Source organism: Macaca fascicularis, chromosome 13 (assembly GCF_037993035.2).
Source record: "Macaca fascicularis isolate 582-1 chromosome 13, T2T-MFA8v1.1".
In the NCBI taxonomy this organism is placed as follows: domain Eukaryota; kingdom Metazoa; phylum Chordata; class Mammalia; order Primates; family Cercopithecidae; genus Macaca; species Macaca fascicularis.
This window is the reverse complement of record NC_088387.1, coordinates 77,966,651-78,187,147: the sequence shown is the minus strand read 5'-3', so window position 1 is coordinate 78,187,147 and position 220,497 is coordinate 77,966,651. Positions and strand designations below refer to the sequence as shown.

General features: G+C 40.8%; 1 protein-coding gene, 2 long non-coding RNA genes, 1 other non-coding gene and 1 pseudogene across 6 annotated transcripts; 2 read left to right on the top strand and 3 right to left on the bottom strand.

Annotated features, from left to right (window-relative positions):
- Positions 1–1,765: 1,765 nt before the first annotated feature.
- Positions 1,766–119,387, bottom strand: LRPPRC (leucine rich pentatricopeptide repeat containing). Its single transcript, XM_005575990.5, has 38 exons — positions 119,197–119,387; positions 105,476–105,672; positions 103,093–103,215; positions 100,437–100,558; positions 100,273–100,331; positions 99,417–99,503; positions 98,032–98,158; positions 97,238–97,382; positions 96,774–96,919; positions 96,417–96,522; positions 96,228–96,335; positions 85,263–85,381; positions 82,195–82,288; positions 79,072–79,138; positions 65,671–65,698; positions 64,701–64,758; positions 63,511–63,617; positions 63,221–63,298; positions 62,835–62,879; positions 62,365–62,478; positions 61,220–61,350; positions 60,438–60,523; positions 58,806–59,013; positions 49,998–50,122; positions 49,425–49,531; positions 40,934–41,002; positions 40,110–40,200; positions 32,723–32,865; positions 32,485–32,602; positions 27,206–27,332; positions 19,665–19,753; positions 15,305–15,509; positions 13,468–13,607; positions 13,225–13,340; positions 10,649–10,723; positions 8,570–8,654; positions 3,733–3,875; positions 1,766–2,674 (listed from the first exon to the last, which is right to left on the bottom strand). The coding sequence occupies exons 1-38, from the start codon at positions 119,343–119,345 to the stop codon at positions 2,618–2,620; spliced, it is 4,194 nt and encodes a 1,397-aa protein (XP_005576047.3). The 5' UTR covers positions 119,346–119,387; the 3' UTR covers positions 1,766–2,617.
- Positions 6,749–6,855, top strand: LOC123568456 (U6 spliceosomal RNA). The gene has a single exon (XR_006691836.2). It is a non-coding gene; the product is annotated as a U6 spliceosomal RNA (small nuclear RNA).
- Positions 73,158–75,120, top strand: LOC107127189 (small ribosomal subunit protein eS24 pseudogene; annotated as a pseudogene).
- A 24,931-nt stretch (positions 119,388–144,318) lies between the features above and the next one.
- On the bottom strand, positions 144,319–181,970 carry LOC107127137 (uncharacterized). 3 transcript variants are annotated; one of them, XR_010580471.2, is made up of 4 exons: positions 181,835–181,970; positions 163,061–163,164; positions 155,987–156,104; positions 144,319–144,725 (listed from the first exon to the last, which is right to left on the bottom strand). It is a non-coding gene; the product is annotated as an uncharacterized lncRNA (long non-coding RNA). The 3 variants fall into 3 exon arrangements; XR_012422424.1 differs by lacking the exon at positions 144,319–144,725 and adding an exon at positions 155,128–155,800; XR_010580472.2 differs by lacking the exons at positions 144,319–144,725; positions 181,835–181,970 and adding exons at positions 155,128–155,800; positions 171,685–171,821.
- Positions 181,971–197,121: 15,151 nt separating this feature from the next.
- LOC135966840 (uncharacterized) lies at positions 197,122–199,564 on the bottom strand. Its single transcript, XR_010580469.2, has 2 exons — positions 199,278–199,564; positions 197,122–198,948 (listed from the first exon to the last, which is right to left on the bottom strand). It is a non-coding gene; the product is annotated as an uncharacterized lncRNA (long non-coding RNA).
- Positions 199,565–220,497: the final 20,933 nt, after the last annotated feature.

The following is a 220,497-nucleotide window of genomic DNA, read 5'->3' as shown; positions in this document are numbered from 1 at the left end:
GGGTGAATTTCTTGAGCCCATAAGTTCACGACCAACCTGGGTAACTGGACAAAACCCCGTTTATTCAAATTAATACAAAAAATTAGCTGGCTGTGGTGGCATGTACCTGTAGCCCCAGTTACTTGGGAATCTGAGGTGGGAGGATCACCTGAGCCTGGGAGGTCAACACTGCAGTGAGCTGTGATCATGCCACTGCTCTCCAGGCTGGGCCACAGAGTGACAGTTTTTTTTTTTTTTTTAAAAAAAAAAAAAAAAAAAAAGGCAGCAGCAGCCCACATTTAGAGTATACTTTATTCAAAGCATTTCAGTTAAAATTATATTGCGTTCAAATACATGAACATATAATTATATATAAAATACTATAGTTTTCAATAGTTTATAATGACATCTTTTTAGAATTAGCTGCTTATAATTTGAGTGTAAATGTATTACAGAAAGCTGCTAAATTCTTTATATTTCTACTTATTTCAATTTAGCTATTAGATATTTAGAACACTCAAAAGCCCACCTACAATATACAGTTATTATACTTTAAATATTTATGTTCAATAGGGGAACCAATACAGTGCAAAAGATATCTGAATAGCTAGTCCTTTGTAACCCCCCCCGCTGCTGTTCAGAGTTCTAGATAAGGGGGTCTTACCTATTTCCTCTGTATTACACTCACATTTTACCAGAGTCAACGTACAAGGGCCAGTGTGGAGTCACTTCATGCACAGGAGATGGTACTTTCAGTTTCCCCAAAGATTGTGAAATCCAGATTACACCCCAAGGTTATGCCTCACCTTGGAGACCTATTTTAATGAATGTCAATTAGTGAATGTTAACTAACTTGTCGTTAGCATGACTGCAAAAAATAAGGCCTACTTCAGTGCAATCACTAAAGATGTACACAGGAGTGAGGCTCTTGGCCAGGTGTGTAATACCAGTACTTTGGGAGGCTGAAGCGAGGGCAGGGGGAGGATCACTTGAGGCCAGGAGTTCGAGACCAACCTGGCCAACATGGTGAAACTCCATCTTTACTATACAAAAATTAGCTGAGTATGGTGGCGCACGCCTGTAATCCCAGCTACTTGGGAGGCTGAGGCACGAGAATCACTTGAACTCGGGAGGCGGAGGTTGCAGTGAGCTGAGATTGCACCACTGCACTTTGGCTTGAACAACAGAGCAAGACTCTATCTCAAAAAAGAAAAAAAAAAAAAAAGACACTTGGCAAACCTGTAACATGTGCAGGTCCTGCACTTGGGCAGTGCTCAAGGCACTATGTCCACTGGGCCAAGACTCAACATTGGCCACGCCCCCGCTTCCTTAAATCTAAGGCCATAAAAAGAGGTGAAGTAAAAGCCTGGCTAATACCATGACGACATTTACTTTCTGGCTTCCTGCCATCAACCCTCCCTCTCACACCATCTGCAGGCAGGTAGCAGATGCAGGAGAGAGAGTCCCACAAGACAGAAGGTCAACAGCACAAGTTGCAAGCAGCCTGCCTATGTCCCCAAGGCAAGGTCTCCCCTGATGTGAACAGTGTGACCCAAGTTGGCATTGAAACTGAACAGCAGGGACTCACCAAATTCAAATGAACAAGGAATACCCCAAAATCGGAAGAGTTCTCAAAACATTTTCAACATTTTGGTAATTAATTACCTCATCTCCAGTTAGGTCGATATTCCATATTAAGACATGTTTTATAATGGCAAACTCTCTTGACTACCTATCTTAGAATTTTTTTTGAAGTCGCTATTTACAGTGTAGATATTAACAGGCATGAGAGTCAATATAGGGATAACTTTTATTTCAAAAAATTAAATACAAACCAATATTTTGCCCCTTCATAGATGAAGCCACATCTTTTCAGGATATTGAGTATAAAGTAACAAGCCTAGGGCACAGCTTGTGCTGACAAAGTCCTGAAACTAAAATGAGAGGAAACACATCACTCTACTTTGGGATAAGTCATGACAAAGACTCAATTTCAGAGACGTTCTATGAACAGAGGTGCTTGGAAGCCACGGTGGCAGAAGGGAAAGAGGGGGAAGTATGCCGAAGAGCCTCCAGGCATGACAGACGGCCCCCTGAACAAGCACAAGTGACAGGCCCTTTGGGTCTCTGCTTCTCACTGGAAAATGATGAAGGCTAGATCTGATGACTCCTAGTGCCAACATTTAATGAAATTTGAAAGTTATGCAGGACTTCACACATGTAAGGAATTGTTATATTGCAGAATATTATGCAATAGAAAGTTCACGATCACTATACTTAGCTCTAAAATTTTTCAGAGAAACAGCAGACTAATAAGCGAGTCTTAAATAAAGGAATAACATTTTAATGAAATAAATGAAACAGAGCAGGGAAACCAAAGAGCCCATTAGGGGAAGAATCTTGAAAAAGGATGGCTTCCCACAGCAGCAGCACTGAGGAAAATGCTATCAATTTATGCCAGAGGAAAAAAACTCCAAAAATGTCCAATAACCAAGCGCACAGTTATGGTCAATAAGATTTTGAACATGTGTCACACATAAAGAAAATTTTCATTTATTTTTCCCTTCAAATACACTTCAAAATAACATGTAGACACAGAATCACAAATATATACAAAACAAAGTATCGCCTGCTTATTTCAGGAAGAATTTTCCCTCAATTCTTTTAGCTGCTGTACATAAAATTCAAAGCTTTCCTGTTAAGGAGAAAAAAAGAGGGAAGTTAGAGATAAAGCTACCAGCAAGAGGTGATGGTACAAAACTTAAAAAATCATAAACACTACCAACTGGTAGCTAAGACGGCCAGGCCCATGGAAGATACTGCCCCTCAAGCTTCAGCACACCTTCTTGTTTCATTAAATCACAAGTTCAAGGGCCTTGGGTTCAGAGTCAAAGTTAGCAGCAGGAGTTTAGGGTACGTGTGTATCTGCAAGCATGTGTGTACGTGCACATATGGAGGTATTTACACCTGGGTATGGAAGGCTGAGGTGTTCGAAATAAACATGGTGTACTGACTTTCAGTTCAATGATGCAACAAAAAGGAATTGTGCATATGTGATTTCTCTTATTAAAGAAAACAGGCCGGGTGCGGTGGCTCACGCCTGTAATCCCAGCACTTTGGGAGGCCGAGGTGGGTGGATCACAAGGTCAGCAGTTCAAGACCAGCATGGTCAACATGGTGAAACCCCATCTCTACTAAAAATATAAAAATTTGCCAGGCATGGTGGCGGGCCCCTGTAATCCCAGCTACTCGGGAGGCTGAGGCAGGAGAATCGCTTGAACCCGGGAGGTGGAGCTTGCAGTGAGCCGAGACCACGCCATTGCACTCCAGCCTGGGCGACAGAGCGAGACTCCGTTTCCAAAAAAAAAAAAAAACTTTCCTACATGAAGAAATAAAAAACCAACTTATGTAAATGAACAAGTAATTACCAGTGACATAATATGCTTGGCTGTTGAACCTATTTCATCCTATTTCAAGTTGAAATGATAGAACTGCCCCAAGGACATTTGGTAAATCCATGCCTATAGCTGAAGGTCTGAGACCTTGTATTTTAAACTGTGGCCCCAGAGAGCTATGTTCTCCCACTGCTGCAGCCAAGGCACGCTGCTCAGTCCCTCAAGCCATCCCCTGAGGGCTCTTCACAGAGATCTAATCCTCATGTAATTAAGTCTTCAACTTATTTTCTTATACATTGTTATGAAGCGTACATAAATCTGTAGAGGTATTTTTTCCCTTTAATTAAGAAATACTCACAGGGGGTTCAGTGAAAGGGACAGACTCTCCAGCATTCTTCAGCAAAAATGCGTAACGCTTGAGAAACAGATCATCCAATTTTGTATTCTTTGCAGTCAAATGTTCATACAGTGCTTTAGCAGATGTGACATCTTTCTCTGAGACTGACAAAGAAAAAACTATTAATCAGAAATAAAGACAACCTATCTTACTCTTTTCACCAAAACACTTAGCCACTCAGGGATGGCTGGATCCCTTCGTCCCATGGCAAATGAACACTTAACTACCTTCAGTAAGAAGCCATGCTCAGAATCTACCATCTCCCTCACTTCTTCTCTACATCCCTCATTCAGCATCACTCAGTTTGAAGGAGAAGAAAATGACAAATATGGCTACATTTAAAGGCCTTTAGAATAATACTAATGGTACCATTCACGTAGGTATTATTTTGAAGACCTATGATAGTTCAAGTGACCACAAACTGAAGTCCTCAGTTATAAAATACACACACATACCATTCAATCCCCTTTGGCTTAAAACCACTTTGAAATCAAGATAATCCAGGAACTGTTGTGGAGAGGGACATGTCAATTATGGAGAAATGTACATCAAGATCATCAGCTCAACACCAAAAAAGTTTTTCATTTTTCTATTGTGAAATAAATATGGAGAATATAGTTAGCTACAGTGATACACACAAAAAAAACCTATAGGCCGGGCGTGGTGGCTCACGCCTGTAATCCCAGCACTTTGGGAGGCCAAGGTGGGCAGATCACGAGGTCAGGAGATCAAGACCATCCTGGCTAACACGGTGAAACCCCGTCTCTACTAAAAATACAAAAAATTAGCTGGGCATGGTGCCGGGCACCTGTAGTCCCAGTTACTCGGGAGGCTGAGGCAGGAGAATGGCGTGAACCTGGGAGGCGGAGCTTGCAGTGAGCCGAGATCGTGCCACTGCACTCCAGCCTGGGTGACAGAGCAAGACTCCGTCTCAAAAAAAAAAAAAAAAAAAACCTGTAAGAAGACATTAACAAGTTATACTACTTTCACTTAAGTGAATGATAAAATAACTTAGGAGCCAAATTTGGCTGGCTGTCTACTTGTGGCTGACTTGTGGAAATTTTTTAGTTTACCATTGAGATCGTAAGGTCTCTGCTAACAATTACTGCTGGTAATTCAACTCTTTAATTTTGCATTAGATTGTTAGCATCTAACCACCAAATAAACCCCTGCCCTACGCTGACTCTGATATTGTCAATCGCAACTCCAGCAGCATCAGGGGATCCCCCTAACGTGGATATAAGAAGTTGAGCAATCAGAGTCTCCCAGAGTGGAATGAGGGTGAATGACTCATCAGCTCTTAGAGGAGTTGGAACACATCTTTGCTGTTTCCATGAAGTCAACTTCTTGTGTAAATCCTTTATTCCCCTCCCTAAGGAGCTGAACCCTTTCCCTACTACTATCAAGGGCTCAAGCTCTATCTTCTAGGAAGCTGCTCTGAAAATTCCAGCATCTTGCCTTCTTACTTCCTGATTTTTCTACCTTCCTCCCAAGATGGATTACCTAATTTAGTAGTAACACATATAGTTTTAGGCATTTGACACGATTTTACATTACAGGCATACCTTGGCTTTAATGCACTTTACAGATGTTGCGTTATTTACAAATTGAAGGTTTGTGGTAACCCTGCCTTGAGCAAGTCTATCAATGCCATTTTCCCAACAGTATGTGCTTGCTTTGTGTCTCCGTGTCACACTCTGGTAATTCTTGGAATATTTCAAACTTATTATTGTTATGTCTGTTATGGTGATCTGTGACCAGTGATCTTTGATGTTGCTACTGTAATTGTTTGGGGGGTGCTATGAACCATGCACACGAAGATGGCAAACGTGAGAAATGTGTTCTGACTGCGATGTTGACTAGCAGTTCTGCCGTCTTCCTCTCCTCAGGCCTCCCTATTCTCTGAGACACAACAATATTGAAATTAGGCCAATTAAAAACTCTGTAATAGCCTCTAAGTGTTCAAGTGAAAGGAAGAGTCACACATCTCTCATTTTAAATCAAAAGTGAGAAACGATTAAGCTTAGCTTACTGAGGAAGGCATGTCAAAAGCCGAGATAGGCTGAAAGCGAGGCTTCTTGCGTGGAACAGCCAGTTGTGAATGCAAAGGAAAAGTCCTTGAAGGAAATTAAAAGTGCTACTCCACTGAACACACAAATGATAAGAAACTGACACAGCCTTACTGCTGAAATGGAGAAAGTTTTATTGGTCTGGATATAAGATCAAACCAGCCTCAACATTCCCTTAAAAGCCAAAGCCTAATCCAGTGCAAGGCCCTAACACTCTTCAATTCTAAGAAGGCTGAGAGAGGTGAAGAAGTTATAAAAGGAAAGTCTGAAGCTAGCAGAGGCTGGTTCTTGAGGTTTAAGGAGAGAAGCCATCTCTATGACATAAAAGTCCAAGGTGAAGCAGCAAATACTGATGCAGAAGCTACAGCAGGTTATCCAGAAAATCTAGCTAAGACCACTGATGAAGGCGGCTACACTGAACGACAGATACTCAATGTAGATAAAACAGTCTTATATTAGAAGATGTCATCTAAGACTTTCATAGCTAGAGAGGAAAAGCCAATGCTTGGCTTCAAAGGATAGGTTGACTCTATTTTCAATGGCTAATGCAGCTGGTGACTTTAAGTTGAAGCCAGTGCTCACTTAGCATTCCCAAATCCTAGGACCCTTAAGAATTATGCTAAATTTATTCTGTCTGTGTTCTATAAATGGAACAACAAAGCCTGGAGGACAGCACTGATGTTTATACATGGTTTACTGAGTATTTAAAGCCTGCTGTAGAGACCTACTGCTCAGGAAAAAAAAGATTCCTTTCAAAATATTACTGCTCAGTGATAATGCACCTGGTCACCCAAGAGCTCTGAAGGAGATATACAGGGAGATTAATGTTCTCAGGTGCCCTAATACAACATCCATTCTGCAGCCCATAGATCAAGGAGTAATCTAGACTTTCAAGTCTTATACATTTTGGGCTCACTTCGGCAACACATGCACTAAAATTGGAATGATACAGAGAAGATTAGCATGGCCCCCGCACAAAGATGGCATGCAAATGTGTAAAGTATTCCATGTTTTCAAAATAAAATTAAAACAAAAACAAACATGTTTCATGCGGCTATAGCTGACACAGACAGTGATTCTTCTGATGGGTCTGGGCAAAGTGAACTGAAAACCCTCTGGGACAGGTTCACCATTCTAGATGCCATTAAGAACATTTATTAACAGGAGTTTGGGAGAAGCTGACTCCAACCCTCGTGGATGAACCCCTTCGAGGGTCTCAAGATCTCTGTGGAGGAAATCACTGCAGATGTGGTGGAAATAGCAAGACCACTAGAAGGAGAAGTGGAGCCTGAAGATGTGACTGAACTGCTGCAATTTCATGATCAAACTTAACATGATGAGAAGCTGTTTCCTACAGATGAGCAAAGAAAGTGGTTTCTTGAGAAGGAATCTACTCTTGGTGAAGATGCCGTGAACACTGTTTAGATGACAACAAAGGATTTAGAATATGGCATACATTTAGTTAATAAAGCAATTGTATGGTTTGAGAAGATTGACTCCAATTTTGAAAAGATGTTCAACTGCAGATAAAATGCTAACAAACAACATCGCATAGTACAGAGAAATCTTTCATGAAAGGAAAAGTCAGTTGATGTGGGAAACTTTATTGTTGTCTTATTTTAAGACACCTCAACCTTCAGCCATCAGCATTGAGGCGAGACCTTCTACCAGCAAGATTACGACTCACTGAAGGCTCAGAGGATTGTTAACTATTTTTAGCAATAAAGTATTTTAAAATTAAGGTATGTATTTTTTAAAAACATAACGCTATTGCACACTTAATACACTACACTATCGTGTAAATGTAACTTTTATATGCACTGGGAAACCAAAAAATTCATGTAACTCACTTTGTTCATTATATATTTGCTTTAATGTGGTGGTCTGGAACCATATCTTCCAGGTATGCCTGTGGTTAGTTACTGGAAATTTGAGAAATTTTATGACTATATCTCTATTTTGAAATACAGAATGTTCTCCTCAGAAGTATAGAAAAAGAGAACTGACTTACTAATTCTGACTCCTGAGTCTGTTGTCCTCCCATAGATAAAATCAATGAAGCAATTATTTACCCCATGCCTCCAGTGAGCAAATCAGTGGGCAACAGATGGAGAGGCGATCATGATTGAGAAATGCTAACATTTATTTTGATGACTGAGGAAACTTTAGACTAGTTTCCTTTCATATGTGATTGTCTGGCAATCAGGGAACAAACTGGTTAAAAGACCAGAATTTGAACTGGGATGTAAAAACCTTGGGCTACTTTTTAATCAAGGGTCTATCATTTCAAAGGAGTAGCAGGCAAGCAGAGAGAGTACTGAAGGAGCAAGAAGGCCGGTTAAGTGAGTCTCAAATTTCTGCTTGTTTCAGGTGGCAGGCCCTTGGAGAGACTGAACTAGTTTCTGATATATAAGTCCAAGAGGATTTCTAGGTCTTTCCAGGAGACTGGGATTCTACTCAATATACCTGGACTGCTCGGAAGATGTTCAGTAATACTTTTTAATGTTAAAGTTATATGCATAATTTCATATTTTTCTTAATATATGGTTTAAAAACATATTCTAGCACTGAGTTATTTATATCATAATTACCTGATATTTAGGATTACTGCCTTTGAGCTGAAGACTGACTTAGTTGACTATACTACAAGTCATTTACATAACATAGTCACTTAAATAATAAAGCCATTTAAATAATCCAATAATATAGTCAAATTAAACTTATATTACCATAGCTTTTCATGAGGGAACTATATGCTTCTTCCTTTTCGTTTAATTCAGGAATCAATTCTAACAGAGATTTCAGAGTTGATGCCTAGGAAATTAAATAAAGGTAGTATTACCAAAACCTCAATTAACAGTGAAATAGAACACTGACAAATCAACCCTATATTAAAATTTTTCACAATAATTATAACAGAACTGCCTATTCAATTTAATGGACTATTGTCCCTTGTATATTAGCATTTGATATTGACTCAATAATCTACAGCTAAAACAAACCAGCATTTTTCACAGTTAATGCAATTCCACTTACATTTCTACAAATATTTTCCTAGAATATGAAAAACATTGTTTCTTTTGTCAAGTGGTGACCATACCATACCAAGAAGTTATAAGATTCCCAAGGGTAGAGAGATAACCCTATCTTTAGGTGCCACAACTGGTTGATGAAATTGTAAAGAATTCAGTTAAAACATTCTGAAGTTTTACCCACTTGACATACAAAAAAGAGCATTTCCAGGATCTCACTGAAATTTTTACTTACTTCTTCCAGGGAATAAGCAGACTCAGCTATGGTTTTATTTCCTGTAGCAAGTGAATACAGAACTGCTATGCCCTAATGAATATCTGCTGAGTATTTCCCACCCTACTCCAACATCGCCGGATAAATCCATGATGGACATATAAACATTTATGCCTTCTTCCCATCTCACCAAGAGGAGCAAAATCTGGCTTAACTATTTTACTGTCAAACAATGGAACACTGTTAACAGGCATCTTAAAAATCCTAACTCCTTTTTATAGCATGTTTATTCAGTCCACACCTGGACCTGCATCCTCCCAGGGCTTCTTCTATTTTAAACTCTCCTGGGTGGAATGTTCTAAGCAGATATGTTGCTGTGCATTTCCCGTCCCATCTCCTGGACAAGGGAACAGGGACTTGGCACAATCCCACATGTGGACTGACAAGTGCTTTTCAGATTCCTTGTACTTTTTAATCACAAATATAAAAACGTAGCCTCTGACAGGAAAGAAAGGGCAATTAAATACTTTCTAAAAGTTGTTTATAGTAAATAAATACATGAGTCACAGACGCAATGAAGCAAATTTTTAAAAAGTGTAGGTATATTTAGGGGAAGTGTGTAGAAATTAAGGAAAACGTAGATCTCCCAAAATGGACACAGCCTAAATGTTTCAAGTAAAACAAGCATCACAGTCGACATGTGGTTTGAAACTTCATAAAGAACCCAAATAAACTAAGAATGTAGTTTCTGGTGTACAAGAGGTAAAATGAGATCTAAGAGAAATTTAATTTTATACTTACTGTTAAACATCAATAGAATTTAATATACCTACTATGTACCCACAGAAACTTTTTTAAATAATAAATTTTTCAAAAGGACTTGGTTCTGTTACACACTCACCCACCCCTTCCTTATACAGTGTAAAAAAAAAGTAACTGTACAAATTAGAATATTTGTGGCTCCATATCAATTTGAAAGCCAAGTGGCTCATTTACCTGATGGTTTATACCTGATAAATGCTCAAAAGTAGCCACGTGCTGGGAGACACTCTGGAGTATACATTTCCCTTGGCAGTGCTTCTGCATTGTTAACTGTCCCAAGGTGACCTAAGCAATGTAATTTTAATCTTCCTTTTTTTTTTTTTTTTTTTTTTAAAGTAAAGACAAGGTTTCGCCATGCTGGCCAGGCTGGTCTCAAACTCCTGACCTCAAGTGATCCACCCACCTCGGCCTCCCAAAGTGCTGGGATTACAGGTGTGAGCCACCATGCCTGGCCTAATCTTGCATTTTTAAGGGCCTTTTCTTGGAGCTCTCAATGCATAACTATGTAAGTGGAAAATTCCTGCATGAACTTGTTTTACATTTCTAGTTACAGCTAAAAGATGACAAAACTGACTCTATCAACATCCTCTAAAAGTAAGTAAGTAAAGACAAGAAAAGTCTTGAATCTCTACAGTATTCTCAAATAAGGTCCTGAACCAATAGGCTTTTATGTTAAATTCAATACTTCTGAGCAAGGCACGTGCAGTATCGTTGATTTGTTAGCAAGTAAAGCAGAGTACCTTTCCTTGTTTCCCACCATTCCTAAGGAAGAACACCAACAAAATCGAGGTTTGTTCAGCAATTGCACCACATCTCTAAAAATTAAAACATTATTCAGTAAGTGAAGGTTTCTGATAAACAAGCGGATCAAACTGAATATTTCCAATTAAGAAAGTTCACAATAATACAGTAGTGTATTATTACCAATAGGAAGGCCTAATAGTCGACTATTATTTTTTAAGGCAAGAAAAAAGAAAACAAGTGTAAGCTATGCCAAGCTTTGCTAAATGCTGTCCTTGGCATTGCAAGTATAAAGTTTGTTTAAAAAGAAAAGGGAAAAATTAAACTAATGCTTCAACAACCACAGAATAAGGTTTAGGACTGCAAAGAAAGAGGAAAAAAAGAAACACTATTCCTCTCCAATTATACTGCCAAGCATTCACAAGTGAGCTAGGGATCATAAGGTTAATTATACATTTAATAAGGTGTCAGGGAGATAACTGCTCGTTTCTTTATAAAAATTAAAATGTACAAAGCAAGTTCTCTTTAAAGTATAATTACCTACACTTATGCATACAAAAGGACTGATTTCAATCTCTCTATTTTATAAAAGGCTTTCATTGCAACAGACAGCCAGCGCTTGAGAAAGAGACCAAAGTTAAACTCAAAAAAAAGTTTATATGACAGACCAGATAAATCAAGTGTCTATCCAATCTTAGATGCTATAGTAAAATCAAATATGGCAAGACAATATTTTAGTTTACACTCATCACAGATGTCATTCTTTTAAGTTTCTAAAAACACTGCTCTTTCAAAGCTTTAAAACACTGTCAATACTAAAACTAATGGTATAAAAAGAACTTTTTAGGGACACACAGAACATTTACATTATGCACTGATGTTTTTGACATCTGTGAATAAAGTATTCTTCGCTACAGCAAGAATAATCTCTTACTGTTTGACAAGCAGGTAAAGGATGGGTGAAGGGTTTATCATCTGAAACCCCTGTCTAGTGATGAGATGGTAAATGAAAAGACTCTGCTGTGGCATCAACACTCAGCTACCACCAAGAGCCCTTCGGTGAGGTCACTGCACATAACGCAGTTCTTTCTGAGGGAGTAGGTACCATCCCTGCTGCCTCCCACCTAGGCAGCTGTCAATCGTGCTCTTCAAGAAAAACCTTGATTATGGCAGAGAACAAGCTGGTAGATGAAGTACCAAGTGCCACTTTCTAAAGAACTATCAAAAGGATGTGTTAAAACTGATTGCATACCATCATGTGTAAAATTAGATATGTATATGCTTATTACACCCCTAGTAGGTACTTAGATATGTACGTATGAAGATAAAGCATGAGTATCTTTTTTTTTTAAACCACGGAAGATAGCAAAATAAAACAATTTTAAAAGTCCTGAAATCCCTATCATAAACTGCCTTTTCCTTAAAATTAAAAAAAAAAAAAAAAATCAAAGGGAAAAAAAAGTAAACAAGCCAAACAAAGCAAGAAAATTCCCAGTGAACTGGAATTTCTCTTCTCCAGCAACAAAAGTAAGAGTCTGAGAAGCAGTGCTAATTCATCCTTTATAAAACTGTTAACAGAGACCCAGTTTTTCAAGAATTCCTTTTAAAAATGGCTTGGATTCCACTGTCAAACTAGATGAACTTTAAGGATCAAAACTGGAGGTCAAGCACATGGGTACAGTTTTACCTTCCCTATCTACTACTTAACATCTTCTGCAGCTGGTAAAAATGTAAGGGAATATAATACTATTTACGATCAGAAATTGGTCCCAGGCCTCAATTTGACACAGGGAGTCTACACAAACACAGCCGCTGGCGGGATCACGGTGACTGTTTGACTGCCACCTGCTGGGAAGGGGCTCCCCGGCGGTGCCTGTTTGTGTACATTGCCAGTGGCAGCTCCGATCACCCACCGTTCTGTCGGCACTTGGCGTAGCTTTATATTTAGTGCTGTTAAAATGGCATGAATGCAGTTGTCTCCTTCGCTGAAGATTGCTAATTTAACTGAGAGTGCGGGCCACAGAGACCTGCATTTGTCATTTAATGTGTCTGTGACACACAAGTGAATAGAAAACATATTCAACTCTTAATAAACCTTGAATAAGGCACCGAGAATGTTTGAGTATTCAAGTGAGAAGCTGTACTTGAAAAGCAAACATTTCCTACTTTTTGTTTGCAAACTGTGTTGCCATGGTGATGCACAGTATCTAGAGCATTTGAGAAATTAAAGCAGAAAATCAAAGAAATTGTTGTTTTGCATTACCTATCTGCACAGAAACATTTGCCTTTAATTATTTCAGCAAAACTCATTGCCCCTACCTACTCCCCACCCCACTCCCTTCCAACCTTAATTCTAAGGACATTTCTGGTTTGATCTGGGATCTTTAAAAACAACTAACCTAAAACCTACCATCCAGTCCTTGTCCTGCAACCTTGATTCACACTGAATTTAAACAGGCTAGCTGCGCACCACACTGAATTTCCAGTATTCCACCACACACCTATGTCTAGGAATTTCTCAGTTTACTTCTTGCAAGCCTCGAGCCCCACTGCTCCATGAGTGGAGGGTCATTACCTGTAGGAGAGCTCTGGCATCGTCCACCTTGCCTGCGTCCACAAGTTGAAGGAAAAAATCAGTGACAGGTTTATAAATTGCAAACTGATTGGCCAATCTCTCTGCCATGATGCTTACTGGAAAAATGACAGGTAAGAAAAATCATTAGAACAGTGGTATAACTCACCTACCAAAGAAATTTGGTCTAGTCTCACTAGAGAGAAAATGTGCTTTTGTGTTCTTTAGCATAAACAACTAACTTACTCTTTTCAACTGCTGGTTCCAACTGCTCCTCTATTACTTTTCTGAATAAGTATGCCAAGCCGAAGTATTGGAGTTCAATGACTGGATTCTCTGAAGTAAGCATATTTTCAATGTTTTCTATTGCGACATCTATGTTATTGCTGTTAGAAAAAAGCAAAATAAATTATTTTAAAATTTGCTTTTATATTAATATTGCAGACAGTTTAGTATAAGAACTTACTTTTATATCCACTCATGCTAATACTTTAGGAAAAAAATGAAATACATTTACAAGTAATCAAATAAAAACACTGCAACTGAAACCCAATCACATTTAAGTAGCAAAAACAATCACTAGCTGGTTCATGCTACTGTGGTTGCTTATCTTATTTCACAGCAGTTGAAATAGTTGCTTGTTTTAACAATGCTCTACAGACAAGATCAAACAACTATATACAGGAGAATTAATGAAGATAACTTAAAAAATTCTGTATCTTAAATATTTTTGCCACTCTTTGGATATAAAATGAAAACTTCTATAAATGCTATAATTTTGGCTTTATGATCCACAACTGGTCACTACTGCATAAAAATCATATTTAACATCCCAGGGTTCTTAAAGATACTGATGATGTTTCAAAAGGCATATATGCATGTCTCTAACTTACAGTCGCCTCAATTTCTTTTTGTCAGGTATGATACATTTGGAAAATACTCAATTTATACTAAAAACCTCAGGAAAAAGTATCTTCACACTTTGAAAAAAATCAGTTACATGGTCTTATTTAGCAAGTTACGGTAAAAATTATCTCTGACTATCTTGTTGGTTAAGGTAATCTATAATGGATACCTTACTGTTATGGCATACTAAATCCAATCAGTCAATATTGTGTTGAAATTATATTAAACATAAGAATTCTCTAAAAATGAATACTCTGTTACAATATATTTTTCTTATAAGTTTTAAAGAATTACTTAATAGTGAATATGTTCTCCAAATCATATAAAACTGTGTTTATATGGTAAAACTTTAAAATTCACCCAGTTCTTAGATGAGTAATCTCCTCAATCTTCTGATTTAAAACAATCACATTTTCTTATTAAAGGAAAGTTATATTTGGGGAAATAGTTTGAAAAGGTCAAAACAAAACACAACTGTTTCTCTGCTCGAAGAAAGAACAAACAAAAAAAACCCCTACAAAAACAAACATTACATTTTAATATCATGTCCCATTAAATGTATGCAAGATTACTAAAGAACATTTTTTCTAAAAACATATTAAGAGTATCAAATTCCATAAAGTACTTTGCTAGGGGGCTTATTAAAAATCAAGTCCTTATTTACTTCTATAGGGGTAATTCTCAAAAGGAATTTAGAGACAGTGGTAAGAAAATCAGCTCTAAATACCTCCCTTTTTGTGGGGGGGGGGTGTGTTCACAGGGTGGGTAAGGAATATGAATACAGAAATGCACATTTTTAACAAGCTTGCAGGGCCCTCTGCTTCACAATATTCTACTAGTGTTCCTGTCAGATATTACTGACAAACAAATGAGGTCATTTTTCATTTCTGAACATGTGTTTCGACAAGAGGTCTGACATATATACACAGGAATGAGAAAGGTTATCAACCGTGGAGCAAGATTTATGAATTTGGTAAAATGCTGTTTATTCTAAGATTTAAGGTAAAGAAAAAACATATTTTTCAACATATAATTACTCCCTAATCAGCAACTAACATCAACATTTCCTCTGCAGTTGATATGGTTTCCACATGTCTAAAAGTTTTTAAAAGGTGGTATCTCAGGTAATGCCCATTCTAGTGGCCAATGAAGGAAAAGAAGGCTTGCAAGTACTCACTTCTTTATTTGTGCCAAAGCAGTGTTATTGATGAAAACCATTTTTGAAAGTCCAATGGATTCTTCGAGTCCATTTACCATCTTCTGAACTACTTCTATGTTTTCAACATCACCCTTCATGGCCAATGCCTGGATGAGGCGGGTCACTGCTATCCCCGAAGGGGTCTGCTGCTGATCCAATGCTGTTTTCAGCGTTGTTAGAGCCTCTAAAATACAAGAGCAGGAGACACGGCTTTTCTTATATGACCTGTGCTGACTTTAATGCATTTTGAAAACCAGCTTTTAAATATGAGCACCAAATGGCCATATACAAAAAGCTATGAATAATTTAGATTACAGAAAATATTAATACTTCATGAGATACCCCCAAAATTATGTACTTGACTACATAAGATATTTGAGGCCTGAGAAATTTCTTTCAGGCACAGAGAAAATACAAATGTTACCAACAATATGAGTTCCATTTAGGGATAACATTTAGTGACTAAAGTTGATAAGTTCAAATGAATATAAATAAGAGTTTCTAAAAATTAGAGTTTCCAAAAATGTGTGACTTCTATCCATGCTCATACTTGTCCAGATTTTATTAACTCAAAGATTAAATGATCATCGAAACTCAATATCCCAACAATTCTTTCTCAAAAACAGTATCTCCCTCTAGGATCAATGTTCCAAACTGAAACATTCAACTTTCACACCAACAAATTTATTTTATGATTAGATGCCCTGTGATTATTTTCTTGCACTAAATTAAAAAAAAAAAAAAAAAAAAAAAGCCTATTGATACCCATGAATACAGATAGTCCCTGACTTACGATGGGTTTATGGGGTAGTTAATGCATTGTCAACTTAAGATGAGTTTATCCGGACTTAGCCCCATCGGTAAGTTGAGCAGCATCTGTATAATCAATGGAGTTTTGTTTATATGTTTTTTTGAAGTATTATACTTTCAAGTACTTGATTGTAAATAACTATGGAATAGCCTTCTAGCTAACTGACTCATAAAACTGTAGCAAAATCATGATATGAAATAAAGTGGTAGACTGAGGAACAGCATAACAATTACCCCTACCATTATCAAAGAAAACTTATAGCTTTACAGCAACTAAAGCAATGTAACTTAGACAAAACTAAGACTCTCCAAATAAGAACAGCTTAGCTTTACAGAGAAATAGGGAAAGGGTATTAATTAAAGTCTACTAAAAATACAGTGGAAAGACATGATGAATTTAGTGTTCATTAATGAATAAACAATTTATAATTATTTGAGATATACAATCTAAACCACTCATTCTAAAATGGGAAAAAAGAAAAAGTTTAAAAAGCATAGTCAATAAAAATTTAAAAATACACATGCACATATAGGAAACAAAAAATGTTTTTATACTATTTTAAAAATATAGTTTATAATAGGCTTGATAAAATTTTGTTACTGGGTGGTCATACACAGATAATTATAATAATAGTCTTATTAACCAAGAATATTGTCAGCTAGGGAGGATCTTCCCACAGTACGTTAAAACAGTAATAACAAAAATAAGATTAATGATGGTGACGACAGTAACTCAAACTTACTGAGCATTTACTACATACCAGGCACAGCAGTTTAAACAGCTACTCTCACAACTACCCTTCCGAGACAAGTACCAATTTTACAGATGAGACACCTGGGCACAGAGATTAGTTTGCCCAAGGTAAGGTCATATTTTTAAACAAGACTCGAAGATTCCAACGATCCCAGGGCTTCCATCTACGAGTGCGTGTGTGCACGAGAGAGCAGAAGGGTGGGGAGAACAGACCATTTCATGTCTGTCCAAAGATAGCACAGGACCTTGTGACCTAAATCCTATTCTCATATAAGGCTTGCCTTCTGTACAGTTAATGACTTCAGGGACACCAAAAATGATACCCATCCACATCCCTCACCCCAGGTCCTTTCCCACTGTCACCTAATTCCAACATTTACACAATTACTCACTAGTGATACTGATTACACTGTACAAGTGCCACGTATCAGCTATTAATATTCACCAACAGTAAAATTTAATCGGCTTTATTTTTTCTTCCTATTTTAGATGGGGTTGAGAAAAAGAAACCTAAAACAGAGAAAGGCAGAAGAACAGAAGGGGACTTTTAAAAATTAAGAGCTCTCATCAGCCATGGAGCAAAATAAGTGCAAACACCACTCCTGTCCTCACTGATGATCATTTTACTCCAACAACAGGTTTGTGGTGATATGCTCAGGAAGGGGGGTGGGGTGGGGGTGGAAGAGGTAGTGCCGCAACAGTGGGTTCAAGGCTCCTGCTCTCAGGCAACCTCCAGTTGAGCTGAACAGCTCAGAAGAGTAGATGATAAATGATACCATGTCCTTTCCTGTAGCTTACACAGGGCACCTAACATAAAAATAAAGGGTACCAATCAAGCTGAAGAAATTTGGGTCAGATTCAGCTGAAAAATGAACCTCTGAAATCAGAAAAGTGTTTTGTTCTTATCTCCATGTCTACAGAAACAAAAGCTATTTAAGACAATGAGCTTATTTATATGGCGAGCAAGTTTAACTTTTCATTGTTTTAAAATTGTTTATCATTTTATTACATAAAATACTAACAGGACATAAAGTCATTTTTGGGGGGGCCAGGGGAAGGATTTCGCTCTTGCTCAGGCTGAGTGCAGTGGCACCATCATGGGTCATGGCAGCCTCAACCTCCTGGGCTTAAACGATTCTCCCACCTCTGCCTCCTAAGTAGCTGGAACTACAGGCGCATGCCACCATGCCTGGCTATTTAAAAATTTTTTGTAGAGACCAGGTCTCGCTACATTGCCCAGGCTGGTCTTGAACTCCTGGACTCAAGCAATCCTCCTGCCACGGCCTCCCAAAATGCTGGGATTACAGGTGTGAGCCACTGCGCCTAGCCACAAAAGTCTGGGCACAAAAAGTGTTTTCTATTCACTTACATATTCAGTACTAATCAATTAGGAAGACAGCTAAAGACCAGTACATTTAGGTATTATAAGCAACATTAAAGTTGCACAATTAAACAACAACTTCCTCTCAAGGATGTGAAATTATGTGATAAACATGCAGGACGGGCACGGTGGCTCATGTCTGTAATCCCAGCACTTTGGGAGGCCAAGGCGGGAGAATCATTTGAGGTCAGGAGTTCAAGACCAGCCTGGCCAACATGGTGAAACCCCGTCTCTAGTGAAAATACAAAAATTAGTTGGGCATGGTGGCAGGCGCCTGTAATCCCAGCTACTCAGGAGGCTGAGGTGGGAGAATCGCTTGAACCCAGGAGGCGGAGGTTGCAGTGAGCCATGCCACCACTGTACTCTAGCCTGGGCAACGGAATGAGACCCTATCTCAAAAAAACCCAAAAAACCAAAAAACCAAAAACCAAAACAAAACCCTAAAACAAAACAAAACCAAAACATGCAATGAGGAATAACACCATTATTACAGAGAGAGGAAGCAATGAGGTTACACTTCCAGAGCTTTTTCAACCTTCCTTAGAGATCTCCTAAGTGGGTTTTGTTGTATTGGCAAAACTGCAGTATCACTGTATTCACTCAAATTCAAATGTAAATCTTGAAGTGGAAAGTTACTTACCTAAATTTAAGAGATTCATCATAGTCCCCCTTGGGAGATCATTCGTAAGACCTCCATATCCAATTTCATCCGCTTGAAAACTCTTAAACAGCCTCTACCAAACCAATGGCCCCCACCCCAATCCTCCCCAAAGTCATGTCTACATCTTTCAGGTGTCATTCTCTTAACATTAATTTGAAAACCTAAACTTCAAACAAACACTGTATTTTATTGCTGTTTGTGTTATGAACTATTTAAAAAGTATTAGATTAAGTTTTAAAAATCAATATTATAATCATTTGGTGCACAATCCCACACATTTAACACTCAATTTAACTCATTTGCTATCTCACACACAACCAACACAATATGCAAGAAACAACTGCTGGGAATTGTTTCAGATGCTCTAAAGTATGTTAATTTCCAAAGCAAAATGACTTGTGCTGTGAATTTTAACGCACTTGAAAGCCTGTACTTTCTCTCGTTCTGGAACACAAATTTTGCATGTCTGAAGAGCTGTGATTCATCTTAAGAAAACCCATCTTGTGTTAAATGGAATGGAAACTGGACTAAGTGGTCAAATGACAAGTACATTCATATTCAAGCTGTATTATAAATGCATGTACAGTAATTTACGTCTCTCAGCTACCACAAAAGGCTCTTGATAAGCAGGTAATTTGCTAAATGGACTCCTTTATCCAAGTATTCGAAGGGCGTTACAAGAAAAATCTGCAGAGGCATTAATGTGACGTAAAGGTCAAGCATTGTGACATACCTTTCAAATAATCCCGCCTAACTTGCGTTATGATGAGGAGGCTGTTGGCAGCATCGTTCAGTGTGAAGCCCTTGATGTGGGTCTCCGCGCTAAAAGAAGCAGACATTTAGAAAGGAATTACTGACATGCTTCTGATATGATAATAAATGGTTGAGCACCAAGGTGAAATTATAAAAACTACTGTTCGTATGTTAAAAATATTGCTGCAAAATATCGACCTGGAGACAGCTTTTGTGTTATCCTGTCAATGGTTATAGAAGGATAATTTTTTTTTGCATTCTGACAGATGACAAAGTTGGAAATGAGCAACAAAAGAAACAAAGTACAAGATTTTTTTTAAACAATCGGTTCAGATTCTTGAATGCTGACATATTAGATGACTAAAATAACTGCGTGCCCCGCATTGTTCTGCCGTATCCTAAGCTGGATACTTTTTTTTTTTTCTACATTCACAGTAATTATAAAATGTAAAACTCTTCTTCCAGAAACAAAAATGAAGATTTATTTTCAGCACCGTACATTTTAAATATAAACTAAAGCAGATTACTAACACTGTATCATTTGGTCAATTAATTTTCAAATTTCTGCCATCTAGATTCATACAGTTTTTGAAGCCAAACATACTACAGGACTCAAACTATTGGTACTTTAAAATTAAAAATTTCACACAACCATCTTGCCCTAGCCTTAAGTTTGAAATGAAACACCAACTTTTAAAACTCAAGAGCAAAAAAATCACTTGACTTTTCAATAAAACCTACAGGATTAAAAAAAGCAAAATGAAACAACAAAAGCAAACAGGAAACCCCAAAACCTAGCTGAAGATTTCTGTTTGCTACACTGTTTGTGCATCTCCTGCGATGAAATTTCAGCATCCTTAATGCTCCCAGAGTTCATCTCTGAATTAGAAAATCTAACATGGACATATAAGCTGGGCAGATTGCAACGAAAGCGGGGTCACTGCTAAATTATTCTCATCAATCCCAAGAAAATCCTCCAGAGACACCATGACATGCCCATCCTCTCAGTCACTTTCAGCCTCTAAGGTCCACCCCCTACAGTCCCTGGACACGGGATTTTCTTATTCCTCTGACCAATCCTCTTAATCCCACCAAAGCACCCATTGCTCAGTTTGACTTTTCTCCTTTGTCCCATCTGTCAAAGCTCTTAAGTCAACAACTCATGCATGAGACTACGAATGGCACAAAGGATTTACTTTCTCAATCTTTAGCATGATTAAATAAAAATTAGACACTATTAAAAGCTCACTTCTAATATTATTACATGTATTATACCATATTAACTTAAAAATATTCACCTACAATCCATTAAAACCACAAGGTAACGAAACTTCTCTTTTAACTGACACTAAGTATGAACTACAAACCTTTCAAAAACCTCAAAGCCTATAACGTTCTTTTTCAATAATCTCTTCCTGTCTCAAGTTGCCTGCTCATTACAAATATGAAAGTGGAGATAAATATCAGGAAGAAGAAACCCCAGATCTATTCTATAATAATATATCCTACATATGTAGAAACTGATCAATTACAACCAAAACAGATTCCAAAGTGGCAAAAAGAGAAAAGTTTTAAAAAGTTGCGGGTAGAGATCTTTGCATTGGAATCATTTATACGATATAATAAAAGACATTAACTTTTGACTCCTAATTTTGATCTTTCAAAATTAAAACTCGAAAAAATCGAGTCCAGAGCTGTCAAATCAAACCTTCTGTGATGATGGGAATATTCTTCACTTGTGTTGTCCAACACGGTTAGCCACTAGCCATATGGCTACTCTGATGAAGAAACAGAAATCTTATTTATATTTTAACTAATTTAAATTTAAGCAGTCACATAGGACTAGTGGTTACTGAACTGGATAGCAGAGAATTCCAGACATTTTATTTTTAGAACTGTCAAAATGAAGGGAAAAAAATTATAGGGGAAAAAGAGTACCCCTCTTTCAATTTACAATCAACTGCAAAAATTAAACTATCTTAACCAAAGAAGACAGTATTATAGGGAAACTTTCACATTGGACATTTCAGAGAATTTATTGCTCTGAAACGACAGCATTTCAAATTTAAGACTTGTTGCCTTATGGTTTTAATGGATTTTAGGTAACATTTTAAAGTAAATATGGTATAATACATGTAATATAGGCATGAGAAGTGAGCTTTCGTGTAAGCAATGACTGTGCTTACATAACATGCACAAAGGACATTAGTTGGTGATTATATTATTTAGGATAACAAAAACTGGCCAATTCAATAAAAATCATCAGTGACAGACATAGCATTATTTCCGAACAGAATGATACAGGAAGCCAAGAGGAACGAGAGAAAATCAAGTTCTACTCTCAAAAGATAAAGTAGGGTTGTTGTTACATGATTCCTAAAGTCCCTAAGAATATGGTTTAATGTTAGCAGAGATTTAAAACAAGAGTTTATATCCCCTACTGCTCTTTGAATAAGTGGTTTCCCTCCCTTGAAAGCATTTACTACAGATAAATTATTTTGAACCATGAGGAAACTAAAAAATGAAAGAAAGTTGGTTTATTGAACATTTTTAAAAGGCAGCAGTTACTATTACTTTTGAGGTTTCATGGCTTATTGGGAAGGTTAAATGACTTTGTAAATAAAGTTGAAATCTTATTAGAGGTCAAGTATATCTGTAACATATTAGATGACAACAAAGGCAAAATAAAAATGACACTATGGCTTTTTTTTTTTTCCTCTGTCACTCAGGCTGGAGTGCAGTGGTACAATCTTGGCTAACTGCAACCTCCGCCTCCTGGGTTCAAGTCGTTTTCCTGCCTCAGCCTCCTGAGTAACTGGGATTACAGGCATGCGCCACCACGCCTGACTAATTGTTCCTATTTTTAGTAGAGACAGGGTTTCACCAAGTTGGCCAGGCTGGTCTCGAAATCCTGACGTCAACTGATCCACCTGCCTTGATCTCCCAAAGTGCTGGGATTATAGCCGTTAGCCACTGAGCCACCATGCTCCACCAAAACCATGGCTCTTAAGGTTGACCAAGTGACATTACATAGAAAACTGTAACAGATAGCTATGGATCCAGAGTAAGACTGCCCGAATAATACTAGAGCGGTACTGCCATTTGCTACAGTAGCTCATTTGGCCACCATATTATAATAAAGTTGCCTATAACAAAGCAACAATTGTTTTTCACTCTGATCACTGACACAGAATGGGAATGGGAAGGGAGGACCTAGTTGGCAATAAACAGGAACTGAATCCACAAATATCTCTTGAAATACCTCAAGTAACATAGTTGGATAATTAGTAACTTGAACTTTCACTTCTGAATTTTCAGTCCAGCATTATTTTTTAAAGTACTCAACAATTTAAGCCATGAAACAATTCTACATAGTCAGATATAACATTTTATTGGTTCAAGGGAGAGGACATGCATCCAAAGCCCAGACTGACTTCAGGCTTTGGATCTTGGGTTCTCTTGGGTGCATAAAGATGCATGGGGGAAGGCAACTCCCAAATAACCCTGGTAGATAACACAGCTAAAAGTCTTACTTGCATATCAAACTAAGAAGCAGAGCATGATGGCGGATGCCAAGGACTAGGAGGAGGGGAAATGAGATAATGGTTAAAGTAGTTTCAGTTATGGAAGATAAGTTAAGTTCTAGAGCTCTATACAGCTTAGTGCCAACAGCTAACAATACTGTATTTATACTGAAAATTGCTAAGAGGAAAGATCACAAGTGTGTTCTCTCACACATAAAACCCAATAAATAATAATATTGAGGGTGGGAAGAAACTCTGGAAGGGGAAGGATATGTTTGTGACCTTGAAGTGGGAAATGGTTCCAAGGGTGTACACTTATCCCCTAACTCACTGAGATAGATACATTAAATATATATCTTTTTACATGTCAATCATACCTCAAGAAGGCTTCATGAAGATCTAGAGAAGGGAAGAAGATAAACCTTGGCAATCATTAAAAAATCAGGAAACAACAGGTGCTGGAGAGGATGTGGAGAAATAGGAACACTTTTACACTGTTGGTGGGACTGTAAACTAGTTCAACCATTGTGGAAAACAGTGTGGCGATTCCTCAAGGATCTAGAACTAGAAATATCATTTGACCCAGCCATCCCATTACTGGGGATATACCCAAAGGATTATAAGTCATGCTGCTATAGAGACACATGCACATGTATGTTTATTGCGGCACTATTCACAATAGCAAAGACTTGGAATCAACCCAAATGTCCATCAGTGACAGACTGGATTAAGAAAATGTGGCACATATACACCATGGAATACTATGCAGCCATAAAAAAGGATGAGTTCATGTCATTTGTAGGGACATGGATGCAGCTGAAAACCATCATTCTCAGCAAACTATCGCAAGAACAGAATTTCACTCATAGGTGGGAATTGAACAATGAGATCACTTAAACACAGGAAGGGGAACATCACACACCGGGTCCTATTGTGGGGAGGGGGGAGGGATAGCATTAGGAGATATACCTAATGTAAATGACAAGTTAATGGGTGCAGCACGCCAACATGGCTCATGTATACATATGTAACAAACCTGCACGTTGTGCACATGTACCCTAGAACTTAAAGGAAAAAAAAAAAGATAAACCTATATTTCACAGGTTGTAAATTTAAGGCAAATAGAGGTCATGCTTACAACTATCTTCCAGGTCAGCGGTTTCAACCTTGGTAGATCAAGATCTATGGGAGGACTATAGTAAGAAATGATGTTTTACATGACAACCCAATCCACAGATACATACACACACACGCATAACTGAAAGCAACTTTTCATGAAATAGTATCTTTACTACAGAAGTACTCTGAAATAGTCTATACTATTTCATTAATACAATGTTGGTTCTGTCCCACTTAATAGATGTCATGACCCACTAATTGGCTGCAACTGCCGTTTTGAAACTACTCTAGACCAGTGGTCTTCAATGAGCGGCATGTACACTGTATGAACACTCTAGGGTGAGGCAAGAAAACCTTTACATCTCTTTTTTTTTTTTTTTTTTGAGACAGAGTCTCGCTCTGTCGCCTAGGCTGGGTTCACTGCAACCTCTGCCACCCAGGTTCAAACGATTATCCTGCCTCAGCTTCCCGAGTGGCTCGGATTACAGGCGCCCGCCACCACACCAGGCTAATTTTTTTTTTTTTTGAGACGGAGTCTCGCTGTGTCTCCCAGGCTGGAGTGCAGTGGCGCGATCTCGGCTCACTGCAAGCTCCGCCTCCCGGGTTCACGCCATTCTCCCGCCTCAGCCAAGTAGCTGAGACTAAGCTGAGACTACAGGCGCCCGCCACCACGCCTGGCTAGTTTTTTGTATTTTTAGTAGAGACGGGGTTTCACCATGTTAGCCAGGATAGTCTCGATCTCCTGACCTCGTGATCCACCCGCCTCGGCCTCCCAAAGTGCTGGGATTACAGGCTTGAGCCACCGCGCCCGGCAACTAATTTTTATATTCTTAGTAGAGACAGGGTTTTACCATGTTGGCCCGGGCTGGTCTCGAACTCCTGACCTCAAGTGATCCTTCAGCCTTAGCCTCCCAAAGTGCTGGGATTACAGGCATGAGCCAACATGCCTGGGCTTAAATCTCTTTTTAAAAATTTCATCTTATGAAGATTTTCTATTTTGAGTATGTTTTATAATATAGTTACATGTGATATATCAAGTACAATTTGTTATTAATCATATGCGATTTTCTATTTTGAGTATGTTTCATAATATAGTTACATGTGATATATCAAGTACAATTTGTTATTAATCATATGCGATCAAAATGTTTAAGACATGATTCTTCAATCACCTGGGGTATGGAGTAAAATGTACATTCTCAGACCCCACACCAAATTGGCTGAATCATAATCTTTGTGGTGAGCTGTGAGGAAATCTTTTTATGCTACCAGAATAAGGATCACTGTTCTAGAACAAACCCAATGAAAATGAGAAAGAAAAAAAAAAAAATTAAAACCTGTACTTTTAGGAAGTATTTCAGAGGTCTTCATGACCAAACCCAAAATCTAATTTTTTTTAAGTTTTCTGTCTTTGCTTCTATCTCATCACTTAATCAGACTTAATTCTCAACACAAAATGCTTCTCTTTTTTCTAGCTCTCCTTCATTATCATGGAGAGGGTTGGCATGGAGAGTTTCATAATTTTCTGAGGAAAGTAATTTTAGATGATCCACACCCTTGACCTATGACAGGATACTGCTCAATGTCAAATTTTCCAAGTCACTAATTAAGGGTATATCGAGTGTTCTAGAGATATAGATATAATTTGATTAGGAATTGAGAAAACACACAAATGACACACAGAGTACATTGAAAACCCGACAGTCCTAGTGCAACTGTCTTGTATCAAGACATACAAATGATGATTCAAGACCACACACACATACACACAGACAAGTACAGTCACATAGAACACGATTTTCAATACTAAAACACAGACAGTAACTACGGCCTATGATGCATAACTTTAGCAACACTAGGACACTGCCAGGTTTTCTTGTGATGTGAAAGGATGGCAGGTATCCATTTTCTCCTTAGGATTCTAATATTCTAAAAGTGTTGTGGACTTAAAAATTTTTTCAGATTATTCCTTTTCTTCTTCTTTTCTTTTTTGAGACAGGGTCTCCTTTTTGTCACCCAGGCTGGAGTGCAGTGGCGCAATCTCAGCTCACCGCAGCCTCCACCTCCTGGGTTCAAGTGATATTCCTGTCCCAGCCTCTTGAGTAGCTGGGATTACAGGCAAACGCCACCATGACCGGCTAATTTTTGTATTTTTAGTAGACACGGGGTTGCACCATGTTGGTCAGGCTGGTCTCAAACTCCTGACCTCAGGTGATCCACCCACCTCCGCCTCCCGAACTTGTGGGATCACGGGCATGAGCCACCTCGCCCAGTCAGATTATTTTTCTTTTTAATTAAAAAACACGAAAGGAGGGGGAAACACAAATAAAATGTGTTCAGTACCTATGTTTTTTCTACTTCACACTACCTTCTTCAACACCTAGAAGAAATCTTTAGTATTAAGTAATATTATCATACACTCATCATACAGAAGAAAAACTAATGATCAGAGATGGCAGGTAATTTTCCCAAGGTCACAGAACTTTCAAGTAAGATTCAAATCTTAGTCTAAGTTCAAAGTCTATGGTGTCTTTGTTTTCTCAGGCTACTCCCCCCACAAAAGGTACATGGATTTAGCTGCTGAACAAGAAACAGAATATAATAAAATTACTTTTCTGTGCATGGATATCTTAAATGAATCGTGATGGAACATTAAGCAAAATGTACTACATTGTGTATGGCCAGTAATGGTTTTTTTTTTTTTTTTTTTTAAGGTGAAAAAACCCTGATAAAATTAGTTAACCATTTCATATGATTTGTATGGGTAGCTGAGGCCAATCAAGCAATTGCACTACACAGCACATTATTATTATTATTGGCTAATGGTAGCCAATATTCTTTTTTAAACAAGAGGTTTAATAAATGGACTAATACTTACAATGCTTTCACTTCCACTGCTTGTGTAAAATACTCTTTTGACAGCAGTAATTTAATGAGATCACTGTAGGTTTCAGCATTAAATACAACGTTTTGCTGTTTTGCTTTCAGGAAAATACCATATGCCTCTATGAGAGAAAACAGACAAAAAATAAATGAGATGACATTATTCTGAAATGCCAAAAGGATGGAAAAAGTCCTGAAACAAAGACCTAAACCCAAATATTTCTGCTTTTTAATACCAACCCACTGTTGCCACTCTATAGAGAGACACACTGACGTAATTCTTCAAATATTTTAAAGACAAAGCTACGGTTTTGGAAATTACAACTTAATCCGAATGGATGGTGCCTGAAGGGGTTTCCTCTTAAAATGATTTCTCATACGAGCTTTCTTAAGTTGATAAATTATTTTCTTTCTAATAAAAATGAGAAATAGCTCTTCTGAATTTATGAAAAGATGATACTAGTTTCAAAATAAATCGCAAAATGTGTGTTAAAGTCCAAATAAACCAGAGGTATAATTTAGATTGAGGGGAGCAAAAGATTCATTTTAAAGCAATCTTTAATCTATAAGTGGGTGGTTACAATGGTTAACATTTCAACACAATAGCACTAAAGAGAATATAGCCTATAATTCTAAAATTAGGAGATCACATTATTTGGCTACGACAGGACTTATACAAAAACATACAATTTTCAAATATACAGATATCTAACAAGTAAACTAAGCAACATTTGTTTGACTGATTAACAGTTTTATTTCACTTGTTCACAATAACTGTCAGTGAATGAAAAGATGTTACCAAAAGAGAAGTAACTACACTTTTCAGTCACTTACTTTTCTGAAATAAAATTGCCTGGCTATAAACAGCCAACTGAAACTACAATCTACTCCCTTCTGTGTATAAACAAATCACAATAAAGATGGGGCATAACTGAACTATCACGTATGGCCTACGTGATAGTTCTACGAATATAGGGCTCAATGTAAGGAAATATAAAACTTCTAATTAAGACGGAATATGATATTATTTAATGTTCAGAAGAACATTTTAAGCTACTTTAGAAGTTTCTGAACATGCAAAAATTGCTATGCTTCTATGTATGAGTTAGGGGATGTGTGCATTAGCCCCTTAATTAAACTTAAGTGGCACTGTCAAAAGAAATATTTATCCCTTTAAGCTAAATTTGGAGAAAAAAATATGACAACATTTATATTTGCATCTTAACTAAGGAGAACAGTTTGGGCAAGTGAAAGTAACAATGGCACAAGTTTATCACATTTCAAGTAAGTCTTCCATAGAACAGTCCCTGTTAGTCATTAAATTTCCAAGTGCCTTACACTAGATTTCTATGGTTGTGAACAACTGTATATTCCAGGACACTGGCAAAAAACAGAAAATAAAAACACGCTAATATGCAAGAAGAAACTCCAGTATCATTTCCATCAGATACCTAGTCTATTTGGTGTATTTCACTTTTCTGAAATGGGAGAAAATGACATATCTTCATTCGAGTACCAGTATCAATGCATCACAAATTTAAGAAAGTTTTATTTACTTATTAAAGTCACAGAACAGCTCTGCTAAATAAAATATTTAAACCACGACACACAATAAGATGACTGCAATAAAATCTGCCATTCAATACCCAATGCTTTTTAGGGGGCTAAAAACTTAAGATGCAATATAATTATTGTCAACTTCCTAACAATCATACATAATATTTCACACTTATTTGGAAACTCTTGTTGTTTTCTAAAATTGTGGTCTTCACATTAACTTGGTGTGGCTGAGTATATTAGTCCCTATTAGTTTTTTTTTTTTATTAGCATTTTACTATACCAAACCCATTCACCATACATTTGTTTCTGATGTGACAATCATGAGACGCCTCTAAGTAGACTGAACTACCAGAAAAGTGTTAATGTAATCATTCAATTTTCAAAGCATTCACATTTCACGAAACATTCGAATCCTGAGATTATGGCCGGGCACAGTGGCTCACACCTGTAATCCCGGCACTTTGGGAGGCCAAGGTAGGAGGATCACTTGAGGTAAGGAGTTCGAGACCAGCCTGGACAACATGGTGAAACCCGGTATATACCAAAAATACAAAAATTCGCCGGGGGGCGCCTGCAATCCCAGCTACTTGGGAGGCTGAGGCTGAAGAATTGCTTGAACCCAGGAGACAGAGGTTGCAGTGAGCTGAGATTGCACTACTGCACTCTATCCTGGGTGACAGACCAATATTCTAACCCCCACCCCCCAAAAAAAAAGAATTAACAGGATGAAACCAATTAGATAAATGAAAATTCCAGAATAGAGGTAGCTCTACATTTATAATACGCACTGCATTGTATTTAACTACTTTGTATTTAACTACATTGTATTTAACTACTTAAATGTTTTCACTTAAACTGTACACTAACTATTCATTTTGGTCAAATCAAAGCTTCACCAGAGGACGGGCTTGGTGGTGGCTCACGCCTATAATCCCAGCACTCTGGGAGGCTACGCGGGCGGATCACTTGAGGTAAGGAGTTTGAGACTAGCCTGGCCAACATGGTGAATCCCCATCTCCACTAAAAATACAAAAGAAAAAAAAAAAGCCGGACATAGTGGCGGGCGCCTATAATCCCAGCTACTTGAGAGGCTGAGGCAGGAGAATCACTTGAGCCTGGAAGGCAGAGGTTGCACCACTGCGCTCCAGCCTGGGCAACAGAGTGAGACTCTGTTTCACAAAAAAAAAAAAAAAAAAAAAACACTTCACCAGAACATTTACATAGTATTGATCAAGCTTAATCTTATACTTCACTTTCAAAGATGCACAGCATGTACTGAAACATATATAGACTGAATAGACTGGTGCGCACCTGTAGTCCCAGCTACTTGGGAGGCTGAGACAGGAGAATCATTTGAACCCGGGAGGTGGAGGTTGCAGTGAGCCGAGAATGCACCACTGCTCTCCAGCCTGGGTGACAGAGCAAGACTCCGTCTCAAAAAGAAAAGAAAATGACTCAGAATGAATAAAAAGTTATACTATAGAGGTAACTGAGGAGGCATAAGAACTTAGCTTATTTTTACTTCATACATTTTACATCACTGCCACATATATATTTTTTTTTTTTTCTGATAGGGTCTCACTCAATCATCCAGGTGCGATCATGGCTCAATGCAGCTTCAACCTCCTGATCCTCTCACCTCAACCTCCTGAGTAGCCGGGACTATAGGCCTGTGCCACCAAGCCAGGCTAATCTGTGTATTTTCTGGAGAGATGGGATACCACCAAGTTGCATAGGCAGGTCTCAAACTCCTGGGCTCAAGTGATCTGCCCACGTTGGCCTCCCAAGCCTGTAAGCCTAGCCAAGCCTTCTAGTTAAGTTAGGAAATGAAGAAGTTCCATAAATGTCTACATTGGTTCCTTTCTAATAAACAAACCTCAAAACTATCAATACTAATATTTAAAAAAAGAATTCTGTTGTATTTATTTCCTTAATGGTAAACTATCATAAACCATCCTTGAAATCCACCCTAAAACTGAAGGAATCATTCTATGGAAAGCTAGAATGAAAAGAAATTAATAAAAGTAAAGAAAATAAGAGTAATATATGCTTCTGGAACAGTATAAGAAGTCTAAGTGAAAATATAAAATTCAACTTGCAAGCTCCTATCAGAGGGTTAAAGATGGTCAAACAAAATTTAAAGTAGGCATTAAGAGAGGTGAAGATATCTTCAGGAAAACTTAATACTAGAGAAAGGGAAGAAAATCAAGAAGCAGACCTCTAACCTCGAGATACTGCTGGATCACGTCAATACACACTAGTATAGTAATTAGTGCCTTAATCATTTTTTGCTTTCAAGTAAGTTATAATATTTGCCACAATGCTATTTTCAAAAAAATATTTTTAATAAAAGTGTATGCCAACAATGGCATTTATTATGAAAACTTTCAAATGTACAGAAAAGTATGAAGAATAGTACAGGTTGGGGGTGGTGGCTCATACCAGTAATCCCAGCACTTTGTGAGGCCAAGGTGAGAGGACCACTTGAGCTTAGGAGTTTAAGACCAGCCTGGGCAACATAGCAAGACCTCGTCACTACAAAAATTGGCTGAGTGTGGTGGTGTGTGCCTATGGTCCCAGCTACTTGGGAAGCTGAGGTAGGAGAACTGCTTGAGCCCAGGAGGTGGGAGCTGCAATGAACCATGATTGCAAACCACTGCACTCCAGCCTGGGTGACAGAGTGAGACCTGTCTCCAGAAAAAAAAAAAAAAAGAATAGTATAATGAATCTCACCTTCCATATATCTATCACTTATATCTAACAATTAACGTTTTATCATATTTGCTTTTTTTTTGTTTGTTTGTTTTCTTGAGACGGAGTCTCACTCTGTTGCTAGGCTGGAGTACAGTGGTGCGATCTTGGCTCACTGCAACCTCCGTCTCCCAGGTTCAGGTGATTCTCCTGCCTCAGCCTCCCAAGTAGCTGGGACTACAGGCATGCACCAACACGCCCGGCTAATTTTTGTATTTCTGGTAGAGATGGGGTTTCACCATGTTGGCCAGGATGGTCTCGATCTCTTGACCTTGTGATCTGCCCACCTCAGCCTCCCGAAGTGCTGGGATTACAGGTGTGAGCCACCATGGCCAGCCTGCTTTGTTTTTTATAGCTTAAGCATTTTAAAATAAATTATAGAAATCTTGACTTTTTTCATCCTTCAATAACTCATGTGGATCTCAAAATTTCAGAACATTTTCCTATAAGTAAATCATAATACCATTATCACATCTAATAAAAATAAGTAATTCCGGCTGGGTACAGTGGCTCACGCCTGTAATTCCAGAACTTTAGGAGGCCCAGGCAGGCGGATCACGAGGTCAGGAGATCGAGACCATCCTGGCTAACACGGTGAAGCCCCGTCTCTACTAAAAATACAAAAAATTAGCCGGGTGTGGTGGTGGACACCTGTAGTCCCAGCTACTCAGGAGGCGTGAATCCAGGAGGTGGAGCTTGCAGTGAGTTGAGATCATGTCACTGCATTCCAGCCTGGGCGACAGAGTGAGACTTGTCTCAAAAAAAATAATGAGTAATTCCTTAATATTATCTACCACTCCGTCAACAGTTACATCTTCCCACTTGCCCCAAAATGTTTTCGTTAAAGTATGGAAGGGGACAAGAAATATATAAAATTTAAGTCCTATCTCTAACCTACAGCACTTCCCACACTGCTATTAGAAGACCCCCCGCTCCCACACTGCCATTCCCATATGTGCTTGCCTTTGCTTTGCTTCAATTGGCAGGCATTCAATATATCTTTCTGGAAACCAGGTTCTGTGGTTGAGTCTGATGAAGAATCCAATGAAGAATTCAGGGAATGTTTTTCATCTTCATACCACTTTAAAACAAAATTATTCTGTTAAATAAAAACTGGTGATCTTTTCAGCATAAAAGTAGGCTAATCTATAACCTAATTATACTAACAAAATCTTGTTATGATTATGCCAAAAACAATTACCTCAGGTACCTCAAATGGAACTTCCTGGTTACCATCTCTAAGGATTTCCGCTAATAATCTTAATGTCTTCTCACGAGGAATAATATTTTCTTCCTGGATTTTATTCCAGACAGCATCAGCTCTTTGCCAGTCACCATTCATTTCTGTAGAATTTGATTAAGCAGAAATTAATCAATAAGTATACTAAAGAGAATTCACAAAAATATTTAGAACTTTTCTTATTTGATGTTGAAGAAAGCATTATTCCAAATGCTGCCCTTTAGGGAAAGGAACCAAATGTGACTGTGACCCGAAGTCAAGAAGGGAACTTTTCTCTGTACTTCTGAATTACAAACCAAAAATACCCTACCTATCAAAAAGCAGTAACAAGAAGCCCCCATCACACTTTATTAAACACTTTCAATCATGTTGATAAAAAGTTTGTCTTTTTAATGTTACTGAGAAAGTGCCTACTGCTGAAATCAAAATCAGAAACAGGTAACAATTCAACTATGACCTTTAGCCTTTGCAAAGATCATGGAGAGATATATATACACACACACTGCATATGGCACCATATATACATACATAACGTATGTATATATATGTGTACCATATGCAGTATACATATATACGCGCTCATATGCGGTGCATACGGTATACATACATCCATGATCTTTGCAAAGGCTACAGAACCGGGCTACACAGCAGAAGGCGTGCAGTGGGCGGGCGAGCAAACATTGCCCCGAGAGCTCTACCTCCTGTAAGATCAGCGGCAGCATTACATTCTCATAGGAGCACAAACCCTATTGTGAACTGCGCATGTGAGGGATCCAGGTTGTGCGTTCCTTATGAGAATCTAACTAATGCCTGATGATGTGAGGTGGAACAGTTTTATCCCCAAACCATCCCCGTCCCCCACCACAACCTGGTCTGTGGAAAAACTGTCTTCCATGAAACCAGTCCCTGGTACCAAAAAGGTTGGGGGCTGCTGCCGTATAGTACACAGCTGTAGTGTGTACTAAAATGACTGAAAGTGTGTAATTCTCTTTACAAGTGACAAACCTTTTCACTTAGTTGAAGAGAGAGAATAGTCTATGTTTCTTCTGTCGACACGAAGAGTTTCTATGACCATGTGAGATACGTGGAATCTCCTTAGATTTCTTATCTCAACTGATAATGCTATCAGACTATTACAAGGGGACAGGAAGTCGGCTGGGAAGGAAATAGGCAGATCCCTTCGTATTGAAAAGTCCATTTCCTTTCATGTGGTAATCTAGTCTTTACAAATAGCAAAAACTCTAGAATCAAAACTTTGTTTTTAGAAATTCTCATGGTTGGAAAAGGAAAGATCAAGTCATTTAATATAATAAATTAATTTCTGCTTGTGAAAAACTGGGGCAAGATATGAAAAATGTCACATGACACCAAGTGCAATACAATTATTAAATGCACAGAAAACTTGCTTTAGATGTCTTTTTTTTTTTTAATTTGCCAGTAGGTATAAGAAATATCTGGATTGTGTGGGGTCCAGCTCTAGGAAGGAAGGGTTTGTTTCAGAGCACAAATGTTCCAGGCAACATGAATACATTTGTTCCTCAGCATTTTAGAGGAAAAATACTAAAACACGTAGGATTTTCCTAGATTATTCTCCCGAAAACCAAAAAGTTAAGTTTTTTGATAACTAATGACTCCTAAAAGTAAAAAATTTAAAGAACAAAAAACAAAGCATACTCATTCTTCAAGGGAAATTAGCAATTAAAAAAAAAAAAAAAAACCCTTAAATAATGAGTAGAGAAATTCCCCTGGGTCACACAGACTGAAGCCTAAACTTTTTTTTTTTTTTTTTGAGATGGAGTCTTGTTCTGTTGCCCAGGCTGGAGTGCAGTGGCCTGATCTCAGCTCACTGCAACCTCCGCCTCCAGGGTTCAAGCGATTCTCCTGCCTCACCCTCCCAAGTAGCTGGGACTACAGGTGTGTGCCACCATGCCCCGCTAATTTTTGTATTTTTAGTAGAGACAGGGTTTCACCACGTTGGCCAGGATGGTCTTGAACTCCTGACCTCAAGCAATTCACCTGCCTTGGCCTCCCAAAGTGCTGGGATTATTGGTGTGAGCCACCGTGCCCAGCTGCAGCCTAAACTTTCACACAGACTACACTGCAAGGAGGCCCAGATGGCAGAAATTAACGTAAAGTGCAGAGTGATTTTATACATATACTGATAAAATTAACCCAAGTAATATAAAAGCCTTACATTTACAACCAATTTTCAAAACAAGACTCTCATTAGCTAATTATGCTTTTTCTTCATTAAAATGTTGTGTAATATAAAATTGAAGTATTTCAAGTATGTGAAAGTATAAAACTTATTTGATTTAAAAAAAAAAAAATTCCAAGTCTCTGAATCTTTATTCCGTAGAAGGAAAAAAAGTGGAGCACTTCTGTTGACTGCCAAAAGGTCCTTGTGGACTGTGGGAAGATAGGGAAGGCTTCCAACAGCTAGACACAGTACTGCTAAGGACCTTTAAAAGGGGACTTAATTTTTCTGAACAATAAAAAGGTGGGTGGATAATCTACAGCTCTGTGCCTTTAGGCTGTAAGAATTCTGGGAACATTATTTTCTTTGTTTAAAAATAGCACAAAACTATATAAAAAGCTTCTACTTTGGGAGGACAAGGATATTACAGAGATGCACCTGTTAAAATAGACTAGTGGGCAGGCACAGTGGCTCATGTCTGTAATGCCAGCACTTTGGGAAGCTGAGGTGGGCAGATTAGTTGAGGCCAGGAGTTCAAGACTAGCCTGGCCAAGGTGAAACCCCGTATCTACAAAAAATACAAAAATTAGCCACGTGTGGTGGTGCATGCCTATAATCCCAACTACTGGGGTGGCTGAGGCAGGAGAATCACTTGAACTTGGGAGGTGGAGGTTGCAGTGAGCCAAGATTGTGCCACTGTACTCCAGCCTGGGCGACAGGGTGAGACCCTGTCTCAAAAAACAAACAACAACAACAACAAAAGGACTAGCAACTTAAGAAAATATTTCAAAATACAGATGAGAATTAGTATAATATAGCATGAAACAACTCAGTAAATATTTTTCAGAGGGAAAAAATTTCCTGGAATTGTATCTGGATCACAAAATACAAAACAAAGATTTGAAGTAGTCAAGCAAATCAGTGTGTCAAAATCTGCAGCTGTGTGTAAACTCTCACAAATGTGCAGAAAGGCTATGCCTTTTTTTATAATATCCTTTGTGTGTTTAAAATCCTACTGAGACAATAATGTTATTCAAATAATCTAACAGCCACAAACTTGAGCTAAGACCAAGAAATGGACACTCTGCCTCTATAATCACATCACTTTCCTGGAACTCACAGTTCCCTCCTGAAAGAACAAGAGGACAGACTGTTCTAAATGACCTCTGAGAACCCTTACGTTATAAGACCAAAGATTTCTGACAATATTAGTGAATTTTACAAGAATAGACACAGTTGTGGGGCAACATTTTATGGCTATGGAACCAGGGTATACCAGGTGGCACTTTTCACACGTGTTCTCTATGGTATTAAACTAAGAGATCTCTACTTCAGGGTTTTAATCATAAGGCTGATGGTTTTTACACAATGATATGATGGTGCAATTTCCATATTCCCCATGTCAATTACCTGATTATGGGACCTAAGTATCATTCCCCTATAAAATAAGGATTACAGTCTAGGACAGGAATGATGTAACATAAGCCTGGATTGTCTTGTTATGCCTGAAAACAAGACACTAACAAAGACTAATGGGGTGTGTCAGGCAACATAGAATCCAACACAGGAGCCAATGTGAAGGGGTTCCCAATGGCCAAAGACGAGATAATGTGAACACTAAAACAAATAAGGACTAAAATAAAACACAAATACATTTGAAAAACCCATAAATTCATTAAAAAAAATTCATCAACTTCAGAGGTTTTAAGGATACCAGCAGTCAAGATTCGTTAAAAGGGAGAAAAAGCAAGTATTTTTCTTGTGAATTTATTTCATATTGTTAAGTAAAACAAAAGCCACAGAATACAGTGTAGAAATGTAGAACATGAAACATGTAGAGTATAAAACAATCAAAACAGGATATAAAAGAATCAAAATAATAGGTACATACATAAAAACTATATGGATATAAAGGTAGAGAGAGGGCAGTGTGTAGAGAAGACATAGAAAGGATGGCCAATTGACAAAGTTACATCTGAGATAAGAGGTTAGGGGGCGGCGGTGGACACAATGATGTTTTCAGAGTTACCTAGTATAGTATTATATTGTTTGAATCTTTAGCAATCAGAATATGTTCATTTCACTTGTGTAATAATGGAGGAGGAAAAGGCCACACAATACGAAAAGAAATGTAAATGGCTATACTTACTTGAAGAAATAATATATAAATCATTACTGAGATAGAATAAATGATGAGGTTATACAGACTTTTTAAATAGATTCAAAGAATTATATTGCAAACTTACAAATGTAAGGCAGCTTGACTCTTGGCTAGACTACTATACAAAGAAACTAATTTCTACTTTCTATCTGTAAAGAAGAAGTGTTCAGAACATAGGAAAATGTCATATAGAAATAATAGAAAATTCCTTAAGCAAGTGAGGAAGTCATTTCATTCATGTAATTAATGTTTGTTATAGTTTCTAGAAGCTAATTTTGCAAGACTTGTCACAATGAAAGCTCAAAATATATTGGAGAGGATAGAAATGAAGTTTGAATAATGACAAAATTTTGTAACAGATCATGTTATACTGAGTCCACAGAAAATGCAAGCACTTTTATGTTAATAAAAGCTTGTATTTAAATGTATGTAAGACTTATGCAACGCAGTTCCATGGGTGTTGGCTGAGCTACATATCTGTGTTTTGTGCCTGTTTCTGTAGTATAATTTACCACAAAATTAAGTGTGTACAGGTATGTGAAAAGTACTGTTTTAAAATAAACAAAGGAAAGTTGCTTTTCAACAAATATCTAAAAAAAACTACTAATTCAATCTCTTTCAAGGGCTAAAATTGCATCCTAAGAAAGAAATCCACAATGCAAAATATGGATTTTTAAAAAGTATGAGTCCACATTTACTACCAATTCATATCATATGTTCCATTTCAAAGCAACTGAGTCCATGTAACAATATTTAAATAGTGGCACAAGTCTGAAGGCAAAATGCAGAAGGGGATAGCTTGCTGCTTCTTCAGAAAGGAAAGGATTAGGGCTATTATAATCAGATTATCTATTTATAACATGGCAGAAGGTAGGTATACAAATGTGGTTAAAAAGTATGTATACTTCTCTATAGGATTCCACTGGCTTCCAGCCTCCTGAGAAGCTAACCACACTCTGCCAACCTTCTCAAACTACTGGCTCAAATGCAACGCAAGAACTGGAGACAGGTGTCCAACAGGACAGATAGAGGAAATTAAGGACAAGAAAATAGCATTAAACCTCAAAGACCATATATCCCTAATGGAAATTTTAAGATGAAGCTAAACGTTGTATATTTTTATTGTTTCTTTAAAAAAAAAAAAAAAAAAAAAGAAGCCGGGCACAGTGGCTCACGCCTGTAATCCCAGCCCTTTGGAAGGCTGAGGCAGGAAGATTGCTTGAGCTCAGGAGTTCAAGACCATCCTGGGCAACGCAGTGGGACCCCGTCTCCACAAAAAGTAAAAGAAAAAAAAAAAAATTTTAGCAGGGTGTGGTGGCACATGCCTGTAGTCCCAGCTACTTGAGAGGCTGAAGTGGGAGGATTTCTTGAGCCCACGAGGTTGAGGCTGCAGTGAGCTCTGATCACACCACTGTACTCTAGCTGGGGTGACCCTGTCTCAAAAACAAAAAACAAAACAAAACTAATAGTGAAAGTTCTTCTGAACAGGAAGAAGTTTGTGTGGCCCTAGACTACCACATACTTACACTTGTTCTTACCCGCTGCGGTGTTAAGACTTGGTGATGGGGCTGACCCTTTCAGCAGAGCACTACCTTTACATCTGCAGTGCCTACCACAATGTCTAGCACACAGTAAGGGCTTCATAGATTTTTCTTTTTTTTTTCTGAATCAAAGTTTATATAGTCTTCTATGAGGACTACTTGAAATAATAAGACACATTCAGACATACAGTCAGTGTTTCTTTTGAGCTTGGCACATTAGAATTTCATCATGAAACTGTTCTTTAAAAGGAAGAAAAAGTAGGTGCTCAAATACAGATTATAATTTGCAATTTGAGGACCAACTGCCTAAAATACAGGTTTTTAATTCTATACATTCAATACCAACCTCAGCATTGTGTGCAAAAACTTGATCATCGCTCAAGCCAAAGTCTTAAGAATTACACTGTGAAATGTGTATTTCAATACAACCAAAAATTGGAATATAAATTTTTTAGCAAATTTAATTTCATTTACATCATCAAGATGTAAAAGAAAGCTTTCAATGGTAATAAACACAAGTCTGAAAAGACAAATAAATCCCCTTATTTGTTTGGTGAAGGGAAATTTGCCAAGACAAAAGAAGAACAATAAATCTAGATAAATATCCATGAATCATATAGGGAAAGGTCACTGGCTGTTCTAAGTGTTATTCCTCTCCACTAAAAAATCCTAAAAGAAACTGTAAAGCTCCAAATGTGTACACTGGTATAAAAGTACTAGAGCATTGTTGGAAAAGAGAGATCAAAAGTTTCTGAAATGTCAAATACAAATACTAAGATTTTAGCCTCAGAAAAGAGTTAAGGATGTGAATGAACATTAAGGCACAAAAATGAATAACGCAGTGTTGTTTTAGAAATGGAAAATGGAAATCTATTCACAAACCCAGTAACAGGAGATGGGCTGAATAAATTTTAGTACATCTATGTAGTATTTTAGTTATTTGTAGGTGATTAAATATAGAAAAATGTTTGTAATATATAACTGAGTCAAAAATATATGACATTTTAAAAACTGTTTAACAATGAGTTTGTATATAGATATGCAAGATATGCATCTTCTTGCAAAAAGAAAAAAATATCTACATACATCAACGTTTTAGTGGTTACCTATTTATAAAAGTGACCAATAAATTTACCTGAAGGTTTAAATAAAAAGAACAGAAAGATCATTCTTAGCTCAAAAAGTCCTATTAAATTCTGTGGTTCTGATGAAGGTTTTCGTACTTTCTCATTATTGCAGTAAGAATGTCAGAAATTATGAAGATATACAGTGCCTAGTGCTACAATATAACATTCTGTGATAAAATTCAATCTAGCCTCTACTTGAGCCTCTGTTGAATGAAAACTGCCTTCTGACAATCCCTGGAGCTCCCTCAAAACCAAACACTCCTTTCCTGCCACTGCCTTCAACAGAATAAATGAAAACATGAAGAATAGTTAAATCACTTACTATACAGTTTTAGCAGATTGTAGTACATCTGGTCTCTATCACATTCAAATAGCTTCTGTGTCAGCTCCACTAATTTTTCCAGAGCTTCAACCTTAAAAGTAAGATTAAGAGACAGATCTACCTTGCTATATATTTTATAGTTAACAAACAGCAGTGGAATAATCTTTCAAATTAACTTTACCAAAGGGCAGTTTAACTTCATTTCAAAAGTTAATGGGCTGAGCACAACAATGTGAATGAACTTAATGCCACTGAACTGTATACTTATACAGGGTTAAATGATAAATCTTACATTATATTTATTTTACCACGATTTTAAAAAAATTTGGAGTCAAGAACACAACGTGAATAACTAATTCAAAGATATCTGGGTGGGAGAACTCAATGAGAATATCGTACACTAACAAAATACTTCTCCCTCCAAATTTTACACTCTTCTTGCCCTGGGGCTTTTATTTGGCATGATGCAAACAGGTACCTGCACCACAGGAGGGCAAGCAGAAATTCCAGAGCTCTGGGAAGCAACTCCTCCTGCCACTAAGGACTAATGAAGGCTTAGTGCATTAGTGCCAAAGACACAAGGTCGGCCTGCTCCAACCAACTAGTTAAAGATAAAATCTTCAGGGCCCAGGTTAACAATTTAGGGTTTCTACTGCACCTCAGGAATAATAAATAAGCCATTGCTTATCTGGCAAACAACCAAGATAAACACTGCTTCTACAATACCCCGTCTCTCGAAATCCCCAAACGTTCACGTGACACAGAGGACCCTTGCCTTTTACTCACAGTTTTAGGTGACTGAGACATCAGAATCAAATACAAACCTGATTATTTGCAATACATTTGTCACAAAACCACTGAAGCCTTGTAGATCGAGCTCTAATCCCTGGAGTCTGTAAAATAAAATAATCACATAGCACCCAAGGTAAGGCTTCGGCTGAATATTATTTTTTTCCTCAAAGACAGTTTCTTTTCTTATGAATTTGCTGCCAAACATATATACTAAACTTATACACTAAACTATATATACTAGTATACAATGTATATACTAAATTTATACTATAACTAATACAAAACTAAAATTAACCCCATAGTTATCATAGACCTTTAAGTAAGATTAGAACAGAGCATAAAACACAACCTATATTTAACCTGTGCCTAGAAGATGCCAATTATTTCCAAATGCTGCATTGCAGGTCAATGTTCATTCCATAAATCTTTAATTAATAAAATGGTTATACTTTCTTTAGTTCAAAAATAAGCGATAAACTAGAAAACGTCAAATAAAACATGGGTGTGTCAACATTCACATGCATGTGCTCTTTATTTTTTTATTTTTTGAGACAGAGTCCCACTCTATTGCCCAGGATGGAGTGCAGTGGCATGATCTCGGCTCACTGCAACCTCCGCCTCATGGGTTTAAGCAATTCTCCTGCCTCAGCCTCCCAAGTAGTTAGGATTACAGGTGTGTGCCACCACGCCTGGCTAATTTTTATATTTTTGGTAGAGACGGGGATGCACCATGTTCGCCAGGCTGGTCTCAAACTCCTGGCCTCAAGTGATCTGCCCATCTCAGCCTCCCAAAGTGCTGGGATTACAGGCATGGGTCACCACGCCTGACCACATGTGCTCTTTCTCATTTACACTCTCTCTCTTGAACACACACACACACACTTACTTTAAATACTCCAATAGACTCAGGAGACAAAAATTATCAATGTTACACAAAATAACAATTGTCACAATAATAAACCATTGGCTTTCGTTTTTAAAAGAAAATGCTTTGCAAAATTCACAGTGATAAAAGTACTCTAATGACTTTTGCCTAGCACCTAAAACTAAATGTTTAGACAGCAAAACAAGCTAAGTACTTTAAAATTGGTTTATAGTCTTAGTTTATTTAAACAATTGAGACATATGTTACATCCTCAATTCGAAATTACTATTGTTTGGTCAGTAAGTCTGGCCTCAAAGCACTTATTTTACAATTTTGGATACTGGAATAAAATACAAAGCATTTCAACATAATTCCAAGGATTTGTCACTCTATAGTATTTTCATCATCTGTAAGAGGGCTTCACCATTAAATACTACATTTCAATCACAGCATTATAAGAAAACTACATACTCATTAGCCCTGGCTGTTACAGTCTAGAGGAGGTACCTTTACTGCTTTCTCCACTCACTTCTGTTGATCAAACCAGGTATCCCTTGAATCTAATCTCTTATTTATAAGTCCTCATTATTTTTAATTAAAAAAAATAACATTGTACAATGTTAATTTACGTACTGAAGTGGAAACTAACATCTTGCAGCTTTGGTGGGATGACAGAAAAACTGGTAGACTAGAAGTTGGATAACTTGTTCTCATTTCTTGTATCCACTTTTTGGGATACAGGAAATCACTGATGAATAAATTAGTCATGGAAATATAGTCTCAAATACTATTAATGTCTATATTCAGGCACAATTTCTTCTCAAGGATTTTTCTTACGTTATTTATTTCGTTTCACATGCGTAATACTGAAAATGAAAGCAATGTCAATATATACTAAAAGCCCTTGAAAAATTAAGAAATAATCCTCTTCAGAACATGGCAATATGCAAGGACTACACTCACTTACAACTTTCAATATTATTGCTGATCCAAATGCCAACAATCTAAACAGCACAACTTTTATGACATACTCTTTCGGTTTGTGGCTGATTAATCTGCCTGTCTTTGGCAAGACAGCCGATTTATATGGCAGATCTTCCCATGTTTCATTTTGAAATTGAGAACTTCAAATATAAATCTCAATCATCAAAAGAACATCTAGGTCAGATTAACTAAATCTCTTAGGCTGCTGTAATAGTCAAGATTTCTGGCTTATCTCTTAACATCGGAACACTGCAAGTTGAAAGCAGAAATAGAAAATGTAATAAAAACATGGAGAAGAATAGAATTCTAATTGGGATGTTAAATATAACATCAAAAAAGTTAATGTTAATTAAACTCATCTTTAGTTCTTTCTGTGTTGCCATATACAATCTATCTAATGAATAGTGAGGATAAAATAATTATTTTTATAGAAACAATTGCATGTTTGTTTCCACCTGAGCTACCGTGCTTCAAACCACAACTTTCTACAGTTGCAATTCACTAAGTTTAATTGTACAGGGGGAAAAAGTAATCCAAAGCCAAAAATAATTGTCATTACTTTAATTTCATTGCAACACTCTGATATAAATTTACCATAAAAGCTTATCATAAACTTCTATGTATACTAGTAAAAACAGATATCCAATAATTATTACCTGTTAAGTAAAAAGAAATGAAAGTTTTTCTACTGCATTTCAAACTCTGTCTCAAGGAAGATTATCCTGAATTTAACTCAAATAGAAATTTTCACCTGTTCTGATTTTTCTTGCCACTACTGCTGGAGATGTCAAATGAAAGCAACAACAAAAACCGCCCGCTCTAGCCTCATGTCCCCTAGTTAACACAGTAGGAGGAAAAACCATGTCCACAAGGACTTTAAAGAAGGGACAAAGACAAGAACATGCTGGAGAAGGTGGCATGCACCTGTAGTCCCAGCTACTCGGGAGGCTGAAACTGGAGAACTGCTTGAGGCCAGAAGTTCAAGGCTGCAGTGTGTTATGACTGCACCTGTGAATAGCCAATGCACTCCAGTCTGGGTAACATAATGTGACCCCCGTCTCTTAAAAAAAAAGAAAACAACATCCCCACCCCAACCTAAGTACCGTTCAAGTACAACTGACCCGTGAACAATATAGGGGTTAGAGTTTGACCATCTGTGCAGTCAAAAAGCCACATATAACTTTTGACTTCCCAAAGACTGAACTACTAATAGTCTACAGGTGACTGAAGTCTTACCAATAACAAATAATTGATTAACGCATATTTTGTATGTTACATGTATTATATACTATATCCTTACAATAAAGTAAGCTACAGCAAGAAAATGTTAAGAAAATCGTAAGAGAAAATACATTTACAGTATTGTATTTTTTGATATTGTGAGTTTATGACATCTTTTTACAAGATGAATTTCTATCTGAAATGGCAGGCAACCAGAGCTGCAAACCTCAATCTACAGTACATATCAAGCAATTCAACCTTTTCTTGAAATGTCACAACTTTACTTCTTAGAAGCACTTCCAGCATCACTAGTGATACTGTGTATGGATGTCATGGTGTTATTCAAAATAATTACAGTAATACAATATGTACTACAGTGAATTTAATGTACTTATGACTAGTACTTTGTTACTTTTGTTTACATTTCTCTCAGCTGTGAATGGCAGCATGTATAGTCTATGTGTGTGTAAGTTTTGATAAATGTTAACTTTTAATAATAGATTTGTATATGTTTTGTGGTAGCAAATGATAAGATAGACTAGAATCTGCCTATATTTTAAGCATTCATGACATACCTTTTTCTTAATTTTTTCAGTATTTCTAGGCTATGCAGTTCATCTGCGAGTTTTTTCAAATCTCCAAAAACTTCTCCAATATAGTTACTGAAAAAAAGCCTACACGTAAGTGGACCTACATAATCCAAACCTACGTTGTTCAAGGATCAACTATATTTATCCCCATAGATAGCACAGAACAAGGGAGCAGGAAAGGTCTCATGGTACTGATTAAATCTTTTAGCATTTGTCCTTTTCTCTAAAATTTTCCAAGATAGACTTGAAGACCATGTATAATAAGGGGGAAAATATGAACTAAAAATTATCCACCTGACCAGGTGTTATAGGAGACACTAAACTAACTCACGAAAGAAGGGGGTATACATTTACATGAGAACTGACATATCTTGAAATTTTGGGGGACAAGACAAAAAAACAAAAACAAACAAATGAAAAAAAACCCCTAGCTCTAAAATCCATTGTCTGTGTATAGGATTCACCCTGGCTTATTAAGGAAGGCAAATGGGAGAAAAAGTCCTGAATTAGTAACAAAGACTGGGAGATCACTGGAATCCAAACTTTTGGTCTTAAAAGTCATCAAAAGAGTTTTTCCCCCCCACTGAGAAGAGATCAAAATTTACTCTGGCTGCAGTGTGATGGAAAAGCAAAACAGCAGATAAGGAGAGAGGGAAAAGTCAAGAAAGAGGAATTCTGGAGAAAGGGTAAGTTGTTTTTGACAGTTCAGATATTGAGGGGTCATGTGATCATGGAGGTAGGAAGGTACAGGGGAACCAACAGAAAACAGAAACTCAGGGCCTGGTTTCAAATTCCATAACTACTATACGTTGAGTATCCCTTATCCAAAATGCTTGTGACCAGAAGCGTTTCAGATTTCAGATTTTTCTGACTTTTGGATTATCTGTATTATTTACTAGTTGCACATTCCAAATTCGAAAATCCAAAATCTTGTAAGCATTATTTTTAACGGCCACATCATTCCATTTCATAAACAAACTGAAGTTCATTTGTACCCTTTCTCCTTTAAGAAAAACTTTCACTGTTACAGGTAATAATCATAATTTATATCTTTACCTACTTTGGTTTTCAGATCATTTAGGCTCATTTAGGATCATTTCTCAAAAGTGGGTCAAATGTCATTACCATTTTGAAAGCCCCTGATACATAAAGACAGCAATGTTGTTATGACTTTATGGATGGGATCTCCTTTATGGTTCCTATAGCAGAGCCAGAACTAAAACTCAGGGTTCCTGAGTGCTAGTCCAATACTCCTATTGCTAGAAATTATGGTAAAATAAGGTATTTCTCTGTAAACAAACAAACAGAAAAATGACTTCATTCTTTTAGTCTATGATCTTTTCAGGTACTTCATTTACTTCCCAGGAAGAAAGTGTTGCAGACCATATCAAGTTTCACTTTTCGGGTTACTCATTCTTTTTTTTCAAGACCAGGCAGAGATTATATATACAAGAAAAAAGTTAAATAACGTATGAAATGTAACCATATTAAAGGTTTTCTATCAAGAAATGTATTATTGAATTTAACCCTTACCCCTTTGAGCAGTTCTGCAATCACTTACTGAATGCCCGTCATGTGCCAGGCACTGCTAGGTTCTCAGAACCAGCACAAAGATGAGAAAAAAATTCTGCTTTAAACTTAGCATTTCTTACTCTAACCTCTTCCCTTGGGTTTGATTCCCAAGAGTTCTTGAGACAGCCTACAGAGGATGTATCTGCAGAAGAGATAAAAAGATTGACTTCTACACAGGAAAGAATGGCATAGAGAAGGAAGGGAATCAAACTAACATTTATTAAATGTCTGATAATGTACCAGACACTCCAGATGTCATTTTACTAGTATTATCTAATAAGAGTTCTAAGAGGCAGAAGGATAAAGGGAGGAACCTCTTTGCTGCCTCAGGGTCCTGGCCCAGGCAGTTCCTTCTGCTTGGAATGCTTTTGTCTCTACTGTAAGTGGAAATGCACAATTCATCTTTTAATTCTCACCCCAAACACTGCTACACTCAAAATTAGGGTAATGGTGGTGGATTTTTAAGACACTTTACTCAGTCATCTCAAATGCTATGTAAATGACGGATAGAGACCTGACTTAACAGAAAACAGGGTGAATTAACATAGGTACAAGATAAATGGAGCTCTTAGATCTGATACAGTATCTCCTATCATGAACCCTTAAAGTTGGCATTGGCAGATTTCTTCATCTGAAACCTCCAGAATGAAGCTCTTTAGCGAAGGTGATTGATAGCATTTGCATGGCTTCCGAGTTGGACCAGTTTCCCCTTCCCTCCTTCCTTTCCTTCTCAGTCTTTCTCCCTTCCCTTCATTCCAGTTGAAGAGATAGACCTTTAATAAGAGAATCTACAGAATGTAGTAATTGCTGTAAGATGAAGTGTTATAGAAAGGACTTTTTTCAGGTCTTTCTGAGGATGGCTTGTGCCCAGGAGGTCAAGGCTGCAGTAAGCTAAGCCACCGCTGTACTACACAGCCTGGGTAACAAAGCAAGACGCTGTCTCAAAAAAAAAAAAAAAAAAAAGACTGGAGACTGTCAAATATATTACACATAACACATGATACACGTATGCCAACTCACTTTAAAAACAGACAGACAAAGCCGGGCATGGTGGCTCAAGCCTGTAATCCCAGCACTTTGGGAGGCTGAGACGGGCGGATCACAAGGTCAGGAGATCGAGACCATCCTGGCTAACACGGTGAAACCCCGTCTCTACTAAAAAAATACAAAAAACTAGCCGGGCGAGGTGGCGGGCGCCTGTGGTCCCAGCTACTCCGGAGGCTGAGGCAGGAGAATGGCGTAAACCCGGGAGGCGGAGCTTGCAGTGAGCTGAGATCCGGCCACTGCACTCCAGCCTGGGCGACAGAGCCAGACTCAGTCTCAAAAAAAAAAAAAAACAGACAGACAAAAAAACAGGTCATATTTACTACACACTGAAGCTTGCCTATGACTGGTTTATCTAATTATTTCCACAATGCTCCAAATACAAAGCAAGTCTGGAAATTCAACCATAGTGAATCTACCCAATGATAAGACACTATTGCTTTTTTTGGGAATTATAAAAATGTTGCTCATGACTTGTAGTATTCTTTCTGTAAAGCTATTCTTTACCCTTTAAAAAATTTTGTACACACCTACTATAAAAATTCTGTCACCAGCAGACAGCCATTCCTAAATGTGGTTGTACTCTGGCAAAGCTCTAAGTAATTAAGAGGCAGTCTTCTCTTGCCTATTCATGTGACAAACATGTACCTTATGCTGAACATCGTATTTTGAATTACGTGAGGTAAAGAAGACAACACAATCCTTATAAGGGGCAAAGGGAATTATTATTATTGATCACTTACCATAATCCAGGAAACATGCAAGCTGCTTTACCTACATTATGTGATTGAATCTTAAAGACAGATACTATGTTCTCTTTTATACATGAGGAAGCTTAGAAAGGTTTAGTAACTTGTCCATTATCACATAAGCAGGTAGATGGCAAAACAAGAAATCACTCTTCTGCCTCTGGCTCTATCACATCTTACTACACAAAGACAGGCACATGCTTTCCTCCTGTAGAACCTCTCAAAGCTGAGCTTCATTTCTGCTCTGATCAGTGACCTGCTAATACTGACACTGTACATATAGGGCAGCAGAACTCAATAGCCAGACAGCTCTTTTCAGGTTTGGATTCACTGTACTTTCAGAAGTGAATGTGGAAGAAATTATACCATTTTCTAGAAAATGTAAATGAACCACTTAAACTACAGAAGCGCCTGTCCAACATAGCACGACAGCACGCCCCACTGTCCGCTGACAAGTGGGCAGACTGAGTCATAAAATGAAAAGAGAAGAAAGTTCTGAATTGATTTCACAGTCCTCCTTTTCTATACTACACCATTCTCTTCAAAAAACATCAGGAGGAAAAAAATATAGTTTTCTGGGTTATGTGCCTACATTTTCAGTTTCATGATAAGCAGTCATCAATATACAAAAATAAGGAGGTCAAACACCACTGTTGCATCCTGTCCCCTGTTTATTTTTGGAAAACAACACTGACTAAAAGCAAAGTATAATCTGAGAAAACCCATGATTATTGATGTATTTATAAGTTAACAGTTTTAATCACATGAAATAATTTTTCTTAAGGCAATGGGTCTATCTTCTGTGAAATGTTTTGTTTTCTTAGTGGACACAGAATTGTTTAATAGTGAAATTAATCACAATTTGGACAGACTTTTATAGTTAGCCCTTGACTTATCAATTCCACCAAGGAAAATTTAGTAAAGCCTAGATAAAATATACTAATCCTAAATAGGCCAGGTTTGTCACCTACCATTTCCCATAAGCTGCTTACCATAGTGGAAAAAAAAAAAAGAAGAAGAAGAAGAAAAAAATTTAAATTAAATGCCAAACAGTTGCAGACAGCACTTGTTTGGCTGATTAACTTGTAGACAAGCATTACAAATAAATCTGAGCATGGTCTGCAGCAAATTAAATTCCACTGCTTTTAAGAACAAAGAATTCTTTGGCAAAGAGGATTAGCAACTTTACACCCCGGAATGCCAGTTTAATTTAATTGTTCCACAATCCAAGATTTAATATGCAAATATCATTTTGATATATAATAGTGAATTTAACAAAGTGAGGAAACAAATTTAATATACAACCAGACTGCCTTTTCTGAACTGTAATTATATACAAAAAAGAAGCTGGCCGAGATCCCCCTCCCCTCACATTACTGGGATTGAATTCTATTAACATGAATCAGAACAAGTGTAATTAAAGGTTAAAATTTTTAAATGTATTCTAATTAAGAGTCTAAATAGCTCTACAATTAGAATACTGTAGTTAAAATCATACCTCAATGATCTTCTTGGCCTCTTTGTAATTTCCTGTTTGTAGGAAGGCAAAGAAGAGATCATAGAGCATCACCATTTCACCTTGTTCTTGGCTCACAAAGTCCATTGCTAGGGAGGAGAGAAAAAATATACATATTAGGAGAAAAAAAAAAAACACCAGAAAAAACAGTATCATACGAAGTTCCAGACAAATACAAGAAAAATTTGTTTTAAAAAACAAATATTAAGAATAACTTAAAGATTATAGCTATATTGACTAATTAAGTACCTAACAGAGTAGCTTCAAAGAGAACTAGTAAGGATAAGGGTAAAAAAATCTTCATAAAGGCAGATCACCAAGAAGTAGAACACAAAAATAATAGACATTTTTTCAAAATGAACAGTTACTAAAATCAAGAACATGTATAATATTGGAAATCTACCCGATATTTTTCTTTTAGATTTCACAAGTATAAAGAAAGTTTATCTGAATGTGCTGGCCTTCTGCTGAAGTTTCTCTTAACAATACACTAAGATTAAATAAGCAAGAAGGGAAAAAAATCCAACTACATTAAGATATTAGAAAGTGACTAACCTTTCTGAATTAGATCAGTCTCGCCTTTCTCTATCAGTTTACACAAGATATCATGCATCCTTGGTAGTATTTTATACTTTTCACAGCAGTCAATGGCGACATCAAGAGCGGTAGACGGGTCATCCCTTAGAAGCAAAAAAATTAACGAATAAAATAAATCTAATTCAGCTTAGTCTCTCAGTAATACTTTAGAGAGGTGTTTAATGACCAGTTAATATGTAAACAACTGAGCTTTACTTAAGGTAGAGAACCACAAAGCTAAAATGAGGGGAAAAAAAGAAACAATTTCTCTGTATAAGTAAATGTTCAGAATACGTACATCATCAGCAGTCCACTATTTACTCTGCTTCATCTTTTATTATTTCATGTGTTAAACGGTACTTTTTTTAAAAGTCCAAATAGATAAAGGCATTCTCTGATTTTATTATAAATTCTGACTTTATGTAGTGAGTGCTGTAAGAATGTATTATTTCTAGTCAGGCACGGTGGCTCTCGGCTGTAATCCCAGCAGTTTGGGAGGCTGAGGCTGGTGGATCACCTGAGGTGAGTCAGGCTGAGCCACCGCGCCCTGCGAAATCAGTTCCTTAAACAGTGTGGTACTATATTCTTGTGGGTCCTTAAAAAGTATTCTTCCCCCCTTTAAAAGGACAACGTCGGCCGGGCGCGGTGGCTCACGCCTGTAATCCCAGCACTTTGGGAGGCCGAGTTGGGTGGATCACGAGGTCAGGAGATCGAGACCATCCTGGCTAACACGGTGAAACCCCGTTTCTACTAAAAAATACAAAAAACTAGCCGGGCGCGGTGGTGGGTGCCTGTAGTCCCAGCTACTCGGGAGGCTGAGGCGGGAGAATGGCGTGAACCCGGGAGGCGGAGCCTGCAGTGAGCCGAGATCCGGCCACTGCACTCCAGCCTGGGCGACAGAGCGAGACTCCGTCTCAAAAACCAACCAAACAAACAAAAATGGACAATGTCAGTATGAGAAATATTTAAGATCTTGCAAGACCGGGTGTGGTGGCTCACGCCTGTAATCCCAGCACTTTGGGAGGCCGAGGAGGGCGGATCACCTAAGGTCGGGAGTGTGAGACCAGACTAACCAACATGAAGAAACCCCGTCTCTACTAAAAATACAAAATTAGCTGGGCGTGATGGCGCATGCCTGTAATCCCAGCTACTCCGGGGGCTGAGGCAGGAGAATCCCTTGAACCCGGGCGGTGGAAATTGCAGTTAGCTGAGATCGTGCCACTGCACTCCAGCGCAACAAGAGTGAAACTGTTTCCAAAAAAAAAAAAAAATCCTTTGGAAAAATTATAGAGATTATATGATCCAATTCTACTTGCCACCCACTTTTACTTTAAAAGAAATAAAGAAATTGGGGCATCTAGAGACTAGCTGATTTGATTAAGGCTAACAGGTAAACAGAGCAAGCAAGTCGTTGGACTTCCCATTGTCAGTTCAGTACATCTAATTACACATTATGCTTTATTAAAAGTACTGGTATCTGAATAATCTAATAAAGTGGTGCAATTTAGAATAAGAAATTAAAGATTTATGAAAAGAGAGTATGAAAGGTATTTTAAAAAGAGGCATGGTTAAAGACATGGCTCCAAGTACAACTAGTGACAATTAGTGAAAATCTTTGTAGAGAATATAAATTTCTCATACACAAAACAGTTCTCAAAATCAGAAAGTCCTTTTATACTTTCCGTTAAAGCCTTCACGTTTTTGTCCCTTATACAAATGTTACGCTGCCCTAAATTGAATTACTATTTTACCTAGATTTGATTTTAAGCCATACTAAAAAAGTAAAAGACAACGAAGAAATGTTAACTTTGTTGCAATAATACTGACACAGTGAAAAACGATGAAACTCTTACCTTATACCCTTACTAAGCCCTGTTTACAGTGCATCTTCTGGCACCCTACAGAGTCATTTGAATTTTTGTCATTTGGGGTGAAGACTAAATTACAGGTTAATTTCAAAACCGCAAGTAGATGTTGCAGGCTAGATTACTGTCATACAAGAGAAATGGTACAGTAGCTACCACATATGATATAAAGCTTTATATAATCAGTATTTTCCCTTACTTCAGACACAGGTTCAGTTATTGCCCTTCTATAATTCTGCTTAACGAAAAACTACTAAAACATTTTTTAAGGGCAAAGCTAACACATACAATTTTTTTTTAAGCGGCATGATTTGCTTTTCCAGATCAATTCCCAAACTAGAATAGTATTGTCTCAATTGTATTTCCCCCTACATTAGGTCAAAGCTATCAATAAATGAATGAATAATTGTTCTGTCAATCAAAGCGACATGTTAATAGTCTCTGGTCTCCAAATATATGCTTCTGAAGATTATACATGTTCAGAACAACAACAGAAAAGACAAGAATAGCAAAATGGAAATAAGTCATATACTTGTAATTTTAAGTACCAACATTACTGCTCTTAGGATGCCAACAAAATGAATTAGAAATTTATAATGAAATACCTCATACAAAGTGTACTGGAGATAAAAAGTTAATGACTAGTCAGTTCTTCAGTCCCTGTTATCTAATCCTGACTTGTGGTTGGATCATGTCATTTTAAAAGATAAAAATTTACATTCCCCACATAATTTATGTCACTATTAATCTTTCATATTAAAGCTTGAAAACTTAGGTGATGATGGAAATGAAAAATATGGTTAAAAGCACCTAAAATTTGCATTGCTATGAAGATAGCTGTGTAGTCATAGGACTTTGGGATTTCCATCCCAACTGATAAGAGTACTTATGCTACTCAGCTGTAGCAATGTGATACATTTCTAGAAGTGGTGATGAAAAGCAGGTTATCACAACAGCTGAACTCAAGGACATTTGGGTTCCCTCTTAGTTCTAATAGGTTCTATGACTCTGTGCTTATTAGGTTCATCTAAAGTGTTTTGCACAAGCAGAGAAAATCGTCAGGTGAAAATACCACTTTTATCAGGCAGGATGAAATCCGTAAGGGAAGCACAATATCAAAAGGAGAAAGGTAAAAACTGCTTTATAGCCAGAATGTGGGACAACACATTACCAATCAGTATACTTCTAGCTTCTGTGACCCAAAGTGATCTGTGAATTTCGTTGAGCGCTAGAAATGATTTAAAAATCCTATTAAGAAATAACAATAATCCTTTGAAGAAATTAATGTTGACACATTAATTTTACATTCGAAACTTTGAGCCCATGCTTGTATCAGCATGTATGCATAATTCCTAAAGCTTTACAAATATTTAAAGCCTCACTCCTAATAAAAATTGTCAATGCTTTCACAAATGACACTAAAAGAAAAATCAACTCTATAGCATACTATTATCCCTTAAAAAAAAAAAAATCAAGACAACTCCCCCAAAATTTCAGTAGATTACATAATTTTCATGCATAAAATTACATACACTAATAAAAAGCAATCATTTTAAAAAGCAGTATTTTGTTTGGTGCAAATTAAAAATATAAGCTTTACAAAAATTCTGTGAGTCTATGAAATAAAGGTAAAATTGAGGAAAAGATTCTGTAATTCTAAATTTTAAGAACATATATATGAGATAGGCTGGGTCCAGCAAGAAATTTGGAAACTTAAAATAGCGTTAAATTCATTAGCTTGAATGGACTCACTTGGCCTGTATCAAAATTCATTCTAGAATCTAGAATTCAGTTCTTAAGGGAACATGACTACACAGAACTACTATAAACTACAATTTCTTATTATTACATGGACAAACATCCAGAAAAATAAGCTTGAAGCTCAGATGGCAAATCTGATAGTACCACTTGTTTGAGTCCTCATTCTGAAACTGAAGTATGCTATAACGTCACTGACAGAAAAACAAACACCACGTAGCATGTAAGTTTGCTGGACAGACATTTCTATGGGACATCCACCAATCATAAAACTATCCACTTTGAGATACCAAGAAACACGTACTCCTAACTCATATACATTCCTCAATACATATACCTGTAAAATCATAAATGTGTTTCATACAATCTGGAATTGTTAACACAACCACGAGTGACAACTATCTATTCATCTATCGGTAGCTTTAAACTTAGTCTCGCAACTTATACTAAGTAACTTTCTAATTCCAGAGAGTATACTTAAACAACAGAAGAAAGATGACAAATACTGATTTCTTTTTTATTGGAATAAAGTACTTTAACCTTATACATTGTTAGTGAAGTGGCAATTTATGTAAAGGGTCTTCCTTACTGAAATGCTCTCAAATCTGAAATCACTACAGAAAAGAGGGGCTGTGGGGGGAGAAAAAAAGTTTAAAAAAGAAAAAACAAACAAAAACCAAACTGAACTCCTTAAAAACAAACTCTCTTACAAATCCTAAGCAGATGTTCAATATGGGAAGACACCAATTCAAGAGAAGCCATCATCTTCACAAAAATTATTCTGTTGAGAGAACCAGCACTTGAAAGAGCTAAATGTTTTTTTTTTCTGTTCATCATCTATAAATGAGGAATCTTCAAGGAGACTGGTGTTGCAATTACAACTAATCCTCCCCAAAAAATTAACTGTGTTGAAGGCTTTGTAATTTCCCTAGGTACAATTTAGCTGTCACTTACTTTAAAATTTACTCAAACATGCGTTCCGAACAGCACTAACTTCACATGTCAAGTGCTTTCCAGCCAATTGAGTCTAAACTGGAAGTCGGTGTTAAACAACTGAATGATTAGACAAGATAGCTCATTTCCCTGCTCTTTTGTTCAGAATAAAATGCCACATTTACATTATCAGGCTCAACAGGATTTTCTGACAGAGGGAGAAAAAACCCTACTGCACACTGTCCGTACTAAGCACATGAAGCCTGTCATTTACCAATCATCCTTCAAAAAGCAATAGCCATGAATGTAACTTAATTACGACCCAATGATCCTTGACGAAAAATCATCTTATCACTGTCCTGTTCCCCTAGGGCAAACGAACCACTTTTTGTCCTTTGGCACTGATGATGCTAAATTCTTAATTGCAATAATGGAGTAAAAGAGCCAAACCTCCTTAATTTCCTCTCAGCACATAAGGAGTTCTACTCTAGAAGGCAAGCATTCCTATAAATAATAAAAGTATCCAGTACAAATGAACATGCTAAAATTGAAGGGGAGCGTGTATAACAGAATCATCAACATTTAAAAAAGCCTATTTCCCATTTATGTATCATATTAAAGTGTTGCCAGTGAGTTCCAAAAACATTGTTACAAGTTCATCTTAGAGAAATTGTGACCTTTATGAAGAACTCAAGATTAATTTAGCAAGAGTTCTGGGAGGACAGCATAAATGAAGTTCATTATACACTTAAATGAAATGCATATGTACATATACAGATTATAACACAAACCAGCACAAAAAAATCCTTAATGGAAAGCAGAAATTAAAGCTGCTTTGATCATTTGCACTAACATAATCCAGTTAAACAGCTTCAGTTATTTTTTAATGCATGCAATGAAACCAAAATGGATCAGGTATAAAACAAGTGAATCTGAAACTGCATCATACAAATTTTTATGCTTTAAAATCTGATGGCCCAGACTTGATTAATTTCATTTCCTTGACCATAACATGAAGACTAATAAAAAACTCTTTTAACCTATTTTAAAGCATTTTCTTACTTCCTTAATGTGACGGATTGCTGTCATCTCCATGAATCAGGCATGATTTCAATAAAAGAAATACATTTTAAGACAAAATACTTACAAAAGAAAATGTTTGAAGTAATATTCATTTGGACTACATGTAAAATACGTGGCTTAGAGACTGTAATGTAATGTAATGTAAATGAAACACAAAAATTTTGTTCAACTGCAAATTTTTTTTCCATTCAATGCAAGTATTTTCATTTTGATAATACAAAAACAGGTTAGCTTACCAACTTCTTTATAATTTTCCAAATCTGTTATTGTTTTGGAATTCCCTTGGCAAATGAATAAAAACAAAATGTATTTTTTCCATACCCATAAAGCATTTTTAGATTGTCTAAGTAACACAAACTAACACAGTATTAATTTCTCCTGTGTATTGTCCAATGCTGGAAAAGTCAGTTCAGAATTAAGATCCACTGAATCTTAAAGAGATTATCTTTCTAAGGAACTCAGTCTCATGGATTTGCTCCAGAATTACAACACGAAAGTAATATTCTCTTTAGAGTCTTTTGCAGTGACACGCCAAAAAGATGCTTGCCTTTGAATGAAAGGGTGAAGATTTATGATGATGTTTAAAAATGTTTTTTATAATTTTATCACAAGTTTGAAAAAAAAAGCTCATTTGCCAGATGAGCTCATATCTGCTGAGGTCAATTACATGATATTAGTGAAGATTATGCACATTTTTTTTTTTTTTTTTTTTGAGACGGAGTCTCGCTCTGTCCCCCTGGCTGGAGTGCAGTGGCTCAATCTCGGCTCACTGCAAGCTCCGCCTCCCGGGTTCCTGCCATTCTCCTGCCTCAGCCTCCCAAGTAGCTGGGACTACAGGCGCCTGCCACGGCGCCCGGCTAATTTTTTGTATTTTTAGTAGAGACGGGGTTTCACCGTGGTCTCGATCTCCTGACCATGTGATCCGCCTGCCCCGGCCTCCCAAAGTGCTGGGATTACAGGCGTGAGCCACCGCGCCGGCCTGATTATGCACATTTAATCAAATCAAATACACGTGGACTTTTTAGCAGGCTAGTGTGGTTAATCCTAGCACTTGTCATGATTCTGAATTAATTAGCTATCTTCCATCAGTTGGAGAAAACACAATTGAGAAAAAGTTTCAAAGTCAGGGTTTTACTCTAGCATTTCCCCTGACTATGAATGTTTCTGCTGTTTTCTGCAATTTTATAAATATAAAATTTCCTTTATCTTTTTTTATTATTGTCCTGACTCTGCAAGAGTCAATAGCCCTTTTTATTAAGATAGATGAAACTGAAAGACCTCATCATGGAGACTGCATTGGCAAAGTAGTTTAAAAAAAAAAAACTAGGCGAATAAAAATAGAATAATTAAAATAAAACAAAAATAGAAGATATACGTATCTGAAAGTAGTAAAACACCAAAAACGGAAAGACACTAATTTAGATTTCTTTAGCTCAATTAGCAGGGAGAGCCAAATTTGACTGAGACACAGAAATATCTGACTTCAGGATATAATCAGAAGCACAGAGGATGCTCTAGGTTAACATCTGAATTCCACACCGTTTCCATTTTCCCATGGTAAGCTCTCCTTGGTTCATGAGCCCCATCTGCAGACCTCTTTTGGAAAGCTTTCACGTCTCCTCTGTCTTCAAAGTATTTTTATTTGTAAGATACTTTTCTACGATGGCCTCATTTTCATTGTTAATTATTTTATTTTTGCCCGGTAGTGTAGGAGGGTCTAATTCTTCTGGGCACTGGGCCCATTTCTTTCAAATCCTTCTGTAGAGTTGCACATGCAATTTGCAGAAATGGGTCTTTTAAGCAATCGAAAAAAAATTCTAATAGGAAGCATATTAATTATAGGATTTCTATATAAAGTTGGCTGTGAATATGATAACTCAGTAACACAGTCATTATTTGAATCACTATTTCTTTAACAGGATGTAATGCTGAGACTGTGGAGGTTAAGATTTGGCCAATCATCTAACATGATAATTGTTTTTGATTGGATGGCAAAGGAATGATTTCATGTGTGCATGCATGTATACACACATTTCTTAACAGAAACTTAGTTAAAGGAGATGGTTTTTATTATACATTTAAATTCAACACTAAATCATTTATTATATTCAATTAATTATACTCTCTAATAAAGAAAGAAAAACTACCAGAAATTTGGGGAAAACATGAGAACTGTTAAAATACATATTTGATTTTTCTCCTGGCATCGACAGGACAACGTCCACACTACGTAGACAGTGAGATATTTCTGTGTTTCAGTCAAATTTGGCTCTCCCCTGTTAACTGAACTCAAGAAATCTAAATTAGTATATTTTCGTTTTCGGAGTTTTACTACTTTCAGATACATATATCTTCTATTTTATTTTAATTATTATCTTCTATTTTTGTTTGCCTAGGGTTTTCTAATACTACTTTGCCAGTGCAGTCTCCATGTAATGCAGATTACAAACTATATTAAGCTATGAAAAAGCTGACAAAGATGATCTAGGAAATTTAAAAAAGCAAAACAGAAAACAAAAACAAATACAAAAGAAAAAGGTAAGTTATGCTTAGTCATCTTATTAAAATGTTTTATTCATTACAAAATAGACTGATTGTATGATTTACATTGCAAATAATGCCTTAAATTGAGCACCAACAAGAGCATTTCAAATGGAAAAATTACCAAACTCAGTAAACCTTGCCCTATCAGCAAAATTCATCTCCTACAACATTTATCAAAGCCAGAAATAACTGCAATGGTATATGTATTTAAAATACCCTGTGAAGAAAAGGAGCACTGAAGATGCTTCTACACTTATTACCTGAATAACTAACAGTCAAGACACATACTCAAAAGCCTCAGAAGATCCTTTTTTCTTATATTTATTAATAACACTTATCAGGCTGAAAACTGGGAAAAACTAGATTCAATTTCAAGTAATCATATGCTCCTACAAAAAAGCACCAGGGACCATCCCATTGATACATAAAGCCACAGGACCACAGTGATTTTAAATGTCACCGAGTTCATATTAGTCCTCTTACTCTGTAGCAAATGACCTCCAAGGAATCCCCATCATGAGAGTATTTACAAAGTATAATCCGAAAATTATTAGACTCATTCTTTTAATGCCAACATTTAAAATTCAAAATTAAATTAACTTACTTTTCCAGGTATACAGTGATCAATGGGAAACTTATGTTGGTGGATGGTTTTGCTAACCCTAGAGTCACGATGGCTTCATGCAACTGTTTTACTGTTTCAATTTCACCTCTTAAAGCTGCGCCATTTAGGATGTGGAAAAAGGACAAGACTGTTGAATCTTTGATAGGAACATCCTTCTTTTTCATCTCCTTCAGAATGTTAATAGCATCTACAATGAAGTAACACAAAAGACCCTTAGGTAATTTCATGTAGGGAAAACAAACTGCTATTAAAACAGCATTTCAAGCCCAGCAGGAATGTAAATTCTAGTGTATAATGCCGATTTCAAGTTAATTACTACTTGCATTTCTAAACGAGACTACAATTATAAATCCACAATAGCATGGTTTTATCATTTCCCTGCAACTTTGACTACAAATTATAGATAGGGACTGTGTCCCCACTCTGTACCACATAACCCTGTACGGTCTGCCCTATAGCTGTAAGATCCTCCTAAATGGATGCTTTTATCGTTCAGAGCTAACATCTGCTAAATCACACCATTGTTTCTTCAGCAGATGGCTTGTCAGGAGGCCAGATAATAAAGATGTGTTTACACTGTATATACAGCCAGACTAATGGTCTGATACCGATAGGGCCTGTTTGCTATGTCGATACTAATTAGCCAAGCAGAGCCAATGAAAGCTTTCCAAAAGACTGCATGTTAATACATTAGATTCATTAAGCTTCATTAGGAAGGCAGAAACAAACATTTTAGGATATGGAATAAGTGCATTTTTATAATGTTGTTCTTAATTATTACACAGACAAAATGTTTTGACCACTTTACAAAAAGTGATTAAAAAAAAATAGGCTAATCCTTATAGAGTTAGAAAGGTGTCCTAGGAAAAAATTCAATGTTCTAATAAACGATTTTCTCCATACATTTTTCCCTATAATAAAATTAAAACAACCTTTTCTGAAAATCTAAGGAAAAGAGGAAGGCTAAAAAGGAAGTTTCAAAATAAAGTCAAATCAGAAAGTGAAGAAACAAGCAAACAGTATGAATGTATTATCAAGTGTAATTAATTTTATTAGGCTTAACATTATCTCAACAATGAGAAAATCTGAGTATGCAAATCAGCTGTGTAATCAGCTAAGCTTTTTCCATGAACCATTAATAAAAAAACCTTAATTAAAATGAAAACTTTAAAGTATATATTTTGTTAATGTTATTAAAAAGTAAGGCAAAGGCTACTGCAAAATTCAGAAGCATATATTAGGTTACATTTATAGGTTTTATGTTCAGACTTCAGACCTTCTTAAGCAAAAACAAAGCCATTAGTGCAGGCATATAAGCAAATTGTGCCATAAGTCATGATCTTCAAACTCAATCCAAACAGCAATGCTAATAAAAACTAGCTGCAGAAATGCAAAAAGCACTGAGCTGTGCAAATGTAAATGACAAGCTTGCCAATCCATTAAAACTAATGGCCTACACTGTCCATGCAGCTCTGGTTGGATTCACATGCAAATTTGTATGCAAAGTGTTCAAGCACTTTGCAGGACATGATATCCATTAATATCAATTCACGTGTTATTCCAGTGGCAAGATACTCGCATCACATATTTCCTTTATGTGCTGAGGCTTACCTTGGAGCCTGCCATGCTTTGCCAATACTCTTACAAGGCCTACATACTTGCTGGTGTCAAGGACAGCAGATGAATCTAAGCGGTCGCTAAAAATTAAAGCCACATTTATGTTATTTTAAAAGTCAACTAACTGCTAAAAGAACAGCAACATCCATTTAATCACTTTACAAAAGCGCATCAGAAGACCTGAACTAATGTCGGCCTCTACGCTTCAGTTAGGATTTCTTTTTGAAGTCATATACAAGTTCACACGAAATTATATTCAAAGTGACTAGTGAAGTAAAAGTCCAACACTATATATATATTGCATCACTCCATCTGCAAAGGATGCTTATGCTTTAAGTGATTCTAACCTTCATCACGAATACTGAAATACCCAAAAAGACATTTTTACTTGAAAAATCTAACAGGATTGGAAACCGAAGATACCTGAGAAATGGAGAGAATTTTATTTACACTACAATATAGAAAGGGAAGTGTTATCAAGCCTCATAAAACAGTCACCATCACCACTGTTGTGATATGGAGATATATAATCAATGGAAAAAAACCGTTGGTTCTAAGGACTAGAATGTCTTATCATACTTAAACAAAGACACCTTGCGGAACATAAGCTACAATTAATTAAAGAGCCTTATAATATGAAATTTCAAAAACACTGACGACAAAAGAATTTTTAAAAATGACAGTATATAGTAGAGTAATATTCCATCTAGATAATCTATCAAGGTCTGTAGAGCAGAATAAATGTTGACAACTTGTTTTGGTGCCAGGATACTCACAATTCTTCTTTCAAGTTCAAGGCATCTTCTGCATTATCATGTCGACAGCATAAATTTATTAAAGCTGCATAACCACTGATAACCATGTCTGATTCATATTTTGCTTTCAATTCAAGGGCTTTTTGCATATTCTAAAATACAGCATAGAAGTGAAAAAGAAGAAATCAGTGTGAAGGTAAAAATGTCACATTTTTAGCTTTAATGTTCAGAGTTTAGAAAAAGTTAATAGTACTTTAAAAATAAATGGTTTCATGTTAACAACCTGACTCTGCCCCTTGGTATTTTTATTCACCTCTAAAAAGTGGGCAAGTCTTATACATGTAAGGGTTAAAAGATGTGTTATCTGTAATATAAAATGGCCACTGTTTATGCCAAATGTGATGTTTTAGGCTTTGTGTATGGTATTATTTTAAAAAGACTTCCAGATTAAGTAATTCCTAAATCAAACCCTAATCGCAGTCTAATTTCAGGATGCAGAATTATGTATCATTGAGAAGTTTCTCAGTTTAGTTTAGTATCCAAGTAATGTGAAGAAATATTTTACAATTTAACAGTAGCAGGTTATAATCATAAAGTTAGCCATGATATTTTTTCCTAAAACTACAAGCTTATGGCTCAATTATATTGAACTAGAAACTGACAAACAGTCTAGTGATATCCCACAAATTGCAGACATACACTAAAATGAACACCAAGTACAGCTGGACGCCCGCTGAAAAAAGGCAAGGGACCCTTTATCTCAGAAAGAGCTTTTTTCCAGCAGGAAAATGGAATTTCAATCCCTGCATTAACAACCTAGTAATATTTGACTTGCAAATGACTACCGCATGTATCAGTTGCTTGACAATCTAGATATAAGAGACCGGAGCCATGGCTTGAAAGGACATTTGGCATGTATGATAAACCTATCACGGCTGTTACTATCACTCACTTTGCAGATTATCGTAAACAAACTACAGCAACCGAAAACATGCCATTCAAGGTGTAGCTGAAATTAGTTAACCTTTCATTTAATTGCATTCTTTACAAGCCTGACATATAATGATCAATCGTAAAAATCATAAATATTATATTTGGTTTTTCTTATTGTTATCTATCAATAATTTTTTGCCTTAACAACATTTAAGTATTAAAACAAATGTTACCTCTTGGGAACAAAGCATTAATATGAGGTGCTTTAGGACATCTCTTACAGGTTTATCTTCAGCTTTTAATGTTTCAAGTCTAGACTCCAATTCAGATGACCTAAGTTGCACGGTCTACAGAAAAGAAAAAAGAAAAGAAAAATTTCCTGAAAAAGGAAATCTATCCCTTTTGTCACTCTTCCCTTTAAACTGACTTTCCTTTCTACTTTCCTAAATGTCATAAATGCTATCAGGGATATGAATTGGGAATCCATGGATGGACTCCAGAGGTTTACAAATCTCCTGAGATTATATGCAAATTTCTTAAATATGTTGATTTTTCTGAGATGGGAAACAGGTTTTACCAACTTCTCAGAGGTATACAAGATGATAAAAATGTTAGCAATCACTGGTTTTAAAAGTACACAATCCGGAATACTCATTAAATATGGTTACTATAGCATGTAGTACCTAGTCAAAATCCTACTTACTTTTTGAGAGTCTAAATTCTCACTGTCAACCAACATATAAGCATCCTAAAATTGAAATTCAAATTAGCACAGAATTAGAAAACACACGTAAAAACACATCAGCAAACATCAAAACTAAATTTTGTAAGTCTTACCTCATATTACTATTTTTCATCTTTCCAAAATTTTAGACATTCTTTTCATACTTTATTAATGTAATTAATGTTTTAAATATATTTATGAATATATAAATAGTATTTATGAACAATCAATGAAAAGCTTTGTTTTAATGGCTGTCATTGAAATAAATTTTTTTTCTGGCCAAAAGCATCATATTTAAATAAAATTTTAACATGCTGTTATATATAAATTAAGCATTTTATCCAGTTGATTGCTATTTCACACACCTTAATCAATTCAGGAACATGGTAGCTATCCAGTAGATTACGAATGCCTCTGCAGATATTTTCAGGAATTTTTACATTCTGTGAGAAGGGAAGGGAGGGGGGGAAAAACCTGAGTTTTAGACAACTAAACTGAAATTTGTCTAACAGAAATTATCTCAGACATAATTTAAGTCTCCAACTCTTGCATGTCATTGAGAAGTGGTCTGGTTGTACTTAAAAGCAGCAATTTCAAATCTAATAGATACATGTCAGGCAGGACAGGCATTATATAGCAAAAAATGAAATGGTACCATCTCCTTCAGCTGATGGAAGTATTGTCTCAAACGCTCCTCCTTGGCCTGTACCTCTGAGTCACTCATGCTGTCAATCAAGTTATAAAGAAAATAGCCAACAGCTTCTGTGGAAAAAAAACAAGAGAAAGCATTCCACTAAAATTACCGAGACTGTCATGTTATCAAGATTAATTTATAAGAAATCATTTTGGTGTGAGATGTCACCCTGATGAGAGGCTCTGAAATGGCAACAATGATCACTGAGGCATAGAGATTATGTGGTTTGGGAGCACATATCTAACTGGTGAGTGAAAGGAATATTAATTATTTTCAAACCGAGTGACAGCTTTTCAGTACTGAATCTTACTTCAATCTATTTTTTTTCCACCATTCTGTGACAGAAGTGGTTCTGCCCAAGGCCTTACCCCTTTCCTGTCCAAATCACAAGTAATAAGAATAAATAAATGTCTTGTACACATTTCTATACTATTTTGTTTGTGGACAATATTTAGGGAAGCACATAAAATTAGAAAGGATTATTAAATGTTGAGTATAGAAAGTTAAAGAATTTTAACAAGCAGATACAGTAATCCTGTGGAGAGCTGCCTATTAGCCAATGAAAAACCAAGATTAACAAAGATGTTTTGTAACAACAGTAATTTTCCTTTGCATTCAAGCATAAAATGTATAGGGCCATGTTATAATAATACCTAGGATAAAAATGTAAACTTTCAAGAAGGGTACCATCTTACAGAAAACTATATATTCTAAACTTCATTATGTGAAAAATGAAAATCATTAAATGTCAAAACAATGTATTTGGGACAATAAATTGTATTTACGTGGAAATCCACAAGAACCTTCCCTACATTTTATGTTTAAAATTAACTACACCTGCAAAATATTAAAAGCACATAAATGCTAAGAGTCACTGATTTTTAAGCCTATTTCCATAGGTGTTAGAAGAAACATTTCCCCAATATCTGAAAAGAAAAAGCCTCCCAACTCCATCTTTAGAAAAAATAATTGTAACAAAACCAAACACTTCAGATCTTAAAATGTTGTAATCAATATAAAGACTTATAACCAAATGTTTTCAAATTTCACTTTTAAAAATAAAGTGTTTACTGCTGTAATCCTCCTAACCCATCATTACACAGAAGAATGGATTTGTGGATAAGTTACAATCATCGAAATTGAAACGCTACCCGTTGGTCCTGGAGGCTCCTGGCAATAACGTCCATCCTTGTACAACAATTCTGTTATCTGGTAAGACAGAAAAATCGTGCATTGCAGCAAGAGAAGCAAACAAAAACAAATATAATCTGAAATTGAATTCTTGAAATAATAAAACCTCTCCCCAGTAAGGTATTATTCTATATCATAGTAATTCAAAACCACCCCCACCCGCCAAGGAGATTGTTTTGTTTTAAATAATAGGTTTGTCTTTTAAAAACAAAAACAAATCCATGTTGAAGGAAAACTGCAATGTTTTGTGAAATGCCACAAAGAAAGACTCTAAACTGATTTATAAATTGATATGTAAACATCACTTTGCATGAATTGTTATAAACAGAAAAGAGCTTATAGGAATTATTGACCAATATTATTCCTCATTATATTGTTTTTGCTCTTATTGACACTGCACTGGTTTCCTCATTTTGTATTACGTTTTACTGAAATACAAAGCAAAATATCCTGAACTGCTAAATGACTTACATTTTTTAGATATTTAATAACAATTTCCATTCCTCTTAATGAGACTAAAACAAAAGGGGTCTAAAGATTAAAGTGTCTATTCTCATGGATTCTTTTTTTTTAAAATTTCCAACTTTTATGTTAAGTTCAGGGGTACATGTGCAGGATGTGCAGGTTTGTTACATAGGTAAATGTGTGCCACGGTGGTTTGCTGCACAGATCATCCCATCACCCAGGTATTATGCCCAGCATTCATTAGCTGTTCTTCCTGATCCTCTCCCTCCTCCCATTGGATTCTTATCAGTTGAATTCACAAACACTAAAAGACACATATAACAATTATTTTTCAACATTAACTCTGTCAGCAAAATTTTAAAAGAAAACCAAATATAGGTTTCATGATAAAAATTATTACATAACCTATGGTATTGGCTTGTAACGTTAAAAACACCTTATGATTTCAATATGAGGGGGACTTACCTTGCTCCAAAGATTTATATTCATAGACCTGCAGAGGGCAGCAAAGGATTGAAAATAAGCCCAGGTTTAAAAAACATTAAGTTAAATGCATACTTGTAATATGTACAGATCAAAGTATTAAAATTAATAAGTAAATAAATGTTTGCTGTATCAGGATGAATTTTCAGGATAAGGTAATATAGAAAGACTGACACTCACCCATTTCAAATATTCAAAATAGGCCAGGCCTGGTGGCTCAGACCTGCAATCCCAGCACTTTGGGAGGCCAAGGCAGGCAGATCATCTGAGGTCAGGAGTTTGAGACCAGCCTGGCCAACATGGTGAAACCCCGTCTCTACTAAAAATACAATAATTAGCCGGGCGTGTTGGTGGATGCCTGTAATCTAGGCTACTCGGGAGGCTGAGGCAGGAGAAATGCCTGAACCTGGGAGGCGGAGGTTGCAGTGAGCCGAGATCCCGCCACTGCATTCCAGCCTGGGCGACAGAGTGAGTCTCAAAGTGACTGCCCACAGATTGCTTGTTACTTGTCATGAAAAAAATAGTAACTACATAATGGAGAAATCCCAACACCTGGACCGGGTGGTCAAAACTAATGTGCCTTTAAATATAATTCCGTGAGAAGACAGAGTAACACTCATGTGGTCTTCCAGCAGGGGATAACTTGAAGCTATAAAGAATAAAATACAGTAAAATAAGATAAAAATTAGCTATCTTTTTCGGTTAGGCTACAAAGAGCTTTAATTCCAAGGAATTTTAACCTGCCAGTAGCCTACCACATTTGAAAAACAGGACAAGGAAAGTAGGGAAAAATCAGAGTTTGCAAGAAAGTGAGGCTAATATGCCAAAGTGCATAACATAAAGTGGTAAAACTTGGAATGGTTCCTTTGCTGTATCCTGGACCCATTTGGGCATTTGATGAATTCTGCTTCTCAACTAGGATTAATTTTGTCAGGTATATTATGGTGGTTATATTGTTCTATTTAAAATAAGTTCTGAGATATATACTAAAGTATTTATGGGTAGATGACAAAGATCCATAGTTAGTTTTAATAGTCCAGGAAAGAAAGAGAGAGAAGGGGAATGGTAAAACAGGACTGCCAAAATCTTGGCTGTTAAAGCTGGGGGATGGGTACATGGGAGCTGTACTTTAAAAAAATAAACACGTATCATGTCCAGTCTAAATTTTGTACTTCTATTTTAACTCTCAGCATAATAAGCTGGGCTTCCTCTTTTTTTTTTCTTTTTTTTTTAGTTACTTTAACCATATATTTTTATCAAAGTATCAACTTACTGTCAAATAAAAAATAGTTAAGGCTGGGCGTGGTGACTCACACCTGTAATCCCAGCACTCTGAGAGGCTGAGGCGGGTGGATCACCTGAGGTCGAGAGTTCAAGACCAGCCTGACCAACATGGAGAAACCCCATCTCTACTAAAAATACAAAATTAACCAGGCATGGTTGTGCATGCCAGTAATCCCAGCTACTCAGGAGGCTGAGGCAGGCGAATTGCTTGAACCCGGGAGGCGGAAATTGCTGTGAGCAGAGATCGCGCCATTGCACTCCAGCCTGGGCAACAAGAGCGAAACTCCATCTCAAAAAAAAAAAATAGTTAGAATATTAAGTTCCCTCAAACTTGGCATGAAGTATCTAAGGAAGGCATGGAGATAAACTTTCAAAATTTCACATATACCTACAACAAATGAAAATGTCTAAAAGTACTGCCTTGAATGTGAAGCTTCATGGTGAATGGCACAGGTTTGAAACCAAAACAAAAACATACAGAATCCTTCAAAACTAGGTTATTGTAAGGAATAGTTACTAGTTACCAGTTACCAATCCAATGCAATCTGACTTCTGGCCCCAAATTCCACTGAAACTACTCATGCTAAAATTACCAATGATTTTAATTCAAAATTCAACTAACATCTTTTTGGTCCTCTTTGACTAAGTTTTGGAATTTGTGGTGTTGTTAGCCATTATCTGCTAGATGCTACTCAATCTCTTTCAGGAACTGTCCTTCCCTACGTGCCCCTTACAAGTGACCCAGACTTTGTACTAGGTCCTAAGTGCATTATATTTTTTATCTTAAAGACAATCCTGCATATAGGTATTTAAGTTCTTTGTTTCCCAGAAACAAAAATAACTTAAATTTGGTAAGGCGATGTAAAATACCTTCAACTGGAAATTCCACAGTTCCCTCAAAGGATCCCATAAAGTGTGAATGATCTCCTAATGTTTCCTGTCTCCCTATACAGCTTTACCTGTATTATCCCCTTTGAATATATGTCAATCTTAACTTCATCATGTAAACCTTTCAATGGCTCGAAGCCATATGACTCAAGGTCCAAATATCCTAATTTAGAATGAGACTACTCACAAAGACCCCTGGGCTACCATTTTGGCTTTATTTCTTCTAATTATTTCATAGTTTCTTAAGCTACTACCAATCTACTTACACTTCCCCAGAACCACTGCTCTTTCAGCCTCAATGTCTCTGCCTGAAAAACCCTTCCCTTCCCCTCTATAAATTCAACATGCATCTCAGCAATTTCTCTCCAGCTCCTGCCCTGATTCATCCCTTCCCCAACCCTGGCAGAAGACAGAGTACCTTCTATAAACATTCACAGTTATGAAGACTAGTTTACAGTTGCTTTCTTATTTTCATACTGTGAACAACGCTGGGGTAGGAAGTTTCCCATTCATATTTGAACGGTCCATTATGTAGCATTCGTAGCCCTTGGCACACACTAATAAGAACTAATATTTTCTGGGCACTCACAAATGCATTAAACAGTTTTCTAAGCACTTTGACTTATTTAATGGTCATAACATCTTCACTTTAAGCACAATTATCAGAACCATTATAAAGATGAAGAAACTGAGGAGCAAAGTAGTTTTAAAACTTATGCAGGCGTTTTCTGAGTAAGCTGTGGATGCGAGACTAACAATTTCCATCTAAATTTGCTCCTTTCCAATACCCCACTGCAATAAAAAGATTTTTTTCAATGACACATAAAATAACTGGGAAGTACATGTAACTAGAAATAAATATTACAGACAGAGAAGTGGTAACCAATTTAGTAGTAAAGAGAATGTCAAATCTCAAGACATCAGTGAAGAAATCTAGAACCAAACTTATACAATAGAATCTCCATTACCAAGGTAGAAGAAAGGAAACTACACTCAGAAGGTCCCTTAGATCCTCTCCCTCAGCTGGGAGGCTACAACCCTCCCTCCAACAGCAGCAGCAGACATCTGGAGGATTCTTCTCTGGAGGGTAAAACAGTCAATCCCTGGAGAACTGAGAATTAAGTAACTATACATTCTACACGATAAACACAGGAGTCTCTAGTACTCTCCCTCATGCGGTGTCCTGGAAGACGTTTCATTGGGGAATGCCCCATCCTATGAGGAAAGACACAAAGATACAATGACAATCTCAACAGCCACTCAGCTATCCCGAGAACAAGGCACCAAGTCAACACACCCTACTAACAAACTCAGAGCTTCGGATGGCTTTTTGCATTTCCTACTTTTAAGGATTCCCAGATATTTAGGGGCGAAAAAAGGAAAACAGTTTACACACACACAAACTTGAAGACAGTAGACAATAAGCACGAAGAAGGAAGCCTTGCAAAACACTATTACTGGCCGGGCACGGTGGCCCGTAATCCCTGGGTTTTACAGGATTTTACAGGATTACACGCCTGTAATCCCAGCACTTTGGGAGGCCGAGGCGGGCGGATCATGAGGTCAGGAGATCGAGACCACCCTGACTAACACGTGAAACCCCGTCTCTACTAAAAATACAAAAAATTAGCCGGGTGTGGTGGCGGGCGCCTGTAGTCCCAGCCACTCAGAAGGCTGAGGCAGGAGAATGGTGTGAACTCGGGAGGCGGAGCTTACAGTGAGCCGAGATCGCACCACTGCACTCCAGCCTGGGCAACAGAGCAACAGAGCGAGACTCTGTCTCAAAAAAAAACAAACAAACTATATTTCCTACGAGAGGCCAGGTGCGGGGTGGCTCACACCTATAATCCAAGCACTTTGCAAGGCTGAGACTCACAAGCTTGAGCTCACAAGTTCAAGACCAGCCTGGTTAACATGGAGCAACTCCATCTCTGCAAAAGATACAAAAATTAGCCAGGCGTGGTGGCACACACCTGTAGTCAAAGCTACTTGGGAGGCTGAGGCAGGAGAATTGCTTGAACTTGGGAGGCAGAGGTTGCAGTGAGCCAAGATCGCACCACTGCACTCTAGCCTGGGTGATAGAGCCAGACCTTGTCTCAAAAAAAAAAAAAAAAAAAAAAAAAAAGGCCTATGAGAGATAAAGACTTGATATCTATGAGACAGTAATATGTTATTTTACAAAAGAAACACTTTGAGAATGCAAAAGAGATTTTGGAAATAAAAAAGGGATAGCAGAAACAAAAAATTCAACAGAAGAGGCAGAAGATAAGGTTGAAGAAATATCACAGAAAGTGGAACCCAAGAACCAAGAAAAGCAAAGTAGGAGAAAAAAAGAAAGCACCAGTCTAAGAGTTTCAGAAAGAGAGAAAAAATTATTTCTAAAACTAAAATTTTCCAGAGCTGAGGGATATAAATGGCCAAATTAAAAGGAGCCACTGAGCATGCAGCACAATTGACAAAATATGAAAAAAAAAACCAAAACAAATAAACTCATACATAAGGTTGCTCTATAGTGAAACGTCATAATATTAGTGGTCAAGAGATTCTTCTCAAGTTCCAGAAGATTCTAGAAATTTCCAAAAATCATTCTAGAAATTCCAGAATACTAATGATAAAATGAAGATATACAAATTTCCAGAGATAAATAAGTTGCTTAATTGTCAAATGTCAAAACAATAGAGATAAAGGAAAGATTCTACAAACTTTCAGAGGGTGTTCTATAAAAAGAAGTTACACATAAAGGGTCAGGAATCAGAATGGCTTAAATCTTTCAACAGTAACACTGTAAAGAAAACATGGAGCAATACCTTCAAAATTATAAACAAAAATTATTTCCAACTCAGAATTCTATACGTAGGCAAACTATCAATCCTATCTGAGGCTAGAATACAGGTATTCAAGGTCTCAAAAAATTTACCTTCCATATGCTTTTCTCGAGAAGCTACTCGAGAAGGTTGTCCTCTATAAAAAGACTAAACTAAGAAAAATGAAGAGTATCAGATACAGAAAGCAAAAAGATTCAACTTGGAAGAAAAGAACAAAAGAGAATCTCCTGGATGAAAATGTAGTGAGAACCCAGTGAAGGAAAGCAACTAACCAGTCCAGAGTGTGGACCCTCACCACCAAGGTCTCTGTCACTATATCTCTTTTTTAACCTAAGGTAACAATGGATCTACATTATCTGTATTGTTTTGACCATGTAATGATACAATACTTCCTCGGCCTTTCGTGCCCTGCTGCTTGGACAGACTGAGAACATTCATTTCACCCACAAAAGTGTTCTACTCTGACACATTCCTGTAAGTTTGAGGAAGTGAGTTTAGGTGCAGAACACATTTACGTATCTGTAGATACTTCTGCCAGATGCCTGGTATTTAGCCATAGACTTCTCAAATGTGGTAAATTCATCCTCTTTCTCAGGACTCACTCACACATGACCTTCCCCACTGACTTCGCTAGAAGGGTCTTTTGTAAACTTTTAGGAAAACTGAAGCCAGACCCTAACCCAGAGACTATTCAGTCTCTATTTCCTGGCAGTGTTGCTTCTTCCTTATTACCAGATTTCTGTTTGTTAATCAGTCTTTCAAAACTAAATTATATATTGCTTGGGGGTTAGATAAAAGTGGCCTGATTACTTAGGGAAGCAAGGGAATGATATACACAAGCCTCAACAGCAGGCACCTCAACAGCAGAGGAAGGCATCATGGGATTGAGAATTAGCACACAAGAGGCTTTTAGGATCCCACTGACATTCTATGTCCTGGTCTCAGAGGTGGGTACCATGTATTTGATTTATCTTTTTTATATGGTACATTTAAGTTTTAGATATGCCTCTGAATGTATATACAGTTCATAATAAAAAAGAAAAAATTAAATTTCCAGGTTCTCCAAAGGAATAAAATAATGAAGTAATTTTGAACCCAGGCAGTTTGGCTATGAGCTTTGGCATTTGCTATTTGATAAACTAACAAATTTTAGGTAGAACTCATTTAAGTCAGGGTTCTACATTTTATTGATCTTTTACATACCATGTGATCGTGGCAAGTTAATTAACATTTCAATGTCTCCATTGTCTAATACAAACAATGGAATGACAAACTCTTGTCTTCTCTTCTGCCCACAACCAAATGAAGTTTGTGAGGAAGCGGCATTTAAGAAAAGACATTGTTTTCTCTACACCTAATTCCATTTACACTTTTCTTCCTGTTTGAAGAACAAGTTTGGAGAAAAGGTTAACCCTATATGTCTGTTGAGATCCAATTTCAGCTTTCAAGTGAGATTTTTCTAGCAGGATAACAGAATTTTAAAGAAAAATATTGCCAAATCATGAAGAACAGTAACATTCTACTGCTATTACAGACAGAGGAGTCTACAAACTCCGGACAACTCTAACAGTACTTTTGTAAATTTCATACAGCACTATGAATAGCCCCCAAATGGTTTCTAAATGAGAATACTATTTTCAAAACTTTTAAATTCTCCTTTAAAGACACAGATAGGAGGCCAGGCGCGGTGGCTCACACCTGTAATCCCAGCACTCTGGGAGGCCAAGGTGGGAGGATCACGAGGTCAGGAGATCAAGACCATCCTGGCTAACATGGTGAAACCCCGTCTCTACTAAAAAATACAAAAAACTAGCCGGGCGAGATGGCAGGCGCCTGTAGTCCCAGCTAATCGGGAGGCTGAGGCAGGAGAATGGCATAAACCCGGGAAGTGGAGCTTACAGTGAGCCAAGATCCGGCCACTGCACTCCAGCCTGGGCGACAGAGTGAGACTCCGTCTCAAAAAAAAAAAAAAAAAAAAAAAAAAAAAAAAAAAAAGACACAGATAGGGCCTACTAAAAAAAGACACTTTCAAAGTATTGACAAAGCAGTACAGCCATTTAGATACTCTTCTTTCTACTGTACATACTAAAAAAAACAGGGACACTGAAATGTTCATTAGCTTGCCATGATCCCATAGCATGTAAAATATAAATGAAATGTAGAACCTGGACTTAAATGAGTTATATCTAAAAGCCTGTGATCTTAACCAGCTTTAACTTTATTAAACACGGTCTCTCTTCCATTTGCCTAATGTATGTATGTACATTCCTCCCATCCATTCCCCCAACTTTCTTCTCTTTGTATAACATTTCTGTGTTATCTCTGAGAGCTCATACTACCATATATGCATTCAATTTCCATTTCCTACTAAACTGGTTTTTTTAAAAAACCCACAAAATATTTTATTTCATATAACATTTAAGGCAGAGCAAAATCAGATATATTCAACCTTCTTTCCTCCAGGCCACCATCATGAACGACACCATAACTATCCGCACTAGAAAGTTCATGACCAACCGACTACTTCAGAGGAAACAAATGGTCATTGATGTCCTTCACCCCGAGAAGGCAACACTGCCTAAGACAGAAATTTGGGAAAAACTAGCCAAAATGTACAAGACCACACCGGATGTCATCTTTGTTATTTGGATTCAGAACTCATTTTGGTGGTGGCAAGACAACTGGCTTTGGCATGATTTATGACTCCTTGGATTATGCAAATAAAAATGAACCCAAACATAAGACTTGCAAGACATGGTCTGTATGAGAAGCAAAAGACCTCAAGAAAGCAACGAAAGGAACCCAAGAACAGAATGAAGAAAGTCGGGGGACTGCAAAGGCCAATGTTGGTGCTGGTAATAAGCGAGCTGGAGATTAGATCACAGCCGAAAGAGTAAAGGTGCTGCAGTAAAAGGCTACCTGTGTCCATTTTGGATTTTTCACAAGCAGATTAATAAACTAAAAATTTTCAAAAAAGAAAAAAAAGAAAAAAAGAATATGGTGTTAGGCAAGAAAAATAATCACGCTGCATGCTGGCGGCAACCCAGGAAGTTCAGCTTACACATGTGAGGGCAGAAAGGGTTAAAATCAAAGAGCCAGGCTGGTCTTGAACTGCTGGGTTCAAGCTGATTCTCCAGCCTCAGCATCCCAAAGTGCTGGGATTATACAGGTATGAGCCGCACCCCCAGTCTCAAAATGTGAATTCTAACAATGAAATATATATCCAAATTTCCTTTAGGTTTAGCTAAAGTGACTATGGTATCTAATTATAATGTTCTTTAACTTTTTAGATTTTGGATTAACTCTGAATGATTATTTTTAGCAATTATTTTTGGCAAGAGATTCACTTTTGGTGAATCTCTTATAAGCTAATCATTGTAGGAGTTGTAGGTAGCTAACCTTGGCTCTACGGGCAATGTAAATCAATGCCAGTAAGTTTTCTCCTAGTCACTCAGCCAATTCTAAAGTTGCTAGAGTACAGTGGGACCCTCAGGAGCACAACAGGTGACTGTTTCAATAACTATACTGACAAAGGGATTTTTAAATATACTAGTTAATTTGACATCAAACAAAAAAATACACTGGCTACATTAATGCCAAGATAATGAATTGCAATTACATCAATTACATTTTGAATTTTTAGTAGTTTTCGGAGTAGAAGAAAAAGAAAGAAATCACCTGTAGTCACACAAGTGCTCTCAATTATGCACATATTCTTATGAAAAATGCCAAGTTACCACAACCTAAAAATTTTTCTTTATCTACAGTAAGAAAAATTAACCAATAGTATACAGTTTTAGGACCTACATGTTGAAATATGTTCCTGGAAGGAATCCGCTTAAACTTATTTTTACTATGTCAAGAATAAAGATGGATTTGTAACTGTGCAAACACGGGAGGCTCCTGGGTAATGTCCCCTTTGTTAAACATATTTTAACATTTTATCTAACTCTAAAGTGGAAAGTTAAAAAAATGATCAATCTGTGGCTATTTTTAAACCCAGGAATCAATTAAAAATTTTAGATGCTAACAAATAGGGAAAGCACCAAAAAGGATGTAAGTCAGGGGAGAAGCAAAGCACCTAGCCTGGTGTGGTTTAAAGATAAGGTAACCTTTCCAGTATTTTCAATGTATCTTTTCAAATAAAAATATAAATAATCTGAAAGCATAGATAAATTCAGTTATAGTATATATAATCCAATCACTAAAAACAAAACAAAGACACCAAGATTCTCAGAGCTTCTAGCTGGGCTTCTTCCACTACAATAGTATCAAAACTCTTCTCTTAAAGATACTCAATAATGGTCAGGCCAGTGGTTCATTCCTGTAATCTCAGTACTTTGGGAGGCCAACACTGAAGGTTCGCTTGAGCCCAGGAGTTTGACAGCACTCCGGGCAACACAGCGAGACCTCATCTCCATTAAAAAAAAACAAAACAAAACTCAATAACTTTTCCAAATACCAAACTGAACACCCTCTTTCTATAGGGCTATCTCTCCTCCATCTCTGCAGCTTGCAACACTGACTACAAACTCCTTTGACTCCTTCCAGTAACCATCCAAGATCTTATCCTTACATTTCTCTCTCATCTCTGCAATAAGGTTAAAAAAAAAATCATGTATTTCACGAGATAGTGTATAGATAAATATCCCTCAAATGCAACACCTTATAAATTGACAAGAAAAACTGTATGACCTAGTAGAAAACTGGCAAAGAATTTAAATAGGCATTTCATAGAAGAAATCCAAATGGCCAATAAGTATGTTCTAACCCTGCTTAATAGTTAGGAAGATGCAAATTGAAAATTATACGTTGAGATGTCATTTCTCATCCATCAGCTAGGCCAAAATTAAAAAGCATTATAATGTCTAATACCTGTATGTTTGCAGGAAGTGGGTACTCTTATATATTGCTGGTAGAAGTGTGAATTGCTAATCTAAGTATGAGCTAATACAACTTTTTCTGGAAAGTAGTATGGTAGTAGCTATTAAAATAAAGAATACATACACTCTTGAAAACAGATGTCTCTTTTTCACATTCTAGCCATTGAGGGGGAAAAAACTAATGTATAATAATACATATACACATGCATGCATGTGCACAAACACACATATATATGGACATAATATTTAATGTACCACTTTGTTTTGGTAGTGGCAAAAATTAGAAGCAATCTGAGTCCATTAATAAAGGAGTGATTGAAAATTTATGGTATAGCCATACCATGGAATCCTCTCCAGATATTAATAAACACTTAGATTTATATCAGTAGACCAAGAGGTGTTCATGAAGTATTGTTAAGTGCAAAATAAAGATAAGGAGTAGTATGTAAAGTATGATATACTACTTTTGTTTAAACAAAACAAAACTTCAAACACCTCTTACAAGTTTCTGCTTCTATACAGAGAAAAGCATGGAAGGATACATTCCAGGCTCTTATTTGGCTTCCACGATAAGGGTTTTTATAGGGAGAGGGAAAGTACTTCATGAACTCCATTAAATTATAGTCATAATTTTATAATATGCATCTTTTGCGGGGAAAATTGAGCCATAGCTTTCAACAAATTCTCAAAGGGATCAATGAATCAAAAAAGATTTGGGCGGCAGATGCAGTGGCTCACACTTGTAATCCCAGCACTTTGGAAGGCAGAGGTGGGATCACCACCTGAGGCCAGAAGTTCAAGACCAGCCTGGGCAACATGGTGAGACTCCATCTCCACAAAAAAATTTTAAAATTAGCTGGGCGTGGTAGTGCACACTTGTAGTCTCAGCTAAATGGGAGCCTGAAGCAGGAGGATTACTTGAGCTCAGGAGATGGAGGCTGCAATGAGCCATGTTTGTACCACTGCACTGCAGCCTGGGTGACAGAGCAAGATTCTGTCTCAAAAAAAAAAAAAAAAAAAAAAAGAAAAGAAAAGAAAACTATGAATCACTGTGCTATATTGCTTCTCTCAACAGAACAGCCTGGGCAACACAGTGAGATCCCATCACCACAAAAAAATTTTAAAACTCAGCCAGGCATGGTGGCATGCGCCCATACTCCCAGCTGCTTAGGAGGGTAAGATGTGAGGATCGCTTGAGCCCGGGAGGTAAATGCTGCAGTAGGTTGTGATTGCACCACTGCACTCCAACCTTGGGGACAGAGCGAGACCTTATCTCAAAAAAAGAAACTCATCCTTGTGTTAACTACCAATAACTAATTCAACAAGGATTACCCATGGCTGCTAAAACCAAGGACGGAAAAGTAATGGAAAAACAGGGTAGACACAGTCTCAAATTATCACCCCATAGTATTCTTAGTAATTACAAACTGGATGAGGTGCCTCTGCAAGAGAGATGTGGGAATCACCATCTTAACCAAGTGATCAAACTTAGGTGATGGCATCATTATTGCACACCTGCCTTTATATCTGTTGATGTGATACAATATAAGATGTGCTCATCACCTATGGAGTATTCTTGCTAAAAATGCTTAATCTGAGTCTCATCATGGGGAAAAACAAAAATCAGAAAAATACAAAATGTGGAAGAGACATTCCAGCCTAGGCTCTTCAAAAAAAAAAAAAAGCCAGAGTTACTAAAAAACAAACAGGCCGGGCGCGGTGGCTCAAGCCTGTAATCCCAGCACTTTGGGAGGCCGAGACGGGCGGATCACGAGGTCAGGAGATCGAGACCATCCTGGCTAACATGGTGAAACCCCGTCTCTACTAAAAAATACAAAAAACTAGCCAGGCGAGGTGGTGGGCGTCTGTGGTCCCAGCTACTCTGGAGGGTGAGGCAGGAGAATGGCGTAAACCCGGGAGGGGGAGCTTGCAGTGAGCTGAGATCCGGCCACTGCACTCCAGCCTGGGCGACAGAGCGAGACTCCGTCTCAAAAACAAACAAACAAACAAACAAACAAACAAACAAACAAAAAAAGGTAAGGAAATTGTTCTGAATTAAGATAATAAAGAGATGCAGCAATCAAATCCAATGCATCAATTTAATTGACTCCTCAGTCAAAAAGTGAAATATCTATAAAGGAAACTTGTTAAAGTGGGAAAATCTGAACATGGACTACATATATCAGATGGTGGTACGGTATTGTTAATTTTTTTTTTTTTTTTTTTTTGAGACAGAGTCTCGCTCTGTCGCCCAGGCTGGAGTGCAGTGGCGTGATCTCAGCTGACTGCAAGCTCTGCCTCCTGGGTTTACGCCAGTCTCCTGCCTCAGCCTCCCGAGTAGCTGGGACTACAGGCGCCCGCCACCTCGCCCAGCTAGTTTTTTGTATTTTTTAGTAGAGACGGGGTTTCACCGTGTTAGCCAGGATGGTCTCGATCTCCTGACCTCGTGATCCGCCCGTCTCAGCCTCCCAAAGTGCTGGGATTACAGGCTTGAGCCGCCGCGCCCGGCCAAGATGACTTTATTCTTAAGAGAAATAAAATATGCTGAAAGATCCAGTGTCATAATGTCTACAACTTCAAGTGGCTCAGCCAAAAAGAAAAAAACGTGTGTGTGTGTGTGTGTGTGTGTAGGTACTTTCTGTGTAGAGAAAGAGGGTATGAGAGAAAGTAAACATGGCAAAATATTAACAACTGGCAAATCTACACAAAGGGTAACACATGGAGGATGGGCACGGTGGCTCATGCCTATAATCCCAGCACTTTGGGAGGCCAAGGCAGGTGAATCGCCTGAGGTGAGGAGTTTGAGACCAGCCTGGCCAACATGGTGAAACCCCACCTCTACTAAAAATACAAATCTTAGCCGGGCATGGTGGTGGGCACCTGTAGTCCCAGCTACTCAGGAGGCTGAGGCAGGAGAATCACCTGAACCCAGGAGGCGGAGGTTGCAGTGAGCTGGGATCACACCACTGCATCATCACAGCCTGGGCGACAGAGGAAGACTCTGTCTCAAAAAAATAAATCAGATAAAAAAGGGTAGTATGGGAGTATTTCCTTTCACTATTCTTTCAGTTTTTATGTTTGTCTATTTTCAAAATAACAAAATTGGAAGGGCAAGGTCATTAACATTCTCTGAGCACACAGAAGGGGAGAATGATACTTTACTGAATAAAAGTCACCTTGTAATTAAATGCTCAAACAATAAGCTGAACATACATATGCAAATTTGTCTGTAACTCCAACTTGCCATTTTGAAACAGGACTTTCTTCCTGGAAACAGGATCTTTACCAAACCTGTGTGCATTTCTTGGAAAAGATGATACAAAGCTGCCTAAATTTAATTCAACAACTTAAAAGGAAAAATTAAATAGGCAAAGGTTATTTCAGGTAAACTGAATGTACACTGAAAGATAAGAATAGCTGTATTTTTCCACACGCAGTAAGTCAAAAAGACAGGAGAATTCAGTCCATATTCAGGCAAGGAACATTTAAGTTCATCATCTTACCTCCTAAAGCCTAGCAGTAGGCTACTTCTTATAGAATGCAGCGAGAGAGGCAATGTATTTGATTCCACTGCAAAAGAAAATGACCATCATTAAATCTCAGACCAAACAAATTAAAAAACCCTGCATTATCAAATTGAAAACCTTTTAGTTTTCATTTTGGAAATTGTATTTAAAAAATAAAAAATGTTTTCATACAAAATTAAACAATGCAGTAATATATATCTGCAATATAAGCTACCCTTTTAATGTATTTTTAAATTTCATGAATATATACAACTAATCAATTTATAAATATCCTTTCCTATAAATGGCAATTACTAATATACCAGCAGACTCAGAGTCAGCCTGGTACACATACTGAGGCTGTATGTTGTTGGACATGGTGGCACCATGAAGAGAGAGACTGTAATACCCTACAGGACTTTTGTTCTTTAAAGATAGTAGATGAGAGGAAAAATTCTTTTCTCAGAGAGGTGTTGGGTTCTGTTGAACCATTCATACTTTCTCATTTCATTTTTCACTATGATCAAGGACCTGCACTCACAGAAGAGTAACCACCTAAAGTAATAATAAAACAGGCCACATGTCTGTTATGTAATTGACTTATATTGATCTTTCACTTTTCTGAGTATTTGTTTGCTCTACTACTCATTTTGACATTTAACAGTCTACAACCTTGTATGTTTCAATGCCGACATTATAAGCCTGATTTGCCATTGTGTAAGAATCACACCTTACACTGACTCTTCACATAACCCTTGCCAAACTAGCAAGGGATGAGATCACAGTAGGCATTCCCTGAATTTATTTTTCCTTGCAATTGTATTAAAATGGAACCATGTTATATATAAGTAATTGAGTTAATCTTTTCACTATAACGGTAATGTGGCTATTGAATAGTACAAAAAGGATGGGATTAGAGAGGAATTCATAGTAGAAGCAAATTCTGAAGACAATAAATACAGTTTAAATGAAGGTTAAGATACCTGGTTTCATTAAAGAAAAATCCCATGGGAAAAGTCATGGTCCATTTTCAGTGTTCATCTCCCCAAAAGTAACAAATTAACCCACACACGTAAGGAGAATTGTTTTATATCAGCTGCTATACTCCTTGAACAAGGAGCCTAAGTTTCTCAGTGCTTTTACAGCATTTGAAAATCTAAGTCATTTTTAAAATGACCTGCACTGAGTCACTCAAGGAATTTTAAAGGGAACACAACCACATGCCTCTTGCAACTTTGAATTTTATATGATCAAATTAATCTTCCATGCCTACAAACACAAGTGGGAAAACGTTCTCTACTACTACAAAATGTAATCAAGATAATCCATTTACTCTTCTCTACTACCTGACATTTCCTGTGAGGTAGTAACCAGTAGAGCATTCCTAAGAGCTGCCTAAAGCACATACCAGCAATTATAGAACGAACAGCTCTTCAAAGACTTGGAAATCAAAGCTGGAGGGGAAGGCACTGACAGGAAAAGCTCAAATACTTGGCAAACTTCTTGGCATTTTTCTTTTTCAAATCTAATAAACAACCTCTTGAAAATTCATTTTTATACTATTCAAAATAGTATTCTACAGAATACTGTCAAGTTTTTATTCATTAAAAAGGTGACTAGAAACATCTCAGCTGGAAGGCTGCTGACAAAAAGCATCTAGTTTCCTTAGCAACAAACAAGCCTGAAAAATCAAGAGGTTGACAACGAAGTGGAATGGATGATATGATAAAAGGAAAAGGCAGCTCTCGTGGATCCACCTCGTGAGCCCAGATTCCTTTCTTGTCAGTATGGAAAATCTATGTGTTATACAGAGTGGAAGGCAAAATCAATACACTCAGATAGCAGCCAGCAATAATACTCAGTATTTGACTCAAATAACTACAACAGTCACCATTTTTCATACTGGACACTTTGTCTTTCCCTTACAATATTACAACAAATATTTTAAGTGACATTCACAAGTAATACATACCAATAACCCGGTTTGTATAAAGCTTCCACCTATACAATTTGAATATAACATTAATGAGAGCTTAACTGTTAACATTTTAGGGAACTAAAAGTTAATGTATGTCTATGTTTTGTTTGTAAATGACATATTTTTCAGAAGATCTGAAAAACTGTAAAGCAACACCATGGACATGTTAAAAAATAAGGTCTCTTAAGAATGTCTTATTTATTAATTAAAAATAAAATGCAGGTAAGGCACAGTGGCTCACACCTGTAATCCCAGCACTTTGGGAGGCTGAGGAAGGTGGATCACTTGTGATCAGGAGTTCGAGACCAGCCTACCCAACAAGGTGAAACCCTGTCTCTACTAAAAATACAAAAAATTAGCTGGGCATGGTGGCACGTGCCTATAATCCCAGCTACTTGGGAGGCTGAGGCAGGAGAATCGCTTGAACCCAGGAGGCGGAGGATGCAGTGAGCCGAGTTTGCGCCACTGCATTCCAGCCTAAGTGACAGAGTGAGACTGTGTCTCACAAATAAATAAAATAAAATAAAGTGCAGTATGGTGAAAAGAACAAAGTTAAAGTCTGAACATCTTACTTCTGGTTCAAATCACTAACCTTGGGCAAATCATTTAACTTCTCTACGCCTTTAGTCATCTATCAATGGAGATAATTTTATTAACATGTGATAAGCATTATAAAGCACCCTAGCATTTAAAAATGTTTAGTAAACATTTGCTGTGTTTTTGTTAATGAAGACTAGAAGTCTTTGTAATAGATGTTAGTTTAAAAAACACTTCAGAAACAATATCACATTTGATTTTCACAACTCCCCCAAGTTGGGTAGTACTACCCTAAAAAGTGAAGCAGAGAGGTTAGAAGACTTCTTCTAAATCACATAATCGGTGGCCAAATTATAAAGAATATCCACATCTTCAGGGTCTCCAGTCCAGCCTTCAGTCTAACACCATATTACATAAAATATTCAATGTCCTTACAACATTAAAATTACTTACAAATTATCCACAAGTTCAGCTCATAAACCGTTTTATCAGTCTGGCTTTAATAAAACATATAAAACCTTCCTTGCTTTCATTGCATGAATCACCCTGCATGCCCTCAATAGTAACTAAATCTATCAAGTTTACTGCTAATGTTGTATACTTACAAAATGATAATACAAAGTCTAAGTTCCCATTTATTGCTTCGCTTCTCAATTCAGCTTGAGAAAACGTATCACTATTAGACAGACATCCATTTTCCTGGAGATAAAGCATATATCAATGAGAATACATCTCAGCTAACAATATTTTGATATGCCAAAGTTCCTGTCTTCCTGATTCTTTGACTCACCACATTCTCTGATTTTCTAGAAAAATACATAAGCTCAGAAATTGAATTTTAGCAAAAATTTAAAGATGACATTCCAACATTCGAAATTAAATGCTCATCTTCAAATACAGATGATCTGATGCCTTTAGAGGGCCTTACTTCTGGGATAAGTTTACTACTGAGGATACTAGAACAATTCTCCCATTCAAGACAAAACAAAAATTCAATGGATTAACCTAAAATATTCTAGGGCATACAGTTTGGCCAGGATCAAATTTAATTTAATTTAACTCAGAGGCTCATCACTTGTCCCAACATCACTTGTTTAACAATTTAAATATATGAGTCAAAATTGAGCTCAAATACATTTATTGAATCATTTTATTATAGTGTATTAAAAAAACCACCTAATCAGCAATAAGCAATGATAAAAAATAAATTATGGCATACCCATACAATGAAACAGCAAACATAAAATACATTTTGTGGAATTAAATACTGTTATGAAAAGGTATCCAACGAAAAAGACTTCATCATGACACAAATATGAGAGAAATGTAATTTTCCTTCAGGTCTCTAGTAGGCCAGAAACAGAGACTTTTAGGGGGAGTTTGAAAGTAATGAAGCCAAAGAGAAGTTTTTTTTTAAAAGGAAAATAAGAATGTTCTTTCTTTTTATTAAACTGTAGCCTCTGTCAAGGTGGTAATAGGTGGGTAATAGGAACAGTATAATAAGAGTTGCCTGATAATATGAACAGTATACTTTTTTGCTAGAAGAGATTTCTCCAGCCTATTATACATCTGAAAGAATATACATGCTTAGCAATGACTATCTCAAGGAACTATGGACAGATTGTACAGCCCTACCACTTACTCGTATTCTCTAATTTATCAACAAACATTTATTATGTAATTTCTGAAAACTGATGAAAAAATGTACTTTTTAATGTACAGCTGAAGACAAAAGGCATTATCAGGCCGGGCGCAGTGGCTCACACCTGTAATGCCAGCACTTTGGGAGGCCTAGGCAGGCTGATCACCTAAGATTAGGAGTTTGAGACCAGCCTGGCCAACATGGTGAAATCGCATCTCTACTAAAAATACAAAAATTAGCCGGGTGTGGTGGTGGGGCTTGTAATCCCAGCTACTTGGGAGGCTGAGGCAGAAGAATCACTTGAACCCGGTAGGCAGAGGAGGTTGCAGTGAGCCCAGATTGCACCACTGCACTCTAGCCTGGGCGACAGAGCGAGACTCTGCCTCAAAAAAAAAAAAAAGAAAAAAGAAAAAAAGAAAAAAGAAAAAAGAAAAAAAAGCAGATCAATAATACTGTGGGTTCTATTAAGCACTTAACAGAGTAGTTGTTTTCAAGCCCAAAACACTCAATACTACTGAAATTCCAGCAATGAAGGTGAGACAGTTAAGATGAGAATGAAATGTAACCAAATTTGGGATAAGTTTCCAAATTAGATCTGCTGTTCCCTAAGTCACTAATGAGAAAGCCAAAGCAGTAACCAAGAAGACACTGGATCTGGGGGCTATATTTCTGCAAAGAGAACATCTGAAAAAGTAAGAATATGTGGGAAAGTTACTTTAAAAAATTTTTTAACAGTAAAGTATGTATAGTACAGGCTCAACATACCCCACTAAGAACTTAGGGAAAGAGGTGAAGACACTGAAGATATAAACCCTAACACTTCAGAAGACTGTAATTATATAATTATTTTAATGAAAGAAACACTCTAACATTATTAGAAAAATCAAGGTATTATATGAATGACTGTATAGGAAACCTCTTTTAAACAACATGTTCCTTATTAAGTATTAGGTGCTCTGCCATCTTGTTCCTAATTGCAAAGCACTTTTTGTTTTGTTTCTGTAACTCATATATTCAGCGCTAAGCATTCTGTTTTGAAAGTGGAAAATGCAGCCTTTGCTAATCCAATGCACTGTCCCAATCAACATCTTCATGTGCCTCTTTATCAACAGCTTGCCTACTCTGGTAGGGACCAGAAGTATTTGGTAGGAAAACAAAGGTTTGGAGTTTTAAAAAAAAAAAAGACAGAGAGAGAGAGAGAGACTAGTATATATACTATTAGTGCACACTTTATGAAAATTAATAGGGAAGTGAAAAATAATATTCAAAAAGTGAAAACTGAAGCAGGGTACAGTAACATGTGCCTATGATCCCAGCTACTCAGGAGGCTGAGACAGGATGATTGCTTAAGTCCAGAGTTCAAGACCAGCCTGGATAATGTACTGAAACCCCTGCTTCTTTAATAAAATAAAATAAAATAAAATCTAATTTATAAATGAAAATTTCAGGTGCATTTCAGGGCGGGATCAGGAGTTAATATTGTTTTAATTTTTCCCAATCTGGCATATTGTCTTTTTAATACACAAGAAAAAGGCTGCTTTGTCTTTTTGAGTTTTGACGCTATAAATGTTATACCAACTAATATTTTTTACAAAGCTTTAGAAAATTGTATGCAGGGCCGGGCGCGGTGGCTCACACCTATAATCCCAGCACTTGGAGAGGCCGAGGCAGGCAGATCACCGGAGGTCAGGAGTTCGAGTCCAGCCTGACCAACATGAGGAAACCCTGTCTCTATCAAAAATAGAAAATTAGCCAGGCATGGTGGCGCATCCTGTAATCCCAGGTACTCGGGAGGCTGAGGCAGAAGAATTGCTTGAACCCAGGAGGCAGAGGATGCAGTGAGCCCAGATTGTGCCATTGCATTCCCGCCTGGGCAACGAGAGGGAAACTCCGCCTCCAAAAAAAAAAATTGTACACAGATTTGACCATTTTAAGTCCTCAGTTCAATGACATTTTTGTGTGTGACTACTAAACATTAAGGAGGAAAGACACTCTCTTCAATTATTAAATTAAAACCACACTTGTACTCACCTGCAAAATGGCACGTGCTGACTTTATACTATTGAAGCATGGAATCACGTAACCTATGTATGTTTCCTGATCAGGAGGTACTCCCAATTCTTGCATTACTTTCAGGACTTCAATTATACCTAACACATAAAATGTAGAAGCACAGAGATGAAGAACTTAGAACAAAGTTAAAAAAGATCAGTAAGTTCAGTTCAATTACTTTCTGAATCATAATGTAAGAAAATTACTCAGCAATTCGTTTGTCTAAAAGGCAGAAAAGCAACAGAACTGTGAGATATAATGATAAAAAAATTAACTCCTTTCTTCATCCCCCTCTGTGAAACAGTGAATTTCAAGAAAGTATCCTTGAAATTATAAGCATAAAGAAACATAAAACAATTAACCAATGTGTCCAACGTTTCCGGCACCCCTAAAGTGATTATAATACAACATTGCTATTATAGAGCAATGATGGACTTGTACAAAAAAAACTTGGCCAGAATAAATGCTGCAAAGAGAAGTGAGTGGTTTCAAAACATGTCTTCAATTAAGTACTTACGTAAAAAGTTCCCTAATTGTTACTAACTTGATTTCATATTTTACAATGTAAGAATGAAAAATAGCAATTTATTCTAATGAATTATTGTCTAACTGTATTTAAAACTAACTTAAAAATCTAGTAAGTTGTTTCCCCCATTTCCCACTCACAAAAATCTCTTTTAATAACTTCTTACAAATTAAGTCATTTCATGTTTTCAGAGCTACAGCGAGTTTCAAATAGATCCAGTTAATTCTAGACAACTGTCAGATTACTCAAGTATCACCTAATTTGACAGAGGCTACAGTTTAATAAAAAGAAAGAACATTCTTATTTTTCCTTTTAAAAACTTACTTATCTTCGGCTTCATTACTTTCACATTATTAAAACTCCCCCTAAAAGTCCCTGTTTCTGGCCTACTAGAGACCTAAAGAAAAATTACATTTCTGGCCGGGCGCGGTGGCTCAAGCCTGTAATCCCAGCACTTTGGGAGGCCGAGATGGGAGGATCACGAGGTCAGGAGATCGAGACCATCCTGGCTAACACGATGAAACCCCGTCTCTACTAAAAAATACAAAAAAATAGCCGGGCGAGGTGGCAGGCGCCTATAGTCCCAGCTACTCGGGAGGCTGAGGCAGGAGAATGGCGTAAACCCAGGAGGTGGAGCTTGCAGTGAGCTGATATTCGGCCACTGCACTCCAGCCTGGGCAACAGAGCGAGACTCCGTCTCAAAAAAAAAAAAAAATTACATTTCTATCAAATTTGTTACACGATTAACTCTAGTACAAATAATTGACAGTAAATTCCCACTAAGTACAGAAAGACACAGGCAAGTCTAACTACATTATAAATACCTGCACATTTCTTTTAGATAAAATTTAGATAATGAAAAAAAAAAAAACTAGGTATAATTTTTTTTAAATTTAGGTTATGAATCAGAATATTTTAACTTTAAACAGTTCATCATATATAAAATTACCTAATACTGGCCTAAAAACAAACAAATAGACCAATGCAATAGAACAAAGAATCTAAAAATAAACCCACGCACATATAATCAACTAATTTTGACACAGGCACCAATAAATGGTGTTGGCGCTGCAGGCAGTGGTGCACACCTATAGTTTTGGCTATTCAGGAGGCTGTTGCAGGACTGCTTGAGCCCAGGAGTTCAAGTCCAGCCTGGGCAACATAGCAAGATCCTGTCTTTTTTTTGAGACAGAATATTGCTCGGTCACCCAAGCTGGAGTGCAGTGGTGTGATCTCAGCTCACTATAACCTCCGCCTCCTGGGTTCAAGCAGTTGTCCTGCCTCAGCCTCCAGAGTAGCTGGGATTACAGGCACACGTCACCACGCCCAGCTAGTTTTTGTATTTCTAGTAGAGATGGGGTTTCATCATCTTGGTCAGGCTGGTCTGGAACTCCTGACCTCATGATCCTAGAGATGGGGTTTCACCATGTTGGTCAGGCTGGTCTTGAACTCCTGAATTCGTGATCCGCCCGCCTCGGCCTCCCAAAGTGTTGGGATTACAGGCATGAGCCACTACACCCGGCCTGGACCCTTATCTTATACAATACACAAAAATCAACTCAAAATAGATTAAAGACTTAAACTTGAAACCACAAAACTCCTAGAAGAAAACACTGGTCTTGACAATGACTTTTTGGATTTGAGACCAAAGCGCAAGACAACAAAAACAAAAACAGTGAAGTGGAACCACATGTAACTAAAAAGCTTCTGCACGGTAAAGGAAACAATAAAATGAAAAGGCGACCTATGGAATGGGAGAAAATATTCGCAAACCATGTATCTGATAAGGGGCTAATATCTAAAATACATAATAAGGAACTCAAACAATTCAATAGCAAAAAAAGCAAAAAACAAAAAAAACCCAAATAATTCAATTAACAGATGGGCAAAGGATCTGAATACACATTTTTCCAAAGACATAAAAACGGCCAACAGTCTTATGAAAAGATGCTCAACATTACTAATCATCAGGGAAATGCAAATTTAAGCCACAGTGAAATATCACCTTATACCTGTCAGAATGGCTACTATCAAAGAGTCAAAAGCGATTACACAGTGGTGAGGATATACAGAAAGGGAACCCTGGTCTACTGCTGGTGGGAGAGTATGGAGAGTCCAGAAAAACTTAAAAGTAGAATTACCAACAATCCCACTTCTGAGCATATGTCCAAAGGAAAGAAAATCATTATCTCAAAGAAACATTTGTTCATTCCAGCATTATTCACAGTACCCAAGATGTAGAAACATGCTGTCAACAGATAAAGAAAATGTGGCATATATACACATACAGAATGGAAGATTATTCAGCCTTAAAAACAAAGAAAATCCTGTCATTTACAACATGAACGAACTTGAAATACATGCTAAGTGAAATAAGCCAGACACAGAAAGACAAATACTATGTGATCTCACTTATATATGGAATCTTTATTTATTTGTTTATTTTTGAGACAGAATCTCACACTGTCGCCCAGGCTGAAGAGCAGTGGCCCGATCTCGGCTCACTGCAAGCTCCACCTCCCGGGTTCACGCCATTCTCCTGCCTCAGTTTCCCGAGTAGCTGGGACTACAGGCGCCCGCCACCATGCCCAGCTCATTTTTTGTATTTTCAGTAGAGACAGGGTTTCACCATGTTAGCCAGGATGGTCTTGATCTCCTGACCTCGTGATCCTCCCGCCTTGGCTTCCCAAAGTGCTGGGATTACAGGCGTGAGCCACTGGGTACCGCTTTTTTTTTTTTTTTTTCCCCGAGATGGAGTCTCCCTCTGTCACCAGGCTGGAGTACAGTGGCGCGATCTCAGCTCACTGCAACCTCCGACTCCCGGGTTCTAGCAATTATCCAGCCTCAGCCTCCCAAGTAGCTGGGATTACAGGCGCCCACCACCACACCTGACTAATTTTTGTATTTTTAATAGAGATGGGATTTCACCATGTTGGCCAGGATGGTCTCGATCTCCTGACCTCAGGTGATCCACCTGCCTTGGCCTCCCAAAGTGCTGGGATTACAGGCATGAGCCACAGCGCCTGGCCTCTACGGAATCTATTTAAAAAAAAAAGTTGAACTGTTATGGGACTGGGGGGTGAGTGAAAAGGTATGGTGGTCAATAGGTATAAATTTTCAGTTATATGGTAAGTAAGTTCTGGACACAATGTACTGAATACTTGATTTTTGCTGAGAGAGTAGATCTCAAGTGTTCTTGCCACAATATTTTTTTTTTTGAGACAGAGTTTCACTCTTATTGCCCAAGCTGGAGTGCAACGGTACGATCTCAACTCACAGCAACCTCCACATCCCGGGTTCAAACAATTCTTCTGCCTCAGCCTCCTGAGTAGCTGGGACTACAGGCGCATGCCACCACGCCAAGTAATTTTTGTATTTTTACTAGAAACGAGGTTTCACTATGTTGGCCAGGCTGGTCTTAAACTCCTGACCTTGTGATCTGCCTGCCTCTGCCTCCAAAAGTGCTGGGATTACAGGCATGAGCCAATACACCCAGCCAATACAAAATTTTTAAAAAGATAACTAGCTCAACAAAAAAAAAAAAAAAAAGAGAGAGAGAGAAGGGCTGGGCGCAGTGGCTCACACCTGTAATCCCAGCACTTTGGGAGCCCAAGGCAGGTGGATCACCTGAGGTCAGGAGTTCGAGATCAGCCTGGCCAACATGGCGAAACCCCATCTCTACTAAAAATACAAAATTAGCTGGGTGTGGTGGCACACGCCTGTAATCCCAGCTACTAAAGAGGCTGAAGCAGGAGAACTGCTTGAACCCAGGGGGCGGAGGCTGCAGTGAGCCGAGATCACACCACTGCACTCCAGCCTGGGCAACAGAGCCTATGTAACCAGCTGAGGTGATGGATATGTTAGCTTGACTGTGGTAATGATTTCACAATGTGCACATGTATCAAAATGTAGCCAGGTGAGGTGGCTCATGCTTGTAATCTCAGCACTTTGGGAAGCCAAGGCGGGAGGACTGCTTGAGCCCAGGAATTTGAGACCAGCCTAGGCAGCACAGGGAGACCCCCGTTTCTACCAAAAAAAATTTTTTGAAGTAGCCAGGCCTGGTAATATGTGCCTGTGGTCCCACTGAGGCTGAGGTGGGAAAATCTCGAGCCTGGGAGGTCAAGGCTGACAGTGTGAGACACTGTCTCCAAAAAGTCATGTCATTTATCAGATAGACAGATGACTGATTGATAGATAGATGATTGTTGATAGAAAGATAGACAGATGTAGATTTAGCTACACAATTATTTATCATTCATACCTCAGTAAAGTTGGCTGGGAAGAATAAATAAATAACCTAATATCTTCAAATCTTAGAGATTTAAATGTATTTTTCAAGATGTAAAAATAATGTTTTTAATTAGCCAGGCGTGGTGGCAGGCACCTATAATCCCAGCTACTGGGGAGGCTGAGGCAGGAGTATTGCTTGAACCTGGGAGGCAAATGTTACAGTAAGCCAGTATCACGCCACCACACTCCAGCCTGGGCAACAGAGTAAGACTCAGTCTCAATAATAATAATAATAATAATAATAATAATAACAACAACAACAAACAATTTTTTTAAAATGACAACAACAATAATTTTTTTAAAATCCCTAAACAAAGCATGTGCTTACTGAAATATAAGAGAACATGCATACACAGTTGGTCCACACTGCACACAGAGGCCTAACAATACTTGTAAGTGAAATTTAAACTATTCCTCTAATAATTCACTGGGTATCATTACTAACAACCTTAGTAACTACCATAAAAGATGGCAAATTCCATTGTGCTCTTCTTTATATGAAAAGATTACTAAGCACCTGACATGAGGACATAGCTAAGTTGCTTTTGAATTCCTAGTAACAGATTTGTGTTAATCTAATGTCCTCAGTGTTCTTTCTGACCAGTAATAATTGTTTCCAGGACAATTATTATTTACTTAAACAGCTAAGTTGCTGGTGAGATACTCTGGTGAAGTGACAAAAAAAAGGGCTTTGGACTTTAAAGACCCAACTCTCCCCCTTGGTGCTGGTACTTAATGGCAATGTAAATCTAAGCAAGTCGCAGCACATGTCTGAGCCATAATTTCATAGCTTACACACTAGAAATGGAAATATGCCAGGAACTGTGCTTCTAGACACTTTTACACATATTGCTTTGCTAAATCTTTCTAACTACAATCCATGGACTATGCAAGGCAATATGTGTCAAGGCACTTAATGAATAATTTTCTGACCTATAAAAGTCTATGCCAGACCGGGCGCGGTGGCTCACGCCTGTAATCCCAGCACTTTGGGAGGCCCAGGCAGGCAGATCATAAGGTCAGGAGATCAAGACCATCCTGGCTAACAAGGTGAAACCCCGTCTCTACTAAAAACATAAAAAATTAGCCAGGTGTGGTGGCAGGCGCCTATAGTCCCAGCTACTCGGGAGGCTGAGACAGGAGAATGGCGTGAATCCGGGAGGCGGAGCTTGCAGTGAGCGGAGCTTGCGCCACTGCACTCCAGCCTGGGCGACAGAGCGAGACTCCGTCTCAAAAAAAAAAAAAAAAAAAAAAGAGTCTACGCCTATTGAATGGATGGAAGTTCTAAGAACTGAAATATTATTCATAGGCATGGAAGAAGTTCTTGTGATCTAAATTCTTAGGGCAAGATTGAGGACAACAGAACTATAACATTCTGGAAAAAAAGAATTTCAATATTACCACTTAGCTTAGATCAGTATGTCAAACTCCAAGGTTTCAAAATCAGGGTGTGCGTGTGCCTCTCTATATAAAGAAAGCTGAAATGCCTTTAGAAATCAACTCATCAACTGAAATAAGCTAGAACCAGAAAGACAATACTGTCTCACTTATATGTGGAACAAAAACAGTCGAAAACTCACAGAAACAGAAAGTAGGACAGCAGTTGCCAGGGACTAGGGTGAGAGAGATATTGGTCAAAGGGCACGAACTTTCTGCTAATGAGATGAGTAAGTTCGAGGATCTAATGTACAGCATGGTGGCTACTGTTATTAATACTGTATTGTTTACTTGAAATTGGTAAAAGAACAGATTTTAAGTGTCTTCACCACACTCATGCACACAACAGGCACACACATAAATGGTTAACTATGGGTGTTATATGTTTATGGTTGTTAATTAACTTGACTATGGTAATCAGGACAGGATGTACCTGTACATAAAATCATTACATTGTATACCCTGAATATATACAGTTTGTGTCAATTTTTTAAAGTGGGGGAAAGAAAGCCAATGAATCTTCTAACAAAAGTATAAGGTAATTTCTCCAAGATCACAAGCAGAACTTGAATAAGAAACCAAGTCTCTTAATTGCTGGCAGGTGCTTGTTATACTACAAAAAATGCTAAAGCCTACATGTTTTTCCTGGAATCAGAAGGAACTGGGATCAAGTCCTTGTTCTGCCACCAAAAAGAATGATTTTCAGAGGCTCCTTGCTGGCAATACAGGAATGATGTTAATAAAGCGGCCCACTTAACTCTCAGGGTGGTCACTAAAATTAAAGGAAAAAATATGTGCGGAATCCTAAAACTACTAAATAACTGTGTGTGAGGGGTGTTTTTGTTTTTGTTTTGTTGTTTTTTGAGACAGCGTCTCACTCTGTCACCCAGGCTAGACTGCAGTGGCAGCGATCAAGGCTCAATGAAGCCCCGACCTCCTAAGCTCCCAAGGCTGGTCTCAAAATCCTGGGCTCAAATGATCCCCCTACCTCAGCCTCCCAAAGTGCTGGGATTACAGGCGTAAGCCACCACACCCAGCCTAAATAAAGGTTAATAGTAGCAATAATGACTTAATTTTTTTTAGCTGTATCAAAATACTGTAATAATACATAATACTGAAAAGTTTCTCGGATGATAGATTTTCCAATGTTTGAAAACTGGCCACCAAATTGACTGCAGCTACAAGATTCTTATTCTTATACGAAACCCTTCACACCATCTTCTAAGCCTCAAACATGTTTCATTCTCTTAATTCTTCATTTTTCCAATAACATTTATCAGGAGGAGGAGCACATTTTGCTCATTTAGATTATCTATGTTGCTGGCACTTTTAACTTACATATCTTTCTAACTGAAACTAAAGCATGCTCGAGAAAACCAGGGATCACACCTTCTGCTCAGGTAAGTTCAATCACTCCCTCAGGCAGCCTGAGGGAGCAGACAAAGAAAGATATTCTGTTCAGTAACCATAGTCAGATCGGAGGAGAGAAGCACTTACCAATAAGAAGGAAAACAGTGACTGATCTATCTGAATAAATTCTAATAAAAAATACAATTCACATTTCTTTTCAAAATAAAAAGACTAAAATAATCTTATATTAACCTATAGATTCCAAACCTCTGTGAACTTAGAAAATCTAAACTAAGACTAAATAATCTAATAAAAATATTTAAATATAGTCAGAAGAAAGTTTATCAATCTAGAGGAAAGTCTCCATTTAAAAAGTTCTGTGAGAATTATAACAGCTCACAAACTATCAGGAATGATACATGATTTGACTGAGTAACTTTCACCGACTGTGACTGTTTCACTCTACAGGATTTTACACTATACCCAAGGCATTCACTTTATTAGGAGGCAATTGCTTCCTCTTTGAAAAGTAAGTTCCGCCAAGAGTGGTGGCTCACGCCTATAATCCCAGCATTTTGGGAGGCCAAGACGGGTGGATCACATGAGGTCAGGAGTTGGGGACCAGCCTGGCCAACATGGTGAAACCGCATCTCTACTAAAAACACAAAAAATTAGCTGGGTGCGGTGGCGCATGCCTGCAATCCCAGCTACTCCGGAGGCTGAGGCAGGAGAATCGCTTGAACCTGGGAGGCGGAGGCTGCAGTGAGCCAAGGTAGTGCCACTGTACTCCAGCCTGGGCAACAAGAGTGAAACTCTGTCTCAAAAATAAGTTCCTTCTATTCAGCCACTTCACTCAACTGGCATTTGGGCTTTCTGATCAGCCCTTCTTTATGTATTTTACTCCTTTCACATTCTTATTTTTATGTTTTCTAAATACACCCAGGGATATAGATCCAAATTCATTCTAGGTTATTTCCTGAAAGTCAGGCCAACTGGCTAGAGATGCATTATTCTAAGTGATAACTTTTCACTTGTGCCACAGAGATAAATGCTAGTAAGCCATGAGGAAGTAATTATAAATATCTTTCTTGGAGGTTGGTGATGGCTAAATCTACAGCCAGAAAAATTTCAACAGAAACTTGATTATACAGGGCACATGCCCTCAGGACCTCCCGAGGCTGTGTCACAGGAAAAAAAAAAAAAAGAAAGAAAGGAAGAAAGAAAAAAAATATATATATATGTTTTTTAAAAAAAAGAAACTTGATTATCCTATTGTTGAAAACTCTTGGTTCCACTTTATCTGATCCCCAAATATCTTTCTTTGATTTTCTGAAGAGTTTTATTTATTCCTTAGGAAACATGGCACAGCCTCCATCACTGCAGTCACTTTCTTCTTTGATTTCTACCATTTTATATATGATCTTCACTGGACAAAGAACAAGTTCATTGCACTAATAAGAATGTTACTTTCTTACCTTACACTAAAGAAACTATAAAGAATACATACAGCCATTTCCCTGTTACATAAAAGTAGACTGCAGAATATATACTTTACTATCTTTCAGGACCTTCTACAAAGGAGAATATATTGTTACATACTGTTTTTAAAAATTATAAAACTGACAACCTCTTGCACTCTCAGAACACATAGAATATAAAAGCATAAACTTTTATATTTTTTCAGACAAAACCTTTATCAATTAAAAAATTCACTATCTCTTTTAGCAACATTCTTTGTGTAAAAACTGGCAACTAATTTTTAAACAGTAGCTAAGAATTTTTAGAAAATAAACAGTATAAAACTTACAAAAATTGAATATGGAAGGGTTATAGTATAAAAAAGGATATTTTAAAAGAAGGACAGAAATCCTCTGTTCTAATCCCAGCCTAAAGACAGCTAGATGTGGAAGCTAAGGTCCGTCACTGAATGTCTATGTGGCCCTCAGTTCCTTCCTTCATGTAACGTGAGCTTTCAATATGGCACACCTTTAAAATCTAAATTCTGAGATTCTAAGAAAAGACAGATTTGAGATAAAGCCCATTTTCTACTATTTCAACTGCTACAACCATAGAAAGAAACTACCTAGCTCTTTTATGTTTACTAAGTAGTAAAAATGTAGTAACCAATTCAACTGTGACATGGTTGCAAAAGGAGATTAACCTGATGAACAAACATTTCAACTGGTACCAAAGGAATTTTCATACTTGTGTAAAGGTGGACAATACCAACATGCCCAAAGAGTTTGATGGAATGATGTAAACTTTCTGTGGTTCCAAAACACCGGGTGATAGGTTACCTTTTGGAGCTTTCAGACTGGAGGATATACAAAGAGTTAATCAAACTAGCATATTGTTTTCACAGAAATTTTTCTAAAAAGGATTTAGAGACTTTTATAGCCAGAAACAATTAGGGAATACTTGTTTCACTATTTCCTTTAAACCAGAAGACGGCTGTATATTTAAAATAAAATTGCAATATGAAAGTCTGCTAAAAGCACTTTTTTTGTTGTTTGTGCATTTTGTTTGTCACCCAATGTCACACTAACAATTCTGCATCTCATTCCAAAGCACATTATACTTAGAGATAAAATGAAAAAGACCATTTTTTGTTTCCCCAAGGGGAAAGTACTTCTGTTAAAAGCATCTTTTTATGAGACTATTCTTTCTGAATTACCAATAATGCAAACCAAAGAATTAGATACTGTACTCTGAAATTTAATATTTGTTCAATTCTTATTCATATCCTATAGTCATCCCATGTGTACAAGGGAAAAGTATGATAAATGCTTAAACGTACTTAAGAACCTGAAAGATTGAACATTTTTGTCCTTCAATCAGCAGGCTGTCAGGTCATGAGTACTCATTTTACAATAAAAGTTTTCCTGCCTTTCCTATTATTCTAACTAAGCTCAGTTAAAAAGAAATAGATTGGCCCACAAAGAAAATGGCCACACTTTTTGTTTTCATGAACCTGATTGTATATACAACTTTATCTTTATTAAAGGTAGACAATCTGATTTCAAACATTATATATAAAATCAAGAACTAAAGAGTTTTTTTAAGAACTTGAAAATAATGAACTGCTTAGAACTACATTCGTAAGTTTGAATATCAGGATCAGAGATGAAATAAGAAATGAAATTAACGAAATTCGGATGAAAGAAATCCATCATGTTTTGTTTTTTTAAATGCTTACACATAATACTTCATGGCGACTTAAAACAATTCCGTTTTCTCATAATACTCAGGAATAAGTATGCTTTTCCAAAGAATCCAATTAGATGTGCGTGCAAACTGTCATACTGGGAACCATTACAAACCAGTAAAAAGCACAATCTAACCTTGAACATTTTTTTCCTTCTGATGTCCAACTAGCAATGGCCAGAAATAGTGAGTTCTGATAGGAAAACCTTCCTCCTTCACAGCCTTCATTAGGGCTTTTGCCAAATCTGAAAGAGATATCATAAAATATCACAAAGCTACCTCAGCAAAACTTCCTTACGTTGGCTTTAACTTTAAGAATGTAGTACCAGTTTTTTTGGCAAGTAAGGCACAATGGAGGGTGAACTGCAGAGGAAAGGAGTGCATCTGGATTTCCTTTAACTTCTTACAGTAGTCTGTTAGCTTCTCCACAGGCTGTGGGAAAAAAGTCACCACATTAGCTGGATTGGCAAACATCTTACCATTTGAACTGCTGCAAATATTCTATCACTTCTTGAGATGAGCAGTTTAAATCCCGCACTTTTTCTACCCAAAAATCTTGCAACACAAGAACAAGGTTGTTATAATGTTCACAACTGGTCTAATCTCATAAATATTCCTATATTTTAAAGAATCTTATTTCACTGCCAATTATATTGTCTACAAAGTAAAAGTGGACAGAATACCGTATTCATAGTCACACAGTGTCGTAAAAAGAAACTGCCAAAGTCACTTATGCCATCTTCCTTTGATATAGGGCATGCTAGTAAAATTTGCAAAGCTACATCTTCCAATTTTTCAGTGACTAAAAGTAAAATGAGGTTCATTGCATCTGGGAAGAAAACAAAGACATCTTTTGTTAGTAAACTGAACAATGTTTTTACACTGCAACCAATGTTCCGATACTAAAGACAAAATAAGAATTGCAAACATCAAAAGCATATATCTGCCTAAATAACAATAAAACACTTGCAAATCAAATCATCCCCATGTATTCATTAACTCATGTTTTTGGGCTTATTTAACTGACTTTAAGAGTTCTATGTTCAACTCCCACAATGCCCATTGTTAGAAAATGTCCTTTCCATCATATAAGAACAGCAATTCAGATTTTTATAAAAATCATGTAAATAGATTTTTTAAAAACTACCTGGAATATATCTTCTTTCACATGTAACTTTTTCCAAAATTTCTGAGACATACTGAGGATACCCAGCTTTACTGAAGCTAAAAATAATTTGGAATAAATCACGGTCCATAAGGTGAAGCTCGGACTTCTCGACCTTCTCCAGAGTCTATAGAGAGTTCCAGAAATTAGAAGACCAAGTTAGAGTGTTTTTATTTAAGTATTAAAGTTAAATAAATTAAAATATACAGATTCAAAACAGTAGGGAAAAACACCACCTAAAGCTTTAGGACTTCTTTTAAAACATAAGAAATACTCGGCCAGGTGCGGTGGTTCACGCCTGTAATCCCAGCACTTTGGAAGGCCGAGGAGGGTGGATCACGAAGTCAGGAGATGGGGACCACGGTGAAACCCTGCCTCTACTAAAAATACAACAAATTGGCCAGGCCTGGTGGCGGGTGCCTGGAGTCCCAGCTACTCGGAGAGGCTGAGGCAGAAGAATGGCGTGAACCTGTGAGGCGGAGCTTGCAGTGAGCCGAGATTGCGCCACTGCACTCCAGCCTGGGTGACAGAGCAAGACTCCATCTCAAAAAAAAATAAAAATAAAAATACATAAAAAGAAAATACTCTACTTCAACAATAACTGTTATATTATCAGCACCAAGATACTGAACTATAATAATTCTCCATAAATACTACTCTCTGCAAGGAAACATCTTTGAAAACAGGTATAAACTACACTTTGCTGCCTCATATAAAACATAACACAAGTTTTTACAAATGATTTTAAAGTATGTTTATTTAGACATAAGTCATACCTGCTTAACATGGTCAATGTCGCCCTTCTCAGCATATGCATTCAATAATGCGAGGTATGTGTCTGGACCAGGCTCAATTCCAGCCTCTCTCATCACTGTGAGAATGTTTTCTGCATTCTGCATATCACTACAAGTTAATCCAAAAAACAGATTACTTGCCAAATGTAATATAGTTATTCAAACTAAAACATACGCTTATTAAAATCAAAAATGCTAAGTATCATTTGGAATTATGATGTCAGAAAACAAATGTATATTAAACTGGATATATGTTTCTCAAATAAAGATCATAAACATCTGATCCCTCATTAAGAAAAATAATAATTACGCAGACATTAAATAACATATACCCTCTTACATTATACAGGTTACGACTCAGACTTAACTTACAAGGTAAGAATAACGTTTAGTAAATTACTCTTCAAAAATAAAAATATTGTGGCTCAAGCCTGTAATCCCAGCACTTTGGGAGGCCGAGACGGGCGGATCACGAGGTCAGGAGATCGAGACCATCCTGGTTAACACGGTGAAACCCCATCTCTACTAAAAAATACAAAAAACTAGCTGGCCGAGGTGGCGGATGCCTGTAGTCCCAGCTACTCGGGAGGCGGAGGCAGGAGAATGGCGTGAACCCAGGAGGCGGAGCTTGCAGTGAGCTGAGATCCGGCCACTGCACTCCAGCCTGGGTGACAGCGCGAGACTCCGTCTCAAAAAAAAAAAAATAAAATAAAATAAAAAAAAATAAAAATAAATAAAAATAAAAATATTTTCCAGAGCAGTTACTTCAGATCAAGCCCAGTTTCTTTTTTCTTTTCTTTTCTTTTTTTTTGAGATGGAGTCTTGCTCTGTCTCCCAGGCTGGAGTGCAATGGCACGATCTCGGCCCACTGCAATCTCTGCCTCCTGGGTTCAAACAATTCTCCTGCCTCAGAATCCCGAGTAGCTGGGATTACAGGCACCTGCCATCATGCCCAGCTAATTTTTATATTTTTGTAGAGACCAGGTTTCACCATGTTGGCCAGGCTGGTCTTGAACTCCTGACATCAGGTGATCTGCCCACCTCAGCCTCCCCAAAGTGCTGGGATTACAGGTGTGAGCCACCGCGCCCGGCCTATAGCCCAATTTCTAAAAATTCAAATAAAAGATTTGTGGAATAAATGTAAAAGCACGTTATAAAAATATTAGTATGCTCTACCTCATATACTAGATTTTTTTTGAAGGGGTAGACAAACATATTTTAGGAGTAGACAAACATATTTTAGGAACTGTCTACAATAATTTTATCTAATTTAAACCCCACTTAACAAACAAAAAAGGAGTAAAATGACTACTTTAGCATCTCAGCCATCTATCACTTAAGAATCAAAACCTCAGGTTAAACATTACCCAGCTCTGGCATGCCCTGTCACAAGGGCACTGAATACTGCCTCTGTAACTGGGAGATCCTTAGTTTTCATAAATCCAAGAATCTTGCTGCAAAGGAAAAACAAAGACACTCATTGGAAGTATTTATCAAGAAAACTCTTTACAACATGTATAGAATTAGGTTAGGCCTTGAGTTACTTTTGTTTTTAAAATATAATAGTAACACACACTTGTTTTAGAAACCACCAAAAAAGAACTGATCCCTTTGATCCCCTTTCCACAAAATCCCACTCTTTAAAGTATCAATAGTCTTGAAGTACTCTTGATACAAATACTAGATTTTTAAAAATCTGATTTGTCTTACACTACTAATTACCCTTGTAAAAGCATAGTTTTGTAAGATTCATTTAGATAAAAATGAAATTATGTATTCCAATTTATCCCTTATTTTCCAAACCTTCCATTCATAAGTAGTAATAAATTTTACATAAGCAGAGAAATGGTGCAACTGATTTTCCATTAGTCAGTGGACTAAAGAGACTATTCCCAGTTTTATAAATGAATACAGCTTAAATAGCTAAGAACATTTCCCTTAGGAAATATTTAAAAAAAAAAAAAAACTTTATAGCTCAACAACTTTATACCTCTCTCTAGTAAATCAAATTTTTAATTAAAACAGCAACTTTTACTTATCTTTTCTCTCTTACGCGATAATTTTATATTTTATGTAAGTCAGATTACCAGATTTGCTAGATTAAAACAGTTCTGAAACAATTTCCTTCATTAGGAAGAAGCTTTAAAACAAAGAGTGAACAGACATCTAGAGTTACAAAATGTACAAATTTGTTCACTTAAATATGTTCATACAGATCCATACCTGGCACCTTCAATATCTCCCATATTACAGTAAGAAGCAATCAATCTCTGGTATGTCACCTGTCAATGAAAATGGGCCAGTTAATTTTACATATACTTTTTTTTCTGAGTAAAGAAAAAAAATGGTGGATGTGAAAATATATATTCACAATAGCAACTACTTACTCGATTTGGTTGAATGTTCGCTTCCTCCATTTTTGCCAGGAAATCAGTTGGTGAGAATTTATATTCATTTTGAAGATAGACTTTAAGTAAAGCATTATAGTGACTCACATCATACACAGCACCTACAAATGAAATTTAAAATCAATGTTTAGAAAAGCATTGAAAATCCTATGCTTTAAAGTGGAACTAAATTTAACAAACAAAAAGAGTAAAACTATCACCAGCATTTCACCCATCCATCTTTGCACTCAGACCTATCTACACAGATACTCTGTCACACAGAGCAAACTAAGCATGTAAGACAGTAATTACTGAATTATTGTATAGTCACAAGTAACTGCCTATTCAGATATTAAAAGGCCTCTTACTTAAGAAGTACAAAATTATCTTCCTGTTAGAAAACGCTGACAACACCCCTATATTTAAAAGTGACTATAAGATTTTTCTATATAAAGCAGTCCTCACATTACAGACACACTGTGATGAATGGATTGTAACTTCAGTTCTTTCACACAGTAGGACTGTGCTGGCAATTCTGCCACTCAAAGCCTTCATTTGAAGGATGCATTCCATTTTCAGCTAATGAACATGATCCATGGTCTGCTCTTGTTAATGATCGGTATTCCAATGCCCTTTGTTTTCTTTGTATCCCTACTATTTAGGGCCACATCAAATAAGGTTACCACACATCCTTACTCTACTCAGTCATGACATCACAGTCCTTATATCAATTTTGTGGTAACATGACTCACTATATTTTCATGAATTTCACATCTTTATTCTCCTGCCTGTGACCATACAGGCCTACGGTCAGTATTTAGGGGTCAGATTATGAGATTTTAGGCAGCAGAGACCTGTTCCATTAAATTAATACACATTTTTATCTTAACAGATACGTTTCTTTCATACTTACTATGTTTCAGGCACTATGCTAAGTGTTCTACATATAGTGGCTCACTTAAACTTCACAACAACTTTGAGACACTACTATCACCCCCATCTTACAGATAGCTTAGATCTGTCAACAGCTCATTCTGTAATTTTGGACAAGTTACTTAAACTAAAAGATCTCTTGTATCCTTATAAATCTGTAAACAAGAGTCAAACTTGTGAAGTACAAGGTTTCTGGCAATATTAATTCAACAAGTATGTATCAAATGCCATTATACACAAAGCATCATGCTACTGGCAAAGCAGGAAAATAAAGAAGCTATGGATTTAATCCTCATAAAGCATACACTTATATAGGAGAGACTATTTGTAAAGAATTTTAAAATAATAACACATTGTCAATCTTTCTATGGAGGTATCAATATTATTACTGCTGTGTAATGCTTTTTTCTATTTTAGAATGTAACCTTTTCTGCATACATTTCTCCCAGTTCAATGACTTACTGACATATAGAAATTTCTAATTTTTAGAGACTGAATACTTTAGCTTTACTTTTCTGCTCCTTTTATACTTATAAAATCCTTTTCCATTCTGAAATTCAACATTTATTTATATATTTTTTAACTTAAAAAAAATCAACTTATCAAAATGTATTCTACATGTATTCAAAACTGTGAAGGAAGAATCTGTCTTTATCCTATAGTTTTTTCACATAGGTCCTACACACTTTTTGAAGAACAGTTGTAAATATTTTATTTATTTGTGGCCATACTTTATTAGATTCTTGTATCCATTTTCTTTTATAACTAGAAGAGGTATGGATTCTTAAACATTTAGTAAGTCAGCTAATTACTGTGAGTTGATTTTCTGGGATTTTACAGATTAAACAATCACATCATCTAAAAATGATAATTTCTTGTACTGTTTCACATCTTATTTCATTGCATTATACATGATTGTTGTTGGTTTTAGATTTTTAACACATTAAAGAAGCATCCTTCTATATGTTAAGATTTTTTTAAATCAGGAATGAACATTAAATTTTATTAAACGATCTTTTTTCAAATTATTTTTTGAATATGTACTACATGACTTAAAATTGAAAAGGTATAAAAAGGTAGAGTAAAACCTGTATCCAGTGTTCATCATCCTTCCAGAAATATTTTAATACTGTATACACATGCACATGTATGAACATTTTTCTTCAAAATACTATCATTCGATACATTCTGGTCTACACCTTAATTTTTATTTATACTCTGGAGAACACCCCCATTGGTATATAAAGAGCTTCTTCATTTCTTAAAACAGTTACACATTAATCTATTTTATGGGTACTCCACAATTTATTTACCTAATCCCCTAGAGAGGAATATTTGAATCGGTTCCAATTTCTCACTACTACAAACAAGCTACAATGAAGAATATCCTTTTGCATCTATGAGTATATCTGTATCTAAATTCAAACAAATGGAACTGCTTGGTAAAATGGTATGTGCATTTATAACTTTGACAGACAAACCGGCTATTTTGTTCTTTTTATTTTTTAACTTACCATACTTGTAACACTTGTTATGAAAAATTATTTATTGTTAATGCCCCTAGATGTCACTATACCTCACCAAATAAATATTACCAAAAAATTATGAATCAAGTAGCCCTTCCATAAAGCTGAATTATACCATTTATGTAAACAAACATTTTTTTGCAAAAAGAAAAAATATCTACACCTTTTATACACATCATATATTTAAACAATCATACCTAATTTCTGAAGTTTGTCCCATATCCTATGAGCAAATTCTGTTCTCTCTTCAAGCTTTAGTTCAGGCAAGAGAGAACCACAGCTACGTAGTAGAAGCAAGGCGTGACTACTACCTGGGCCACCTGTGGAAAAAAGGTTAATGGATAACATTTAACATAGTAGCAATATCATATAGATAAATACCAAAATTTACACAGAAATCTATAAGCATTCAAAAATCTCCTGGCTCAAATTGAGAGTGTCCATAAATTAGAAAAATCCTATCCTAATGTACAATGTTACTAAGTTACAAGTCAAACTTTTAATATTAGTCTGCTTTCTTAAGAAATCTAAGTTATAAAATCTATATAATCTGCAAGACTGTATCAAACACAAAAATACAAAGAATCTAATTTATAGGCAGTGCTTGCTACAATTCAAAGGCTAAACTTCTCAGTATCTTATGAAAATAGTATAAAGGGCCAGGCGCAAATCCCAGCACTTTGGGAGGCTGAGGCGGGCAGATCACCTGAAGTCGGGAGTTTGAGACCAGCCTGATGAACATGGAGAAAACCTGTCTCTACTAGAAACATAAAATTAACTGGGCGAGATGGCACATGCCTGTAATCCTAGCTACTCGGGAGGCTGAGGCAGGAGAACTCTTGAACCCGTGAGGCGGAGGCTGCATTGAGCCACTGCACTCCAGCCTGGGCAATAAGAGCAAGACTCCATTTCAAAAAAGAAAAAAAGAAAGAAAGAAAATACTGTAAAGCAGTGTAATTATCATCCAGGAATAGAAAAGTTAGGTTCATAATCAGCTACAATATAAGCTTCCCTCTCCCTACATCTGTAAGCTTTATCTACATATCTCTGAAAGCTGACTTTAAAACAAAGCAAAAATAAACCACTTAGTGTGATTCCATTTATACAAAATATCTAGAGTAGTGCAAACCTACAGGGACAGAAAATAACTAGTGGTTGCCTAGGGCTGGAAGGGATGAGGAGTTGGGGAATTTCTTTTTGGGGTGATGAAAACGTTCCAAAATTTATTGTAGTGATGGATAAATAAATAAGTTAGAGAGAGAATGTGACACAGGTTCTTTAAAATGTACGTAACAATAGTAATAATTGATACTTCTTTGGTATCTCTCACCATCAGATTCTATATCTACGCTTCTAAGTGTGTCTGAAACCCATGAATAGGCTTTAAGAAGCTACTGAATCCTCTTAAACTGCATGCAAAATTATGCATATGTTTGTGTGAGGTTTTGGGGGGTCGGGGACAGGGAGTGAAGGACCTATAGCTTGCATCAGGCATTAGTGACCCAAACAGATTTTTAGTAGCTAATTGAAAATGCAAGGAAAATAATGGAAATCTGTCATATGTGATCATCTTACAGAAACCTGACACTCTACAATGGAAGGTAAGAAAAATTAGTATCTTCCAAGAAACTTACTACTAAACGTGACTCCATAAACTAGGAAAAGCAAAAAGGCAATTTTTATTTTCTGATTTGGAATAAATATCTAGACCAGGCATGGTGGCCCATGCCTGTAATCCCAGCACTTTGGGAGGCCAAGGCAGGTAGATCACGAGATCAGGAGTGCGAGACCAGCCTGGCCAACATGGTGAAACCCCGTCCCTATTAAAAAATACAAAAATTAGCTGGGCGTAGTGGCATGCGCTGGTAGTCCCAGCTACTTGGGAGGCTGAGGCAGGAGAGTTGCTTGAACTCGGGAGGCAGAAGTTGCAGTGAGCCGAGATTGTACCACTGTACTCCAGAATGGGCGACAGAGCGATACCCCATCTCAAAAAACAAACAAACAAACAAAAATTTTAAAATGTTTTAGTTACTCCAAACTTTGCCCAGATGAGCTGACAAGATAGAAATCACAATCATAACATAAATGACAATCAACAGAATATAACAAAGAAAATTAAAGTATCAAATAAGCTACTCTGTAATGAGCTTACCCTCAAACAAGTATTTATTTAGGTTGATGCAAAAGTAATTGCAGCCATTATGTTTAATGGCAAAAACTACAATTACTTTTGCACCAACCTAATATTTAAGAGTTTTTTTGTTTTAAAGACAGATGTCTCTCTCTGTCACCCAGGCTGGAGTGCAGTGGTGTGATCTTAGCTAACTACAACCTCTGCCTTCTGGGTTCAAGTGATTCTCCTGCCTCAGCCTCCCACATAGCTGGGACTACAGGCACGCGCCACCATACCTGGCTAATTTTTGTATCTTTAGTAGAGATGGGGTTTTGCCATGTTGACCAGGCGGGTGTCGAACTCTTGGCCTCAAGAGATCTACCTACCTCCCAAAGTGCTGGTATTACAGGCCTGAGCCACTGTGTCCACCCAAAGGTCAACTTTATGAACAGGAAATTTTGACATACCTGAGCGGCAGGTGTCATCAAAGACTTTTTGTAGAAGCATCTTTGGAATGCGGCCAGTTCTTCGAACAGAATTATCTAGTCTCATCAGAGCCCAATCAAAGTGATTGGCAATCCTTCTAGAAGAAAAAGTGGACTCCTCTTGAATATCCTTTTTTTCAGCAGCAATGACATACAGCCTGGCTGGGCTCAGTAGTCCTCTAAAAAATGAAACATAATTAATAATAGTTGCTATCTATTTAGGTCATTTTTTGAACAAAACTTACACAAATTTTTAAATTAGTTATTAAACACCTAAAATCACAGTACAATACCAAAAATAAAGGTATGAACTAATAGGAAAGAAAGTTTTAGCTTTTGCTTTAGATAAAATCATATACACACATACATAAATTATATGCACAGTAAATCTCCTGAATAATTGAGAGCATTTTGGTAATTTTGAACATGGAATCATTTCAAAATCAGATGGAAATATGGTGTGTTTTAAGTGTTTTTTAAATCTCTCTTAACCAAAACAAGGTAATGAAAGACGAAGCAGTTTATGCTGCAAAGCTCTTCTCACCTCTGTAAATAAGACGAAATCTAATATATATCCAAAATTTTTACAACTACCTTTAAGTTTTCTAGGTATAAGCTCACTATGAATTTAAAAGAAGACCAATGTCCAGGTTAAAACAAGGCAGTTTCTTTTTTTTTTTTGAGACGGAGTCTCGCTCTGTCTCCCAGGCTGGAGTTGCAGTGGCCGGATCTCAGCTCACTGCAAGCTCCGCCTCCCGGGTTCACGCCATTCTCCTGCCTCAGCCTCCCGAGTAGCTGGGACTACAGGCGCCACCACCTCGCCCGGCTAGTTTTTTGTATTTTTTAGTAGAGACGGGGTTTCACCATGTTCACCAGGATGGTCTCGATCTCCTGACCTCGTGATCCACCCGTCTCGGCCTCCCAAAGTGCTGGGATTACAGGCTTGAGCCACCGCGCCCGGCCTTTTTTTTTTTAAAGGATAATTTAGGCCCAAATAATTTCTAATCTGTCTAAATAAAGTTGAAACACTTTAGAGTGATAATACTCTTAATTCTTATTTGCTGTGCAACTGTCAAAATGTTAGCTGTATTCTTTCCTAATTACTTAAAACAACTGCCACCAAAAATAAATAAAGTGTTAAACATCGTTAATTTTAAGGAAGCCAGAAGGGAAAGAAAATGATTACAAATTAGGTACGGTCAGAATTGTACATTATGTGTTTATAAAGATCAAGCAATCTTCAAACCATTCACTATTTTAGTAATGGAGTCGAATATGCAAGTCAAATGCTCTCTAACATGAAATCTGAGGGATTCTATGCTGTACCGTTTTTTTTAAATAAACACAATTTTTTACAGAGACTGACTAGGAACAAAAAAAACCACAATTTTTTAGAGTATTTTTAGGTTTACAGAAAAATTGTGCATTAAGTAGAGTTCCCATATATTTTCTTCTCTAGGCTATTCTAGGTAAAAATATAAGCTGTACCTGATTTAAAAGTATCAGATAAAAAATAATTCTTACGTGTGAAGGAAAACTTATCAATCTGAGTTGAATTTAAAAATGCTTTCTCTGTATTTAAACATCACTTTTAACAAGTGATTTCTAATTCTCAGTGGTTTACATATTTGTTGCCAATATCTTAGTTACAGCAGCCACTAAATACATTACACACTAAGTATATAATAACTAAGTATAATATAATCACATTTTTCAGACATACACATTTTCATCACAACGGTGACTTTAAAAATAAAACTTACATTTCTGTCCTGTTATTAATCTGAAAAAAACCAGTCACAAATTGAATATCAAGTATGTGATGTTTTATTAAAGGAAGCTATACTAGAAGTTTCACCTCAAGGTTATATAAAACGAGGCTGTAATTGATACTAAACTAGAAATTCTACCACTGTGATCTGGGAGAAATCATGATCTCTAAACATTAGTGATTCCACCATCTAGGTGGAAAATAATGGAAAAAATCAGGATACTGACTAAATAAGACAATGTCTTATTTTTGTAAGACCAATGATCAGCACATTGTAGATAGCTAATAGACTCAAGTTTGTTAAACGAGCTGAATTTTAACCTACAAACCACAGAAGATATACTCTTAAACAAAATATGTATCCCTTACTTCCAAAAGGCATTTATCTGGTTGCTATATCAGTTGTTACTAAACTATCCCCTTCTTAATGTTCGACAAGCACAAAGTGACATTATTTTTCAATTACCCAGGACGTGACAGTTTGGAGGAGTATGCAATAATATTATTCAACAACAAAAGCTGATTAATAGAAATTTCAAAATTGTGACGTCTATTTGCCAAAGTTTTTTACACAACGCGAATCTGATAAACTGTTAAAGAGCAAAAATAAAACTTCCGCTACAGGATATTTTTTAAATTTAAGAGGAGACAAACTCAAATTTCAGGAAGAAAACAGATATTTATAAACCAGCACATTGTTCTGAACATTCTAGGCAAATTTTTCTGATACACATGTCTTTACTGCAGCCGAGACTCCTTCACAGAAGCGTGTTTGGCTTTTTAGTTAAGTAGAAACATGAATCTGTTATAAAATAAACTGGGGTAGAGGAAGGATTACATATTTAACCAAAGAAGTCTTGACTCTTCAGTTATATGGTCCAGAACTGATTTTTAAATGTACTCTAATACATCCTGGAAACAAGAGTTTCACAGCCTGGAGCAATGGGCATGTCGTGACAGACAAGAAAGAACAGAACAAGTCCAGGGGTGAAGGTGGGCCCTGCAAGAAGATCACACCCACCAGGCTTGCACGAGCTGGAGCACAACGCCTCCAAATGCTAAGCACCAAAATTGACATAACCACGTAAGGGGAAATCATTGGATCATCTCATCCAAGTATCATACTGGCTCCTTTCCACTTCTTAAATGTCTCAGGTTCCCTTCACAGACTCCAGCTCCTACCACTAATATTCAAATTACCCATAAATGTTTTCTTGTAAAATCTGCCATTTAAAGTTATTATCTCTCAGCTTTTTTTAAAAAAATTAAGGTGGGGTTTTTTTTTTTAGCTCTTTAATAGAAACTATCTTACAGTTGAGTGTCCACTTAAAAAAATATATATATATGTAAAAAAAATAAAACGGACCAGATTATCCTACTAAGCAGGCTTCCGTGGGACCCTCCCCCCTACTTTTAAGCCTGTACCATTTAAAAAAAAAAAAAAAAAAAAAAAAAAAAAAAAAAAAACCATTTTTTGATAAGCAGAGACTGACTAGAAAAAACCCAACTTTTTAGAGTGTTTTTAGGTTTAAAGAAAAATTGTACAGAAAGAAGAGTTCCCATATACTTTCTTCTCCCTCCTGTTTCCCCTAGTAACATTTTGCTTTAGTGTGGTATACTTGTTACAAATGATGAACCAATATTGATACATTATCCATCAACCAAGGTCCATAATTTACATTAGAGTTCACTGTGTGCATACATGTTTTGACAAACATATGACATGATACCTTCACAGTATCACATGAAATAATTTCACCGCCTTAAAAATGCCCCGTGCTCTCTATTCATTCCTTCCACCCTCTTTCCAAACCCCTGGCAACCACTGATTTTTACCTGTCTCCAGTTTTGCCTTTTCTAGAATGTCATATGGTTGTATCATACAGCATGCTGCCTTTTCAGATTGGCTTCTTTCACCTAGCAACAAACATTTACGGTTCCTCCATGTCTTTTCACAGCATGACGGCGCACTTCTTTTCATTGTTGAATAATGCTCTTTTGTACAGATATACATAATTTGTTTACCCATTTGCCTACTGAAGGACATCCTGGTCGCTTCCAATTTTTTGACAATTATGAATAAAGCTGCTATAAGCATTTATGTGAAGGTTTTGGTATGGACATAAATTTTGAACTCATTTGGGTAAATACCTCTACATTTAGCTTTGTAAGAAACTACCAAACTATCTTCCAAAATAGCTATACCATTTTGCTTTCCTACTAGCAATAAATGAGAGTTCCTGTTGTCCTACATCCTTGCCAGTATTTGGGGTTTTCGATGTTTTGCTGGATTGTTGCCATTCTGATAGTGGTATCTCATTGTCGTTTTAATTTATATTTCTCTGTGACATAAGCTGTTGAACATCTTTTCATATGCTTATTTGCCATCTATATGTCTTTTCTGGTGAAGTATTTTCTGCCAATTTTTACTTATTTTATTTTATTTTGAGATGGAGTCTTGCTCTGTCCCCCAGGCTGGAGTGCAGTGGTGCTATCTCAGGTCACTGCAACCTCTGCCTCAGGATTCGATCGATTCTCCTGCCTCAGCCTCCTGAGTAGCTGGGATTACAGGCACACACCACCATGCCCAGCTAATTTTTATATTTTTCATAGAGATGGGGTTTTATCATGTTGTCCAGGCTGGTCTCAAACTCCTGGCCTCAAGCAATCTGCCCACCTTGGCCTCCCAAAGTGCTGGGATTACAGGCATGAGCCACCATGCCCAGGCCATACACGTTCTTAAAACTCTTCTCTCCCCTTTTTTTCTTCTTCACTGATAATCAGTTTAGTGTCACTTTAGAGCTATGAAGAGTTTAAAGGGAGATACAGGTAGAAGATAGAAGAGGCATTATTAATAGCTAATGTTTATCACGTGCTTAATTTTTGCTGGGTATGAGAAAATTATAACTTACAAATGAAAAAAATGAAGCAACTTGCCCAAAGTCATCACAGTTAAAACTAATGATAGGGCCAGGGTTAGCACTCAGACGGTCTCATTCTGAAATGAACTCAATGTGGCAAAAGGGCATCAAAGAAACTAATCTGGCTGCAATGGGGTGTTCACACCAGAAAGTGGTAAAAAATTAAACCTAGACAGTGAGTGAGACTAGATAATGGAAAGTCTCCAGTGGCAGATAAATAAGGGATTTGGATTTTATGACATACTTGTAAAATACAAAACTAGCTTTCATAGAGTTGCTCTCTCAACTTACTTTGTTGCACTATAATGTGGAAATATGGGGAGCTCAAATTCATCACTTACGTTTTCACCAATCCCTAATTTAACTATTCCACTTGGGTTTTCTTTAGCCTGTTGATACACTGGATCACGTGGATTGATTTTCAAATGCTGAACCAGCCTCGCACACTTGGAATAAATCCCACTTGATCAAGGTACATAATTCTTTTTATATACTGCTGGAGCCTCCTGAGTGTAAATGTAGCCAAAATTCAAAAAGATAATGCCTCCTTTTAAAAATGGTTGATATTCCCTTCAAATTTCTCCACTGCAACGAACTATTCCACTAATAAATTGTTCCCTCAAACTCAAAATCTTAGACTAATTATTTTATTGGGCAAACTCAGCCTTTACATCCCATCTATTGAGTGCTTAGATGTCTGAGTCTCTTGTTGAACTCATGGATTTCTGCAACAAATCTTTAGTTTCTCAGGCTTCAGCCTCTCTTCATACAACTGCCAGATCAACCATACTCAAAACCATCTTTTTTCAAAAATCCTGTCATTGTTCTTATCACATCAATTCTGCTCTTCCATTTATTAATTCAAAAAATATTTATTGAGCGCTTTCTTTTTATTGAGCGCTTTCTATGTATAAGGCACTCGCTAGAATCTTATCTAGTAACAAATCTAATAAATTAGACTTTTAAAAAATACCAATTGTGGTAAATGCTATTAAGAAACAAGGGGCCAGGCGCAGTAGTTCAAGCCCGTAATCCCAGTACTTTGGGAGGCCGAGGCAGGCATATCACTTGAGGTCTTGAGACCAGACTGGCCAACATGGTGAAACCTCATCTCTACTAAAAATACAAAAATTAGTCTGGCATGGTGGCAGGCGCCTGTAATCCCAGCAACTTGGAAGGCTGAGGTGGGAGAAATGATTGTACCCAGGAGGCAGAGGTTGCAAGTGAGCCAAGATCGTGCCACTGCACTCCAGCCTGGGAGACAGAGAGAGACTGTCTCAAAAAAAAAAAAAAAAAAAAAAAAAAAAGCTGGGTGCAGAGGCTCACACCTGTAATCCCAGCACTCTGGGAAGCCAAAGCGGGCGGATCACCTGAGGTCAGGAGTTCGACCAGCCTAACCAACATGGAGAAACCCTGTCTCTACTAAAAATACAAACGTAGCCAGGCCTGGTGGCGCATGCCTATAATCCCAGCTACTCGGGAGGCTAAGGCAGGACAATCTCTTGAACCTGGGAGGCAGAGGTTGCAGTGAGCTGAGATCATGCCATTGCACTCCAGCTTGGGAAACAAGAGCAAAACCCCGTCTCAAAAAAAAAAAAAAAAACTCTACTGCTCAATAAATAATAGCTGTCTTATTATACAAGGTGCTCAATAAATGCCTCTGAGTTTTTTTTGTTTTTGTTTTTGTTTTTGAGACAGTCTCGCTCTGTTGCCTAAGCTGGAGTGAGTGGTGCAGTTATGATCTCAGCTCACTGCAAGCTCCACCTCCCGGGTTCACGCCATTCTCCTGCCTCGGCCTCCCAAGTAGCTGGAACTACAGGCGCCCGCCACCATGCCCAGCTAATTTTTTAATTTTTTTTAGTAGAAACAGCGTTTCACCGTATTAGCCAGGATGGTCTCAATCTCCTGACCTCGTGATCCGCTCACCTCGGCCTCCCAAAGTGCTGGGATTACAGGCGTGAGCCACCATGCCTGGTCAAATGCCTCTGAGTTTTTAAAATAGCTTTCCTTTTTTTTTTTTTTTTAATTTTTTTTTTTTTTTTTTTTTTTTTGAGACAGGTCTCATTCTGTTGTCCAGGCTGAAGTGCAGTGGTGTACTTATGGCTCACTGCAGCTTTGAACTCCTGGCCTCAAGCAATCCTCCCACCTCAGCCTCAGCTCCCAAATAGCTAGGACTACAAGTGCATGCCACCACAGCTGACTACTTTCTTTTTTTCTAAAGATAGGGGTCTCACTATGTTGCCCCGGCTGGTCTCAAACTCCTGGCTTCAAGTGATCCTCCTGCCTCAGACTCTCAAAATGCGGAAATTACTGGGCCTGGCCTAAAAAATCTTTTATAAAGCTAAGTCCCAAAGAACTTTCTCCGTCTAAGAATTCAATTCTCCAAAAAGTTTTGACAAATTTAGCTACCCCAGTTTTATGCTTCATGGCAAATCATAGAATTTTAGACTAAAAAAGCTACGGGCCACCCTTCTACACTTGATAACCACCTCCTGGCCTGAAATACCAATCCACTCCTTTCCACCTAGCCAGATTTCCCTTCCATCTTCCAGGATCCTCCAGTCAAATGGGATGCTTCCTTTGTCTCACCTATGGAGGAAGTGATGCAAAGTCAGTTAACCAGATTGGGACCAATGATGTGACATGGAGAAAGACACTCTTTTGAAGATCCCTTCCAGACACATTCTGAGATCTTCCATGTTTACTTACCTGTGAAAGTCTTTAAATCCCAAGTTTATAATATATCATGTATTGTCTTTTAAAAAATGTTTTTGTCCATAAGTAATCCCTTCACCACCTAAAACACAAAGGTCTGGACCTCATTCTGCACCCAATGAAAACTACCATGGCACTTAACTGTAAACAGGAAAATGACAAGATCAAAAATGTAACATATGTAAAAGACTTGTAACATTATGTTACAACATATGTAAAATGTTTCAGAAATGTGAATCATGGTATCTGGAGTTGAATCCCAACTTGAGGTCTTGAATAAATTATCTTTCTAACCGTTTCCTAATTTGCAATAACCACGAAAATTGAAATGTTTGTATGATGGTATGTTTACAAACACACTTTGAAAATAATAAACATCAGGCCAGGTGCGGTGGCTCACGCCTGCAATCCCAGCACTTTGGGAGGCCAAGGTGGGTGGATTACCTGAGGTCAGGATTTCGAGACCAGCCTGGCCAACATGGCAAAATCCCATCTCTACTAAAAAAAATTCAAAAATTAGCCGGACATGGTGGCACATGCCTGATGTCCCAGCTACTTGGGAGGTTGAGGTGGGAGAATCGCTTGAACCTGGGAGGCAGAGGTTGCAGTGGGCCGAGATGGCCCCATTACACTCCAGCCTGGGTTAGCAGAGCGAGACTCCGTCTTGGGGGAAAAAAAAAAAAAAGTAATAAACGTCTACTCTAAAGGTACCATTGTTTACCCTAATCCCCAAATCTACTTTTCTTAATTCTGCTAACACTCTCACCAATCTTCTGTTATCTTTCTCTCAAGAAAAGGATATTTTCTTCAGTTCTGCACTACCTCATTGAAGTCCTATTACTCCTAATTTGCAACACCAGTGTTGTTCTATCCCTATGTTCCATTTCTCCTATAATCTACATAAACTTTGTCAAAATCTGTACTTAAAATCCTCCAATGACTTCCAGTCATCAAATAACCTACCTTCTAAGCAATCTTGGTAGTCTGAAGAAATCAACTGGCCTTTGCGGTATCAACTTCCACCACACCCACACAGCTACACGGGATAAATGGTCTCCAAGTCTCTTCATGCTCTTCTCTAATTTTGGACCATTCTGAATATCCACTACCATGTGTCCTCTAAAACTCAATGTCCCCCTGCCATAAAACAAATGGGACTGCTCCTCTCTCTGAAATACCACAATATTATATTCTTATCTTATGGACAGCACGTCTAATAGTTGTACATGTGCCTGTCCAGCCCTGTGATTGATAAATCTATACTCACAGAGCAGAGGCTGAATCTTACAGATTTCACAACACCAAAAGACCCATCAGGTTCTTTTTTTTTTTTAAACTGAGATGGAGTCTCACTCTGTAGACCAGGCTGGAGTATAATGGCGCGATCTTGGCTCACCACAACCTCCGCCTCCTGGGTTCAAGCAATTCTCCTGCCTCAGCGTCCCAAGTAGCTGGGATTACAGGCATGGGCCACCACGCCTGGCTAACTTTTATTTAGATACATTTTTTTTTTTTTGAGACAAGGGTCTCACTCTGTCGCCTGCCCCGATCTCGGCTCCCTGCAAGCTCCGCCTCCCAGATTCATGCTATTCTCCCACCTCAGTCTCAGTAGCTGGGACTACAGGCGCCCGCCACCATGAAGCTCAGCTAATTTTGTTTTTATATTTTTAGTAAAAGACGGGGTTTCACCATGTCGGCCAGGCTGGTCTCAAACTCCTGACCTCAAGTGATCCACCCGCCTCCGCCTCCCAAAGTGCCGGGATTAAAGGCGTGAACGATAGCATGGACCCATCAGATTCTTAATATTTGCAGAAGATTTTTCTAAAATGAGAGTTTTCTAAAAGTTTTCTTCCAACTTTAGAAATAAAAATCATGCTATCCCATCAAAGAACAATATATGATTTTCACTTTTAGGCCAATCATTAGTCTAGATCTACTTCCAAACAGATTTAGCTCAAAGCTTATCTTTCCTCTGAAGTACATACGTATTATGCTAAAAACTGTCACGCAAATATATAAGCAGCTCTGATCCAGAAATGCAAGGAAAATGTATGTGAGAAAGCAAGAGTATTTATCTCCTCACAGAGAACAGAGTAAGAGCTGGTTTATAAGAAAGCATCTATTTGAAAAATAGATGTACTGAAATGGGAAAATGAAGAGTAAGACCACATATAGGGTATACTTCTTGGTGTTACAATTTTGAAAACGGATTACTAATGAATGTCTAAAAATTTCACTGCTAATACTCATTTGTCCTCAGATAGGACATTCCTGGAAATCAAGCTCAGGGTGAATTTGTGTAGACACACTGCACTGCATGGATCGGTTAAATATCCCTTCAATCTCCTCCAGTTTACCATCTTCCTTCTTCAATGTCTTAAGATTTTCATTGATTTACTCAACAAACATTTGACACCTACTACATGCCACAAAGTTAAAACACCAGAGAAAGCAAAAGGAGTAAGACACAGTATCTGCCTTCAAGGAACTTACAGCCAGCTCCAGAGTGTTGGTGAGTGCACATGTCATAGTGTTAATGGGTGCTTTCATGATACAGGGTCTAAGAGGAGCCACAAGAAAGGAGCAGTCAAATGGGAGAAGCAGTCAAGTTAAAGTTCAACAGAGATGGGGGACACCTGACTAAGGAGGAAGGGGAAACACATTCCAAGAGTCAACATCACACTCAAAGGCAAGGAAATATATAACATGGCCCATCAAAGCTTTGTAGATCCACAGACAAGCACTAGACCTACAAAATCAGAATCTGCATTTTAAGAGCCCCAGGCAATCATGCTTACTAGAGTTTGAGAAGCCCTGCTGTAGAGCACTTCAAAGTAGTAGTCTGGTATGGCTAGAACACAGGATGCCATGGTAAGGAACTCACAAGAGATGAAGCTCCAGAGGCAACTCCAGCTCATAAAGCACCTGTGCTAAAGAGTCTGGATCTCATTCTGGACCCAATGGGAGTCACCACAATGCTTAAGTGTAAGTAGGAAAATGACATGATCAAATTACCAGGGAGACTAGGGAATGATGATGGGGTTGGAGGAAAAGGGATGCATTCCAAATGAAGCAGATCTAACAGGGCTTAATCATTTGTGCAATCAATAAATGGGGGGTGAAGGGAGTAAGAGATGAATGAGAAAACAAACATGTAGATATCCAGGATCTTTCTGGAAGGCAGGTAGAAACAGCAACATTCATGAAAACAGGGAACGCAAGAGGAATAGATGTGAGAAGGAGGAGGAGTCCAATTTGAGCTGTGTTGGCTTTGAAGTACCTATAGTTCAAGCAGGTGGATGCGTCTAGTAGACGGTCCATATGTGGGAGAAACATCATCAGATAGGTAAGTAACGCCCTGAAAAATGAAAAAGGTCACAAAAGAGAATGAAAACACTGAGAAAACATAGAAGGACCACGGGTAAAACTACCAAGAACATCAGCATTTAATAGGTGAACAGAAGAAAGAGGAATGAAGCAAATGAGACAAATCCTAAAGAGAAGAGAATCTAGAAAAACGGTGTCATCAATACTGAGAAAAGGGTCTCATGAAGGGGAAAATGGAAGAGTAATATGCGAGGTTAAGGCCTCAAAAGTGGATTTGGTAATTAAAAGAGGTCCTCTGAAAAAGTTAAATAAACATACATCTTACACATACACAAGTCAGTAAAAGGATAACTATCAACTAATTGCTCTCTGGTTGACAAAAATTAAGGGTGATTTTTAGTTTACTGTTCCCACCACCCAGGTTTTGCAACTATTCCTCGAGGTACTTTGAGGAATAATTTTTGCAAATGTTCCTCAAGGCACTTTTGAAATAATTTTTCAAAAATACAATTAAAAAATCAATAAACAAGATAATAACAGTCTGACAGTGGTGTGACTGCAGTGAGTAGGAAAGGGAATGAAAAGTGAGGAAATCAGAGACAGAGAATTATGGATAGGGAAGAGACTGAGAAGCTTCTAGAGTAAATAGAGTTCCAGGAAAGGTTCTGTGTTTCAGGTGGGCAAGATCTGGGCATGGTTACAGGCTGTGGGGTAGGAGACTATATATAGTCCCCAGAGTTCAGGAAAAAGAGGGAACAATTACCTTTATTGCCCGTTATCACCTGAACACATAGTGGTGAACAAGACAAAGTCCTGCTCTCATGCAGCTTACCTTCTACTAAGGAAAAAAAAAAAAAAACACAGAGAAATAAGTAATGATATCAGACAAGTGAGGTGTGCCACGAATAAATCTAAAATAGGACTGGCATGTTTTGGATTGAGTGTTGGGGTAAGGCTTCGACATTTGAGATCTGAATGACAAGAAAGCAACTTTACAAAGATAAGTGGGAAAGGCCTTTACAGATAATGAAACTGAGGAACTGAGAGGTTAGTAAGATGTCTGAGATTATGCAGTAAGTAAACAGAACCCAGGTCTGATGAACACCTAGACCACCCTTTCTACTAAACTGTGTTCTCTTTATTCAGTTCTCCTCAAATGCAACAGTGAAGATAAAAGAAAATGTGGACCTTCCCCTGACCTTACAGAAATGCTGAGGACTACAATAATAAGAGTAATGGGCACAACTTTCTCAAAAGAAACTCTGAAAGCCAAGAGATGCATGTAGTTCTGCGCTCAGAGGCATGATTTCAGAAAGTTAACTGTTCAAGTCTAATATGAAAACACAGGCAGGCTCCAATTACAAGTAGGTTACATTCCAAAGACTATAAGTTGTTAAGAAATCATAAATTATTTTCTCCACGTAATTTTACGGCGAGGTTAGGTGTTCAGGCTGGTCCACGAAGGTCCGCATAACAACCTAAGTAGTAGTTATGACTACTGTAGTAACCGACAAAGCACTTACTATGCATCAGGCCCTATACTAAGTGCTAAATACAGATAATTCTGAAATATTCCTAACACCATTACTACTCCCATCTTATAGCTAAGGTAACTGAGGCCTGGAGATGTTAAGTAACTTGTCTAATGGCATAATGCAGATAAATTGAGGATAAAATGCAGATAAAACTGGAGTAGGCTGCAGTCTGGGCCCAGCCTACTGCAGATCCCTGGCTCTCAGTCCTTATGCAAGCTCTCAAAGTACCTTAATTTATAAGCATCAGTCTCTCAAAATCATTTTTTCTCCAAAGCTAAAAGCTCAGCAACCTATCTCCCCTTCTCTGGTGGTCAGAATACTATTAATAACCAAATGAACACTTCCATCAACTTTTTTTATCCCCTCCACTACAAAAGTCTATACCAAACCTATCTCTGATAAATCTCAAACCATGAGAGCATTTAGTCGCACATCTGACACCCACTGAGAGTTTAACTTGCCTTTGCATCCCCAGATTCCAACAGAGCGCCTTGCATGTGCTCATTCATTCAAAGACACTTATAGGCCGGGAGCGGTGGCTCACACCTGTAATCCCAGCACTTTGGGAGGCCGAGGCAGGAGGATCGCTTAAGGTCTGGAGTTCGGGACTAGCATGGCCAACATGGTGAAACCCAGTCTTTACTAAAAGTACAAAAGTTAGCCTAGCATGGTGGCGCACACCTGTAATCCCAGCTACTCGCGAGGCTGAGGCAGGAGAATCGCCTGAACCTTGGAAGCGGAGGTTGCAGCGAGCCAAGATCGCGCCATTGCACTCCCACCTGGGCTACTGATCTCGAAATAAATAAATAAATAACAAAGACATTTACAAATCCTGCCATGACAGTTACCAACTCGTACAACACCTTCCTAAATGCTGAAGGAAAACCCCATTCAAGAGAACGCAGGCAAAAGCCCAGACTAATCATAATCCAGCATCCAGCTTTAGGCCATCCGTGGCTCACCCAAACTCCCAACCCATTCCCCGCCGCCCCCTCCCACGCAAAAAGCTAAATTTCTCAGTATCTAAATGCTAGGTGGTTACTGATTACCAACAGTGACCCCACGTGGGACACCACCCAAGCTAGCCGAGTGTAAGGAGGAGACCACCACCCGACTCTGCAAAGCAGTTTTCAAAGCCCCCCCTCGTCTTCGTTGACCGTGGGTACCCCGAGGACCGTAAGACCCAGGCTGAAGTGGCGAGGGCAGGATTCAAGCCGGAAGCAAGCCATGCCCGCATCCGTGACCTTCTGAAGGCGCTTAACCCTGTCACCCGAAAATCCCTGGTAGGGAGCGTGGTGCGGGGCACGGGGAGGCTCGGTCCTGGGGCGGCGAGGAGGGTGGCGAGCACAGGCGGGACCCGGTCCCTGACGGCGCCCACGACCCCGGGGGGCCCTCGCGCCGCAGCCTAACTGGAAGAAGGGCCTGGGCACTCACCCAGCCACGGGCCCGGCGCGAGCGGCAGGCAGATAGGAGGCGGCATGCGGCCGGCCCGGGCCGCCAGTGAGGAGGCGCAGGGAGAGCGGGAGGCGCGGGGCCTCCCCGGCACGCAGCAGCCAACACGAGAATCTCAGCAGGGCTGCCATGGCTCGAACGTCCCCGCAGCGGGAAGCACGTTCCGCCAAAAGGACAGGAGGAGCACGTGACCTCAGGGTCGCCCGGCGCGGCAGAGACCAACTGCAGGGCGCGCCAAATGTGGGGGAAGCCAGGGATCGTTTTAGGTTGGAAGATGGAAATCCGCACTTCTCTGAGAAGAGGGGAGTCAATGTGATACTCATATAAACGATGTTGCTTGTTTCGTTATCGAAGCATTTCTTTTCCGTCTTCCGTCTCCGATCTGGGCATCGTGTTCATTCGCTGCACCCCCGCATTCCTCTGTTCGTAGAGTCGCAAGGGGTCAACTCCTCCCAAGTTGGCGCAGAGGCTTGCGGGAGGCCAACTAGTAAAAACACCGAGCACTCTCGAGAACAGCCGACTATGAAGATCCCAGGATGAGACGGTTTCCCCACCCCCGAGTGCAGACGTTGCAACCAACTTTCAGCAGCTGACGCGATCTCCAATAGGAACGGCCCTTCACTCTCAGAAACGCGGGCCAGAGAAACCGTGGAGGACTTTTCACCTTGCCGTTTGCCTCCCAGGTTCAACATGATAGGATTTGGATTATTAGGGCCTGGGAACAGCGTAAAGGAACGCGCGGGTCACCACCTTAAGCGCGTATGCGGGGCCTCGCTTTAGGAAATAAATGAATTCTACCAAAAGTCCTATAGTTTTAAAGCTGGAATTGAACTGTCTTCCCAAACCCTCCACGCCTACTGCGCCTCTCCCTTCAGTAAATGCACATATACATGTGAGAAGTAGAAGAACAATGCAATTAAGCCTCCAGCCAAATCTGGGGAGAAAACAGGCAAGTTAAACCCATCGCTGGGCCGGGCACAGTGGCTCACGCCTGTAATCCCATCACTTTGGAAGGCCGAGGCGGGTGGATCACCTGAGGTCAAGAGTTCGAGACCAGCCTGGCCAACATGGTGAAACCCCTTCTCTACTAAAAATACAAAAAAAAAAAGTAGCTGTAATCTCAGCTACTCGGGAGGCTGAGGCAGGAGAATTGCTTGAATCCGGGAGGTGGAGGTTGCAGTGAGCCAAGATGGCGCGATTTTCCAGCCTGGGTGACACAGCGGGACTCTGTCCAAAACAAAAAAATCCACGTCGCTGCTGCCTTCACAGGGCTTACAGACTCAATTGGTTCCCTGTGTACACGTGGGAAACTGAGAACAGCCTCCCACTCCCTCTCCACCTGCTTGTCCCCTACCTATCACCAGGCGAATGCGCGGGTATTTCCTCTGGAAGCCCTCCCACGGTCATTTCCCATGTGACTGTTTATCCCACTGGACCATGAACTCCTTATCAGTAGGGACTGTGATCTCTTACTGTAGGCCACACACCTACCCAGTGCCAGATACACAATAGGTCACATTAAATATGTGTTAAATAAATGTCTATTTTGAGATGACCTAGCTCACCCCTCCTTTGAGAGATGAGGGAACAAAGACATCCCCTCCAAGTCCCCAAAAGAAATAAGGTGAAATGATTGACTCTGGGTTATATTACTGAGCATTGGGAGTATAAGTTATTCACCTATTCAACACGTATTTATTGAACACATATCCAGTGCCATACACTATTTGAAATTTTGGGGATACAGCAGAGAACAAAACAATCCTGAATTCTAATAAAGCTCTTTAAAGTTTAATTTGGGAAGACAGAAAAGAACTGTGATGCAAAATACGCCAGGGTAAAGAGATTGAGGGTGTCATGGGGAGAGTTGCTTTTTTTTTTTTTTTTTTTTTTTTGAGACAGTGTTTTGCTCTGTCACCCAGGCTGGAGTGCAGTGGTGCGATCTTGGCTCACTGCAGCCTCGACCTCTTGGCTCAAGCAATCCTCCCACCTCAGCCTCCTGAGTAGCCAGGATTACAGGCCCAAACCCTGGATAATTTTTGTATTTTTAGTAGAGATGGGTTTTTACCATGATGCCCAGGCTAGACTTGAACTCATGGCCTCAAGCAATCTGCCCGCCTGGTCTCCCAAAGTGCTGGGATTACAGGCATGAGCTACCATGCCTGGAGAGTTGGTATTTTAAATAGGAAAAAAGTTGAACAGAAATCTGAAGGAAGGAAACGAGGAAGCCAGGAGAATTTTCTGGAAGGAGAAAAAAAAAAAAGAAAAAAAGAGTGGTCCAGGCTTAAATAAGGCAAACTTCAAAACCTGGAGGCAATAATAGGTGTACCCTATTCAGAGAACTCTAAGGAGGACCGTGTGGATGAAAGAGCAGGGGGTAGGCGTAGAGGAAGGAGCAGAGGGTGGAGAGGGGCCTGGAGGTGGGAGAGGTAGTTGGAGGCCATATCAAGCAGGTGTGGTAGGTGGCCGTGAAGACTGACTTTTACTTAGACTGAAGACTGACTTTTACTTAGAATGAGATGAGAAACCATTGGATAGTTTGGTGTGTTGCTTTTAAAGAGATGGAGTCTTGCTCTGTTGCCCAAGCTAGTGTGCAGTGTCTATTCACAGGAGCGATTATGACACATTACAGCCTTGAACTCCTGGGCTCAAGCAATCCTCCTACCCTGGCCTCCCAAGTATATGGGACTACAGGTGCATGCCACCACACCCATTTTTTGTTTTTTGTTTTTTTTTTTTAAGTGCAGTGGCACAATCTAGGCTCACTGCAATCTCTGCCTCCCTGGGTCCAAGTGATTCTGGTGCCTTCGCCTCCCAAGTAGCTGGGATTAGAGGCATGCACCACTGCACTCAGCTAATTATGTAGTTTTAGTAGAGATGGGGTTTCACCATGTTAGCCAAGCTGGTCTGTAACTCCTGACCTCAAGTGATTCACCCACCTCGGCCTCCCAAAGTGCTGGGATTATAGGCGTGAGCCACCACACCCAGCCACCCATTTGCATTTTGAAAGGGTCACTCTAACTGCTGTTTGGAAAGGAGGTTTTAGGGGAATGGGGATAAATAAAAATAGACCAAAGAGAAGGCTAATCCAGACTAGAGATGGTGGTGGCTTGCATTAGAGGGTAGGGTAGCAGGTGAAATGATGAGAAAGGGTCAGGTTCTTACTCTATTTAAATAGTAGAACCAAGGGGATTCTATTTAAATAGAGTACTGATGGATTGGCTGTGGATTGTAAGTCAAGAACGGCTCCAAAGGTTTTGGCCTAAACAACTAGAAAGATGGATATGACTCTAATTTAAAAGGGGGAAAACAGAGAGAAGCAGATTTAAAAAGTGAAATCAAAAACGATTTCCTGGAATATTAGCTTGTGCCTGCTAGACATCCAAGTGTCAAATTTGAATAGGGGTTGGCTACATGTCATACAAGTCAGTTCAGGGGAAGAGTCAGAGCTAGAGATACATTTGGGAATCTGCAGCTTCTTCCTAATATTTGAAGCCACAGAAATGGATGAAAGCATCTAGGAAGAAAATGCAGATAGACAAGAGAGGGAGTCCAAGGACTGAGGCTTGTGTCATTTCAATCTTTAGAGGATGTATAGATGAAAATCTAGCAAAGTAAACTGAGAAAGAGGAGCCAGAGAGGCAGGAGAACTCAGTCCAGTGAGGTCACTAATAACCTGAAAGAGAGAAGTCCTTCAGGGAAGGAATTATCAATCACCTACAATGCTACTGTTAGTTCCAATACAATGAGCATGCAACATTGACCATAGAATTTATTTCTTCTTTGTTTGTTTGTTGAGACTGAGTCTTGCTGTGTCGACCAGGCTAGAGTTGCAGTGGCGTGATCTCGGCTTGCTGCAACTTATGCCTCCTAGGTTCAAGCGATTCTCCTGCCTCAGCCTCCCAAGTAGCCAGAACTACAAACACGCATCACTATGCCCGGCTAATTTTTGTATTTTCAGCAGAGACAGGGTTTCACCATGTTGGCCAGGCTGGTCTGGAATCCTGACCTCAGGCGATCTGCCCACCTTGGCCTCCCAAAGTGCTGGGATTACAGGCATGAGCCACCATGCCCTGCCATAGGATTTGGCATCTCAGCAGTCCCTAGTGATGCCAAGAAGAGCCATTTTGGCAATGTGTTGAGTCAAAAAATTGAAGTGAGTTTAAGAAGAAGGGGAAGTGGAAACAAAGTACAGACAAACCTTTTGTAGAGTTTTGGGGTGGTATCTAGAAGGGGGTGTAAAGTCAAGGAAGATTCTGTCTGCTTTTTTTTTTTTAGGTGGAGTTTCACTCTTGTTTGCCCAGGCTGGAGTGCAATGGCGTGATCACGGCTCACCGCAACCTCCGCCTCCCAGGTTCAAGCGATTCTCCTGCCTCAGCCTCCCTAGTAGCTGGGATTATAGGCATGTGCCACCACGCCCAGCCAATTTTGTATTTTTAGTGGAGACGGGGTTTCTCCATGTTGGTCAGGCTGGTCTGGAACTCCCAACCTCAGGTGATCCGCCCGCCTCCGCCTCCGCCTCCCAAAGTGCTGGGATTACAGTCGTGAGCCACCATGCCCGGCTGCTTTTTTTTTTTTTAATGGAAGAAATAACAGCATGTTTGATACTAATGGGAATAATCCACATGTGCCTATTTAAATTAATCAAAATTAAATAAAAATTTAAAAATTCAGTTCCTCAGTCAGATTAGCTACATCTCAAGAACTGAAGAGCCACAAGTAGCTAGTAGCTGCCATATTGGATGGCACACATAGAGCACATTCCCATCATCGTAGAAAGTTCTACTGCACAGAGCATTAGAAAGTGAAGAATTCATAATGCCTGAGAGAGGGAAAGAGAGAGAGAGAATAAATTGAGTAGGCAACAGAGGATGGAATTCAGTTCAAAAGTGATGGGTTTGCTACAGTTAAGAATGCAGACAGTCCAGTCATTGTCACAGAAGGGAAGACAAGGTACATGGGTACAGACATGTTACCAAGGCTTGTAAAGGCAGTGAATGAATGAATGTTCTTTTCTAATTGCTTCTAGCCCTGAAATCATTAATCCCCAACCAACATTCCCTGTGTTGCTATATCAAGCTTCCTCTTGAAGTATGGAGCAACTACTAATGAAATTTTTCTAGTCATTCATTTATTCACTATTTAATGAGCACCTACAACCTGCCAGGCAGTGGCTTAAATGCTACAAAAAAATAGGGTGGGCAAAAAGCAGGAATGGTCCTTACAGTTATGGAGCTTATATGCCAGAGGGCAAGGCAGATATTAGTCAAATAATTACCCTAAATGAATTTTACATAGATAGAGGTTTTGAAGGAAAGGCATGTTTCCATTAGAGTATGCCTCACCTAGGGAGTCAGAAAGGCTTCTTAGGAAAGGGATCTTTAGGATGAGGTCTGAAGGATGAAGAGTTGTTAATGCATGCAAGGTGTATGCACACATGTGTATGTGTTTGTGTGTGTGTATATAAGAGAGAAAGTGTAGTTTGCTTGTCTTTTAGTTAATACTTCCCAGGCTCTTCTCAGATTTCTTTAGACATACTCCAGAAGCAGGCTCCCTCAGCTTCTTCTGAACTATAAAATGGATTCAGATGTTGTTTAGAAACCAGAGATCCCTGTCCCAGTGAATGAAATAGCCCCTGAAAAGAATCTTACTATGAAGAACAGCTTAGAAACTAGACTTTGCAAAAATACTTAAATGCTTGGTTTTCTTATGTGTAAAACTGTTGATATTTACACCTTCCTTCCAGGATTTTTTGGGAACGTCAGATAAAATAAATGAGATATTTACCTTACCAGACACATTGGAAGCTCTAAAAAATAAAGTAGCTATTTTTGTTGTTTTGTTGTTGCTCCTTTTCATATTCAAGTCTAACCTGATAAATTTGGGTTCTTCTCCAGTTTCTCCTTAGGGACTGATTTTCATGAAATAGTAATTAGTCCTACTGCATCACCGCATGTGATGCCCTTGGATATTTACTAATCTGTTTTCTTCTATTTTATTTGTTTGTTTGTTTGTTTGTTTTTTGGGTGTTTTTGTTTTTGTTTTTGTTTTTGTTTTTTGAGACGGAGTCTCGCTCTGTCGCCCAGGCTGGAGTGCAGTGGCGCAATCTCGGCTCACTGCAACCTCCACACAAATGTGATTCTCCTGCCTCAGCCTCCCAAGTAGTTGGGATTACAGGCACCCACCACCATGCCTGGCTAATTTTGTATTTTTAATAGAGATGGGATTTCACCATCTTGTCCATGTCAGTCTCGAACTCCTGACTTCAGGTCATCCACCTGTCTTGGCCTCCCAAAGTGCTGGAATTATAGGCATGAGCCACTGATGCCTGGTCTACTTTATTTTTTGAATGTTGATTTATCTTAATTTAAGCCAGCTATTAGAAGACATTTTTTGAGACACTCGAAATTTGATTATGGATTGTATATTGTACAATACTAAGAATTATTGCTAATTTTCTTTTCTTTCTTTCTTTTTTTTTTTTAGACAGAGTCTCACTCTGTCACCCAGGCTGGAGTGTCGTGTCGTGGTACAATCTCAGCTAACTGCAACCTCTGCCTCCTGAGTTCAAGCAGCAATTCTCCTGCCTCAGCCTCCTGAGTAGCTGGGATTACAGGCGTGTGCCACCTTGCCCAGCTAATTTTTGTATTTTTAGTAGAGACAATGTTTCACCGTGTTGGTCAGGCTGGTCTCAAACTCCTGACCTTGTGATCGGCCTGCCTTGGCCTCCCAAAGTGCTGGGATTACAGGCGTGAGCCACCGCACCCAGCCTATTCTATTTTGTGTGTGTTTAAATATGTTCACGAAGAAAAATAATTTAAATACTGGTTATATTTTGATTTCACTTCTCACTAATACAGCATGACTTGGAGTTTGAAAAACATCGCATTCAAATAGCCAATACAAATGCAAAGTAGACAAAAGCACCAGCTAAACAAATGTACCAGACTGTACCCTGAGAACTGGAGACCTGTTCATGGGAACATGATTAATTGACTTCTCCAACAAATAGTAGCTCAAACATCAAAACTTGCAGTTGTTACTAAACCATTTTACATAAAATATTAAATCTCCAAGGTTGTAGCTCTTACAATCTAAGAAAAAGATTTGCATTTAAGACCAAAGTTTAAAAAGAAAGAAACATTTAACTTTGAAATTCTGAGCCCAAAGTATAGTACTCAGCACCCTAAATCGGAAGCTTACAAGGCAGGTGGCATTACCCTTGTTTCTCTTAGATCAATTTCTTTCTTGCCTCCTAATAATTTTTTATGACTCACAAAGAATCAGAAAATAAAACTGATTCTTCATAACTGTTTGTCAGCCTTTTTGGAATCTATTCCGATTTTGACACAAGTACATTCAGAATAGTGTGAGCAAAGAACCAAGCGATTGCCTTAAGTTTAAAAGCCTGTTTTGCTCAAAAGACTTAACGTATTTTAAGCAGCAGATTTAATGTTTAGCTGTGATTATGTTTTCTCTTAAGGCAACTTGTCTGATGAATCGAGGGCTTCTCCCATCTGTGACTACATTTTTCATATCCAAATGTATTCATGTATGTAATTCCCAATTATTCAAAAATTATCCTGCTCAGACCTTTGCACACAGCTTCAAGATTCTCACTACAAGTGGAGGTCCAATTTGCCATTGTTACACCCCTCAGCAACACTTCTGTCAAACAGTGATTCTTTCAGAAGCTTACAAACCAGCAAGACAGATGCAGGGTCATTTACTGTAAGAAAGTAACTAACGCTGGCAACAAGGAGTTGTTGCTGATATTTTCCCAGTGTTACCATGTGTGAAGGCTGAAAAGTTTATGTGTTTCCCACAGGGCAGATAGTGTCTGGATAAATCAATATAGAATAGTAGTCAAACATAATTGGCATTTCAATGTACTATACAACTGAGTCCCTTTAAGACATAAAATGGATATAATTCTTACATTACTGAAAATAAACTTTAGGACATGTTTGTTGAACAATCATTGTTAATACCTAAAATGTAACATGGATCTCTTAAATTTCCTCGTTAATGGATGGTTTCTGTATGTCTTGTTTTGTTTTTAAGGAACTAGAAAATGTATTTAATTTTCTTTGAGCGGTGAATAAGGTGGAATTTCTGTTTTAGCTTGTGTCTCTCTGAGGTCTGAAAAATGATTTACACTGAACACTTTTATGCAACTTGCCTTCCGATCATTTCAGTTTAATTGGGAGAGGGAGGACTAATAGAGTTTACTTGGGCTAGTACATTATGGATTTTCCGGCTGGGTGCAGTGACTCATGACTGTAATCCCAGCACTTTGGGAGGCCGAGGCAGGCGGATCACCTGAGGACAGGAGTTCAAGACCAGCCTGGCCAACGTGGCGAAATCCCCTCTCTACTAAAAATACAAAAATTAGCCGGGCTTGGTGGTGGGCACCTGTAGTCCCAGCTACTTGGGAGGCTGAGGCACGAGAATTACTTGAACCTGGGAGGCAGAGCTTGCAGTGAGCCAAGATCAAGATCATGCCATTGCACTCCAGCCTGGGCAACAAGAGCAAAACTCTGTCTCCAAAAAAAAAAAAAGAAGTATGGATTTTCCATTTCATTAAGTTGCAAGACACTGATGTGGCTCTTGTTCTTGGCTTCCCATCTTGCTTTTCTTTCTCTTTCTAATAGATCCTACCTCTGAGCCCAGAGATGGACACATGACCAGGCCTGACTAGTATATCACCCTGGTCATAGTGATGGTTCTGTAACAATCCTATAGATAAGACCCAATCTACCCCGAATGACGTTTTTCCCTTGAACTAAAGGAGCTAGTAGGGAGCGTGTTTTGGTTTTTTAGGTCATGGAGCTTGAAGGAAGTGAAGACCTGCCTGCAGACAGCCTCTTCGCCATGTGAAGACAGCCCATTTTCTGTTTTTTGTTTTGTTTTTTTTGAGACAGGGTCTCACTGTGTTGCCCAGGCTGAGCGCAGTGGCACCATCATGGCTCACCGCAGCCTCAACCTCCCGGGTTCAAGTGATCCTCCTACCTCAGCCACCAAAGTAATTTTTTTTTTTTTTTTTTTTTTAGATGGAGTTTCACTCTTGTCGCCCAGGCTGGAGTGCAATGGTGCGATCTCGGCTCATTGCAACCTCTGCCTCAGCCTCCGGAGTAGCTGGAATTACAGGCATGCAACACCATGCTTGGCTAATATTTGTATTTTTAGTAGAGATGGGGTTTCACCATGTTGGCCAGGCTGGTCTCAAACTCCTGACCTCTGGTGATCCACCCACCTTGGCCTCCCAAAGTGCAGGGATTACAGGCATGAGCCACTGCACCCGGCCTATTTTTTTTTTTTTTTTTTTTTTTTTTGAGACGGAGTCTTGCTCTGTCACCCAGGCTGGAGTGCAGTGGCCGGATCTCAGCTCACTGCAAGCTCCGCCTCCCGGGTTTACGCCATTCTCCTGCCTCAGCCTCCCGAGTAGCTGGGACTACAGGGGCCCGCCACCGCGCCCGGCTAGTTTTTTGTATTTTTAGTAGAGACGGGGTTTCACGGTGTTAGCCAGGATGGTCTCGATCTCCTGACCTCGTGATCCGCCCGCCTTGGCCTCCCAAAGTGCTGGGATTACAGGCTTGAGCCACCGCGCCCGGCCACACCCGGCCTATTTTTTATATTTTTTTGTAGAAACGGAGTCTTGCCACGCTGCCCAGGCTGGTCTTGAACTCCTGGGATCAAGTGATATGCCCATGTTGGCTTCCCAAAGTGCTGGGATTACAGGTGTGAGCCTTCACACCCAGCCAAGAACCCATTTCCAATGGAAGATAAAAAGGTCAACATACAGAAGGATACAGATAAGAGAGGGAGAGAGAAAAAAAGAGAGAACATTCTGATGACCTACTTTGTTCCCCTAGATATAGCAGGACCTGAATTCCATTCTTGGATTCCCCAGTAAAATGAGTTAATAATTTTCTGTTAATTCATTCACCTAACTTGAGTAGGCTTTCTGCTATTTGCACCTGAAAGAGCCCTGACTAATTAAAAATTGGTAGGAAGAAATACAGTGGTACAATGTGCTTACTAACGCTAGAGTTTCAGGAAATTTTTTAGAGAAAAATATCAGGATAGTAGTGTGTGTTTGTTTGTTTGTTTGTTTTTGGCCTTCATTAGCATTCTGGAGGATGGGAACAAACTTCACTCCACGCTAAATCAGGAGAATGGCAACAGCTTTGTTGAGCAGTCCTCTCTCCAGTTGCCTCAATCTCAGACCACTGACAGATAAGCTAGGCCTTGGAGAATTACCAAGGCTGAATTCTGTGCTTGAGCTTGCATTTAGTGTGAACAAAGTCAAGGAAGTGGGCATCACAAGAGGAGATTACTGGGTTCCAAGAGGGGTCAGAAAAACAGGGGGAAGCCTTAAAATTCAGGTTGCTCCCAAACCCTCATTTTCTGTACCCATTACCTGATAAAAGCAACAATTTCTCCATTCGTAAAGCATCATCCTCTAAGGTTCATCTCTGAATCAAGTGACGGGTCCATTATTATATTACCAGTTTATAGTTTGGGTTCACAGGGAAACAGAGTCTAAGACTCAAATTTGGGCCCAGGAGGTCTATTGGAGAGTGCTGTAGGGAATCATATTTGAGGGATGAGGGAAACCAGATTGGGCAGAGAGAGAGATCAAATTATGATGCAGTTGCAACTGAGGCCTCCCTCAGATCCTACAGAGAACTTTGGATCTCAGAAGACCCTTCAAAGTTATTCTGCCTTCAGCCGAGGTCGGCAGATTACTTGAGGCAGATCACAGGAGTTCGAGACCAGCCTGGCCAACATGGTGAGACCCCTTGTCTACTAAAAATACAAAAATTAGCCAGGTGTGGTGATACATGCTTGTAATTCCAGCCACTTGGGAGGCTGAAGTGAGAGGATTACTTGAACCCGGGAGGCGGAGGTTGCAGTTGGGCCGAGATTACGACGCTGAACACTGGCCTGGGCAATGAAGCAAGACTCTATCTCAGAAAATAAATAAATAAATAAATAAATAAATAAATAAATAAATAAATAATGTCTCAATTACATTCTACACTACACACTACCACTGTCTCCCCAGATATAATTAGTTGCTCTAGACGCCTTAGTTTCTTCAACTTCCACAGATCCCGTAACATATATAACATATATATGATACGAACTCCCCAGGAGATTCTGTTGCCCACTGAATTACAAATTGATTGAGCATATTATGCAAATTAACTCATGAGAGTTTTATAACCCGAATTCTATTACCAACCACTTTTTACACATGAGGAAACTGAAGTACAGAAAGGATAGGTTGCTCAAGATCACACAGCTTAAGTGGCTGAGCCAGGTTTGAAACCTCGGCAGGCTGGTTCCAAAGCCAATGGGTTTAATCGCTACCAAGTACCGTTTGGAAATAATGGCCTTAATGCAAAGGCACAGCACTAATGGTGACAACTGCAGGTAGGCCAGTAGAAGACACATTTGGGTTCATTTGGGGTCGTTCGTGTAATATTTTATTAGTCCCCCTTTTATTCAGTTAGTCCCGCCTTCTCAACTATATCAGAGCTTCCTGAGAACACAGGTCCAGTTTTACTTCTCCCCTTGCTTATAACACCCTGTGCAGTACACTGTTAGGTGTTGGCCAGATTTGGAAGTGCTCAGTTGGCTTCAGAAATCTGTAAGTTGACTGGGCGTGGTGGCTCACACCTGTAATCCCAACACTTTGGGAGGCCAAGGCAGGTGGATCACCTGAGGTCATGACCTCAGGTGGAGGGAGTTTGAGACCAGCCTGACCAACATGGAGAAACCCCGTCTCCACTAAAAATACAAAATCAGCCAGGCATGGTGGTGGTCGCCTGTAATCCCAGCTACTTGGGAGGCTGAGGCAGGAGAATAGTTTGAACCCAGGAGGTAGAGGTTGTGGTGAGCTGAGATAGCGCCATTGCACTCCAGCCTGGGCAATAAGAGCAAAACTCTGTCTCAAAAAAAAAAAAAAAAAAAAAAAAAAAAAAAAAAAAAAAAAAGAAAAGAAAAGAAAAAAAAAGGAAAGAAAGAAATCTGTAAATTTTAGATTCATTGGGGCCTAAAATAATGAGATTTATATTACATGTGATCAGTTCCTACCTTTTTGCAATTTTAGATGTTTAGCTAGATACTTTCTTCCTTTAGTCACATCAGATATCCTTTTGTTGATCTGCATTAACCAAAATTCACATTAATTTTACCAATCAAATTGGTGCAAGAACGTTCCCTTCCTGCAGCTGAAAGCAGTTCTTGAAAGATTTTTCTTTTGAGAAAGCTTCCAACAAGCTCTTTGCTCTTTGACTTTTGTTTGCTTCCTAGAAATGCACATGCTGGGACAAAATTACTTTATCCAAATGCCAGTGATTGAAAAGACATTCTAATTATCTGTTGATGGTAAATCGTAAAAGTTGTTTGGAAACCCATTTGTTGAGCTTGTGAATGTTCAGAGAAAAGAATGTTCTACCTAGTACCTCTAAAATAAGTCTGGTATTTGTAACTGCTGTAGGCTTGATTGCATTGAATTATAAATTGAATCATTTCTAACTTCACCTCTGGGAGGTTTCCAGTGATTGTTTTATTCAGCTTTACCGACTATGCTGCCCATCACAACTCGCAATGATTCCCCTAGCAGTACGAAGGGGCTGCCCAGCCCTGCTGCAGAAATTCATGACAGCTGCATTTGCCCGCAGAATTTGGAAGGATCTAAGGTCTTTGGAGACTCGGAATGTGTTTTTTCCTTGTCTTAACTGGCAGTGTGAGCCTCTGGCATTTCAAAGTGCAAGTCATTAGTATCCACCAGGGTGATGTTAATCTGTCTGTGTTTCAGTCTCAGGACATTTTCCAGTTGCTTCTGCCACAACAATCTCTGCCATCTCAGTGCTTTTGATGCCCCTTGTGAATTCTGGAAGTTCCGCAGCACTGGCAGAACTTCACAAAAACTAGTTACTGACCGATATTTCTCTTCCATCTTTCCTTAAAGAAGCCTTGATGCTTACTTAAAAGGTGGGGCTTTTGTTGGACGTTTAAAAATATGAGCTGAGAGAAACCTGTTGTTGTTTTCAGACAGTCTCATTCTGTCACCCAGGCTAGAGTGATGTGATCTTGGCTCAATGCAACCTCTGCCTCCCGGGTTCAAGTGATTCTCATGCCTCAGCCTCCCAAGTAGCTGGGATTACAGGTACGCACCACCACGCCTGACTAACTTTTGTATTCTTATTAATAGTAGAGATAGTTTCACCATGTTGGCCAGGCTGGTCTCAAGCTCCTTACCTCAAGTTAGCTGCCCACCTCGGCCTCCCAAAATGCTAGGATTACAGGCATGAGCCACAGCGCCTAGCCTGTTGTTGTTTTTAAATTCTCAGGGGAAAGGAGACTTTTTTGTTTTGTATTTAGGGCTTGAGTCATGTAGTCTGGGGAAGTTAAGCTGATGTTGATCACATTCAGGAAAAATATAATACTAGAGGAGAAATATGTGGGATTGCCAGAAGTCAAACAAAAACAAGGTGCTTGAATAGTTGGAAGGGACTCAGGAAAGCCAGAGGGTCCAGGTGACACTGAAAATGGGTGTGAGGGGCAGGAATTGCCAGGACATCCTTTCTTCCTCCATCTTCCTGGCACGACTGAGCTAAACCTCCTGCTGTCTGAGCTGTGGTTTGGTGGGGGACCGAAAGCGGAGAGAGTGCTCTTCTCCTGTCAGATCTTTCCAGACTCCCCAGTGTGTTAATATGACATGAAGCCAAACCAAGCCGAAGAGCTAGCTGGCAATTGTGAAGAGCCTTGGCCTTTTATTTAATCATCAGAAAAACCAAGGCTTGTAAGTGCTGGTAAAGTGCCAGATTAATTATTCAGAAATGAGTGCCTGAGATTGGACCAAGTATTGTCTCATTAGCATGCAGTGTCCATGCTGGAGTCTGGTTAGAAAAGCCACAGAGACTATAGGAGGGGTCGATGGGAAGGGAACCAGAAGAAAAATAAAACTTTCTCTTTATTGTACTGTGAAATCTCACACTATTAGAATAGTCCCCTGCCCCCAAATATAGGGTACTCTCCAGTAATATGCCTTGGCCCAGACCCTGTTCTGGAAGATGCAAGACAATTATCCTACCAGCCCCTTGCATCTGTGCCCATAAACTTGGCCTTCTTTCCTCTTATAATGCATTGTGTTTAAGGCCAGCGCCCCTCTCATTTACATTCAGATCTCACCTCCTCCTCTTGCCTACTGAAGGACATATTTTGCTTCTGAAATTCTCTTTCTCCTGCACAATTCATTCCTCCTCTTTGTTAAATGATCTCCATCAGCATGCATTCTCATTTTCTATCTTTAAAAAACCTCTTTAGCTAGGTGCAGTTGCACACCTGTAGTCCTAACTACTCAGGAGACAGGTCAAGGCAGAAGGATCACTTGAGCCCATGAGTTCAAGGTTATAGTGTGCTATGGTCACACACCGCACTTTAGCCTGGACAACTCAGCAAGATCCCACCCCTAAAAAAATAAAATTTTAAAACTCTTTAGACTCTACTTCTTCCTCTAGAAACTCTCTTTTTCCCTCTTTACAATGAAAGTTCTGAAAAGAGTTTTCTATACTGGTTTATCCTCTGCTTCCACTCAGTCTTTTTTTAGGGGGTGGGTGGTGGGAGACAGAGTCCCTCTGTGTCGCCCAGGCTGGAGTGCAATGGCACGATCTCAGCTCACTGCAACCTCTGCCTCCTGGGTTCAAGCGATTCTCCTGCCTCAGCCTCCCGAGTAGCTGGGATTACAGGCACCTGCCATCATGCCTGGCTAATTTTTTGTATTTAGTGGAGACAGGGTTTCACCATGTTGGCCAGGCTGGTCTCAAACTCCTGACCTCAAGTGATCCACCCGCCTTGGCCTCCCAAAGTGTTGGGATTACAGGCGTGAGCCACTGCACCCGGCCACATACATGGCTCTTTCCTTCTCCCACTTGCCCCAAGCAAAAACCTAAAAATCATCTCTTTCTTCCCTCTCTCACACCCAGTGCATCCTATTCTTCAGTCTGTCAACTCTGCCATAAAGACACCATTCCATTCCAAAACACTTCTCACCATCTGATCATCATCTCCCACCACTGTCAGCTCTTACCTGGACTCCTGGAATAGCCCCTAACTGCTCACCTACAGTCCGTTTTCCATATGGCAACCAAAGACTTGTGTTTTGTTTATTTTGAGATGGAGTTTTGCTCTTGTTGCCCAGGCTAGAGTGCAATGGTATCATCTTGGCTCACTGCAACCTTGTCCTCCCGGATTCAAGCAATTCTCCTGCCTCAGCCTCCAGAGCAGCTGGGATTACAGGGACTCGCCACCATGCACAGCTAATTTTTTTTGTATTTTTAGTAGAGATGGAGTTTAACCATATTGGCCAGGCTGGTCTCAAACTCCTGATCTCAGGTGATCCACTCCCCTCGGCCTCCCAAAGTGCTGGGATTACAGGCATGAGCCACTGTTCCTGGCCCAAAGTAATATTTTAATTACATAAATTTAATTATTTTACTCCTCTGGTCAAAACTCTTTATGGCTTTTCCATCACACTTGGAACAAAAAGTCCTCACCTAGGTTGCATGAGATGCCACGTGATGTGCTTCCTGTTCATTTCTCCATTCTCATCAACTTGCTAGCTGTTGCCACTTCTTCTTACTCACTGTAGCCTTCCTGTGGTGTCTCCAACACTTAAAGTTTGTCTATCAGATGACATAGTATCAGTTTTCATTTATAATAACAGCATACTATTTGTTGAGCTTCAACTACATGCAAGCCACTATACTAGGCATTTTACATACATAATTTTTAATCCTAACCATGAGTTTTCAGTGTAGACATTACTATCTCCTCTTTGCAAATGAGGAAACTGAGGCTCAGAGAAGTTAGGTAATTTGTCCAAAGTAGCAGAGCTAGACAGACAGTGGTAGAGCTGGAATTCACATCTATGTGTTTGTGATTTTATTTTATTTTATTTTATTGAGACAGGGTCTCACTCTGTCACCCAGGCTGGAGTGCAATGGCATGATCTCAGCTCACTGCAACCTCTGCCTCTTAGGCTTAAGTGATCCTCCCACCTCAGCCTCCCTAGTAGCTGGGACTACATGCGTGCACCACTGTACGCAGCTAATTTTTCAGTCTTTTTTTGTAGAGACGGGAATCTCGCCGTGTTGCTCAGCCTGGTTTTGAACTCCTGGACTCAAGCAATCCACCCACCGCAGCCTCCCAAAGTGCTGGAATTGCAGGCATGAGCCACTGCGCCCAGGCTTGTGTTCACGATTTTAAAGTCTAAACTCTTTCCATTGCATTATACTACCCGTTCGTGACCAGGATACTGACTTAATCCTCTCAGGAAAATTTCACTTTTTTTTTTTTTTTTTGAGACGGAGTCTCGCTCTGTCGCCCAGGCTGGAGTGCAGTGGCCGGATCTCGGCTCACTGCAAGCTCCGCCTCCCGGGTTCACGCCATTCTCCTGCCTCAGCCTCCCGAGTAGCTGGGACTACAGGCGCCCACAACCGCGCCCGGCTAATTTTTTGTATTTTTAGTAGAGACGTGGTTTCACCGTGGTCTCGATCTCCTGACCTTGTGATCCGCCCGCCTCGGCCTCCCAAAGTGCTGGGATTACAGGCGTGAGCCACCGCGCCCGGCAATTTCACTTTTTTCTTTCAGGATTGGGGGCTGGGCTTATGTCCTGGTGCTCACCATAAAGCTGACCTACAAGCTCTTGAAAGAGGTTGCTGAGGTAATTGATCCTGTTTGTAAACTCCTTGGATCCCCAGGAGAGAATGTGGAGGGAAGTACAGCATCTTCCCACCTGAGTGATGGGGCCTGCAGGACTTGGGAAAACAAGCTCCTGGGGAACAGCTGCATTGAAGGCTCTCTTTTGTCTCTAAATGCTAATAGTTCTGGATTCAAAATCTTTTTTCTTTTTGACTGGACCCAGATATAATAAAACAAAAACCTTACAGCATATAATTTGGCATTTTACTGGTATGGTAGGCTCATATAAATTTTGTTCTCCCTGACAAGGCTCAGCTAATTCTATCAAAATAAATCTCTGAAGGAAAAAAGCTTTCTTTTAAAGTCAATGAGAAGCTTTTTAAAGAACAAAAATAACACTTAAAAACTGATATTCTATGTATCTTCTTTTTCTTCTCTTTTTCAGAAGAAATTCTGCCCTTTTTGATAATAGAAAATAAAAAATGTCCGGGAGAAAAATGTCAAAATTTGGCATGCTATGAAGAGTGGAAATTTCTTCCAACATTACATTTTGAATTTTAAAGCATTTTGAGCACAGATTATGTAGGGGTCAGGTTTCCACAAGCACATGTATCCTTTGTCAGTGACCATGCCCATGAATGGCCTCACAGTATTTTTCACTCACCAGACCTTGACTAAGAACAAAACCATTATGAGAGCCAAGTATTTCAGCATCTTCTCCAACTGGTCTATCTTATGTTTGCTCTCTCAGGCTTCATGGACACTTCTCTGTCCTAAATGTGTTTGATCAGAGATGTTTTTCCTACAGGTGAATCGCACAGCAAAGTTGAGCAGACAAGCTGAATTTTGTATTTCAGTAAAGCCACATTGACTGTGTATGTGTTCAACATTGTGCTAGGTGGTATAGAGGCTACAATGCAGAAGAGGAAGATAGCAAAAACACATTTATTAAGAGTCTGTTGTGTGCTAAATAATTATATATATATATAATTTCATAACATATTGGGCAAACATTATTCTTCATGGTTACAGAAGAAAGGAAGCTGTGACAAATTAACTCACTCAAAGGTAAGCTAGAGTAAGGGGAAATGGAGAAGCTAGGACTGAAATCTAGAATAGCCTGATACAAAAACACCCCACGCTTTCCATTATACTACATTAGTACAAAATTTAAGTTGAGATTCCCTTCCAAATGTGCTATAGTCCAATAAAATTTTGCCAAATGTGCCAAATGCCATTGATAAAGTCTGAAGAAAATTGGAAAAGAGGAAGACACAACATGTCTGGATTTCCAAGGAAGGTTTCATGGAGGAGGCAGGGTAGGGGCTGGGCCTCAAAATCTGGCAGGGCTTGTATGAAGAGGGAGGAAAGTCATAGAAGGGGAGGGGAATTACAGGCTGGGAATCAGAAGGAGCCAAGAAGTAGAGGGGAATTACAGTGGCATGGGAAGAGTGAAGAGGTCATTGCTGTCACTGCTGCTGAGGGTGTGTGCTGAAAGCAGTTGCAGATAAGGATATGCAGGTATTAGGATCAGATTGCAGAGCACTTTCAAAGCCAGGCAGTTTTAAGTAGGGATATGGTGGAAGGTAGTGCAATCAACTGAATGACTGTGTAACTTGCCAATTCGTATGTTGAAATTTAATTCCCAATGTGATAGTACTTAGAGGTGGGGCCTTTGTGAGGTGACTAGGTCATGAGGGTGGAGCCCAAAAGAATGAGATCTATACTCTTTTTTTTTTTTTTTTTTGAGATGGAGTCTCGCTCTGTCGCCCAGGCTGGAGTACAGTGGCCGGATCTCGGCTCACTGCAAGTTCCGCCTCTTGGGTTTACGCCATTCTCCTGCCTCAGCCTCCTGAGTAGCTGGCACTACAGGTGGCCACCACCTCACCTGGCTAGTTTTTTTGTATTTTTTTAGTAGAGATGGGGTTTCACCTTGTTAGCCAGGATGGTCTCGATCTCCTGACCTCGTGATCCGCCCGTCTCGGCCTCCCAAAGTGCTGGGATTACAGGCTTGAGCCACTGCACCCGGCCGAGATCTATACTCTTATGAGAAGAGGCCAGAGGGCTGGGCGTGGTGGTTTAATGACTGTAATCCCTGCACTTTGGAAGGCTGAGGCAGGCGGATCACCTGAGTTCAGAAGTTCAAGACAAGCCTGGTCAACATGGCGAGACCTCATCCCTACTAAAAATACAAAAAATTAGCCAGGTGTTGTGGCATGTGCCTATTTTCCCAGCTACTCCAGAGGCTGAGGTGGGAGGATCTCTTGAGCCCAGGAGGCAGAGGTTGCAGTGAGCTGAGATCATGCCACTGCACTCCAGTCTGGATGACAGGGGAGCTCTATCAAAAAAAAAAAAAAAAAAAAAAAAAAAAAAAAAAAAAAAGAGAGAGAGAGAGAGAGTCCAGAGAGCTAGCTTGCCCCTCTCCACCATGTGAGGGTATTGTGGGAAGTTGGCAGTACACAACCCAGAAGAAGGTCCTCACTAGAAGCCAACCATGCTGTCAACCTTACCTTAGAACTGTGAAAAATACATTCATGTTGTTTATAAGCTACCCAGTCTATAGTACTTTGCTATAGCTTCCCAAACTGGCTAGGGTGTATAGAACATATGCCTTTCAGAGGGGAAAGTTTTATAATTAACTGGACATGATAGAATTCTCAGTGTATGTGAATCTTTTACATACATTAGAATACATATATCATAATTTTGTTTTGTTCTGCAATATAGTAAAGTTATTTTTCAGATAGAATATAAAATATACACAACTATGACCATTTTTACATAAGTGCTCAACAGAACCTTCAACCCATTATCACCAGGGTCCCAGAGTTAAGAGAAACAACTGTGTCTACTTAGCTGATGGTGATGTGTCAGCACCTTGGACAGCGATGCAGTAGCGATAAGCTGCATCTGCAGGCAGAGGAATTTAGACTTCTGTAAGGTAGTAGGTCTTTCACATAAAAGCAGTGGAATGGAATCTTTCAGTGAATTTCAAAGACTAATCTTTTTCCCAGGCTTCCCTTTCTTTGGATTCCCACCAAGGAAAGGAGAACTCCACGTGTGCTGACTGAGGATTTGGTGTACAGATGCATACATGTGAACATGCTAGTGTGTGTACACGTGCAACTGAAAGCTTTCAGCAAATTGAAACAAATTCATTTTGCAAAGACTAAGGACCCTGGAGGAAGGAAATAGATTTTAAATTGGCACTTTTGCCCCCCCCCCCCCAAACACAGCCTTCCCTGAATACCAATGCATGGAAACAAATTGGCCGTGATGTTGAGCATCCTGAGATCAGACAATTCTCCCTGGTTTGAGGCCCCCAGCTTGCCTTTAGCTGAGGCCCAAGATGGAAAAGGACAAAAACAAAACAAAACAAAACTGCAGAGGTTAGGTGGCCTATTTTTTGTTTGTTTGTTTGATTTTTTTAGAGATGGAGTCTCACTTTGTCACCCAGGCTAGAGTGCAGTGATGAAATCTTGGTTCACTACAACCTTCGCCCCCTGGGTTCAAATGTTTCTCCTGCCTCAGCCTCCTGAGTAGCTGGGATTACAGGCGCCCCCCCACCACGCCTGAATAATTTTCGTATTTTTAGTAGAGATGGAGTTTCACCATATTGGCCAGGCTGGTCTCGAACTCCTGACCTTGTGATCCACCTGCCTTGACCTCCCAAAGTATTGGGATTACAGGCATGAGCCACCAGGCCCAACCTTTTTTCTTTTTTGTTTTGGTTTCTTAAGTCTCATTTGCAAACTTCTCGACCAGGCCTAGCTTGAGGTTGAGCCTAAAGAACATCTCAGGGCTGGAGCTGGAGTAGAATAGTATTCTTCCTTGAATTGTGTAAAATAAAAGGATTTGAGGCCAGGTGCAGTGGCTCACTCCTGTAATTCCAGCACTTTAGCAGGCTGAGGCAGGCAGATTACTTGAGCTCAGGAGGTCGAGACCAGCCTGGGCAACATGACAAAACCCTGTCTCTACAAAAAATACAAAAATTAGATGAACATGTTGGTGCACGCCTGTAGACCCAGCTAGTTGAGGGGCTGAGGCGAGAGGATAGCCTGAGCCCAGGAGGTGGAAGTTGCAGTGAGCCAAGATTGTGCCACTGCACTATAGCCTGGGTGACAAAGTGAGATCCTATATCAGAAAAAAATAAAAATGATTTGAAAGAGGAGTGTAAAGTGATTTACAAGCTACAAAAAGGCATCTGCAGCACATCTCCTTAAAACTTAGGGCGGGGTGGACAATTCTGTCACTGAGGGCATTACCAGTTCTGCTGTTGTTGAAGATATTAACACAACTATGATAGGACCACTTTCTGATAATAAACCCTCAGTGGATAATGCAGTCTTACTGTTTTAAGTCTTTAGCATGGCATTCACGGGCTATTGTTCCAGTCTTTGTCTCCAGGCTAGCCTCATACCCATCAGAAGGTTCTACTACTTTCCGCTAGAGCTTTGCCCCAATCAGACCTTATGGGCCTCCATGCCATAGTTCTTTCTTTTTTCTCTTTTTCTTTCTTTCTTTCTTTTTATTTATTTTTATTTTTTTATTTTTTTAGATAGAGTTTTGCTCTTGTTGCCCAGGCTGGAGTGCAATGGTGAGATCTTGGCTCACTGCAACCTGCGTCTCTTGGTTTCAAGCAATTCTCCTGCCTTAGCCTCTTGAGTATCTGGGATTACAGGTGCCCACCACCTTGCCCAACTAATTTTTTGTGTTTTTAGTAGAGATGGGGGTTTCACCATGTTGGCCAGGCTGGTCTTGAACTCCTGACCTCAGGTGATCCACCCACCTCAGCCTCCCAAAGTGCTGGGATTACAGGCATGAACCACCTTGCCTGGCCATAGTTCTTTCTCTTTGGCCCCTTTGACTGGCATGGTCTAAATACACCACACCTTTGTCTCTTCATAAGGGTTTTACTCATCTTTTAAGCCTTTTGTTTTCATATACTTTTACTAATCCTTCCACTAAATCAGGAGTTTTAAGGCACCAGTAATACATAGCTTTGCATATTGGTACTTTGTGCATTTGAGTTACACTAGCACTAGATTGTTAACTCTTCAAGAGCAGTAATTGTGAGTTATGTTGTATGTCTGTTGGGAAAGTTCTTTCCCAAGCTCCATGTTCATACCAGTTGTCCAGTTAGACCTTCAACATAGACTGTGAAAGCTGAGAACTTCTTAGAAGTGAAGGAAAAAGACAGGACCTGAGTGGATTGCCACCAATCACCCCCGTCTTTCCGCCTCTCTTGAATTCCTTTGTAGCAAAAAGAATGCAGCGTTGGCTTCCTCATTTAATCATTACTGTGGTTTTTGAGGCTCTTAAAATTAACTTTACCCTAATGCTTTTCTAAAATGCCACTTGACAACAGTGTACAGGTATTTTACATAACTACCGTATACTGGAGGTATCTTCAATAGAATGTAGTGATCAAAATCCAGATCATAATTATATCCCGTCAGTGTTTCCATTCTAAGCTCCTCTCCGGAAGGGTTTGTTACTCATTTTTAAATTTGTATCAGGCTCTAGCCTGACATGCAAGTTCTCAGTTCTGCTATAATGTAGGAATCCTTTTCTGCCTCAAAATGTATATTTTAATCACTACTGCAATTCCACATGGAATGCTGTGTTTTTTTGCCAGGGAAGCCAACCCAATCACCCACACCTTCTGGGGGCAACTTTGGTGGTCAAGGCTGTGGGACGGCTCAGGATCCCCTGTGAGGCATCCTGTGGGTTGGATGTCATCCTTGAACCCAAGTGACTCAAGGCCTCTCAGCAACGTGAGCCACATGTGTTTCTCACCCTGAGTCCTCATGGGTTTGTTTTTTGTTTTGTTTTGTTTTTGTTCATTTTTGGGTTTGTTTTGTATTCTTTTTCAAAACAGGGTCTCACTCTGTCACCCAGGCCAGAGTGCAGTGGAACTATCACAGCTCATTGCAGCCTTGACCTCCTGGACTCAAGCCTCCTCCCACCTCAGCCTCTTGAGTGTCTGGGACTACAGGCGCACACCACCATGCCTGGTTAATTTTTTAATTTTTTTTTTTTTTTTTTTTTGTAGAGATGGGGGTCTCACAATGTTATCCGGGCTGGTCTCAAACTCCTGGGCTTAAGCAATCCTACCACCTCAGTCTCTCAAGTAGCTGGAACTACAGGTGCATGCCGCTATGCTTGGCTAGTTTTTTCTTTTTCTGTTTTTTTTTTTTTTTTTTTTTTTTTTTTTTTAGACACAGGGGTCTCACTATGTTGCCCAGGCTGATCTCGAACTCCTGGGCCCAAGCAATCCTCCCACCTCGGCCTTCCAAAGTGCCAGGATTACAGGTGTAAGCCACCACGCCCAGCTGAATTCGCATGTTAAAGTGCTAAAGACAAGAGACCGCCAGACATTTCCTGGACAGGAGGCCTGAGCTCTTCTCTTTTGATACCCGCTGACCTGGGTTAGCAGTGGACCCTCAGGAAAACTGGATGCTCTCTGATCCTTACTCCAGGAGTCAGTCTTTTCTTTCCTCTAGGCCTTTTTTTCGATGGTGGGGGGCCTTTGAAGATCGAAGTTTATTATCCCTTCACTCCTCCTAATTCTGAGAACTTTGTCCCCAGCAGGGTCAGGGAGTAAAGAGGGAAGTGCTTGCTCCTCATAGGCCTAGTTTAGGGTCAAGGACATTTCCTGTACCTCATCTTCTCTTTTTCCCCAATCCCTATTCCCTTCTGGTATTCAATTTGTTTTTAGGTATCTCTAGGGGATTTTCACCTTCTTTATCTTTACGTTGACTTTCCTGGGATACCTCTGTGGTATCAGAGGGTAGAGAGAGGCAGGGATTGAAAGAATAGATGGGCCAGTTGCGGTGGCTCGGACCTGTAATCCCAGCACTGTGGGAGGTTGCGGCAACAGATTGCTTGAGCTCAGCAGCTCAAGGCCAGCCTGGGCAACATGGCGAAACCTTCTCTCTACAAAAAATACAAAAATTAGTCAGGGGTGGTGGCACGCACCTGTAGACTCAGCTACTAGGGAGGCTGAGGTGGAAGGATTGCTTGAGCCTAGGAGGTGGAGGCTGCAGTGAGCCATGAGCACCTCTCAGCACTACAGCCTGGGTGACAGAAGAAAAAAGGAAAGAAAGAAGAAAGAAAGGAAGGAAGAAAGGAAGGAAGAAAGAAAGAAACAAAGAAAGAAAGAAAGAAAAAGGAAGAGAAGGGAAGGGAAGGGAAGGAAGGAAGGAAAGAAGGAAGGAAGGAAGGAAAGAGAGAGAGATAAAGAAAGAAAAATAAAGAAGGAAAGAAAGAAAAGAAAGAAAGAGAAAGAGAGAGAGAGAAAGAAACAAAGAAAGAGGAAGGAAGGAAGGAAAAGATAAAGAGAGAAAGAGAGAAAGACGAAGGAAGAAAGGAAGGAAGGAAAGGGAAAGAATAGAGGGAAGGTAACATTGGCTCTATTGGCCGGGCGTGTTGGCTCCTGTCTGTAATCCCAGCACTTTGGAAGGCCGAGGCAGGCAGATCACTTGAGGTCAAGAGTTTAAGATCGGGTTGGCCAACATGGTGAAACCCCGTCTCTACTAAAAATACACAAACTAGCTGGGTGTGGTGGCAGGTGCCTGTAATCCCAACTACCCAGGAGGCTGAGGCAGGAAAATCGCTTGAATCGGGAGGCAGTGGCTGCAGTGAACTGAGATTGTACCACTATACTCCAGCCTGGGTGACAGAGGGAAACTCTGTCTCAAAAAAAAAAAAAAAAAAAAAGTTGGCTCTATTGATTCTTACAACACAAGCCTGCTGTGGGAATTTCTATATTTAGAGGCTTCTTGCTTTGGGAATTTTATTCAAAGACTAACTGTATAGCTAAGGCCAATTACTTACTTGCTTTGTTTCCTCAGATGTCATGGGAGGGGATTCATTATTCGGTGCACTCAACAAACATTTATTGAGTAAGCAAGATACAGACCCTTTCCTTATGCTGCTCACAAGCTAGCCATGGTAATAAACAATTGATCAAACATTGACAATACGAAAAAGGAAGGATAGGCCCAAAGGGAAATGTAACAGGGGCTCTGACTAGAAAAGGTTTAAAGGTGTTTTCCCAGAAGAAATATCATTTTAGCTAAGGCCTGAGGATGAGTGGAGATTACTTGGCAAGAAATGGGGGGAAAAAATTGAGGCTGAGGTCCTCAGGCTGAGAAAGTCTGTTCTGTGGGGTGTACTTAGTGAGTTGGGTATTCAGAGCAGTTTCTTTTTTAAATGCCCCCTTCTCTATTCAACAAAATTATTTGGCAACAATCATAAGATAAAAGAAAGAAAATAATGGCTAGAAAATATGAAAATAGTGAAAAATTTCTTTTATATAATATCATATATATATAATGATGCCTGTAAATTTTATTTATTTATTTATTTATAGAGACAGGGTTTTGTTTTTTGTTTTTTGTTTTTTTTTTGTCGCCCAGGCTGGAGTGCAGTGGCCGGATCTCAGCTCACTGCAAGCTTCGCCTCCCGGGTTCACGCCATTCTCCTGCCTCAGCCTCCCGAGTAGCTGGGACCACAGGCGTCCGCCACATCGCCCGGCTAGTTTTTTTATTTTTTAGTAGAGACGTGGTTTCACCATGTTAGCCAGGATGGTCTCGATCTCCTGACCTCGTGATCCACCCGTCTCGGCCTCCCAAAGTGCTGGGATTACAGGCTTGAGCCACCGCACCCGGCCGAGACAGGGTTTTGCCATGTTGCCCAGGCTGGTCTCAAACTCCTGGACTCAAGCGATCCACCTGCTTTGGCCTCCCAAAGTGCTGGTATTATAAGCGTGAGCCACCGCACCTGGCCTGTAAAATTTAAATAAATAAAATAAAATAGATACTATGACACAAAAAGGAAAAGAGTAATAAAACGATGTTTAAAATTTGTAATATATTTTTTGAAGGGGAAAAACTTGTACCTACATATCGTTCTGTAGCTGAATAATAATATTATAATTTCTGTTTTTGAGATTTAACTTCTGCAGATTTATCAATAACTGTATCAAAACTGGTTTTATTTGCATATTCCCATCCAACAATCAGTATAGCTAGATTTTTCAACCCATCTTCACTCATAGTTGATCAAAGAACGTTTTTATTGATTTTAATTTTGAAAAGTTTCTTTCGCATGAAGCAACAAAAATGCAAATAGGGTAGAGATTCATTAAAATTCCACTTCATGCTGGGTGCGGTGGCTCATGCCTGTAATCCCAGCACTTTGGGAGGCCGAGGCGGGCGGATCACGAGGTCAGGAGATCGAGATCACAGTGAAACCCCGTCTCTACTAAAAATACAAAAAATTAGCCGGGCGCGGTGGTGGGCGCCTGTAGTCCCAGCTACTCGGGAGGCTGAGCCAGGAGAATGGCGTGAACCCGGGAGGTGGAGCTTGCAGTGAGCCGAGATCACGCCACTGCACTCCAGCCTGGGCGACAGAACTAGACTCCATCTCAAAAAATAATAATAATAATAAAATAAAATAAAATAAAATTCCACTTCATGATAAATTCCACAAGGTGCAATACTTTTCATGTCTTTTCCCCTCTGACTCTAGACACTTCTGAACATTTCCATTTGGAGCTTTTGTGTTCAAAATTGTGTTTCTTAGACTTGACAATCACTGTGCTGTTATTGTTATTTCAAGTCTACTGGCGAGAGAGGTTGGTACTTCGTACATGTGGACAATTTCTCCTTCCACTAGAATATGTAGTAAGATACAAATTTCCAGAAATATGTTGTATGCCAGGAGCTGAAGACTTGAGAGCAAGAATGATTCCAAATGGTTATAAACTTACTCTTGAGACAAATACATATAGCTGAGCTCATATACATGTGACTTGACTGTGTACTTGAGTGTTCCAAAGTACCTTTTTTGTTTTTTTGGTTTTTGTTTTGTTTTGTTTTGTTTTGATAAGGACTCTCGCTCTGTCACCCAGGCTGGAGTGCAGTGGCCCGATCTCGGCTTACTGCAAGCTCTGCCTCCCAGGTTCACGCCATTCTCTTGCCTCAGCCTCCTGAGTAGCTGGGACTACAGGCGCGTGCCACCATGCCAGGCTAATTTTTTTGTATTTTTAGTAGAGACGGGGTTTCACAGCGTTAGCCAGGATGGTCTCGATCTCCTGACCTCGTGATCCTCCCGCCTCGGCCTCCCAAAGTGCTGGGATTACAGGCATGAGCCACCGTGCCCCGCCTCCAAAGTATCTTTTACAAAGACTGCAATGATTATTAAGAGGTAAGTAATAAAATTGGGCTAATTTGAAAGTTTTGTATATATATACTATATATATATATAATTAAAATTAACAGTAATTGCAGCAATTGCTTAGTACTTAAGGCTTATAAAAGATCTGTTGTTTGTGTTTTATCAATTCCCTTCAGCCAGAAATGACAAAGGACACAAATTAGCTGGGCATGATGGTGCATGCCTAAAGTTCCAGCTACGTGAGAGGCTGAGACTACAGGCACGCATCATCAGCTAATCTGTAATTGAACAAGTTGGGTTTATTATTTGTTGCATAGAGGGAGGACACATACCATGAGGACCCATGAGATGTCTCAGAAATAGGATATTAGAAAAAACCTATTTGGTTTGGATCTGGGCTTCGGTTGGGTAATTTGCAGGAGGGTCTAAGGAAGCAGGGGTTTACTCTGGATTGGGTGCCATTAGAAAGTGGATGCAATCCTATGATTTGACATTTTAATAAGTCTTATAGTGGGAGAGACTAGAGACCAAAGCTGTAATTGATAAAGAAGCTGAAGAGTGGGATATATGGTGCTCTGTGTGGCACAGTGACGATGTCTGAGGTGGATGTTCTGTGAAACAGTGCATCCCATTTCTGCCCTCACCCAGGCAGACTGCTCTCACCATTCCACTCTTGATTCACCACTGCTGGTCTGTTTGAAAAATGGATTAAGAAAATGTGGCACATATACACCATGGAATTCTATGCAGCCACAAAAAAGGATGAGTTCATGTCCTTTGTAGGGACATGGATGCAGCTGGAAACTATCATTCTCAGCAAACTATCGCAAGAACAGAAAACCAAACACCACATGTTCTCACTCATAGGTGGGAATTGAACAATGAGAACACTTGGACACAGGAAGGGGAACATCACACATCGGGGCCTGTTGTGGGGTGGGGGGAGGGGGGAGGGATAGCATTAGGAGATATACCTAATGTAAATGAAGAGTTAATGGGTGCAGCACACCAACATGGCACACGTATACATATGTAACAAACCTGCACGTTGTGCACATGTACCCTAGAACTCAAAGTATAATAAAAAATAAAAAAAATTTTAAAAAAAGAAAAATGAATAGTTTCTTTTGTCAGATCAAGAGGTCAAGGAGATGGGGAAGTAGATGACAGAAATTGGTCATGAAGGGCCTAGTCTGTCAAATTAAGTCAATTAAACTACATCTAAAAATAATATGGAACCATCAGAAGGTTTGTGAAGATTATTAGATTAATATTTTAGAAAAATCCCTCTCTAAGGAAAATGGACTGGGGAGGAGGTTAAGACTAGAGGAATCTTTTCTGCAATAATCCAGGCAGCCAGGTGTGGTGGCTCATGCCTGTAATCCCAGCACTTTGGGAGGCTGAGGTGGGCAGATCACCTGAGGTCAGGAGTTCGAGACCAGCCTGGCCAACATGGTGAAACCCCGTCTCTACTAAAAATACAAAAAAATGAGGTGGGCATCGTGGCACCTGTAATCCCCGCTACTCGGGAGGCTGAGACAGGAGAATTGCTTGAACACGGGAGATGGAGGTTACAGTGAGCCAAGATCACGCCACTGCACTCCAGCCTGGGCGACAGAGCGAGACTTCATCTCAAATCATCATCATCACCATCATCATCATCATCATCATCATCCAGGCAAGAGATAATGATGAGTTGAACTAAGATGCTGCAGAAATGAGGACAGATTTGAGAGCTGGATGACGGGTAGAATGAAAAAGCCTTAGTGGCTGGCAGTATATAGATTCGGGGGACCCAAGGATGACTCCAACCTGAGCAACAGGTGATTGGTGAGTCTGTTTTCCAAGCCCTGGAACACTGAAAGAAGACACGGTTTGGGCTGAGGTGGGAGAAATGATGAGTTCAATCTTGGACATAAGTTTAAAGTTCCCATGAAGCGTTTAAGTAGAAGTAGGCAGTGGGTAACAGAGCCAGGATATCAGAAGCCATTTCCCAACTGGAGAAACATTAATTAATATGACAACTATTTTTTTTTGCATTTACTATACTATATACCACCCACAGTCTTGATAATGACACAGCAGTAAACAAAACAAAATTCCTATCTTTATTGACAAATAAGCAAATAGGATGTCAGATGGTGATGGAAAAAGAAAGCAGAGAGAAGGGATAGGGAGAATTAGTAGGATATAGGTCTGAGATATAAGTTTAGAATTAGTTCAAGAATTAGTGAGAAATACAAATTCCGATGACCCTCAAGAAATGTCAGGATCCAGTCTCCAGTGGCATGGTCCTTTCTATTTTGATCCATAACCGGGTCCACTCCGGTGTTTGCCAAACTTCCCAGATCATAAGAATCACCCAGGAGGCAGAGGTTGCAGTGAGCCGAGATTGCCTCACTGTACTCCAGCCTGGGCAACAGAGCAAGACTCTGTCTCAAAAAACAAACAAACAACAATAACAAAAAAACCTAAAGTGGCTTGGAAATTGCCACATAGTGATTGGGAAGATCCCAGGAAATATTAATTTTTAGGAATATGACATATTCTCTTCGTTTCTTTGTCACAACCCCAAGTAATTTGGCAAAAAATTCTTCCTCCAGGCTAGATCCTATGGTTTGCAAGAGATCATATGCTAACTGCCCTCACAGAACTTACAGTGTAGTTGGGAGAAATGACTTCTGCACATGAAACCAAGAGCAGAGCCTAGATTTAAAATGAAAGTAATCACACTTGGACATTGCTGAGTTGTCTCAGTTCCCAGGGGGATTACAATGAAGTGCACCTGCTCCAGAACTAAATGTATAGGACTGAATCGATGAGACCAGCCATCTAGAGACAGACCTTTTAGTCTGAAGAGGGGTGGCCAAACACCCTCAGATACCCTCAGCCTGAAACAGAATCTGCAGAAAAACATTGGGATAGATAGAGCCAATCAAAAAACAACAACAAAAAAGAAAAGCAGTGATTCTCCTGGAATCTGGAAAATGGGATGAGGAGAATGGAGGATATAAAAGATAAATAAATTCTTACCAAGTGCCTACCAAAAGGCCAGGTTTGGGACTACTAGGCAACTGATGTCTGAACCCACGACAAACTGGTGAGGCTGATTGTGCCTTTCTGCTTTACAGATGACGAAGCCACCACAGAAAAATTAAGTAGCTAACCTAAAATAAAGAACTTGCTTAAAGTCTATTTGACTTCAAATGCCAAGGACAAGTAGGTAAGACTAACTCAAAAACAAATTTTTAAAGCTATAAGTCTTTTGTCTGTGATAGTTTCTCTCTTTCTCTCCTCCCACCCTCAGACTCTTTTACATATTTTTATTTATTTATTTATTTATTTTTGAGATGGAGTCTCACTCTTTCGCCCAGGCTGGAGTGCAGTGGTGATCTCAGCTCACTGCAACTTCTGCCGCCCGGGTTCAAGCAATTCTCCTGCCTCAGGCTCCCAAGTAACTGGGATTACAGGCGCCCACCACCATGCCCAGCTAATTTTTGTATTTTTAGTAGAGACGGGGCTTCACCGTGTTAGCCAGGATGGTCTCCATCTCCTGACCTTGTGCTCTGCCTGCCTCGGCCTCCCAAAGTGCTAGGATTACAGGTATGAGCCACTGCACCTGGCATATTTATTTTATTTTATTTTATTTTATTTTATTTTATTTTATTTTATTTGAGATGGAGTATTGCTCTGTCATCCAGGCTGGAGTGCATTGGCGTGTTCTTGGTTGACTGCAACCTCCACCTCCCAGCTTCAAAGGATTCTCACGCCCCAGACTCCTGAGTAGTTGGGACTACAGGCATACACCACTACGCCTGGCTAATTTTTATATTTTTAGTAGAGATGGGGTTTCATCATGTTGGCCAGACTGGTCTCAAACTCCTGACCTCAAGCGATCAGCCTGCCTTGGCCACCCAAAGTGTTGGGATTATAGGCGTGAGTCACTGTGCCCAGTCTCTTTTAAATATTCTTGATAATCTTATGGCATCTGTTGACAGGCATGCACTTGCTGTGGGAGCAATTCGGAGCTAGGACATGCAGCAGACAGGTTTTCCGCCATCTGAGTTGACAGCCTGGTGGACCCACTTTTCCCATTTGTTTCTGTGGGACCAGTAGCCGTCAGAGACCTCCACCTCAAAAGCGTGACTTCTCATAGGATGAGGCTGCCAGGAGTCAGATTTTGAGATGAAGTTTCACAGTGATTGATTAAGGAGTGCTCTCATGATCAGTATTTACAGAAAGAAGGAGAAGAAACTGGGATTGGGTAGAAGTCATCGAGTTGTAATGCCATCCCAACAAAGGCCTCAGTTGATGTCATGGGGAGCTCTTTAAACACTAGGATGACCTTTCAGAGTTGTCCCAGCTTGGGCTGATCTTAATACCCCACACTGATAAAAAAAAAAAAATCCTGGCAGGAAGTGTGACCTTAGGAGAGGCAATTTTGTTCACTCAAGCACAATCTTCCTAGGGGACTAACAGCTGAGGGCCAAGTTCCAGTAGCACTCCCAGTTGTTGGGGGAAAAAGACCTTAATTCCTGGAGGGGAATCTGGACCATGCATTACAGCATTCACTACAACTTGCGAAAATTGTAGAGGATCGGCCAGAGTTAAGACTTTAGCCCAAATGACTGTTGCCCCTTTCCATCCATTTCCCATCATTTATCAGTTCATATTTGCCCATCTCATTTTATTTCAGAATCAAAGCTGATTTTCATTCCTATGCTAAGAGGAGAGGTGTTGTCCAGAAGAATAAACCATCTCACTGAAGAGAAGGGTAAAAATAAGCAGAAACTATACAAGACTGACCTCATTGTTACGGTTGATTGGTTTACAGTGGCAAGACATCAGAACCACATGATGGGTCCACTTAATGGCTGAGTTATTGAGAATGGCTGGTAAGAGGGTGCCACATTAGTTCTGGGTCAGATTGAAAGGTCATGTCTAGTTCCTTTTCCAGCCACTGTACGACTCTTTTCAAAATATTGAGAAATCATTGGGGGGAAAAGCAGAGAACACACCCTCACACCGTGACCATTCTCCCAGCTGATTGTCAGGGTCCCACTTTTCTAACGACAGGGTCTCCAGTGTAAGCCCAGAGATGAGAGAGAGGAAGAAAATATCTTTTTACAATGATGGTAATAATTCCCCATCTCTGCTCACCCTGGAGGCTTATTTTGAAAATCACAGTGATTTAACTTGTTAGCAGTTTAATTCACTTTTAAAAGATTAACCAGACTAATTATTCATCAGATTTCACCATCTTTGTCAGCCTCAATAAGGATCTTTTGTTACAATGATTAATGTGTTTTAATTGTATCTTCTCTCAGAGCAATAATTCGATCGCACAGTATTTGCCGAATCTATGGAAATCTTGGAAATGCTTTGACAGCTGAGCTATTCTTGGGAAATGAAAGTAAAGGAATATATGTAACTAACAAAAAGTGTTTTATAGCATATCATTAATATAGATTTTCTTCCTCTCTGACAGAGACCTTGCTCTACCAGCTTCAGTCCCTGAAGCTGCCTGCTGTTCCGTCAATTTGCTATTCAGGGACATCAGGAGGTATAGATCAATTAATACAGGTGACTAAACTGTCTCCAGTTGGTGTCTTCAAATATATGCTAGTCATAGTAATACTCAGAGCAAATATATCTAGGTCACAGGGAAAGTCAATCAACTAGCCAGTGTCCATAAATAATCATCCAACCAGGAGACTGGATCCTGTGTTGACCATTTTATTTTCTACCTAATGCTTCATTCTCATTCATTTAACTGGTGGCTACTGCCCAAGTTAAGGGTTTTTAGAACAGCAAAAAGGTTGGAGAACCTGATAGAGAGATGAATTATATGTGGCCAATACTAATTTCAAACTTAAAATGTGTTTTAATATTACTATAATTTTTATTTTTTATTTTTTATTTTTATTGAGATGGAGTCTCCCTCTGTCACCCAGGCTGGAGTGCAGAGGCCCGATCTCAGCTCACTGTAAGCTCCACCTCCCAGGTTCACGCCATTCTCCTGCCTCAGCCTCCCGGGTAGCTGGGACTACAGGCGCCCACCACAACGCCCGGCTAATTTTTTTTTTTTTTTTTTTTTTTTGAGGCGGAGTCTCGCTCTGTCGCCCAGGCTGGAGTGCAGTGGCCGGATCTCAGCTCACTGCAAGCTCCGCCTCCTGGGTTCCCGCCATTCTCCTGCCTCAGCCTCCCGCGTAGCTGGGACTACAGGCGCCGCCACCACGCCCGGCTAATTTTTTTTGTATTTTTAGTAGAGACGGGGTTTCACTATGTTAGCCAGGATGGTCTCGATCTCCTGACCTCGTGATCCGCCCGTCTCGGCCTCCCAAAGTGCTGGGATTACAGGCTTGAGCCACCGCGCCCGGCCCCCGGCTAATTTTTTGTATTATTAGGAGAGATGGGGTTTCACCGTGTTAGCCAGGATGGTCTCGATCTCCTGACCTCATGATCCACCCGCCTTGGCCTCCCAAAGTGCTGGGATTACAGGAGTGAGCCACCGTGTCCGGCCAATATTATTATTTTTTAAAGCACAGTGGTTCTAAGAGGCTTGGAATCAGATCTGAATTTTATTCTCATCACTACCACTTATTAATTATGAGAGCTTGCTGGAAATTAGCAGGACCTATCCTTCCTGAGCCTTGGTTTCCTTATCTCTAAAATAGGTATAATAATGCCCACCTCATAGTGAGAATTAAAATGAGGTGTTACATGTAAGACCTAGTATACTTCCTAGACTACAGTAAGCATTCAATAAATTGTTTTTGAAAAAGTGATAGGCCTTCATAGTGCAAGACAATCTTATGTACAAGAGCATTTCAGATAACAGTTACCCTGAGACCAGTAGGAAAGGTGTGCTGTTATTGTTTTTGTTTGTTGTTTTCAGGAAAACTGGGCACAAAGAGATGTGGTAATCTTTGTAAACTGGTCATGTATGTTCATCAATAAATTACCTGATCAAGCACAAAGCATGCTCTACAACCCACAGATGCTGACTTCCGTTCTCGCTTTTTCAGCTGCAACCTTGGAGGCGGACCAAGGGCTCTGAATGAGCAGAGTGGTTGAGAACAGAAGTAATTCATTATTCGTTGACAGACTTTAGCCCTGCTGTTGTGATTACATGAGTCTAGTAATGATCGACAAAATCAGGCATAACCTCACTTAACTCATATGGCAAGCCAACGAGGTAAGTATCACTCTTCCCCAAATCCTTTGACAGCTGAGGATTCCGAGGCTTAGAGATATTTAGTAACGTGCTTTGACAGATTCAAACCCAGATCTGTCTGACTCCAGGGTCTGTTTTAACCATACACTATTTTGCCTCCTGCCAGTCCCACTTAACAAAATGCAGTTTTAAACAGGGTCTAACTGAGACCTATGAGGTCTATAGAGTAACCAATGACCATTTTTTCAATTATTGTGCTAGTGTTTCAAATACTATGACTCAAAATTTTCTTTTCTTTTCTTTTCTTTTTTTTTTTGAAACAGAGTCTTGCTCTGTTGCCTAGCCTGAAGTGTAGTGGCACAACCACAACTCGCTGTAGCCTCATTCTCCCAGGCTCAAAAGATCCCCCCACCCCAGTCTCCCAAGTAGCTGGGATTACAGGCGTGCACCACCATGCCTGGCTAATTTTCAAATTTTTTGTAAAGATGAGGTCTCCCTGTGTTGCCCAGGCTGGTCTTGAACTCCTGAACTCAAGCAATCCTCCTGCCTCGGCCTCCCAAAGTACTGGGATTACAGGCGTGAGCCACCACACCCAGCCTAACGTTTTCTTTAATTTCAGGGCCGGAGGTTGGGAAACCCATTGTTCCCTCACTTGGGCATCAGCACTGTCTGTGAAAAAGGATTACATGGTCAAACATCAGAAGGTCAATTCTTCCTTAGATATTTGTAATACACATTTGCATAGTAAAGGCTCTGAGAAATAATGTGATTAAAACAAATTGTGTCGGCTGGGTGCGGTGGCTCATGCCTGTAATCCCAGCACTTCGAGAGGCCGAGGCGGGTGGGTCACAAGGTAAAGAGATAGAGACCATCCTGGCCGACATGGTGAAACTCTGTCTCTACTAAAACACAAAAGTTAGCCAGACATGGTGGCGGGCGCCTGTAGTCCCAGCTGCTTGGGAGGCTGAGGCAGGAGAATCGCTTGAACCTGGGAGGCGGAAGTTGCGGTAAGCCAAGATCGTGCCACTGCACTCCAGCCTGGCAACAGAGCGAGACTCCATCTCAAAAAAAAAAAAAAGGTGTTAAACCTGATTCCTCAACTTATTTGACCACAAAACCCTTATTTTTAGTTATAATAATTAAGAACTTATGGGAACTCATTAGATTCATTTAAATAAAAATCATGGCGAAATTTATTTAGCACTAAGTATACCCCAGACTGCTCTCAGAACTTCATACGTATTAACTCATGTTATAATACTCTTAATGAGGCAGGTATTTTAAAAATAATCTCATGAGGTAGGTATTTTTATTAAGCAGCCTTCCCAAGATCACCAACTAGTAAGTGGCAGAGCCAGGACCTGAACCGAGGTTGCCTCTCTCTAAAGCCTATGCTTCCTCAGCTTCCATGGAAGAGCTGAGAAATAGTCAGTTATACGCAAAGGTATGCTGTGTTTTTTCCTACTTTAAATCTGGGATAAATACGCTACACCAAATTACCATCTGATCACATGGACCCAACTAAAGGTGAAAAAAAACAGGCAAGACCACTTCTCTGAATCGGATACTCAAAACCATCCAATTTGTCCGTTTGATCTTAATAACGACATTCTCCCCCTATAGTGTTGTGTAATTCTTAAATACTTTCCATTTGTTCCGGCTATAGATGTCTGCTTATATTTTTGTAGATGTATTTTGAAGCAGAGGTAACACCCTCTTATCACCGTATCTTTTCCTGGGTAATAATCACTTCACTTTTCCTCCAGGCCAAATGGACCAAGATCAGACAGATAAAAATTCTTAGTTAGAAACAATCAGGCGATCACCCATCAGAATTAGGAAAGATATAATTTTCTACAGGAAGGCAAAAGGCACTAGAATCGTCCTTTCTTTTCTCTTCACTCCTTTTCCTTTTCTTCCTTTTCTTTTACTTTATCGGTTTCAGGTGGAATAATACCGTGAGGGATGACAGAGTTTGGGACTCACTCATTTAACAGAAGGTACCCCAGCCTAGAAGGAGGACCAGGAGGAAAGACAGAGCTCCAAAAGGGACAGAACACCCCAAGAAAGCTTTCAAGTACTATTGTTGCCTTTTTCTTTGGATCCTTTCTCCCCATAGAGTGGCTTTTTTTTTTAAGTGTACTTTTCCAAGTTGTTACATTAACAAATTTGCACTGGTTTCTTTATCCTTGTCATCTAAAAGACCACCTTGTCGGCGGACGGTGAACTTTTTCTTCATGCCAGGCCTGCTGTACTGTCTAATGTCACAAGTGTCTGCTCACATTAGCTCCTGGAGACTGGAGAATATTCCGTATGGGGCCTTTCCAGCAAGTTGATTTGACAGAATGAGTCCCCGTGCTAGCTCATGGCACTTATCAGTTAGTCAGCCTTCCGCAGGGACGGGAATTTAGAGTGCACCATATTCCGTTTCCAAATCAACTGCTGTCCCCTCAGGAAGCTGGGTGTTGCATTATTAAAAGAGATGCCTTCAACCGCAGGACCATACTTAAACATTCATCCACATTAAAAAAAAAAAAAAAAAAAAAGTGGAGAGTTGGGGAGAGACAACACAACAATTCCCCAAACGCTTCGCCGTGTTAACTCTTTCCCTCCAGGGTTATGCCTCCCTCAATGAACAGTCCTGGAACTTTTACTAGTGAGCATGAACATTTGTAATATTGTGAATGTTACCTTTATTCAGAAGGAGTGCTTTTGCATTACTTTGGATGGCTACGAAACATTCCCCGAAATTCTGAGATCTTGGAGGTGAGGTCCCCATCATCTTTGACTTCTCCTTTTTGCTGAGCTCCTGTTGCAAAGTTAAATACAAAAATGCAGCTGCAAGAAACAGCAGTGACTTTGATTTACTTGTTACCTACTTCTCCTGGTTCAGATAAAATGAGGGAATTAGTTCTTCATTGAAAATCAACAGATCTAAAACTCAAACTTTAATAATTAAAACTTCAGGTCTTTCTAATATTTAAAAACTAAAATATGTGCCCATTTGACCTTTATCTTTCCAAACGAGAAATTGATGAGATTGCTGGAGAAAAAGAGAGATCCTTTTTAAAGCTGTATGTTGATATAAATATGAAAATGGATTAAACTCTGCTTCCAATTTCCAAACATGTGTACTTCAATGAATATTAAATGGCAGGCCCCTATCACCATCATGACTTATTTACTCACTGGAGTTTTTATCAAAAAGGGACCGGAGTTGCCTGTGGAGCGTGAAAGTCTCCTGTAATTGAGTTTAGAGTGGTAAATCCACTAAACAGGCCATGGCCCCAGAGACACCCCCGAAACCCACCTGTCAGCTGGTGTTAGATCACAGCTCAAACAAGGCATGGCTGCCTGCTCCTGCTAAATACTGCTGTGGCCCAAAACAAAAAAAAGAGACATCATTCCCCAGGGGATGAAGGAGGGCTGGGGGCAAGCCATGGGGGTTGGGAGGGCAGGCGAAAAACTCTCATCTAACAGCTGCCCAATGTCAGCTGGAATCATGATCTGAAACTCAGCTTGGGAGGGGGACAGGCTAGGGCCTCGTTTGGTGAGGTGTCATTTCTTTATTTCAACATCCGTTATGTGGGGGCGTAATGGAGTGGACAAGAAGCTTTTTTTTTTTTTTTTAAATCATGATTGAGCCACAGAAATCAAAGCCCAGAATTTCAATAGGGATAAAGATAGAGCAGGCTTAAGACTCGTGCAGAAAGGTTCACATCGGGAAAGGTAGAGAAGCCCCGAATGAAGACATGCTGGGTCAGCAATGTTCAGCTCAAGAGTATGAACATTTTAAGCTAAAGAACCATCATTCGCCCAATAAACATTTATTAATTGTTTACTAGTGCAGATTACTGTATCAGTTGCTGAGTGTATCAAGATAAATAAGACATAGTCCTTGCCCTGAAAGAACTTAAAATGTAGTTGGGGAAAACATACAGGTTAGTCAGCTGAACAATAAAGCGTCAACGACTGTGGGAACAAAACTATGTGCTCAGGTTGGTAAGTTAGGAAGGCTTCTTGGAGGAGATGGCATCTTTTATTTTATTTTATTTTTATTTTTTTTAAGATGGAGTCTCACTCTGTCTCCCAGGCTAGAGTATAATGGCACAATCTTGGCTCACTGCAACCTCCGCCTCCTGGGTTCAGGCGATTCTCCTGCCTTAGCCTCCTGCGTAGCTGAGATTACAGACCCATACCACCATGCCCAGCTAATTTTCGTATTTTTAGTAGAGATGTGGTTTCACCATGTAGGCCAGGCTGGTCTCGAACTCCTGACCTCAAGTGATCCACCCCCTTAGCCTCCCAAAGTGCTGGGATTACAGGCATGAGCCACCACACCTGGCTGAGGAGGTGACATCTAAGCTGGGTTTTTCAGAATGGGTGGGATTTTGCCAAGCAAAGGAGAAGGGTAGGGTGGCTGTGGGGATGGCGACAGGAATGAGAAGCCCTTACTGTATAGAAAAGACATAATACGAAAAGGGATAGAAGCCAGGTATGATAGCTCACAGCTGTAATCCCAGCTACTCAGGAGGCTGAGGCAGGAGGATCATTTGAGCCCAGGAGTTCAAGACCAATCTAGGGAACACAGTGAGACCTTGTTTCTAAAAATAAATAAAATAAAATAAAATAAAATAAAATAAAAAGGATGGAGTATGGTGCCCTTACAGGACTCTCAGAGGCTTGACATGGCAGGGGCATAGGCGATGGGTATGCAATACAGCCTCAGGGAGATGGGGCTAGAATGGGAGACAGAGAGATGTCAAATGATCAAAGGCTTTAGCAACCTGGCTAATACATTTGAGGTTTATTCTGAAAGCCACACGGAGCAATGGAAGGAGGTAAAGCAGAGGAGTGACGTGATCAGATTTGCCTGTTAGGAAGGCCCATTTACCTGCTTTGTGAAGCGTGCTGTTAAAGAGGCAAGGCTGGAAACAGGAAGGCCAGGCAGGAGGCAACTCCAGGAATCTGAGAGAGAGGATGATGGCCAGAAGCAGTGATGGAGGGGAGGGGACAAATTGAGAAACATTACAGAAAAGAGTCAGTAGAACTTGGAAGGCAATTGAAAAGGGGAAAAAAAGGAGGAATCCAGATGGCTCCAAGGTCCCTGGCTTGCCTTAGGATTGCTAGATTTAGCACATGAAAGTATATGCAATATTCGGGACATAACGATACTAAGACATTATTCCTTGTTTATCTGAAATTCAAATTTAACTAGGAATCCTTTATTTACTCTGGCAACCCTACTTTGGTGACTGGTAAATGGTGGGTCATTTGTCAAACTGGGGATGGCAAGAGGCAGAGTTGTGGGAGAGGGGGCCGAGAAGATCATTTTACTTTTATTTATATTGAGTTTGTGGTATCTGAGGGATCTAGTAGACATCCCATTATCCCTCAATACCTTCCTGCCCTTTTTCTATAATGATGGTTTTAACTGCACATGGCCACTCAGCTAAAGACTACTTCCCAGCCTCCCTTACAGAAAGTGTGGCAGTGTGACCAAACTCTGGCCAATGGGATGCAAGAAAAAGCAATGTATGCTTTGCCCTTAGAAGAATTAGGCACAAGCTCCTTTGACCTTTTTCTCCTTTCCACTGGTTGAAAGACAAATCAGAACTAATGCAGCCACCTTGGGCCTAGGGATGAGAAGCACACGTTGAGGATAGCAGTGTCATCTAACTTGCCCTGGGCCACCTACCTCTGAATTTTAGAAATAAACTTAGCCTGTACCCTAACTACAACAAAACATCCGAGAAGAAATGTCCAGTAGGCAGTTGGATATACCAGTCTGCAGCTTAGGAGAAGGCATGAGCTAGAGACAAGGAATTGGGAGTGATTTAGTACGTAGGCACTGAGTGAGGCTTTAGTTTCGATGGGCACTCCTAGGAGGAATGTGTGGTGTGAGATGAATGAAGGACAAGAAAGCCAAATACTATCATCTTTTTTTTTTCTTTTGATTTTTTTTTTTTTTTTTGAGATAACCTTAAACTTTATCCTCAAGTAAATACGGATGTTCCAGGAATACTAGAATGATTTTTGAGAGTTTTGTTTTCATTTCTAAAGCCCTTTCCTCTATATAGCCATGCATTAATATTCAGTGCTACTGAATTCATTTGTTTGTTTGCTTGTTTTTGAGACAGTCTCCCTCTGTCACCCAGGCTGGAGTGCAGTGGTGCGATATATATATATATACACTTGAGACTAGTCACCTGCCTTTAGATGGTTATAAGCCACAGGGGAAACTCTTTGAGTTCCCACCAAAAACCATTTGGCGTAGAACGACTTTCAGCTGTTTCTAAAAATAAACTCCACCCTGAAATCAGGGTGGTTTGCTCTCACCTCACGATGGTGGGGAGGAGGTGGGCAGCAGTTAAATATGTTGTAGGCTGAGCGTGGCCAACACGACCGTGCAAGGAAAGCTCCTTTGTCCCTGCGTGGCCCAGGCTGGGACGCTAGATGGCAGGCTCACCTTCTAGATGGAAGCTTCTGGCTCCTTCTAGAGGGAAGCAGCCAGCCCTGGCAGCCCTGCGTCTGCTGGCAGTAGCCACACACTCCTGAGAAGTTCCCAGGGGCCTCCAGTGGGCTCCCCAGGGAGGGTGTGACCGGTTCTCAGTAGGAGGCCCCAGAGGTGTCTGATGTGAGAACGGGGAACACCTGCCTGTCTCCTGCAGCTGCGGTGGGATCAGGGTCAGGGCCCACTTGATCCCAAACCTCATGGCTTGTGTCTATGGTGACTCCACTGGGCTGCCAGCCACACCCTCCTCCCACCTGCCTGTCCCCGTATGGGGCTGAGAAATGTCTCCAGCTTTCTTGGGCTGGCCCAAAGTTCAAGGTCTTTCAGGATGTCCGAAACTTGAGGTTACGCTTTATGCAGCCTGTTATCAAATAGATGGTGTCCAGCGGGTTGTGGTGGCTCATGCCTGTAATTCCAGCACTTTGGGAGGCCAAGGCGGGCAGATCACCTGAAGTCAGGAGTTCTAGACCAGCCTGGCCAACATGGTGAAACACTGTCTCTAGTAAAAATACAAAAAAATATATATATATAGCAGGGTGTGGTGGTGTACACCTGTAGTCCCAGCTACTCAGGAGGCTGAGGCAGGAGAATCACTTGAACCTGGGAGGCAGAGGTTGCAGTGAGCTGAGATCATGCCACTGCACTCCAGCCTGGGTAACAGAGTGAGACTCTTTAAAAAAAAAAAAAAAAAAAAAAAAAAAAAAAAAAAAAAGAAAGTCCTACTCTGGGTGTGGGCATTGCTGAGTGCCAGGAAAGAAATATGCAAGCCTGGGCTGACCACTGGGCTTGGGGTCTGTGGTTTCATTAACGTTCAAGCCTCAGAGCATTCTTCACCCTTCTTATTTTGGCTGCCCCTGCCTACCTTCCTCCCACCCTACCCAGGGTTTACCAGTAAGTACAAGTTCTCTTAAAGGGCAAGAACCTTCAAGGACTTGCTTCCGGATTCCTGTGCCTGCCGCATGGTGAGGCTCAATGAATGTCTGCTAAATGAATGATTGATTGAATAAATTAATGTGGGATCCAGAAATCATCTGGCTTAGCCTCCTAATTTTAGAAAGGGTACCAACTGAATGGAAATGTATTGTGTTTTCTAGGATGCCTGCTTTCATCTTTACCCTCCTTCCCCTCTCCCAGTTGAGATTCCACTCCCAGGATCTCCATTTGGGAGTGCCTGAACCTTTCTTACATGTAGCTGAAATCCCACACACTGCAATTTGAGATGGATCTTTTTGGCTCTGACTTCAGTGTAAGTCAATGATGGAATCAGGGAATAATATTGTTATGAGCTGAACTGTGTCCCCTACAAATTTTTTACTGGGAAATTTGAGGTACTCCCAGTATCTCAGAATGTGATTGTATTTGGAGACAGGGCCTTTAGTTAAGTAAGGCCATTAGAATGTGTCCTAATCCAGTCTGACTGATGTCCTTATAAGAGGAAATTGGGACACTAAAAGATACCACAGAATCACACACACAGAGGAAAGACCAAGTGAGGACACAGCAATCGGGTCGGCACTTGCAAGCCATGAGTGGAGGTCTCGGAAGAAACCAAACCTACTGACACCTCAACGTTGGACTTCCAGCCTCCAGAACTGTGAACAAATAAGTATCTGTTGCTTAAGCACTCCCCTCCCCAAAGACTGTGGTGTGTTGTTAGGGCAGTCCTAGCAAACTAATACAAATATGACATGCTACATGATTATACATGATACCCGATTATAATAGAAGGATACATGATTATAATATAATAAAAATGCTATGATACAGAATACTTTGCCCTTTCGTCAGCATGTCCAGCATCTATAGAGCTATTTTCCAGCTGATGTGATGGTGACTGAGATTTCCACCCCCACCTCTGGCTTCTGGCTCTTGCCAGACAGGCAGAGAGGAGGGAGAAAGACATCTTAAGAAAGGAGAGATGTTCACAGCTTTAGTCGGCGTGGGCTGACTGCCTGACTAGGTTGTTTTTTTTTTTTTTAGAAAACCAGGCTCAAATGTGATGAAGAATAGGTTGGTATGGCTCCCAGGAGAGGGGGTTACCAAGTAGGACAAAAGTCAAGCTCCCCAAAGAGGTCAGCACAGCCTCAGTGGCCCAAAGGTTGACACATCAAGATAAATTAGGTTAGTCAGAGAGAGAAAGGAGCAAAAGAGGCTGCTTGTTGGAGATTAAACTAGAGAAGATTGTGTAAAGGCTACACAACCTGGGGACTGAGGAGACGGGATGAAAGAGGGAGGGCACAGGGTTGGCTGAGGAAGTGACAAAGAGAAGCTGAAACTTTGAAGCAAAATCAGCCCAGTGAACACAGAGCGCCTTGGGGTCAGAGATGAGCCAGGGGAAAGCTGTGAACAACAAGGCAATGTCTTTCTCCTACCTGGGTCACATTTAAGTGGTAGGATTTGGTCTTTTGAGAACTGACTAAAAGTAATTGACTCTCTTTAAGGTGGAAATTTTTTTTTTTTTTCCAGACAGGGTCTTGCTTTGTTGCCCAGGTTGGAGTGTAATGGCGCAATCTCAGCTCACTGCAACCTCTGCCTCCCAGGTTCAAGTGATTCTCCTGCCTCAGCCTCCCTAGTATCTGGGATTACAGGTGCCCGCTACCACGCCCAGCTAATTTTTGTATTTTTAAATTTTTTTTGGTAGAGACAGAGTTTCACCATGTTGCTCAGGCTGGTCTTTAACTCCTGACCTCAGTTGATCTACCCAGCTCGGCCTCCCAAAGTGCTGGGATTACAGGCGTGAGCCACCGTACCTGGCCTAAGGTGGAAATTCTGGAGCACACTGAGAGGGAAGGGGGAGGATGGATGGAGAAAGCTAAAACTGAGACTCTGCTCTCCTGGACATGTAGCCACAAAGACATTTCTGGGGCACAGTCAGACCCTCCCTTTCCCTATGCTTCCAGAGACCATCTCTCTCCTCCCGTAAATGTCATAGTAAGATATCATGGGGAAAAAGAGAGAACTTCCCCAACACGAGCACATGTAGAGGTGAGACCATCATCCACAGACTGTCCCCCACCTGGCACAGACCTGCAAGAAGGAAATCAGGGACAGGGGATACAATTTAGATGTCCCCTTTGTCCATCCTCTCTCCTCTGTCCCCAATTTCCAACATAGCCTGGCTCAGATGAGGAAACAAAGAATGGACCTTGGCTCTGCCTCTCAGTGCCCTTGGTCTCTTGGTCCTGGATTTAGAGAAGTGACGACACTTCCACGCCCCATGCCCTTTCCCTCCTTCTCACCATATTACTCACTCAGGGTAAGGGATGAAGGAAAACCTGGTCTTGCAGCTCCAACCATGTGTGCATGGGTAGCAGAGTTGGGAGGTTCCACTTTAGTTTTAGTAACACTTGGGTCCCTAAGGAAAAAGAACAAATCACGAAAGGCTTAGAGATCATCAAAATAACACCCACATTTTCTTGATAAAGTTGTCCATTTTCACGCTGCTGATAAAGACATACCCAACAGTGGGTAATTTAAAGAGAAAAAGATGTTTACTGGACTCACAGTTCCATGTGGCTGGGAGGCCTCACAATCACGGTGGAAGATGAAAGGCACATATTACATGGTGGCAGACAAGAGAGAATGAGAGCCAAGCAAAAGGGGAAAATTCCTTATAAAATCATCTGATCTTGTGAGACTTATTTATTACCATGAGCACAGTATGGGGGAAACTGGCCCCATGATTCAATTATCTCCCACTGTGTCCCTCCCACAAGGTGTGGGAATTATGGGAGCTACAATTCAAGATGAGACTTGAGTGGGGACATAGCCAAACCATATCAGTTGTTGAGACCCACAATGGGGAAAGGACCTACCGAAGGTCACACAGGACCGATCATATTGTCCAATAGGTTTTCCTGAATATGTCAAATAAATGTAGGTCATTTAAAAACATGTCTGATAGAGGTCAGGCACTGTGGCTCACACTTGTAATCCCAGCACTTTGGGAGGCCAAGGTGGGAGGATCACTTGAGCCTAGGAGTTTGAGACCAGCCTGGCAACATGGCAAAACCTCATCTCTAAAAAAACAAAAAAAAAATACAAAAAATTAGCCAGGTGTGGTGGTGATTGCCTGTAGTTCCAGCAACTTGGAAGGCTGAGGTGGGAGAATCAACTGAGCCAGAGAGGGCAAGGCTGCAGTGAGCCATGATCGTGCCACTGCACTCCAGCCTGGGCGACAGAGTGAGAGCCTGTCTCAAAACAAACAACAATGACGACAAAAACCCAACACCATGTCCCATAGAGTAAAAGCTTAAATCCAGTCTATTTTCAAAAGGCCAGTCCTTGAAGCACATTATAATCCCCATAACTACTTTATGCCAACTAAAATTATAACATGCCCATGAAAATAGATGGAGTCTGCTCCCATGTAACTGCATCTGGGTGAATGTTCTCTTCTGGGCCTTGGGTTTTATAAGGGATATCAATGTGGGAGATGAGGGATGGGCTGACTATGGTGGTGAGGAGTTCAGAAACTAGGTCATACGAGAACACAGAGGAGAAACTAGGGAAATCCAGCCAGTAGAAGAAAATACGAAGAGAACCATGACAATGAGCTGTAGCAGGTGAAGGCTGAATGTAGGAGAGCCATGGCAAAACTAGAAGTCAGATTTGGATCAAGAGTAAAGAACTTTCCAGGTTAGAGTGAGATAGAATGGGATTTTCTTTCTTCCTCATTCCTCTCTGGAAAGGAAAGAGTCTTTGGTAAGATGTAACTGATATTCACAAGAGAAAGGCTGTGACTTTGTAGATGATTCCCTCTGAGGGACACAGAGGCACCTCAGAGACCTCAAGGAACTGCGGTCTTTCCATGGTAGAGCCAGCATTGTGTGCAGAGGGCAGAGAAGGAGATGGCAGAGGAGAAGAGGAGTGGAGAAAGAGGCGCTCCAGAATGTGTGAGTGCTGTGGTACTGCTGAAGCAGTGGGAGCTGGTGGTGCAGTTCAGCCTTAGCTGGAGGTGTGCAGTATGTGAGTGCTCTGAGTACAATGACGTTCCAGTGATCTCTGTTCAGGGACATGGGAGCCATTTTGCTGGGCACATAGATCTCAAGGTTGGATTGTGGTTTCCTTTGTGCATCACGGTTGCAAATGCAGCAGTCAATATTACCCACAGAATATTTTTGAATGGGTTGATGGGGGTTGCACATTGAGTGCCCTCAGCCCTTTTCAGTAGAGTAGAGTGGAGAGGGACTCAGTGGCAGTAAAGGCAAGGCCACCGTTGGGGAAAAAACACCAAGTATTTGCACTGTCATTTTATGTACGCTCTCTTTTGCCTTGAAGCCTGGCTGCAGCATAAAGTTGTGTAGGTTGTGCACTGCATCACTCCAGGAGGCATTATTTACAACCTGTGCAACTCTAACTGGCAGGGACTATGCAAAAGTCAAGAGCCAGTCCCAAATTGCCATTCAAAAAGACACATTGCCTTGAGGGGGACAATTAACCTTTTCACAGACATTGGGATGACATTAACAAGATTCCACCCACACCTCTGATGAAAGAGGGGTAGCCCTTCCAGTTATTTTCCCACTGGAGACAACCTTCAGGAAAATCACAATGTCAGTTGTTCTCAAGTTCTAATTATTTTATTTTATTTTTTATTTTTTGAGATGGAGCCTCACTCTGTCGCCCAGGCTGGAGTGCAGTAGCACAATCTCAGCTTACCTCTGCCTCCCAGGCTTAAGCAATTCTCATGCTTCAGCCTCCTGAGTAGCTGAGGCTACAGGCATGCACCACCACGCCTGGCTAATTTTTGTATTTTTAGTAGAGACACGGTTTCGCCACGCTGGCCAAGCTGGTCTTGAACTCCTGACCTCAAGTGATCCACCCTCCTCAGCCTCCCAAAGTGTTGGGATTACAGGCGTGAGCCACCGCCCCCAGCCTCAAGTTCTAACTCTTGATATTTTTATTTCATTTTTTATTTTCAACACTCAGAAGCGACTTAACCAGTATGATATGCAGATGGAAAATGTTGCAGATTCGGATCCCAAAGTATAAGTTATAGGCCTAATTTTAGCCTAATGTGATTTGAAATGGGAAACCATAGTTGCAAATAACCCTTAATGTGATTAAACCCCAATGGGGGTTGGAAATGACAGAGACATGACAGATCCCTCACAATAGCTCACCCCACACAATAGGCTAATGAAATTATGTGCCCGACACACAGTGTATTTTCTGAAAACTGAAAATGCATCTCTGCAGTTCATATGCTGGGTATTTTTTTTTCCTATGGAGAACATTAGATGTCTAAAAATTACTTGTTATATCTTTTTAACTTGCTAGGAAGAACTGATTTGCCAGTTCTGTTTGCTAGAGAATATAGTTCTCCTGAAAAAACGTCTCCCTTCCTTCACAGGTTAATAAGATAAATCTGGAAGGAAGAATGATAAATTGGCCAGGATGTTGGGGAAGGAGAAAGTTCAATGTGGACAAAGCCACAAGACTGGGATTAAAAGAAGGCATAAGCTGGCCTGGTTTTCAGAGAAACTAGGGGTGGAGATTCCTTCAACCACTGAAAGCTCAAGAGTAGACTTAATTTTGGTACAACCCTGACATATTGTGAACAAATGTGTTTTGAAGACAGTTTTTATACCCCATTTTTAAAAAATCCTTTTTTAATCCTACTACTTTCTCTCATTGATCTGTTTCTCTGTATTGCAAAGTTTCTCAAAAGTTCACTATTCCTACTGAAACTACTTCAATGCAAGCTTTTGCCTCTACAAGTTCACAAAAACCATGCTGCCTAAGGTCACCAATGGTCACCATGTAATGGAATGTGATAGTTCTTAGTCCCTCTCTTCCTTTTCCCATCTTTTTTTTTTTTTTTTTGAGGAGTCTCACTCTGTCGCCCAGGCTGGAGTGCAGTGGTACCATCTCGGCTCACTATAACCTCCGCCTCCCGGGTTCAAGTGATTCTCCTGCCTCAGCCTTCTGTGTAGCTGGGATTATAGGCGTGTGCCATCACACCCAGCTAATTTTTGTATTTTTAGTAGAGATGTGGTTTCATCCTGTTGGCCAGGCCTGCCTCAGCCTCCTAAAGTGCTCAGAGACCAGCACAGTGCCTAGTGGGGTGGACATCTGATCTTCATGTTGGGAAATGCCTAGCAAGATAGATTTGGGTCAGATGGTGGAGGCCCTTGAATGACCGTCTCAGGAGTCTGGCCTTGATCCTGCATTTTCCAGTAGGCTTGAGCTTAAGGGGAGTGGGAGCAACTATGAAATTCACTTAGCATAGTTATCTCAGCTGCCTGCCAAATAGTCTATTTAGTCCAATTCACAGGCAGAGCTTTGTTGAGCGTTGAGAAGTCACTTGCTCCATGTGAATCCAATCACCACGGCAGGCACACCTCAAAGAGGGAACACACAGCCGCCTCTGAAAAGCCTGCCCCATACTCTGGCAACTCAATTCATGAATATGCTTTTCCAATGTCTGACGCTGCTGCTTAGCAAAGATATTATGGGACAAATCCTTGATTTGACCTTTTGTATCTCTATCCATCCCACTGTGCTAAAAGCAATTATGTGCATCTTGTGTGTGGCTGTTGGAATGGGGAGTCACTTAGCGACGGGTCCTTTTCACACTCCAACTGTCCTCTCGCTCATTCCTTTCCCTCTCTCAAGCTGGCCCGCACAGCAGGCCTCCTCGGCTGCTTGGCAGAGTCTAAAATGGCATCAGAGGGAGGCGAGCAGGGATGTAAACAGGTGGAAACAGTTCCTGTCATGGTGATTAGCATTCTTCTTGGCCAGGCACAGCTATGGATGAAAGAATGGGGCCACAAGGGGGACAGGGAGGAGAAAGCTGGCTGGGGAGTGGGAGACAGAGGAGGGATGAACTCTTTGTCAAAGGCACAGGCAACTTCCTGCAAAAACTTCCTAGGAAACAAAGCAATCCCAGTGTCAGGGTGTGTGGCAGTGGCCTCCGCTGGGGACAGATCACTTGTCACTGTCTTCTTTGCCTGCACTAAGTAGACTCACGTATGCTTATGTCTGTGTGATTAAATACGAGGATTGACGTCTGTGTATGTTAGAATGTACAGGTATGTCTGTGCATATCTTATGTTAATAACAATGTTTGAATGTCTGTATACTGCCTGTGTGTTATATATTTATATACTGTGTCTATATACTTATATGCATATGATGCCTATGTCTATATACTTATATGTATGGGTGCCTCAGAGAGCTCCTGTTGGTGTGTGTCTACATATGTGTTGGGGTGTGTATATGGAGCATGCACGCATGACTGTGCACATGTCATTTCCAGATGTGTGAATTCCTTTGTGTATGCGTGTGCATGGGTGTGCATGCTGGAATGAAGTACGAGAAAAGGTCTGAGTGGGAAAGCTCCCCTATCCTCTTGCTGGAGCGGTTCAGCATGACTACAGAGGCCACTCCAATCCTGTCCAGAGAGAGGAGCCCTGATCCTGCTAAACAGGCTGAGGGTCTGGTTCTTCAGGAACTGCTCTACTTTACTCAGTTTCCCACTTCCCTCAAATCCAGGTCTAAATGTAGTGGGAAGATCCCAAAGCTAAGGAAGATATCCAGCAAGACAACAGAGGGAAAGAGTTAAAATGTTGGAGGCAAGACTCTGGAGGAATTGGGAGATCAAGGATTTTTTCTGAGCTTTTGAATATAAATAATTTACTATGGGAAAGTGAGCTGGACTCTTGGGCAAGGGGTAAATGCAGGCAATGAAATAATAGTGAGTAAAGTGATCTGCTCTCAACCGAGGCTCACTCCTGATTGAGTTGAGACTTGGCTGCAGAAGGAGAGTAAATGAAACCGGTGCTTGGTGGGGAGTTATCTGAGCTGACCTAGACCATCGCTGCTGTTTGAAAGAGCTGAGGACACAGCAGTTGGTCCCAGGTAAAGTCACCTGATGGAGTCACCATTGACTCTGGAAACTAGGGCGGAAAGGAGAAAATTAGCAATGTCTACACTCAGAACTATTCCTTGTTACCCAAAAAACTTCCTTGGCCAAGAACTCTGGGAGGCTGAAGCGGGTAGATAACTTGAGCCTAGGAGTTCAAGACCAGCATGGGCAACATGACAAAACTCCATCTCTATAAAAATACAAAAATTAGCCGGGCATAGTGGTGCATGCCTGTGGACCCAGTTATTGGGGAGGCTGAGTGGGAGGATGAATTGAGCCCATAAGGTCAAGGCTGCAGTGAGCTGTGATCACATCACTGCACTCCAGCCTGACAGAGCAAGCCCTTGTCTCAAAACAAAAACAAAAACAACAAAAAACCTCCGAAGCACAGCAGATTTTACTGCAATTGGCAGCTTTCTACCACTCCAACTTCCAGCCACATGTGACCTGGCATGATCTTACCACCTATTACAGATCACCTTTGGGCTGCTCAGGTTATTCTCAAGGTAAGAAGGAGGTGATGAGTCTCCAGGGTCAGGCCATTCACTTTCAAAATCATCCTAGAGGCTCATTCAGACAGGCCTTTTATGATCACTCATTGATTGCCCATTGTATACACATTAAGAATGTAGATAAAAAATAAAAATTATCCATGAGTGCCTGCAGTCCCAGCACTCTGGGAAGCTTAGGCGGGCGAATCCCATGAGGTTAAGAGTTCAAGACTAGCCCGGCCAACATGGTTAAACTCCGTCTCTACCAAAAGTACAAAAATTAGCTGGGCATGGTGGCAGGTGCCTGTAATCCCAGCTACTCGGAAGGCTGAGGTGGAGGTTGCAATGAGCTGGGCTCACACCACTGCACTCTGCCTGGGCAACAGAGCAAGACTCTGTCTCAAAAAAAAAAAAAAAAAATTATCCATGAGGATACAACCTGGAAATAACCAACATTTAACATTCTGACAGATAGTTTCCCAGGCTTTTTCCCACCTTTCTTTGTTTTCTGTGTATATAGCTATTCACATGTATATATACATCTATAAGCTATAACTTATTTTCTTCACTTATTAATATGTCAAATATCTTTTCATGTCAGTACAAATATACATTATATTTAATTTATTTTATTTTATTATTTTAAGACAGGGTCTCACTCTGTTGCTGAACCTGGAGTGCAGTGGCCCAAACACGGCTCGCTGAAGCCTTGACTTCCAAGGCTCAAGTGATGCTCCCAGCTCAGCCTCCTGAGTAGCTTGAGCTACAGACATGCACCACCATGCCCAGTTATTTTTTTAATTTTTAGTTTTTGTAGAAACAGGCTGATCCTGAACTCCTGGGCCCAAGTGATCTTCCTACCTTGGCCTCTCAAAGTGCTGGGATTACAGGGGTGAACCATACACTGTCAGTTTATTTTATTTGTTTGTTTGTTTGTTTGTTTGTTTATTTTTGAGATGGAGTCTCCTTCTGTTGCCCAGCCTAGAGTGCAGTGGTGCAATCTTGGCTCACTGCAACCTCCACCTTCCGGCTTCAAATGATTCTCCTGCCTCGGCCTCCCAAGTAGCTGGGATTATAGGTGCCTGCCACCACGCTCTGCTAATTTTTGTATTTTTAGTAGAGATGGGGTTTCACTACATTGCCCAGGCTGGTCTGAAACTTCTGACCTCAAGTGATCCACCTGCCTTAGCCTCCCAAAGCGCTGGGATTACAGGTGTGAGCCATTGTGCCCAGCCTTATATACTGTCATTTTAAATGGCTGCTAAATGTCTCATTGCATGGGCACATTATAATTTATTTAACAGATCTTCATTTGTTAGATATTTACGGTTTTTTTCTTTTTATTTGTCTGGATTTTTAAATTTGTGAATCATGATAATGAATAATTAAAAAAGAATAGTTCTTTTATAGTCCCCTAGGTGATACTGGTGGCAAAGGTGACATTAGAAGCAGAATGTTTGGGGTTTTATCACCCTCTCCTCACCTTGAGAATAATCTAAGGAGGTCTGAAGGTGACCTGGGATGATGATAAGATCATGCAGCTCCCATACTACTAGCTTGAAGCTGCAGTTGCAGGAAGCCGCCAGCCGCCATGCAATCTGCAGTGTTTGGAGGGTTTCAGAGTGATGGATCTTATCTGATTGCAGGCACTGCTACCTTTCTCTAGGAAGCAGCCTTCTTGTTCTGGTGCCAGACACAATGGCAGCATCATTGAGAACCCTATGGAAAACAACCACTCTCTGCCTTCAGCCCTTGCAGACAGCAGAGAAGGCCAGGGCACAGAGCAGAGACTTCAGCAGACTTGCTCAATCTCAGCGAAGTTTCATATAGAGGGTGTTTTTCCTGTTCTGAATCAGTCTGGTTGCTATTTCTACCTGGATCTCCTGAAATTTCTTTTGCCTGCTTTGGCCTTCAAGTATTTTCTGGACAGAAGGAGGAAGCAGAGATTAAGAGATACCACAGCTCTCACTCTTCCAGACCCAGGCAAATGCCTCATGTCTCCATAAATCCTCCCAAGCAGGGGGCAGGACTTCTCCATCTCGGCTCCCACATCACAGCCTGTACTGCTCTTATCACAGGACTGTCTGCACCTGAGGCTGAGAGCCTCTCAAGGCCAGGGACTAGATTCTACTTACCTCCTTGCACACAACACCTGGCCTAGTTTCATACACATGGCACAATGCTTAACAAGTGCTGAGAGCAGATCACTCATGCACCAGGCATAGTGTGCAGTAAGTGGTGCCAAGAAGTACAAAGACAAATCAAGACCCAGCAGTGTGTGGTCCAGCTCAGGAGTTCAGACATCTCCACTGTAAATGCACATGGCACCACATGGCAGTGTTGAGGCTCAACAAATGGATGGCTGAGACAAGCAGGGCTTTGGGTGCTGTCTTCCAGAAAGTTTCCTGGAGGAGACAAGACTTGAGGAGGTGTATTAGTCCGTTCTCATGCTGCTATGAAGAAATACCCAAGATTGGGTAATTTATAGAGGAAAGAAGTTTAATTGACTCACAGTTCTGCATGGCTGGCCTCAAGAAACTTACAATCATGGTGGAAGGCACCTCTTCACAGGGCTGCAGGAGAGAGAATAAGTGCAAGTAGGGGAAATGCCAGATGCTTATAAAACCATCAGATCTCATGAGAACTCATTCACTATCACAAGAACAGCATGGGAGTAACCACCCCCATGATTCAATTACCTCCCACCGGGTCCCTCCCATGACACACGGGGATTATGGGAACTACAATTCAAGGTGAGATTTGAGTGGGGACACAGCCAAACCATATCATTCTGCCCTGGCCCCTCCAAAATCTCCTGTCATCATATTTCAAAACACAATCATGCCTTCCCAACAGTCCCACAGAGTCTTAACTCCTTCTAGGCAGGGCACAGTGGCTCACACCTGTAATCTCAGAACTTTGGGAGGCTGAGGTGGGCAGATCACCTGAGGTCAGGAGTTTGAGACCAGCCTGACCAACATGGTGAAACCCCATCTCTACTAAAAATACAAAAATTATACAGGTATGGTGGCAGGTGCCTGAAATCTCAGCTACTTGGGAGGCTAGGCAGGGGAATTGCTTGAACCTGGGAGGTGGAGGTTGCAGTGAGCTGAAATTGCACCACTGCACTCCAGCCTGGGTGACAGAGTGAGACTGTCTCAAAAAAAAAAAAAAAAAAAAAAAAAAAAGTCTTAGTTCATTCCAGCATCAACCCAAAAGTCCAAGTCCAAAGTCTCATCTGAGACAGGGCAAGTCCCTTCTGCCTATGAGCCTGTAAAATCAAAAGCAAATTAGTTACTTCCTGGATACAATGGGGGTACAGGCATTGGATAAATGCACCCATCCAAATGGGAGAAATTGGCCAAAACAAAGGGGATACTGGCCCCATGCAAGTCCGAAATCCAATAGGGCAGGCATTAAACCTTAAAGTTGCAAAATAATCTCCTTTGACTCCATGTCTTACATCCAGGCCATGCTGATGCAGGAGGTGGGCTCCCATGGCCTTGGGCAGTTCCACCCCTGTGGCTTTGCAGTGTACATCCCCCCTCCTGGCTACTTTCACAGGCTGGTGTTGAGTGTCTGTGACTTTTCCAGGTGCGTGGTGCAAGCTGTTGGTAGAGCTAACATTCTGGGGTCTGGAGGATGGTGGTCCTTTTCTCACAGCTCCACTAGGCAGTGCCCCAGTGGGGACTTTGTGTGGGGGCTCCAACTCTACATTTCCCTTCCTCACTGCCCTAGCAGAGGTTCTCCATGAGGGCTCTGCCCCTGCAGCAAACTTCTGCCTGGACATCCAGGCATTTTCATACATCCTCTGAAATCTAGGCGAAGGTTCCCAAACCTCAATTCTTGACTTCTGTGCACCAACAGCCTCGACACCACATGGAAGTGGCCAAGGCTTGAGGCTTCCACTCTGAAGCCATGGCCTGAGCTGTACCTTGGCCCCTTTTAGCTACAGCTGGAGTGGCTGAGATGCAGGGCATCAAGTCCCTAGGCTAACACACAGCAGGGGGTCCCTGGGCCTGGCCTAAGAAACCATTTTTTTCCTCCTAGGTCTCTGGGCCTGTGATGGGAGAGGCTGCTGTGAAGGTCTCTAGCAGGCTCTGGAGACATTTTCTCCATTGTCTTGGTGATTAACATTTGGCACCTTGTTACTTATGCAAATTTATGCAGCTGGCTTGAATTTCTCCCCAGAAAATGGGGTTTTTGTTTCTATTGTATTGGCAGCCTGCAAATTTTCCAAACTTTTATGCTTTGCCTCCTCTTGAGTACTTTGCCGCTTAGGAATTTCTTCCACCAGATACCCTAACTCATCTCTCTCAAGTTCAAAGTTCCACAGATCTCTAAGGCCGAGGCAAAATTCCACCAGTCTCATTGCATAGCAAAAGTTACCTTTACTCCAGTTCCAGTTCCCAAAAAGTTCCTCATCTCCATCTGAGACTACCTCAGCTTGGACTTCATCGTCCTTATCACTATTAGCATTTTGGTCAAAGCCATTCATCAGGTCTTTAGGAAGTTCCAAACTTTCCTACATCTTCCTGTCTTCTGAGCCCTCCAAGTCTCTAAGAGTAAAAGGAGTAGAGAAAGGGGAGGTGACACCAAGGTATATTGACCTGCAGGTGATAAGAAGTCAATATTGATTTCTAGTGGAAAGTTTTACTGTGAATCAAAATCCAAAGTAGAAAAGAGTTGTTTGATGTTTTCTATCACAATGCAGCTCACTGACAGGTAGGCTTGGCTATAATTTCACTTTGCCTCCTGGGGCAAAGTTTATAACAAGCACATTTGAAAGCAGAAACATGTTCTTTTCCCTAGGTGGATTCTTCTTCTTCTTTGTCCTCTTCTTCCTCTTCTTCTTCTTCCTCTTCTTCCTCTCCTTCTCCTTCTTCTCCTCCTTCTCTTTCTCTTCTCCTTCTCCTCCTCCTCCTCCTCCCTCCCCCATCCCCCTCCCTCTCTCCCTCCCCCTCCCCCTTCCTCTTTCTTCTTCTTCTTCTTCCTCCTCCTCTTCTTCTTCTTCTTCTTCTTCTTCTTCTTCTTCTTCTTCTTCTTCTTCTTCTTCTTCTTCTTCTTCTTCTTCTTCTTCTTCTCCTTCTCCTCTTCTTCTTCTTCTTCTTCTTCTTCTTCTTCTTCTTCTTCTTCTTCTTCACTTAAAAGTAAACTTTAATGTCAAAAATGCAAACTTGGGGAGGACAGAAAGATCACACACAGAGCTGCCACTTCACACTTGGAGGGTTGCACAGCAGCTGGGCAGAGGCGCTCCTCACTTCCTAGACAGGGTGGCCGTTGGGCAGACGCGCTCCTCACTTCCCAGAGGGTGGGTGGGGCGGCCGGGCGAGGCACTCCTCACTTCCCAGACGGTGCGGGGGCCAGGTAGAGGCGCTCCTCACCTCAGAAATAAGCCTTAAAACCAGTCTTTCTCTGTTCTTTCCCCCAACCTCCCTGTCACTCCGGTCCTGTTTCCCGAAGAAGCACTAGAAGGGTTGGACCCTCTCTGGAATTCGCTTATCTGACTTCTAAGAAAGCTTAAATGCAATTGTCTTTTTTTTTTTGAGACGTAGTCTCGCTCTGTCTCCCAGGCTGGAGTGCAGTGGCACCATCTCGGCTCACTGCAAGCTCCACCTCCCAGGTTCACGCCATTCTCCTGCCTCAGCCTCCCGAGTAGCTGGGACTACAGGCGCCCGCCACCACGCCCGGCTAATTTTTTTTGTATTTTTTAGTAAAGACTGGGTTTCACTGTGTTAGCCAGGATGGTCTGGATCTCCTGACCTCGTGATCTACCTGCCTCGGCCTCCGAAAGTGCTGGGATTACAGGCGTGAGCCACCGCGCCCCGCCTGCAATTGTCTTAAGACTCCCTCCCTAGCCAGCTCATCAACTAACTAGGAATGGTCAACCATGAGAGAAGAGACTCAAGTCATCACCATGCCAAGGCTGAGTTTTCCTCTTCTTCTGAGGGTAGCTCCAAGAGATTACCGGGGGCGGGGGCCTTTAGTTGTATAAGACAACCTTTGTTCCTGTGGAGCAACCTCTGTTCCTTACCTTTCTGTACTGGTGGCCTCCCAACGCCATTCGTTCTGGCTAATGGTTTACTACCCCTTCAAAGAATTGTCTACAATTCCCATCTCCCCCCTCCCTTATGAAAAAAGGGGAGCTTCTGAACCGCACTGTTTTTTGAGTGATCATTCTGTAATTTCCTCCCATTCATGTTAATGTTTTTATGCCTTTTCTGCAATGAATCTGCCTTTAGTCAGTTGGTTTTCAGTGAATTTTGAAACACTTCCCTGAGGGAGACATGAGGGCTTTAGGTGGCAACCTAGGGTGGTTACAGGGAGCTGTTCTTGGCAACTATAACTGTAAGGGAGTAAGGACTAAGCAGAGAGAGAAACTGAGCTCTGGCACTGTTAATAAAGGCCTCCATTGATCCTGTGGGGAGTTCTGAAGCTGGGATAGTCTTTTAGAACTGTTCTAAAATGGCCAGGTGCGGCAGCTCATGCCTGTAATCCCAGCACTTTGAAAAGCCAAGGTGGGTGGATCGCTTGAGGTCAAGAGTTCAAGACCAGCCCTAACCAACAGGGCAAAACCCCATTTCCACTAAAAAATACAAAAAATTAGCCCAGCATGGTGACATGTGCCTGTAATCCCAGCTACTTGGGAGGCTGAGGCAGGAGAATCGTTTGAACCCAGGAGGCAGAGGTTGCAGTGAAACAAGATTGCAGCACTGTACTCCAGCCTGGATGACAGAGTGAAACTCCATTTCTAATTAATTAATTAATTAATTAATTAATAGTTCAGAATTGAGGCAAGGGAGCTGAATCCTTGTATCCCTATCTGACCACTCATTCGATGCATTCCCCATCCCCCGCCCAGGAGGGGTATACCTAAGAAAGAACTCAGCTGTACGCCGTCTGCACCCAACATTCCTGGCAGATCTAGGTGGTGCACTGCAGTCTCTTCTATGAGAGTCATCATGGAGAGAGAGGTACAGAGTCACCTGTAGAGAAGTCCAAGCTGGTGACTGGTTGGGAGTTGCAGCCTGACTTCAGAAGATCTGCAGAACCAGCATGGGCAGAGGTGGAGCCAAATCACTATGGAGGAGGGGGCAGCGCTCCGGGGGTAATAGGCTGTCCATTTCCCAAGCGAAGGGAACACACTGTGCTTCATGCCACCCATGATGCCTCAGCAGCAGAGGCAGAGAACCAAAGACAATGCCCAGAGATAAGTAGGAGAAGGGGAGAAGGCAGCTCAGCTGGAGGGCACATGTGCAGCAGCAGCCCCGCCCACAAGGCCATGAGGCTCTGTAGGGCCTTACTGTTCCCAGCTACTATCTCGGGAGGGAGGAAGGGAAGCCTTCTCTAGAGAGATTTTAGGGGGTGATTGGAAGACTGAGCAATTTACGTTTGAAAGACTGTAATTTCTCAGCAAAAACTGAGTTAACAACTCTCAATCCCGCCATTTTTTTAAAGCTAGATGCAATGGAATTAGCTTATTTATTTATTTATTTTTGGAGATGGAGTCTCACTCTATCAGCAAGGCTGGAGTGCAGTGGTGCGATCTCAGCTCAGTGCAACCTCCACCTCCCGGGTTCAAGTGATTCTTCTGCCTCAGCCTCCCAAGTAGCTGGGATTACAGGTGTGTGCCACCACACCTGGCTGATTTTTGTATTTTTAGTAGAGATGGGGTTCACCGTGTTGGCCAGACTGGTCTTGAACTCCTGACCTCAGGTGATCCTCAGCCTCCCAAAGTCCTGGGATTACAGGTGTGAGCCACCGCATTCGGCCAGAATTAGCCTCAACTGGGAAGTTTAAGTCATCATCTCACCCTAACCATTAGAGAAATGGGGGGTCTTTTTGAGTTTTCGCTCTTGTTGCCCAGGTTGGAGTATGATGGTACGATCTTGGTTCAATGCAACCTCTGCCCCCTGGGTTCAAGCGATTCTCCTGCCTCAGCCTCCTGAGTAGATCAGATTACAGGCATGCACCACCATGCCCAGCTAATTTTTTTGTATTTTTAGTAGAGACGGGGTTTCTCCATGTTGGTCAGGCTGGTCTCAAACTCCTGACCTCAAGTGATCTGCCCAGCTTGGCCTCCTAAAGTGCTGGGATTACAGGCGTGAGCCACTGCACCTGGCCTGAGGAATGGAGTCTTGAGAGAAAGATAAAGTAACTTACAAGGAATAAAGAAGCAGGCCTGGTGCAGTGTCCCCCACCTTTTTAATCCCAGCATTTTGGGAGACTGAGCTGGGAGCATCCCTTGAAGCCAGGAGTTTCAGACTAGCCTAGGCAATGCAGAGAGACTTTGTTTCTAAAAGAAACTAAAGAATTAGCCAGATGTGGTGGTGTGTGCCTGTAATCCCAGCTACTAGGGAGGCTGAGGGGAGAGGATTCCTTGAGCTCAGGAGTTCAAGGCTGCAGTGAGCTATGGTTGTACCACTGCACTCCAGCCTGGGCAACAGAGCAAGACCCTGTTTGAAAAAAAAAAAAAAACAGGCCAGGCACAGTGGCTCATGCCTGTAATCCCAGCGCTTTGGGAGGCGAAGGCAGGTGGATCATGAGGTCAGGAGATTGAGACCACAGTGAAACCCCGTCTCTACTAAAAAAAAAATACAAAAAATTAGCTGGGTGTGGTGGCGAGCGCCTGTAGTCCCAGCTGCTTAGGAGGCTGAGGCAGGAGAATGGCGTGAACCTGGAGGTGGAGCTTGCAGTGAGCCAAGATCGCGCCACTGCACTCCAGCCTGGGCAACAGAGCAAGACTCCGTTTCTATAAAAAAAAAAAAAAGGTGAAGAAGCTAATTTTTACCCCCAGCTGAATTCTAATATGTAAATTTCATCCCTCCCAGTTCCCACTTTCCCTCAAGCCTTATCCTAAACAATTACTTCCAAAGTTATCTTTAGGAAACACAGGTTTGATCATGACGCTTCCCTGTTTAAACCATTGATGGCACTCCAATTGCATGTAGAAAACTACACTTGATTTTAGCCAAAAGGCTAAGTAGCAAATTGCCTATAGAATAAAGTTTAAACTGCTAAGCATACCCTGTCTCTTCCCACCTACCATTTCCAGAGATATCAGCCCTTTGGATCTGCTGTTCAGTTGGTCTGGAATGCCTTTCTCCCCCTTCTCCTGCTTCAAGACCCAGCACAGTTTGTTTGTTTTGGGGGACATTTGTTTGTTTGTTTTTTGAGACAAGGTCTGGCTCTGTTGCCCAGGTTGGAGTACAGTGGTGCTATCACAGCTCACTACAGCCTTGATCTCCCAGGCTCAGTTGATCCTCTCACCTCAGTCTCCCGAGTAGCTGGGACTACAGGTGTGTGCCACCATGCTGGACTAATCTTTATATTTTTTGTAGAGATGGGGTTTCACCATGTTGCCCAGGCTGGTCTCAAACTCCTGGGCTCAAACTATCTGCTCACCTCAGCTTCCCAAAGTGCTGGGATTATAGGCATGAGCCATGGTGCCCAGACGGTTTTTTTGGAGACAAAGTCTTTCTCCGTCACCCAGGCTGAATCACAGCTCACTGCACCCTCGAACTCCTGGGTTTGAGTGATCCTTCCTCCTCAGCATCCTAAATAGCTAAGACTACAGGCATGAGCCACCACGCCTGGCTAACTTTTCTTTTTTCTTCTCTTTTTTTTTTTTGAGACAAGGTCTAACTCTGTTGCTCAGGCTGGAGTGTAGTGGCATGATCTCAGCTCACTGCAACCTCTGTCTCCCGGGTTCAAGAAATTCTCCTGCATCAGCCTCCCAAGTATCTGAGATTACAGGTGTGTGCCACCACACCTGGCTAATTTTTTTATTTTTAGTAGAGGCAGGGTTTTGCCATGTTGGCCAGGCTGGTCTTAAACTCCTGACCTCAGGTGATCCGCCCACCTTGGCCTCCCAAAGTGCTGGGATTACAGGCGTGATCTACCGTGCCTGGCCTTGGCTAATTTTTCTTTAAATTTTTTGTAGAGATGAAGTGTTGCTATGTTGCCCAGGTTGGTCTCAAACTCCTGGACTCAAGCAACTCTCCAGCGCTGGCCTCCCAAAACACTAGGATTACAGGCATCCTACGCCAACCACACCTGGCCCTAGCACGGTTTTTTTTTTTTTTTTTTACCTCCCTCTTTTTTTTTATTTCCCTAAACTGCCTATAGGATTCACTGCTCCCTCTACCATGATTCTATACTACTTTGTAAAGATCTGTTACAAATCCTAACACACTAAGATCATTTGCTGTGAAGATGCCTGCATCTGTACTTACCCTTAGATTATGAATCCTACCCATCCTTCAAATCCTCACCTTCTTTTTCTAGTTTTGTTGTCTCCTGAATGACTCTGCTGTTCTTCTCATGTTCCTTGTCCTTACCTTGGCAAACTTAGGCAGGGGAGCAACAGAGTCACTGTAACTGCTATGGGATAAGAGAGTTAATTCCATAGAGTAAAGAATTCGAATTTCCAAAAGAGCTGGGGAAGTGAAGATCCAGAAGAGGAAGTTAGAGAATCAGAGAAAGAGTCACCCACCTGTCCATCCAAAGAGCCAACTATATCTAGTCACCGAGGTAGAGGCATCCATGGGAAGCTGTTGCCTCTAGGTAGCTACCCTCTTTGTCAATTCACAACCAAGAATTTGGTGTTGGGGAGGGGCCACTGTTGGTCATTGGGGCCAGGCTGATCACAGAGAGAGGGAGAGTGAGAACAAGCTGGAAACTGCTGGGTACCTTGTGTCTGTTGGTCATCTCATCTTACTATCAAATGACTCTCAGAGAAATGACTACTCTTCCAAATCTCATGCAAGTTATTTCACCCAACTTTAACCCAGAACCATACAGAGAAGGAGACCCTGGGAACACCAGTTTAACCAAGTTGACACAGCACAAACCACCACGATACTGCATTATAGCCATCATTTACTTCCGTCTGTCTGCCGCTCAACAAACCTTAGAACTCCCCAGTGTGAGAAAGAATTCACTTACTTTTTTTTTTTTTTGAGACTGAATCTTGCTGTATTGCCCAGGCTGGAGTACAGTAGCACAGTCTCGGCTCACTGCAACCTCCACCTCCCGGGTTCAAGTGATTCTTGTGCCTTGGCCTCCTGAGTAGCTGGGATTACAGGAGCGCTCCACCATGCCTGGCTAATTTTTGTATTTTTTTGTAGAGACGGGGTTTCACCATGTTGGCCAGGCTGGTCTCGAACTCCTGACCTCAGGTGATCCGCCTGCCTTGGCCTCCCAAAGTTTGGGGATTACAGGCATGAGCCACCACACCCAGCCTGTCTTCCTTTTTTAAAAACTTTTTTTTTGGTGTAGTCAAAACCTAGGACATTATCGGCATCGTTGTAGACTAGATATCAATGGCTATTTTTGGAATTAAATTCAAAATGAAATGCACTGAATTGAATAGGCAGCGACTGAGTCTTATCCTTGTGTCTACAGCTTGGAGTACAGTACCTGAGGGCTCAAGCTTCTCAATGGCAAGTGTCAAGTGGATATTTGTTAACACATGGAATTGCCCAGAGAGGTTGTTTCTGAAGGAAGATGGAACACACTTTAAGTGGAGATGAATCTGAGGACAAGTTCCAGCTGTTTCTATTGTTCATTGTTTGATTTTTTGATACTAACCAATTCTATTAAAAGAAAACATAGGGGATATGCTTCAGAACATAGACTTTTTTCATTCAAGATTAACAGAAGACATGGGCAGAGGGGTATGTGTGTGGGGGTGGAGGAATTGTGCCCTTTTCCATGGAAATGAGAGAATGTGGAGAATGGTGCCTTGTGCAGAACAGAGTTCAGGGAAGAGAGAGGTAATGGAAACACCTGGTGACGTCAAACCTTCATCTCAAGATTTTCTTATTGTCTAAGCTCATGTTTAACTTCCTTTTGGTAATTTGCCTGGGAATCTGCCTCCACGGCAGTAGTTTGTCCACTTAAGTATATCTATATAAAATCAGCAGTGCCTTGTTGTTCTAACAATCTGTTTTACTCTGCCAAATGAAAAGCCAGATTTTCACAGATTCCTTCTTGTTGGGAGGATGTGTGCTGCTGTCTATCTGTAGAGATGGAGAACTGTGATTGGTGTTTTTTGTCTGTTTGTTTGTTTGTTTGTCCCTACAGTTAAATCATGCTCCTGGCTTAGGAAGGGCAGGAAGCCACAGCGTCTTGCAGCTGCTCCTAAAGACTTCTTGTCCGGGTGTGGTGGCTTACACCTATAATCCCAGCACTTTGGGAGGCAGAGGCAGGCAAAGGCTTGAGCCCAGGAGTTCGAGAACAGCCTGGGCAACATAGTGAGACCCCCATCTCTATTAACAATAATAATAATAGGCCGGGCGCGGTGGCTCACGCCTGTAATCCCAGCACTTTGGGAGGCTGAGGCGGGCAGATCACAAGGTCAGGAGTTTGAGACCATCCTGCCTAACACGGTGAAACCCTGTCTCTACTAAAAATACAAAAAAATTAGCAGGGCATGGTGGTGGGCGCCTGTAGTCCCAGCTACTTAGGAGGCTGAGGCAGGAAAATGGCGTGAACCCGGGAGGCAGAGCTTACAGTGAGCCAAGATCGCACCACTGCACTCCAGCCTGGGCGATACAGTGAGATTCCATCTCAAAACAAATGAACAACAAAAAATAAAACAGTAATAATAATAAACCAAAAAACTTCTCATTCTGGGTCTACCCTATACTTCCCCTGACCTGCTGTGGAGCTTTCTTCATCTAGGGAAGCAAGATGTCAAAGGCAGAGGAGAGGTCGACTCTTCCTGAAATCAGACTTTGTCCTCATACAGCAACTCTCGCCAGGCCTAGAAGAGAAAAACCTCTCAAATTTTATCTGCAAAAAAGGGAGAGAAAGAGTAAGAGAAAGTTTACTTACACTGGAAAAATGCATGGTTAGCAATGACCAACAAAAGCTCTTCCTGGATTAGGAGTGCAGACCTAGATACTTTGGCCTGACCATTGATTGAAATCTCTTTAGTCTGATCTCTTAGTGTATACACACACACACACACACACACACACACACACACACACACTCTCATACTAGATACATAAGAGTATATTGGCCAGTTGCAGTGGCTCATGCCTATAATTCGAGCACTTTGGCTGAGGCAGGTGGATGACCTGAGGTCAGAAGTTCAAGACCAGCCTAGCCAACGTGGCAAAACGCTGTCTCTACTAAAAACACAAAACTTAACTGGTCAAATAATAACAGGCATTGGTGAGGAAGTGAAAATATTGAAACCTTCATATACTGCTGATAGAAATAAATGGTGCCATCACTTTGGAAAACCGTCTAACAGCTCATCAAAAATTTAAACATAGAATTTGCATTTGGTCCGGCAATTCCACTCCTAGTTATATACCCAAGAGCAATGAAAACAGGGCCGGGTGTGGTAACTCACACCTGTAATCCCAGCACTTTGGGAGGCTGAGGCAGGTGGATCACTTGAGGCCAGGTGTTTGAGACCAGACTGACCAACATGGCAAAAACCTGTCTCTACTAAAAATACAAAACTTAGCCTGGCATGGTGGCGCATGCCTATAGTTCCAGTTACTCAGGAGGCTGAGGCAGGAGAATCACTTGAACCTGGGAGGCGAAGGTTTCACTGAGCCGAGATCGCACCACTGCATTCCAATCTGGGTGACAGAGTGAGACTTTGTCTCAAAAAAAGAGAGTATGTTGCCCGTGTTATAAGAACCAGCTGTACTTCTTAAAATAGGCTTCAATTTGCATTTCCTGATGATTAGTAATAGTGAGCATTTTTTCATATGTTTGTTGCCCATTTACATGTTTTTTAAGAAATGTCCATTTCAGTTTCTTTGCCTATTTTTAAATCAGATTATTTGGGGTTTTTTACTGTTGAGTTGTTTGAGTTCTTTGTGTATTCTAGATACTAGCCACTTGTCAGATGAATCATTTTGCCCTACTCTACAGGTTGTCTCTGTACTTTGTTGATTGCTTCCTTTACTATGCAGAAGCTTTGCCATTTAATATAGTCCCATTTGGCTGCTTTTGTTTTTGTTGCTTGTGCTTTTGAAGTCTTAGCTCAAAGCTTTGCCTAGACCAATCTCCTGAAGCGTATCCCCTATGTTTTCTTCTAATAGAATGGCTATTACCAAACAAACAGCAACAAATACTGGCAAGGATATGGAGAAAAGGGAACTCTTATATACTCTTGGTGGGAATGTAAATTAGTACATCCATATGGAAAAGAATATGGTGGTTTCTTAAAAATAAAAAAACAACGACTAAAAATAGAGCTACCATATGATCCGTCAATCCTACTACTGGGTATTTATACAAAGGAAAGAAAACCAGTATATCAAAGGGATACCTGAAACCTCATGTTTATTGCAGAACATTCACAATAGCTATGATAGGTTGGGACAGTGGCTTATGCCTGTAATCCCAACACTTTGGGAGGCCAAAGTGGGTGGCTCACTTGAGGTCAGCCTGGTCAACATGGTAAAACCCTGTCTCTGCTAAAAATACAAAAATTAGCCTGGTGTGGTGGTGCATGCCTATAATCCCAGCTACTGGGAAGGCTGAGGTACGAGAACTGGAACCTGGGAGGTGAGGTTGCAGTGAGCCGAGATCACGCCATTGTACTCCAGCCTGGAGTCAGACTCAAAAAAAAAAAAAAAAAAAAAAAACTCACAATAGCTATGATATGCAATCAAATGACCATCAACAGATGAACGGATAAAGAAAATGTGGTATATATACACAGTGGAATACTATTCAGCCTTAAAAAAAGAATGAAATCCTGGCATTCACAGCAACATGGATGAGCCTGGGGGACATTATGTTAAATGAAACAAGGCAGACACAGAAAGATGAATACTGCATGTTCCCACTCACATGTGGAAGCTAAAAAAACTTTTTTGAGTTCATGAAAGTAGAGAGGAGATTGTGGTATTAGAAGTTAGGAAGGGTAGAGAGAAAGGAAGGATGCAGAGAGGTTGGTTAAAAGATACAAAATTACAGCTAGTTAGGAGGAATGAGTTCTAGCATTCTTCAGCACTGTAGAGTGAATATAATTTATTGTGTATCTTCAAAAAGCTAGAAGAGAGGATTCTGAATGTTCACAACACAAAAGATGATAAATATTTGAGATGATGGGCATGCCAATTACCCTGATTTGATCATTATACATTGTATACATGTATCAAAATATCACTCTGTATCCCACTAATATATACAATTATTGCATGCCAACTAAAAATAAAGGGAGCGGGGAAGAGCTTTCATTTATAAGGCACTTTTTGCAAACATCATCTTGCTTCATCCTCACATGAGATAACCGAGGGTCAGAAAATAGCTTGTCCAATGTCACACAGATGTCAAGTGCTAGAGTCTTTTTACTCCAAAACCCATGCTATTTCAGCACCTCAAAGGTGCCTCACATACACACAGGGAGCCAAAGCCACTGGAGGGTTTGTAAGAGGAAAAAAATATTAAAATTATATTTACATGGTTGGGCGCAGTGGCTCACGCCTGTAATCCCAGCACTTTAAGAGACGGAGGCAGGTAGATCACCTGAGGTCAGGAGTCTGAGACCAGCCTGGCCAACATGGCAGAACCTCATCTCTACTAAAAATACAAAAATTAGCTGGGCATGGTGGCGTGTGCCTGTAATCCCAGCTACTCGGGAGTCTGAGGTAGGAGAATCACTTGAACCTGGGAGACAGAGTTTTCAGTGAGCCGAGATCACACTGCTGCACTCCAGCCTGGGCAACAGAGCAAGACCCCATCTCAAAACAACAAAAACAAAAACAAACAAGCAAAAAACTATATTTATAGCTGGGCATGATGATTCTGTGGGGCCTGAGACAGGACCATTTGAGCTCAGAAGTTTGAGGCTGTAGTGCCCTATGATTGTGCCTATGAATAGCCACTACGCTCTAGTCTGGGCAACACAGCAAGACCCCAACTCTAAAGAAGTTTTTTTTAAACTTAAAAAACAATATGCTAGGCCAGGTGTAGTGGCTCATGTCTGTAATCCCAATACTGGGAGGTCAAGGGGGGTGGACCACCTGAGGTCAGAGTTTGAGACCAGCCTGGTCTACATGGTGAAACCCCATCTCTACTAAAAATACAAAAAGCCAGATGTGGTGGCACATGCCTGTAATTCTAGCTACACTGGAGGCTGAGGCAGGAGAATCGCTTGAACTTGGGAGGCAGAAGTTGTAATGAGCCTAGATTTCGCCACTGCACTCCAGCCTTTGCAACAGGTTGAGACTCTATCTCAAAACGCACGCGCGCACACACACACACACCCCCCTACTCACACAAAACTATATTTATAGCTGGCCATGATGATTATGTGGGGCCTGAGAAAACAAAAAACCCACTATGCTAATAGTGTGACCTTCATCTGTACGAAAACATATTTATGTGTGTACATGCACAGAAAACAGGAGGGCACAATACATTGAAATAAATGGGTATATTGGTGACTTTTGTTCTCTTTGACTCTCAGTATAACCTAGAGCAGCAATGTCCAATGGAGCTGTCTGCCATGATGGAAATCTCTGTGTTGTCCAATATGACTAGCCACTAGTGACATGGGTTTACTGGGCCCTTGATGATGTGCTATATCTGTGAAGTACACACTGGGTTTTCAAGACTTGGTCTGAAAAGCAAAATGTGAAATATCTAATCAGTTTTTTTTTTTTTTTTTTTTTTTTGAGACGGAGTCTCACTCTGTCGCCCAGGCTGGAGTGCAGTGGCCAGATCTCAGCTCACTGCAAGCTCCGCCTCCCGGGTTCACGCCATTCTCCAGCCTCAGCCTCCCGAGTAGCTGGGACTACAGGCGCCCGCCACCTCGCCCGGCTAGTTTTTTGTATTTTTTAGTAGAGACAGGGTTTCACCAGGTTAGCCAGGATGGTCTCGATCTCCTGACCTCGTGATCTGCCCGTCTCGGCCTCCCAAAGTGCTGGGATTACAGGCTTGAGCCACCGCGCCTGGCCTAGTTATTTTTTATATTGGTTAAATGTTGAAATAATAGTATTTTGGATGCATTGGGCTAAATGAACCAGTATCAAAATTAATCCTATTTATTTCTTTTTCCGCTTTTAATGTGGCTATTAGAAAATTTTACATTAGGGCCGGGCGTGGTGGCTCACGCCTGTAATGCCAGCACTTAAGGAGGCCAAGGCGGGCAGATTATGAGGTCAGGAGATCGAGACCATCCTGGCGAACAGGGTGAAACCCCATTTCTACTGAAAATACAAAAAATTAGCCGGGCATGGTGGCGGGCGCCTGTAGTCCCAGCTACTCGGGAGGCTGAGGCAGGAAAATGGCGTCAACCTGGGAGGCGGAGCTTGCAGTGAGCCAAGACTGCGCCACTGCACTCCAGCCTGGCAGACAGACTCCGTCTCAAAAAAAAAAAAAGAAAAGAAAAAGAAAATTTAAAATTATATATGTGGCATACACAGTATATTTCTATTGAACAGCACTGGTCTAGAGAGTTGTTTTTTGTTTTGTTTTGTTTTGTTTTGTTTGAGACAAGGTCTCACTTTGTCGCCCAGACTAGAGAGCAATGGCACGATCTCAGCTCACCTCAACCTCCGCCTCCCAGGTTCAAGCAATTCTGCCTCAGCCTCCTGAGTAGCTGGGATTACAGGCGCATGCCACCATGCCCGGCTAACTTTTGTATTTTTAGTAGAGATAGGGTTTCGCCCTGTTGGCCAGGCAGGTCTTGAACTCCTGACCTCAAATGATCCACCCGCCTCCGCCTTCTAAAGCACTGGGATTACAGGCATGAGCCACTGCGCCGGGCCTAGAGTGCTTTTTGTTGTTTTTTCTTTTAGTCAACTGATCATATCTCGTGGTCTAGAGTTTAAGTGCATGAAATTTGAAATCAGACAAACTGGAGTTTAATTCCCAGTCTTCACTTTTCTAACTAGGTGACCTTGAGCTGGTTACTTAATCCGCAACCCTTGTTTTTTTTTTTTTTAGTTGTCAAACAGGGGTAATGACTGAATCTAACTCAGATAGTTCTGTGAGGATTAAATGAGTCGCTCATGTAAAGGCCCTACTACAGGGAATAGCTGCCATATGTTAACTGTTCGATAAAAATTAATAGTTATTCTGGTTTCTGAATTTTCTATAGGGAATATGAATTTTTTATGTAATAAAGAGTAAAAAGAAAATCGAAACAATTAAATTTAATATTAAAGCATTTATTTTAAACCACAATCAGAAGATAAATATGTTGTTCTAAAGCTGTGTAATAATGTTTGCTTTGTCATGTATTGGGGGGGGTGTGTGTGTGTGTACAACCCTTGGACGGGAGTGGAGTTGGGGACCGTGACAAGTGACCATTTATTAGGTAATCCCATTCTTCCCTCTGACCCTGGCCCTCTCTATTCCATCAAGGGGAGGGGGTAATTGCATCATGGCTCTCCCTGGCACTCACAACACACCATGTGTTCGCCTATATTTAGCCAACATGAAGTCACTGAAACTCTATGCCCACTGGAGGCAATTTGTGCTTTGTTGTTTGTGGCTCACATGGCTTCTGTCCTGACTGGTCTGCATAGTTTATGTCCTTAGATGAATTTAAAGGACTGAAAACCTTTTGTTGGTGGAAAAACTGTGTTTGGGGAGTAGAAACTGAAATACCAAATCAATGAGATCCTTGAAAGGGCCCCTGAGATGAATACCTGATGTTTCTTGCAAGCCAGGGAGACCTCAATTATCCTCTCCTTTGACAGAAGGAGAAGGACCAGGGTGAGCAGGCTGGGGAGGGAGGAATTGTCTGTATTCCACTCAAATGGTAAAAGCAGCAGGTCCATTCAGTGGCTTCCCATAACAGTGCCAACTCTACTCTCCTTCCAGCAATTAGAAATGACACACGGAGGCCGGGCACAGTGGCTCATGCCTGTAATCCCAGCCCTTTGGGAGGCTGAGGCAGGTGGATCACTTGAGGCCAGGAGTTTGAGACCAGCTTGGCCAACCTGGCGAAACCCTGTCTCTACTAAAGCACAAAAATTAGCTGGGTGTGGTGGCGCATGCCTGTAATTCCAGCTACTCAGGAGGCTGAGGCACGAGAATCACTTGAACCTGGAAGGCAGAGGCTGCAGTGAGCTGCAATTGCACCACTGCACTCCAGCCTGGGTGACAGAGCGAGACCCTGTTTCAGAGAAAAAAAAAAAAAAGGGCTGGACGCAGTGGCTCATGCCTATAATCCTAGCACTTTGGGAGGTCGAGACAGGTGGATCACTTGACGTCAGGAGTTTGAGACCAGCCTGGCCAATAGGATGAAACCTTCTCTCTACTAAAAATATAAAAATTAGTTGGGCATAATGGTGCACACCTGTAATCCCAGCTACTCAGGAGGCTAAGGCAGGAGAATTGCTTGAATTGCTTGAACCTGCGAGGTGGAGGTTGCAGTCTGGGCAACAGATTAAGACTCCGTCTAAAAAAAAAAAGAAAAGAAATGACACACAGAATGCAGACACATAGCAGCTCAACAAGGCTAATGTTACAAGAGGACAAGAGATGGAGGGGCTGCCCATAAGGTGTGGTTTCAGAGTTTCAACCTGTTGGCTGTTACTTGAATTTTACTCTCAGTGTCTCCTTCCTCTAGTTTGAGGCTCTGAACTTGTGTGTGTGTGTGTGTGTGTGTGTGTGTGTGTGTGTGTGTGTGTAGGCAGGTAGACATTGGAAACCTCAGCTTAGTATCTCAATTCTCAATTTTTTTGTCTCTCACTTTGGATGAAAATTGTAGAAGAGACTTACTCCTATCAGAGAATACAGTTTTGTTTAACAAACAAAATAGCTCCAAGGGAGTGGGCAAAGAAATAAGGCAAACACTATTATATATATTTTTGAGACAGGGTATCGCTCTGTCACGCAGGCTGGAGTGCAGTGGTTCCATCATAGCTCACTGCAGCCTCGACCTCCTGGGCTCAGGCAATCCTACCGCCTCAGCCTCCCAAAGTGTTGAGACTGCAGATGTGAGCCAGTGTGCCCAGCCAATAAGTTTTAAATAGTCATTTAGTCATTCATTCAACAAATATTTATTGAGTACTCAGTGTTAATAATACTAGTTACATTTCACTTGTGTCATTGCTTTGTCTGTTTTTATTAATCACAATTCTATTTATTTATATATTTTTATTGCAAATTAACAATTTATAATTGTATATCTCTATGGGGTTCAAAGTGATATTATGATTTATGAATACAATGTGGAATATGTAAACCAAGCTAATTACCATATCCATCACCTCAAATATTTATCATTTTTTATAGTTAGAACCTTTGAAATGTACTGTCTTAATTTTGAATTAATTATACTCTATAGTTTTACTAAAAAACATGTTTCCAGTCTCATTCTTCCTCACTTCCACTATAGATTTGGTAAGCTTATTAAAAATGTATTTTTGGGTAACATTAAAAAGAAAACAAAAACAACAATATAAGCTCAACTCACTCACAAGGCAATTTGAAGAAGGCCCCGGCTTTAATGCTGTCTCATTATATCCCCATAGGCTGTAACAAAGAGGTTACAGACAATTACCAGCACACCTGTTTTCTCTTACAAAGGAAACAAACAAATAAGAGTCAGGTGAATTCATTTCAGGAGAAACAGTGAGTTAACTCAGATTTATTAAAAAGTACATTATTTCAAACTTCAGCACTTTATTATTAGTAACAAGTTAATTTCCACATACTTCACACTCTAATGAGAATGGCTGTGTTGGACAGCAACCAGTCATCAACACCTCAGTGTGAATGAGGATCTGAAAGTAGATTGTAACAGGTGGAGTGAGGCACAGAAAACAGTGGGTCCTCGGAGTAAGGAGTGGGCAACCTGGGGACAAAATGTCTCTACCTTCCTAATTTTGCACAGGGACCTTGTCTCAGGAGTAACTTCCCTATGTCCTCGTCCTACTGGCCTCAAAATCACAGAAACTGAGTTCTTTAAAATTGTGGTTTATATTTTCCTGCCACTAATTGCTATGATTATCGCTACTAATTACTGTGATAGAAAAGGAAAGTCTGCTTTTTCTGAAGCTTTTATACATTGACAGTCATTATAGTCCCCACTTATGGTAAATTTTTGAATGCTTAAAATGGTTATAGTGGGGCTGGGGGTAAATACTGTTACTATGTTTTTAAGATATAAATACATAAAAATAATAATTCCATTAGTACAACAGTTTAAAATGTGCCACAGTATAATTGTCAATAGCTTTTACTGCTATAACTGCCTAACAGGGTACTTTTTCAAGAATGTTTTGTAAAGATTATGTATTTCAAATCTGTGTAAAAAAACCAGATTATTCATTAAATGGGGTACCCATCTGAAAAAGAAAATGAAGGTGAATCTCTATCTTGATCCTCATAAAATACATTTCAAACAATATATGATTTAAAAATAAAATAATGAATTATAGAAGGTAAACTGAGTACATATTTTTATAGTTTTAGAGTAAGGACGTTCTTTTAAGCCGAAATCCTCAAGGAAGACTGTCAATTGGGGCTTTTCTTTCTTTAAGTGGAAATGTCTTCACAACAAAATACGTAAACAAGGTTGCATCAATGCTGAAGAAAATATTGCAATATTTGTGACAGAGGGATATGATACAATATACATAAAATATTTACGTATAATGACCACAATAACTTTTACATATAAGAACAAACAATCCTGGCTGGGCGCAGTGGCACACGCCTGTAATCCCAGCACTTTGGGAGGCCGAGGTGGGCAGATCACTTGAGGTCAGGAGTTCAAGACCAGCCTGGTCAACATAGTGAAACCCTGTCTGTACCAAAAATACAAAAAATTAGCCAGATGCAGGGCCGGGCGTGGTGGCTCACGCCTGTAATCCCAGCACTTTGAGAAGCCAATGCGGGTGCATCACAAGGTCAGGAGATCAAGACCATTCTGGCTAACACAGTGAAACCCCGTCTCTACTAAAAATACAAAAAATCAGCCGAGTATGGTGGCAGGCGCCTGTAGTCCCAGCTACTCGGGAGGCTGAGGCAGGAGAATGGCATGAACCTGGGAGGCGGAGCTTGCAGTGAGCAGAGATGGTGCCACTGTAGCCTGGGTGACAGAGTGAGACTCTGTCTCAAAAAAAAAAAAAAAAAAAAAAAAAAAGCCAGATATGGTGGCAGGTGCCTGTAGTCCCAGCTACTCGGGAGACTGAGGCAAGAGAATTGCTTGAACCTGGGAGATGGAGATAGCAGTAGGCCAAGATCCAGCCACTGCACCCCAGCCCAGGCGATAGAGCAAGACTTCGTCTCAAAAAATTAAAATAAAGAACAAACAATGCTAAAAATAGGTGGGGACAGGTGTAAAAAGAAAAAGAAAATCCTAAAAATAAATGGGCAAGGGGCTTGAATAAGGAGTTTGCGGAAGTACAATGGGCCACAAACTATTCAGCACAGTAAGATGTGAGAGCCAGAAACACTTGTGATGAGCAGCCTAACCCACTGCTTTACCCAGGAGGAAACTGAGGCTCAGAGATGTTTGGTGATGTGCCTCATGTCACCTCACCAGTTGGTGCAGAACTAATTCAACTTCACATTGAAACAGTCTACAGGATCTTTACACATCAAATGTGAGGAAAAGCAGATCTAGTTGCAACCCCCACATTCAGACTTCCCTGTGTCGCCCTTGGAAAGCATCAGGGACAACACCAGGAAAGAAAATGGAGATTCCCAAGGCCCTGTTTGCACTCTTGGTTGCAGAACACGTGAGATGTGAGCTCATTTGGCCTGGGCCGTTGGTGTAGCAGCTTCAGAGGCTGGGATGTGGGACGCTGAGTTAAAAAGACATTCCAGGTCAGCCACCATTTGTTTGAATAACAGCTTCTAGCCCAGCTCTGCTAAAGGTCACTACCTGCAGGGCAAGGCTTTGCTGACAATGAATGCAAAGACCTGGTTGGGAGTCCAGGGTTGAACACTGATACAATCTGAATGGAAGTCAAGAGGAAGGCAAAGAAAGCAAAGGATGTGTCATCCTAGTGGCTGTCACTATCACCCACGTCAGGGGTTCCCCAAGTCTGACCTGCACACAACTGAGGGCATGGGAAATAATTATTTTAGGTAGCACCTAGATACTTTTTTTAATGGCCTTGTATTTACTTCAATGTGTATGAAACCATAACTGGAACATCAAAATAATTATTTCATATATATGGGTTTTTGTGTTTTGTTTTCTTCCTTCCTGCCTTCCTTCCTTCCTTTCTCTCTTTCTTTTTTTTTTTTTTTTTTTTAATAGAGGATGAGCCTGCAGTAAGTATTTAGGTTAAAAAGTGACTTTATTTAGGCCAGGCATGGTGGCTCGCACCTCTAATCCCAGCACTTTGGGAGACTGAGGTGGGCAGATCACTTGAGGTCAGGAGCTCAAGACCAGCCTAGCCAACATCATGAAACCCTGTCTCTACTAAAAATACAAAAATTAGCCAGGTGTGGTGGCACATACCTGTAATCCCAGCTGCTCTAGATGCTGAGGCAGGAGAATCACTTGAACCTGGGAGGCGGAGGTTGCAGTGAGCCGAGATCACGCCACTGCACTCCAGCCTGGGTGACAAATAGAGACTTTGTCGCCAAAAAAAAAAAAAAAGTGACTTCATTTAAAGAACAATACCAGGCCAGGCAAGGTGGCTCATGCCTGTAACCTCAGCACCTTGGGAGGCCAAAGCGGGAGGATCATTTAAGCCCAGGAGTTTGAGACCAGCTTGGGCAACATAGGGAGACCCCAGCTCTACAAAATAAAAAAAAAAAAAAGTGAGCTGGGTGTGGTGCCATGCACCTCTAGTCCCAACTACTCTGCAGGCTGAGGTGGGAGGATCATTTGAGCCCAGGCTGTAGTGAGTTCAGATCATATCACTGCACTCCAGCCTGGGCAACAGTGCAAGACCCTACCTCAAACAAACAAACGACAAAATAAAGAACAATACTAAGTAATTAATGGTGCAGGTGTTATTTGAATATGGCCACAATTGTGAATGAGGTATGCAAATGACTGAAGTTTGGGAAACACCGATATAGTCCATTTTTTGTAATTTCTTTTTTTTTTTTTTACCAGCCCTGGAAAGAAATACAGTTTTTGTTGTTGTCGTGGGTTTTTTTTTGTTTTGTTTTATTTTTTTGAGACAGAGTCTCACTCTGTGGCCCAGGCTGGAGTGCAGTGGTGCGATCTCAGCTCACAGCAACCTCTGCCTCCTGGATTCAAGTGATTCTTCTGCCTCAGCCTCCCGAGTAGCTGGGACTACAGGCACACACCACCACGCCCAGCTAATTTTTGTATTTTTATTAGAGACAGAGTTTCACCATATTGGTCAGGCTGGTGTAGAATTCCTGACCTCGTGATCTGCCTGCCTTGGTGACCCAAAGTGTTGGGATTACAGGCGTGAGCCATTGCACCTGGCCAAGAAATACATTTTATAATGCCTGCCAACCCATACGTACATACATGTATGCAGGGGTAACAAAGCTTTTGTGAAACAACATTATTCCTATTTGTGTGATGCACCCTGGACCCTAGATGCGTTTGACTTTCTCTTTCCCTTTCTTTCCCCTTCTCCTCACATTTAATTGTTTCTAAGTCCTTTCTGTCAGTTCTGCCGCTGCTGTTTTTTTTTTTTTTTTCCCTGAAAAAGAGACTCTGTCGCCCAGGCTGCAGTGCAGTGGCGCGATCTCAGCTCACTGCAACCTCTGCCTCCAGGGTTCAAGAGATTCTCCTGCCTCAACCTCCCAAGTAGCTGGGATTACAGGCACACGCCACCCCGCTTGGCTTTTTTTCTTTTCAGAGACAGATTCTCATTCTGTCGTCCAGGCTGAAATGCAGTGGCGCAATTATGGCTCACTACAGCCTCGACCTCCTGTGCTCAAGCACCTCTGCCTCCTAAAGCACTTAAAATTATAGGCATATGCCACTATGCCCAAGCCAGCTCTCCTTCTAAAAGGTCTTTATTCACTCTCTTTCTCATCTCCAGTGCTTCAGTGCTGGTCTATGCCCCATCACCTTTCACCTGGACTATATCCTAACTCATCCTGTCACTTCCAATCCAATTTTTCCCCTTCAATAAACCCTCCACACTATTGCCAAAAAGATCTTTCAAAAACTGTGATTTGGTGGGCATGGTGGCTCACCCCTGTAATCCGAGCACTTTGGGAGGCCGAGGCAGGCAGATGGCTTGAATCCAAGAGTTCAAGACCAGCCTAGGCAACATGGTGAAACCCCATCTCTACAAAAAATAAAAACATTAGCCGGGCATGGTGGCACATATTTGTAATCCCAGCTACCCGGGAGGCTGAGGTGGGAGGATCGCTTGAGCCCAGGAGTATGAGGCTACTGAGATCATGCGACTGCACTATAGCCTGGGCAACAGAGCGAGACCCTGTCTCAATAACAAAAACACAAACTCTGATTTGATCCTGTCATGCCCCAAGGCACAGGACAAAGTCCACGCTACTTGGTAAGACTTTAAAGGAATTTGGTTGTTGGTGCCTGCTGACCTTCCCAGACTCAAATGCTGGCACATCAGGACTAGAAACCTTTCCAGATTCTTGAATCTAGTGCTTTTCTCAACACGTCATACTGCCTCCTCAAAGACGCTCTCCCTGTTCTCATTCCACATATGATACCTGCAGAGGTGACTCCTGCCTCTCTGGCACAGGGCATTTTGAGTAAACCCCGTTCTGAAATAAACAGAATGTCACAAAGTAGGTTGGACATGGAGGCTATTATGTCTTTGGACACATAATATAATCAGTGGAGGCCACAGAATGAACTAGTGATCAAAGTGAATCAAAAGGAAATTAAAAGTGGACTGGGCGCGGTGGCTCACGTCTGTAATCCCAGCACTTTGGGAGGCTGAGGCGGGTGGATCACCTGAGGTCAGAAGTTTGAGACCAGCCTGGACAACATGGTGAAACCCCGTCTCTACTAAAAATACAAAAACTAGCCAGGTGTGGTGGCGGGCGCCTGTAATCCCAGCTACTCAGGAGGCTAAGGCAGGAGAATCGCTGGAACCTAGGAGGTAGAGGTTGCAGTGAGCCGAGATCCTGCCACGGACACTCCAGCCTGGGTGACAGAGCCAGAGTCCATCTCAAAAAGAAAAGAAAAAAAAAAAAAGGAAATTAGAAGAGTTTATTAGGCAACACTGCACTCATGCTGGAGCCAGCCAATACTGCACAATGATCCGTGCCAGCCCCACTGTGCAATTCTCCCACAAGAAGCCAATGTCTCCAGGGAGGAGACAATGACCCACCGCTTAAATTTCAGTCTGGATTAGTTCACAACTGAGCTGTCACTTCCAGCAGTCTTCTCTGGGGTTTGATGTGCCCCCTTGCCAAGGACAGCAATGTGAGTCCTGAGATTTTTGGCCCACTGCTGTCCCAGAGGCCTTGGGCATTTCTGGTACAACGGGTAAGAGTGTCAGAAACCTGTGAGATTGAAAGACCTTCAACTGCTTTTATTAAATGTTTGCTTATTCATTTATCTAAATATTTATCCAGCATATACTACATGCCAGGAACTAGACCACATGCGAAGAGATAATGGTGAGCAAGACAGGTGGGGTCTGGCTTTCGTACTCTTGATGCTTCTAGTTAGCTTAGGGTTTAAACAAGTGATTGTCATAAATCATGATTCCAGCTTTGATAAGGGACCTGTAGGATGGTATGGAAACACAGTGCAAGAACAGCCAAAGCCAGGGGGCTGAGTCAGTAACACTGAGGCCAGGAATTTGAGACTGCAATGTGCTGTGATCACCCATATGAATAGCCACTACACTTTAACCTGGGCACCACAGAGAGACTCTTTAAAAAAAAGTTAGGGATGGGTGCGGTGGCTCACTCTTGTAATTCTAGCATTTTGGGAGGCCGAGACAGGCAGAACGCTTGAGGTCAGGAGTTCGAGACCAGCCTGGCCAACATACAGGCTGGTCTCTACTAAAAATACATGTGCCTGTAATCCCAGCTACTTGGGAGGGTGAGGCAGGAGAATCACTTGAACCCAGGAGGCAGAGATTGCAGTGAGCCAAGATCGCACCACTGCACTCCAGCCTGGGCGACAGAGCTATACTCTGTCTCAAAAGTGGAAAAAGAAGTAGGAAAAAATATAACAAAAGAATAGTTAACCCAGTGTGGAAGGAGTAAGAGGTGGCTTCCAGGAAGAAATGATTCTTAACCTGAGACCTGAAGGATGGTGTGTAGGAACTCATCAGAAAAGGATAGCGGCAGCTATCCTAGCACCAGTAGAGGTGCTAGCATGTGCAATGTGCAGAAATTGGCCTCCAGAGAAACAATTTCAGACTGCATATCTGATGATATCAACCTACAACCTCATAGTGCACACTTTTTGCTGCCTCTCCAAAAGACCATTTCCCTCTCCCTCCCTCCTTGCTAGCAGAAACCTCCTTCCATAAAACAGGCTCCCTTGTTCCTCCAACTAGGCCTTAGGCACATAACCTAATTTCGGCCAGTGAGGCTGACATAAACTCTTTGCTTGGCCAAACTCTAGTCAGGCTTCTGAACTTTCTCCTAGGCCTATCTGTGTACTTCCTTGTAAAATCCAGTTTTAGCAAAAACCCCGCTAAGCCAATTTGGCAAGAATATCCCCCTCTCGATGTCTGATACACCTTTAATATCTGACTGAGTTCCTCATTCTCCATCATCTTCCAGATGATAATTGATAACCGTCAGCTGCCTTCAACAAGAATCCTGTCAGGTCAGTTTAGTCAGAATTTCCCTTAACCCACCTGGATGCCTTTCTCCCTCTGTCCTTCCCTCCCTCCCTCCCTTCCTTCCTCTCTCTTTTCTTTTCCTTTCTTTTCTTTTTCTTTCTTTCTTTCTTTCTTTCTTTCTTTCTTTCTTTCTTTCTTTCTTTCTTTCTTTCTTTCTTTCCTTCTTTCTTTCCTTCTTTCTTTCTTTCTTTCTTTCTCTTTCTTTCTTTCTTTTTTTCTCTTTCTTTCTCTTTCTTTCGTCTTTCTTTCTTTCCTTCTTTCTCTTTCTTTTCTTTCCTTCTTTCTTTCTTTTCTTTCTTTCCTTCTTTCTCTCTCTCTTTTCTCTTCCTTCCTTCCTTCCTCCCTTCCTCCCTTCCTCCCTTTCTTCCTTCCTTCCTTGCCTTCCTTTCCTTTTTCAGGGTCTCACTGTTGCCCAGGCAGGAGTGCAGTGACGTGATCATAGTTTACTGTAACCTTGAACTTCTCGGCTCAAGCGATCATCTCACCTCAGCCTCCTGAGCAGCTGGGGCTACAGGCATGCACCACCATACCCAGCTACTTTTTTTAGTTTATGTATAGATGAAGTCTTGCTACCTTGCCCAGGCCAGTCTTGAACTCCTGGCCTCAAGCCTCCCATCTCAGGCTCTCAAAGTGCTGGGATTACAGGTAATAGCCACTGTGCCCAACTTATGTTTTCTCTTAGTAATTTTCCATCCTCTGCACCCGCACTACGACCCCACTTGCTGTTGCTGTCAGAGTTGAGCTCAATCTCACTTGCACTGGAAAATCCCATTTCAGTAGTCCCTACACGTATGGCAATGGTCCTGAGTAAAGTCTTCCTTACTGTGCTTTAACAAGTATCATTAAATAATTTTTTTCATTAACAGGGCCTGAGGGCAAGCCTGTTTGGGGATTTCTGGGAAAGGCTTTCCTCCTTTGTAAAAAGTTGCAAGGGAAAAAAATTTAACTTTCTTTGGCTAGATGGAGTCACGTCTATATGTGATACCGGGACTGAAGCAGTTACTTTGTGGCCATAAGGTAACAAACCTACGCACAAGTCCAACAGGATAAGGATAGTGAAGATAAAAGGATCCTTCATTACAATATTGACCACCCCAAACTACTCTGGAAGCACTTGTCTTTTGTTTTTTGTTATATGACATAATAAATATCCTTATGTTTAAGTCACTTCTAGTTGGGTCTTCTGTTATATGTAGCTAAAAAACCTTCTCACCAATACAGTCCTTAAATAGTTGGCTGGGCGCAGTAGCTCAGGCCTGTAATCTCAGCACTTTAGGAGGCCGAGGCGGGTGGATCACCTGAGGTCAGGAGTTCAAGACCAGCCTGGCCAATATAGTGAAACCCCATCTCTACTAAAAACACAAAAATTAGGCCAGGCGTGGTGGCTCACGCCTGCCATCCCAGCACTTTGGGAGGCCGAGGTGGGCAGATCACTTGAGGTCAAGAGTTTGAGACCAGCCTGGCCAAGATGACAAACCCCGTCTCTACCAAAAATACAAAAATTAGCCGGGCATGCTGGCGGACGCTTGTAATCCCCGATACTCCGGAGGCTGAGGCAGGAGAATCACTTGAACCCCAGTGACAGAGGTTGCAGTGAGCGAGATCCTGCCACTGCACTCCAGCCTGGGCAACAGAGTGAAACTGTCTCAAAAAAAAAAAAAAAAAAAAAAGAGTGTGTATTTATTTATTTTAGTAGACACGGGGTCTCAATACGTGGCCCAGGCTAGTCTTGAACTCCTGGGCTCAAGCAATCCTCCCACCTTTGGCTGACCAAGCCCATTATTTTTAGAATGAAGAAGGAATTCTCCTGTGACTCACAAGGCCCTACTTGACCCCTGGGAAGTGTGCTCTTCCGCTTTCCCCGCGCTCCAGCACCACTCGCCTTCTTTCACCGCCCTCTCCCCTGCAAGAAGAAGGCTTTCATACCTGCCGCTCTCTCTGCCAGGAGAACCCTTCCTCCTCCATTCTTCTACCTGGTTCTCAGCACTTTGAGGTGGTTTGTAACGCAGCAAAAAGGATCCAAAAGTAAAGTGAGTTTGTGTTTGTTTTCATCCAGTTAAAAACCAACTCATTTTCCTTTTGTGGATCATCTGCAGGGGAAAAGCAATAATGCGCAGTTGACCTTCCCCGACCCCGGGCCCAGCGCATTTCTGGGGCATCTCCCAGCATGCTGCTTGTGTCCTGCAGAAAGCTCCGCAGCCGCCTCCTCGCGCTAGCCTGACGGGAAAGTAAATTAGGGCCATTCCACCCCTGCACTCCCTCTTCCGCCCCAGTCCCAGCGAAGCCCGAAGCAAAACCCCAAATCCGGTAGCCCTCTGCGATTAGCCTAGCTATTCCACTGCTTCTCCCTCCAGGACTGGAAATCTGGGAACTGCTTTCATTAAGGGTGCCCAGCCTTGGGAATTGTGTACCCACTCACTTTTAGCCAGAAGTTTTTCTGGCGAGAGTTCACGGTGTCTGACTCCTTTTATAAAAAAGAATGCTCCCAGGATTCAGAAGCCAGCCGGGACAGCGCAGTAACGCCCAATGGCCCAGATTACTTAGCCCTCGTTTTCCTCTAGCTGAGATCACCGAGGAGCTTCTTGCCCCTCAGTGGGTTTCCTCCCTTCTCCGCGCCTTCCCAGCGCCCACCAGTTCCCCTCCGCCCCCGATTTCCTTCCAGCGGTCCCAGGTCCGCTTTCCTGGGCCCGGAGCCGCCGCGCCATTGAGGACACTCTCCTCGAGGTGGCAGTAGAGAGCCGTTCCCGGCCCAGTCCGCTGACGTCACCTTGTTTACCCGGCTCCGGGTCATTTTTAGATCTAAGATCACAGGATGTTAATGAGGCCAATGATTTCCCATTCGTTTTGGCAAAAGGTCTTCCTAGTGGGCGTTCAGACAAGTATGATGTCCTTCTTGATACATTTTGCTGCGGGGAGTATTTATTTGCAAACACTTGCAGTTTCTTTAGGAGATGAGAGTGCTTCCAGTGGCTCCATGCTTTTTAGCGTCACTTGAGTTTTGGAGCCTGAATGAGGGTGGCATTAGCTGGGGAGAGAAGGAAGGGTAGATATTACAATGGTATTTGGGGAGGCATCCTTAGAGCCAGCAGAGAGCCTCCAGAGGGAATCTGCCTTTTTACTTCCCCTTCCACTTATAAAGTAACCACTGTAGTCAGCAGGAAAGCCTTTGGACTTTGGAACTTGGAGGGAAAATGAAAGCAGCTGATTTGGCCTAATTGTGTCCTGATTCATGGTGGGAAGACACCTTGTAGTTTAGGGGCTAGGAGGCCCCTGCTTTGGATGCTCTCACCCAGGAATTAGATCTGAATGCCTCAGAGCCATAAATCACACGTTTCGCACGCTGGAACTTTTCATCCCAACAGCAGCAAGCACACACTATTTCTTACGGGTCACTCCCAGCTACCCAGCTGCGGATGAGGAAAGGTGAGGCACACAGCGACTAAATGGCCGAGCTCAGTCTCTCATTTCCAGGCCCTGCCTAGTTTTAGCAAAACTAAAAACGTCAAAAGCACCGGCACGCCTGCTCTTCCAACGCCAGTTTTGGTGGGTGGGGAATGGAAGGAGCTGGGAGTTTGTCTCTGACTGTTCCAGAGGCAAAATAAGCAAATACAAGCAAAAAGGATCAACTATGAGATCCTTTACAAGAGAGTAGAAACATCTTATGCTAAGGAGAAGAAAGAGAAAAGCTATAATGTTAAAAACAAATGAGCCTTAAAAGTTTTTAAAGTGCCTGCTCCTTCCTCTCTACCTCCCATCCCCCATCCCATCTTTTTTTTTTTTTTTTTTTTTTTTGAGATTTTTGAGATGGAGTCTAGCTCTGTCGCCCAGGCTGGAGTGCCGTGGCGTGATCTGGGCTCACTGCAAGCTCCGCCTCCCGGGTTCACGCCATTCTCCCGCCTCAGCCTCCCAAGTAGCTGGGACTACAGGTGCCCGCCATCATGCCCGGCTAATTTTTTGTATTTTTTAGTAGAGACGGGGTTTCACTGTATTAGCCAAGATGCCATCCCACCTTTTTACGTGCTGCTGCAGCTGCCATGTGAAAACCAACTCCCAGAGAGGGCAAAAGTGCCCTTCCTAGTTTGCAGTCCGCTGGAGTGATCAGGCGAGGCTGAAGAGATAGATGGTTTTCATGCAGGCAAGAAGAGAAGGAAAATTCGATTCAGTTCAATTCAACAACCATTTCTGGAGCTCCTATTCTGTGTCAACTACTCACACAGGCAATATAGCTTATGAAAACATGGAAAGATACCATTCCTGCCACTGTGGAACTTTGAGTCTTGATGAGTGTATAAGCATGGGGAACTTTTCGTTCCCTTGGTAAAGCACAGGATGAAAGAAAGATGGAGAGAGACATTACATTGCAATAGAAAGGGAGAATGCCAAGTGAATGGCTTCGAAAAGCATTTCTCCACTCTGCTGTGGCATCTGCTTAAAAGTAGTGTTGAGGACAGAACCTGGAAACAGTGGGAGAGCTGCTTGGCAGAGAACAGGAGTTTGACATTACAGGAACTCGGACCTTTAAGGAGGGCTGAGAGAGGCTGAAAAAGAAGAGAGGAAGCCACTTGCTCGGAGATCAAACTGGACATTGAAGGGCAGGGATTTTGGCAAAAGTCAAGAAGCATCACAGAACCATGCAAGAAAAGTACAGGGGTGTGGAGCATCCCCTATAGCTGTCCCAGGCGTACGTTCAGGAAAAGCATTTAGACCTAGCCGGAGTTTCTTGCATCTGGGAATAGGAAGAAATATGTGACTAGGAAGAAGTAAGTGCCTCCAGGTCCGCTCGTCACCAATAATATCATCTTTTCAAAGGCCTTTTGTCGAGAACCTGGTGATAATTCAGGTCCATCCTAACCACAGGGAACAGCAAACAGGGAGAAAGCAGACAATAAAAGTTTTTATTTTTCATGGTTATATGAAATTTTGAAAATATTTCTAAAGCTCTTAAATTGTTAAATATAAAACAAATACAGACAACAGCATAAAACAAATATACAGCTTCCAAATGCATAAAGCAAATACTCTAGTAACCTTGTCACCACCCATGAAAAGAGATAGGACCATGTCAACCACCCCAGCAAGAACTTTGTAAACCACCGTAACTGCTGTAGGCTCCAAGACTGGGCGGATTACTTCCAGGATGTTACGAAGCCTCCAAGGAAGGAAAGGGCCTTTCAACCATCAATCAAGCAACATGATCAAGTGCATAAAATAGTGTCATATACGAAGTGTAGGACCCTATCCCGACACATTTACCTGAGAGAGGTGAGGAAGGAAGAGGATGAAAGAAGACAGGAAGGAAAGGAAGGAGAGAAGGAAGATGAGAAAGGATTCAGTATTCATCGAGTGCCTACTATATGCTAACTGCTTCACCTACGTTATCTCTCTTTTAATTTTTAAGTTTTAATTTTTTTTTTTTTTTTTTTTTGAGACAGAGTCTTGCTCTGTATTTCAGGCTGGAGTGCAATGGCATGGTCTTGGCTCACTGCAACCTCCACCTTCTGGGTTCAAGTGATTCTCCTGCCTCTGCCTCCCCAGTAGCTGGGATTACAGGAGTCTGCCAGCACAGCCGGCTTTTTTGGATTCTGGGTAGAGACGGGGTGTCACCGTGTTGGCCAAGTTGGTCTCGAACCCCTGACCTCTGGTGATCTACCTGCTTCAGCTTCCCAAAGTGCTGGGATTACAGGCATGAGCCACTGCACTCGGCCTCTATGTTATCTCTAAATGAGATAAACGAAACATTAATCCTCACTACAGTCCTGAGGTTGGTGTTGTTAGGCCCACTTTACAGATGAGGACACTGATGCACAGAGAGGTTAAGTAACTTGTCCAGAGTCACATGGCAAGAACGGGTCAGAGTCACTCCAGAGCTCCAGTCTTCCTCCCCACTCTAAATAGTGTTATGTATTAGCACTATTAGTGTTAGTTACATTAGTTAGTGTTAGTTAGGTTAGTATGCTGGATACTTCGGTTTGCCTTTCTAAATCCACTCTTGATTCTTTTCCGCTCTGCCCTATGCCACTCACTGTATCAAGGGGCTTAGTTACTCTTTGGCTTCTAGTTGGGTTTAGCCAGTGGGTATCCTAGGCAGGAGATCAGAGGGAGGAAAAGGTGTGGGAGCTCTGGAGGATCACCTCTGGGCTGGCTGCATCCTTTGATGCATCGTCACAGCTCTTGCCAGGTGCCCCTAAACATGCAGGGCGTACTCTACAGGTTCTGGTGACTGCACCACCCTTGACCCCTTGAGGCCTGGGGTGGCCAAGAAGCTGTTACTTATTCCACTACCCCTGTGGTTTCCCTACATCCTGCCCGCACCTTTGTAAATAGCCCCTTTATTCAACTCTCCTCAAATTACCCAATTTGAGTGTGCCATCTGTTTCCTGCCCAGGTCTGGCCTGATATAAATAGAAAGTCAGTAAAGCAGCAGCCCAGAGGCCTCCCCGCTAAGTGGGCAGCATTCCTCCTGGGTACAGGACCAGTCACAGGTGAGTCAAGACACCCTCTCAAGTGAAGGCTTCAGGATGTGCTCTGTCTCTCTATTTCTCTCTCTCTCTCTGTCTGTGTGTGTGTGTGTGTGTGTGTGTGTGTGTGTGTGTGTGTGTGTGTGTGTGTGTGAACACATCTTCTTTGGCTTCCATGTAGGCCTAGATATGCTCCCACTGTTCCAGGTTTCTCAATGTTATGCCAAGGAGCTCTTGGGGTGTCTGTTGTGCAGAGATTCATTCATTGATCAGGTCTTCACAGTGTTTCAGGAAACGTGAAGAAACTTCCATCTTTGGGTGACCATTAGATGCATGAGACTGATAAGAATTGGAGAAGGAAGAGGTGGTAAGCCCAGGATAAACACTGGAGATGGTGCCGGAATGGTCTCTAATCTGTCTCAACCAGCAGCTCTGGGAGTTTATGGCAGTTGTCTCTGGGTTTTTATGGTCAACTGCCATGGTTGTTTTACAAGAGAAGAAAATGGAAGCTGGAGGGTATGGGATTTATTCATTTCCTTAGTCAAGGCCAACAAGGAGAGGCAGTGCTTGCTAGAGGCAGTGCTTGCTAGAGGCAGTGCTTGCTAGAGGCAGTGCTTGCTAGGAACTGAAGAAACCCCTGCACTTTCCTACCCGTGTCCTGCAGGGTCTCCAGAAAATAATAACATTCAGTCTATACCACCTTCCAAGTTTTTATGAGAATCAGTCCTGTCTTGAGCAAGCCAGGATTAGAATAGGACCAGAGCTCAGTCCCAAAAGCTTAGTACCACCATTCTCTGTCTTTACTGGGCAGCACGTCTGTGTGTTTTGGGGGAAAGTATCTGGGGAGATGATGGGGAAGGGAGAGGCAAACACAGGAAACAGCTCTTTTTCAGCTTGTCTGCAGAGACTGTATTATGAATATGAGGGACAGGATTTCCCTCAGTGAGAAATGCTTGAGAGAAGCCAGTGTCGGAGTTTAGCCTTTACCAATTCCAAATGCCATGGCAGGGTTTGCAGGACCAATCCAGAGCCCCCGTATCAAAACGTCCAAGGGTGTTTCCTATTCCTCCTTCTTGCTTAGAAGCAGCATCCAGGACCTCTGATAATGGCTGCTTTGGATGAGGACAATGGCTTCATTACCCATCCAGGCAGTTTCAGGAGATGGGATTTCTCCTTTTTGCTCCTTCTATGCCATACCATCAAACCAACTAGTCTTTTTTTTTTTTTTTTTTTTGAGATGGAGTCTCACTCTGTCGCCCAGGCTGGAGTGATCTCGGCTCACTGCAACCTCTGCCTCCTGAGTTCACGCCATTCTCCTGCCTCAGCCTTCCGAGTAGCTGGGACTACAGGCACACGCCACCATGCCCGGCTAATTTTTTTTATTTTTAGTAGAGACGGGGTTTCACCATATTAGCCAGGATGGTCTCGATCTCCTGACCTTGTGATCCGCCCACCTTGGCCTCCCAAAGTGCTGGGATTACAGGCATAAGTCGCCATGCCCAGCTCCAACTAGTCTTCCTCAGTATGCTTGTCCTCATTTCTTCCATTGTGTGGAAGCTAAGAATAGGCAGAATGTAGAGAAAAACATGGAGGCAGACTAGATCTGGGTTTGAATCTGTGTTGCAGTACATAATAGCTGGGTAACATATAAATTTGCCTATGCTTTTAGAGTCTCAGTTTCCTCATCTGTAAATAGCAAATAATAAAAATCACCTCAGGGAGTTATTGTGAGGATTAAAGTCAATGTTTATATGGTCCTGGTGCATGATTGGTGCTCAGTAAACAGTATCTGTTACAATAAGGTTCCCACTAAGCTGGCCTTTCACCTAAATCCCTCCTATACAAAAAGATCTGGTTAACTAATTTTGTCAATTAGGATGCTTTCAGCTATAAGAAACAAAAAATCCAACTGAGAATAGCTTAACAATAAGGAACACAGTATTTATTTAGTAAGAAATCCAGAGGTAGCTTCAGCGTTGGCTGATCCATAGCTTAACAATATCATGGATCCCACATGTTCTTTTGTCTCTCTGCTCTACATCCTCAACATGTCTACATTGTCCCCAGGTAGTCTTCTTGTGGTTTCAAGATAATGGGCACAGTTCTAGGAGTCACATGGAAACACACACTGAAAAGCAGAAGACGGCTGTCTCCCTTTCTTTCTTTCTTTTCCTTCCTTCCTTCCTTCCTTCCTTCCTTCCTTCCTTCCTTCCTTCCTTCCTTCCTTCCTTCCTTCCTTCCTTCCTTCCTTCCTTCCTTCCTTCTTTTTTGACAGAATTTTGCTCTTGTTGCCCAGGCTAGAGTGCAATGGTGTGATCTCAGCTCACCGAAACCTTCAACCTTCAACCTCCTTGGTTCAAGTAATTCTCCTGCCTCAGCCTCCTGAGTAGCTGGGATTACAGGCTTGCACCACCACACTCGGCTAATTTTGTCTTTTTTTTTTTTTTTTTTTTTTCTGAGACGGAGTCTCGCTCTGTTGCCCAGGCTGGACTGCAGTGGCTGGATCTCAGCTCACTGCAAGCTCCACCTCCCAGGTGTACGCCATTCTCCTGCCTCAGCCTCCTGAGTAGCTGGGACTATAGGCGCCCGCCACCTTGCCCGGCTAGTTTTTTGTATTTTTTAGTAGAGACGGGGTTTCACTGTGTTAGCTAGGATGGTCTCAATCTGCTGACCTCGTGAACTGCCCGTCTCGGCCTCCCAAAGTGCTAGGATTACAGGCTTGAGCCACCGCGCCTGGCCTAATTTTGTAATTTTAGTAGAGACAGGGTTTCTCCATGTTGGTCGGGCTGGTCTCGAACTCCTGACCTCAGGTGATCCACCCACCTCAGCCTCCCAAAGTGCCGGGATTACAGGCATGAGCCACCGCACCACTGCAACCCGCCCAGGGCTGTCTCTTTCTATGTCTACCTTTTTAAGCAAGGAAATCCTTCTGGGAATCTCCCCAGCAAACTTTCCATCTTATCTCATTAGCCAGAATTACCTCATTTAGTTATGTTTGATAAAGAAGAATATGATTACTGCAATTGATTGTTTCTATCAGGTTTTATTGCTGAAACAGGGAGCATGATTATTAGATACAAAATGCTAGGGTTTGAGTGTGTCCTCCAGAATTCAAGTGCTGGAAATTTGGTCCGTGATGGGGAAGTATTGGAATGTGGGGCCTTAAGAGATGATTAGGTTGTAAAGAGGGATTAATGCCATTCTCACAGGACTGAGTTAATTCTTGAAGGAGCGAGTGAGTTCTGATTATCACAGGACTGGGTTTGTTACTATGAAAGTGTGTTGTTATAAAGTGAGGCTGCCCCTTGTATGTTGCCAATTTCTTCTGTGCCCACTTCTGCTGCTTCTCTGTCATGTTATGATGCAGCACAAGGCCCTTACCAGAAACTGATCACACGTGGTCACCCTGTCTTGGACTTTCCAGCCTCCACAAACATGAGCCAAAGCACACCTCTTTATTTATAAATTATACAGTCTGTGGTATTCCACTATAGCAACAGAAAATGGACTAAGACATCATTTAACCAATGATCTGCTCCATCATTTGTCTACAACATCACCACCCCCAAATTTATTGAGCACCTATTATGTTCTCAGGCTTTGGAGGTACAGATATAATAGTTTAATGTCAACCACTGCAAATTTAGAATCTAAATACTGGATTTTGACTCACAGAGAGGAGGCTCCCAGAAATTTCCTATGAAGCAAGGAGCTAAAGGGCAAGGCTGAGGTGCCTGGGCCAAGTTCATAAGTATTTATGGCCAGGCAGCTGCAGTTTTGGAAGCATGGCTTGCTAAGGAGGTGAGGAGCTCCCAGTGTTTCAAGCTGGCACTCAGCTCCCAGTTATGATTCCAGAATTATTAGCTTTGATTCTGTGAGAAAGGAACACATCAAAGCCAGAATCCTATGAATTAAAACGTTGACTAATAGAGCTAATTATAGTTCAGTCATCTGAATTTTCACACAATGAGCTGAGTTCTCATGAAAGCCTTCTCTTGGGCAGGAGGCTTTGATGATGAAGTAGCTATTTATGTCCCAGACCTAGTCCTCCTCACTCTGGCCAGGGGATCTTCACTGAAGTGTCTTTGGTCAACTCAATCCCTTTATGAGTTCGGCCCTAGGGTTTCTTTTTTTTTTTTTTTTTGGGGGGGGGCACAGTGTCACTCTGTCACCCAGGCTGGAGTGCAGTGGCCGGATCTCAGCTCACTGCAAGTTCCGCCTCCCAGGTTCATACCATTCTCCTGCCTCCGCCTCCTGAGTAGCTGGGACTACAGGCGTCCGCCACCACGCCCAGCTAGTTTTTTGTATTTTTTTAGTAGAGACAGGGTTTTACCGTGTTAGCCAGGATGGTCTTGATCTCCTGACCTCGTGATCTGCCCGTCTTGGCCTCCCAAAGTGCTGGGATTACAGGCTTGAGCCACCGCACCCAGCCTAGGGTTTCTTAAAAGCTAAAGCAAGCACAGTTGAGGTGGAGTTTACGAAGATGTTGGGACCAAGACTCCCCTCCCTGGAGAAACATCCAACCAGCATGTCAGGATGTCATGATAGGATTCTTTTCATTTTCAATTTTATTCCAGATTTTAAAATACTTAGGTAATTTACATTGCCTAATTGTACTTTAGGGAGAACCTTCTCACTTAACATGTCTCAGTTATCAGATGCAGAGTGGTATAATAAATTTTAATCATTGTTTAGATGTTCTTTGCTGCAGAGTTAATAATATAGACTAAGCCTAAATCTTTGATGAACTAGAATAGGAGAATTCCAGATATAAGGTAGCTCTTCCAAGAGAGAATTCACTAATTTTAAGCATCAGTTGGGTCTAGAAAAAATGATGTGTTAAGGAGTGGTTCTCAACTGGGGAAAATTTTTGTACCCCTCCTCCCTTTACCCCTTGTCAGGGACATTTGTCAATGTCTGAAGACAGTTTGGGTTGTCACAACTGGGGAGGTGGGGGAATACTATTGGCATCTAAAGGACAGGGATGGTGCTAAACATCCCCCCAGTGCATAGTTTAGGCCTTCACAATAAAGAACTGTCTGACCCAAAATGTTGATAGTGCCAAGGTTGAAAAACCCTGTGTTACAGGGTGAGAGTTTTCTACTCAGCTTTAGTCATACATTAAGGTGACAGCATCTTTGCTTAAATGGTGTTACATGCCACCAACAGATATATTTGGGTAGACTTCTTTACATTTAGCATTTCTAAAAGAGAGCTAAGAATAAAGAAGTGGGTTGAATACATGACTATCACAGTCTTGAGTCTTATGGGAGATGATTAATTCTTCCTACTCAATATGCTTGCTCTTCAGGTAGCCTGTACTCGATGAATGACAATGATGTCTGTTTATGGATGCACAGGCCCACTGATTAGGCATTCTTCCTGTCTGGACAATTTTAAAAGTAGATATAGAGAACATGATCCACCCAGTATATTTCTGTCCCCAAAATACCTCTTTATTAAGGAAGTTTTTATTAATCTCTATTATAAATATAATATATAAGCAACAAGAAGGTTTAAAATCACGCAAGGCCTAGGTACAAATAAATACCCTTGCAATTAAACTCAGCTGTTATCAAACTGTGCCTACATCAACCAAGAAATTTTTAGACCTTAAAATTTCTATTCCTATATTCCTATATTATCCATTGTATTTAGAACTTGAAGTTATTTTGCTTTTCTACACATTCTTAACTGTAAAGACTATCTGTTTTACTTAAAAATTGTTTTAATAAATACGTAAATTTAATTTTAAAAGTTCAATAGTATTAAAAGACTAGTGAAATTCAGCTGTTTCCTTTTTTATTATTTCTCCCTCTCCCCAGTCTTGTTTCTTCAGGCATTTACACATTGCCATATGTTAAATAATATGCATGTACTATTCTCTTTTGATTAGATAATTTACATGTATGGTTTTCCTATTATGGTAAATGAGAATTTAGCACTCTTTTCAGCCATCTCTTCTGTTTTCTCTCCCTAATTCTCCCTACATAATTATAATTTTTGGTTAATTCACTGTGTGTTTACATTATCATACACACGTAAAAAAAGTGGAGCATTGTAGTGTATTATGATTAAATTTCTTTGTTGCATTTTGTTTTTCCTGAAGTTAATAATTGCCTTGTGTTTTCATTGGTGACTACTTTAAATTTCTTCCTTTGCAGTCACTTTGATCAAAAGTATTGTACTGGTGGGTGCAGTGACTCATGCCTGTAATCCCAGCACTTTGGGAGGCTGAGGCAGGAGGATCACTTAAGGTCAGGAGTTCAAGACCAGCCTGGGCAACATAGGGAGACCCTGTCTCTTCAAATAATTTTAAAAATTAGCTGGACATAGTAGCACATTCCTGTGGTTCCAGGTACTTAGGAGGCTGAGTAAGGAGGATTGTCTCAGCCTGGGAGGTTGAGGCTGCAGTGAGCTGCGATCTTGCCATTGCACTGTAGCCTGGGTGACAGAGTAAAATGTGGTCTCAAAAAAAAAAAAAAAAAATTGTACTTGTCACCTAATTTCTCTTTACCTAGCTGACATTTAGTTAACATTTTAAGGTTTTGGCCCCTGAATGTCATCTCCCTCATGAATCACTAAAAATAGACTAACCTAGAGGCACAGCCCATTTGCCATATTAGCTTTATTTTCCTGAAATGGGTCATTCTTCAATCAGAGGTTTTCATTGCCATTTAAAAACCTACCTCTGCCGGGCATGGTGGCTCATGCCTATAATCCCTGCACTTTGGGAGGCTGAGGCAGATGGATTGCTTGAGGCCAGGAGTTCGAGACCAACCTGGGCAACATGGCAAAACCCCATCTCTACAAAAAATACAAAAATTAGCCGGGTGTGGTGGTGCATGCCTGTAGTCCCAGCTACTCAGGAGGCTGAGATGGGAGGATCACTTGAGTCCAGGAAGTTGAGGCTGTGGTGAGCCATGACTGAGACACTGCATTCCAGCGTGGATGACAACAGGAGACCCTGTCTCGAAAAAAAAAAAAAAAAATAGCATTAAAGAAGTAGCAACCCTCTTCTGGCTTCTGTTTTCATTGAGAATGGTCTATCACATCCTCAGGATTTATTGCCCTATTCCTATAGTCTGCTCTATTATGATCTATGCTGTTGCCAATATCTGAACCCCAAGCTGGTATTCCTGGCCCCAAGTGTGAGAGGATCTGTCACAGAAGATGAGAACTCCAATACTGGGGAGATGGAACCTCACTAAAAATAGGCATGGTTCAATTCATCCGGAGAAAAGGCCTCATTCAGCAGAATATCTCCATCAGAGGAGCTCCTCTCCTGAAGTATGCTGGCCTCTCATGGTACGGATGGCAGCTTCCTGACTTAGCTGATTTAGCTCTGATCTGCCCACTCTTGGAGAATGCCTGATCATGGCAGCTTCCTGGTGATAACTGGCCTTAGTCTGCCAAGTCTGTGTCTATTCCTGTACCCGTTCTTTTGGAATTTCTTCCCATCCAAAATCAAGTAGTTGAGGGAGGAAGTCAACCAGTCTACCTTATAAAATTTTATAGCATCCAGGTCTTCCCCCAAACTCAGTCACCGTTGCTTCTAACAGAACGACAGGCTCATACACACTCTGACGCTCAGTAACACTATCTTTTCCTCAGCGACGACCCTGGCTTTCTACTTCTGTGTCTCTGCTCACTTCTCAACACAGAACAAAGGGATTTTTGTGGGGGCAGATACACCCCACATTCCTAGTTTACAGAATTTATTTTTGGCCAGAGCTGCATTTAGAAATATATGAGCAACTCTACTAGTAATAAGGAGAGGAAGAAGAGAAGGCGTATGTGTGGATTTATCTTCCTAAGGCTGTGTGGCTCAGGTTAATATTTAAAACGGTCTCGCGTTCTCTGAGCACACACTGACTGTCTGATGGGGGAGGTGATGAGGAGAGGGACAGGTGGCCTGGGGAAAGCTGACCTAGGATTAAAAATTAATTGCGCTTTATTTTCAAATTAGATCATTGTAGGCAGATGGCTATGAATTTTAATGTGATTTCATGTTTAACTTTTTTTTGAGGAGATTTAAACTCTATTATTCACTAGCTAGGCAATTTATGAACTCACATTTCAGCTTTAATTCTACCTCATCACAAGCAGAATTATAGGGCTGGAAAAACTCCACCAATCATCCTCTGTTTGAAAGAACCACACCCAAAGCCAACCAAGGCAACAGGGATCCCTAACACATCTTCTAAGCCTTCTAATTTAAGGTATTCCACAGCCAGTCTCCCTTAGGAGCAAATTCTGGTGTTCTACTTTTCCATTCTGTCAGCCTCTGCTATGTTCCTTCTTCCCCTGCTCCAAGCAGCTGGGTAGACAGAGAAGGCTTCCACCCACCCCAAGGCTTCATCAGTTTCAGCCTCAGCCTTAACATCTGCATGGGGCCTGCCATCCTGTTCTGTGGGCTGTGAAGTCAGGCATGCTGAATCAGGCCACGACTCTGCGACAAACGGGAATGAGAGTAAACAGGGAGAATCCTGCCCACTTAGGGTATAGGACTTGGGCTGGAAGGAACGAACCCAATCCCACAGACTGGCCTCCAATAGAACTTGGTGTATTCAAGATGTGGTACCCAAAGGGCAAAGAAAGCTTGGACAAACAGTGATATTAGAGGGTCCTGTTTGGATGGTGGTGTATAGCAGGGAGAGATTCCAGGCAGCCGCAATAAGGCAGGAATTAGATGCAGCAGAGTTGTGGTTGTGGAAGAGCTGAACACTCGTGGAGTATACCGGCAAGTGGATGAGGGCACAGAGAGAAATATGTTTTTTGTTTTTAGTTTTTGAGACAGAGTCTCGTTCTGTTGCCCAGGCTAGAGTGCAGTAGTGCGATCTAGGCTCACTGCAACCTCTGCCTCCCAGGTTCAAGCTATTCTCCTGCCTCAACCTCCCGAGTAGCTGGGATTACAGGTGCTGGTCACCACACCCACCTAATTTTTGTATTTTTAGTAGAGACGGGGTTTCACCATGTTCACCAGGTGGCTCTCGAACTCCTGACTTCAAGTGATCCGCCTGCCTTGGCCTCCCAAAGTGCTAGGATTACAGGTGTGAGCCACCATACCTGGCTGAAATATGTTTTCTTTAAGGAAAAGAAACTGGCAAGAACAAGGCAGGGTATCAGGGCCCTGAATAAGTAAGCAGGGGATCAAAATAGCCTGCAAGCTCTGGAGGGAAAGTGGGGCCCCTTGGGGCAGTCATTACAGATGCAGTGCTCCTCATCCTGCCTACTCTGTCTGAGTGCCTCACTATATCATTGAAGTTGCTGACCTCCAGGATAACTGCCTTTTTTACATCTCCAGTCTAGGCCTCTTCCTGGACTTCAGACCTTCATATCTAGCTGCCCACTGGGCCTTTCACTTACATGTCCAAAGAAACTCACTCGTTTTTTTCCAACCTGCTCCTCTTCCTATACTCCTATTTTTTTTTTTTTTTTTTTGAGATGGAGTCTTTGCTCTGTCACCCAGGCTGGAGTGCAGTGGTGCGATCTTGGCTCACTGCAAGCTCCGCCTCCTGGGTTCACGCCATTCTCCTGCCTCAGCCTCCGGAGTAGCTGGGACTACAGGTGCCCGCTACCACGCCCGGCTAATTTTTTGTATTTTTTAGTAGAGACGGGGTTTCACCGTGTTAGCCAGGATGGTCTCGATCTCCTGACCTTGTGATCCGCCCGTCTCGGCCTCCCAAAGTGCTGGGATTACAGGAATGAGCCACCGCGCCCGGCCCTCTTCCTATACCCTTTATCTTTTTTTTTTTTTTTTGAGATGGAGTTTCGCTCTGTCACCCAAGCTGGAGTGCAGTCCCACGATCTTGGCTCACTGAAACCTCTGCCTCCCAGGTTCAAGCAATTCTCCTGCCTCAGCCTCCTGAGTAGCTGGGATTACTGGCGTGCACCACCACGCCTGGCTAATTTTGTATTTTTAGTAGAGATGGGGTTTCACTATGTTGGTCAGGCTGGTCTCAAACTCCTGACCTCAGATGATCTGCCTGCCTCGGCCTCACAAAGTGCTGGGATTACAGGCGTGAGCCACCACGCCCGTCTACTCTTAAGAGAAGGAGTCATTCTTGTCTCTTCCTTCTTCTCACCCACTAGATTTAGTCTTTGGTTAATTTCAGTTGCATTGGCCTCCTAAATTGCTCCTACTTCCCTTGCCTCTCTCCTATTTCAGTACTAATGTCTTCATTCCAGTCACCATTACCTCTCACTAGAATTTGCACTACAACCTCTTAACTGTTCTCCCTGCCTCTAGTGGTGCATGCCCTTTGCCAGTCCTTCCTCCTTAATACAATTCCAATTTGATGTCTCTTTTGCTGAAACTCTTTTACTGTTACCCATTGTCCCCAGGATAAAGCGCAAAACATATTAATTAATTAATTATTAATTAATTAAATTTTTATTTATTAATAAATTAAATATTAAAGTGCAAAACATAGCATGACTTAAATGCTCATGACCTGTCCTTCTTGCCTGTCCATCTTCACCTCTTGTCCCTTCCTACACCCTCCACGTCATTGTCCAGCCATGTCATTGTCTAGTAGGTCCCTAAAGAGCCTTGAAGGCTCCACAGCTGTGCACCTGGGGTTCTCATTGTCTTCATCTGGGCAACTTTTACTCATCTTGCAGGATTCCATGCAAAGGATTATCTTCCCTAGGAACGCTTCTCTGGATAGAGCACCTCCTGTGTGCTCCCATACCTGCTCAGTCTCCCTCTGACCTCATGCCTGTGTCTATCTCCCTGACTAGACTGGGAACACTTTGAGGTAGAAACCAGGTTTTTTTTTTTTTTTTTTTTTTTTTTTAGTTGAGGAGCAGTTCTGCAATGGGGAGACGATGGCCTTCGGAATCAACCAGATCTGTGTTTGAAAACCAAATGTAGGTTAACACCCCCTGGGCATGAGTGTCATCTCAGGATCTCTGTCTCATTAACTGTGAAATAATAACACTTCCTCCTAAGCAGTTGTGAGGATTAAATGTGGTAATAACACAAAGCACTTGGCATTGAGCCTGACACATCATAGATGCTCAATATTGTTGGATGAAAAAGTGCAGGAGGAGAAGCTCCAAATAGGCTTATGGGCTTGTGGTCAGTCATGAGAGAGGCTTATGTGGGTCACCATGGCCTTGGCCAGCAAGGCGGAGAGACAGCAGAGCTGGGTGGAGTTGAGGTCAGAGCCTTTGTCTAGGGAGGAAATGCTAACTGAGCAGGAGCCAGGCAGCAACCAAGACTGATGAAGAACAAGACGGGGAAGATAGAAAGTGAACGCAGGAGGCCTCAGTGAGATTGCGTGGCAGCATCTGACTGGGCCCTTACTGAAGTTTCATGGCCCAGCTCATAGGGGCAGACTTGCCAAGTGTCTTAAGCCAGCATTGGGTATTAGGAAGCACATTCTCATCCTCAGTCTTGAAGCTTTGGCAAACACCCTTGCCTGATCCCCATCTCCAGAGGTTTGGTTTCATGTGCTCTGAGGTAGGCCCAGGATTGGGCATTTTTACAAGCTCTTCAGAGAACTCAGGTGCTTTGAAGGCTAAGAATCATCACTCTAGAGGGAAGGCAGCCCTGTACAGATTGGGGAAGGAAGCACCACATCTGAAAGGCTATGTGGTCACTGGGTCTGCCCCTGGGCCTCTAGGCTGTTTTCACTGATGATAACTGAGAGGATCGAGGGTAGAAGGTGGCTGCTACTCGCTTACCTGCCCTGGTGAGGACTAGCTTAGCTAGATCAAGTGTAAGGGAGCAGAGGAAGACAGGGAAGAAACAACGAGGCTGGGATGAATGCACATTCTTTCTGATCTCAGAATCCCAGCCTGCCTTCGCAGCCCCTCCCCAGAGGAGACCAGTCGCTCTTTGGGAGGTAGGAAGTCTTTGGGAGGTGATGGGGGTGGAGAAACACCTTCTCTTTCTTCGTACTTATTCCAGTGGTAGAGGGGGCGGCTAACAGGGAGCTGCTTTTACTTCTCCTGGGGAATAGCTCAGAGATAGCAGTTTAGAACTCCAGGCCATTCTAAGAATTTAAAGAATTTTTTTAAGATAAGAAATGAATCCCCAGCCAGATGCAGTGGACTTTTAGTTTGAAGAGGTCATAAAACAGAATGAGAACAAAGTTTCATTAGAAAATTAGAATCAACTGACATTTATTTGAGAAATGCCTACTTCTCTGCTCTGTGGGTTTCTACAATCTGTATATCTGTTCTTTTCAAAACTAATCCAGAAGATACATATATTATAGTTCACAAGGAACAGACCCACTAAGAAGTGGCATCACACAGTAAAGCTGTCCTTTATTCAACCACCTTGGTTCTCACTAGACCCTGCAAATGTTTGATCATGCAAACATGCAAACACGATCAAACAGCATTGATCATGGGTCTATGCAATTCCAGCAGTCTCTTTCTCAATCCCAGCCTAGGAAAGATGAAAAGGATGGCCACGAATCCGTAAGAAGTACAAGTGGGCCGGGCGCAGTGGCTCATGCCTATAAGTCCAGCACTCTGGGAGGCTGAGGCAGGTGGATCACAAGGTCAGGAGTTCAAGAACAGCCTGACCAAGAGAGTGAAGCCCCATCTCTACTAAAAATACAAAAATTAGCCAGGCGTGGTGGTGGGCGCCTGTAATCCCAGCTACTTGGGGGGCTGAGACAGAGAATTGCTTGAACCCGGGAGGCGGAAGTTGCAGTGAGCCGAGATCACGCCACTGCACTCCAGCCTGGGCTACAGACTGAGACTCCGTCTCAAAAATAAATAAATAAATAAGAAGTACAAGTGGGCTGGACATGGTGGCTCACGCCTGCAATCTTAGCAGTTTGGAAGGCCAAGGCAGGAGGATCACCTGAGCCCAGGAGTTCAAGACCAGCCTGGGCAACATAGCAAGACCCCATCTTTACAAAATTTTTTTAGAAATTAGATGTGATGGCACACACATGTGGTCCCAGCTCCTTGGGAGGCTGAGGTGTGCGGATTGCTTGGGCCTGAGGGGTCGAGGCTGCAACTGTGCCACTGCACTCTGCCTGGGCAACAGAGTGAGATGTGTATCAAAGAAAAAAAAAAAAGAAGAAGTACAAGTGGCATCCTCTCCCATCAGCTGTCAGTGGAGAGGCAAAGCCCTGAGCAGGAGAGCACATGAAATAAAAAGTAACACAAGGTGTGAGGTCTACTTGTTTCTAACTTCTATGTGTGTTTCCATCTCCCCAGCCCCCTACCCTCAATACCCCTCACCAATGTACACCTATATAAACACCCGTTCCTCTACCACCTTACACTAAAAACTCTTCTATACAAGAACTATAGGTTTGTGTCAACAAAGCATTCCACCTCTACGCCAAAAACAAACAAACAAACAAAAAAAACCTTAGAAATTTTGTCATGTGGTTCATAATCTTCCTGGAACTTACCTAATTGTAAAAAGACCCGAAAGTGAAAGGACTTCTGTTCCCTGTGGGCAGAGAAGTGACGTAGACTATTTTATAGTTCAATCATCTCTTCCTTTCTGGAAATTAACAGCTCGAGTCTCTATTGATTTAACATGCTGTCCCTGTGATACAGTGGGGGGTTCACACAAGTAATGAGGACAGGCCGTTCTGTGATTATTGAACCTTTCTCGTTCTTTGTTTTGTAATTTTCTCTACATGATAACAACTCCAATACATGGAATAATCTACTAAAGGGAACGAGACCAACATCTGCGTGTCCTCTCGTACTTTAAAGATATAGATTGAAACATACTGTAGAAATAAGAAGGTTTCAGTCTGTGTCATTGCACTGTGCTTCTGAACCACAGATATTCTCATGAAAGAGCAGGTTCTGCAATACATTAGGACAATAAGCAAGTGCCTGGGCAGGAAATAGAGGGAGAAATGAATATATTCCTTGATTTTCTTTCCTGGGTCTCTGACTCTTTGTTTCAGAAGTACTCCGGGGCTGTGTTTGCTGGGGATGATATCAACTTGCTGTGGGTAGAAATTATGACGGTGGCCTAAATTAGGCACCATGACTTCAGTGTTGGGATAAAGAGGAGGAGGGAGGAGAGGAGGCCGGAGCTGCTGTTTAAAGTACAGTAAATGGAGTAACGGTCAGGATCGATCAGTTACTTTGTACCAAATTGAATCTTCAGGGATGATTCTTCCCTTTGTTTTGAGGAAGGAAGAAGCAAAGTCCTTTAGTCCTCATGATTTTAAGGACAAGGAAAAGTCTTCCAAATTGTGAGAGGGGAGAAAATTAAAAGAGAAGCCTCATTACCCTGACCACTTAGCAAATGTTCGATGAGCATCTTCTATGGGCAGAAGCCTAAGCCGGCAGTGCAGGAGAAGCCCTGTCTCTGCTGTGGAATGGGGAATCATGTGGATGGAGGGGTCACCATGACATCCTGGCTTGTACCATGTTTGGAGAGTGTTTCAGTCTCACACACTATTACAAGTCAGTAAAATTGACCTCCGCAATCCTCCTCCCCATGCCTATCTCGTCTGGGGTCATCCCTGTGTGGTATTCAGGTTTTGCCCCATTGCCTCCCAACCTGGACTCTCCCCTTTCATTGTCCCGTCCCTGAGTGCCCCATCGTTCTTTCTCTCACTTAAACTCTGAATGGGATGGTGGAAAGAACATCGGTCTGCCCTCACTGGCTAAACTTTGATAAGTCATTTCATTTCTTTGAGACTCAATATTTCCTGTAAAGAACAATAGCAACACTTGTATTGTGAGGATTACATGAAATAATGATTGTGAAATTCATTATAGCTAACATTTTTTTCACTTTTTTAACAACAGGCCTGGCACAGTGGCTCACACCTGTAATCCCAGCGCTTTGAGAGGCTGAGGCAGGTGGATCACTTGAGGTCAGGAGTTTGAGACCAGCCTGGTCAACATGGTGAAACCCGGTCTCTACTAAAAATACAAAAATTAGCCGGGCATGGTGGTATGAACCTGTGGTCCCAGCTACTTAGGAGGCTGAGGCAGGAGAATCGTTTGAACCCGGGAGGCAGAGGCTGCAGTGAACCAGACACCACTGCACTCCAGCCTGGGTGACAGAGTAAGACTCTGTCTCAAAAAAAAAAAAAAAAATATATATATATATATGTATATATATATATATAGAGAGAGAGAGAGAGAGCGCGTGAGAGAGAGACTCACCATATTGGCCAGGCTGGTCTCCAACTCCTGAGCTCAAGTGATCCTCCCACCTTGGCCTCCCAAAGTGCTGGGATTACAGGCATGAACCACACTGCACCAGGCCATGACAGTTAATCTTTACGGAAAATGTGGCACATGTAGACATCATGCTGAATGCTCTATGTACATTATCCCATGTCATCCTCCCAACAGTCAGTAAAATGCAGGCATTCTCTTCCACATTTACAGTGAGGAAACTGAGGCTGAGACTCAGTAACTTTCTCGAGTCACACAGTCAGTCTGTGGAAGTGTCAGGATTGAATCAGTTTATGTCTTACTCCAAAGTCCATGCTAGTAACCACAATACCACACTGCCTCTGTAAATGACCCTGTAAAATGGTATGTCAACAGAAGATAATTTTACTAGAATCACAGCTAACACTAGTACCATTCCTTATTAGACAAATTTGAATGTACCAAAGATCACATCATTTACAGATTTTTTAAAATGCAGGGCAATTAATTTACATACAACCACAGGCTTTTATGGGTGAAAGGGACCTCTGAGATGATCTAGGCTTGTGGTTTTGAAATTCTGCTTCTCAGAGGCCCCACATCAAGCTCTTCTTTGATCTGTTTTAGAATGCAGTGTTATTTGTAAGCAGCATTTTGTCTGAAGAATGGTTCTATAGCTTATTCTTTTCTAATTCACACTATTGTTGTACAGTGGCCTTTTTTGTGGCATTTTACTGAAACCTTTAAAGAGAAAAAGAGGCTCAAGGTTTCCTGACTTCTGATCCAGGAGTCTCTCCATTACTCAGCCCTATCTGTTGACACACTGTGCCCAGTGCAGTAAAGGGTTGAGAATATTAAAAATTAACAATCAAGAGGGACTTTTGGAAAGAAATATCTCTCTCTCTCTCTCTTTTTTTTTTTCTTTTTGAGACAGAGTTTCACTCTTGCCCAGGCTAGAGTGCAATGGCGTGATCTCAGCTCACCGCAACCTCTGCCTCCTGGGTCCTGGTTCAAGCAGTTCTCCTGCCTCAACCTCCTGAGTAGCTGGGATTACAGGCATGCGCCACCATGCCCAGTTAATCTTTGTATTTTTAGTAGAGACAGGGTTTCACCATGTTGGCCAGGCTGGTCTCGAACTCCTGACCTCGTGATCCGCTGGCCTTGGCCTCCCAAAGTGCTGGGATTACAGGTGTGAGCCACCGCGCCCAGCCCAGAAAGAAATATCTTTTTTTTTTTTTTTGGAGACGGAGTCTCGCTCTGTCGCCCAGAGGCTGGAGTGCAGTGGCGGGATCTCAGCTCACTGCAAGCTCCACCTCCCAGGTTTACACCATTCTCCTGCCTCAATCTCCCGAGTAGCTGGGACTACAGGTGCCTGCCACCTCGCCCGGCTAGTTTTTTGTATTTTTTAGTAGAGACAGGGTTTCACCGTGTTAGCCAGGATGGTCTCGATCTCCTGACCTCGTGATCTGCCCGTCTCGGCCTCCCAAAGTGCTGGGATTACAGGCTTGAGCCACTGCGCCTGGCCAAAAATATCTTAAGAGAGCAAATAGGTCTGGCTGATCTAAGTAAAGGCAGTGTAAGTCTCAACCGCAAGAAAATGAGGCATGCTAATGGGAATAAGAAAAAACGATTTTGAGGACGCTTGGAAATGATGGCAGCAATGACTATTATGGAAGTTGTGTCCCATGAGAATAAACAGAAAAATACCATTTAGTTACAGGAAAAAGGTCCAGGTCCAGACCCCAATAGAGGGTCCTTGGATCTTGCGCAAGAAAGAATTCAGGGCGAGTCCACAAAGTGAAAGCACGTTTATTAAGAAAGTAGAGGAATAAAAGAATGGCTACTCCACAGGCAGAGCAGCCCTGAGGGCTGCTGGTTGCCCATTTTTATGGTTATTTCTTGATTATATGCTAAACAAGGGGTGGATTATGTATGCCTCCCCTTTTCAGACCTTACAGGGTAACTTCCTGATGTTGCCATGGCATTTGTAAACTGTAATGGCACTGGTAGGAGTGTTGCAGTGAAGACGACCAGAGGTCACTCTGTGGCCGTCTTGGTTTTGGT

Excerpts from the sequence above, each read along its gene's own strand:
- LRPPRC (XM_005575990.5), bottom strand. The coding sequence starts at position 119,345 with ATGGCAGCCCTGCTGAGATTCTCGTGTTGGCTGCTGCGTGCCGGGGAG. Across the intron at positions 98,159-99,416 it reads ACAGGGCATGCCAGAGCTGG|TGATATGCAGAATGCAGAAA; the intron begins GTAATGTTTAAC and ends ATTAACTTGTAG. Across the intron at positions 13,608-15,304 it reads GCTTTGGCACAAATAAAGAA|CAATAACATAGATGTCGCAA; the intron begins GTGAGTACTTGC and ends TTTTTCTAACAG.